The sequence below is a fragment of the Oreochromis aureus genome, linkage group 4, assembly GCF_013358895.1.
Source record: "Oreochromis aureus strain Israel breed Guangdong linkage group 4, ZZ_aureus, whole genome shotgun sequence".
Taxonomy (NCBI): Eukaryota; Metazoa; Chordata; class Actinopteri; order Cichliformes; family Cichlidae; genus Oreochromis; species Oreochromis aureus.
In genome coordinates, this window is record NC_052945.1 from 30,901,605 (window position 1) to 31,171,171 (window position 269,567).

Sequence of the window (269,567 nt, forward strand, 5' to 3'; positions counted from 1 at the left end):
GTGAAACCGAAAGCAGAGTGACTGCAAGCCAAAGAGCAGGGTGTTATGCATGTATCGTTGATTAACACACACTTAGTTAGAGGAATCACTGATAGGGGAAAGTTCAGTTTAAGGTCAACTAAGGATCAGAAAAGCAGATGCAAACTCTGCACGCACAGACAGACAAATAGTGAGAGGTCATGACACGTACGCAGTACACAACATGCACGCGCCCTCGCACGTGTACGCACTCACACACACACCATAACAGGTCTATTTTGGTAGGGCAGAAATGCAGAAGGGTGCCAAGTACTTAGAGGAAGTGCAACTGATGTTCCGGGAGATAAGCGACAGCGAGAATGGAGACAGGAAGCATCAGCCGTCGACACTAAGATGATGTTCTATGTTAAAAGTCATTGTGGTTTTGGTGTGACGTAAATCTGCCTAGTAACAGAAAAGGGGGCTGTACAATTCTTAACCCCATAAAACAGTTGTCTGAATATGAGAAAGACAGTTCAACACTGATTGGGTTGTTGAACTCACACATGTGTTCATTAAAATGCCGTCTAAATTGCACACGCCTGGATCTGTGGTTTTTATGGATTCTTCTCTCAATATTGAACCCTTAACATTTGGGGGCTCGTCCGGGATAGAGAGAGGGAATGTTGGGGTTTTGGTGAGATCCGGGGTCCGTGGTAATTGGACGGGCAGACGGTAATCAGTGGTGAAAGTGAGCAGGCATTCCCCGGGGCATTTAAAGGTAAGACACTGCCTGTTGAAATATATTTCCAAAAGGTGTCACATTGGGCATGTCAAATTAAAAGCCTGGTCACTGTAATTACTGGTGAAGGTCTGTTTTGAGTTTGATGGGAATTTCATGAGCATGCTGGATGAAGTAATGATAAGTGATAAGTAAAAGTAATGGGTTCAAGTCCCAAAGAAATGTAGAAAGTAGGGAAATTGGTCATTTCTGTGGGTTCAAGTCCCGCTGGACATTGGGTCTATCTTGTGATGGTCATCTCGTGGGTTCAAGTCCCCTATGTCCACAAAGGTAGATCTGCCTCAATCTTAATCCTGTTTTGGGCTTAGATTGTTGTTTCAAATTATTGTAAATTTTTCTAGGACGACAGCGGCGTCTGTTAAGAAGCGCATTTTCTCGGAGGTAACGCTCCCTCCTGGATAAAGACGTTTATCCTTGACCTAGCGGCGACTAATGGGATAGTACGGCACGACAAGCCGGGGAAAACTGGGGAACTTCCAAAATTGCTAGGGGTTCAAGTCCCCTATTCTTGCGCTTATTTGGCTACTGGTAAATTAAGTTAGGGCTAGAAATCTGGACAGAGCAGTTCGAGTCTGGTCTGTTAAATTGGTCGCAAAAAACCTGAAGGTTTGCCCGTTCGAGTCGGTTATGGAAAATTTTCGAAATTTGTAGGAGCGACAAGGCCTAAAAATCTGTGCAGTTGTAATTAAAGACGTCTGTAATATAAAATATGAGATCTATGAGTAAGATCAGTCTCTGTGTCAGCGATGCACAGCCGGATGTGCACGGATGGTGTGTGTAAATGCAAATGAGCAGCAGTGACGCGCAGAGAGGGTGGTTTCAATTTCGAGAGGACTGAGCGCTTTGCTAAATGCCTGTATATAAGAGGTTGGTTTTGCTTATTATGAGAGTGTAAATACAGTGTGAATATATTAGTGTGGATGATTAGAAAATGACTGAATTTTGATAGATGTATATTTCGTGAGCCATAAATGTTGGTGTGTTTTATTTTTCAGTTATGTGTGTGTGGGGAGAAGCTGCGAGACGATGAGAGGTTTCAGTTTTCTTTTTCTTTTCCTTTTGACTTGCTCTTTCTGATCATGGAAGGCATGTCCAAAATACTCGTATGAAAGCGTATTTTGTGTGATTTTAACTGTGTGAATGCTGTCAGTATTTGATTTGAGTGACTCTGCATGATTTGTCTGAGTGAGTGGAAAATGGCAGTTTGAGAGAGAAAAGGCAGTGTGTGAGACGATTTATGGCGTCTGAAAGAGGTTAGAATATTTAAAAGTGTGTGTGAGAGGAAGGTGTGTGTGACTGAGGATGTCAGGGGAGCACCCAGAGAAATAGACAGAGTTAAATTCTAAGAAGATGAGTTTAATGCATGTTTTAAGAAAAAGTAATAAAGTAATAAAATTATATTAATTACAGGTTTTAGAAAAGAGACAGACTGAGAGAAATAAATACAGGAACTAACAATTACATTAATGAATTGAAAATGCACATACACAAACTGTTACATGTGAAATTATTGTTGAAAGTTTAATAAAGAAAGCAGTTTACACTCCTTTAATTTCCAGAACCAGTGTGTCCCTAGATCTGATAACACCCTTGCCCAGTTGGCTCCTGTAGTAGGCGGGCATGGAAGGCTGGACAGCCCATGACGGGTAAGATCCCACCTCGAAACCCTGGGACAACCTAAGGCAAGGCGCAGTCACGATTGCTCGAACCTAAGTCCCGGAGTGACCTTGGAGTCACTGGAGGAGACGGATTTAACAGGTAAGGCCACTGGGCACAGGCGAAGGGGAAATGTCATTCACAATGACCAGTGATGAGCCAAAGAGAGAAAACACACCCTGTCAAAAGGAGTTTGAAACACTGCAAAAGAAACATTTACAAGATCACAAAGATCATAAAGAAACATTTATAAAAATCACACATACAAACAGAAAATGCACTAACCTTACAGAGATAAGCTCATGAAGAGTAATGCATAGATAGTGATTAAAACTTGGCAAAGAACACAAACATATGTAATTAAATCAGCCTGCTAATTACATGAGTGTTAAAATGGTGTGAATGTTGAAGAAAATACACTTAAAACACACTTGGATAAAATAGAGTGGTTGTGGAATAACTCAAAAGAAGCTGTATGACAAGGGAGTGAGTTATGGAAAAAACAAAAACAAAAGAAAAGTGTCTATAAGAGTGACTCAGGAGTGCTCTTGCACTGATTTATCAAAGTAAGTGATTAGTATAGAAAGAAAATGAAAATAATTCAATAATGTGATAAGGTTTAAACATGTATTCCTCTTGTTAAGTTGGCTGTTGAGCTGTGGGTTTATGCAAATTAGCTGGAGTGAGTGAGTGACAAAGACACTTCCTGTGTGTGTGTGTGTCAGAGGCTTTCTGTTCAGTTCAAGAGAGATCGGGGCTGTTGAAGAGTATTGGGAGAAATATATAATGGTAAAGTATCAGGATATTTGATTATGGTGGTCAGGTCTGTTCAGAGGGGCAGATTTGGACAGGAAATTTATAATTTAAGGATGATACGTTGTTGAAATTGGTTTTATCTTGTGCTGAATGAAAACGGTCTTTGATCTTTGACGAGGTTTTCGTGTGTTGAACGGGTGAAATTTAAGATTGTTTCAGATTTTTGAGGGTGTTTGATTATTTCCAGAGAGGGTGTTTGATTAGACAGGGATATGTCTGAGAGGGGCCCCAAAAATTTTTTGTAGTAGTGCACTCAGGAAAAAACCTGTCAGGTGATTTTGTTTGGTACTTTGATGAGCTAATAATCAGCTCTCTTTTTTCATTTTTGTTCTAAGCAGGCCTGGAAGAGAGTGAACGGACGGCGTTGACAAAATTACCAAGTACGGAAATCAGGTGGGCATTACAGAATTATAATTGATTACAATCAGAGACTGATTGGCGGCAAGTCTCTGTCTAAAAATGGATTGATCGATTCAATCCAGTCAAAAGTATAGCGAACCATTTTCCTAAAAAGGAAAACGAAATAAAACAAATGATTGAGCTCATTTTGCTGATGTGGAGCATCTGATGACGTGCGCAGAAGGCTGCAGTATCAGCAAAAAATATCATGTGTGAATGCATGGGAGTGAATGTGAGTGATTGGACCAAGGGGGGAAATAAATAAAAGGTTGACAAACAGGAGAAGTGGAAGACTTAAATCTGGGGATGCTGATGTTTCTTTGGGTGAATTTCTGCTTTGTCGATTTGGGTTAGACCATGTTATTACATTATGGAATGCTAAATGCTAAAAGGGAAACATTGATGTAACTTAAGTTACCATTAACTGAGGTAACACATGATTAATAACTGTTCTGTGTGAGTTTATTTTGTGTCATGACACAGACTAGATCATAAAGGGAGAGTTGAGTAGGAAATGTAAGGCACAGGTTTTGTTTTCAGGAAATTCCAAGGATCCAGACCTTGCATGGAGCAACGAGTTGAAGGAGATTTGACATGATGATTAAATTGATTTTGTTCCTTAAACACAGGTTTTCAGGGCTGGAGCAAAACACCGGAGAGGAGAATTGCTGAGCTGTTCTGAGAAATGAAATGACTAACCTTTTTCCTTTTGATTTGTTAAGCTTGGGTGGAGATGTTGAGTTTTTGCCACATGAGATGTGTCAAAAAGAGAGGATTTAAGATTTAATTTGTTTAATGTGAAAAGGGTTTTACTAGGATTTTATAATGATTGGGGTTGTTTGATAATCTAGATACGGTAAAACTGAGGCAGAGATTGTTAATTCTAAAGAAAGGAGTAAAATGAACTGAATTCTGTTTAGAAGATAAATTGCTGGGGTTAAAAAGAAGTTGTACACCAAATTTAAAGGGGAAACTGTGGGAATAAAGGATATGCTTTGGGGAAAATAGTGAAGATTTTATGAGTAGAAAATGTGGGATTTCTTTTTGATTTTTAGGATAAGTTGTAACAGTGACATAATGTTAGAATGTTGTTATTTTTAGGGTAGTGGAGAGCTTTTTATGAGGATGTTAAAAGTCTCGCTGACTCAAATGAATAATATTGGAGATTATATATGTAGAAATGATTTTTCATACACATTGCATTTTGGTGCCTTTAACGGAGTTGTGGCTCAGAGAGTCGTCTCTTGAGGGTCATAAACTTTTGGTTAACGTTATGATTAGCCAATCTACTGTGAGAATGACCTGAGTTTTGAAGGATTGCACACGCTTACAGACATACAGAGTTCATCAACACACAGGACAGTATTGATTTGAGGCCTAGGGCCTGAAATTCCTTTAGCTTTTAACTGAATTTGAGTTGGCCCAATAACAAATGACAGAAAGAGGAACTGAATAGGAGTTTTGCTTGTAACTAAACTGAGTGACATATAAAATATTGAGATAACAGATGCAGCTCTAACTTAGTCCTCTTATATAAAAAGCAGTTACAGAATACAGAAATACAGAAAACAGAAGCAAAGGGAGAAAGCTTATATATGTTGGTTAAGTCTGATAAAGTTTAAGTTAGAGGAGGCATTACATTAAAAGCAGCAAAATGAAATAAAATGATAGATTCAAACAGGTTATTACCCAGAAAATGGGAGTTCAAAATACTGTTAGAGTTCAGTTTTTAGCTATGATGAAGTTTATCTAGGAGCAATTAACTATGTGCTTACACTTAGTGATTAAAGTGGTCGTTTTTTCTTTGATCCTTTTAGTAGAATAAGCCCTTATAATGATTTTATGATGATTTTGCTGGTGAGAGGTGACTTTAGATGAGAGGCACTTGCAGCAGCAGGGACAGTTTTGTGCACAGGATGTTGATGATCAGATAAGGAAAAACAGGAAACGTATGACAGCAGTGCTGTAAGACTGTTAGAAAGCTGTAGATTGAGATGAGTGATGTTTAAGATTATATAGGAATAAAAGTCAAAACCAAATACGAAATTAGGTTCATGTTTTGAGAACAATTGAGGGACATAAGGTAGGAGAGCCGTAGTAGGGAGAAAGTGTTTTCTATCCTTTACAGGAGAAGATTTCCACGAGAGAGGGACCAAGGACGAACCTGACTTTACCCATGGAGTGTTCTTAGGGGGAGCTGGCATTTCTAGAGAGGGTCAGAGTAATGTTATAAGTGTATGGTGACCCTTTTTAAGGGTCACCAAGAGAGGGAGTGTCAGGAATAGAAATATTGTCCTGCTATTAGTTGCTGCTATTTTTATAATCATCATTAACATTTCATGTTAATAGTGATGTTGCATTCAGATGTTCAAATATATTGGTATTATATTAGTCTTTATTACAGGTCCAAAGAAGAACCATTTTAAAGGGTTCTGTTGAATCTATAATTTAAATGTTATTAATGCTTTTATGATCTCTGTGTAGAGGGCAGAGACAGGAAAATACTCTCTGTGCTAAAATGAGACAGGAAACGAAACGCGTCTGCAGAGCATGTTTTGCAGAAGTGAAACCGAAAGCAGAGTGACTGCAAGCCAAAGAGCAGGGTGTTATGCATGTATCGTTGATTAACACACACTTAGTTAGAGGAATCACTGATAGGGGAAAGTTCAGTTTAAGGTCAACTAAGGATCAGAAAAGCAGATGCAAACTCTGCACGCACAGACAGACAAATAGTGAGAGGTCATGACACGCACGCAGTACACAACATGCACGCGCGCCCGCACGCGTGCACGCACTCACACACACACCATAACAGGTCTATTTTGGTAGGGCAGAAATGCAGAAGGGTGCCGAAGTACTTAGAGGAAGTGCAACTGATGTTCCGGGGAGATAAGCGACAGCGAGAATGGAGACAGGAAGCATCAGCCGTCGACACGAAGATGATGTTCTATGTTAAAAGTCATTGTGGTTTTGGTGTGACGTAAATCTGCCTAGTAACAGAAAAGGGGGCTGTACAATTCTTAACCCCATAAAACAGTTGTCTGAATATGAGAAAGACAGTTCAACACTGATTGGGTTGTTGAACTCACACATGTGTTCATTAAAATGCCGTCTAAATTGCACACGCCTGGATCTGTGGTTTTTATGGATTCTTCTCTCAATATTGAACCCTTAACAACCACAAAGACGGTAAAACACGTAATAATATCTACAAATGCATCTTAAAGCTGTTATATTAGCACTCGGTGTATTACTAACATAACCACATTAACATTATTGACACTCGCTGACTTTTAATAGTCATTCTATAAATGCTGTCCGTTTAAATGGTCTTACCTGTAACACTGCTGTATCCACCGGATTCCAGCCAGAGTGGATTCTGGAGTCTTCCACGCTCCTGTTAGTGATCCTCCATCTGGATGGATGAGAACAACCTTCTGAACAATCTAGCAGGTGGAGATGGCCCACATCTATGGGACTGATTTCTGCTAATAACGCCCATTGTATGGACTGATAGCAGCCGAAGCGGGTGAATAAAGTCACCGTGTCGCTAGCTGTGCCATTACCCAGCATACACCTCTCCCTCCGTAAATGCAATAAACTATGCAAAAGTAATAGCCTATAATTAATTTATCTGCTGTATCTGCTGTTTCTCAGGTAGTTGCTTACATTATATAATATATTGTGTTCAGTACACGTCACTACAATGTGATTTCGGAAATATATAAATATACGAACAACAGGCTCTTGCGCGGAAATCTCTTTTCGTCGATAAACAACGATTAGGGAGCTCTATAGTATTCAATAGGAGGACCCTGCACGTCAATTCTCGACGCGAGGGGGTACCCTGCGCGTCGATAAGTGAAGCAGAGGGAGCCTGACCATGCGTCACACATTTGACGAGTTGGGAGTGAGAACGTGTTGTGATGTCAAATGTATAGAAATCCATTATTGTACATAGTAATTTTTTTCAGGGTCCCAACATAATTTCTTCAGAAGTAAGTACTGTATATGATGCCAGTATTTTCCCACATTTTCTACATACTGTACCAGTACTGTGTGTAAAATACCATCAAAATTAAGTTTTGATGGTAAGTTTTGAGTGAGGAAGTTTTATTCTTTCTCACCTCTTTCTGTCTCCTTTCACTTTTTAAAGGTTGCCATGTTAGAAAAAAATATTTTGCCCTGCCATGCTGTTTATTGATGTGGTAAATAAATAGTTTATGAAAATATCACTAAATCTGTCATTTATTATTTTTAATATTCAGTAATGATCATGTCTCACCTCTAGTCTTCTCTGTCTTAATTTCAGGTTTCCACCATGTGTTGTAGAAAGTTCAGGAGGTAAACTAAGCAGTCTTTGGGTTTCGGCTAAGTACTGTTTAGAATACCAGAATAGGGAGGATGGTGTAGGTTTAAGTTAAGTTCTAGATTGATACATATATACCAACAAGACAGTGTACATCACTGTCACAACGACGTTTGTTTTCATTCAAAGGCTTTATGGTTTTTACCATAATACCTGGTGGGCCGGTCTCTAGTCAAAATGCCCGGGCCGATTTTTTGTCCCAGTCCAGCCCTGGTATTTACTAATGAAATAGATCGGATAACAAAAACATATAATCTATTAACTGGTCTGTCTGATCGTAATATGATTTTAACTGTTAGGAAACTGTTTAAGGCACCACAACATGGGAGCCGGGTGTCAGTTTAAGTGCAGAGACTTACAACCTAAAGGGATCATTTTAATAGGGAATAGGAGTTGTCTTTGTCTAGACAACTCCTTCTCCAAAAGTTTATTTATGATAAACGATGAAACATTGATGATCGTAACGTTCTTTGTGGGATTTACCAGTGAGAGAATGGGAAGTGAGAGTGTCCTTAATCACTACACCATTCTCAGTCACCTAATGGAATTTACTGCACTGTCCAAAAAGAGGACCACCGCATTATTCATTTGGGAGGCCAGCTTTACACTGCTATACCCAACTAACTAACCCACAGCCAAACTGCACTCAGCTGGCAGCCGGCAAGTCAACTGCCAGCAAAGCTGGTAGCAGTTAAACAAAGAAAACTTCGACCCTCCTCACCAAAGTCACCCAATAATCCCCCACATAGCAGAAAAAGACTATAAACATCCATAAAAAGAGAAAAGTTTGACACAATTCACTCACGCTGCATCCCATCCCAAGACTCAATCACCACACCCACTCAGAGAGAGAGAGAGAGATTGCAGCAATAGGGAGCATTTAGATCCTGGAGATCCAGGCCATCCACAGCTCCCAAGAGTACTATAGCCCTGAGCCACACATCTCTGTACCAACTGCATCCATCCAACCACAGGGCAAGAGTCTCAGCGATCTAGAGGCAACAGGCGGCCGATTCTGCCACAGACCACCCTGAAGCCACCCTGGACCACCTCGTTGAATTTGGTGAATGGAGTCACTTAAACAGCCTCACTGGGCCATAACATTGTTTGCTCCTGCTCTGTGGAGAGGAGTGTGTGTGTTTTGATTATTTAACCTTACTGACTTACTTACTCAGTTTAGTGACCAACCTCTGGGTTTTGTTGTTTCCTTTCTTTTAAAGCTGATAGTGGCTTGTCAGTACTATGTAAGTGCCAGCTTTGCTCGTTCACGTACGTGCACACACACATGCACGTTCACACGTATGCGCTACCCTCCAGAACTGCTGGCTTTGCTTGTTCATGTACCCAACACCTATCTCCTGCTAGTGAGTGTGTTTTAATTAGGTTTTAATGTCTTATCTGTTTTGTGAAGTGTGTATTTTGGTTGTCAGTGGGAATTTATACAAACAGGTATTACTTTTATAGATGGGAAGGGAAACCTTCGTTAGAGGCATTTGATTTTCTCTGTCTATAAAAACATATATATTTAATATACAAAATACTGAGCTCTTCCTTCAGAATCAGCAGGACCAGATAATGGCGTATGTAACACTGCAGCTGTAACACCAGTTTTCCAGCATTAATCACTGAGGATCGAACTACACAATGTAATTCAACCTTTTCAAACCACTGAACCATATCAAAAATAATCCAAACTCGCTGCCTGAAATCACTACAAATTTTGACACAAGTGTTACTGAAGGTGATGCAGATGAAGCTGAAAAGCAGAGGCTCCTTTAATCAGATTAAGGAATGAAGTCTACTTACAGTGTAAATACTTATTCAGTGTAAGTTATACTGCAGTAGTGTTTAAATCAGTGACATTAATCCTTTCTACAAGTTTCTTGAGAATGGCACTCTTTTATGTATTTACTTTTTCATGGTTTACCATATAATTTCTGTATGATAATCATCATCACAATAATATAATGAGTTTCTGTTTTGTTTTTTACACTCAGTGTAAGCATATATTATGACAATAGGCACAAACCCTGATACATACATTGGGTAACATGACAGAGGTTTCTCAGTCACAAACTGAATGATGTATATTAATGAGTAAAATGCTCATTAACCCAACTTTCCATTGTTTTAATGATTATTGAACTAATAATTCTAAAAAAAAAAAAAAAAAGGCTACACAAAAACACATATCCTGGTGTTTATATGCAAAACCTGACATTTAGCTAATTGGACAGCACAAAAGAGCTTGTTGACTGTTTTGTATTAATAAAAAAAGTGACCCTGTATAAATGTGATCAGTGCTGAAATTGATAAAAAAAAAAAATAGCTGTGAACATGAAGTATACTCCTAATTATAGCATGAAAAGTCTATCCACCCAGTAACTATCCTGCTGACACCTCCACGAACTTATTTGTTCAGTTATGTAAAAAAAACTCTTTTTCAATTCAGTCATTGCATAAAATGTACGTAGTTCTCAGTGAAATGCGACAGCTAACAAAAACAAAAACACTTCACAAGTGACTGTGTCCAAGAATAAAGTTTTATTTTCTGTGTCTTATAGATAAGATTTGTTTTGCCTCTCATTGTGAAAGCAAAGATGCAAAGAGTGTTAATCTCTTTTAAAACTGTTGAGCGAGTCATTTAAACTTTCCCATGAGTCTTGCAAAACTGCAGTATTTCCAGCATAGTGTGTGTACACGTGGTCTCACAGTCAGGAAGAAAAACAGGATCTGTTTTTATTAACGACCTACCCTAGCTGTCATGCACTTCAGGAGGTAGTCTGCCACTTTGACACATTTTGACTAAAAGCCCTTACATTAACTTGATGAGGGTCACAGTTTCATGTTTTGCCCAAGGCCACCTCAAAACATGGACAGAAAGATCCAGTGAAGCAACTGCAGCCAGATTTATGTGTTTTCAGCATTTATTCTCACGACACAATTGCCCTACTAATGGTTCAGCACCTCTAGCATTTACTTTCTGCATATGACAGAAGCCTTATCTACCCTCAGCTTGCTTGGGGCACTTGCCTCAGTTGCCAACTCTGATATCACCCTATATAATGCTATAATTGTACATTTTAATCTGTCAAAAGAGGACTTCTGGGCCTCTTTCTGTCTCTTTTTAAAGAGACAGAAAGAGGCCCAGATGCTGAAGTCCCCTGAATGACTGAATTCTGCTTGGAGTAGACTTGAAAGGGTGGCATACATGTGTCTTTGTGTTTGACACTAGTCCGATTGTAGATTGTACGCAACCAAGGTTTCTGCATAGTGCTGGATTTCAATTCGTGCACAGGGAAAGTTTCAGTATTCAGCTGTGTGAAATTGTGATGAGTGTCATATACTTACGAAGGAACTCATGAACTTCCTTTAAAGAATATCTCTAAAACAAAACGGTAACAAATCCGGACAATTTCTTGCTAACCAGTTAAAAATCAATAAAGAAAAAACAACTATATGTGCTGTTAAAGATTTATCTGGGAATACAACATAGGATTTTAAAAAAATAAACAAAATTTTTAGGGATTTCTATGAAACTTTATATACACCACAAATAAACCCATCCAAAAACGAAATTGATCAGTTTTTGGACAACATAACTCTTCCAAAATTATTAGACAGCCAAGCAATGGCACTGGATTCGCCACTGACGCCAGGTGAACTCCAGGAAGCCCTGATAAGTATGCCCAATAATAAGGCTCCAGGTCCAGACGGCTTTCCTGCAGAATTCTACAAAGAATTCTGGATGATTCTAGCACCAGTTTTTTACAGAATGTTGCAGGAAATCAAAGAAAATGGCAGACTTCCATCAAATATGAACTCTGCAAATATCAGTCTCTTACTAAAACCAGGCAAAGACCCTGTATATCCCTCAAGTTATCGTCCAATATCCCTTATTAATGTAGACCTTAAAATAATCTGCAAAGCTCTCTCAAAGAGATTAGAGAAAATGACCCCCCTCTTAATTCATCCTGACCAAACAGGTTTCATAAAAGGTAGGCACTCATCAACAAATACACGTAGATTACTTAATTTAATAGACTACTCATGCAGTAAAAACATTGAAACCATAATATTGTCTCTTGATGCAGAAAAAAGCATTTGACAGAGTTAACTGGAAATTTCTATTTGCAACTTTACACAAATTTGGTTTTGGAACCTCTTTCATTAACTGGTTAAAAATATTATATAATTCCCCAACAGCTTGTGTCAGAACAAATGATCAAACATCCTCCAGCTTCTGTCTCCTGAGGGGCACCAGGCAGGGATGCCCACTCTCCCCTTCACTGTTTGCAATTTTTATTGAGCCACTAGCAGCAGCAATTAGACAGGCTACAACAATTAAGGGCATAAAATGTAAGAATGTAGAACATAAAATCAGCCTTTATGCGGATGATGTGTTACTTTTTCTCCAAAACTCACAAACCAATATCTCTGGGGTGATTGCATTGATAAATTCTTTCTCAAGAGTCTCAGATTATTCAATTAACTGGTCAAAATCTACAGTTCTTCCGATTAATTGCTCCTTCCATAATTCTTCTCCTACACCACTGCAATCTGGAAATATAAAATATTTAGGTATTAATGTCTCTCCTAAGCTTTCAGAATTAACTAAATTAAACCACATCCCACTTTTAAAGACAGTAGAAAGCGATCTGGCTAGATGGAAATCTTTACCCATATCACTCATGGGAAGGGTCGCCGCTATAAAAATGATGGTCTTGCCAAAAAATAAACTATTTGTTTTCAATGATCCCAAATAAGCCATCACAAGATTGGTTCAGATCTCTAGACTCATGTATTTCTAAATTCCTTTGGAAAGACAAACCCCACGTATCAGCTTAAAAACATTACAAAGGACCAAGGATAAAGGAGGATTAGATCTGCCTAACTTTAATCACTATTTTTTAGCCAACAGGCTTCAGTTCATCTCTAGATGGTTTAAACACACCTTCTTAGATGAGCCCTGGCTAGATGTAGAACAGGCACTATGTAATAATCTAGAAATTTCAGACCTACCATTTATCAGTTCAAACATCAAACGACATGAATGCTTTAAAAGCATCAACATCAGCTCTTCTCTGACAGCATGGTGGGAGTTTCTAAAAATGACAGAGTCCTCATTAATCCCATGCAAACGTACACCTATCTGGAACAATCCGGACATATTACAAAACAATAATATGATAAACTTTCCAGATTGGAGTTGCAAAGGAATTAAATACTTGGAACATATATTGGAAGGAACAGACTTTATTTCGTTTGACAGACTAGTTACACAATGTGGGATCAACAAGAAACGATTTTGAAATATCAACAAATTAAATCCATAGTAAAAAGAAATTTATTCCCAGTGAAGCAGAATTACAAACACCACCAAGTGTGGTACATTTTTTAATCTAAAACCCCCCAAATTATTGTCTAAAATATACAGAATGCTTTCTAAAATAGATGAGTCAATATCCCTTCCTATTGCAAAATGGGAAGCAGATTTATCAATCAGCTTAGACCAAAACCTTTGGTCTCAGATATGCTTAAAAACCTTTCAATGGATCAGAAATCCCAGTTTGCAATTAATACAATACAAAATATTACATAGAGTGCACTATACTGGTCATAGGATGTTCAAGATGGGCTATACGTCTTCCAACAACTGCTCAGACTGTCTAGCAAATACACCGGACAATTACATCCACGCTCTTTGGTTCTGTCCACCAGTTCAGAAGTTTTGGCGCGAGATATGTGAAGACTTATCAAAGTGTCTGAAATGTAACATTCCAGCCTCCCCTTTAGTGTGCTTGCTGAGCAACTTGGATGAGGTCACTGCAGAAATAAACACAGCCCACATTGTTTTTACAGCCCTATGCATTGCCAAGAAAACAGTCCTCCTTAACTGGAAAAATAAAAATAATCTTAATTCTAATCAATATAAAAACCATCTAATAGATCACATTAATCTTGATACAGCCTCTGCCACCACATTTGATCAATCCTTCGGCTCCTTTGATCGGCTTCATCACCTAGTGGGGTGGGGGTCATGGTTTGGTCCTGCCTTCGCTATTGTGGTTGATATGGGGGTAGGGACGGCCTTAGGGCGTCTGGGGAGTCCCTAGGGATGTTTTCCCTGGAGGGCCTAACCCGGGGGATGTGGCCACGACCTGGTTAGGGGCTCTGATGGCTCCTAGATGGTGTTATCCTTGTGGCTGCGTACAGCGGAGATGGGGGAGGGTCTGTACTGGCGGACGTTGGTTACTGGCCTGGTGGCCTGGTTGCCCCAGGTGGGTCCGGGGACGGGCGTGGAGGCTTGGGGTCTGGGGTGCTCCGCCCCGGTCTGGGGTGCTGGCAGGGCCTTGGGGGCTTGGGTCCTGGCTGTTGTGTCGCCGGGGCTGTGGGCAGGTGGGTGCAGGGGGGCTCAGCCCCAGTGCAGGGGACCTCTGGTGCATCAGCCCAACTGGGGGACTCTCTAACTGGTGGGGAGGCTGTTACATCTTTGCAGGTGGTCTCTCTCTACAGGAGCTCACTTTGCAGGTGGGGAGAGATATAGGAGAGGTAGAGAATGAACTCAACCTGGGTGTCTATTGTCTTGTGTAGTTTGGGAGATGATTGGATGATGGGGTGGGTGCAGTTTTCTCTGCGGTGGAGTCGGGTGGGCTGCCCTGGACTCTGCGGGGCTGGGCGGTGCTGCTGCTGTGGGCCCCGATCCGGATGGGCCTGGGGCCCCTGCCCTGGTGGGTTCCAGAGTTGGGGTGCTTACTGGGGTCAGCAGGGGAGCTGGCCCCAGGAGGGCCACTGCCCTCCCTTTCTTCCCCTCCCATCCTCAGCTGCCTCCCTCTTCCTGCTCTACCACACCCACCCACACACACAGGGCTTGGGGTGCAGATGTGTCACCAGGGTGCAGGGAGGCACTCCCCCGTCCCCTTCTGGCCACCTGTGCCTCAATTTTATTCTGCAACCTAGACATCCACATTACTCACACTCTCACATAACACACACATATAGGGCCTTGGGGTGGGCACGTTTTACAGCATCCAGAGGTTGGTCGGTGTATTCCAACCCACCTCTGGCGCTGGTGCCCTACCCTCAATTTTAATGCATATAGACACTGAGGCTTTCGGGAGGAGCCGTGCTGCTCTCTGGCAGGAAGCACCATGCCCTCCTGTGTTTTAAATGCACTTTAGAACAGCACACAGCAACACTACATATGAGCGGGCGGAGGGAGGTTTGGGGTCTTCACTCACCCCGGTTCTGTTAGCCGTCAGGGCTGGGGGCTGGGAGGAGGTGCTGGCCGTCAGATTGGGGTCTGGGATGCGGGGCCTCCTGCTACTGCAGATGGGGGCGGTCCGCTTGCCTCCACCCCAGAGAGAAGGGTTACACCTCCTGGGTCTAGGTGCGGCTTGCCCCTCTGGGGGCGGGGGTACCTGGACCTGGGATACAGAGTATGTTTGGGGAGTGTGATTGTCTGTGCAGTGTCTATTTGTGTCTGTCTACATGTTGGGTAAGTGCAGTATTTGGTTGTGTATATGGGGGTGGGAATGCACGTTTGAGTCTGTGTGCGTCTGTTTGTCTGTGTCTATATGTCAGGTTGGGCCTTAGACTCTACCTCTCTGGGAACATCTCAGGCCCTCAAAGTGCACGGAGGCCTATCTCCCCTCACCACACTCCCTGCCGGTGGCTGATGCCCTCAGACGTTGGTGTGCTGGTGGTTCTTGTCAACTGGGGCTGGGCACTCATGTATGTACAGGCTCACTCCTGGTGGCCGATTGGCGGGGCCTGGCACCTGTGGCCCGGCTGGGCCCCTTCCGGGGGGTGGGGTGCCCTCAGGCCTCTGGCCTCTGGGCATGAAGCTCGGTCCTCTCTGGCGCAGCCGGCTGCCGGCAGAACCCGCGGGCATGCCACTGCAACCCCCTCCGGCCTCTGCTCTGTGGCTGCTGGGTGACATCTCGTTTGGGGGTCTACTCAGCTCTTCCCAGGAGGGTGGCACGGTTCCCCCCCTTTGGTGGTCCTCCTTGGGTCCTCATACTCTGGGGCCTCTGGATGTCTGGGGCCTGGATCTCCTCCATAGCTGCTTCATGCCCTGGGGGACGGGGCTATGGCTCCCCACACTCCCTAGCAGATCGTTACATGGAGAAACCTTTGGAATACAAGCATACTTATCCACACAGGTGTATACACGGGTGTTCACAGACACAAACTACACCTTTCTTGGCTGCTACCTCAAAGCACATTGTGCGCTATCTATCTTGCGTGCTGCACAACAACATTTAATATTTAGTATCTACTGTTATCTACTGCTAGCTAGTCTATTGTGATGGTGCTGTATTTATTATGTAGCTGTTTTTTGTTTGTTTGTTTGTTTGTTGTCTCTTCTGTTTTTTTCTCTCCATACAGGTGATCCAGGTGTTTTGTTTGTTTTCTTTCTTTCTTCTCCCCTTTCTCGCCATCTCTTCTCCCCTCAATTTTTCTTTCTCTCCCTCTCTTTCTTTCATTCTTTCTCCCTGTCCTATCTCCCAGTCATGTCTGTCCCGACTGTAACAACTGAAAATAAAATAAATACATAATTATAATAAAGGTCAATCAAATGGACCAATATGGCAAGGCCATGATGATCCAATTGGTAAAGTAAATCTGCTTGGCATCTCTCTTGGCCTTAAGACAACAATTCTGATGGCTAAAGATCCAAACGGGACAGGGGGAAGAAAAAAAAAAAAAAAAAAAGAATATCTCTAAAAAACCCCACACACTTTAGATGGACTGAATGCTCAAAGAAAAGAGACTGAATTGTGAACTTAATCTTATGAAAATGTTCCACTATTTTGAATTCCCATGATACTTTCTTACCACTTAATTTTTGAATAACATGAACTTGTTCATGCATTAAATGAAAAAAATTACACTGAACTGACTTCTATTGTGATAAATCGTCCTGGCAACGGGTTTAATGAGGCTTAAGAGAAAGCAGCCAGGCTGAGGCTGCATGCAGTTACAGTATAAATGATGATCAAGAAAGACGGGAGGAAAGAAATAAGACTAATTTCCTGACTGTAATCATTCTTACAGCCGATTTAGATTTCTGCAAGTCGCCAGTGTATTCCTTATGTTGAGGTGATGATTGTTATTCTCTACCTGGTAAATTTACAATTTGCAGCAAAGAATTATGTTGTAGAGTTTCAGAGGGATTTGCAGTGATGACGTACCTATGGCCAGAAGCTTAAGCCCCTCTGTCAGTCTGCACTTTTACATCAATATTGCAGTGTGGCGAGTGGGCATGTCTGAAAAATGAATGTTTTTAGATATTAGCCAAAAAAAAAAAACTGTGCATATTGTTCCATTCAAAGTGGTTCGGTTCTTGTTAAATTACACTCGCCTTTTTGTGTTTCATTTACCTTCATTTTACCTGCACATTAGCTACAGTTGACACCAAGGGCTACATTTACTAAAGAGTGCAAAATAGTGCTATCCCCAAGTAGCACTCATTGTAGATGTGGTTAGTTTTGTGGGCAATTTACAAAAGTTGCGCTGTCGTCTAAACGCATGCACAGCCAATTCATCTTAATATCAAGTGTATAGAATAAAAGCAGCTATTTTTTTTTTTTAAAGTGCTAAATATTAGCAGTAAAGTGCGTGTCGCAAAGATTAATAAGTGAGTTTGCATGCTTGATTTATCTGAAAAATCCATCTCGATATATTTTGGACCTTGAGAAAGAAACTCCCAGAAATACACATGCAACAGGGTCAGTCACAAAAACCTTTTACATCCTTTCACTGCGCTCTCTTTGCAAATACTGACAGTCCTTCTGGCCCCAAGAGTCAGATGAGTTGGTGGGGCCGATGGCTGTCACCACAATATCACAAATACTGAAAGGCTGCAGACTTGACCTGTTTTTTTAAAAAGGCATTATTTTTTCCAGCATTTCTGAATGGATGTAACTTCTTCTGTAAAGAATCTAGCCACATAAAATTTTTATAGCTGAAAAACAAATTGAAGTTCTGTTTAAAAACTGCCTTCAAATTCATTTTACAGCCCCATCAACAATCACAATCTAAAATCAAAATCTATTTTTTGTTCTGCTCAGTTTTTCGTATCTGGTCTTTAAGTGATGACGTAATGATTCCTGCTTCTGGGCCCAAACTACTCTGCGTTTAATAAGGCTGTTGTGTTTTAACATGTTTTAATGCTTTGTATCTTGTTCTATTTAATCTCAACAAGCCCCTAAAAACAGGCAGTGATCACTGTCGGCCTCTCTCGGTTTTTATTACCACTGTTTATTTTAAAGCTCAGTTTTTAAAACCTTACGATGTAACTACAGCCCAGCCCATACAGCAGTATATTAATTACCAACCTCATATTGTGGATGGATTATCTCAGTTGTTCTCCTGACTGAAGTTTGGTCCGTTTACAGCATCCTGCCAAAGCATCCATCCATCCATTCGCTTCCGCTTATCCTTTTCAGGGTCGCGGGGGGCGCTGGAGCCTATCCCAGCTGTCATAGGACGAGAGGCGGGGTACACCCTGGACAGGTCGCCAGTCTGTCGCAGGGCCAACACACAGGGACAGACAACCATTCACACTCACATTCACACCTAGTGGCAATTTGGATTATCCAATTAACCTATCCCCTCAAACTGCATGTCTTTGGACGGTGGGAGGAAGCCGGAGTAGCCGGAGGAAACCCACGCAAACACGGGGAGAACATGCAAACTCCACACAGAAAGACCCCGACCTGATGTTGGAATTGAACTCAGGACCTTCTTGCTGTGCGGCAACAGTGCTAACCACCGTGCCACCGTGCTGCCCATCCTGCCAAACCATTTGTCCCTAACCATCGGGAACCCTGAATCCTTATATACCAGCTAGCCAAACTTCAGTAACCCTGCAAGCGTCACTGCTGTTTAGTTTTCTGTCTTCATTTATGTCGGAAGTGATAGCAAAGCTGTACGTCTTAATTTGTTTCAGAAATCCCTCAGTCAGAACATGCTATATTATATTTAGATGGAAACTAGTGAGCTAACTTTCTGCTAACTTCTAACTCTGTTAAATTTCATAAATTCTATTTTCATGGATGCCTGAATGCTAAAGTTAATTGTTACACCTGCTAAAGCAGCCACACTGATCATTTTATTAAAGATGAAAGAATTTAGACAGTTTTAAACTCTCTGAGATCATTTGATTTAGGGACCTGCAGCGGAGTTTGGGCCCGGACACGGCTAATGACGTCATACTTAAAGACCGGATAACTAAATTTTAGGACCAATATCATGCGTCCAAAACCAAAGCTGCATCAGTTTGATACCTATGGATAGATAGCTGGCCAAAACAAGTTATATTTTATGAAAGGCCTCCTGTTTACTTACATTTTGATGGCTGAAGGCTGGAGCATCAGGCTCATGCTCTCACATCGTCATTTTTTAACACTTTTGAATGTCGCTTTGGACATATGCCACTGATTAAACAACTTTAGGTCTTGAAGGTGTTTTTCAAAACCAGTGGAAAGGCATAAAGTCTCAGGATGTATGGACAATCTGAATCTGAGCACCACAGGAGATGAGGACAATAGTGTCCCAGGAACTGGATGTTTGTTCGTTTGTTTTTTTAAAGTTTAATAAATTGAGTAAAATGGACGCAATCTCAAGGCAAAATAAATATACAAGCACAGGTGAGCCCATAAATGGCAGGAAGTAAACATTTCCTTACCAAATAAGGAAACCAGAACCTTACATCGAAAGTGCCTGCAGTTAAATACTATAGCTAATAGCATCCCCCACCATCCTAGATGTGTAGGGGAGGAACAGAAAAATATCTGAACATGCAGTTCAGGACAAGGTTTACAATTTTAAGTACAACAATGACATCTTTTATCACAGTCACCCTAACATTTTCCCTGCCAGTCTCCTGGTTCTTGAGGTATACAGGTCCTGGATGGAGGGCTGGAGGGCGCCGATGACCTTTTCTGCTGCTCATACAGTCTGCTGCCTGTCCTGTTTCGTGGCTGCACCATACCAGACTGTGATGGAGGAGCACAGGACAGACTCAATGACTGCAGTGTCATTGCAGAACTGGATCAGCAGTCCTGTGGAAGACTGTACTTCCCCAGTTGTCTCAGGAAGTACATCCTCTGCTGGGTCTTTTTGAGGATGGAGTTGATGTTGGTCTCCCTCTTCAGGTCCTGGGAGATGGTGGTACCCAGGAACTTGAAGATCTCCACAGTCAACACCAGGCTGTCTGATATGGTGAGGGGCAGCAGTGTTGAGGGATGTCTCCTGAAGTCCACTGTAATCTGCACCAGAGTACCAGCCGATCAACTTCCTGCTGGTATGCAGACTCATCACCAGCACAGTCATAGTGATTGTGGGCAAGAGTTCGTGTGCAAGAGGGGGTGGGGCGGTCAGTGAACAGGCAATGGTGGGGGGTTCAGGGGGAAGAGGTGAATGCAGGTTTGGAGTTTGTGTGTGAGAGCAGGGAGTGAATTCAGCATCCTGACAACCTGATGGACGAAGTCTCCCAGTCTGCTGGTTCTAGCCCAAAGTCTCCTTTCTGATGGCAGCTGTGGGGAGACAACGTCTCTTCCACACACATCTCTTATCTAAATTTACGGACTTCTACATTCAGGACACTTTTGGGTGAAATTTAGCTTAATTTCTAATATGCAGATTCGATTAAACAGGCTCTGCTTACCTTGTTTTTTGCCGGCAATACCGTCAGTGTGCAATACCCACTGAGCACAGCGCAAGCTAGCAAGACATACGTTAAGCTCGTTGCAACATGGCAACTGCCTCAACGCTACCTGAAATTGAACCTCCCCCACCCTCATTCAGATCCGGCGTTTGGAACTATTTTGGTTTTCATGTGAAGCATGACCCTGATGGTAAGCGTGTCATGGACAAAAGTAAAACAGTATGTCGGATGTGCCACGCAATGCTCAATTACATTGGAGGGAACTAGTGCGTTAGCGCAGTTAGCTTGTTAACGTGTTGACACCGTCCAGCCTCACGCACGGGGCGATCCGCTGTAACTCGTTAACGGAGATTTGCCGCGTTATGGCATTAGTGTCATTTTAACGAGATTAACGCTGACAGCACTAGTGGGAACACAACGAATATGACTGCACATTTACTCCGACATCATCCTAGTGCAAAGACAAGTGGAAGCAGACAAAAACAACAAGCACGCATGTTACAAACTTTACCCGAGTCATTTAGACAGCCGTTAGCACATGATTCTCCTTATGGGGACCTGATATGTTTAATATGCTGCTGAGAATATAGCCCAGAAGAAGCGTATAGTATAGCTTTTATTTTAGAAAGAGCCATTTCTCTGTAATAAACTCTCTTTTCCAAAGATGAGTGATTTCTTGATCAGATAGATTTATTTTTTTATTACTTTGTTGTTTCAGCAACATTAATTTTAAAAACTGTACTTTTGAGTTAAAATATATATTTATAATTTTAATAAATGACAAATTAAAAAGGCATGAACATTTTTTTGTATTGAAAAAATATCGAACCGTGACACCAAAGTATCGAACCGAACCGTGAATTTTGTGTATTGTTGCACCCCCAATTACTACACTAACAAAGTATTTGTACTGCGTTACTTCCCACCTCTCCTATCTGGTGTACCTCTTTAAGCAGCTGGCCAAGGCTATGATATTTGTTTGGCAGTTTCCAAGGCCTCAAGTATGGCCAGTTTGCTGTTGTCATGGTCCTGGGTCATTTTGACCCAGCGGTTTGAGTTTCCTGTGTTTTGGTCATTTTTTGTATTTTGTTTAGTCTATTTGGTTATGTTAACGATTATTCTGTAATAACTGAATTGTTCTGTTCAGTATTGTTTAGTAGATTTCTCCTTGTATCTTTGCCCTCTGTGTCCTCCTCTGGGTGTCTGTGTTTATACAGTGGTGTGAGTCCTTGTGTTTTGTTTCCCTCTTTGTGTTTTATTCCTTCATGTTTCCCCAGCCGATCATGTCTGCTCTCGCTCCCCCTCATGTTTCCTCGCTCCATCTCGGCTGCCTCTCCTCCCTTATCATGTTTCCTGTTTTACTTTGATAGTCTCCCATGTGTCATGTTGTGTTTGCTATTCCCCTATCTCGTTATGGTTATTTGTGTCAGCTGTGCTCCACATGTGGTTTCAGTTCCCTTACGATCCTTCTGTGTATTTATGTTAGCAATTCCCTCATGGCTGTTTCCATTATTATTATTATTATTATTATTATTATTATTCCAGTATTATTAGTTTCCTTTTGTATCACCTTTCATCCAGCAAATAAAGTTGTAAATTTTTTTAGTTCACATTCCGTCTCGGTGAGTTTGTGTTTAGGTCCTTTTCCTGCCTGCACACAGCCGTTTCATGACACCTGTACTTCTTAGGCATCTCTTTCTTCATCACACCTTTCTGAAGCACCGATAGTTGGCTAACTTCACTCCGTGCTGCCTTGATCTTGGCCTGTAGTCTCCTTCTTAATGGAGGGTAGCTCTACATGTTCAAAGGGATTTCAAAGCAATCACCAAACAAATGATTCTACTGTGGAAATTTGCACAGATGGAGGGTTTGCTGTTAAATGGAGCTTTTCCATCATTTAATATCCTCCTGTCGTGCTCTTGGATCTTTTATCCCATCTTTTCCAGTAATGGCCTTTCAGGTTGTTCCACCCTTCTGAAGCTGAACTTTTGTTATCAGCATAAAACAGCTATTTCTGTTCTGGATGCAGTTTGGAATTAACATTATGCTCTTGTTCTTTCAAGCAATTAAAAAAAAGTAGTCTATATCTTCATTCCTCAACAGCTGTAGCCCAGTCTACCATTTCTTCCCTTTTTCTCCTTTCTATCCGCTCAGAGTGCACGTAACTGAAGAATGACACCTAACTGAAGAAATGTATCTAGCACTATGTGAAAAGGTATTTGTTCACCTTCTTAAATCACAAATTAATATGAATTATGATTAGCCGCATTTTAGGAAAGCTGAGGTCAGTTTCGCTCGCTACACACAGGACACGATTACTGTCAGATCTGCTGAATCAAGAAATAACTTTTTCAGCTCTGACAAACACACTCTATGATACCTGCAGGTGGATGGTTTTACACGTAATGTTCTAGCAACAGAATTTACTTGTTTATTAAGCCATTTAACATTGATCTATGAATCCTTTCACTCCTCGCTGCACTGCACAGAATACAATACGTTCCTGAGTTTTGTCCTTGAGGTGAACCACTTTTTGTCGGCAGCTGTGGCTGGGTTTGAAGTGCACTGTGATCCCGTCCTTGGGAAAAAGTACTCCCGAGTTTCTCAGACAAACCTGCTACATAAGGAATGCCAATGTTGCTGTTATTCTGCTTCTTCCTAGTTGATGTCTGACCTTCTTTCTGTGCATCCTCCCTTATTTGATGAGGGTCCAGTTGGGATAATCAAGTTTTGAGAGCTTTCTTTACATGTTTATGTTCCTCTTCATTCCTTTCTGGCTTAGAGAGAAAGTTTTCTGCCCGACAGCACAACGCAAAGTTGAAAACCAGCTCAGTGATTCTATTTTAGAAACACGAGCAGGAGGAAAGAGAGGAAGCACTGACTGCTCATCACTGCCTTTGTTACCTGCTGAAGTTCAGGGTCTGGCTGTGGGGCTGGAGTTAGCATTCATTGAGTTTTATCATTACTCTAGCTTCTTCTCTAACTTTGTGTTACCCTGCAATCTCTGCAGATCCTTTGCAAGGGGTCAGGGTTGTGTTAGCAGTATAATGTGGTTGTTTCTGCCTGGACATTTTCCGCTGTACCATCGTGCTGTTGCCATTTTGTGCAATAAAAATAACAGTAATGTCCATATTGCCACTGCTTAAAAGCTGTATCACTGCACTGATCCACAATTATCCTCCACACAAACTAAAAGGAGCTGTTTGTTTTATTTTTTTTCTCTTTATATATGCCCGGCATTTAGAAAGCTGAAGAGCCTTTGTAACATAAGTAACAACATAGTCATAACTGTAATGTTATTACTGAATCTAGTACAGTAAGGTGTTACTTTATTGCATTACTAAAAAAAAATATTTGATTACACCCAACACTGATGAGGCTGATGTGCTAATCAGTGAAATCATGAACACAGAAAAGTAGTGTCAGATTGAGATCCACCATCCAGCGACATTTGGAAAGTGTCTGATTGGCAACAGCTTCATTTTTCAGCACAACTGTGATCGCAAACACACTGCTAGTGTAGTAACATGACATCTGGATTGCAAAAGAAAACACACACACACACACACACACACACACACACACACACACACACACACACACACACACACACACACACACACACACACAATGGAACACCATTAACAACAAACAAAGCAAGACCAGATTACCTGTCATTTAATGTCCAGGGGGTGTCTTTGTAAGAAGGCTGATTTATTATGTTTATTTGCCACATAATGCTTTGGACACGTCAGACCTGTGTTGAGAAGTACAACACAAAAGCAAAGCTTTTAAAGCCGAAAAGGTCCTTTATTTGCAAAAACCAGGCACCAAAAAGACATCTGTGAAATGAAAATCTGGAAAGAAAAATGCAAGTGCAAAGGATAGTGATACGTTGTAGGTTAATTTATATCAACATCTCGCTGAAGCATTGTTCTACAAATACCATGAGAACACACTGATTATTTAACTCATCAATTCAACACAGTGTTTTTTACCTGGCAAATTTATATATTTTTTCACATTATATAAAATACAGACAATACCAAAAAATGGACTGAAGTAGACATGCAGAGGTCACCATTAGCTTAGCTGCTCAGGCTCCTTTTCACAACATGAAATATTGCCACAATATCTTCCTTCCACAAGCGGGTACTCCAGGTATCCAATGCTGGTATTATAATGAAGCACAGTTATATATATTTTGTATGTCAGACAACAAATATATATACACACACATATATACACCGATACACTTCACCTTCAAATGCATTGGTGCCAAACAGACAAAACCAGTCTAGTACAGTCAGTGAAAATGTGACATGCAGATGGTAAAACTGTGTAGATGATTCTTTTAATGTGACTGTCTTCATTTAAAGAAGTATTTTTCATTTTTATTCCTTTCTTATTTATTTGTTGGTTTTAAATATAGCTTTTTATACACTTTAAAAGTCTGGCCTACTTAGCACCAGTTTGGACTGCGTGTAGCTCCTGTGCTCAGATATGTTCACCAGGTCCGTTGTGTCAGTTGTGCCAACCAATGACGTTATTATCCCCTTACATTTTTTCCTTTTCCTCTTTTCAGTCATTTTTGTTCCACACCAAGGAGTATGTACAGCAATCATAGATGCTTGTCTAAACTCACATCTATACATTCGAAAAAAAATACTCCTACTCAGTCTGTCACAAACACAATAAATAAACTGGTTGGCTTAAAAAATATATAAAAAAAATTAATTTATACATATACAAAAACTAAAATATATTCCACAAATGCATCGAAAGGCAAACACTCAAAACACAGAACCATGCCTACATTCTTCCATATGTGAGGGACAGTCAAGATATTATTTTGGGTTACTTACACAAATGTGCAAGTGAAATAACGTGACAGTGTGAAAATGAAAAAGGGCAGAAGAGACTGTTTGTTTTTGCGGTGATTTGTGAATATAGTAAATGCGTTGTGGTAGGGAATTTTCTATTTCTGCTTCCATGAAACATAAACACAGTAGAAATGCATGTGTGAAGATTCTATGGTGAGAACTTCTCTAGAACAACTGTTCACAGATAAGATCGCATTTTAGGATTAAAGCTAGCACAGCTGGCTTTAATTTAGAAAAGGTAAAAAGATCAATTCTCTTATGGTGGCTTAGCTAAATGTGCATTATGCAATTAAAAAGAAAATAATATTCCAATCGTTTTCAGGCACCTTTAGCTTTTCCCTCGAATCTTTATCACAATATACTTAATATATACATGGAAAAGAACGTTTTTCCAAATATGTACACATAAACAAAGAGAATTAGTCCATTAGCTATATAAACATTACAACTTTGTTTTGCAGTCACACCTAATATAGTGTTCTGCACACTTCTACAACACTTTAACACACTTTATACGTTCACAGACCACATGGGTAATCTGTGTTTTTGTGTCTCAAATTATTCTTAATATGACCAAAAAAACCCAGCTCTTTATTGCCTGTGTTAAAACAGACTCCCTCATCAGCATCCTAATGTAACTAGCCCGGTGTAGTTTTTCTGGGAAGACCTTGGTCACTTAAAACCAGCACAGCAGTAAAACATTTTACATGAGGCGGACAGTTTATTTCTTGGACGTGGTGCTGGGGTAATCCACAAAACCTTCTTGATTTGAGACTGCAGAGCGGTTACATGAATAGGCATGCTGTGGCTTGTTCGGTCTCACTCTTCTTCACATTCTTCACAAGTTTATCCACCTTTGGGCTCAGAGGCATTCACAGACCACCTTTACTTCATCTGGAGTGTTAACAAGCTGTGTAGAGCAGATCCTCGTACCCAGATTCTGCGATGGCCAAATTTAGAAAAGATTTTCTCATCAGTCCAGAACTTCTAAAGATGTGTTCTGTGTGGGCAAGGGCTTTCAATTATGGTGGTTTCAGGTGAATTTATGATGATGGAACTTTCAGGTGTCTGTATGATAAAGAAAAAGAGAGAACTGTTTAGTCTGTGCATTACCAAGTCAAGTGTTTGCTTGACTTGTGAAACAAACAAACTGAGACTGGACACTTATAGATGCACGAGGGGGACGACAGCTAAGCTGGGTAAGAATCTAACCCAGGCAGCTGAAAAGTCAAGCCACCGTTGCAGTCCCCAGTCTGCAGTTGCTCTAATCAATTCAATTCAATTCAATTCAATTTTATTTATATAGCGCCAAATCACAACAAAAGTCGCCTCAAGGCGCTTTATATTGTACAGTAGATAGCACAATAATAAATACAGAGAAAACCCAACAATCATATGACCCCTATGAGCAAGCACTTTGGCGACAGTGGGAAGGAAAACTCCCTTTAACAGGAAGAAACCTCCGGCAGAACCAGGCTCAGGGAGGGCGGGGCCATCTGCTGCCACCGGTTGGGGTGAAAGAAGGAAAACAGGATGAAAGACATGCTGTGGAAGAGAGACAGAGATTAATAACAGATATGATTCGATGCAGAGAGGTCTATTAGCACATAGTGAGTGAGAAAGGTGACTGGAAGGAAAAACTCAATGCATCATGGGAATCCCCGCAGCCTACGTCTATTGCAGCATAACTAAGGGAGGATTCAGGGTCACCTGGTCCAGCCCTAACTATATGCTTTAGCAAAAGGAAAGTTTTAAGCCTAATCTTGAAAGTAGAGATAGTGTCTGTCTCCCGAATCCAAACTGGAAGCTGGTTCCACAGAAGAGGGGCCTGAAAACTGAAGGCTCTGCCTCCCATTCTACTTTTAAATACTCTAGGAACAACAAGTAGGCCTGCAGAGTGAGAGCGAAGTGCTCTAATAGGGTGATATGGTACTACAAGGTCATTAAGATAAGATGGGGCCTGATTATTTAAGACCTTGTATGTGAGGAGCAGGATTTTGAATTCAATTCTGGATTTAACAGGAAGCCAATGAAGGAAGCCAAAACAGGAGAAATATGCTCTCTCTTTCTAGTCCCTGTCAGTACTCTTGCTGCAGCATTTTGGATTAGCTGAAGGCTTTTCAGCGAGTTTTTAGGACATCCTGATAATAAAGAATTACAGTAGTCCAGCCTGGAAGTAATAAATGCATGAACTAGTTTTTCAGCATCACTCTGAGACAGGATATTTCTAATTTTAGATGTTGTTGCGCAAATGGAAGAAAGCAGTCTTACATATTTGTTTAATATATGCGTTGAAGGACATGTCCTGGTCAAAAATGACTCCAAGGTTCCTCACAGCATTACTGGAGGCCAAGGTAATGCCATCCAGAGTAAGAATCTGCTTAGATACCATATTTCTAAGATTTTCAGGGCCGAGTACAATAACCTCAGTTTTATCTGAATTAAGAAGCAGAAAGTTAGCGGCCATCCAGGTCTTTATGTCTTTAAGACATTCCTGCAGTTTAACTAATTGGTGTGTGTTACCTGGCTTCATGGATAGATAGAGCTGCGTGTCATCTGCATAGCAGTGAAAATTTATGCTATGTCTTCTAATGATGCTGCCTAAGGGAAGCATGTATAATGTAAATAGAATTGGTCCTAGCACTGAACCCTTGGAACACCATAATTGACCTTAGTGGGTGAAGAGGACTCTCCATTTACATGTACAAATTGGAGTCTATTAGATAGATATGATACAAACCACTGCAGCGCAGTACCTGTAATACCTACAGCATGTTCTAATCGCTCTAATAGGATATTATGGTCAACAGTATCAAACGCAGCACTGAGGTCTAGCAGGACAAGCACAGAGATGAGTCCACTGTCAGAGGCCATAAGAAGATCATTTGTAACCTTCACTAAAGCTGTTTCTGTGCTGTGATGAGCTCTGAAACCTGACTGAAACTCTTCAAATAAGCCATTCCTCTGCAGATGATCAGTTAGCTGTTTGACAACTACTCTTTCAAGGATTTTTGATATGAAAGGAAGGTTGGAGATTGGCCTATAATTAGCTAAGACAGCTGGGTCTAGAGATGGCTTTTTAAGTAAAGGTTTAACTACAGCCACCTTGAAGGCCTGTGGTACATAGCCGATTATTAGAGATAGGTTGATCATATTTAAGATCGAAGAATTAATTAATGGCAGGACTTCTTTGAGCAGTTTTGTAGGAATGGGGTCTAAAAGACACGTTGATGGTTTGGAGGAATTAATTATTGAAGTTAACTCAGAAAGATCAATTGGAGAAAAGAGTCTAACTTAACATTGATGGTACTAAGAGTAGCTGTAGATAATATTACATCTGTGGGATGATTATTGGTAATTTTTCTCTAATGATAAAAATTTTATTTGTGAAGAAGTTCATGAAGTCATTACTAGTTAACGTTAAAGGGATTGTTGGCTCAGTAGAGCTCTGACTTTTGTCAGCCTGGCTACAGTGCTGAAGAGAAACCCTGGGTTGTTCTTATTTTCTTCAATCAGTGATGAATAGTAAGATGTTCTGGCTTTATGGAGGGCTTTCTTATAAAGCAGCAAACTATTTCTCCAGGCTAAATGATGATCCTCTAAATTTGTGACACGCCATTTCCTCTCCAGCTTACGAGTTATCTGCTTTAGGCTACGTGTTTGAGAATTATACCACGGAGTCAGGGACTTTGGATTTGAGGCCTTAGTTTTCACAGGAGCTACAGTATCCAGAGTCGTGCGTAGTGAGGAGGTAAAATTATTAACAAGATAATCGACCTCTGTTGGAGTAGCGTTCAGATAGCTGCTCTGCTCTATGTTGGTACAGGGCATTGAAGATGATAACAGTGGGTGGATTATATTCTTAAACTTAGTTACAGCACTTTCAGAAAGACATCTACTTTGATAAAGTCTACTCTCCACTGCTGTGTAATCAATTATTGTAAATGTAAATGTTATCAGGAAATGATCAGACAGCAGAGGGTTTTCAGGAAACACTGTTAAATGTTCAGTTTCTATGCCATATGTTAAAACAAGATCTAGAGTGTGATTAAAGTGGTGGGTGGGTTCTTTTACATTTTGAGAGAAGCCAATTGAGTCTAATAACAGATTAAATGCGATGTTGAGGCTGTCATTTTTAGCATCTACATGGATGTTAAAATCACCCACAATAATTATTTTATCTGAGCTGAACACTAAATCAGATAAAAAGTCTGAGAAATCAGAGAGAAACTCTGTGTAAGGCCCAGGTGGACGATAGATGATAACAAGTAAGACTGGTTTCTGAGTTTTACAGCTGGGGTGGACGAGGCTAAGCATCAGGCTTTCAAATGAATTAAAAGTCTGTCTTGGTCTTTCGTTAATTAATAGGCTGGTGTGAAAAATTGCTGCCACACCGCCCCCTCGGCCTGTGCTTCGAGATTTCTGGTAGTTAGAATGACTCGGGGGTGTTAATCAGGTCCCTTGAGCATGTTTACAGCCTGTTAGAGAAAATGTCCAGGGTCTCTGTGGCAGAATGACTGGCTGTAATCAGCTCTTATCAGTCCCAAAGTTATGGCTGAGTAGTCCATATCTTTGGGTAAGCTTTCAAATGGAGCGGAGTAGAGTTCGCTTTACATCCTGGGCTGTGTATTTGAACTGTGATCTTTTCCAAAACCTGAGTAGTTTTGTTGCTTAGACCTCCATGTATCAGCCAATACAACAGAAACAGAGGTAGTCAGTAAGTGAAAGTACATTTAAAATCCATGCGTCAAACAAAATGTCTGTGTTGAAAGTCATGTGGCCTAAATCTTTTTTTGCATCGTTGTGGAAATTTGGGGCTTTTAATGATTTCTTTGGACTGTTATAAAAGCATAAATCTTTTATAACTTTATGAAAACAAGAATTTGGTGCACAAGTTTGAATTTATTTTGGATTTTCTCTAATCGGCACCGTGTCAGAATTATACATGCATGCTCCAATATATAGATCAACCCAACCCTATCAATATTAATGTAAATGTCCTTTAGCCACATAAACCAGGTGCTTTCCATAGCCAAGAACCGTCTTATGGCTGGATATTTGAACCTTCTTCTTGACCAAACTGGTAGAGAGTCATTCATCTCAAATTCTGTAGAATTTTAGGTTTAAATATCACACATACTTTACATACTACATACTGAAATTTTCAGTGGCCTTTCTTACCATCAAAATAAACCAGGATCTGTAATTTGGGACTGGTATATTAAAAAAAATGTCTGCATGCTGACTAGTTAAAAAATATATATTTTTTAAATGTCCCATATTTGAATAGACACTAGTAAAAAACTTGCAAAAGTCAGCTAATTTCTGAATGGTGTATTACTGAATTTCACAATGCAAAAACATGTAGATTACTTTTCAACATAAAACTGTTGGCCACAAAAAAAAAAAAGAAAATGCTACTTTTGTTCAACTTTTATCACTTTTCTTTTCAGCTCCTCGCAAAAGAAACTTAACCCAGTGAACTGTGCATTTCTTCCCAGCAGAGAGAAGTCCAGTATCGAGCTCATAAACAGACCTGGATTCTTTTTTTTTTTCAAGAGCTGTTGGAAAAGAACATTTTAGTAGCTACAACTTGATGCCTTCTGACAAAAAAGCAAGCTTATTATTAAATCAGTCAAGGCTGTGTTTCCATTCTGGTCTAATGCAACCATCAGTCAAGGAAACCACATGTGTGAAACATTAAGTCTTTTAAAGGCACCATTTATGAAAGTAGTAGTACAGTAAAAATTACCGTTAATAAAATGGAACCCTCTCCAATGTCGCTGCGAAATATGTTACGCTAAAAAGAGAAGAAAATAATACTGTTAAAGCACAAACACCCTGACCAGAGTTTAACACAAAATGGACTCTCCACAAATGTTAAGAAATAGACAAATCACTTCTGTTGTTCTTATTACTGAAATTTATTAGCAAGTAAGACTATAATAAAGAATTAAGAATCAGTCACAAATAGCTGAGTTGAAAACATTTCAAAGTATATTAAGAATTATATTAAAAGAGAGACAGTGTCCTAAGTAAACACGAGCCGTTACACTCTGGTTGGAAGGTTTGTCACTGAAATCTGAGTTTTTTTGCACCTTTAGTTCCCATTATCTGCATTTGTCATTAAAAATCTAGTTTAAACTTCATTCCATCTAGCACAGGGATTAGGCTTTCATGAAAATCCTTTCATAAATATTTGTGATATGATGTGATCTTCAGATCTTTTTTATCCCCTTATAATAGAGGAGACATGCAAGAGCCCACCCCTCTCACTTCATGCTATCAAATAACTGCAACTTTAATTGGATCCTAATTCTCAGAGCTTCAGTCAGTGAGTTAGCATCCACAGTCTACAAAAATATCTGTACCGTTGTCATTGTCTGTTCCTCCGTTCTTTGGAATCGGAAGCAGAAATGAGACAAAAGCCAAAGTCAAAGTTAATTTCCTCATCAAAGTGACAAATTTGTGCTATTACATAAAGTTTAACACATACTCTGTCATACTCATGTTCTCACAGAAATTATACAGGAATTGTATGGCATTATTTTTGTGCCACTATTCTGAGCGCACGTAAAAAAAAATATATTTGAAGTTTACACAGCTACATTCTCGCATGAAAATATCTTAAAAGTTTATTTTGTGACCCAGAAAGATTAATAGTTCAAACTCCACCACTCTGTGTTCCTCCACCACTGCCTCGTTTGAGTTTTGGACGAAATGGATTCTGGGATATTGCATTTCGTCATTTCGAGCTGATTGGAGACCAAAAAAGCCAATCAGATTTTTTTGCATCCAAGTCTGTGATTGGCTGGTTTTGTGGCACAAATATAACGGTGTACAGAAAGAGTTGAGCACGCATGGGCAGAAATGTTGAGAGCGCAAGCAACACATTACGAGCAGGTGCAAAAAAAAAAAAAAAAAAAGCAAATGCAAAAACTGATCGAAAGGGGCTGCTATTGTGTGTGTGTGTGTGTGTGTGTGTGGATAATAGCAAACACTGAAATACATTTTTTGCACACAGCAATGAATTTTGTTCACTCAAATTTAGCTTTTCTTCACTCAAAATAAATTTCTCCTCAAAATGCAACACTTGCACCTGCAAAAATTTTTTACGTGCGCTCAATTTTTTTTTTTACGTGCGCTCAGAATAGTGGCACAAAAATAACGCCATAGAATTGATCTTCTGATTCTGATGAATAACAATATGTCTGGGTACATGCTGCCCTTGTATTCTTTAAGCCACAGGTATCACACACATGGAGAAGTTTCAGATTTCTGACGTTTTACTGTATTGTCATAGCTTTTCACAATTTTTTCTACTGATAAAGACCTTGCTATCATAATGCACAAAACAAAGTAATTAAATAACAGTTAAATAATAACCATTAAAAAAACATCACATTTCCTCCTTTTCAGTATTACTGTAAATTTCAATTCCACAAAGGAAGAGAGGGTATTTGAAAACTGGAATTTTTTGTGAATTTATGGGAATTACTCTCCTTTTTCTGTAATTTTACACATTTATTTATCCATGCTGGAAGATTTCTTTCATGTACTACAGCAGCATTTGTTTATGATTTAGAAAAAAACTGAGAGAATACTGTTGAAACTGCACTACTTTTTTCATATTAAATATGGATTAAATGTGTAGTTGAACATCCTTACATCACTGCTTTAACCACATCTGAGCTCCCACTCACCTCGTTACTCCTTTGAAGCCTCCGCATGTACATGTAAACACCCACCGGGCAAAGGAAGTTGGTGAAGATAAGGACACCTATTATAATATGTAGGACTGTTTAAGAAGAGATTGAATATCTATTAAGTTAAAAAAAAAAACAGTCTCTTGATAACACATATTTATGCATGAATAAAAATTGTTGGGCTATTAAGAAATTGTGCTCTAACAGAAAAGGCTCCAAAAAGGGCCCAGAAAACTTTTTATATTTAACTATACTATATTGTATTTTATAGATATAGTACATACTGTACAGTTGTGTTTTTTTAAAGCGCTAAAACATGGTGCAAAATGTCCAAAAGTTGATTCTGTTCATCTGGACGTAGCATTTGTGGGAGAAATGTTTCGTTACTTCTTCAGTCTCAGCTGACTGCAGGTTTCCCCAATCTTATAAACAGTACATTTGCATAATGACTGAAACCAGCCCACTGAAGGAACAATGGGCTGGGAGGTCAGTTCCTTAATCTTAATTATGCAAATTCTCATGACCATTGATCAACAACCACTGATCAATGGCCATGAGTACCATTCACTGAGAGTTGGGGAATGGCTGCAATCACAGCATTGTAAGATGGTGACAGATGTACCCTTAGGCCCCCTCCTTGATTCAGAGATGGTCTTTCTCCTTGACTCTGCGCTCAAACCAGCGTTCCTCCCTGTCCAGGATGTGTACATCCTCATCATTGAAAGAGTGTCCACTGGCCTGTAGGTGTAAATAGACTGCAGAGTCCTGGCCTGATGAGGTTGCTCTTCTGTGCTGTGCCATCCGCTTCGCCAGAGGTTGTTTGGTTTCCCCGATGTATAAATCCTGGCAATCCTCCTGGCACTTAACAGCGTACACTATGTTACTCTGCTTGTGTCGGGGGACCCGATCCTTGGGGTGGACCAATTTTTGGCGCAGCTTGTTTTGGGGTTCAAAAGCCACAGAGACACAGTGTTTAGAAAAAATGCGTCTCAACTGTTCCGATACTCCTGACACGTACGGGATCACTACGGGTTTTCGCTTGGGCAGGACGCTACGTCCAGATGAACAGAATCAACTTTTGGTGAATTACTTACCTGGATGACTGAGCATGCATCGAGATAGTGCAAAATTCTGTAATTAGTTTTATTATTTTAAAAATTATTTTTAGTTTAAGAATTTGATGGGTCTTTTTCAAAGTGGGGGATTGCTTGGGCGCTTCTTGAATTCACCAGTTTCATTAAAGCATGTTTGGTACTACAACAAAATTGTCCATATACATTTTACTGAAGTAAGAAAAAAAATTATGAATAAAACAAGCTTACTTTTCTCTTTTTCAGCACCTATGGAAGAAAGGAAAGACTGTATGAGAGCAATGCAAATGAACACATTACATCAGAGCAAAAACAAAAAAAAAGTCAGGAAAAACTATACTAGTAATATAGTATAACTATAAACTACATTCTTTGTTTATTTCAGTATCAAAAGTATTTTTAAACAAACTTACTTTCGCCCTGAAATGTTTCTGTGAAAGAAAGTAAAGACTATACAAGTACAACAGCACAAACCCCTTTTTAATCTGAGTACAGCATCAAGTCAGTTAAACTTGTGGGACATTGTTGTGGTCAGGAAAGTAGCAGAGGAGGTCATTAGTCATTTTCAGTTGCTTGGTGTTAATGAAATCAACAATGCACTAGAGGGGCAACAATGAGACAACCCCCCAAAAAGGAATGGTTTTACAGCTGGAGGACACTGGTGTCATTACTGGTAGCATGATGGGATGCCTGAACCCTACAGAGGTCACACAGATAGTCCAGAAGGTTTACCGTCTCTCCCAGCACAGTTTCAAGAGCATAGAGGAGATTCTAGGACAGGTAGTCACTCTGAGAGAGCTCGACAGGATTTTAGAAGGTCCTTAACCCATCAGCGTGACCGGTATCTGCTCCTTTGTGCAAGGAGGAACAAGATGAGCACTGCCAGGCTACAAAATGATCTCGAGCAGGCCACTGGTGTGAATGTCTCTGACCAAACAATCAGAAACAGACTTCATGGCCTGAGGGCCCGAATTTGCCATAAAATAACAGAACTGGCAGGTTCACCACTGGCGCCCTGTATTTTTCACCAATGAGAGCAGGTTTTAGGGTCTTGTTCACAAGTGAGTGGAGAGGAAACTGAGACACTGACAAACGCATTGGGGTGGTGTCCACAGTGATGCAGACGCTGTACCAGTCTGTCATGCTGAGAGACAACAGAGAGCTGAGCACAAAAACAAAGCTGTCAATTTACCCGCCAATCTACGTTCCCGCCCTCACCTCCGGTCACGAGCTCTGGGTGGTGACCGTAAGAACTAAACTGAAGATACAAGTGGCAGAAATGGTCTTTCTCTGAAAAAAATCATATATTGCTAAATTTTTTTCAGCAGTGTTTGATAGTCAGAATTTTTAGTTGTTGTTGTTTTTAAACTTTGAGACATTCTAACAATCAAGAAAGACAACACAATAGATTGGTGCAGCATAGAGTTTTGGATAGCAAAAAAAAAGTGCAATAAAGTGCCTTTAACTCGCATTCCTTGCAATGGCCAAGTGCATAAGGTATGAAACTGCTGGTCTTTCAAATTAAAGAGACTTTCCATTAAAAGTAATTTCATTAGCAAAATTCTGGAAAATATTTTTTAAAAATGAAGAAGAAAGCATTATGGGTATCCTAACTAGTAGTGTGATATCTTTTCACAAAAGTAAAGGTGTAGGCTCATGCATCTATGAGTTATTGGTGGGGACAACAATAGATCCATATATGTTTTCTCACAATCTAAGCATTATTGCATTATTTCAAGAGGGAGACTCAGTGGAGGTAAAGTGAGTGGAGAAAACATGTTGGTTAGACTCAAAGTTTTTATTATGTGTGCCTATGACAAGAGGCACACATATTACTATTCGTCGGATTTATTATTATTATTATTATTCTTCAGTTTCCGCCTGAAATTTTGCAGCGAAACTCGCCCCGCAGTTTTGAGACAAGCTTCATATATGTTACCTCATTTTGTGCGGCTGGATCAGGAATGGTGTGCTATGACTTTTGGTGTTTATAACTATTATAGTTTTTAAATATTAATATTTTAGTGAAAATTTTCCCGCGCTCTCTCTGCCAAACAGTTTTGACAATAGGGTTACATATGTTAGATCATTTTGTGCGGCTGGAGCTGGACTAGTATGGTATACACTTTTGGTGTTTATGACTTTTATAGTTTTTGAAATATTTAGATTTTAGTGCAAATTTAGGCCAATTTCCATAGAAACAGACTTCATTTGTGGTGGGTTGGCTCTCTCTAGTGGTATACCGGGAGTAGTACGGCTGAAAATCTGTATGCTTGTTACAAAACTCCATATCCCATAATTCATAGCACCCTCTGCCGAAAGTTAAACAATGGCGGACACCACTTCGCTTTATATGTCTTTTATTCGTGTTTCTAGGTCACAAAATACACTTTTAAGATATTTTCAGGCGAGAATGTAGGTGTGTAAACTTCAAATATCTGCTCGTTTTATCAAGACATCCCATATTAGCGACAATTCTCTTAAGTGTTGCTGATAGCCGGTAAGTTAGCTAGCGCCGCTAGCTTAGCTAGCTAGCGCCTTCGTGAAAAACCACCCAGGCTTGGCTGATAGTGAGGTGGCTAAAATTTGTTTAATCGCCTGATCGCTCGGCAAGGGTCTGTGTCTTAGCTGGACTTATTTTTCGTTTATATGGGCCGATGATGCTGGTCGATGTGGAAAAAATAACTGAGTTGTTTGGTGGTGGAGCTACAACAGAGGGCAGCTATCCACGGTGTGTGACAGAAAGGACATGCCGCGAACGAGACATACAAGGCGGTGAGGCTACCGCCGATCGTCCGGTGTTTGCTAACGCGGAGGTCAATCATGGATCAGGGAAAGCGAAGGCAGGAGCGTGAGGTGAACTGAATTTCAGGTAAGAAGTTATGACCTGCACTCTATTTGGGTCAGATATAAACCGAGTTTAGGTGTAGTTTATTTAGCAACAGTTCTCTTACGTGTTGCTGATAGCCGGCTGGCTAGCTAGCTAGCGCCGCTAGCTTAGCTAGCTAAGCGTGGCTAGCGACCCTTCGTGAAAAACCACCCAGGCTTGGCTGATAGTGAGGTGGCTAAAATTTGTTTAATCGCCCGATCGCTCGGCAAGGGTCTGTGTCTTAGCTGGACTTATTTTTCGTTTGTATGGGCCGATGATGCTGGTCGATGTGGAAAAAATAACTGAGTTGTTTGGTGGTGGAGCTACAACAGAGGGCAGCTATCCACCGGTGTGTGACAGAAAGGACATGCCGCCAACGAGACATACGAGGCCGGGCAGGCGATTGCTAACGCGGTGGTCAATCATGGATCAGGGAAAGCGAAGGCAGGAGCGTGAGGTGAACTGAATTTCAGGTAAGAAGTTATGAACTGCACTCTATTTCGGTCAGATATAAACCGAGTTTAGGTGTAGTTTATTTTCGTTGTGCTGACTTTTTCAATCACTTACATTAACTCGTACTGCGTTCTAGCTAGCACGACGGACTTTCTATACAGCTGTGTGCGCATGTTGAACTTTATGACAGCCTCCCCTGTCATTCTCTCGCCTGTTGAAACTTCAGTCATGAAACTGATCAATGATCGGCGTTTCTCTCTTATTTGTTTATCGCGCAAAACAACAGCAGCACGTTTAAGCTTGATCAGCTGTTGTTAGAATTCATTTGCTTTTAATTTCTGGTATCAGCTGATGTTTGCTGGAGCTACAGCTGTAAAAACGGCAGATGTCCTTACTGAATCATCAGAGCTGAACTGGTGATGGAGAAACAGGTTTACTCTTTAGGTGACATGAATAAGTTGAAGGGAAGTTATGAACTATTTTTGACAGACAAATACAGGGAGTGCAGAATTATTAGGCAAGTTGTATTTTTGAGGAATAATTTTATTATTGAACAACAACCATGTTCTCAATGAACCCAAAAACTCATTAATATCAAAGCTGAAAGTTTTGGAAGTAGTTTTAGTTTTAGCTATTTTAGGGGATATCTGTGTGTGCAGGTGACTATTACTGTGCATAATTATTAGGCAACTTAACAAAAACAAATATATACCCATTTCAATTATTTATTTTACCAGTGAAACCAATATAACATCTCCACATTCACAAATATACATTTCTGACATTCAAAAACAAAACAAAAACAAATCAGCGACCAATATAGCCACCTTTCTTTGCAAGGACACTCAAAAGCCTGCCATCCATGGATTCTGTCAGTGTTTTGATCTGTTCACCATCAACATTGCGTGCAGCAGCAACCACAGCCTCCCAGACACTGTTCAGAGAGGTGTACTGTTTTCCCTCCTTGTAAATCTCACATTTGATGATGGACCACAGGTTCTCAATGGGTTCAGATCAGGTGAACAAGGAGGCCATGTCATTAGTTTTTCTTCTTTTATACCCTTTCTTGCCAGCCACGCTGTGGAGTACTTGGACGCTGCGTGTGATGGAGCATTGTCCTGCATGAAAATCATGTTTTTCTTGAAGGATGCAGACTTCTTCCTGTACCACTGCTTGAAGAAGGTGTCTTCCAGAAACTGGCAGTAGCACTGTGAGTTGAGCTTGACTCCATCCTCAACCCGAAAAGGCCCCACAAGCTCATCTTTGATGATACCAGCCCAAACCAGTACTCCACCTCCACCTTGCTGGCGTCTGAGTCGGACTGGAGCTCTCTGCCCTTTACCAATCCAGCCACGGGCCCATCCATCTGGCCCATCAAGACTCACTCTCATTTCATCAGTCCATAAAACCTTAGAAAAATCAGTCTTGAGATATTTCTTGGCCCAGTCTTGACGTTTCAGCTTGTGTGTCTTGTTCAGTGGTGGTCGTCTTTCAGCCTTTCTTACCTTGGCCGTGTCTCTGAGTATTGCACACCTTGTGCTTTTGGGCACTCCAGTGATGTTGCAGCTCTGAAATATGGCCAAACTGGTGGCAAGTGGCATCTTGGCAGCTGCACGCTTGACTTTTCTCAGTTCATGGGCAGTTATTTTGCGCCTTGTTTTTCCACACGCTTCTTGCGACCCTGTTGACTATTTTGAATGAACGCTTGATTGTTCGATGATCATGCTTCAGAAGCTTTGCAATTTTAAGACTGCTGCATCCCTCTGCAAGATATCTCACTATTTTTGACTTTTCTGAGCCTGTCAAGTCCTTCTTTTGACCCATTTTGCCAAAGGAAAGGAAGTTGCCTAATAATTATGCACACCTGATATAGGGTGTTGATGTCATTAGACCACACCCCTTCTCATTACAGAGATGCACATCACCTAATATGCTTAATTGGTAGTAGGCTTTCGAGCCTATACAGCTTGGAGTAAGACAACATGCATGAAGAGGATGATGTGGACAAAATACTCATTTGCCTAATAATTCTGCACTCCCTGTAAACACCAAGCTCCTTTTTTGTGTAGCTGACAGCTGGTAACTGTGCAGGGGCGGATCTAGCAAAGCTTTTGCCAGGGGCCAGGTAGGGCATTAACAGAGAAAGGTGGACATAAAGATATACTTTTCTTTCTTACTCTCATATAAAATATTTAGCTTTTATTAAATAGTTATCTGAATCTCACAACCAAAGTTTGTATAATAATACACAAGATTGGCTGTAGACCATTGTTCATAATTCAGAACACTGTGTAGAAATAACAAAAACAAAAAGTGAATGCATGTGTGAAAAGTGGTCTATAATGTAATGCTTCAAAGCGTGTTCATGCAAACATTGTCGGGTCTGCCGTGGTACAATGGGACTTCTGCTCATGAACCTGTGTGCACAGCGTCTGCAAATCGGCGCTGTACGAAGTAACTTCATCTTTACACAAAACTGTAAGCTGTCATCTGTGAAGCGTGAGCGGTGTTTGTTTTTACCATAGTTCATGGTGGAGAATGGCTGCTCTTCTGAGTTTTGCTGTCTGTAGCCGTATGAATGGCAACTACAGTGATTAGCAGCGGCATAGGCACACATAAAATTTCTTCTGAAATTTTCGCTTTCTAGTTATTATTACCCTTACCAGGACATTAGCTATGCATGCTATGTAATTCTCTTTACTGGATGGGTGATTCAGCTGCAGCTGAATACGTTGTCAGAATGATCATTAATCACTGATGTAACTTACCATCCTTCTGTTGTAAATTCATTGGGGATGATGGAGTTGTTATTGAAACTGCTGCTGCTGATACTTGTGGGTTTTTTGTTGTTGCTTCTGTGGTTGTTGTTGTTGTTGTCGTTGTTGTTGTTGTTGCAGAAGGTCTCGATGTTGGCTTATTTGTTGTTGCTTCTGTGGTTGTTGTTGTTGTTGTCGTTGTTGTTGTTGTTGCAGAAGGTCTCGATGTTGGCTTATTTGTTGTTGCTTCTGTGGTTCTTGTTGTTGTTGTTGTTGTTGTTGCAGAAGGTGTCGATGTTGGCTTATTTGTTGTTGCTGTGGTTGGTGTTGTAGTAGTACAGGCTGTTGGTGTTGTCGCTTTTGCTGCTGATGTTGGAGGAGGTGGATTGAGTAAACACAAATGTGGTTTAATAAATGTAATTACAGGGATTTTAAAGGTACAGGAAACTTAAGTATCTAAATCACTGGGTAATTTAACAGGTTGGTGTGAGAACTTCAGAAACTGCCTGGGATTTTCCTGTATACCCGTCTGTAGGGATCACACAGAGGACCTTTCTTTGAAGGGCTGCACACTGACCAGTACATTTAAAACATGACACTGTTTTGCAAATGACTATTCTGCACTTGAAAAGACCAGATTCTTCACTTAAAAAACTAGAATTTTCTGTTACAAAATGTTTATTTAGCTATTTTACAACAGTTTGGTGTTCTCTAGCGCAACCCAAAGAAAAGCTTACTTGAAAATATTGAAATGTTTCAAAATGTTAATCTTAACAGATAATGCTTAGGAAATATGATCAAATATGTATTTCGCCCATGTGTGAAACTCAAAGTTTCTTTAAAGTCAGGATATTTACATAAAACAAAAACAAAATAAAAAACAAACAAAAAAAACCTTTGAGCTTTCTTTAAACATTTTTCTTGAATATACCTCCAGGTGTGTCCTTGGATGGAGTCTGACTGCTTTTAATCTCCTTTTTGGGCAAAGAATAGAAAGACAGCAGCAGCTGCCAATCATTGGAAAAAATTTATTTTTTTTCCATCTGCTAAACAGCAATTTCCAAAGAGAAAAACAAATATTCATCTTTTGCAATAAAATGGAAAATATAAGTAGCACTGTATGTGTGTGCATCCTCTTTTAGAAGTGAAAAGAAATTTCTTGTTCAGTCAAACACGAAGAACCCACTTTGTTGTTGTTGTTTTTCTGCGTTTAATAGCTAATCTTGATCAAATATAAAGTTTATGGCTGTATGATGGTCAACTGGGGTTTTTTTTAGGAGTTTTTTAAAGTAAATTGTCCTGGCTCCCTTCAGAAAACATCTCTCTGCATATCTGCATAACAGTTGTAAATCTTCTTTCCTGTACCTTTAAAGTGATATTTACCTGAAAAGCTGCAAAAAGAACAGCAGTCTGTCCATAACGCATGAAGTAACAAAAAACGTTTAGTGAAAGCCTGATTCAAGCAAGTGGGGAAATAAATATTAATAAAAATGGTAATTAAATGAAAAGAGCTGGAGTAGCTTTTAAGATGGTGAACAGCAGCAGTGCAGCAGTCAGTGTGATTTCTAGGATCTGACATCAGCTAGAAGCAAAACACACACATGCACTGTTTCAGCATTAATTAATAAAATGTGTTTCCTACCTGGGTTGGGAGAATCTCGCTTACACACTTTTTCTAAACAAAAAGAAAAAAAGAGAAAAATATGAAGACAAGCAAGGTTGTGAATTTTAAAGTCAATACACTGTAAAACATCCCAGACACACATTGTTTAAAACCGAAACAAAACAACAGAAAATGTGGATGTAGGTTTCAGTACCTGTACACACATCTCCACACTGACAGACACAATAGCAGCATGGATACACATGCTTACAATGATGTAAACACAAAGTGCCGACCTGACGCATCAGAATCTGTGAGATGTCGGCTTTCTCATCCGACTACACTAACACAGACACGCTGTGGGGGCTGAAAGCGGACATGTCACAGATTCTGATGCTGCAGGTTTTGTCTCTCTCCAGCCAAAATTCACTGAAGCAGCAGCAAAAGAAGATCAAAACTACGCTTCACGTTTGATAAACATCGTCATTATTCCCTCTGACTTTTGCTGTTTTGCTTCCACCACGATAAAAATCACACTTCCTGCACAGCTCTCTCTCTCTCTCTCAGTGTACTTCAATGACAGTTTCCCATCTCAAATCTTTGTTTTCTGCATTATTCGTTTGCTTATTATGCACCAGTCAACTGTTGTGTACAGCACTGTCAGCTGCTGTTTTGTTTTGTTTGTTTGTTTTTTCAAAAATTACCTGTGAAAAGAAAGTCTCACTTCTGCAGGTCGATACCGAAGAAATTTAAACTTTTTAAAATTATACCAAATTGCAAAATGCTTAGCTGTGCTTCTAATAAAACCTCTGTAACTTTGCTCAGCAGCATCAGGTAATGTTCATATGCTGATTTCAGTTTTTGATCTACTGCAGAATATTTTTAAGGTTATCTGCTATAAAAAGCCAGGTCAGGAAAATCTCCTTCATGTTTTTCTGTTTTATCCTCAGTTACTTTGACACAAAGGCATCTGCTGTGATGCTCACAATTCTGATGAAGTCTCACAAGTGTCAGTACTGATAAATGATCAAAATTATAATATTTCTGACTGTCTGAGGCAAAATTTCGAATCGAATCGGGACCTTGTGAATCGGAATTGAATCGATTATAGAAATCAGTGACGATACCCAGACCTGTGTGTGTGTACTTACCGTACACGTTACAGACTTCTTCTGCAGTGGGTTTTCGTGGTTCTCCTTTTGTTTTGTCTTTGGTGAAAAAGAAGAAAAATGTTAGCAGTAAGAACCAGAAGTTAATTTTAGGTTTATTGTAGGAGATCCACATTTGAGAACATCATCAGAATGTTTTACAGTTTGAAAAAGACCTGCTCCTTTACTTTCTCTGAATTTCTAAAACCTCTAAGCTCGTTACAACAGTCGGTGTCACAGTGTTGCTTCTCACAAAGACATTCAAGCAGCAAGTCTTTAAACTAACCACAGCTGAAAGTATCAAAATGAGGTGATACCATGTAGACGCTTGGCTATATCTGTCAAGCACATGAAGTGGTAGAAAGGGACATTGGTGTTCTGATCCGTCCTTTTACATGTCGGTATATCCTGCAGGACAAACAACATGTTTATCAGATATAACCCTTGTTTAACCTGACCAGGAGTAGAAAACAACAAACAGAACTTGAAAGAGATTAGATTTTTTTACTTGCCTTAAAACAGTCCCGTAGAAAACAGGTTTCTTTGCTTCGATTACAGTTTTCGCTTATACTACATACAATGATGTCCTGCAATGAAACAAGGGCACATTTATCATTAACCAAATATTCCACTTATAAAATATAAGTCACTCCAACATAAATTTAAATACATTTCCAAGTTTTTAAACAACGTTTCACAAAGTTACCTCGGGCTTGTTCATTTTGGTGGCATTTATTATGTTGACAGGAATATTGTCTGGGAGGTCATCTGTTACCTTTGTCTTCTAAGTACAGAGAGATGGTAAAGAAGCAAAAGACATCATTAGTTATATACTTGTTTATTATTAGTCAGTGATTTTCACAAATGAATCTGCAAAAAGTCCAAAGAGAGTGAAATATGTTGGCTGCCAGAACACAAATCTGCTGGGCTTGGAGGCTCCCAGAGGGCTGCCGGCTATCAAAAGCCTGATCCCAACACCCAAATCTGATTGTTTGGTCTGTCTGTCATTTCATTGTTTTAAATAAAAACTTTAAATCTAATCATTCAGAATTACAAGAAAATGGAAACAAAAAATGTCACCAAAGGCACCAGGACGTTTTTGTATCATATATCTTTACTTTTAAAAAAGTCAGGTTAATGTACAACTTACTAAACCTTTGTTGTTTTATATTCTCAACAGATTGCATACAAAGCTTACAATCTCTGACCTTGAGCCCACCACAGGTTCTTAAAAATGTCTTTTTTCCATCACTGACAACAAGTAAAAACTGTTAACTTGGAGCTCACACATGTGTTACACACTGAAACAGACGCAGATTTCCACACTTGACAGACCAAAAATCTTTACAGATAATTTAAATATGGCAACTTTTAAAGTAGCCTATTGGCTTCTAAGATATAGATAACAGCATAATGCAGTTAAACAGAAGAAAAAAACTCATTACAGTCATTGAATATTTGTTGTTTTGGGGCCTAAATTTATATCATCCTCATATTACCTTTTATCTTAGCATCCTTGTCACCCAGCATTAGAGATCGGCCTATTAAAGAATTAAATAATTAGGGAGAAGAACGTTTTTTTTCTTACCCAGTCTGCTTTTTTGAAGTAGTCCCAACAGCCTGCTTTTGATGGCTTGATCAGGATTACCTGGTAGACAAAAGGTTGTTTAATTACACGGACAGAATTACCACCTTATAATGAACATAACTTGTATGATACTATATAAACTACACTAATGCAGATCTAAATTTAAGGACAGGCTACCAAAAAAATTACAAATGAGTAAATTAGGTATCATAGCTTTTTAGTAAAATCAGAAGTTACAGTAATCAACAAAACATTACATCTAAAACATTCGAGCTCCCCTTGAAACTATTATGTGCGGATCACCAAGAGCACATTTTACAGCACTTATATAAAAGCAATTTGAGTAAAACTGCAAAGAGAACACTCACACTTAAAAGCAACAGGCAGAGATAACAGCCGTGTGACGTCATGATGCCCTCTGTGGTCTTTGCAAACTACAGTGAAATAAAAAAAGCAGGAGAAAGGTATATTATGGTATATTATGGACACATAGACACACAGAAGATTTAAAAAATAATAAAACAAAACCTGATTACAAACAGCATACGGCTATAGTAACCAGTGTTGGGACTAACGCGTTATTAAGTAACGCGTTACAGTAACTACGTTATTATTGTGGTAACGAGCACGGTAACTAGTTATTATGCCAAAATCAGGAACGCGTTACTCGTCACTGGGATTTAGATAGGCTCGTTACTCGTTACTGGGATTTAGATAGGCTCGTTACTCGTTACTTCGTGTGGTGGATATCGCGGAGCTTCCACAGATTCAATAACATTAGCAAGTGGTGGAGGCCAGCAGGTGGATGAAGGAAAAGGGAGGCAAGAGGAGAGACCCGAAGCTGCCGCCGGTCCGCGTGTCAGGTGAACTGAACTTCAGGTAAGAAGTTATGACCTGCAGTCTATCGGAGTCAGATATAAACCAAGTTTAGGTGGAGTTTATTTTCGGTATGCTGACATTTTCGTACTGCGTGCTAGCTAGCATGACGGAGTTTCTATACAGCTGGGTGGGTGCTATGTTACTGATGTTGAACTTTATTTTGTTCATACATTAATTATTAGAGTTGCCAACCGTCCGTAAAAACAGAATCGTCTGGTATTCAGAGAAAATATTACGCGTTTCGTACTGAGGTGAAAAGGAACAGTTTGTCCCGGACTTCAGCTACAATGAAAAAGACACAAAGCTGAAGCTGCACAGCTGCCTCTTCTTCTCTCATTCTCTCCTCTCCCGTTTCTACTTCAATCACGAAACTGATCAATGATCAGCTGATCGGCTTTTCTCTCTTGTTTATTTATCGCCCACTTTGCGCCAGAAAGAGAAACCAGCGGATGTCGCGTTAAACAACAGCAGCACGTTTAAGCTTGATCAGCTGTTGTTAGAATTTATTTAATATTAATTTCTAGTATCAGCTGATGTTTGCTGGAGCCACAGCTGTAAAGCTGCTGGTCATGATATCGGTTTGGATATCTGGTGAGAGGAAACATGCAGATGAAACCAGGAGATGTCCTTACTGAATCATCAGAGCTGAACAGGTGATGGAGAAACAGGTTTACCTTTTAGGTGACATGAATGAGTTGAAGGAAGTTATGAGCTGTTTCTGAGAGACAAATAACACCAGGATCCTTTTCTAAGTAGCTGACAGCTGGTAACTGTGCAGGGGCGGGTCTAGCAAAGTGTTGCCAGGGGCCAGGTAGGGCATTAACAGGGAAAGGGGGACAAGGAAATAGTTTTCTTTATTATTCTCATTTAAAATGTCTCGCTTTTAAAAAATAATTATCTGAGTCTTACAACAAACAATTGATAGATTGATACATATATACCATCAGAACAGTGTACATCACTGTCACAACAGTGTTTGTTTTCATTCAAAGGCTTTATGATTTTTCCTATAATGGTGGGCGGTCTCTAGTCAAAATGCCCGGGACGATTTTTTTTTGTCCCAGTCCAGCTCTGTATGCAGCTCATCTGCAGTCTGGTGTTACCTACATCTTCCTATTCAGAAGGCAGAATTTCCAAGTTCTGAGTACAATCAAAAGCACCACGACTGCAGTTTTGTGTTGGATGTAAAAAGCAGGCTAGAATCATGGCGGCGGTCAACGACGGTCCAGGCGTGATTTCTCTCGTGGAAATGTGCACATTATTTTTTCCTTTCTATTGGTAGGTGGCACAGTGCACTTGTGGCAAGTAAGCAAGATAGAAGACTGACAATCTTGCTGGGTATCCAGTTACGGAAGCAACACATTAACAAGAGAATTCTGAGTAAAACCAAAGTTACTTTCCCTAGTAACTAGTTACTTTGAAAGTAACGAGTAACTTGAAGTAACTGAGTTACTTTTTTAGAGAAGTAACTAGTAATGTAACTAAGTTACTAATTTAAAGTAACTTACCCAACACTGGTAGTAACAGAGATCTTTGTGTACACCCACATAAGAGTGACTTTAAGAAGGGAATGTCTGCAGGAATCGACTCAGTGGATCATCATTACTGGAAAAGTTGCTGCCTCATTGGGAGTTAGACAGACGGCAACGGAGAACACACCATCATCTGAAGGTAATAAGAATAACTGAGATAATCATCAAACCATTCCCTTTCTACAACCGTTAGTTAGTAAATGAGACCCACTGGTTTTGTTTAATCATACAACTTGTTTCCCTGGCCAGTACTTTGCAAATGCACGCCCTGTGAGTTCACATTTTAAACGACTTCCATTTAGAAAGTCGTTGAGAGAATGAATAGGATTTGATGCGTCATACAAAATCCATTATGCAAACCAACTGCCTTTGAGGATGCTGATTTCATGAAAGTTAACTGTAATCAGTAGCGGTTTTTGATATGGGCGACATGGGCGGTTGCCCAGGGCAGCATCGTGGTGGGGGCGGCATCACGGGCATCGGCAAAAAAAAAAAAAACAAAAAGTTGCTCATACTCATGCTGCCCTGACATTCCACCAGCGCATTTTGGGGATGGCATGATGGTTTTCTATCACTCATTTGCTGGGAGTAAGGGCGCCCTCCGTTTGCAAGGTGTGCCTGCTGCACAGGGAGGAGAGGGCGAGGCGGCGGGGGATTCACTGGCTGGCTGGAGCAGCATCTAATAACCAATTCGCAAAATAAAACAAAATAAAAACAAACCAACAAACACGAAAACACCGGACATTATGATACAGACTTATAATTTGCACCGATGTTTTTTCGAAATTCTATACGCGAAAAGTGAGCGCGAGAGCCCTCAGTGCGCCTGCTCGCTGCTGAAGTCAAAGTAAACTTTATTGTCATCTCCGCTATATACAGTCCAGTATATAGAGAGACGAGACGACGAGGCTCCAGTTACAGCAGTGCAAGTAAACATACAATAAATATAAGAAGAGTAAGAAGATAAATATACAGGGATCAATAACAATTTAAAATTTATAATTTACAGTTTCATGATTTAAAGTCTCACACACAACCTGTCAAAAGGGGGGGGGGGAGGGGGGGCTGATTCCAAATCATGACTTGAATCCCGGGTTGTGCGAAATCCCAGAAATAAACCCTACACAATGTTGTGGACATTGGAGTCCATCTCACACTTCAGTTCAATCAGTTTTCTGTTTGACGTTTATTCAGCTGTGTGAAAACTATAACTTTAATCTCAGCCAAACCGATTTACTCAGGGACAAATAAAACACTGAAAAAAGCCAAACAATAACATTTTTGTGACTTATATATCGTGCTTAACCTGAGTAGTGAAAGACCACGGAGGTCTGAAAACAGTGTGCTGGGAGTCCGGTGTTCTCGGTGGCTCTAATGAGCCTTAAACCCCGGGTCAGCTATCGAGCTGGTGGGTAACAGACCTCTGAAAATATGTTAAAAGTTTATTTTGTGACCCAGAAAGAGTAATATTTCAAACTGTTTAGCTGCACTCCTCCACCATTGCCACATTTGAAAAGTATTTTTATATTATTATAAAAATATTAATTTGATTAATAAAATTTTGAAAAGAGTAATAAGAGTAATATTATAACTAAGTAGCTGCCACCATTGTTGGAAACTGGAATCGGCTGGGCCGCGCTATAAATTCTGGGATAGGTTGGGCCATGAAGGATACACCCGACCCATCCTTCAAATTCGGGGAAATGAAGGAAGCATTTGTGGCCTGGCTGTGACGTAATCGGGCTTCAAATGCGGCCTCCGAAGAATGCGGCCCGTGAAGTGGGACATATGAGTGTTGTAAGAGCACCTTTTAAATATACATTGTGATAGCTATGCACTGCAGGCATTTCGGGTTTTAGCAAGACAGCTGACTGTCACACTCTGAGAATGGCTTAAAGGTAAGTGCAGTCAGCTCGATAAAGCATGAAAAATAGCATTTACATTTTTCTACATGAAGGGCAGGGAAACGCTCAGTTAATGTGTATCATTTCACCTTGTGTTGTGCTGCAGTATAGGCTGAAACCTGCGTATAGTCATAGAAGACATAAAATACATGTTCAATCTGAATTCCACCCAAGGAGGAGGGATCAGGGAGACTGAACAGATGTGAGTATGAATGATGTAACAGGAAGAGGTGACAAAGCAAAAGAAGGAGTCCAAGTTGAACCGAGGCAAGCAGAGGAAGCAATCCTGAGCCAAAGAGACAATACAGCCAGGAAGAGAGGGGGAGGACAAACAGTTCCCTGAGCTTATTCCCAGTGGTCCCCATGTTAAGATGTCAGAAGTTGAATAAATCTTGGAAAAGAAAATATTGTGTATCTGACATCTAAAAATGATAATAATCTTTTGAATTATGAGTATTGAGCATTGCGTCGCTTTAGAAATGCAGTGAACTAACAAAGAGGTTTTCTTTTTAATTACAATGTTGAAGTTAATGCAATTTTTTTGTATGCGGAAATTAAACCAAACCATTCTTTTTCCTCGGTTCTCAGGAGAATATTGCGATTGGAAGAAAGACAGTGAGTTCTGTTTTCATGTCAGGTCTCAGGAAATTAAAACAGCAGTTCCTGGCATAGAACAGGGTTGGCAGGACACCCCACGAACTGGACAGGCAACCAACTTATACAGCCAAAGTCAGTATCCTATTACATAAGACAAAATTATCCACACAGTGAACTCCCCACACACTTGGGACAGTAGGCTGTGAGTATGCAGTGTCCTCAAAGCACATTACACATTTCTTTTGCAATTTTCAGCAGGCCCATGCTTTTAAACTAACTACACAAACTGATAAGTGACCTCTTTGTTTTCAAAGAGACATGAGGGTACTTCTAAAAGTCTGACCTACTTAATATTCACTCAGTGTCCTCATCAGTCCCACTGCTTACCATGACTACTGAAGAAGCATTTTGGGGATTATGGGTTTTCAAGTTTTTCTTATTCTTATTAACTTATAGTTGAAGTATATCTGTACACAGAGGAAAATATAGTTGCACAGTTTTCAATCAGTCAGTTTTTAAGGTCAGTAAATCTGAAAATAATTAGAGACTACTACAATGGTGCCATACATGAGTTTCCTAGGGGTGTCAAGACACAGACAAACTGGATGCTGCTGCTGAGTAGGCTGAAGCATCTGTGATGAGTGAGTCACATTCTGGTGTATAAGCAAAGACAAAGGAAGTTAAAAAGTATGCTTTCTGCCCTTTTCTTAGTAGATCCAGTCCAAAGTCTGTCAGATTCAAATTTCAAATCCAAATTTCTTCTCGTTACAAATGTTTAATGGGGCACCAAGAGAACTGCAGTGCCACATTGGTCTTCTGGACATATAGCATGTCACAATCCGGTCTTTAAGTCCGACATCATTAGCCGTCTCTGGACCCAAACTCTGCTGCAGGTCCCTAAGTCAAACGATTACTGTGGCATCACTGAGAGTTAAAAACTGTCTAAATTCTTTTATCTGTAATAAAATGATCAGTCTGGCTGCTCTACCAGGTGTAACAATTAAGTTTAACATCTAGGCATTCATGAAAACAGAATTTATTAACGGAGTTAGAAGTTAGCAGGAAGTTAGCTCGCTAGTTTCCATCTAAATATAAAATACTATGTTCTGACTGAGAGAAACGTACAGCTCTGCTATCACTTCTAACATAAAGAAAGAAAGGAAAGCAAACAGCAGTGACGTTTGTAGGGTTACTGAAGTTTGGCTAGCTGGTATATAATGATGTGCTATGTGATCGCTGGCGACACGGCTATGTTAGCATAACATAAACACAGTGAAGATGGAGGATGAACACTAACTTTTTTCCACTTAATAAAAGTTAACGTGAGGGTTCCCGAAGGTTAGGGATAAATGCAGTCGCATGGCAGGATGCTGTAAACGGACCGAACTACAGTCAGGAGAACAACTGAGATAATCCATCCACAATACCAGGTTAGTGATTAATATACTGCTGCATGGGCTGGGCTGTAGTTACATTGTAAGGTTTTAAAAACTGAGCTTTAAAATGAACAGTGGTAATAAAAACCAAGAGAGGCTGACAGTGATCACTGCCTGTTTTTAGGGGCTTGTTGAGATTAAATACAACAAGATGCAAACACAGATGCAAACAAGATTATTAAACGCAGAGTAGTTTGGGCCCGGAAGCAGGATTCATCACGTCATCACTTAAAGACTGGATATCCCAGATAGGTTGGCTGCTATTTTGTGTGTGCTGAGAGATATCTCATGAGAAAGCAATGCTCAGGGAGCTGTAGGGCAATACTGGTTCAAATGGACTCTGAACCAGTCTGTTGTATGCTTTGCATTCTTTTGAAAAGTGTTGGGTGGGTCTAATATGTAATCAGATATGCTTCAGTCGAAAACTGTTGATCTGTCTAAGGCTATAAATCAAGCTGAATCACCTAAAGATTCAACGGTTCATTAGCGCACTGATCCTTGTTTTGATGACCTGTCGACTGATATTGTGCAGATGTGAAAATAGTGGCATATCATCCCGACACATCTCAAAACAGTCCATGCAGGAAGCAACAAAACTTAAAGGTTGTCTCCTTTCTTCTACTCTTGGACAGCATGAATACCTGAGCAGCAAGCAAATGTTCAGAATCAAAGTATTCACCCCAGTGATAGATTGCATGATGGGCGCAATGGAACAACGCTTTTCTAATCAGACCTCCTATAGTATTAAAAGATTTTCAGACATGCCTATTACTCCAGCACTGATGATTTGAATTACTCCTAACTTGACATCTGAAATACCTCAGAGTAGACAAGTCTCAGACTTGATGTGATGGTTCCTACCACTCTCCCACAGTGTGGGAGTTTTTCATGTCATGTTGTTCGAACTGTTCAAGCTCTCTAACTGCGGCATTGCCTGTCAGCAGTGCATATTATGAAAGGCCCTTTTCCGCTTCAAGGATAATAAGTAAAGTTATAAGTAAGTTAATACAATACATACGATGGACTTGTACTTTTAATGAACCAGCTTAGAGTGTGACGACTGGACAGACTGCCAGATCAAATGTGTGATATCAACAGAATATCACAGCACCCTCTAGTGCCCGTAACCTCCAGTGTCACAGTAACAAGCAATGTGACAAACAATCCTGTAAGCTGGCAAACAAGTCAATAAAGAAATCAAAACATCATGACAAATGCATGAATAATGTTCTCCAGTTCAGCCAAGACCATAGGCTACAATTTCGAAATGTTCCTTATATGAAAGACATTTAGAATTTAGATTTTACATGCAAGTCAAACCCTAAGAGGACTCAAATATTATTAAAGATTTCAAACACTAGACTAAGCAGAAGCAAGTGCTAACTCGTCTAACTCTAACCCTCAGAAAGCCTCTCTGTCTCATTCTTGCTCTCTAAAGCCTAAAGAAGAATTATGGATTTGATCAACTGGCCCCTTAATGCTACTGACACTCTCCTCTCTACGAGGAGTCTGGGTTCGGGAGAGCCCCAGTGTGCTGGAGGGACGTTCCCAGCTGGACACACGATGGATGGGTTGAGGACATAGAAGACATCTACCTATTCGGAACCATGATAACAGGGTTCTTCTGATTGGAGCTCGCTTCGTCCTGGCTTATCGAAAATTGAAGAAACTGGTTACAGCTGTTCAAAACCCAACAAGGCTGGCCTAGATGATCGAAGCACTGGGAGGGGCTGTAAGTGCTCAGACTGTTCTTATGGAACGCAATATGGGAAAGATCTCGGAGAAGCTCACGGCTCTTCAACGGGAAATTGATAGACATGCAGACCAGCGATGGACATTAAGAACAACTGTAAAATTCTGATGCAGTCTGTTCGTCCTAAACAACATAACCACCATCATCATGCGGCTACCCCCCCATCTTCGACGGCACCGTTGGACACTTGACAGAGCTCAAAGACCTGACTCCGAGGAGAACATCAACAATTCTCTCCCTAACAGCAATAATGACACTCATTGACTTTCTCCCTGATCCCTCCAAGGCCACCTGGGTCAGCTGGAAAACTGTTTATTTATCCTGACCAGGCGAAGGACACTCTCTCAGCTAAACTCAGGATACACACACACACACGGACACAAATACACATATATACATCCCCCCTCCCTTTCCAACGGCCTTTGATGCTTGTCCCCTCCTGATGCAGATGACCGGTTGACTGGACCAGTGCAGTTATGCTGCAGGACCGAATGCGCTGTCTACACCATCTCTCTCTCACCCCATACCCACCCTGTTGCTTATCATGTGTTTCTATGGTGTATTAAGATTCATGCTCTTTTTTGTGCTGAGGTGTTTTTTCTGTTCTCAAACTGTTCTCCCATCAGGAGCTCAGTCTGGGTGGAGCTTTTTTTTCTCCTCCTCTCACCTCATGTTGTGTATTTTTGTTGTTTTTCTTATCAGCCTACCTCTCTGACCTGTCTCCCCAATGTGATGTTTGTGTAAAGCATGTTTGGTTGGAGGGTTCCTTTGTTAGTGCTGTAACCCATAATTTCCTTTGGCATTAATAAAGTATTTCTGATTCTGAAGGCTTAAAAGACATGTATAACTATGTGTCAGCTGCATAAAAATGATGAGAAAATGTCATGAAAAGATTGAAGGATCACAGCTAAAGGAATAATGTTGAAAGCAGAGAACATTGTGGTGTCATGGTCTTGTTTTGAGTTTTTTGAGCTCAGAATTCTTGCTGGTTTTGAATTTTAATCAAGAGCCAAAGAAACCAGCCAAAGCCTCAAGTCTATTAAAACCTTGCCGTCAACAAGGCTATTAACAAACATTAAACGATCATTCTGGCCTTTGTTTTAAAGGTTTACAAAGATCACACTCAAAGGAGCTTTAAAAAAAAAAACCCAAACCCTCACAAACATTTTTCAGTGACAATTATATTGAATACTGGCAGTTTTCTGATCTGATGCATTTTAGGTACAAAACAAAGCAGAAATCCACTTAAAACCTGAAAGCCCTACTGTACAGAAGATGGGACTTATGGATGTTTTTAAGCTTTCTATTATCTATTATTTTATTATTCTAGGTTTTTAATTTGTTTGGTTGTTTTTTGTGGGGGTGGGGTTTTTTGTGGTCTGGTCACAGTAAGATTAATATAATTATGCCATGTGTTAGGTCTTAGCAAAAGAAAAAAAAATCTGTTTGCATATTTCTAAAAAAAAAAAATTGAGCTTGTGAGTGACGACTTTGCCCTCACAGTATTATAAATATATAATTGCCCGTGTTGCCCATGCTGGCCATGTTGGAACAGCAGTTAGAATTAAATCCAGCTTGTGCTTTGAAGGTTTTTATTTAATGCGCCAGATCAAAGATTTTTATGAAACTGAAAGACAAAATGAATCTTTCCTGCATAATTCTCCTTGTTATCTACATTAGAGACTTTTGGTCATTGAGTCTAATGAATCAATAAATCATACAGGTTAGGAACAGCATCACTATCAGTAAACTGGCTGAAAGCAAACCTTAGAGCAAAAAGTATAGTGTAGAACCAAACTGCACTTGCCACTTTTAGGTCCACAGCACTGGGATTTCACTCACACAGCTGTACCGCCTACTTACAAAATCGTTGAAAAGTTATTCATTGTAAACGCTCAGTCTAAAAGTAATTTTAAAATAATGAATTAAAGCCATCAACAGAATGTGAACTGTGGCTGCATGTCTAAAATATCTCTGTATTGTTTTAAAGAGATGTCAACTAGAGCTGTTTTATGATTAGCAAAGTTAAGACTTTGCACATGCCATATAATCAAATCTAAACATAGCATATGTACCTGGTACAGACTAATTCTTCTCTTCCTTTAATATCATCCCTCCCAAAAACATGACGCAAATAAAGACAAATGTGCGAGGATAAACAGACACACCTCAGAGAGGCTCCAACTTCCTTCTAGTTCTTTATCAGGAGTTGCTACTACTTTTGTCATCCATGTCACTGAACCACTGCGCAGCTATCACATGGTTTAAGAAAGCCACAGCCACTCAGCAATACATACTTGGCGTGGCTGTGGCTTAGGAGGTAGAGCGCATTGTTTACTGTTTTGAAGCCTGGCAGTTTGATCCCATTTGCAAGAAATGCGAGCAGACTTATGTTTAGGCATGAGGTAAAACTGGTCTAACTGAAGATGAACACGTGCATGTTGTTTTTTTTGCGGAGAGTTTAATTAATTTTTTATTTATTTTCCATCACTTTGTGACACATTTTCCCACAGTCAAGCAAACTGTCTACCTGTGCCTCAGGTTTTATGTCACATGGCAGGATTGGCTTCTACGAACTTTGCCAAGCAGATGACACGCTCAGGCAGGAGTCTTGCTTTCACAACACTTTCTAACGATAGTTTATCTTTGTTTTTTTTACAGACATAAAAAAGCAGGTATGTGAAAATACTGGTTACTTGTAGTTTTCTCAGTATAATAAAGTGATCCATTGTTCCCCCTTCAAAAGTGTTAATTAGCTCTGACATCTGTCTCTGTGCTGATAAATCACTGCTTACAAAGTAATGACAGAGTAAATCAAAGGCATTCATTACAGTGATCCACAGCACCACATGTTAATGCGTTTGTGTTATTTAGTATCACTGATCCGTCTGTGCTGCAAATTTCCTCACTGTCAGGGTTTTGACTAAAGTCTATCTTTATTGTTTCTGCACTCCACACACTTTGCTTCCTCTATTATTCTATCATTTAAATTATTATTAATAACGATTGTAGATACAAACCCAAATCCAATGTTGTTAAAGGTGTTAATAAATAAATCTAAATAAAGGCAAAATACAATGATTTTCAAATCTCATAAATCTATATTTTATTCACGATAAAACAGAAAACATCAAATGTTCAAACTACCACATTTCCCCGTTTCATAGAAAATATTAGCTCATTTGGAATTTGATGACAACAATTGTCGCGCTGACCTAGTAGGTGTGGCTGTTGCTCTTCTCCTCCTCCTGCACTACCTGCTCTGCGCTGCTGCTGATTAGACCTGGTGCGCGCTGCTCCGCCAGGTGAGCTGAATTAGAGCAATCAAGGGCGGGCGTGCCTAGTAAGCCTTAAAATGCATGCAGCAGTCATTTGACCGGAGAGCGACATACTGAGAGGACAGCAAACAAAGCAATCCACTTGCCACTGTGAGGAAGACTTTGGACTAGACGGGCTATCGGTTTTTCACCTATTTACCTACCTACCTATTTACCTACCTACCTATTTACCTACTACCTATCTACCTAAGAAACTGGTCAAAAATAAATGGAGTGAGATTCAAAGTCTGGTCTTTTTCAAGTGTAGGCTCCTCACAGACAGAAAACACTTGACAGTGAAAAACCGGCCTGGCCAGTAAAGAAACCGGCCTTGACCAGTGAAGACTCCACAAAAGCTCACCACAGAGACGGAGAAGACTCCACCTGGGGGCCTGGAGGAAATCACAACTTGCCGTTTGCCTGTCCCACCGATAACTAAGGAAGCAGCATGGCTGAGTCCAAGTCACTCGAAGAGCTGAAAATACAGCGAACCACTGCAAAGAGACTGTTTTCCAGACTCACCAACCATATAAGAAGGACCCACATGGATATGTCTGTAGAGGAGCTACAGGATTCCTTCAAGAGACTTACAGCAGAGTGCTCCAAAGTGATTGACGTGAATGAGGAGCTTGAGGCCGCCTACATCACGCAGTGTGAAGCAGAGGGCACACCGGAGCTGATGGGCCAACAGAGAGCAGACGTCGAGAAAACGGAGAAAGAATGTGAGCAGAAGTTGAAGGAGGCGAAGCACCTGATCAGAGAGACCCTGTGGACATCATATGGTGAAAGAGAACTGACCCTTGCTCTAAAATCAGCAGAAATAGAGTGTGAGAACGTCTCATCCACTCAGCCTGATACGCCCCTGGAGGTATATGATTTTATGCTCCACCACCTAGAAGAACTGGTGAGGAAAGCTAAGCAGGCACACCAGACATGGAACCGCTGGGCTCCACCTGCTGAGAGGCGAGATTGTGATCGTCGACTAATGGAGCTCGAAACCTGCCTTCCAAAGCTGGTGTCAGGGAAGGCAGCCCTGATCAAAGCAGAGAGAATTAAAAGAGATGCCGACCAAGCAGTTGTCACAGTCCGCAATGCAGCCCCGGTCGCAGCCATAAAACTGAAAGCCACAGCTTTACCAAAGTTCACCGGCAGCCAGCGTGAGTTCTACAGATGGCGGAAGGAATGGGAGGCTCTGCAAAAGCAAGGTGAACCAACCGGGTCCATGGAAGTAAAGAAATTCCAACTTCTCGATAGCCTCGATGATAAAGTGGCCAAAGATCTGCGCCTGTCCACATACACCTCGACAGATGAGATCTTCAGAGTCCTTGAGAACCGCTATGGAAACCAAGCCACCATCGCCATTGAAATCATTGAGGAGCTTCAAGCTATCCCTCCTGTCCGTAGCAACCAGCCTAGAAGAATAATAGAGCTTATCCACGCAGTTGAAAAGGCCCTCTATGATTTGAATGAGCTGGATAAAGCAGATGCCATAAAGAACCTATTAGTAATAAAGTCTATTGAAAGCAAGCTGCCTGAGTCCCTAAAGAAAGACTGGCTTACCCACGCTGCTGATCCAAAGAATGCTGTAACTCATCAGAACCGGTTTGACAAGCTGCTCGCATACCTCCAATCTCAGGAGTCCATCTACGAGCAGTTAGACCAGCTGAGAGACGTCGACCCTGCCAAGGAGAGAACAAAGTTCCCAATAAAGTACGCCCGTACCAAGTCAGTTAAATCCAGTACTGATCCAGCAGGCTGCATCATCCGTGGGGACCCGAAGCACAAGAGGAAGCTCTACATCTGCAGACGGTTTAGAACCAACACAAAGTTACAGGAGAAAAAGGATGCAGTGCAGCAACTTGGAGCCTGCGAGAGGTGTCTCGAGATCCACGACGGACCCTGCAGAAAGACAACTTACCTGTGTGGAAATCCAGAGTGCAAAGACCAGCATCATTACCTTCTTTGTCCCCTGCCACGACCCTTATCACAAAGGCCCAAGTCTGGTCCGGTGAGAGCTGAGGGGAGGAGGTACACAGAGGTTCAAGAAGAGTTCATCTCTAAACTATCGCCAGAGCTAGCACAGCAGTGTCGGAAAGCTTTCTGCAACGTCGCATCACGAGCCTTCAACTCCATGGCAGCGGAGAAAGGTCTACTGGAGGAGACTGGTCTAAAAGAGTACCCTGTGATTCTGATGCTCCTTGACGTCATCGCCAATGATGGGCAGAGAATTGGGACACTAATTGATCTAGCATCTGACACAAACTACATAACCCACAAAGCTGCAAGTAAGCTCAACCTTCGCAGTGAAGACGTCATGCTTGTCATCCACGGTGTCGGAGGTATGAAGGTGTCTGTGGCAACCAAGCGCTACCTTCTCAAGATCCGTGTCAACACCTCGAGAGGAACTTTAAAGCCTCACCAGTTAGTCTGCTATGGTCTGGACAAGATTGCTGAAGTGAAAAGACATGTTCCACCTCAGAAGCTGCAGAAGATCTTCCCTGACGTCCCTCTCCAAGACCTCATCAGACCCAGAGAGATCCAGCTTCTAATCAGCCATAAAGAAGGCCAGCTGGTGCCCCAAAAGATCCGCTCCATCGGTGACCTGGTGCTCTGGGACGGTCCACTTGGCAAGACAATCGGGGGCACGCATCCAGACCTCTTTGAGGAAGTCACCTTGATGGCCCGCACCTCCAAGACGCACTTCGCAAGATCAATGAGAGCTGCTGCATTCAAGTACCAGGAGTTCACTAAAGACCTAGCTTCCTGTCAGCATCCTGATCACCCTGAGACTCTATCCACCACAGCTACCAGCAGCAGAGACTTTCTGAAGTGGTGGAGGTGGGAAAGCATTGGAGCCGCTTGCCAGCCGAGATGTGGAGGGTGTCGTTGTGGGAACTGCCAGCCAGGGGGTAAAGAAATGACGCTCGCAGAAGAGAGGGAGATGGAGATCGTGAGAAATGGCCTGACTTATTCAACTGGAGATGACCACAGCAGTGAACCGCATTGGCATGCCAAGTACCCATGGGTAGAAGATCCAGCAACCTTGCCAAATAACAGGAAAGCAGTAGAAGCAACATTCATCAGAACCGAGATGAAGCTATCTAAAGAACCTGAGTGGAAGACAGCCTATACTGCACAAGTTCATGACATGGTAAACCGCAGAGCTGCAGTGAAGCTGTCCAAAGAAGTCCTGCAGAGTTGGACTGGGCCAGTATGGTATATAAGCCACCTCATTGCGCCAAATCCACACTCGGTCTCTACCCCAGTGAGGTTGGTGATGAACAGCAGCCAGAAGTACAGAGGCCTCAGCCTGAATGACATTCTCATCAAAGGTCCTGATGTCCTGAACCCGATAAGAGCTGTCCTGCTGAGGTTCCGAGCTGGTGTCTACGCCGCCCTTGGTGACATCCGCAAGATGTACAACTCTGTCTGGCTGGAAGATCGAGAGGTCCACTTGCACAGATTCTTGTGGCGTGACACAGAAGATGCAGACATAGAAGACTATGCCATAACAAGAGTCAACATTGGAGACAAACCTGCTGGTTGCATAGCCCAAGTCACCATGAGAGAAACTGCAAACCTACCTTCATTCAGTCACTTCAAAGAAGAGAAACGTGTGCTGGAAGAAGATGCTCATGTCGATGATATCCTGACATCACACAATGACCTCGACCATTTGAGACGCCTAACAGCCAACATCGAGCGCATCCTGAGAGCTGGAGGATTCTACATGAAGCCTTGGGTCTACTCCAGTCAAAGTGGGAGGGAGGAGGCAAAGAAAGAGTTGCCTCGATTAGAGGCAAAGACCATAATCCTGCCAAACCAGCTGACGGAAGATGACAACAAAGCCCTTGCCCTTGGCTACACCATCAATGATGACAAACTTCATGTCATGGTTGCAGTGAACTTTTCAAAGAAAAGGAGGAAAATGCGCCTTGGTCAAGACCTGCTCAGAGAAGAAGTCAGAGAGCGAACACCTGATCCACTAACCAGGCGAGAACTGCTAAGCCAAGTCTCCGGCCTATATGACCCACTCGGTCTTGTGACTCCTGTCAAACAGAAGGGTGCCATCCTGGTAAGGAGAGCTTTCCAAGAAGCAAAAGTAAAGTACCGCCTCGAAGACACATGGGACGCAGCCTTGTCTGAAGGTCTCCGAGAAGACGCCATAAAACTTCTGGAAGAATATGCTGACCTGAAGAAACTGCATTTCACTAGAGCCCTGACTCCACCAGATCCCTGTGCAGAGCCCAGTGTCATCACGTTTTCTGATGGCAGTGAACACGCATATGGCGCAGTGATGTACCTTCGCTGGAGTTGCAGCCATAGTGTCATCGTGAGGCTAGTGGAGTCTAAAGCCAAACTGACGCCTCTCAATCATAAGGGTGATCCTGTTAAAGCAGAGATGTGTGGCGCCGTCTTTGCTGCACGTCTGAAGACCTACTTCCAGAGACACTGCAGAATCCAGGTCAAAAAATGGTACCACCTCGTCGACAGCCAGACCGTCTTGGGTGCAATCCAGCGGGAGAGCTACGGTTTCCAGACCTTCTTTGCAAACCGTGTTGGTGAAATCCAGAGTAGCACTGATGTCCAAGATTGGTGGTGGATTCCCGGGTCAGCAAACATTGCAGACATTCTCACCAGAGGGGCCAGTCCAAATGCCCTAACAGAGGACTCCGAGTGGCAGTCGGGTCCAAAGTTTCTCCAACTTCCTGAGTGGCTGAAGAAGGAGTGGCTGAAGAAATCTGCCGGAGAAGTCGCTGCCCAAGCTCGAGAAAAGGTCACAAAGCTACAGAAAAAGGCTTTTGTTGCGGTCCTTACCAGAATCCACACCAATGCAGCTCAAGACTCAGTACACGTAGAGTCGAGAAGACCACTGGCAGGAGTAGCAACCCAACAGCTCATCGACGAAAGGCGATTCAGCAACCTGAGAAGGCTGATTGGGACCGTGGCGTGGGTCTGGAGGGTTGCCGGAAGGTTTATGAGATCCAAGACCAGAGACCAAGAAAAGTGGGAGGTAGTACCATCTTCGGGTGTCCTCACAGTCAGCGTGAGACGAGATGCTTTTCAAGACCTTTTCCTAGCAGCACAAGAGGGCGTCAACTTCCCAAGCACCACAACAGACAGACTAGTTGTTTACAGAGACGAAACAAGTGGACTTCTAGTCTGTGGTGGCAAAATCCAGACCTTCAAAGAAGACCGCAAAGCCGTTCCCCTTCTACCATTCCAAGCCTGGTTATCCACCCTCCTTGCCAGAGAAGCACACAGCGAGGGACATGACGGAGTGGCAGGAACCTTATTCCCCAAATTATTCCCCAAAAGGTCGTTGACCAGTGCATCGTCTGCAAGAAGGCAAAGGCAAGAACCTGTAAGCAAGTGATGGTAGACTTACCTGAAGAGAGGTCAAATCCTGCTGCACCATTCGAATTGACATCTGTCGACCTGTTTGGACCCTATCATGTGAGGGATAAAAGAAGAACAAACCATGGTCACCAACTTCTGGAGGTCCTGGAGCCAACTCGCTGGACCAAACCTGTTCATCCGCAAGGGATCGTTCGGGATGTGCAAGTGAGCGTCTCTCCAAGTTCCAGCATTGCAGTCAAGAGTCCAAAATCTGCTACCAGAAGTCCTGAGCTGAGCACCATTTTACATCGGGACATCCGACGTCTTGTGGTCCTTTTACCGGTGGAAGATCAAGCCAGGGACCAGCCCACCTGAGTGCGATCTTTCCATGCAGTGCTGAGGAAAGATCGAGTGGGAGGTGTCGCGCTGACCTAGTAGGTGTGGCTGTTGCTCTTCTCCTCCTCCTGCACTACCTGCTCTGCGCTGCTGCTGATTAGACCTGGTGCACGCTGCTCCGCCAGGTGAGCTGAATTAGAGCAATCAAGGGCGGGCGTGCCTAGTAAGCCTTAAAATGCATGCAGCAGTCATTTGACCGGAGAGCGACATACTGAGAGGACAGCAAACAAAGCAATCCACTTGCCACTGTGAGGAAGACTTTGGACTAGACGGGCTATCGGTTTTTCACCTATTTACCTACCTACCTATTTACCTACCTACCTATTTACCTACTACCTATCTACCTAAGAAACTGGTCAAAAATAAATGGAGTGAGATTCAAAGTCTGGTCTTTTTCAAGTGTAGGCTCCTCACAGACAGAAAACACTTGACAACAATACTAGAAAAAAGTTGGGATCAGCCAACAAACGACTAGAAAAGTAAAGTGATAAAGTACTAAAGAGAAACAGAGGAACAACTAATTATGTATTTATTTAGGTTAATGGACAACAGGTTAGTCCCATGATCGAGTTTTCAAATAGGTGGTAGTTTTTTAGTACCTACTCAGCCGGGGTTCAGAGCAATCTGAGGCGATCCAAAAACTGCATGCCATCGATTGGCTAGTCACTCGACAAGTCATGTCAGAAACTCATTTTTGAAACACAGCAACGAGGAAAATAGCTACACATAAATGACAGCTTTGTCCCTGAGTCTGACAAAAAGCCATACACCGAGTGTTGTAAAGACCTTTCAGCACACTCACTTCACCAGATGCACCTTGTTCCTTTTCCTCACCCTTAGATTGGGTGTGGTGGTTGCCTTTAATTGCGCTCACGTGTCACCCGTTATATAAGGGCTGCATTCACCTACAGCTCACTCTTTCTTCACTACCACATGGGAGGGCAGCTGAGGTGAGTTTCTGTTTAAGTCTCCTGAGTTCATGTATTATTTTAAATTACTGAGTGACTTAAATTATACTTGGATCGTTTCAGAGTTAGCAGTCCATGTGTGTCTTTCTCTACTGATTGATGACTACTCATTCTCATTCATTAGCCCATGATGGTAACAATCTCCAACCTCCTCTGAGCCTTCCTTCAAAACACCGAGCAGTGCACAGCTTCTCAGACGTAAAGACTGGCAGAAGTTACCCATATGGAAAAGAAATAGAAAAAAACTTATAAAAGACTTGCATAAGATGTGGCCTACTTCATATAGTGAATCATATAAGGCTTATATGATTTACTTATGAAAGTGGCCACTTTCATATATTGTTTTAGTAAGTATCCAAAACATAAAAGTTTCATTTATATAATTTTTCTAGGGATCTTATATCAGTTTTCACTCTTGTATGCTTTTAATACAAGTTTTACACCAGACATATACAAACTTTATAAGATTTATATATATCTTTTCCATATGGGTAAATCTGCAAAAAAAACTGCAGCTACAAGTTGTGGAACTATTTCAGACAAACATTTCCATCTCATCATCTGCAGTACATCTAATCAAAACACTCAGCCAATTTCGACATTATAAACAGGGGTGCACATAAGTGGTCTGCAGGTGTGCATGCGCTGTCAAAATAAAAGACGCGCACCAGATAAGTAGTTGCAACACGCGTTTGCGTACATAAGATTTTCTGGAGGACAGACATTTGTTTAGAACTTCTAAAGATGTCGAAGAAGCAAGCTCCTTTAAGCAATTACTTTGGTGTTCCTCCACCTCCAAAGAAATGTCAGGAGTCCGAACTGCAAAAGAAGCGCGTATTCTCGGAAAAGTGCTTGCAGGAGGTGAGGTGGCTTCAAACAAATGATGAACGCACAGAGATGTGGTGCAGAATATGCCGTGAAAATCCCACTCCAGCGGACAAAAACAGTGCCTTTTATATGTACGCAAACGCGCGTTGCAACTTCTTATCTGGTGCGCGTCTTTTATTTTGACAATGCATGCGCACCTGCGGACCACTTATGTGCACCCCTGATTATAGACTTGTTTTTAATGGAAAAGTCTGAAAATTAGTTGATCCTGTATTGGAAATCAGTGCATGGGCTCAGCACCACACTTCGAGAGATCACTATCTGTGAACACTGTTCATTGTGTGATCCGCATCTATGGGCTCAAAATGTGGTCATAAATATTTTGTACTTGTAAATCAAGATTTGTATGTGTAAAAAGAATTTGTGTGTGTGTAAAAAAGATTTGTATGCGTAAAAAGAATGTGTGTGTGTGTGTGTGTGTGCGTGTGTGTGTGTGTGTGTGTAAAAAAAGAATTTGTGTGTGCGTGTGTGTGTGTGTGTGTGTAAAAAAAGAATTTGTGTGTGTGTGTGTGTGTGTGTGTGTGTGTAAAAAAGAATTTGTGTGTGTGTGTGTGTAAAAAAAGAATTTGTGTGTGTGTAAAAAAGATTTGTGTGTGCGTTAAAAAAGATTTGTGTGTGGACGTACGAATTACACGTACGAATTTTGACCCTATTTTTCTTCCTTTCATCTGATTGGTCAATGTCATGTCAATCACAAATGTGATAATCCAATCAGAGAACAGATGGGTTTGGCTGTCGGAGGGGCACTTTTTTGAACTGCAGGTCTTTGAAGGGTAATACAGTTTGAAGCTGGAGGATCTCTATATAAATCTCCGATAGCAGCTAGGTCCCCTTACTTTCAGCAGCTGTTGAAAGGATAAAGTTGTGGTATGTCAGTGGTTAGAAATACCATTATTACTTTAGGATTAGTTTAACACAAAGTCAAAGCTGACCTGGGAGCATTGCTGTGAGTCACAGTGCGCAGCATAAAGGTCCTTTCACATCCGACGCAGGATGTGCTGCTAATGCTAACTAAAAGCCAAGGATCCAGAATTAGTTGCGCTGGCTGCTGAGCTCTGTGGGTTTTTTGCAGCAGCTCTACCTGTACTAGATGCACCTGCTCCTTGTCGTTTCTATCTCTGACTTTATGTCCTCTACAAGAGTTTCGGTTTTTTTGCTAGTTCTTCAAATGTTCAATAAAAACATGTATGCTAATTCATAACGAAGAAAGCTTTGTAATGAAGACTGTCATTTCAAAACACTGCCCCTCAGCGGTCCGCAGCGCTGTTGAAAAGGCTGCGGAAGTCCCTGTATTAAGCACGTAGACCTGTGACACAAAAATCACCAAACTCGGACGACCACAGACTGTTTTCCTTCGTGGTAATGAAGGAAAACGCTGGGTTCAGTGTTGCCAACTCCTCAGTAAGGAAAATCGCTATTGGTTGTCCTAAAAGTCGCTAAATGACGTCATCACCTAATTTGCATAATTGGTCATGCTAATATCATTGTAACCTATGTTGTTGGAGAGAGAAATAACATCGTGGAAGAGACATAAAGTGAGTAAAAAACGTCCTAAATGCAGTTAGAATTTATTTAGAACTAAAAATTAAATTTCTTTTAGCAATTATTGTTTTTTTTAATGTCACAATTCCAACCCTGCTCCTTTATCCGGGCTTCGACCGGCAAAAGTGACCCGAAATAGGCACTCTGGTGGAGTTACTTTGTGTGTGTGTGTTTATAAGTAGTTTTAAACCTTGTGATCCACAAAACAGCATAAGAGTAAAAGAGTAAAAGAAGAACTGACTGCGTTACAGCACCCGCTGCTTGTTGAGAGTAAAAGCGATACGCGCTTTCACGTCTTTTTTTAGCGACCTTTTTTAGAAAAAAAGTCGCTAGGGGGTCTGAAAACTCGCTAAATATAGCGACAAAGTCGCTAAGTTGGCAACACTGGCTGGGTTGGCATGTAAAAGGGCATTTATTCCCTTCAAAGACCTGCAGTTCAAAAAAGCGCCCCTCCGACAGCCAAACCCATCTGTTCTCTGATTGGATTATTACATTTGTGATTGACATGACATTGACCAATCAGATGAAAGGAAGAAAAATAGGGTCAAAATTCGTACGTGTAACTTGCAGGGGTTTTTTGGCTAAGTCCACACACAAATCTTTTTTACGCACACACAAAATCTTTTTTACGCACACACAAAATCTTTTTTACGCACACACAAATCCTGATTTACAAGTACAAAATATTTATGACCACATTTTGAGCCCATACGCATCTCCATTGAGGAAGTTTGAAACACTCATTTTGTCTGAGCCAAAGTTCATTTAAAATAAAAAATCTAAATTTTAAATTTTAACTTCAAGACCTGTTGATGATGTAATTTAGCCACTTAAATCAGCTGTGTTGGATCAAGATATATCTAAAACCCTGCAGGACCCCAGCTATGTGGCCTGGAGCTTCCCAACCCTGTTTTAAAGCAACATCTGCTCCCATCTAGATGACGCCTCTTGAATATAGCACAAAAATAGCAAGACGATGCTAAAACACACACATTGCATCTATTACAGTAGAAGTAGAAGAAAACAGTAGAAGAAAAGCCTGCCTGCCATGCACACCTTTTATCAACTCACACATTTAAGGTGTGATGAAACAAAAAAGGAAAAAGCAGACCCGGACTGCTGAGCAGATAAAATCCTCCAGGATAACATTCCTCTCCAGCATCTGCCTGCCATATTCCCAGACTGTAGTTACAGGAAGAGCTGATGTTATAGTGTGGTAAACTTGACACTATCCAGATGGTTTTGAGACATGCTGTAGTTATCAACATTATTATTAAACAACAACATGTCTGTTGTGTAAATCTGATCAGTAACAGGCAAAGATTAGTCCCAACCTTGGTTTCGATGATCACATAAACTTTTGTTCCTAAACAAGCAGCAGATCAGCTGAAGAATCCTTATTGACACCTAGAAATTTACCTGGGACAGAATTTTAAAATCAAACTTTTGTTTCACAATTGTCGCGCTTTATTTTGAAATTCTTACTTGGTAAAAGGTTAAAATGTTTAAATGTAACTGAGATGCTCACTATGTCTATAGGAAGAAATTATCAAAATTTTAAAAAGTAAGCACTTTTAATACGTTTCACTTTTCAGAGTGAACATCAAATCATCTTTTCCATGTCCTTTGTTGGGTTGCATCACATTTTATTCTCTAACTGCTGTTTCACATTTTGCAATCCTTCTCTGTGTGAAACTGTTTACTTGAGAGTTAGAAAAAAGCAAAGTTGGGGGATATAAAGAACCAAACATAACTGAAAGGAAAACAGATAATCGAATAAATCCACACAGAGTAGTTGTGGAGTCATGCACTTAGCACATTATACAACAGAGCTCTCTGTAAACAGCAGGAGTTACTTCCCACAAGGCTTTAAATTAACAGGATGAAAAACTGTGTGTGCTGTTTGTGAATGACACAGACCGCACCATAACAAAAGGCGGGGCTGGCGTTACCCTGGACATGCAAGATGTCTCTCTAAAGACAATTTCCATTCAAAAAGGGGAAAAAAACAAATCAGCTGTTAAATAAACATTATCATAAAAAATAAAGGAAATGTTTGTTCTGCAAATATCTTTATGACTCTGTGTTAATACACCTACTCCGTGTTCTACACTGTAATCAATCCAATCCTTTTTGTTCACTTAAAATGTGTTTTTATTACTGATATGTTAGATTCCTAGCAATTTGTGCTGCTGGCCACATCACTCATTGCCAAAAGGAACTGCAGCTACCTTGTGACAGGAATGTTCTCTCTGGCTCAAAATGACTGTATACGGACTATTTGACAGATTCTACCACCACCTGTTTTACCACCAATTTGGCTGATGAACACGTTTTGGCAATAAAAAAAATACTTTTTCCTGCATGTTTTTAATTAATCACCGAGTGATTGTTAATCATTGCCTCGACATTGAGGACTCAAAGCTGTCAGCATATTCCTCGAGGAAGACAGCTGAAACTATCAGAAGGCAGAAGGACGTGGGGAAAGTGGCGGGACAAACATCGGTGAGGTCCCAGGATTTTACTGCTTTAAAAGCGTGGACATGACATGCTGATTTGTCTAATGCGAGAAACATGCAGCAGAAGCGTGAATGCTGGTGACCAAGTTCGCCACGTACGTAGGTCACGTCGAAGGCGACAGTCATGCAGGTATGATACCCACGAATCCGCTCTTTGTACGTGTTTCGATCGTTAACGGTGAACGGCGACGGGATTAAAACACTCTGAAGTCGGATGATTGTTTCCGATTTACCCCCCTCTCTCCGCCTCCCCCTTTGCCAACTTTGCACAAATTTCACATTATTTTCGCTCGTCACACTGCGCAAAAGATACCTTGACAGGCGTCACAGCGTCACACTCAGCCACATTTCTATGTCCAGTTAACTGAACACACGCAACACCGATTTCGCAGAAAAGCTAAAGATGACCAATTTCAGCGACACACACTGAACACAGTTAGAATGCAGAATGCTCTTTGCAGCCTACCGTGCCTTGGAGAGGTGCTGATCCATTCTGGCATCTTTACTTTCACTTTCAGCTTTTGTAGTGTTGCATGTCATCATCCCCCGGAGTTTCCAGACTACTGGGGGCCTATTTAAATAGACTGCCGAATTATTTTTGTCACAAAAGTAATGAGGATTTTGGAAAGTTGTGGAAGTTCCGAATGTTTACTTGGCTGCATTTCATCGCTTTTTAATTCGGTCACTGTTCCTATAGGATCACGACCTGAACATGACATTTCATACAAATCCACTCTTCCAAGTTTGCTGTTTTCCCTTCTGACCAGACGCAGCTCTCTGCACCATATTGATCACCACACTGTGCTTATGTGCTGAAAGAGAAATGTCCTTGTCACCAAAACTGATTCTGAAGTATGATTTCACTAATTCAGAGGTTATATCACCCGTGGCAGTTTGTCTTGAAACAACAATTGTAATCCCCACGTTTCGATTTTTTCTCGAAATAGATTTATGGCTTCAATCTCGAAATGATCTATAATAATTTATAATTAATGCAATATCCATCCATCATTTTTAGCAAAACGTTATTTGTGTGTTTATACTTTTATATTTGCTATTTTTTATATTGTTGTTTGATTCTGTGGAATGAATGATGAGTTATTAAGAAGAAGATTTTAATGCATGTTGAACACCATCTTGACCCCTTCCAGTTCGCCTATAGAGCAGGAAGAGGTGTTGAGGATGCTGTTGTCACACTCCTGCATCTCTTGTATAAGCATCTTGAGGCCCCTCACACCCATGCAAGATTATTATTTGCTGACTTTTCATCGGCATTCAATACAATTCAACCCTTCTTACTTGCTGACAGGCTTTACAATCATTTTAATCTTGACACTAGTCTGATCAGTTGGGTGACAGACTTTCTGATTAATAGGTCACAATGTGTGAGGGTGAATCATGTATTTTCTGATGTGCTCTCCTCCTCTACTGGATCACCCCAGGGTTGCTGCCTCTCTCCCCTTCTGTTCATTCTGTACACAAATGAGTGTCGCAGCAATTTCATGAACAGACACATCCTGAAGTTTGCTGATGACACAGTGATCGTCAGTCTTCTGGTGGGGGACGAGTCAGGCCATGGGCAGGTTGTAGATGATTTTGTGGATCGGCGTGATGAGTTCTTCCTTTCACTAAATGTGTCAAAAACTAAAGACATGATTATTGATTTTAGGAAGTCCTCTTATAGCTCATCACCTACTGTCATTAAAACTGCTGATATTAGGATCGTTGAGAGTTACAAATATCTAAGTGTGGTACTTGACCATAAACTGTGTGTCATAAACTGTGTTTTGAACTGTTCCTTTTAAGGAAAATTAGATCTTTTAATGTCTCCTCTGAGATGTTGTCTTTGTTTTATAGAAGTTTTATCGAATCTGTGATGTCCTTTTGTATCGCTGCCTGGTTTGGTAACCTGACGGTGAAGAATAAGAATCGGTTGGGTCTTTTGGTAAAAACTGCTAGCAAAATTTCAGGGCACTGGCAAGATGGACTTTTGGCCATTTACAATAAAAATGTGATTAGAAAGGCTCATTCTATTGTTAATTGTTCGAACCATCCACTTCACAGTGAGTTTGAGTTGTTGCCTTCCAGCCGCCGTTTTAGAGTACCTCTGAGGAAGACCAAAAGACTCCAGGCTTCTTTTATCCCTACTGCATCCTGTCTCCTAAATGGCGTATAACCGTTCTGGGATTTTCTACTACTATTATTCAGAATCAGAAAGACTTTATTTATCCCCAAGGGGCAATTAACATACAACAGAGAAGCATGACGCTGAAAATAAGGACAGGGCATAAACAGGCAATAAGAGTGAGATAATAAATACACAGAATATACAGTATATACACAAATTACACAGTCTTGAAATTAAGGTGACTGAAGGGTGAATAAATAACTGTAAGTGAGTAAAGTGTCGTCAGTATAAAAAGAGTGTAGTTTATGTTTATGGGTGTGGGAAATGGTCTTATTGGCTGGAGTTAAAAAGCACGGTGGCTTTGGGCACAAAGCTGGCTCTCCTCCTCTCAGTCCTGCAGGAGATGCAGCGGAGGCATCGCCCAGAGGGGAGCCATTGAAATTGATTTTAGAGCACACTGATGCAGTGTGCTGCAGTCTGTTCCTGTTCAAACTTCAAACTGCGTCCGTGGATTTGCACGCTTGTCAGACCTCGCTGTGTCTGATAGAGATGGCACGATACTGCTTTTTTATGTCCGATACGATACCATAAATTTTGATATCTGCCGATACCGATATGAATCCGATATAGTGTATTTTATAATCAATAAAACTGTTTTTTTTTTTAATATCTTGCTGCGCTTTGTATAAGTTCAAAATCAAGTTTTAAAAAACAAAACACTAAAGCTATTCTGTTATACCTGTATGCAAAAAATACACTGCACCCAAAATATTTGATGGTCCAGTAATACTGATCAATCTAATAAACTTAAACCTACTCCATCCTCCCTATTCTGGTATTCTAAACAGTACTTAGCGGAAATATTAAACAACCTAACTAATAGGGTTGCCACCTCCCAGCAAAAAAAATAGGGAACTACTCCCCACCCTCCACCTCATAATGCTTAATGAACGTAATCGACTTTAATTTAATGCACGTGTAAAATAAATGCAGAGAAATCGGTCTTCTTCTTCTTTTCTTTTTTTTTTACACTATTTAACCCTTTAAGACCTACCATAGAACCAAGTCCGCCAGAGCTTATATTATATTTTTACATGCTGTAGTGCCAATTTTGGGAGCATTTCAAGTTGATATATATCAATACAACCATTATAGCCCAAATTTTAATAATATGTATGCATTAAGTGCATAGTAATTACATAAATTGCAAAAAAGTGCAATAAACTACAAAAAATTGAAAATCGTTTTTGTTTTTTTAACATACATTTCTAGTTAGAGAAATTTAAGAGGCTTATCCCTCAAAACTGTAAATACAAAAAAGTTGCACAAACTAGTTTCCCACCACAAGAAATTTATTTGAAGTGTCTTCATAGTTTTACTTTTGAAATACACCAATTTTTATATACTGCAGGAAAAACGAAAATAAATATTATAGTGCAAATTTGCAAAAAAGCAGCATATGCATCAAAATAAACTATTTCCAGCAGTGCAATTCGAGTTCTAAGCATCCCAGAAACGACACAGAAAGTCATAAAGTCAAAGATAACTTTTAAAAACACCAGTATAGGCTCTGAGGCCCTGACAGTAAAAAAAACTACATTTCCGCGAAAATGACGTCACTTCCGGTTTCGGGCAGGTAATGGCGGACATGCAAAAGTTCGTGCTGACCTCTATTCCAACGTAGGAAGTGTTATGAACAGCTGATCGGATCGGCAAAACGTGTTTCTGGAATATTATGTTTTTGTTGCTACAAGCGCTTTTTATGCAGTTTTTGCAAAGCTATATGTGGAAGGAAACCGTGACCTAGGACAAGCTGATGGCATAAGATGTAAGTACAACTTCTCCGGTTTCATATGTAAAAAAAAATTATTGCTCTAGCTTACGTGGTTGCAGAGCTACCGGGATTTAAAAATAGTTACGCAAAACGGAGCGTGCCCGCTCCGACCGGTTTTAAAGGGTTAAATAGATTCAACACCTTTCTTCTACAGAATTGCAGACTGCACAGATGGTACCTTCCCAAAGGAAAAATTACTATAGCTTACTAGGTTATATTAGCCTTAATAGTTACTATATACAATAATGGATTCTATAAATTTTACATCAGATGAAAACTTTGGTTGTAAGATTCAGATAATTATTTATTAAAAGCTAGACATTTTAAATGAGAATAAGAGAGAAAAGTATGTCTTTGTGCCCCCTTTTCCCTGTTAATGCCCTCCCTGCCCCCCTGGCATAACTTTGCTAGATCCGCCCCTGCACAGTTACCAGCCGTCAGCTTTCGTATTATAGGATCCTGGTGTAGAAAGTAATATTAAATAAATTCTAACAACAGCTTATCAAGTTTAAACCTGCTGCTGTTGTTTAGCCGCTGGTTTCCTCTTTGTGGTGCAAAGTGGGCCAAAAACAAACGAGAGACGGGACTCGCGACAGAAAAGCCGATCAGCTGATGATTGATCAGTTTCATGATTGAAGTAGCAACAGGAGAGGGAGGGGGAGAGAAGAGGCAGTCGCTCCATATATCGGTTGTTAAGCTTAATGTGGGAATGCTTTACAAACATTCAGAGATGAACTTACACACTTGCTTTACTTCTCGCTGGGATAACTTTCTCGGAGATGAAATGCTGGTTTGGTAGCGAGGCTCCAAATGCTCAACCAGACCGCCGCCAGGTCTCGCATGCCACAGCCGCTCTATCACGTGATGCATACCGCTCCGACGTGCTAAGGTTATGAGCTGGGTTATGCCATGTCACAAGTTTTGTGAGATGTTTTTTTATATTTAATGGATTGGATTACATTTTTCATTCCTCTCCGATATCTGATCCAGTAATTTAGGTCAGTATCGGACCAATACCGATAAGTAATATCGGATCAGTCCATCTGTAGTGTCTGACACTTCAGCCAGTGAGTGAGAGCTCTCCAGCCTGCAACACTGGCTCCCTGTCTGGTGCATTGCCTTTGTGTCACGGGCTTACACGGCCAGCAAAGGCCTGCTCAGTGAGTTGGGACTTTATGACTCACCTCGAGTGTCTCATTCGAGTTCACTCTTGAGGCTCATCTGTCTGCGGACAGCACGTAGTGACGGTGCTGGGGTTGGACCTTCGGGTCGTCACCTTGCTCACCCCTCCACTTCAGTAGGCTAGGCTGCCATCCCCCCTCTCTGTCTGTCGACAGCACGGAGCGGCTTTGGCTCTGTGGATGGACAGGCCTCATCCCTAGCTTGACCTGTTAGTGTAGGCTGTGCTTCCCTGGCGTGTTGCCCGCTTCGCCGGCTTACACACAGTCGGACCTAACTGTGGTGAGTGAGAGTTCTCCAGCTTGTAGCGCCGACCCTCTGTCTGGCATTGCCCACACGTTGTAGGCTTATGCGACCAGCGGGATCCTACTTGGCAGCTCGGTGTGCTGCGCTCCCTGGCGGTCTGTCTCGCGGTTCCCGGGCTGACCTTGAGCGGCTGATCACTTGCGGTCCTGCGTCCTGCACGACCGGTACAGGCCAGTCTGGCATCTGCAGACTGCTGCCTCCACCCCCCAGCTTGGCCTTCGCGTCTGACGAAGCCCTGACCGGGGTGGTCTGCTTATGTGTACTTTGTCAGTGGTTCATTGGCACCTTCACTCTCTGCAATTCGGTTGCACTGTCCCCTCACAGGGTGTCTTACAGAGTTACCCCGTACATATGGAATATGTAATGGTGTGGACAGATAGCCTCGATATGCTAGAGAACGTTCGGTTACTGTGTAACCTGGGTTCTCTTAGTAAGAGATTATCTCTCCACCGTCAGGCTGCTTGGAGACACGTTCCAATCCAACTATCACCCGTGTCACGTCTGCACAGCTGTTTTATTCGTGAGCTGTGGGGCGTGGCCGGGCGTGCCGGAGTGTCTTAAAGAAGTATCCATGCGCCACGACCAAGAAGAGGTTGTACCCTGTACATATGGAATAAAACGGTGTGGAGAGAGTCTCTCACTAAGAGAACCCAGGTTACACAGTAACCGTACGTTACGTTACTTTCACATTACTCTGTAAAATGATCAGTTAACCATGTGAACCTATAGGCTACAGCCCCACACACCAAGACAAAACCCTATCCAAATGAGCACACACATCTTTCTCTTAGCATTTTGGTGTAAACACAAAGCCGACAACACAAATCAAAGATGAAAACTTTCATTAATGAATTCATTTTTTTAATTATTTCATTTATTCAAACATTACTAAAGTCATTTATTTTATAATAATTTAATTTTAAACAAAAACATTATTTTTAAATCTATTATTCAAAATGAATTATTAATCCATCAATAAATACTAAAAATCGACAATGAATTTCACAAAAAAAAGAATTAAACTCTCAATAAAGACCTCATTTCAAAAACCATTTTCGGATTCCAAATTTAAAAAAAACAGATTTTCAAAAACGTTTTTCAAACAGAATTTTAAAAAAGAGAAATAAGTAAATGGATTCAAAATCAAAGATTTATTATATTTAAAATGGCAATCCCATTCCTCATTTGAAAATCCATTTCCCTTTCCTATTAGCTATTGGAATAACTATCTCATTTCTGAAATCCCGATGTCTGTAAACACTCAGTCCAGATGTTAGCACATTACTTTCTGATACTTAGAGTTAAAAGAACTGAGACAGGGTGATTAAAAATCACAGCTATCAATTCTCTCATTCCTTATATCACTGCCCTCTGCTAAGACTGGACATGATTGATTTCAGTTCATTAAATTTAATATGTGAGTGCACACATTCATTCTCAACTGGACAGGGATGATGATCAAGGACCATGTGCAGTTTTATTTTTTACACGATGGCTGTGTTTATTAATGCAATTTGAAAATTAATACTCAAAAGTTATATAAGTATGTATAAGTATATATTATGATTTCATCAAATCCCAGCCTCTAACACAGTATGCTGAATCGCAGCATTGAATGTCCAGTATATTCTAATCAGTACAATTTAAGCATTTACTGCACATACAGTATCTACACCTGTGTGGCAAATGTGTGGTAAAGATACAGATAATGAAATGTAATTATTAATAAAATATACATAATAAAAGAACAAAAAAATTGTTTCAGTTCATCACTTTTCTCTGTATGTGTGTGTTTATAAAGGCCCTGAATTCTGTGATATATACTGTACTACTTGTACAGTACTGTACTGTTACATATTTTCAAAAGTAATTAATTACTTAGTTACTTAGTTACTTTTTAAAAACATGATACGCAACCTGAATATGTAATCAAACATACACTGCAAAAACTCAAAATCTTACCAAGTATATTTGTCTTATTTCAAGTCAAAATATCTAATCACACTTAAAATAAGCAATAATCAGCTAAAGAGTAACGTTTCAGTGAGATATAGGAACTTGTTTTTAGACAGTGCATCTTGGATATCTTGTTAAGTGAAAAACTCTTGAAAACATATTGTTTTGAGTCATATCTCACACGAAACAAGCTTTTTTGGCATTTCATAAACGTTTTAAGCTGCTGTGTTATTTGTAAAAGATGTATCATCTTGTTTCAAGAAATAGACCTAACTTGAATCAGGACATCAAATCTACTTTATTGAGAACTGCAGGTTAATAACATGCCCAACATTGCATTATTATGAGTCTTAGTATCTTAAGCACAGTGTATTTATTTTTCTTTCATACCAGTCAAACCATATCAATGTGACATTGAAAGAGGCAAAACACTGAAATTGTTTCCCTCTCAGTTGTGTTGCACTGAACAGATTGCGCCAAAAGTAAAATAAATAGTCAATAGAACAATAAATTTTTTGCCAGTGTTTAAAAACATTATTTCAGCCCACATATTCACAAAAGACTCAAGAATGATGTTTGATGATGTCAGTGAGATCATACTTCACTGGAATGTACTTGCTGTTATTAAAGTTTACATAGTGGTATGCTGTATAATCAACAAGATTTCCAGCATCCACAAAAATATTTGCCTGAGCTAGACAGGGAACTTCTACCTCATACGCTAAATATTCATCATTCCACCCAACTGTAGAGAGAGGCTGGCATTCAAAACAATACACAGATGCATTTACAATATAGATGTTTTTAACAAGTGCAAACTCTGGAGCATCATTTATGACATCAGAAATAACCAAAGATTTTTCACATGAATGTTTATTTCCATGTAGCATAATCCACTGTACAGAAACTACATGGTCAACTTGCTCAATGAAGTCTTTAATCTTGCCTTCTACATAATGAACATTTTTCACCTCAGAGGCTGGACCCATGTCGACTTCACTTGAAAAAATGGGATGTTTCTCATGCACGTTCTGACTACATTCATAAAGTTGGTTGTGCTTCACAAGAGATTTACAAATATTCTTAAAACTACTTTTCAGAGCCCACTGCTTGAAGAAACAATGTTTTGACTCAAAGCGCATACACATATGCCTCACTGTAGGACCAAGAGCCTTAATCTGAGAAGGAAGATGCAGTAAATAATGATGTTTAGGTATAATATTTTCATCTGGAAACAGTTGTTTGAAATGTTTTAAATGCTGCTCTATTAAAAGCTTCAGTCTGGAGAGAGTTGAGACAGCAATAATAGGTGAAAACAGAATTTGTATGATCTCTAACATGTTAAGTAGCATTTGTGTGTAATGATTTTCTCCAATTTTGTCCATGAGAAATGGAAGGATCTTCAACAAAACCAGCATCTGCCCAGCTGACTGTTTCAATTTATTGTCATTTGATGACAGCGTACTGACAGATATGGGGCAAGGCTTATCCCTCACATCAACAGGAGAATAAGGGAAACACAGAATTGCACTATTGAATGAATCTAAGTTCATTTGCCCTGAAAGCACAAGATTCTTTAAAACACATTTGATTTCATATGGGGCAACGCCTTCAAGAATAACATGCATGATGTCTTGTGGGGTTTGATTGATTATATCAACGTGAGGAGATTCTGTTAACTTGCTTCTCCTGTTTATACCATACGTTATTTTTAGATTGTCTTTCAGAAAGTCAGTACTTGCCTTTTCAATGTCATTACATTGCCTGTTATGACTGGCCATGGTCCTTTTAACAAACAAATCTTCATTAAATTTTTCCTGCATGTCTTCAAAGTGGCATTCGCAGTGCCTGCATTTACTGTAGGCAAAACCCACTCCTTCCTTAAATCCAGCCACTTCATGCTGAGCTAGAGTGTCTCCACACACAGATATGAGTGCCCCATGAATTGTCCTCTCACCACTTGCAGTGACAACTTGGACACCATTACACAGCTCAATTAAATCACGGTTAATCCTCTCAAATATCTCATCTATACCACAACGGGAAAGATCTTTTGATTTTACCATGGCAAGCAGACGAATAGCACGAAGTCTTGATCTGTACTTAGGGCTGATGTTACCTAAGGTGTAATAAATCAATAACAGCTTGTTTTTGTTTGCCTGAGATCCAAGAGGATTGCATAGTTCAATTTCATCTGTATATAAAATCAACTGTAATGCTGTTGGGACTTTAATAAACAGTGGGTGCCACTTAAAAATGTCTCCATCAATGAAATCATGAAGAAAGCCATCCTTGCATGGCTTTGGCCTCTCATCAATCATTGCAAGCATTCTTGGATGTGATAGCAGCTGCTCCAAACTTTTCACCAATGGTATGTAATGAAAACAATGGTCCTTAATGGCAAGAACTCTGGAGTCTCCACGCTTCGAATAACACACTGTTTGTTTTGTGACAATAATCTCTGGTTCAACTGGTTTTAACAGTTCTTTGATGGTCTTGTCCTGCAAATGGGTGGAAGCAATTTGAGTGAAAGGGTCAACAAACTGGTCAAATACCCCCATTGCATCACTCTTTAGTTGATCCAGGTCCCCAGAATGTCTCTCAATCATGTCACTCATTTCTTGTTTTAGGTGCTCCAATAATACGGCCTGATATTGCTGGACTCCACTCACAATGTGGTTAACAGCTCTCTGGGGAAGAGGAAAAAACAAAGGAAAATCCTTAATTACAAAATTCATATGAAAACACAGTCAACATGCAAACTCACAGAAACACACTTTTTGAAAATGGAACCCTTCAGTTACATAAAGTTAGTGAGATGCAATGAGCAAAATAAGTTACCCCCACCACCCAATTTTTTTTGTAAAGAATAATATTGCCTTATGCAACGTTAAGACCTTGTTTTCACTTAATTATAATGCATTTTGAGGAATCGGATCGGTGGCAATGCAAATTGAAAAGTTTGTGTTGTGTGTATTATGTTGTCTCTATTCTTAGCTCATGCTAAGGAAATATAGTGATAGGCAGATTTTGGATGCAACATACATGTCTATTTCCATATATAGTGGGGGAGTGAGATCTGAGTGGTCACCCATGAAGTACATGGAGACACATTCTAATGTCAGGTGTTTCACTCACATACCTAAAGCTGTCCATTTATGATCAGATCATTCAGGATGCCAGGTCTGAACAGTGCCCAAGTTATAGCTTGAGCACTGTTAAGCATAAGTTAAGCATATTGCTTTTAGGTTCTCTAACAATGAAATACAATTCAATGGAAAATTAATGGCATAAATTACCTGTGTCAGTCGATGGGTTTCCTTGGCTTGAAGAAGAAATGCAGTTGCATGTTTATGTATGTCAAGATTCAGGTGACCCTCTCCATCTTCTTGAAATCCACTCTGAAACAGAATAACAAAAACATATCTATTAAAACAGAAATAAATAATTGCATTGATGGGTAGCAATCACCAAACAATATTGCATTCATTAGTTAGCTAGATTGATGCCCATAAGGTACAAGGTAGATGTATTTTTACTGACTGATGTCTTTAATTTGAGCTTTTAAAATGACAACTAAAATGACAAACAAAGCAGTACTTGATAATAGATTAATAAGACTAGCAAAGCACATGGAGAGTTCAGTACACTACTCACTACAGTTTAAATTCCTTGACCATGCCTGATCACCCCCCAAATTGAATTACTTGTTTATTGGCCCATTTGTGACATTTCCTGAAAATTTAAAATCTGTCCATAACTTTGAGTTATTTTGCTAACAGTCAGACAAATGCCACCAAAAACATAACCTCAGGAGTTACTAAGAAAAAAAGGTAAAGAAAAGAAAAACAAAGGCCATAGACTCTGTCAACAAGCATTGAAAAATCAAAGGATAACTTTTCTAAATTTTTTATTTGTTATTTAAAGCAGTGGTCCCCAACCCCCGGGCCGTGAGTTGTTTGGTACCGGGCTTCAAGAGTTGAGGCTGGGGTGTGAAATTTGTGGTTTTCAGGGTTTTAATTGTTAACTCGGTTTCTCTGGGTCTTTTCCCGTGTTGTAGTTGCGTGTCTTATTTTGAAAGAAATATTTACGTGTTTCCATAGCAACAAAAGAGCATTAAGGGGCAGAGGAGGATGTTACTCTCAATGTTGTTGGCACATTTCAGGAGGACGCTGCTAGTAAAGTTACACAATTACACAGTTAATTTGCAATTATTATTATATTTACAAAATACCACCGTTTTTGTCTTGGTTGCATCATTTTATTTTGTTGTATTTATCCGCGACACCTTAAAGGCCGGTTCGTGAAAATATTGTCTGACTATAAACCGGTCCGTGGCGCGAAAAAGGTTGAAGACCACTTGTTTAAATGACTAACATTATTGATTTTTTTTCCTACTGAGCCTGATAGCTTTGATAAGATTTATATAAAAGTTGTTGATGTTTAGAAAAATAATTATATTCTTTTAGAAAAAAAGTAACAGTTAATGTTGTCAGTAGTCTTACTGTTACTTCGGAAATGTAAATAGTTATTTATAACTGATTACCCATTTAAAAAATATACAAAATAACTTACTGATTGGTTTGTATGAAAGTAATTCGTTATGTCAGTTATTTACTGTCGGACAAGTTACTGACAATTGGAAATATGTTATATTTAGGAATTTCACCTTTAAAAAAATAACCAATACTGACAATAAAAGTAATATTGACTTTAATGTTCTTATTAATGTGAAGATGAGTATTTTTTTGTGTGTTTAAATTTTTTTTTGACAGTAACTCTGAACACATGTCATTTTGGTTTGCTTTGCCTAATAGTCATTGTCTAAGTTGACCTTGAACACATTATATGTAAACATGATAGTGACCTATCCAGTTAGCTGACTGGCTTTTACCAGCTGATTTCAACATGTATTTCAACAATATCAACTTTTTTTTAAACTAATAGGACTTTCTGCAAAGTTTGGATGCATTCACCGGAGCGAACGGATGACTGGAAAAAAAAAAAAAAAACACTGACAAGACTGCAGCTTTGCGTTTCTGCCACAGCTCTCATTTACGTTTCAGATGAGTTACTTAATTTAGCGAAGCAACTAGTTCGACACTCATCACTGTTAAAATAAAAGAACAACATGAGTCTGTCAAAAACAACACATTTAATGGACGTACTTGGATCAGCCAAAGTAAATGCTAACATTATGTTACAGCTTCTGCAGCTCGTTTCTCCGGCTTTTGTTAAAATAACTTACCGTTAGTGCGGGGATGACTGAGCCCTCACTGGCGTTAGTTTGGTTGATTGTGGCTGTCCTTTCACCTGCTCCAGGTAAACCGTGGCGGGTTGATCCTTCCTCCTCATCCTGTTCCGCTCCAAGAAGGTGACGCGCGTGTGTCCGCTTTACGTGATAGTAGAAGGAGTTATACACTCTGTACACACTCGGACAGCCATCAATACCACACACCACGCGAAAGTCAGGGCTGCGGCTGTGCATGGTATTAATGTGACTCAAAAGTTGTCTCAGAGTCAATGCTACAAACACGTAGCATATAAAGCAACGCCAAATCATGTTGGAAGCTAGTATGTTTCATTCGGTAGCGCGGGCTGCAGTTGTGCCGTAAAATTACTTGTTACCATGGTTACACGCGCCTGCTAAATTGTCGTAAATGTGGGTTATAAACTAAATTATTTTTTATTAACCTATAATAATTAACGTTATTTTGCAATGCACAGAGACAGTTGTTTGGTTTAAAAACCAATCAATCATCCTTTTTAGGATTTTTTTGGGCCAAAGAAATGTCAGGCAAATTGAAGACGAACTTCGTTTCTGACTGTCGTAAATGATCTGGTGGACATCTTAAGTTCATGTAGACACGTGCCTGCCACTACTGTCCGAGAGTTCTTTGCATTCGTGTTTCATTGGAAGTAAGTTAAAATGTATTATACAGTGCTCATTTTTTTGTACATATTACACTCCTTTCGAAAGTTCTAAATGTGGTGTGTTTATATTGTGTAACGTTGCAGCCGAACAGTGACTGCATGAGGCAAGCTAATGCCAAAAAAGCTAACTAGTGTGCTTAGTAGGCTAACAGCATGGATGGACTGGATGAGGTCACAGTGTCGGTTTTAATGGGTAATGTATGCAAATTTTATTTTTAAACAGATTAAATGGACTTATGTTTTACATAGGTGTATGAACACGGAAGTGTGTAAATTAAATTATTTTATAAAAAATGTCGTTGATGATGTTTAAGTAAATTTTTTACCTTCCATTTCATGTGATCATTTTCTTATTTTAGGAATATTTGTAGTTATTTGTTTTACTTATGCAAGTGTATTTATTCATCCTTAGAGGTGGATAGTTCTCAGTAACATTTACTAATTTACATTTAATTGATTAACTTTTTTGGGGGGAAAAAGTACTTCTAAGAGTAGTTTTACTGCACTATATTTTTCACTTTTACTTGAGTAGATTTGTAAAGAAGTAACTGTACTCCATTACATTCAAAAAAGCTCAGTTCCTTTAATAATACCTAAAGCTGGATAAAAATTCAGTGTCCAATATATAAAAAATGAGGTCAACAATACTACTAAAGTAGTGTGATGATTTATGTTTGTCTGTAAACAGAATTTTTCCACTGCAGTTAGCCCAGCAGATATTTTTTTTTAATTTAATTAAGTAATTTTTTTTGAGGAGAATACTTTTTTCTTCTACTTCATTTTATTTTGAAGTAACACTACTTTTACTTAAGTACAATTTTTTAGCATGTTGATCATTAGCTCTATACAAAAAACAGTAGCAGACAATGAGGTATCCACATTTTTATACTAAACTAGTTAGCAATAGCAACAAAATTTTAATGAAGTGTCAACTTTCATAGTCTCATCTCTCATGCAGTTTCCTTTGTAGGGCATAATTTCATCTTGCTAAGTTTTTCTTCCAATGTGTTCATAGCTGCAAACATCAGCGAGGGAATGATGGGCACCCTGTCTCGTGAAGACTTGCAGGATCTTTTCCCAGGCCCAGAGAACTTTTTACGGAGAAAAGCTGTCTGGCGTGCCTGTCAGGATGTACTGGAGGTCAGTTTCTCAGTCACTCACCACCTCTTAAAATTGGCATCATCATGTTTTTGTTCCTTTTGTAATTATTTTTTTGTTTTAACACCAGTCACCAAATCTATCTATTTTATTTTAAGGGAATAATGGAATGAACCTGCTATCAACCTGCTATTAATGAGGGCTGTCAATTGTTTAAGAAAATGCACTCAGTTAATCACAACACGACTCTGTGATTAATCACAACTAAAATACTACAAACCACATATACTACTGTTATCTGAATTTTCTTTTGTATGTTCTTATATAGAATTGAAGGGTGCAATACAGGTAATCATTACAATTTAAGGAGGCAATTTTATAGACTTGTGAAGAATAACTTTTTTTTTTTTTTTTTTTTTTTTTTTTTTTTTTTTTTTTTTTTTACATCAAAATTAGGGTATTGAATAAATCAATCTGCAAACCTCAACTTTGATAAATAAGTCACATCATGGTCAGTCTATGGTCACTTAGTTGTAGGAACCACTGTCCATCATAGAAAACACTTGCAGAGTAACAATCAGTTTACCAGGTTTCTCAACTCTGGAATGTGATCAAACCACCGATTACAACTAGTTTAACCGTGGGCAGAGTTGAATGGCTCTTCACTATTGCCCCCCCCCAAAAAATGTTGCATTTTGCTTTTATTCATTATTCTTTATTTTACAGGAATCTGGCCAAGATGACTCAAAATCTTCAAGCAGCTCCTCCATTAACCCAAGCAACAGACATCCACTACTGTAAATGCAACTCCTGCAAAGTGCACAAGCCCTGAAAAGGTTGTAAAGTTATTCTATCCAGAATATGTATTGCACACTGACACTGAGCTTGAGCAAGTTCGCCAACAATACTTTGAGTTGTCAAAGAAAGGTGAAGAGCGCAGCTGCAAAATGTCAAAGGAGCTCAGATGTCGGCTCATCCGAAACACCATGACTAGTATGACTGCAATCCTGAGGGCAAAAGGGGATGGAGAATCGCATAGATACCCATCAAAACCAGAAATTACAGCAATGGCAAAGAGAATAGTGCAGTACTACCCTATGCTACAGGACCAAGGCATCAAGAATACATGGGTAAGTGAAATGCATCCATTTCAATACCAAAGTGTTGGAAAAATGTATTAAATGTCCTATACAGGTTACCGTGTACACACAGCTAAACAAAAGACTGCAAAATGTGAGATCCCCCCAAAAAGCCACTCCAGATGGGAGACATTCAAAGAGGTAAGGCTGCAACAAATTAATTTAAATTTTAGCAGTGATAATTCTGTTATTCATTTTCCTCATTAATTGATAAGTTGTTTAGTCAGTATGATGTCTGAAAGTTGTGAAAGTTTTTCCTAAAAAGTCTTCTTTTGTCCACAACCTGACAATTTTAATTTCAACGATAGAGGTCAAACAAAAACAAAAAAGCTAAAATCATGTTTGGGCATTTTATTAAAGAAAGAAAGAAAGAAGTGATCCAAAATGATCAATCAAGTATTTGGTGACCTGCCTTTAGTTTCCTCACCTGTTTTAGCATGAAAGGAAGAAGCACTTTGTGTTACACTTTGTATATATGAAAATGGCTATACAAATAAAGATATGAATTGATTGAGTTTATAGTTGATAACTAATTGATTAACTGACTAATCTTTGCAGCTCTGCCAAGAGGCGACGTCTTGATCAGCCAAGTGACGTAGAAGAAATGGATTCAAGTGACTCAACAATCATTCTGGATCTGTCCACAGAAGGGAGGAGCAGCCCAGAGTCGGCCAGTAAAACAAGTGAGTTAGAAGGTGAGTTTCAACTTTACATTTACAAACTGGTCACTGTGTGGTCATCATAAAAAATAAAACAAATATACCTGCATGTTGAGTCAAGGTGGCAGTCCTGACATGACAGAAGTAAAAGGCTTTAAAATGGGCATCAGAAAATGATAACTACATCACATTTTTCCTGTTTTATCATCAGTTTATTAACATTTCTGTGTTAATGTTAATAAAGTATTGGTATTAATAAAAGCCAGTATATTATAAATTTAAAGAGCTGGGTACTGTGGTGTGTTTTATAGTATGTCTGTGCAACATCACTGTCTATAACCACTCAGTATATCATGTAAAGTAATGTTTTTAAAAAACAATGTGCCTCACTAGAGGCTTTTTTTTTTGTCTCTTTTTAACTGTTTTTTAATTTAGGTTCCAAACTAATTTTTAAAATGTATTACCCTGACACAAAATATCTCTTTGCTATGTCTTTAAGGAAAAAGGAAAGCACAAAATCTACTTGAAGAAGAACCCTCTACCCTGCCAAGTCCTAAGAGTGAGTCCATCCAACTGCCTCATGGCTGTGTGTGTGTGTGTGCACATCTTTGTAGCGGTGCACTTGTGTGCCTACATATAATTGTATATGTTTGCATGACCATATGTAAATTGGCATTTAAATGGTAGATATTTTGAAAAATGAATAAGTATTTAATAGTTAAGTTCAGAGCTGTAGTTTTTTTTTTGTTTGTTTTTTAAAGATTTAACTCCATTAAAGTATAGTCTATATTTTTTATGGCATATTTCTGACATTTGTCATTTTAATGACATAAGATTTTTTTTAAAGTGAGAGACATTATTTATGTAATTATGTGTCTTGCAGCAAACAAGCATGCAGATATCAACAGTCCAGACACCCACTGTCCAGCAACCTTGGCCAAACACTACAAGACCCTACAAACTTTGTTTAAAAGAAAAAACCCAAACCACCAGGATGTCTCTCAGCTCCTGGATTTGGAATTTTCAGCCAGAAGAGCATTTATTGATTCAAATACTATTCGCGAGGAGGACAGACACAAAAAGGTTCTAGAAGCATATCCTTGCTTCAAGGACATTGGACATGTAAGTCATTATTGAATCCACGTGATTCAAACCAAACAATGTTTATCATACCAACTTCTTGCTCCTCAGTGATGCATTGACATGTTTGTATTGGTATGCTGAATATTTTATAGGTGATGGAGGAGCTTCATCGCATTTTGGATAAAGAAAATGCCAACTTCATCAATGAACTGAAGGGAAGATGGCAAGATTTCTGCCAGAAGGTGCAGTTTTTTGGTGTATGGAAAAAGACGCTGAAGCCCCCAATGGGAATGGATAAAGGTAAGCAATGATGTTTTGGTGTTATTGGTCATCAGAGTATAGTTTGGATCTTTAAGCATGTTAAAGCAGTAGTCCGTAAAGTAATGTCACTGAGGACAGGAGGAGGAGAATTTGAAATTTTAAAGGCCTAATCCCCCACTCCCCCTCTGCTTCTTGAAGGAGCTGAAAGCCGCACCTTTACTACGCGCAGGGAAAACAGACTCAACGCTACAAAAGGCTAAAAATAAAAACCAACAGGCCAGTTTAGGGAAAGGTTGTTATGTAGGCTCACTAATCAGTGAGCCTACACAACATACAATGTAAGATAAATCCCTTTTTGTTCCCCCTCCCTCCCCTGCTCAGCATGAAGTTTTACAGACATTAATGCAATGTAGGTCAATGTAGGTGTAGTTGACATTCAAGCATAAGTCATATTAGCCTACTGTAAACACAGTATACAACAATTATCTAACCATTTAGCATTTTTTTAGGTTACTGTGACAAGTTCAAACTATGGATTACAGCTTTAACGTTCATGTGCTAGTGTCTTGTTGTTCACCTTTTCAATCCATGATGGTTATCACTGGCCAAATATTATTATTTGTTGTTGTTGTTGTTGTTGTTGTTCTGTTTTTTTTTATCTTGAGGATTTTGTTTAAGTGTGGTAATGAGATGATTCTTTTTTCTGTACAGCTGAACAGGCTCTTGAGATCCTGCGTGTGCTGCCATCACTGTTCCCATCCACCTCTGCTCCTCCAAAGAGGGCACGGGATGCGAGTGAGGCTCTGGTGCATGTCCTTGAGGTGAGCTGTGTAAAATGTAGCAGTTGTTTTTTGTTTTTGTTCTTTTTGGGACAACAGTATTAAAAAAATGCTTCTTCTGATGAGTGCCAGAGTATTTTATATTCACATACTATATGTTCTAAGCCTTCAAAGGCACCTAAAACACATTTTTGGAATGAGGTTTCTCACAGGTTAGATCTCTGTGACCAGTAAATACAAACATGGATGCATTACGTGGTAGCACATTTTTATCACCTCAATGATACCTAATTAAATGTAGCCTTGGTTTTCTGTTTTTCAGGAAGGCTAGACATATGTGAACAGTAATTCCATCGAGAATAATTAAAAGTAGCAATTTCAGATGTGTTTTCTCAGAACCTCAACTTTTGTTGTAATTTAGCTTTAGTTATGTGTTTGAAACAAAAGTGCATCATCCTTACAAAAGTATGTCTGTGTTATGTGTTAAAGGACCAAGAAGACCCTAATACCTATCTGATGAAACGTCCTCTCTCCTGCCCAGTCCTGATTGTGAGTCCGTCCAGCTGCATCCTAGCGGTAGGAGATGTGCCAATAACCACGTTTCCAAAAGACTTGGTTACCGAGGGTGCTTTATACCTTATGGCCTACTATTACACCCTTCACCTTACATACCCAAAGTGTGTAGCCACTCTGCTTTCCGTCATACAGACGGAGGTTCTCTTGGACAAAATCCATGAGAGAGATCTCACATCATCTTACAAGAAGAGCATGGCTGAGTGGAATGCTTTTATTGGCCAGTAAAGCCAATATGGTCAGATGGACTATAGGAAAGCACTTCCTCTCTTCTTCCACGGCTACTACAGTCCATGTTGGTTGTGATTGATATTTGTTTGTAATTTGGCCAGGTTAGCCCAGTGTTATAATTAAGGGTGCACGATAATATTGGCTAACATGCCGACATTTTGTGTTTGGTTTGTGCAGTGCAGAGACTGCCTCGCTTTTAGTTAATTTTAAGATTTTTTTTTTATTTTTTTTTTTAATGTTGAGTTTAGACAGAAGACTATTCAGAAAATAGGCTCTACTGTGAAAGAGTAAATTGACTAAGCTGAAACTGACTAGTTTGGTATAAAAGTGAGAATTGCTTTATTGGGTATTGGCTAGTACAACTGTAAAATATTAGATATAGCTGAAAAATCAAATATTGTGCATCCTTAATGATAATGTTTTGGTATTGTTTGAAGAATGTGGTCAAATGTTCATGTTAAAAGCACTTTGTAATAATAACAAATGTTACAGGTTGAGGAGTTTTAGCCTAGCAGTGTTTGTCTGTACTTTGCCTGTGCAATGCACATATGTTACAGGTGTATTTAGTGTTAGATTGGGCAGGAAAAAAGTCACTGCAAAATGGCCTTCTTTTATGTAGTCCCCTCTGTTTATGGGGTTTTATCAATAAAGTTGTTGCTTTTGAAGTCTATAGTTCTCATTTTCTTTGTCTTATAAGCAGTAGGTAAAAGTCTTGAATATGGGGTAAATGCACTAGAAATAGAGAATTATTACAAAACAGATTGCCTAATACTAGTAAAAGAATGCTAACTTTAATACATTTTGTCTTGAAATGCCAATTTCTAATCTTATTTCAAGTAAGGTGTTGGACTTAAATCTAGAATGGTGTCACATTTTTTAGAACTGAAAATAAGTTATATACACTTAAAACAAAGAGGATGATGTTGGGAGGTTTATAGAAAAAATGCTACTTTTGAGGGGAAAATACTACTTTTGAGCACCACAAACTTATTATGAGACACAAAACTTCACAACACTAGTAAAATATAGCTAAGAATGAGTTTTTCCAGCTAATTTCAAGATCTCGTAAGGCTTGATGAACTGTCTTATTTCAAGAAATCTTGTCAAGAGAATTTTCACTTGTTCCATTGGCAGATTTTTTCACTTATTTCAAGCAAAAAATATCTTGTATTAAGTTTTTTTTTCTTGTTTTTGGAGGGCCATTTTTTCCAGTGTACAGACCTTTCAGCCCAATTCTATTTTTTCTGCATAATCCATCATATAAAATTGAATCCAATGAAAAAGTCTCTTTTAAAAATTGTTTTATTAGTTTTAATCTTTTAACTTTATGCACATTGCATCAAGCAACAATTAAATTATATGCCACAGTCTTTGACTTGAAGAAATTGTTTAACATTTAAACCTATTTTCTGCATATTACAGCATATAAAATAAAATATTTTTTTCTGTTTACACACACTCTTTCAAATAGAGTGTTAGAAGTAAACACTGTGGAGGTTTGGCCGGTGCCGCAGCAGTCAGCGGTTTCTCTGTACACAGTGTACAGAGTGTACAGAGGACACTAATGTTTTTGCCACTTTGTACAGAATCAAACTCAAAGTAATGTGAGTGCTTCCAAGCTTTAAACACTGCATGGTCGTACTCTCTCCCGCACTCCATACTATCCATTGTTGATCTGCACACATCTGTTTCTGCCACACACGTCGCACGCTTGTACGTCGTTGTCATGAGACACTCTCTCAAAAAAAATCACGGTTTAGTAACGCAGTGGGAAGTGGGTTGTAAAACTTTTGTTTCTCGCTGATATAACGAGCTTAATCTTAAACTGCAGGGAGCAGGACAAATTGTATCAGATATGCTCGGCATGTGGGAAGCTTTTGTTCAAGAGCTGATAGTTTTTTCAACCGATGTTGAAATGTCCACGTTCCGCCACTTCCAACGCCTCAGGGAGCTGTCGCTTAGCACTGCATCAGCACCACGGAAATACACGGATACATCCGACGACACGAGACAGGATTCACAGTGCGTTTTTAGGACTTTCAGGTGGACCAATGTTTTCTTTTCTAAGCAAACCAGAAAGCTTTAATGAGCAGCTGGATTTGTCTCTCTTTAACTGGCTGGACACAGACAACATGGAAACGCAGCTGATTGAACTGAAAAGTTCGACTCTGTGGGGGACAAAGTTTGCAGAACTATGAAAGCAGCTGGAATCCAAAGCTGTGCGTGTTCATGGAGCTTGCATTTTTACCTGCTGGACATCAATACCAGACAACTTTAACTCTCTCAAGAACATTGCACAGACCCTATTGACAATATTTGGCTCTACATATCTGTGTGAGCAGATTTTCTCTCACATAAAGAATGTGATCCCCAGATAACACAGCTGACAAATACAAAGCACGATCAGAGATCACATTAACATGTGTATCCCTGTATTAACAAATATCATATTGGCCCAGTTATTTTTTTCTTATCATTGTTGTGAGGAGACCATAAATAGCATTTGCATTTTCTGTTGTATAGTTCCTTTGCTGTTATGGTGTTCTTGTTATTTATAAAAAGTGTTTTTTGAAAATAGCTGATCTGCACGTTGCCAACATCTGTCAACAATTATCGCACGACGTCTGAGCGGCATTGAGGAGAGTAAACACAAGGAAAGCGGTGGGGCCAAACGCCATCACCGGCCGTCTGCTGCGCTGCTGTGCTGACCAGCTAGCAGGTGTGTTCACTTCCATCTTCAACGAGTCCCTGGCGAAGTCTGTGGTCCCCACATGCTTCAAAAGATCCACCATCATCCCGGTGCCCAAGAACAGCAAACCCTCATCCCTGAACGATTACCGGCCAGTTGCACTGACCTCGGTAGTAATGAAGGTGTTCGAGAGGCTGCTGAAGAACAGCATCTCCTCCTCCATCCCAGACACCACAGATCCGCTCCAGTTCGCCTACCAACCCAACAGATCCACAGAGGACGCCATCGCCCATGTCCTGCACACCACCCTCAGCCACGTGGACAAGAAACAGGGCAACTATGTGAGAATGCTGTTTGTTGATTACAGTTCAGCGTTTAACACAATAGTGCCCAGCAGACTGCTCACAAAGCTGAGGGATCTGGGACTCAACAGCCGTATGTGTGCATGGGTGTTGGACTTCCTCACTGGCAGAACTCAGGTGGTGAGGGTGGGTAGATGCGTCTCTAACAGCATCACCATCAACACAGGAGCACCACAGGGATGTGTCCTGTGTTAAGGACCAAAAAGCCAGGCAAGGACAGAGAGACTCAAGAGGAGCTTCTATCCCCAAGCCATCCGGGCCCTAAACCAAACCTCCGCCTACACACACACACACGCCCTCTCACATCATCCATAAGCAGAGATGGGTAACAGGTCACTGTAATCCGATTACTTTTTTCAAGTAATGAGTAATGTAAGGGATTACCATTGCAAAAACGGTAATTAGATTACCGTTACTTTTCCGTAGGAACGCTGCGTTACTGCGTTACTAAAACCGTGAGTTTTTGCGAGAATGTCTCATGACAGTGACGTAAGCGAGTGCGACGTTCATGACAACAGCTGTCTGCAGATCAACAGTGGATAATATATCAAGTACGGGAGAGAGTATGAGCGTGCAGCGTTTAAAGCGTGGAAGTACTGACCTTATTTTGAGTTTGATTCCATATTTGATTACATTTTGTATGATGGATTATGCAGAAAAAGTAGAATTGGGCTGAAAGATCTATCGCTTTATCGCCTATTCAGGTTGTAAATCGATTAATGTCGGTAATAAAAACTGAGAGAGACCAACAGTGATCACTGACTGTTTTTAGGGGCTTGTCAGAATAAATAGAACAAGATACAAAGCATTAAAACATGTTAAAAACACAACAGCCTCAATAAACTCAGAGTAGTTTGAACCCGGAAGCAGGATTCATCATGTCATCACTTAAAGACCGGCTAGGAGCTGTCAGTTCAGCATACACACAACAAACGGTAAGTAAATCATGCTTATTTTAATGTAAGCAAATTTTTGCTCTTTACTCATATATGTTTAGGGTTAGGGTAGCCACACCTATGCCAATATGTTGACTTGACAAAACCAACTTTAACCCCTGACTTTGACACACGGTTTTGCCCATTACACAAACAGACCTGCCTTTCATGTGTTACTATTTAGGCTCAAATCAGTTTGATGTTTGGAGGCTTGCAGTGACGTGTAGTAATTACTTGCCTCAAATAGCTCACACCAAAAGTAATGAGTCTGTTTTAAAAATATAAGAAGTTGAAAGTACAGATATTTGTTTAAAAATGTAGCAAGTAAAAGTAAAAAGTTGTCAGAAAAAGAAACTCCAGCCGACTGTATTTAAGACCACCGCACACAACCAGTCTTGGCCATGATTCAATTCTGTGAATCATAGCCACCATTCATGCTCTGTTTCCTTCACACTTCACATGCCTGCCCTCCTGCCTCCATCATTCCGGATCTCACTGGATCACCCAGGCTGGGGTCACTGCTCTTGTTTACGCCATCAGGATAGTAAGCCTCAGAAATATCCCTCATTACCTTTCTTTCCCATCACTTTGCCCAGTGCTGTTCTGACATCTCTCTCCTTCTGTTGCAGGGACTCAGATTCTCGCTCCACAACCCACGACTCACCCACGACTCTCACTCTGTCTCAAGCTTCATGTTCATAGCTCCCAAAGTTAATTCATTTGTTGTAAATAAAGCCTTGTTAGAAAACCTAGTACTGTGCCTTCGCCTGTATCTGCACTTGGATCCACTTTCACATGACTACGCCACCACTCAAGTAAAGTACAGATACCAGAAAATTTTACTTAAGTACAGTAATGAAGTATTTGTACTTTGTTACTTCCCACCTCTGTTGGTGGTCAGACTCCAATGGCCCATCAGAACAAAATGGAATCCCAGCGGTGACAGGGATTAAGGGACTACCCCACACAGTCTAGATCAGGGGTCAGCAACCTTTAAGGCCCAAAGAGCCACTTGGACCCGGTTTCCACGCAAAAGAAAACACTGGGAGCCGCAAATACACTTTGACATCTAAAATGAAGATAACACTGTATATATTGTTTTTTACCTTTATGCTTTGTGTGAACAACTAAGGTGTGTTGCTTATGAAATCCATGAAGTGCTACAGAGAAAATTACATTTTATTTATGTAATTAACACATTTTGAACTCTTAAAGAAATATAACAAAAGGAAAGACACCCAGCTGAACTAAAATGATCCGTGTAGCAAACAAAAACTGTTGTCAGCCGCCACCCTTATATCGCCTTTGGGCTGTTGGAGCCTTGACCTGACTCTTAAAAAATAATTGGAAAAAAAAGCACTATGCTGCTGAAAAATGAAAAATAGATATTTGCAAAATTCTGCCTAAATATGTATTTTACCTGGTTAATGTGTGTGGCGGGGCGTGGTCTGTAGTGCTGCTGCATGGGAGTCGGACGCACCTGAGCGGCACCCGCAATCACGCCTCGCCGCCTTAAAGTCTGTGCTCTCTGTGCTGTTGTGTTGTTGTTGGTATGTGTCGGGCTGTGAGCTGCAAAGCTACAGCCGGCTGTATGCGTACAGTAACCGTGTGTGAAAAGTGGTCAATAAAGAGATGCTGAAAAGCATGTCCATGGAAACATCGTCGGGTCTGCCGTGATTTGTTTACAATGGGACTTCTGCTCCTGAACCTCTGCGCACAGCGTCTGCAAATCGGGGCTGTACGAAGTCACTTTTATCTTTACGCAGGACTGTAAGCTGTCGTCTGTGAGGCGTGAGCGGTGTTTGTTTTTAACATAGTTCACGGTGGAGCTGCTGACATAATGTGGATCCGAAGATCCATAATTGGCCTACCTGGGGTTGAAAGTCTCGATAAATGCAGTGTTACCGGCTTCCGCGAGTATAGAATATAATTTTATTTTTATATTTCAATATCACAATAATCTTCCAATTTAGAACTACAAGTTAAAAAAGAACTAACAAAAATAAAATACACTTCAGCTAAATACTTCTAATTCATTTTCCCAAACCACGCGGAGCCGCACTATAAGGACTAAAGAGCCGCATGCGGCTCCAGAGCCGCAGGTTGCCGACCCCTGGTCTAGATGCTGGTGGTAAAGATGAAGAAGGAAGTTGAATGGAGCCTGAGTAACATGGGAGAGGTAGTGATAGGGTGGAGGTGGGTTGCACAAAGGTGCGACAGATGCGCAGTGAGTACGTGGAGTGAAGGCTGATTGGCCTGAAGAAGGGAGGCAGAAAGATGTTTGGACTCGACCAGTGATGTCACAATGAGCTTGGCAGCATGGGAAAATAGTGATGTAAGGCTTAGATTAGCCACCAAACACCTAGGAAGCAGACAGAAGTGTGACTACAGATGTTCCTTATCAAACTTATGCATAAGCTTCCTTTCACTAGTGCTAGGACCAGAATTGGTCAGAATTGAACCCTGTGGAACACCATAATTAACCTCCGCATGTGAAGAGGACTCTCCATTTACATGTACAAATTGGAGTCTATTAGATAGATATGATACAAACCACTGCAGTGCAGTACCTGTAATACCTACAGCATGTTCTAATCGCTCTAATAGGATATTATGGTCAACAGTATCGAACGCAGCACTGAGGTCTAGCAGGACAAGCACAGAGATGAGTCCACTGTCAGAGGCCATAAGAAGATCATTTGTAACCTTCACTAAAGCTGTTTCTGTGCTGTGATGAGCTCTGAAACCTGACTGAAACTCTTCAGATAAGCCATTCCTCTGCAGATGATCTGTTAGCTGTTTGACAACTACTCTTTCAAGGATTTTTGATATGAAAGGAAGGTTGGAGATTGGCCTATAATTAGCTAAGACTGCTGGGTCTAGAGATGCTTTTTAAAGTAAAGGTTTAACTACAGCCAGCTTGAAAGCCTGTGGTACATAGCCGATTATTAGAGATAGGTTGATCACATTTTGTCACGGCTGCCGAGGCGAGCCATGTGGTGTTGGAGAAAAGGAGGACCCAAAATGCAGGCGATGACTGATGATTCGAGTGACGTTTATTTACAAGGTGGTGTAGTGGCAAACAAGCAGTGACGCATGACAAATAACTGAAGAAACCTAAACTGGGAGAACTAAATAACAAACCTGAGAACATACGAAAAGGGGTGCGGGGCAGAGAGACGAACGAAACACCATGGAACAGACGACCTGGCAACAGGCAGGAGAACACACAGGGCTTAAATACCCACAGCAGTAATCAGGGGATGAGAGACAGGAGGGCAACACACCTGGGAGAAATCAGAGCTGACAGGACAGGGGAAACGTAAACTTGAACACACTCACATGAGACGGGGACCTTCAGAATAAAACAGGAAACTCAGACACAGAGAACCAGACAAGACACTGAACTAAACAGCCAGATTGACAAACAAACAGTGTGACACCATAGACAGACAGAACATAGAAGTGGGACCAGGGCAGGCACAGAACAGAAACCTAACAAATGGCAAATCATAACAGAATACATACTCAGAATAAACAAAAGCATAATGAAACACAAAACACTAAGTCGGCAGACTCAGGACCATGACACATTCAAGATTGAAGCATTAATTAATGGCAGGACTTCTTTGAGCAGTTTTGTAGGAATGGGGTCTAAAAGACACACCGATGGTTTGGAGGAAGTAATTATTGAAGTTAACTCAGAAAGATCAATTGGAGAAAAAGACTCTAAATGAATATCAATGGTACTGAAAGTAACTGTAGATAATGTTACATCTGTGAGATAATTATGAGTATTTTTTCTCTAATGGCTAAAGTTTTATTTGTAAAGAAATTCATGAAGTCATTACTAGTTAATGTTGAAGGAATGGTTAGCTCAACAGAGCTCTGACTTTTTATGGAGCCTTGCGGACTCGCTACTGCTCTATGATTGTGAAATAATAGATTGGGTTAATTTAGACACATCAGCAGGATGCAATGAGGCCTCTCTGCAGACAAAAACTGGATCAGTAATGAAGATGGATAGTTTGTGTCCGTGGTTCGCCTTAAGACAACCTACTATCCACCTCTAAGGGTTTGACATGAAACATATGGAAACAAAAGTAACAGAACGAGAAAATAAACTGACTGCAAGCATTGAAAATCCTCCATATTCTCCATCTGTCCATCCCAGGAATAGTCCCAACTACCAAGACTGTATGTGGTAACATCCAGCATGGAAGCTATTCATAATGAATGGAAAAAAGCTATTGCTGTGCCTGGTTTCCTATGCACGAGGCCATTTGTGATGTTTGATGGAGTATGAACAAAATTATGTCAGATTTCTCATTAATCCAGATTGATACTGCATATATACAGATTTTGTGAAGCAGACTCACTGTCTCCAATATGGAAAAGTGCTTGTTTGTGAAGTTTGTAAAGTTCCCTCCTCCCACATTCCAAAACCACAAAGTCATTATTTCCATATTAACTCACTTTAGAATGTGAACACAGTGAGACATGTCCCCAGTCTGTCTCACCTCCAAAGTCGCCCCAGACTGTTTGATATTATGTTCTTTTCATGAAATGTAGCTATGCCAGATATAACCTCCCGATCATCTGCCAAAAAGTGATTTCTGATGTTTTTACGTCCAGTATCTTTACTTATATTAGTAAATTGACTGTAGTGAACAGGATTCATGAAGGGGGCATATTTAAAATACAGAAATGACCTGTTTTTGAAGTATCTTTATCACTCTGCCTATTTGTACCCATATTGTCATCAGTCCAGTTCTTGTTGATCTGTTCAAGTAAGTTTACAGAACTGTGATGTTGTTACAATTTTTGCTGCCCTCTTGGCTAAACTTCGAGGAAAACACATTTTTAATGTCAATAATGTTTTTTACCTAAATGACATAAAAATGACGCTTTGCCAAAAACTGAGTGCAGTGATAGGAATGTTCTTTGTGAGAGATATGATTGACACATTTTTCACAGATTTTAGGGTGAAATCATTTATAACAGCTTAAATTCCCGCAATCACTTTTTACCACAACACTGGAACCATTTGAAAAGTCACGTATTGCGTTAGAATCCGAATTCTGAACCCTGCTGACATGACTCTGAGGCTCTGGCCTCACCATCATCGCCATCACCGTACAAAGCGTCAGAAATGGCTTTGTAGCCCTTGGATGACTGATTATTTCTCAGCCTTTTCTTTAGATGTGTTGCTTTTTTTTTAAAGCGTACTTCACTTTGGCAGTGATTTCTTGATGCAACATACCTGGGGATAATCAGGCCTGGGTTTGGCAAAACTGAACTGAGCTTTTAGTTAAATCAGTTAATTAAATAAATAAGTGCATTTAATCAGTTAATTCATGATTTATTATTTAAAAAACCAAAAAGCATTTCTTTATCTAGAAGGGTAAGTATTTTTTCCCATGTATGGCCAAGTATGTTTGGATAATATTTGGCAACTTTTACAAACCAATTAATTATTTTAAAATCTTCACTTTGTATTTTCTTGAATCATCCTTGAATATTAAAATTTTGCTTGACAATCTGAAACATTCGTGTGACAAACATGCAATAATGCAATGCAAATAAATAAGAATCACAAAGAAGGCAAATACTTCTTCACAACAGTGAATTCGCTTCCGTTCTTAACTTCAGATCATCTGTAGCAAATATTTAAATCTTTATTCAGCTGGCATGTGACTTTGAGACAGACACATAAATACTTGGTTCTAATTATAGAATCTGACCCAGTCAGAAAACTGGAGCACTTCTGGGCTTCTTGTCCAAAGCACAGCTGGACCAAGCAATTTGATAAATTCAACACATAATTATGATAATAATACGACATCAGCTACAGACACACCGGTGTGGACAGTAAATATTTTATTTTACACAACACATCAGATCCATCTGTGGAAGGTGATCAGAGTCCACAAATGCATATAATGCAGATTTATATGCATTTTAGAATGAAAACGATGTACTAAGGGGAAAAAACCCAAAACCCAGCAACACAAAAAAAAAAATCAGGAAACAACACGAGCAGTTACAAAAGCGTTACCAGGTTACACAAACACACACACACACACACACACACACACACACACATTAACAAATCAGTCAAGATGAGAAAAAAATATTCTGAGGATCCTAACATGAAGCTAACCGTTACCACTTTGCTTTCTGTTTTACTGGCTTGTCATCCAAAGTGTCAGAAGCCTGGCCACACGGATCCGTTACTTCCTAAAACAAAAAGAAATCTGTCTATGCTGAACAGTGAAATCATCTGAGGCACAAGGCTAGTGTGGTGATTTTCAGGCAGGTTGTGACGTCAAATTTTTGGTTAGGCAATTTCCAAATATCAACATTAAAAGAAGCTTCTGTTCAACAACTCATTATTCCCAAATACACTTATGGAAAGTATTCTTATCATAAAATGTAAAATATTTTTGTTTCAGTGTTTCTGGAAAGCAAACCAAGCAGGGTTTTTATTGTAAATTCATTACATCAAACACCTCATCAAAACATTTAAAACCAAGAAATGAAACAGTTAACAATAATAAAAAGGCACGTTACAAGGTTTGCTGCAGGAAGTGCACTAATTGGAGAAAAATGCACTGAAACAGTTTCTTTGTGAACACGTTTCTTAAACCTGAATATAGGAGAAGAGACTCTGTGGGAACGGACCACTTTATGCCCCGTGGAAAATTGTAAAACAACAAGTGGGCTGTTAGTATTTCCATCACTCTGCTCTTAACTGGCAAGCAGCTGGCAGGAACAAATATCTGGCACAAACCGAGAACAAAAATAACTTTTTAAAGTAAATGGTAAATGGCCTGTATTTATATAGTGCTTTTCTAGTCCCTAGGGACCCCAAAGCGCTTTACATATCCAGTCATTCACCCATTCACACACACATTCACACACAAAGTGATATGAATGCAGCGGGACACAGAAACACAGCTGTCTTCTCAGCTGTCAACATCTGTAGATCACATGCTGCCATTTTGCTCTTCCCATAACCCCTGTAACAACTGTTACTAAAATGCAGAAGTATAGCCACAAATTTATCAAAAACAAGATTCACCTTTTTAATCACTACGCTAAGCACACGACACAAAAGAACATCATTGTTCTGTTCCCTTCTTAAAATGCTGCACTTTTAATAGTTATCCCTGGATCCCAAACAGAACACAGCCTGAAAGCTATAACTTGATGTTGTGAGCCATCAGAGAATGCCCATTCGGTCATTTCACAGCGATTTCTCATCACTGTGTCTTGCTTTGCATTTGGTTTCTGGTGCTCTCAGCACTTCCCCGATAGAGAAAGGAGAACCGACACGAAATCTTCCAGCTGGGCCAAAGACGTCTCATTTAACGTTTGTTCTAGTTACACTGCATCTGATCCAGAAGTTCAAAGCCTCTGGTTATAACTTGTCTCACATTGTTTACTTAATGCCAGTTAGTGTCTTCTTAAGCTGTGTTTTGGACAGTGTCTGGACAATTAAAAGGAATATTTGTCCAACTTTTTTTTTTGCCGTTTTACTCGAGCTTCTTGGACTGGATGGCCTGTGAATGTGAGGAGAGCCAAACCTCAAGTTTACAATTCAGACAAGCTTCAAATGATAAGAGACTTTTGAAGCTTGTTGTCTGGAGGTCTGAGCTGTAGTTGACTTTTTCCCCCCTTTCTTTACTCTTTTGCCATCTTTATCCAAAAGTACATTTACTGATAATACTTGAACTTGAGCAGATCTTTGAATGCAGGACTCTTACTTGCACTACTATGAGCAGTGTTTTGTAAGTATCAACAAGCCTTAGCAGAGTGTGGCTAAGCACCAGCAAGGTAAGTGAAGAAAAAGCCCACACGCTAGCAAACAAACTAAAAACACAGCATTAAAAAAAAGTAAAATGTGACAATCATTTTAAAATGCGGCTTTGATGCCCAAAGCTTCCCTTAAACTCGGCCACATATAAAGCGATGTGCTTTGCGGCTGAACAGTCTGTTCTCTGACGGCTTTAAAAATTAAACTAAAACGTTAATTATTGGATTCAGGCTTATGTACTGCTCTTATCTGGAGATCAGGTGATCAAACAATTCCACCAGGTTTATGGAGACTAGACTTAGGCTTTCACCTTCACTCCCAGCTGATAAACCAACCGCAAATAAAGAAATAAATGAGTGCAGTTTGGCCAGAACTTCCTTTTTCCTTTCCGGTGTCCACTGACTTTAACAAAGCCCTTCAACATGCACAGTAACCTCCAACATCATATTGCAATGAATGGTGTCAGTGCGCTCTTCACTTTGAGTGAGATTAAAGGCGTCTTAATGCTTTCCGCCGATTATCAGGGACATTTGTCTCACTTTCTCTGCCTCCAAAGATTTCCTCCTCAAGTGATGACATCTGCCCTCATTTTTTCCAACATATAAATATATATTTTGCTGATCACAGATTTTCATATTCTCACAGAAAACTGTGAGAAATGTAACTTTAAAAAGTTGAATTTTTAAAGTTCAGAATACAAGAAGGTTTGTGTGTTTAGTGCTGATGCACAAGAGGCTTCCGAATGGATGAGGTACGGGAGCGTCGTGGCTTATCTTTTGTCACTGAGTGGGAGGTTTTAAAAAAAGGACAACAACAGTAGTTATGTTAATCTGTTGGCCTGTAAAAGGCTGCTGTTAATGTTTGTTGTGTCTAAAGACCGCAGAAGACGAAAGATCTGGATCTACGAAACAAGCTCTCTGTTGTTTGGCCCCGACTTTCCCTCCGTCAATTAATGTCTCGTTGAGCTGTGCTTGAACATTGTGGGTTCGGAATCATTAAGGAAATAGTCGGCCGACATTTGTTTTTACTCGAGCTTCTTGGTCTGCGGATGGCCTCTGCCTTTGGATGACGAAGAGGTTTTGGGGTCAGCTGAGAGAAGAGCCATGATGTCCTGCATAGCCTTACTTATCTGAATTCCAAACCTGTGAGAGTCCTGGTAAGGAAAAAAAAGAAAAGAAAAAGTAAGTATTGAGAAGTGAAAGGGAAGTGTAAAAAGCAGACAAACGTGTTACTGGGTACATAAATAAAACCACAGAGACAGAAGAAGGCAGAAAGAGAACATGGACAGAGAAGTGAGAAGTCAAACCCTCTTTAGAATGAACAAGGGATTTTTAGCGAGTTTCAAAATAAAAAGAACAAAATATTTATAGACACTGATCTCATACATTAATTTCAATTTCATTTCAAGGGTCCTTGGGTCCCAACATTCATGTGGCCCCTTCTTAAAAACCATTAAACCCATCTATACAATCTTGCCACCAAAACACACATTAAAAGCTCGGGGAAAAGGACACAACGTGTGAGGCATTAACCCACTCACAAATCTGAATGTCCCGAATTCCAGTCTGACTGCACAATGAGTGCATTCTGCAAAACCAGAGGCTCATCTGAGGAACATTTTGGCCAGGGACCGGACTGAGTAACAAAAAGTATGTCACGTCAAGGCCACATGATGAAAAACTGAATAGGCCTTAAACAGTGCACATCTAGTTTCAACTCCATGAACTGGAGGGCATGACAGACTGCTTTAAAACAGGACCGAGTTCTCGTTCCAAAATCCAAGTACTGTCAGAAAATGCTTAAATGCATCTTTGCATAAAGTGAATCAGACGAATCTAAACATTCTCAGAAAAAACAGGAACAAATGTTGTGTCATTGTTTTTTCCTGTCAGAGGTTATGTTTTCAAATCATGTCTCGTCTTTCTGTCTGAAAAGACTCAGTCCAAACATTATAATGTCCTTTAATCAAAAAGATTGATTTCCCGAGAAGCCCAGGGAAATCAAGGTTTCTCAATGCATCCTCAACCGCCCCTACTGTCACGTTTGCTTGTTCATGTAAACTGAGTATTTTAGGGATCCAAACATTTAATATTTAATAATATTTAATATTTAACTCTGTTCTAACAAGATTGTGCACTTATTGTGAAAACTCCCACAATAAGTTACCACTGTGAGGCTCGGTTCATCGTCGTGTTTTTGCCCCATTCGAAAAATGTTGACGCATTCTTTTCATTACCAGCAAAACAGAAATATTGTTAAGTGGATAAAGTCGACATCTTTTTGACTTTTCAAAAGGAAACTTCCCAGGGTTTTATCCTTTTGTGAGTTGGGTTTCATTTAAGCTTAGATACAAGCCTAAGATACATTTTTTCTGTTCCCAAAACCCCCAAAATCTGAAGGTTTCTTAATTTCAGGTAATCCATTTTGAACCAGAACTAACATTTAGGCCTGATACGAGTCCTGCCTGTGCTGTGCAAACGAACTAAGTTGTCTACACTGATGATAAATAAAAAAAAAAAATAAAATACAGCAGCTTAGTAATGGAGCTAAATTGATGTCCTCAGTTTGCAGACGGTTCCCCTTTTCTCATCCTCAGATGCATACTTTACTGGAAATCCAATGCGGTTTTCCTCTGAAAAAGCCTTTCATCTTCTAGACTTTTTTTTGTTGTTGCTGACAACGCCATCAAAGCTTGCTGCACACTTGGAATCAACCCAAAGTCACATTAAGTGCGGAAAGATTTGGTATTGAGGTTCAGAATTCCGAGGATCATCAGGTAAAAATCAAATGGCTGTTTTTGGCATTTCTTCTGAAATAAAAAAAAAAAAAGAAAAAAGATTTTAGATGGATGTGTGTTGACTATGAAGAGCTGATGATTAAAAAGGAAGTGAAAATGAGTGAAAGGGTACATTCTTTCCTTCCCATACCCTGTGTACATGACATCATAGCCTGTCTTGTGAAATGATTCTGTGAAAATTCAGTGACAACTGTGTGTCATTTAAAACCACAAACCCACCCCAAACATTGAAAAATCCTTCACCGTTTGTGGTCATGCTGATGTGTGATGTCAACCTTACCAAATAATACTCAGTGTTTGTTTACTGTGTAAATGGATGAGAGGTGCACAAGCGTCAAGGTGGCTTCAAGCATGAAATTTCAGCTATTTAAAGGATTGGAAGTCTGAAGAAAGCCATGTTTTTAAAAGTTGGATTCAGTTTTGGCACCATTTCGAGCAGCGGTCCCCAACCCCCGGGCCACGGATCGGTCCGTGAGTCGTTTGGTACCGGGCCGCTAGTTGAGGCTTGGGTGTAAAATTGATGGTTTTCAGGGTTTTCATCATTAACTCAGTTTCCCTCGGTCTTTTCCCGTGTTGTAGTTTTTATTTTGAAAGAAATATTTATGCATTACCATAGCGACCAGAGAGCATTAGGGGCAGAGAGGAGGACGTTACTCTCAATGTTGTTGGCACATTTCAGGAGGACGGTGCTAATAAAGTTACTCAATTACACAGTGAATTTGCGTTTATTATTATATTTACAAAATACCACAGTTTTGGTCTTGGTCATATAATTTTATTTTGTTGTATTATCCGTGACACCTTAAAGGGCGGTCCGTGAAAATATTGTCTGACATTAAACCGGTCCGTGGCGCAAAAAAGGTTGGAGACCGCTGTCATAGAGAGAACCAACTTCTAACTTGTACAGTAGGGACTCATCCAAAGGTCCATCTGAGCCAAGAAAAACTCTTAAAAACTAGTCAACATGAAACCAACACTTTAGGATTGACAGAGCCAAGATAAACATCCTGGCTTTTTGGGTCTGTATTTGGTTTGCTGGGTTCACACAGTAAAACATCTTGTTTACAAATGTGTTACATGGGGTGGGGCTATAGCTCAGGAGGTAGAGCAAGTCATCTACTGATTGGAAGGTTGGCGGTTCGATCCCTGGCTCCCCCTAGTCTGCATGCCAAATATCCTTGGGGAAGATACTAACCGATGCATCCATTGGAGTATGAATGTGTGTGAATGGTAGTTAGAAGGCACTTAAAAACATAGAAGACAGTGCTTGGGTGATTGTGGCATGTTGTATAGAGCACTTTGAGTACTCTGGGAGAGTAGAAAAGTGCGATATAAGAACCAGTCAATTTACCATTTACATGTTCTTTTAAATGATTACTAATGCCACACTAGAATGTCAGTTGACAGATACTTACGGTACCATTCAATAACCCAATTCTGTGTACTGATGAGTATTGAAGCAGGCAGCATACAGCTACAACTGTTTTAGTCTTTAACCCCAGCAGCACAGGAAAAAAAAAAACCCTTGCAAAACGACAAAGCAAATACTATATGTGGAAGTTGTGAAGTTATGTGTTATGTTTTATGCGTGCAGCTGTCACAATAGCTTTGTTTTGGATCGTTGATAAGAAAAGGCAGAGTCATCTATGCAAGTGCTTTGTGTTTGGGCAGGGGTAGGTGGGGCTAAGGTTGACCCAAGAAAACACAGTCATGTGAAGCAAACAATATTATGTTGTTTTGCACCAAGGGAGGAAATACTTCCAATTTAGTGAAGTACCTAATAGGCCAACACCCAGATCTGTTCAAAAAATTCAAGTTAAGCATGTTTCAGTTCACAGTATGTTATCCTGAAATGCACATCTCCATTGGGTTTGAGAAAGCTGACGCTGCCATTGAGAAATCAACAAAAATTTCTGCAACGGGTAACACCAAATGCTAATGTTGTGCTACCATAAAAGCACTATAACATCAACAGGATACTATGGCAACCATCTTAACATTTCAGCCTGTGTCTTGTCATCAAAGCACGTTGTCAAAATTTTAAATAAATGAGCAGCGACCATGTCAGTGTTTTAAAACGACTTAAATGTAAAGTTTAAGTACATTGGTTATTGAGAATTCTACTGGTATTGGACACCGGAATACCAGTACTACAATTCTGGGATTTGTGATCTCTCTTTCCAAGACTGTGCCAGGTTTAAAAGGCTTGAGAGTATTGTCTGGTGTAAATGTGATTTCCTACAACAGTGTGTGATGTCTCTGAACTCCAAGACACGGATACGTTACTTACAGTCTGACTGCAGGAGTATTTGGAAGACACGTGGAAGTTGACCATATCTTCACCCACGATGATGTATGAAACTCCATAACCATCGTCAGCAACCTGACATGACAGTGAAGACACGAGGTTTCGTATTAACGCCTCACATACCACCCACCACAAATACATTATCTAGTCTCCTTGTCTTAAAAGATGTAAATGTGCCCACTCACAGGTCCAAAGCCCCCACCAAGCGAGATGAAATCTGGGTGGTTCTTCAGGTCGAACAGATTCATCTGCTGAACTGGAGTCTGACTGGTGGAGAGACGCCAAGGCTCAGACAGAACCTTAAATGAGGGATTGAGTGAGAAAAAAAAATGGGGTGAACATGCAGCAGCAGATGTGTCCAGCTAGAAGACACCAAATTCCACAAAACCTAATTATAATGTTTTGAGTGTCGCTGTGGTTAGCACTTTCGCTGCAGAGCACGAAGGTCCTGAGTTCAATTCCACCATCAGGCCGGGGGGCCTCTCTTCGGCTTCCTCCCACATTCCAAAGACACGCAGTTAGTGCGGTTAGGTCAAAAGATCATTCTAAATTGAATGTGAGTGCGAATGGTTGTCTGTCGCTATGTGTTAGCCCTGCAAAATGTCCAGGGTGTACCCTGCCCCTCACCCTGTGGTAGCTGGAATAGGCTGCAGCCTGGATGGAAGGACAGCTTTGCATTCTTGACTGATTATATACATCGACTCTTAATTGGATCAATATGGATTGCACAAAGGGAGCCAATAGTCATGTATTCATAATATGTTAGATATGCATCTTTAACCTCCTAGGACCTGGCATCCACATATGTGGACATCACATTTTGGGTTATTTAGACCAAAATACTCAATTTTGCTCTACAAGCACTTGGTATCCACATACGAGAACATTATACTGCTACTGTTCTATCAAAATTTTAAATGAATATCCTCATATTTGGCTCTTATTTTTCTTAAAAACAAAAATAAGGTAAAAAAAAAAAAAAAATCTGGTAATTCTTTGTTTTTACATTCATCGGGCTCCAATATGACCAAATATCAAAGAGAAATTAAAAATGCATGCCGTGGAAGAGTTTGGGTCTATTTGCAAAGGAGTGGATCTCACTTTGAGGGATACTGCACTGTCATATGGTGGAAACTCCAATCCATCAATAAGACTGTAGAGTCACTGGAAATCCTTTTTCTCTTTACTCACTAAGCATGTTGTGTGCAGTACAACTGGAAACTAGAGCCTGAGGACATAACGTCATCAGGATAGTGTTCTGATCTGAAAGCTACATCCATACTTGGGGATATATGGGAGTGTTCACTTGCTTTCTCTGTCTTCTGTCCACCTGACATCAGAGTCTTTGGTGTTTGCGTCTTGTTGCAAGTTTGTTTTGTCCAACAAGAATGCTGCTAAAGAAGTGCACGTCCATTTAAATCAATGCAATCTGTTTACATATGAAGACAGTCATGATTTTTGAAAGAGCTGAAACTCATTCACGTTGGTCCCGTTTAATCTGTTTGGACTGTTAAACCAAACAGTCTATGAATACATCTAAATGTAGCCACCCTCCGGAAACGAGCCAAGGCTTACTTCTTTGAGGAAAGGCGACTCCACTCCCAAGTATTTGGAGACCACGTAAAGGCAGAAGAGATGTCTGTCGATTCCTGCTCCAGTCATAGCCATCCGATAAAGGTTCTGGTGCTTCTCAGAAGCCAGTTGGAAAAGGCGTCTGCATTCTTCCTCTGTCTGTCAAAGCAAACAAACTTCTGTTAGATCAAGACCAGTCCTGTCCGTACTAACTAGCAATTATGAACTTACTGCTGCTGTGCTATGTGGGTGAATGTGTACACATGTTGCTCCTGCTGGATGATTTAACACATAACTACCAACAGTTTGATCCACACAGCTTACCAGTTGGATTTCTGTAGACCCACTCCAAGTGTTAAACTCAAAATAACAAAAGGTGGATTTAGATGGTGTGTGTGTGCGTGTGTAATTGCTGGTGAATACAGTGTACTGCCCTGCAGTGTGTGTTCTACATACACTGCAGGCACATTAACTTTCATGTTCACTGCTGCATGCAGAGAGGTGCTCTGAATGGTATCCTTTCTGCCATTACCCAACTTGTTGACCTTAGGCCTACGGCTGAGGAACTTGAGCAATATTCCAATGTTGTTCTCACTGGTTCACTCAGCTAAGTTTGGACAGGCACCTTGACAACTGGCACTCTGCATTCATTCATTTTTTCTTTTTCAACTTTAAGCTTAAACTTAAAAAAAAAAAAAAATGAATAACAAGTATTTTAGTACTTCAGTACCTCTCCACTCTCCAGAGCTTTGATGAAAGCGCAGCTCTCGTTGGAGCAGGAACGCACAGTCTCTGTCCGGCCCTCCCTGAACAGGCGGGTCATTGATGCCTCGTAAGTCAGACAAAAGCCACTGCGATCCTGGAAGGAGAAAAGTGAAAGCAGGAGGGGAGAAGTGGTTTGAAGCACTAGAAGCAAAACTGGACATGCTAGCTGATATGTGTGTGTGCTACAGATCTGTTCAGAACGGAGGATTTTTCCACTTTGATAATACAAAAAGAATATTGTGTTACAATTGAAGAGGGAAAAAAAGGGGGCAAAGCTTCCTTTGAAGGGTAGGAGATAACTACTCCAGGGATCAGGAAAGTCAATTTTGATAAAAGCCTACCATTATAAAGAAAATGGTTATTAAGGAGTTACACAGGACTTAAGGAATGAATAAAATCTCCACCTGATAAGCAAAGTCACTAACACCATCAACACGAATATCCATCCTTAATGATATATTGCAGTCACATGCACATCACATGGGTTTTTAGGTCGTCTCATGGAAACACAGGAAGATTATTCAGTCTTTGCAACTTTTCACAGGCCTGCAGTTGTGTTTTCTTGGCTTGTAAAGCCAGAGATTAACAACAAAATTCATATACAGGGTGTATCGAAAAGAATAATCTGATTTCAGAAGGCACGATATTTTAAAATATGTTTTGTAGGGAGCTGTCTGCTCAGTATGTTATTTGTACAAGCTGTGATGTTTTTGTGTTCTTTGAGTGTTGTACATAATAATTGTAAATTAAATAATGGTATATCACTGATAAACAACTGTCTACTTGTGGAGTTTCTAAATCCAAATGGTGTGTAGGATGCCCACGGTCCCTTATTTATTTTTGGTGGATGTTTTTGTTTAATGTTCTACTCCAGTACTGCTATCAGGACTGGACATCAGTTGTCCAGCAATAATATTTAAAGGAACAAAATGTCTGTGTGTGCTCGCCATGGTTGGCACTTCTTTATTTACAGTGGGGCAAAAAAGTATTTAGTCAGCCACCGATTGTGCAAGTGCCCCCACCTAAAATGATGACAGAGGCCAGCAATTTGCACCAGAGGTACACGTCAACTGTGAGAGACAGAATGTGGAAAAAAAAAAATCCATGAATACACATGGTAGGATTTGTAAAGAATTTATTCGTAAATGAGGGTGGCAAATAAGTATTTGGTCACCTCAAACATGGAAAATCTCTGGCTCCCACAGACCTGTAACGTCTTCTGTAAGACGCTTTTCTGTCCCCCACTCGTTACCTGTATGAATGGCACCTGTTCGAACTCATCATCTGTATAAAAGACACCTGTCCACAGCCTCAAACAGTCAGACTCCAAGGCCATGGCCAAGACCAAAGAGCTCTCGAAGGACACCAGGAAAAGTATTGTAGACCTGCACCAGGCTGGGAAGAGTGAATCTACAATAGGCAAGCAGCTTGGTGTGAAAAAATCAACTGTGGGAGCAATCATCAGAAAATGGAAGACATACAAGACCACTGATAATCTCCCACGATCTGGGGCTCCACGCAAGATCTCATCCCGTGGGGTCAAAATGATCATGAGAACGGTGAGCAAAGATCCCAGAACCCCACGGGGGGACCTGGTGAATGACCTGCAGAGAGCTGGGACCAAAGTAACAAAGGTCACCATCAGTAACACACTAAAACGGCAGGGAATCAGATCCCGCAGTGCCAGACGTGTTCCGCTGCTGAAGCCAGTGCATGTCCAGGCCCGTTTGAAGTTTGCCAGAGAGCACATGGATGATACAGCAGAGGATTGGGAGAATGGTTTCATCTGACCACATGACAAAGTAGAACTTTTTGGTATAAACTCAACTCGTCGTGTTTGGAGGACGAAGAATACTGAGTTGCATCCCAAGAACACCATACCTACTGTGAAGTATGGGGGTGGAAACATCATGCTATGGGGCTGTTTTTCTGCCAAGGGGACAGGACGACTGATCCGTGTTAAGGACAGAATGAATGGGGCCATGTATCGTGAGATTTTGAGCCAAAACCTCCTTCCATCAGTGAGAACTTTGAAGATGAAACGCGGCTGGGTCTTCCAACATGACAATGATCCAAAACACACCGCCGGGCAACAAAGGAGTGGCTCCGTGAAGCATTTGAAAGTCCTGGAGTGGCCTAGCCAGTCTCCAGACCTCAACCCCATAGAAAATCTGTGGCGGGAGTTGAAAGTCCGTGTTGCTCGGCGACAGCCCCAAAAACATCACTGCTCTCGAGAAGATCTGCATGGAGGAATGGGCCAAAATACCAGCTACTGTGTGTGCAAACCTGGTAAAGACCTATAGTAAACGTTTGACCTCTGTTATTGCCAACAAAGGTTATGTTACAAAGTATTGAGTTGTATTTTTGTTATTGACCAAATACTTATTTGCCACCCTGATTTCTGAATAAATTCTTTACAAATCCTACCATGTGTATTCATTTTTTTTTTTCACATTCTGTCTCTCACAGTTGACGTGTACCTCTGGTGCAAATTACTGGCCTCTGTCATTTTAGGTGGGGGCACTTGTACAATCGGTGGCTGACTAAATACTTTTTTGCCCCACTGTAACTTGACTGTAGTACAGTATGACTTAAGATTCAGCTGTGGACTCGATTTGGAAACTGAGAAGTCTTTCACTGTGTGTTACCCTGTAGTATGCCAGTTGTAAGCTGATCTGGATGAAGGCGTCTGGGCTGATCCGGCATTTCTTGATTCGTCCTTTGCCAAACTCTCTGAATGGAAACACGTGACAGTCAACATCATCTGCCAGCGCCTGTGCAACAGCTAGGGAACTGCTGACTTGAGCCTGAACCTGAAACACAGACAATCACACTGCAAAATTAGCATTGCGTGACAAGATTTTGGGTGAAAGTCAAAAAGCCCCAGATGTTGTCATACAAGGCAACGCCCTTTAAAAGAACGCATACCACATAAAGGTGGTAGCAGTTTTGTGTTTTGTCCATTTTTAGTGAAAGCAAAAGACTCAAGGAGTGAGCAGGCGTCATACAGAGCCTGTATCCATAACTGTACAAAATGAAGTACGAATGCACGAACCCAGACTTCCTTTTATGATGCCACATAAAACATTCGGAAAACTATTACTCCAAAATGTGGGCCTGTTGAAATTCGTGCTGATTTTTTTTCCAATGGTTTACCAAAAATTAATACAATAAAGTCACAGAAAGAAAAATAACAGTACTTTGTCAGTTTCACTCTTGTTTAAGATTAGTATGACAGATTGCAGATATCACTGTACATCTCAGAGTCTTTTACATCAGTTGGTCCAATGCTAACTTCCATCTTTGTACATTTCTTCTGTGGATGAATTACAAGACAAAGCAACACCTACTTGACCCCACAGTGTGCCGAGGTCACTCCACTGTAGCTACAGTCCTATTCCCGTCTTCACCGGATAAATTTATATTCCTATTCAGGTGGAACATGGGTACTAGAGCACGGCGATGTGACCAAAAATATTTATCACGATATACATTTGAAAATTTGCGATAACGATATAACTGACGATATAATTGACACTAGACAAAATACTTTACAACTCCACAACTTTATTAGTGCAAAAAACAAAAAACAAAACATCAATGTATTTTCACTTAAACAGGCAGCTGTTTTTTTATGTGCATTAAAGTTATATAAAAATGTAACAGTGCAAATGCAAATTCCTTGCGGACAGTTTAACCAAAAGGCATTTCCAGTGGAAATTGGCCGACATATCCTCAGCATAACCATGTATAATATCCACAAAACTTAAAAAGAAGAACAGTGCTCGGGGTTTCCATCAGCTGATGCATCAAAGCCTTTTATCACCAAGACCAATGAAAGGCAGATTCCTGATAGCTTACAATCCATTTGTAAACAAAGATGAGATTGAGCTCGTGTTTAGTACTTTTTATTACTTTGTTATATTACATTGTTTTCTGTGTGTATGTTACAAACTTTTTGTGTTGACTGGAAGTCCAGTTTTGTAATTTTGTAATACTGAGAAAAATACAGATACTTTACTGATAAAGCGTTTTTTATTATTTTTTAAATATTCTTACTACTTTTAAAAGTGATTGTAGGTAGTATTAGTTAAAGTAGAGCAGTGTACAAAATGGACAACTTTATTTTTAGATTAGATACCAGTCAGAATGTAGAGTCTGCGGTGGATCGTTTAACAACAGACATCTAAGATTCCCGCCGAGCAGACTGATGTGTGGAATGTTCCATTTCCGCTCATGGAATGTTCCATTTCCGCTCATCAGTGTCTGGAATTCAGAGAGCTCTCAATTGTGAAGTTGGTCTCTTTCAATGACTAGAATACTTCTATGATTTTCTGAAATCCAGTCGACATCCATTCTTATTTATGGGTCCAAATTTAAATCACCGTCATCAATACTATATTATATGTAGAGTTAAGCACTCTAAACTGAGTTACAGTGTCCATATCATCATCGTATGTGCCATTTTTGATACTCTATTATTTAGCTCAGATCTGTTTTTAAATGAACAGATTATATTTTTAATTTTTACCCATGCTCCATCTACAACTTCATTACACAAGGTGGAAAGTTGATGTGCTACATCTTTAACATCTATTTTCAAAAATGAGTTGCCCAATTATAAATACAGTGGGGCAAAAAAAAAAAAAAAAAAGTATTTGGCAGCCACCAATTGTGCAAGTTGTCCCACTAAAAAAAAAGATGAGACAGGCCTGTAATTTTAAGCATAAGTTCACTTAAAATTGTGAGAGATAGAATGTAAAACCCAAACCCAAGATATCACAATGTATGATTTTTAAAGAATTTGTGTGCTGAAAATAAGTATTTAACACCTTCAAACAATGAAGAATTCTGCCCTCACAGATCTGTTATTTCTTCTTCAAGAAGCTCTTCTATCCTCCAGTCGTTACCTGTAATAATGCCATCTGTTTGAACTCATTATCTGTATAAAAGACACCTGCCCACGGCTACAAACAGTCAGACTCCAACCTCCACCATGGCCAAGACCAGAGAGCTGTCTAAGGACACCTGTTGGAGCAATTATTAGAAAATTGAATAAAAACAAGACCACTGACCATCTCCCCCGACCTCTGGGACCTGGGGCTCCATGCAAGATGTCACCTCAAGGGTTAGAAATGATGCTGAGAATGGTGAGGAAACAGCCCAGCACTACACAAGTTGAACTGGTCAATGACCTGAAGAGAGCTGGGACCACAGTAACAAAGGTTACTATTGGTAACACACTATGTCGTCATGGATTAAAATCCTGCAGCGCTCAACATTTCCCCATGTACAGCACATGTCCATGCCTGTCTAAAGTTGGCCAGAGACCATCTGGATGATCCAGCGGAGGACTGGGAGAATGCCATGCGGTCTGGAGTGGCCTAGCCAGTCTCCAGACCTCAACTGGATTGAGGTCATTTCTATTTTACATTCTTTTTCCTCACAGTAGAAGTGAACCTATGCTGAAAATTACAGGCCTCACTCATCTTTTTAAGCGGGACAAGTTCCACAATTGGTAGCTGACAAATACTTTTTTGCTCCACTGTATACGGTACCTAAACATTTTATAATAAACTCAAGTTAATCATCTCTAGCCGTTTAAAAAAAAAAAAAAAAAAAAATCAATACCCATTATCTATGACATACTCCTACATGTTTGTGTAATCCATGTAAACATCTGTCATGCCCTTATCTGCTCTTCTGCTCTACTTCCTGCGGCGCCTGAGAAGATTTGGCATGAACCCCAGAATACTTACAAACTTCTACCGATGCACCATTGAAAGTATTCTGACTGGCTGCATCACTACCTGGTATGGCAGCTGTAATGCTCTGGACAGCAAAGCTCTGCAGAGGGTGGTGAGATCAGCACAGCGCATCACCAGGACTGAACTGCCAGCCATGCAGGATCTCTACAGACAGCGCCAAGGAAGACACAGCAGATCCTCTCGATCCCAGCCACCCCAGCCACAGACTTTTCACACTCCTGCCATCCAGCAGGCGGTTCAGGAGCATCCAGACCCGCACTACTATGGCGTTATTTTTGTGCCACTATTCTGAGTGCGTGTAAAAAAAAAAAAAAAAAAAAAAAAAATTGAGCGCATGTAAAGTTTTTGCATTTGCGCCTGCTCGTAATGTGTTGCTTGCGCTCTCAGCATTTCTGCCCCTGCGCGTTCAAATCTTTCTGTACACCGTTATATTTGTGCCACAAAACCAGCCAATCACAGACTTGGATGCAAAAAAAATCTGATTGGCTGTTTTGGTCTCCAATCAGCTCGAAATGACGAAATGCAATATCCCAGAATCCATTTCGTGCAAAACTCAAACGAGGCAGTGGCGGAGGAACGCAGAGTGGCGGAGTTTGAAATTTTACTCTTTCTGGGTCACAAAATAAACTTTTAAGATATTTTCATGCGAGAATGGTGCTGTGTAAACTTCAAATATCTGCTCGATTCATCAAGACATCACATATTTGCAAAAGTGCTCTAACGTTTTCGGAGATGCCTGTTACCCACTAGCTGACCGCATAGCTGGACTGGCCATGGTGATTTTTCATTTTTGTGTTTGTTTTTGTAATGGTTTTGTCAATGGAAAATTGTACTTAGTAGTCAGTAGGGGTGCAACGGATCAAAAATCTCACGGTTCGGATCGGATCACGGTTTTAAAGTCACGGATCGGATCAATTTTCGGATCAGCAAAAATAGAAAAAAAAAGACAAAAATTCTACCGCCGTTTACTTATTTAAGTATTTTTGCCTATTAAAAACATTCAACTGAAGACTCATTCCACGCACCTATATAAAAACAAATTAAGGTGCAATATGGACATTATGGACCATGCTGGGCAGCCTCTGCATCATCTGCACATGGCCATAAACAACCAGAGGAGTCTGTTCAGTGACAGGTTGCTTCTCCCAAAGTCAAGGACCAGCAGACTTAAAAAGTCCTTTGTCCCACATGCCATCAAACTGTTTAACTACTCGCTGAGGGGAAAGCGGGGACAGAGGGGGGGGAACAAGTAAGCTGTAGTGCCTTTTCACTGTGCAATAGTTTTTGTTAATATCCAACGGTGCAATAGACTCACAATACTTGAAATGTGCCGCCCCTTGTATCCTTATTCCTATTTATTCTATTTATCCCTTTTGTATACTCTGTATTTATATATGTGTAAACATTGTATATTTCTGCTCACATTCTGCAACTTCTGTGGGTGCTGTGCTACTGAAACTGAATTTCCCGGAGGAACCCACCGAGAAATAAATAAAGTTTCATCTAATCTAATGTAATCTATAGGGCAGTGCAGGGCTTTGTATCTACCTCTCCGCTGTGATATAACGGGCGGTCACGGTCACGTGGCTTTCCGTTGCCCTGGAGCTCCACCCATTTGTAGTTGGAGCAACAGAAGATGCCTGGGACAGTTCAGCCATAACTTTAAACTTCTCCTGCTCATACATGCTTGGAACGATCTTGTCACTGAAGTGGGCCGCGCAACGACATATCATAGCGTGGCTCAAGCACGTTCATCACAGTTTAAACCTTGTTTTGCACAACAGACGACGGCCTCCCGTCTGCAGCTAAACACCCCATTAGCTTTTAGCTTTAGCCCGGTCGGACTGGGCAGCAAAGGGCTGCTTAAATGTCATAAACTCCTCTGCTCCGCTACTTGGACCGCTAAGCGCTACCGCTTGACAGACTGACGACGCGCACCATACACATACTTTTTTTTTTGAATCTTCGGATCACGTGCGTACCGAACCGTGGAGTGGGATCGGTTCGGATTTCGGATAAACCGTGATCCGTTGCACCCCTAGTAGTCAGTATAATCTTTTAATGATATAAGTTTCCATATATGCTTAGAGGTGTATAATCGATTGTGTAGTGATAGGATGTGTGATCTTTAGTAGGCTTTATGTACATTCCAGGGTGTTCTGGTATTCAAACCCACATCCTGGGAGCATGTTTTATTGTTTTATGGTAGGATAAACGTAGCTATGTTAGTTTTAGGCTAAGTGCATTTTGTTTACACATACACACACACACACACACACACACACACACACACACACACACACACACACACACACAATGATGTATAAATAAAGACCAGGGCAGTGGCACGGCGCGAGTCTCAGAGCCCGCACTTCTGTGTGAGTACTGTGGCTGCCCTTGCTTGCAAGTAACTAACTGCAGTGTGTGTTTCTCCTCTCTGATTCTCAACTGAAGAAGTGTTTTAGAATAAATCTCCTGACAGGTTTAAACAATGAAAGGTGGTGGATTAGCCAATTGGTCATGATCAACTCTGAGCTGGACCAATTACAATACATCCGTACTGAGGGGAAAAGGAACGCGATTCGTCCCGGACTTCAGCGAGAATGAAAAAGACACAAAGCTGGAGTTATTCTGTCTTTATGCTGTCAGCTGCCACTTCTTCTCTCATTTTCTCCCCCTCCCTCTCCTGTTGCTACTTCAATCATGAAACTGATCAATGATCAGCTGATCGGCTTCTCTCTCTTGTTTGTTTGTTTATCGCCCACTTTGCGCCAGAAAGAGTAAACCAGTGGATGCTGCGCTAAACAACAGCAGCACATTCAAGCTTGATCAGCTGTTGTTAGAATTTATTTAATATTACTTTCTAGTATCAGCTGATGTTTGCTGGAGCCACAGCTGTGAAAGCTGCTGGTTTGATATCGGTTTGGATATGTCAAATGATGTCTGGTCCCCTCCCCAATCAGACCAGGAGTGACATGTTTAGCCGCATGTTCTCCTTAAATTGCTGGCTGTCTGAGTGGTGTCCCAGAAACGATGTGGGCTTCATAGATAATTGGCAAACCTTCTGGAGGAAACCTGGTCTTGTTAGGAGAGACGGCATCCATCCCACTTTGGATGGAGCAGCTCTCATTTCTAGAAATATGGACCAATTTATTAAACCCCCCAAAATATGACTATCCAGAGTTGGGACCAGGAAGCAGAGTTGCAGTCTTACACGCCTCTCTGCAGCTTCTCTCCTCCTGCTACCCCCAAAACCCATCTCCATTGAGACTGTGTCAGCTCCCAAAAGACAAAAACAAACTAAAACCAGCAATAAACAACTTAAACATAAAAATCACAAAGAAAGAACAATACAGTATCCACATCTGAACCAAAGAGTAAAACAGTGAAATGTGGATTATTAAATATTAGGTCTCTCTCCTCCAAGTCTCTGTTAGTACATGACTTAATAATTGATCAACAAATCGATTTACTCTGCCTTACAGAAACCTGGTTGCAGCTGGATGATTATGTTAGTTTAAATGAATCAACACCCCGAGTCATTCTAACTACCAGAAACCTCGAAGCACAGGCCGAGGGGGCGGTGTGGCAGCAATTTTTCACACCAGCCTATTAATTAACGAAAGACCAAGACAGACTTTAATTCATTTGAAAGCCTGATGCTTAGCCTCGTCCACCCCAGCTGTAAAACTCAGAAACCAGTCTTACTTGTTATCATCTATCGTCCACCTGGGCCTTACACAGAGTTTCTCTCTGATTTCTCAGACTTTTATCTGATTTAGTGCTCAGCTCAGATAAAATAATTATTGTGGGTGATTTTAACATCCATGTAGATGCTAAAATGACAGCCTCAACATCGCATTTAATCTGTTATTAGACTCAATTGGCTTCTCTCAAAATGCAAAAGAACCCACCCACCACTTTAATCACACTCTAGATCTTGTTTTAACGTATGGCATAGAAACTGAACATTTAACAGTGTTTCCTGAAAACCCTCTGCTGTCTGATCATTTCCTGATAACATTTACATTTACAATAATTGATTACACAGCAGTGGAGAGTAGACTTTATCAAAGTAGATGTCTTTCTGAAAGTGCTGTAACTAAGTTTGAGAATATAATCCACCCACTGTTATCATCTTCAATGCCCTGTACCAACATAGAGCAGAGCAGCTATCTGAACGCTACTCCAACAGAGGTCGATTATCTTGTTAATAATTTTACCTCCTCACTACGCATGCGACTCTGGATACTGTAGCTCCTGTGAAAACTAAGGCCTCAAATCCAAAGTCCCTGACTCCGTGGTATAATTCTCAAACACGTAGCCTAAAGCAGATAACTCGTAAGCTGGAGAGGAAATGGCGTGTCACAAATTTAGAGGATCATCATTTAGCCTGGAGAAATAGTTTGCTGCTTTATAAGAAAGCCCTCCGCAAAGCCAGAACATCTTACTATTCGTCACTGATTGAAGAAAATAAGAACCCCAGGTTTCTCTTCAGCACTGTAGCCAGGCTGACAAAAAGTCAGAGCTCTACTGAGCCAACCATCCCTTTAACGTTAACTAGTAATGACTTCATGAACTTCTTCACAAATAAAATTTTTATAATTAGAGAAAAAATTACCAATAATCATCCCACAGATGTAATCTTATCTACAGCTACTCTTAGTACCATCAATGTTAAGTTAGACTCTTTTTCTCCAATTGATCTTTCTGAGTTAACTTCAATAATTAATTCCTCCAAACCATCAACGTGTCTTTTAGACCCCATTCCTACAAAACTGCTCAAAGAAGTCCTGCCATTAATTAATTCTTCGATCTTAAATATGATCAACCTATCTCTGATAATCAGCTATGTACCACAGGCCTTCAAGGTGGCTGTAGTTAAACCTTTACTTAAAAAGCCATCTCTAGACCCAGCAGTCTTAGCTAATTATAGGCCAATCTCCAACCTTCCTTTCATATCAAAATCCTTGAAAGAGTAGTTGTCAAACAGCTAACAGATCATCTGCAGAGGAATGGCTTATTTGAAGAGTTTCAGTCAGGTTTCAGAGCTCATCACAGCACAGAAACAGCTTTAGTGAAGGTTACAAATGATCTTCTTATGGCCTCTGACAGTGGACTCATCTCTGTGCTTGTCCTGCTAGACCTCAGTGCTGCGTTCGATACTGTTGACCATAATATCCTATTAGAGCGATTAGAACATGCTGTAGGTATTACAGGTACTGCACTGCAGTGGTTTGTATCATATCTATCTAATAGACTCCAATTTGTTCAAGTAAATGGAGAGTCCTCTTCACCCACTAAGGTCAATTATGGTGTTCCACAGGGTTCAGTGCTAGGACCAATTCTATTTACATTGTACATGCTTCCTTAGGCAGCATCATTAGAAGACATAGCATAAATTTTCACTGCTATGCAGATGACACGCAGCTCTATCTATCCATGAAGCCAGGTAACACACACCAATTAGTTAAACTGCAGGAATGTCTTAAAGACATAAAGACCTGGATGGCCGCTAACTTTCTGCTTCTTAATTCAGATAAAACTGAGGTTATTGTACTCGGCCCTGAAAATCTTAGAAATATGGTATCTAAGCAGATTCTTACTCTGGATGGCATTACCTTGGCCTCCAGTAACACTGTGAGGAACCTTGAGTCATTTTTGACCAGGACATGTCCTTCAACGCACATATTAAACAAATATGTAAGACTGCTTTCTTCCATTTGCATAACATCTCTAAAATTAGAAATATCCTGTCTCAGAGTGACGCTGAAAAACTAGTTTATGCATTTATTACTTCCAGGCTGGACTACTGTAATTCTTTATTATCAGGATGTCCTAAAACTCACTGAAAAGCCTTCAGCTGATCCAAAATGCTGCAGCAAGAGTACTGACAGGGACTAGAAAGAGAGCATATTTCTCCTGTTTTGGCTTCCTTCATTGGCTTCCTGTTAAATCCAGAATTGAATTCAAAATCCTGCTCCTCACATACAAGGTCTTAAATAATCAGGCCCCATCTTATCTTAATGACCTTGTAGTACCATATCACCCTATTAGAGCACTTCGCTCTCGCTCTGCAGGCTTACTTGTTGTTCCTAGAGTATTTAAAAGCAGAATGGGAGGAGAGCCTTCAGTTTTCAGGCCCCTCTTCTGTGGAACCAGCTTCCAGTTTGGATTAGGAGACAGACACTATCTCTACTTTCAAGATTAGGCTTAAAACTTTCCTTTTGCTAAAGCATATAGTTAGGGCTGGACCAGGTGACCCTGAATCCTCCCTTAGTTATGCTGCAATAGACGTGAGGCTGCCGGGATTCCCATGATGCATTGAGTTTTTCCTTCCAGTCACCTTTCTCACTCACTATATGTTAATAGACCTCTCTGCATCGAATCATATCTGTTATTAATCTCTGTCTCTCTTCCACAGCATGTCTTTATCCTGTTTTTCTTCTTTCACCCCAACCGGTGCAGCAGATGGCCCCGCCTCCCTGAGCCTGGTTCTGCTGGAGGTTTCTTCCTGTTAAAGGGAGTTTTTCCTTCCCACTGTCGCCAAAGTGCTTGCTCATAGGGGGTCATATGATTGTTGGGTTTTTCCTCTGTATTTATTATTGTGCTATCTACTGTACAATATAAAGCGCCTTGAGGCGACTTTTGTTATGATTTGGCGCTATATAAATAAAATTGAATTGAATTGAATTGAATTGAATAGATGTGGTGAGAGGGAAACATGAAGGTGATACAAATCATACATAACAACAAGACAGTGCACATCACTGTCACAACAGCGTTTGTTTTAGTTCAAAGGCTTTATGGGTTTTCCTGTAATACCTGGTGGTGTAATCTGTGATTTTTTGTCAGTTCAGCCTATATATATCTCGATATAGATACAGATATCTCGATATAGATACAGATATCTCGATATCGATATATATATCTCTATATCTATCTATCTCTATCTATCTATATCTATATTTATTATGTTTAACCCGAGTGACCACCCGGTTAGCTGGTGGGTAACAGGCATCTTATGCAAATATGTGATGTCTTGATGAATCGAGCAGATATTTGAAGTTTACACAGCACCATTCTCGCATGAAAATATCTTAAAAGTTTATTTTGTGACCCAGAAAGAGTAAAATTTCAAACTCCGCCACTGCCTCGTTTGAGTTTTGGACGAAATGGATTCTGGGATATTGCATGTCGTCATTTCGAGCTGATTGGAGACCAAAACAGCCAATCAGATTTTTTTTTGCATCCAAGTCTGTGATTGGCTGGTTTTGTGGCACAAATATAACGGTGTACAGAAAGAGTTGAACACGCACGGGCAGAAATGTTGAGAGCGCAAGTAACACATTGCGAGCATGCACAATACATTTTTTGCACGCAGCAATGAATTTTGTTCACTCAAATTTAGCTTTTCTTCGCTCAAAATAAATTTCTCCTCAAAATGCAACACTTGCTCCTGCAAAAATTTTTTTTACGTGCGCTCAGAATAGTGGCACAAAAATAACGCCATACACTACCAGACACAGAAACAGTTTTTACCCACAAGCCAACAGACTTTTTAACTGCTGACATTCCATACACACCATTACAATTACAGGACTCTGCACACTGTCACGTCAACAAATGCTACTTAAATGCTCGTTGCACAACTTTGTACAACCTGCAAATACACCTGCACAAACTTGTAAATACCAACTAAATTCTCTAATATTTAATACTTTTTTCCTCTCGTCGTCGTCGCCACTGCTTATTTCTGTTATTTTCTACTCAATATAACTGCACACTCTCTATATGCTCATGTAAAGCTGAGGAGCACGAGCCAAAGAATTTCATTATGGATAAATGTGGCTACACTGTTTATCTGTACATGACAAGAAAACTTGAATCTGACTTTTTAATGGCACTACAAACTTCTTAAAGTGTACAGTATTTAGAAAGAAAACAAAATGACTCAGAATACAGCACTGTCCCCTTAAAAGTAAATACTGCCAGGAGAGAGAGTCACCTTGGCAGAAGTTTATGTTCCAAGTGCTTCTTGTTGATTTTAATGATATTGAAGCCAGAAGTTGGAGGACCAAGTGAATGTTGGAAAAAGTAAGCAGCAGCCTTTATGCTTCTTTCAGAAACCAACTCTTTCCTCTTTTTACTGACTGTATGTGTTAAGACAAGGTCACTTTTATGTAGAAACAATTTGTAAAAGAAAAAAGACATGGCTAAGTACACAGACCACCTAGAGCTTTTCAGAGTGCTTCACATTAAAAGGTTCATTAACAAACACACGACACACACTCATCTATGGACGCACAGACAAACGTTTCCGATATTTTGGTTTACAAGGTTACACCTCTAATCTGGTCAAGCACCTCGTACGCTGCCACAGGAATGTGAAATTCACAGAGAAACCCCCACCGACACGCCCGCTGCGGCGCCGGGCAAACCTCCACCTGCTCCTGCTAAACAGGTAAAACAGTCATTTATGTTTTAGTGGGTTTGGTTCAGTCTCACATTTCTTGGCATCTTCTCCATCTACTAGTACAGAGTCAAAGCAGTTCTCAAATTGATTCAGCAACACAGTTATGTGGGTGCTTGAGAGCTCTACTAAGTTTCACAGGTTTCCAGGATATGCAAAATTGAATAGAAAACATGATCTAAAATAAAAGAAATGAATGCATTGAAACGATGACTGGAAAAAACGAAAGTGAAGCCAAGGAAAAGGCAAATGTGAAATTGAAAGTATTTTGCAGACACCACACTAAATGGAGACAAGTGTCTTCTTTGTGGGTGTAGGAAGAAAAAGTTGGACAAGCAGGACGCGAAAAACAGGGCAGACCAGCAGAGACTGGAGCAAAATGAAAGACTAACACCATCATCATCCTTCCCGAGCACAAACATTTTATCATTACTGTCTACTATCACCACAGAATTCATTTCAGGATTGATGAGACAGGCTATCAGTTTGGATGACAGCCTCACCACAGTGCTGTTGTTTGAGCTCCAGGTCCAGTTCTGCTCATTTCTAGTGGAAACCATCCAACAAACCAACATGAGCTGAGACTAAAAACAAAAATTAAATAAATAAAATAAAAATGTGAGTGTAAGTACAGAGTCCTGTTGCCTGCGCTAACAACAACATAATGACACAGTTGTGGACTATTTAAACTGACTGAAATGCATTCAAAGCACAGTGGCTTGGACCTTCCGGCAGCGAGATGGAGAGTTAGCCAAGACCCAAAGCACAAACATATGTGCACACACATGCAAAAAGAGAGATTTGACACGACTGAGGTTGAATGATCTGCCATACATGGAGGAGAGAGAGAGAGGACAAAAAAAGGAGACTAAAAACACTCCTACACTCCTTACAGATGCCCGCCCACTGAGTCAGTGATAACACAAACCGAATCCAAAACTTGGCAGATCGAAACTGTAGGAGCAGGGGATATTCCTGTGACTTAACAGTACAAGAAAATAACAACATAAAAACCTTGAATTCTGTCGTCATTTGTTGGATCGAGAAAACTTGGGATTTTCATTGTTTCATGGAAAGATTGTGTTATCAAGAAAGCATGCTCCCTGTCCTCTGTACTTTCACCCAGTAGATGAAATGCCCCCCCAGAGACAATAAAACTTTGGACTTATGGTATACCCTGTAATTAAGTAATCTGCCGTGTTCAGTTGAGTTCTCACCCTACTGACTTGGATATATGAGCAGATGTTTTATAGCGAGAATGCAGGAAGCCCAGTAAGGGCCAGGTCGTGGGAAGCGTTAAATTTCTACCTACTCCCAAAGCTTTCACTAAAACTGACACTGCAGACTGCACCAAGTCATGGATTATCCATCATCAATCCTAGCAAATCATAGGTCTAGATAGCGGATGAATTGTGGATACATGACCTCGGTTTTATCGCAGGACATTCTAGCTTATAATACATGCTTCAGGTCAGCTCAGACCTGGTGGTCTTTGTGAAGGGCTCAGTACCTCACAACCCAAACACTGGGTTTGGCTGGAAAACAGCTCAAGTTGCTGAACTTTTAGCATCAACACCAGCAAATAAAATGGGACTGGTATGTGATCCATTATGAAAATGATTCAGGGAAATCGCTCAGTTGGACATAATGTGAAACCAGACCACATCTGTAACAACAAAATAACACAACTGATGGCTGACTAAACAGACTAGGAATGCCTGGTTTGGCCCACATTTACAAAAAAAAAAAAAAAAAAAAAAAAAAGTCTACACAAACTTTTCTCCTCATTTCGCTAAACTGAGGGACCAATATCAATACTACATTTTATGCTATAAGAGTGATAAAATAATTTAATGTTGAAACTGTGAATTTCAACTCATCTAACATCTGTATACTGTGATTATGTAAAATCCTTTACAAAGAGAGTGTGTGCAAAGATCGGAAACAATGGCAATGTTCAAGGTCAGGATGCACTTTGTTCTGCATTACCAACAGACAAAGACTGCATCCACACAGTGGATATAAAGGAGCTTCTCTCTTAACCCATGCCATATTAACCTTTGTAACAGGGTTTTCCTTTCAATAAATCTCAGAAAATCACTTTGATGTTAATGCTCTGTGTGCCCAAACCTTGTAAATAGGTAATTTTTCATTTGCATTTCAAATTTCATTATCAGATTAACTGGGTAACTTAAAACTTACTGTTGCTCTACTTCTGAAGATGAAAACAGAGCAGCTGGGAATAATTATGTTTCATGTGATGATGCAAAGCAGCTGGATCTTTGAGTTGTATGCTGCAGAAAGGAAATTTGTTAACGTGATTATTTTCTCTCCTACTGAGAAGACAGTAAATCAGGAAGTCACATGAGTGAAGCTTTGAGGTTGGAGTTAAACCAGAATTACTCATCATGTGATAAAATATCCAATTCACCAGATAATTCTTAGAAGAAAAAAAACAACTCATGACCACTATACTTTTCATATCCAAAATGAAACCAAAATTCCAGGCAAAGGCTCAAATATTATATACAAGTTGCTGCTTTCACAGAAAAAAACACTTCAAGTCATCTAGGCTGGTGGTATTGTGTTGTGAAAGGGAGATGAAGAAAATCCCTGCCTGTTTCCTCACGCTTATTTGGCTTCAGTGGGAGTTTTCCATTACAGGAAAACACCTCACAGTCCCCAGAATGAGAGCATGGGTGTTTGCTTAGCTTAGCTAGCTGCATCCTTGACTAACATTTCCACTAACCAATACAAATACAGAAAACCAATTAGACATGTACTGTACATACAAACTTGACACATTCCTCACCCAATGCTGTGGCTATTAACCACTGTATTTTTAATCTTTTCCTCTCTTTGTCTAGTTGACTGTGCACTTTCTGGATGAATGAGTAAGATTCAATCTGCAATCAGAGCATTTCTCAAAAAACAAAACAAAAAACAACCAAAAAAAATGTTAAAATGTTAAAAATAAAATAAACAAATAACATCTGTTTACACTGTTAGGGTTTCCCTGATCCCCACAACACCCTTAATCACCAAGAAGAACAACTTTTAGCCAATCTAGTCAGCTGTCCTTATCCCTTGCCTCTGAGCTTTGTGCATGTGAGCACATGTAGGTGTGGCACTAATGATTAACACATCTACCATAGAACACTGGACCCTCTTGTGCTGCAGTCCATTCTAATGCACAATCAACAGATTGTATGCACTAAACTGGAAGATGGCACAGCAGAACTAATAACACTAATGTATCTGTTATGAGTAGACAAAAGACCCACAGACTTGCATTAATGTTTTAAAAACAACTGCGAGTTGTGTGAAATCGGTTGGAGCTACCGTATTTTTGGACCATAAGGCGCACCAGATTATAAGGCACATTAAGCGAAACCAAACAGATAAGTCAAACTTTACTCAACTCATTCTTCTTGCATTGATTGATTAATGTTGAATTCTCTGGCAGCTGCTCTATTCCCATGTTGTTGCAGTATATTAATGACTAACCTGGTATTGTGGATGGATTATGTCAGCTGTTCTCCTGAGTGAAGTTTGGTCCGTTTACAGCATCCTGCCATGCGATTGCATTTGTCCCTAACCTTCGGGAACCCTCACGTTAACTTTTGGGAAAAAAGTTAGCGTTCATCCTCCAGCTTCACTGTGTTTATGTTATGCTAACATAGCCGTGTCGCTAGCTATCACATCGCTATATACCAGCTAGCCCAACTTCAGTAACCCTATAAAAGTCACTGCTGTTTAGTTTTCTGTCTTCATTTATGTCGGAAGTGATAGCAGAGCGGTAAATTTTAATTTTCTCAGAAATCTCTCAGTCAGAACATGCTATATCATGTTTAGGTAGAAACTAGCGAGCTAACTTCCTGCTAACTCCGTTAAATGTAATACATTCTGTTTTCATGGATGCCTGGATGTTAAACTTAATAGTTACACCTGGTAAAGCAGCAACACTGATTATTTTTTAAAGATGAAAGAATTTAGACAGTTTAACTCTCAGTGATGCCGCAGTGTTCGTTTGACTTTGGGACCTGAAGCAGACGGAGTTTTGGACCCAGATTACTCCGCGAGGCTCCTGACTACGGTAGCTGTAATACTGCCATAATGCATCAAGCGGTGCGGCTTCGTAGCTTACCAAAGTCGTACTAAAATATTTTTTGACATTTTTTTTTTAACACCATGTACCACATAAAATTAGTTCGAGGTCAGTAAGCACAACCAGAATTCATACACTAGGCGCACCGGATTGTAAGGCGCACTGCCGATTTTTAAGAAAATTAAAGGATTTTTATTGCGCCTTATAGTGCGGAAAATACGGTACATGAAGCCTCATACCCCCTCCCCCTCCAGGGAGCCTCTGAGCTGCACTGCATTTTCATTTTGAAAAAAATAAAGGAACATCACTTTGGTTCCAGTCACTGTGGTTCCCAAAAGTCCTTGCACTCCTTCCTTCACTCATTAACTGAGGCATTTTACCACAGTGTGAGCTTATCTCCGTACTCCGTGCTCCAAACAGCACAGCAACAATAACGTCGCTGGCAGATCTGCACGCACATTCCATGTGGTTGAGACTGAGTCACTCTCCAGCTTGTCTGCACTCGAGTACGTTGTAAAGTAAATACTGGAGGATTAGTATGTGTGAATTACAGTACAGCCTTTTTACAGTCCTGTTCAATTTATAGACTTCAATTTAATGTATTCTGCTAGCAGCATTCACTCCTCTGACGTGCCAGTTGTAATCATTTTGCTCCATGAAATACAGAAAAAAAGTGTTACGGCTCTGCTGCAAAATCTTTGAGCCACTGTAAACATTGCATTTAAGCTCTGACATAATTACATATCTAGCTCTGGATAAACAGTTTTTGTGAATCTGGTGTTTAAAGTTCAAAACCATAAGTGAATATGCCGTTATACATTAATATAGGGTGGGACGCTTTCTTTTAGAGCGGTTGACTAGTAAATCATCGATATCCATATCCAGTCCAAGAAGATGTGGTTAGGGGACAAAAACCAGAGTCAAGAGTAGGTCAACTTATCCCTGTATTATCTCAGTAGGTTCAGCTGGCTTGAATGACAGTTTGAATGGGAGTCTCTCCTTATACTGTAGATTTTTCTATAAGAAGACAATCTGACATTAAAAGACTTAGTTAAAAGTTAAGTTAAGCAAGACCTATTTAGAGTTTACATAAGTCTTCTGGAAGAGGTTCTTATCCATGTCTGTGTTTGTGATTTTTAAGACATGCAGATAACATAGTAAGTATTATCTCAATGAGTATAAAATGGAATTACTACTGTTTAATCAGATATCAAATTGGTTGCTGGGAAAGGATAAGACTTGTTACATCATGCTTTCATTTTACTGTGATGTTTTCAGTTCCCTTTAACCTGCAGTAGTTTTGAGGACTAATTATTTTGTGCATCCAAATTTCCATCCTGAATGTAAGAGCAGTGCCAGCACTTTGTACACTAAAAATAAATAACAGGATGCCGTTTCATGCACCTCCTGCTATTGAATAATGTGCTGGGTTTCCTCTGTCAGGATGTCAGTTGGTGGGGATTGTGGATTAAAATGTACGTCAGCTTTTCTCCAACAGAAGATGCATTTGTTGCTCATGAACTTAGTCACTGCTGCAGTCCCAGAGTGGAGCCACAAGTCTTACAGAGGAAGGCTTAATGGCATCTGAAATCCTTCAATTGTTTCCGCTTCCACTGACACCGATTGACATTTTCATAGCTGTGTTGCCACTGCCCACAATATCTTTTACTTAATTCAAACACTTGCAAAGGCAGAGGGAACAGTACAGAAACACTGTTTTAATGCTAGCATGGAGAAACTTGAACAAAAGTTCATAAAAACAAAAAAGAAAACCAGAGTGAAAACAACTCAAGGAAAGACGGCAGCAGAGTTGTGCAATACTTTGCGACCCTTGATCCCTCACTGCTGAATTGCATCTTCCTCCCTCCCACCCTGTTGACAGCATTTAGCACCATGACAAGTATCATTTTGACCTAAAAAGCTTCTGCTGTGGACGTAACCTCACAGCTTAGATGGTTTGGGAGTGAGACTGGAACTCTTTCTCAAAATGCAAAGTGACAGTTGAACTGGAAACGAACACATGCTAACACAATTATTAGCATATCAGTATAATACAGTAGTTAGGTTTGTGGTTGAAACCTCCTTGTGGTGGTTCCTGTGTGAAGTTTGCCTGTTCTCTCTGGTGACCTGACTGGAAAGCAGTAGGAAATCTCCCAGTTCAATTATAATTCGCTTCAGTGATCAGTGAGAGTGAAAGTTATAGTTTAGAATAGTTTCACTCAAATCCTGACGAGGAGGATGGGGTCATTAACTGGACCATCGGTTAATGTTGTGGGATAAAATTAAAATTCCCCCCTCAAAATACTGAGTTGGTCTTATACTCTGACAGTGCTCTCGCTGTCAGCCAAGGTCTCAGTCACGCAGGCCTAGAGACTAGTTAACCACCAACTGGTAATCTAATTGCAAGTGAAAAAACCCTCCTTATTGACCGGTTGATAAGGAGTTTCTTGAGGCTGCCGACTATCACTGGGTAAAATCTGCTGCACTGTGTTGCGCCAAATAGTCCTTTGCTTTGGTTGCTACCTGTCACCTGTAGTTTGAATCAAACACAGCTACTTACAGACAACAACCAACCACCAAACTCTTTTGAAACTTGGGAAAGTGTCACACAGACCAGAAATGGAGAAGGTTTGCCTTCAAAGTAAAAGTTGCCTGAATTTGATGGCAGCAAGATGTCAAAAAAAGGTGGGATGGAGGTAACAAAAGGATGCAACTAGGAACAACAAAGATCCAGCAGCTGGTCAACCAATGTCAAGGGAGCAACTTCCATCAAACAATCATTTTTTCCTTGTGAGTGGTTGCAGATGACGCAGGACCGTGTGACTGGGGACCTAGCTTAGCTAGACTTGACAGGTCTTTTAAAAAAAAAAGAAAAAAAAGAAAAAGAAGTTGCCAGCGGTTTAAATATAAATGGTTTCCAAAAGGAAAACTGAATGGCACAACCCCATTTTAAAGTAACTGAACCAAACTATTTCCACCACACAGTAGAACCGTTTTCATTTTAAAGAGCACAAACTTATCTGCATTTAATGAAGTTCTACAAAGCTTCCTGATCATTGCAGCAGCTCCCGACTGAGAAACCAGCTGCCTTTAACCATCAACTCTAAATGACTTGTGTGTTTTATATCGACCATTTGGCTTAAACATAAATTTGATTCCACTGTACAAAAAGCAGGGCCACTGAAATGATCCTAAACAGTGAGAGTCTAAGGAGCTTGGAAAGAAAAGCGTCTGGACTTCTATAAGTTGCTTGAAGACGTTTCACCTCTCATCCGAGAAGCTTCTTCAGTTCTAAGGTCAAATGGTGGAGAGTCCCAAGGGAGTGTCCCCCAAGGGGGAGTGAAAGAAGCCATCTATGTCCACTGTGAACAACCATCTTTGAAAAGAGGCGGTGGCTTACGACACCAACTGTCTCCCATCTGTAATCCAGTTTTGAGATCTTTTCCCAGACTCCTTAACACCTACTAACATCCTGGGCCTTTTGACCTCAGGAAATCACATGATAGGGTGAGGCTAGGTTTCACAATGAGCTCACCCGAAACCTTGGCTGATTCTGACCTACACCCGTTTTCACACCTTGACTCGTGCGATTAGGTAGAGGATCCACAGGGGGTACATGACCCCCTTGGGGGACCCTAGAACTTAAATCTGGGACTCTCCACCATTTGACCCCAGAACTGAAGAAGCTTCTTGGATGAGAGGTGAAACATCTTCAAGCAACTTAAAGAAGTCCAGACGCTTTTCTGTCCAAGCTCCTTAGACTACGATCACCTGGATGACTGAGAACCTTCACAGACATACTAGAGTCTGTAAGGACAAGATGGTCTAACATGATGTCAAGACATGCACCTACATGTATACATCATATACACACACACACACACACACACACACACACACGAGATACCAGAGAGTTACTCTGCCATATCTTGAGACAAGTGAGGGCAGTTTCACACTAATCAGACACACACATCTTGCCCAGCATTCCTACCTCTGCCGGGATGTTCCAGACAAGTCTCTGAGGTTGGGGTAGAGAAGGCTCCACCTCACCTTTACAGTGGCCGTCCTCAGTGTAGCCTAGCTGAAAGGCATCTGTGGCCAGTGTGTACTGGAGGGAAAAAATAATAGGGAAGGAAAAAATGATTGAGATTTAATATGAGAGTTAGTACAGCCATACTAGTAAAAATGTACCCTATTATAAAAAAGGGGAAAAAAAGGGTTTTTTTGGTTTTGTTTTTTTTAAATGGACGACACAAAAATAAAAGAGCTGATGAGTGCTTGAAAAAAAAAAAAAATGCTTATGTTGAGTTAAGTTGCTGCTAATCAAATGCACTTGATTAACTGATTATCTACAATTGTTAATCAGTTAACACTAAATGTTACATTTCAAGACAGCCCAATTACAAAAAGATAGAACTAATGTGGCTTCTTTGGAAAGGCTGCCAAGAGGAAGTCTCTTCTCTCTAAAAAGAACAGCAGAGTTAGGTTTTCAACACTGCATCAAACAAACCACAAAATCTGTGAAAGACTGGATTTATTAGGCCAGAATCAACGGCGCAACATTTGGAAACCTTTTATACACAGGAAACTACAGAAAGTCTAGATTTTTGGGATTTTCATACTAAACAAGGTAATAGTGGCAAGACCCTTGTGCATAATTAAGACTAGTTGGCAACATAAAAGCTTAACAAAATGAACTCAAGGATCGAGCTCTGTGGGACCACGAAGACTGTGAATATTTCTTTATCACTGGTCAGAAGAAACTACTTAAAGTAAAATATTTAAAATGAGCTCAGACAAACATACACATGAATGCACTATATTCTTTTCAGCTGCTCGGATCATGGCCTGCAGCTAACCCTCTCTATTCCAACACACCAACCGTCTGCACGTCCTCCTTCACTACATCCATGAAGCTCCTCTGAGGTCCTCCTCTTCTCCTCCTGCCTGGCAGCTCCATATTCAACATCCTATATCTGATATATCCACCATCCCTCCCCTGCACATGTCCAAACCATCTCAGCCTTAACTCCAAACTGCTCAACCTGAGCGGTTCCTCTGATGTACTCATTTTTAATTCTGTCCATTCTTCTCACTGCCAATGAAAATCTGAGCATCTCCACCTGGACCTGCTGTCTTTATGTCAGCAACACCGTCTCCAAAGCAAACTCGCAGCAGGTCTCAGCACCATCTTGCAAACCTTCTTATTCACTCTGCTGCCATCCTTCAGTCACAAATAAAGCCCTGACACTCATCTCCAAACCGCTCGCACTCTTCCTGTCCTCTCTAGTGCACCGTCTGTTACTTTGGATGGTTGAACTTAGGTGTATAAACTCATCCACCCACTCTGTCTCTACTCCTTGCAGCTTCACTGTTACACCGGTCCCACTCCCACTGACACATGTATTCCGTCTTGTTTTCCTCTTCTCTCCACGTAATACCTACACCGCTCCAGGGTCTCATCTACCTGCTCGCACACCTCACCACTACATCTGTCTTCAGATGTCCTGCTGCACCCTCACATACTTCTCGGCCACTGCCGACTTCCTCATGCAGTACGACTTCCTCTTGGCACCCAATCATACGCTTTCTCTAGATCCACAAACCCAGTGCATCTCCTTCTGACATTCTCTACAATTCAACCATCAAACATGCAGTTTATGGTGCTCTTTCTCAGCGTGAAACCATGCTGCTGCCCAATGATAATCTCTACTCTCCTCTCTTCTTAACCCAGGGTTAGAAATATTCATTCCTAAACATCATCATGTAACTGACACACAAATTTCTGCAGTCTTAGTAGTTTTGCTTCTTATATCAAGTAAAATTAATAAATGCTGCTAATATTATCAGATAGCATGTTTTAGTCTTGCATTTATCTCACTGTGGTAAAAATGGTGGGTGTTGAAGGCCATTAGTTCAAGTCTGATTGTCTCCCTGTAAGTGTCACTTCCTCTTTGCTGTGCTTTCTAAGATAATACTGTAACACAATCAGATTCTTTTAACACAGCCAATTCCTGGAACTGGCTCCATCTGGAACTTTCAACTTGCAGCTGTGCCGTCCCTGTGTGATAAATGCATGTCAGCACAAATTCAGAAATAAGCCCAAGGATTACCTCCCAAAGGTGGGCCACTGTTGGTGCATCAGCCCAGGAGTGCTCTGCATTCAGCCCGCTCTTCCCATTCTTGTAGATCACAACGGAGAAGGATTTATCAAACCACCTGGGAGAGGAGAGAAGATAAAGCATAAAAGGAGATGCATGTTGCCACAGCTTCTGTAAAGGTTGCCACCCTAGTCGGGTCGCAGATGCAGAAATAAGAATCCTGGCTTTAGACCAGACAAAACAGATTCCAGCAATGACCAATATTAAGGAACAGGACCAGGTCTATAACCAGTGTCACAACAACAATGATACTGATGCCATGCAGATATCCATGCATCTTATTTTTCCTTGTATCGTATTCTTAAAACGCATTTAGTTTAGACGACTACCCTGCAAGACAAACTGCTCCATGCACCATCCCCCGCACAGAAAGAGCTTTAAATCTGTCAATCCTTTGTGTCCGGGCTGGTCAAGGTTTCCTGTGTGGAGTCCAGACCAGCCTCAGGTGTCTGTTTGGTGTCTGTAGCTGAATTTCAATGAAGAAATCAAATCAAATCAATTTGTTTATATATCACTTTTCACAGGATAAAAACCACAAAGTGCTTCACAATAATATAAAACAGAAATACATAAAATACATTAATAATCAAACATACAGCACAAATCTAATTAAAAGCCAATCTAAATAAATGAGTCTTAAGCTGCTTTTTAAAAGAATAAATACAATCAAGGCAACGTAAAGATGGAGGGAGAGCATTCCACAACCTGGGGGCCACAGCTCTAAAAGATCTATCACCTCTAGTCTTAAAAACGAGTTAGGTGGGACTACCAACAGCCTTTGATTAGATGATCTCAGGCTGCGAGAGGGAGGGTGGGATTCTAAAAGATGGGAAATGTAGGCTGGGGCATCACAATTCAAAGCTTTAAAAGTCAGTACCAAGATTTTAAAATGAATTCTAAAATGTACTGGAAGCCAGTGTGATGAACGTAACACTGGTGTAATGTGCTCTCTTTTTCATGTCTTAGTTAAAAGCCTTGCAGCAGCATTCTGGACTAACTGGAGACGGTCAAGATTCCTTTTGCTCAAACAAAGAAAAAGACTGTTACAATAATCTAAGCGTGATGAAATAAAAGCATGAATAACCATTTCTAACTCAGATTTAGACAGCAAAGTTCACAGTTTGGAGATGTTCCTTAGCTGGAAAAGGCAATTCCTAATCAACTGGCGAGAGTGTTGCTCTAGGGACATGGCAGAATCAAAGATCACACCAAGGTATCTGAGGCTCAGGTGAACAGATGAGCCAAGAGAACCAAGATGCTGTTTGATTAGAGATATCTGGTTGTCGGGGGCAATAATTAATGTTTCTGACTTCTCAGAGTTCAACTGTAAGTAGTTGTCACCAAGCCACTGTTCAATGGAAGCTAAACAATTAACAATTAAGAAAGTCAGGATTATCAAAGGATTCATCACAATCCTTTTTTTTTACAGTTTATTTTTCATGTCTGATAGTGGTTTTTGTCACCATCACATCACACTAAACCAAAGAAGAATCCTTGGCAGCCTGAGGCCTGTGAGAAGTGGAGTAATCACAGACATGTTGCTGCAGAGGAATGTTTCTGTGACCTCAGTACTGAACTCCTAGCAATGCACATTTATTCTCCAGAGATGTAATTATTACTGTTGGCATCATCAGCATTTTAACTGCTGTGACACATGTTCTTATTTGTGGGACAAATAAAGTAGTAGTTGGTTGTATATAAGTAACAAATTCACAAAGATACCAATCGCTGATTACAACCACGATAAACAGGAAGTGCAGAACATGAAGTAACTCAAGATGCAAACGAATGTTCCAAATGCATCATGCAGATTTCTTTTTGGGACACTTTGGGCTCCTTAGTACACACGAAGTATTTATCACCAGTGCTCTTATCTTTCATCGGCTACTTTCAGCAGAACAGGCTACATGAAAGCTCATGTGTATCGAACTCTTTTTTGAAGATGGCAGTAAGTTTAGAGTACCATCTCCACAGTGCGTGTGTGTGCATGCGCTAAATAGAAAATATGCAGCAGTCTGAGGATCAAAACGAAAGAAAAAACATTTTTGTTTATAACATTGTTTGTTTATAAGATTGGGGAAACCTGCAGTCAGCTGAGACTGAAGAAGTCACTTGGATGAGTGACGAAACGTTTCTCCCACAAAACGCTACGTCCAGATGAACAGAATCAACTTTTGGAGAAAAAACATTTTTCCATCTACACCCCTCTGGTCGTATTTTAGGGAAAGCCATGTTCCATGTTCATTTTTTTGCCAGGTGTGACTCAGTGAGCAGCTTAAATCACATTACACTGTTTTGTAATAAAGATGACTAGATACACACAGCAGCTGATAGCATCTGTCATGAGCCAACAAAAGCAAAATATTAGAAAACTGGTTACTATATTTATGTTTCACTTCCCTAATCTCCTACCATCCTGTGTACTACTCTAATGGTATTTTAGGGGAAACCAGCCATTACTATGTACAAATCTTGCCACGCTAACCAGTATGTTTTTGACACATTTATTGAATGAACTGACAAAAGACACCAAAACAAAGCATAAAAAAGGCATGGGGTGTTAAGGGTCATGTGACTCAGCCCTAACTATATGCTTTATAAAAATGGAAAGTTTAAACCTAATCTTAAAAAGCAGAGAAAGTGTCCGTCTCACGAATCCAAACTTGGAGCTGAAGAGGCGCCTAAAGGCTCTACCTCATCCTACTTTTAAATATCCTAGGAGGCACTGAGTGAAGTACTTGTTTGGAGTAACATGTTACTTTCAGGTCTGTAAAATAAGATGGACCACGATTAGCCAAGATCTTGTGTGCGTGGAGATAAAGATCATTTTTCCTGTGTGAAAAACATCAGCATCACATTACATCATTCTTACATGGACGGACTATGAAGCGATCAGTTGCCACAGTATTCCCAGAGCATTCCCTTGGGTATGTAATCTACTCGAAGTGGTGATGTGATGAAGTATCTTTTGTCTCCATGATGAACCAACTAATGCTACAAATCTACCTTCACTTTCCAATTTTTATACAATGCTCACTGCAGTTAGGCTCTTGAAGGCACTAAACACTGTTTTAAATATACCAGATCCATAAAACCCCTCCCCACACGTTCCTTGGTGACCTCTCACCTGTCATAACATTTCCCATGAAGCAGAGACTTGGCGTAGCTGTCCAAGTTCCCCTCTGGGTCATCTCCCCTCATGCCTTGCTCCTCGTCATCCAAGGTTACAAAGAAGGCCGCCCTCTCAATGGCATCCAGCGATCTCTTGTTGACCCCAGAGCTGAAGTACTGCTTCCTCATCTGAGCCCAAGGGATTCTGGGAGGGGATGGCATGTATATATTATAAATCATTATTTTGCTCATGGGTCTGTACTTACTGCCAGCAAGTCTTTTTGTATAATTGTCCCAAAACACAAGTACTAAAAGAGCCTAAGAAGTGGAGAAAGTTGACAGAAGGCTCAACTCAGCGGAAACTGCAGATGCTCCATAACAATTATGAGGAAACATACTTCACTAAAACACTGCATCCTTCTCAAGTACTTAGTCCACTCTAAGATAACTTAAGACAATCTGAAAACTCACAAAACATCAAACTACTGTTCACAAAGTTTCCACACAGTCAAAGACATCGGCATGTGACGCAAATGTCATCAGATGACAGTTGTTGGACAAAAGCCTAGTGATGTTTTCTAAAATCTCGTACTCCGTGTCCAATTTGCTGGTCGACTCACTACTTTAGTAATACACACAGCTTGACGGACGGGCCATTAATGCAAAGACTCATTGGACTGTTCCTGCTAAGCATGTTGGTGGCACTTTCCCCACTTTGTTTGCTTTAAGCCAATCATAATGTGTAGGCAGCACAATATCCAGATTGTAGTTCTGATGTCATTTCCATCTTTTTGTTAATTATGCACAATACTAATCATGCCAGAAAACAAAACAGCCAAGACTAGTAACAGGATGGGAGCGCCTGCTAAAGACACCCAGTCTAAAACAGCTTTAACATACACAACATATTTAGCTTTAATCACAACAGGGAATCCTGAAGAGAGGGAGATGTGCATATATGCCAAGTCTTAATGGCCTTTGGAGAAAAGTGCAATTGAAAGTTAAATCATGTGAGCCTATCATAGAAGAAAATCAGTATGTATAGATTTCTATCAATGAGTGAGGGCATTAAGAAACAACACACTGACATGTGGGTGTTTCGTGTGTTTTTTTTCACATGTCAAAGGCAAAAAGTTAACCAGCAGACTTATTTCTCATGATTGCCAACACAAACACACATAGGCTGAGACAGAACAATGGCACATGTCCTCATTTCCTTCACAATCATGAGTTGGGTTTGCCACAATACAGCGTCCTATCACAATCAATCAATCAATCAATCTTTATTTATAAAGCACTTTTCATACAAACTGTAGCACAAAGTGCTTTACATGGTTAAAAGCAGCCCACCCCACCCTCCCACTCATTCCCCGCACTGTCATTAACAGAAGCGGTCATGATACACACATCCCCCCCCCCCCCACACACACACACACACACACACACCTAAAGAGTAAAATTGGGCTGGGTACGCATTAGCCAAGTGAGGACACAACACCATGTCTCGTAGGATCCTGCTAACAATCCATTTGCTGATACACGTTAGCTTTTGCACTCTCTCACTTTCTTGGTTTTGTTTTTGTTATGCTTCTACATCTCAGGAAAAACTTTCTAGACATGTGTACAACAGACATTGCAAACAGTAACATGCATAAACTTGAAGAGCTGATCCCTACATTTTTTTTTCCTTCATCCGTTCCTCTAGCCAAAATTTATTTCTACTTACTGTTCACATGATTAGTTTCCATTGTTTTACTTTTAATCATTTCATTGAAGCCAACCCAAACTTTTCCTCTAGGTTTTGAGGAATTAAGAGTGCAGAGTTAGAAACCTTCATGCTCAACTAAAGATTGCCCACCAGAAGGAAAACAAGCAGGTGGCTGACCTGACCATTCCAGAATATCCCACTTCTTTGCTTTAATAAACTCCTGGCTTGCTTTGGCTGTATGTTTTGGCTCACTGTACATCTGTATTATGAAACACCATCTAATCAATTTGAGTGCATTTAACCGGATTTGAGCAGAGAGTAAGTCTCTGAACACTGCAAAATTCATGCATGCCAGTGGCAGCCACGCGAACCCAAACCATCACACGGAGTTTTACAGGTGATGTGGTGTGCTTTGGATCTTTCCAATCCATTTTTGAGGCTTTACTTTCATGCAGTCTTCTCTTTATGGTAGACTCGGATATCGATACGCGTACCTCTGGGAAAGTGTTGTTCACTTGGTTGGCTGTTGTGAAGCGGTTTCTCATAACCATGCAAATGACTCTTGGATCAACCACCATTGTTGTCTTCCGTGGGCGTCCAGGTCTTTTTGCGTTGCTGAATTTACCAGTGCTTTCTTTCCTTCTCAGGAAGTACCAAACTGTAGATTTTGCCACTTCTAATATTATAGCAAATTCTTGTATAGTTTTTTCTGTTTTAGCAGCTTATGTCTCTTTAAAAAAAAAAAAAGAGGGTGGGACATGTTAAGGAGCTGAAACTCCAAAACGAAACTTTAAAGTGGGTACTCTCAAATGAAAAAGGTGAGTCTACACATGAAGTCCATTGTAGGGCTGCACGATTAATCGTTAGAAAATCGCGATCTCGATTCATACTTATGTGCGATCTCATTTCCAAATGACAACGATTTAAAAAAAAAAAAAAAAAAAAAAAACGACGACGATTTACGATTATGCGGCATTTTGATCCGGGACGTAATCTGCATGAAAACAAGCGCTCCCTCTTCCTGCTCAACAAATGACAAGGGCGGAGCCTTATACCACGTGATACAGAAGCTGTGCCGTGATGCTCAAATTGGCAGGGAAAAAACAACGGAGAACACGTCAGGGATGACGAGAAAGTGACAGGAGAAAATTCGTCCCGGTCAACCACCCAAACATCAATAACGGGAACCTTATACAGCGCTTCCCTATACACGTCGAACTCCCGCAGACACAAAGAAATTACGGAGGCTGTTACTTATCACCTGACCAAAGATATATCATCACTGTGCAAAACGAGGGATTTAGGAAAATGATCAGCACCCTAGACAAACGCTACACAGTGCCGTCCCGCAACTATTTTTCTATTGCTGCACTACCTGCTCTATACACGCAATGTCCAGCAACGGTGGAGACGGAATTTCAAGCAGTACAACATTTTGCGGCAACCACAAAATGTGAGGCATTTATTGTTTTTGTTTATTTATTGTTTTTATGTTCAGTTTCAACTGTTACGAAGTTGATGTGCAGTTAATAAGTGCAATAAATATTTATATTGGAAAAGAAAATCGTGAGAGAATCGTGATCTCAATTCTAAGCAAAAAAAAAATCGTGATTCTCATTTTATGCAAAATCGTGCAGCCCATTGTATAACTAATTGTATGTGTCAGTAAAGAGCTCTGATTAGTATATTATGGTGCCATCCAGTGGTCGCACCGTAGCTCGTCTCTGTGAGCTGCCTCTGAGCAACCCACTAAATATAAAGACAGCAGGTTCAGACAGCTTTATACAAACTGGCTGTGTTTCAGTAAAGAAATAAAAAAAATTAATTACTTTATTTTAATGAAAGAAATGTTGATGTCAACTTTAAAAGGTTTATTCAGTTTTAAAGAACCTCTTATTAATACCACTCCTTATTTACAGACTACAACCTGTGATTAACTTTTCATATTTCTCCCAAATATTTCACAGTTAGAAAATGTATCAAAATTCCCTACTATAGCCTGTATATAAAAAGGCAAAAAAAAAAAAGTCATGTGACATCACCCGCTTTTCCCCAACATTTAGAAAATTCAAACAGCAGCACGCTTACCGCTGCCATGTCAAATTTTTGGAGCCAGTAGTAAGCATATCAGGATGATAGGGGGTTGCCACTTTGTACGTACCTGTCTCCAGCAGTGAGAGCTCCCAGTTTCTCCTCTCCAGGAAGAGCAGGTGAAGGGTCATCCAGGATCCTCTGGATCTGGTATTCAATCTCCCTGGGGGACAGCAGGCGGCCTGCCCGGTATACCCACAGGCGAAAATAGCGCCCCCTGTGGTACACTGCCACAAACTCACTGTCTAGCCAGTGCTGGAGCACATCTGTGGAAAAGAGTACGGCAGTGCCATATTATACAGTCTGCAACAACAATAAGATATAACCATGACATGTGTTTACATTTCCTAACGTGTGCAAAAAGACAAGCCCGGGCATGTCTGAGTGTAAGAGCGCATCAGCCCCCGATGATAATTTAGAAGCTGACGATGAACTTCAATGCTATACCTTCAATAATGCTACTTCAATATCCTCCTACACATCCTGAATATCATGCTTCAGTGAGGTAATAGAAATAGAATGGGCATATAATAGAAGAATAGCAATTAATAGAATTTAGCAGAGAAACAGCTCCCCTTATTTAAGACACTTGAGCGAGAGAAATACTGCAACAATCAAAGTGCATCTTTATGTACTGTATCTACTCTGAGTATGTGTGTGTTTGTTACCAGTCTCGACTCCTGGTGTGCGTGTTGTGTTGAACATCCTCTCACACTGAGCAGCACACAGGGGGATGACGGTACCCGGAACGCGGCTCTACAGCACAAAGACACTGGCTATTTTCCATTCGTTTTAAATGGACATTAATCCATGTGACCCTTAGATAACACAACCCATTCTTATTTGAATCAATGGAAAGCAGCAGTAGCTAGCCACACAACAGCCACTGTACACTAAATACAGCCAACACAGATGGCTGCACCCTTCTGTTGCTCTCTCTGTGAAGGGGAGCTGTAAAAAAGCAAGGTGGGTAGTAGACAGACGATATTGGAGCACATCAAAGGTTCTGCAGTACCTCACGAAACAAGAGTCACTGCCAGAAAAAACTGACAATCAAGGGCATGTGCACCCATATTACACAATGGGCTGTGGACTACAGTATGGACGCAGCCAAGGGCCAATTCTTTATCTGCCTTTGATTTTAACTGGCATTTTAACTGGCATTACATATTTTTGACTTACTTACAGACATATATACATGTACTACTGTATATGCTATTATAGTTTTATTAGTATTATGTAGCTTGCCATCACCAGTGTGTGAATGTGTGCGTGAATGGGTGGATGACTGGATATGTAAAGCGCTTTGGGGTCCTTAGGGACTAGAAAAGCGCTATATAAATACAGGCCATTTACCATTTATAGTGCCATTCTTTGCTAATTGTTTTTAAGTATTATTGTCTTGGACTTCGGGTCGCTAGGGGGATGTAGTAGGTAGAGGAGAAGACAGCTCCGCTAACTTATCTACCTTTTCCACTTCTAAACCGGCCAATTCACAACAAAACTATTGAAATGCTTACTTTTTGTTTTACCTTTTCCGAAATTGGGTTTTGCTCGCTCTAACATGGCCTCAAAACGCACTAAAGCGGCAGAAAAGGAAGACTGTATATGGCAGCCATCTCCTCCCTTCTGGAGCAGCACAGGGAGGCAATGGCCAGCGATTTCAAAACATCTTTTAGTTTACTGGAGTCGAAGTTTGACAAAGTCCGCTCTGCAGTGGAAGATCATGGCCAGCGACTTAGATCTTTAGAGCTAGCTGTGGACGATTTAAGTCAGCAGGTTAGAGAACTCAACAACATTTGTTTCAACCTCAGTGAATCTAACACTAAACTTCTGGCTGAAGTTACGGACTTAGAAAGCCGAAGTAGGCGCCAAAACCTGCGTATTCTGGGACTCGAGGAGGGCGTTGAAGGTGGGCATCCAACAGAATTCTTTGCAGATTTGCTCTGTGAGGTTTTCGGGAAGTAGAGGCCCCTGACCCGCCCGGAGATTGACAGAGTCCACCGTATACCTGCCGCTAAGCTAGCCCCAGGACAGAGACCGCGCCCTGTAATTATACGCCTTCATCGGTACAAGGTAAAGGACCTTCTTATCCAAGAGGCCCGGCAAGGAGGGAAACTAGAATGCCATGGCCGGCAGATTCGCATGGTGGAGGACTACTGCCCAGAAGTTCTAAGCAAGCGCGTGGAGTACCGTGAAGCGATGGCCGAGCTGTATAAATGAGGTCTCAAGCCCGCTCTGCTGTATCCTGCACGACTTCGCATCACATCTCCCGACGGTGCAAGGCACTGGCATCATTTGGCTGATTAAGCGAGGAGATACTTGGACGACCTGCCCGTTACAACCAAATCACCTTGAGAGCCTGTTTATCTGGTCTTTACGTTTGTCCGCGGGACAGCCCAGTGAATAGATTGTCCTGACCATCTCCGTCTCCTGGGATATGCAAGGACTTTCGTTCATATTTAGGCATTACAGACTCTTCTTTTTTCTTCTCCTCTGCTATTTACAAGCAGGGAGGCTATTCATATCTCATTGCTTTTATTGTCTCCAAAGTGGTTTTATAGGGTGTGTTGTGGTTCCATGCTGACTGCTTTAACAAAATTTTACCTTATCTAGGAGTGTTATGTTTACTAAAATAATTGTTATGGGAGCTAAAGTCAGTTATTAGTGTCAAGTTGGGGAAACCCGGAACCATTCTACTCTGTGTTGTAGTCTCTTATTTGTCTTCTTTCTCGTACTCTGTTTTCAGCTGCACTTGTTTTCTTACACTTTTAGTGCAGGACTATGGGTAGTTGCTTAAACTCTGTAAGCTGGAATGTCAAAGGTTTAAACCACCCTGTGAAAAGAAGGAAGGTGCTCTCACACGTAAAGCAGTATAAAGCAGCTGTTGTCTTTCTACAAGAAACACATTTCTGTGGATCGGATAACTCTCGTCTATGTGCAGATGGGCAGGGCAGCATTTTCTTTCCACTTTTTCAGGCTAAGCCCAGAGGCGTTTCTATTCTGACCAAAATATTCCCTTTGAGACACATAATGTAATTTCTGATACGAGTGGCTGGTATGTTTTTGTTTCGGGTAAACTTTATAATAAAAAAAGTAGTGTTGGCCAACATATATGCCCCCAGTATTGATAATGTAGATTTCTTTCAGCGTCCTTTCTCATTGCTGCCTGATCTGAGCTCAGAGCTCAGATGGGTTTGGCTGTTGGAGGGGTGCTTTATTGAGCTGTAGGTCCTAAAAGAATAAATGCCCTTTTACATGCCAGCCCAGCGATTTCCTTCATCACCACAAAGGAAAACAGTCTGTGTGTGTCTGAGTTCGGTTATTTTTTGTGTCACAGGTTAACCTGCTTATACAGAGACCTCCAGTATCGGCTACTCCAGAGCCTTTTCAACAGCGATAGAAACGACAAGGAGCAGGCGCATCTAGTACACGTAGAGGTGCTGCAAAACCCCACAGAGCTCAGCAGCCAGCGCAACAAATTCTGGATCCTTGGCTTTTAGTCAGCAGTTAGCATTAGCAGCACATGCTGCGTCCGCTGTGAAGGGGCCTTTATGTTTTTTGTGTGTTTGTTTTATTTTGTTCTGCTTTGTCCTGTTGTACTTGCGATGGGGCTTTTTGCTTGTTTGTTTTTTTTACCTGGCCTGAGGGATAGGGCTACTATGTGGTATGGGTAAGGGGGGTAAACTGATTAAAGCAATTACAAGATATGCGAGTGTGTCATCTGTATTCTATTATTTCTGTTCCTTTCTATCCTACGCAAGGCCACCTGGAAGACTGTTTACTTAGCCTGGCTGGGAGAAGGACACTCTCTCAGCTAAACTCAGGATACACACAAGCATGCGCCATCTACACCGGCTCTCTCTCACCCTTTACCCACCCCTGTTGCTTATCTTGTGGTGTATTGACAGTCATGTGCTTTTTGTGCTGGGGTGTTTTTTCTGTTCTCAAACTGTTCTCCCATCAGGAGCTCAGTCTGAGTGGGGGGTTTTTTCTCCTCCTCTCACCTCATGTTGTGTATTTTCGTTGTTTTTTTCCCATCAGCCTCCCTCTCTGACATGTCTCCCTAATGTGATGTTTGTGTAAAGTATGTTTGGTCAGAAGGTTCCTTTGTAAGTGCGCATGTGCCATTTAGCGTGCTGCCTGCTGTAACCCATGATTTCCTTCGGGATTAAGGAAGTATTTCTGATTCTGATTCAGTTGTAACAGTCATTGTGAAACCTACTTGTTTGTTGTTTAACAATTCTGTGTATCAGTTTTTCTTTGTTGCTTCAATTTAATCAAAATATCTTTGAGAAAAAAAGTATTATTGTCTTTTATTCTAATCAGTCCAATTACATCTGAGACCATGTGTTTAAAAGCAATGCCACAATATTAATGCAATATTTCCATTGAATCCTTCTGTAAAACTGAATCTGAACTTTGAATACATTCTGGTCGACATAATAAAACAGGAGCTCATCATTACAGCCTGAGAGACACTGACCTTTTTAAGATTACTGATGCAAAACTTGGAAGATTTTTAACAATCTGACAGCGATAGGCATCATCAGAATTTTTTTTTTTTTTTTTTTTAAAACAAACAGCGCAACAGATGCAAACACACTCCATCGCATTATTTTTCCAATCTGCAGAAATGTGTGCAGCCTCACCGGCTTCAGTTCCTCCCGGTTCACCTTGCGGCGGTAGAGCAGCAGGGCAGTGATCGTGTTCCCCGCCCTGGCCGCCTGCACTGAGGTTGGTGTCACGTACAGAAAATCCTGGAAGGACCACACAAAGGATAGATTTTTAAAAAAGACAACCATCAGAAGATTTTTGATTAAGAACCAAAGGAAGGAGAATGAAATGTTATATAATTCCCTTATCTCTCTAAAAACATCAACAACAGTCACCAAGATAAGGCTAAAAGGTTGAGCTGGACTGACAGGAAGCTCAAGGTTAAAAATGACAACAGGATATGAGGTGTAGATTTAATCAAGATCACGGGTAAAGAAAATAAAGCATTCTGACTTTAATATAAGTCCTAACCTTAGCTCAGAATGTAAACATGTAATTATATAAAGAAGCAGTGGTTACCATTCCATAGTAGTTACTGTTGACCATTATGGGACCTCGGCTCCTTAAATAGACGTATTCCTCCCACCAGTCACTCACCTAGAGCCAAAACAGGAATCTAAACTCTTTGTTCTTTTCAAACCAGAAGCACAAAGTATTAGGATTAAAAAATGCAAAATGTATTGCTTTATAGTTGCAAGCTTTATAAGAAAACTTGCAAATAAAAAAGGGATAAATTACATTATGCAACAGCGGTGCCAGAAAGGGCACACTGACAGTGCACCACAGGGCAGTGACTCAAACCTGTGACAGTCAAACTCAGTACCTGAACAAGACGCAGCTCCTCAAGTTTAAAAAGTTCAAACACCAGGATGTGAGGACGTATTGTAGTGATAACGGAGGTCGTGAGGATTTTCAATATACAAGGAGGACAACGATAACAATTTGCTTTTTAAATAAGTACTGCGTCACTTCTGTCAGTGGTCACTCACAGATTACAGAGCTGGCAAAAGAACGTTTACTCAAGTAAAAGTTTACTGTGCCCAAGTATTACTCTGAGGTACTAATAAAAATGCAAATACTGAACTTATGCATTACAGAGCAATTTTGCATGTCTTTTTTTTTTTTTTTTTTTTTTTTTTTTTTAAATACAGCACATTGTGTTCTGCGTCCTGATTGGCTATAGACCATTGTCAATCAATCTCGTGCCGTGTCTCCTGTACAGTACAGAATGTGTTCAGCTTGTCAAATTTACATAAATCTTCTATCTCTAGCAGCGTGACTCTAAAGTGCTGCACTGTATGTTTATAAGCTCTCCCCAACAAACACAACGATGCTGATGAAACGTCGTCACCTGTGTGTTCCTTTGGTTTCATTCTATAATAATGGACTTATTTTTCTACGAAGGTTTGAACTTTGAGAGTTTAAACAAGAGTGAAAAGTGTGAAAATGTTCATGCCTGTCTGAGAAAAGTGTATAAAGTGTGTAGTGAGGGGTTTTACAGCCTTAAAACATCCATAATAATTGTAAAAAATAAAGTTGGCTACTTCACAGACTTCATCTATCGCGGGTTATTTTTAAAACGTAACCCCTGTGATAAATGAGGGACCACTGTATATGCTTTAAATAATCATTTAGAAGATGCTCTACTTCTCTGCACTGACAGGTGAGGACAGGAAACATTTGTGGCACCTTCACATTAATATGAAGGTTGTGAAGCGACTCACTGTGAGTGACACAAAGTGTTTGTCAAAACTGCAGGAGAGCCACCACGAACACATTTAACTCATCCGAAGCTCAGAGGCAGCAGCTTCAGGATCAAAGCAGTTAAATGATGGAAAGAGGCCACGTCCTGTGACCTGATGAAGTTGTTAACAAGCTGGAAAAATGATGAAAATAACAGAAATTTGTAATGTTATATAAACCTGCTGCACCTGCTCTGGCAAGGTAAAAAAGCAGCCATACACAAATTCATTTTCATTAAATTATTGGGGAAATTGTAAAGTTTAGTAACTTATTTAATTATAAAAATGATATTATGCACTGAAGAAGATTGTTTTTTGTTTGTACACAGTGTCAATTATACGGATCATTTAGTTTGGACAAAGGTCAGGATGTTTTGCCCTTGAGCATGAGTAACTCTGGGTTAGTCAATGACCCATTCACCCTCCTGTACCCCTCGCTGTCAGCTGCACTGTGCGTACTTCCTGCTGAATACCTACATAGTTGGTGGCCCACAGAGCTTTAAGTTTCAGGTAGCGTTGGAGGCGGTTTCCCAGATTCGACTCAAACTCATTGGCCAGGTCTGTCATGCGTTTAAACTCCAGGTCCGTCAGCAGAGGGCGCACCGACTCCAAGTACTGATAACAGCAAACATTCAGACAGCGTTAATCTCATTCTTGAACACAAGATGATAAGGATAAGGATGGGGAGAGAAAAATCCCTTAAATGCTCCACCAAGTGTTCAGGTGTATGTTCACACTCACCCTGCTCACTGTGTCTTGGATGGCTGGAACAGGAAGGTGAGGTAGAGACGACTGATAGCTGTACAGCAAAGGCTTCCTGCTTGACAGCAACCTCACCAGAGGCTGAGAGAAACGGGAGGTCAAAGAGGGGAGGGGAGGGGTTTTAGACAGATATTACAGACAGCGTGTTTTCAATAAGAAAATGTAATCTTATCCCTAAAAGAGATTTTCTATCTTTTAAAACAAAAACAAAAACCCTCAGTTTTGACTATTAGAGAGGGCTGAGTGCAATCTTTATCCCGGAAGGAGTTTTAATGACAATGAAAATAAGGTTTCTCTAAAGTAACACTCCCTTTCAAAGTTCTCTTCCAGCTAGGAGGCAGATACTGCTCCTGACTGAAAAACTGGAGCTGCAGTTCGTTTATTTAATCATCATTCTTTTCAAAACCAGACTCCATGGACCAATCCTCCAGGATCAAATAAACATTCCTACTTCTAATCAAAACTCATGCTTAAGCGGGTAAGCATGAGTGTTGCTGTAAATCATCACCACAGCACTAGTTGAATTTTTTTCTCCCAGTCAGGGCTCCTGCAGGCTTGGCAGTGTGTGCTGCCATCTACTGTAGATAACAGACGAGCTCAGAAGCTCGAACAAGCCCCACTTAAAAGGAATTAAACTATGAGGCAAAGCAAATAATCCAGTGAGACTGTTACTTTCAAATCAGAGAAACATGTTTAAAACAGCTTTACATCGTTTCATGTTTGCAGCACTTTTGGATGTGTTATGCGCTTGAAAAGAAAACGAGGGGGAAAACAAAACAAAAACAAACAAACAAACAAACAAACAAACAAACAAACAAAAAACACCACTATAACATATGGAACCATTCAGCCTAAAAATAATCAACGTGTAACTTTTGGTTCAAGTTATCAAACATAAATATTACGCTCGGTCCAGGAAAAAATTGATGCAATAACTCCTGATGTCCTAAACACGCACAGCAGCCTCTGGAGGAAGCTGAGGTACTGAGCAGGAACGTGGCTTACCACCCAGACTTTGGTGGTGTTGGAGATCCGGCCGTGCTTTTCAAACATCCACTGGTGGTAGGACAGCAGCAGTTTGAGGCAGAACCTGAGGGCCAGGATGAGAGAGAGCCACAGCAGAGTGCTGAAGACCAGCGCTGACACCATAGTCTGACCCTGGGTGCTGAGGGACATGTGGAGACTGCACAGAGAGAGTGAAATCACTTTAATGATGCGAGCAGCTACAAGGAAACTTTTTCAATATGCAATAAATAATACAATCTGAAGGAAGCTGGGAGGAACAGTCCCGATAAGTGACCTTTGTAAGTGACTGAATGCTGTTACTTTAACAAAGAGCAATGGGACAAGTCCCATATCTGATTAAAAAAAAATAAAAAAGACCATTTTTGTAATTTTGCCTCTACACACCACCACGGTAATTTACAGCCATATTTATAGGCAACACTTAGAGTGTCTGTGAAGGTTCTCAGTCATCCAGGTCATCGTAGTCAAAGGAGTTTGCAAAGAAAAGCGTCTGGACTTCTTTAAGTTGCTTGAAGACGTTTCACCTCTCATCCGAGAAGCTTCTTCAGTTCTAAGGTCAAATGGCCGAGAGTCCCAGATTTAAACCCAGTGGGAGTATCCCCAAGGAGGGACAAAGGACCCCTGGTGATCCTCTAATCACATGCGCCAAGGTGTGAAAGCGGGTGTGGGACCTAATCAGCCAGGGTTTCGGGTGAGCTCATTGTGAAACCTGGCCCCACCTTGTCATGTGAATTCCTGAGGTCAGATGGCCCAGGATGTGAGTGGGCGTTAAGGCGTCTGGGAGGGGAACTCAAAACTGGATTATAGATGGCAGACAGTTGGTGTCGTAAACCACCGCCTCTGTTCAAAGATGGTCGCTCACACTGGACATAGATGGCCTCTTTCACTCCTCTTTCAAACCATCTGTCCTCTCTGTCTAATATGTGAACATTAAAGGTCACTCTTTTGAGGATGCTAATGTTCACATATTAGACAGAGAGGACAGATGGTTTGAAAGAGGAGTGAAAGAGGCCATCTATGTCCACTGTGAGCGACCATCTTTGAACAGAGGCGGTGGTTTACGACACCAACTGTCTGCCATCTATAATCCAGTTTTGAGTTCCTCCCAGACGCCTTAACGCCCACTCACATCCTGGGCCATCTGACCTCAGGAATTCACATGACAAGGTGGGGCCAGGTTTCACAATGAGCTCACCCCAAACCCTGGCTGATTAGGTCCCACACCCGCCACACCTTGGCGCATGTGATTAGAGGATCACCAGGGGGTCCTTGTCCCTCCTGGGGGATCCACTGGGTTTAAATCTGGGACTCGGCCATTTGACCTTAGAACTGAAGAAGCTTCTCGGATGAGAGGTGAAACGTCTTCAAGCAACTTAAAGAAGTCCAGACGCTTTTCTTTGCAAACTCCTTTGACAACACTTAGAGTCCAGCCCAGAGAGGCTCAGATATAACCAGACAACTGCCTGGTAATCAGTTTCAAATGTGAGGTAATCAGCAGTATTATCTGATTACAGCTACACTAAACACCGATCTGAAGCATTTTTATCTACGGCTAAGAACTGATGCAAAAATAGACTTCAGTGTTAGTGACCAAGACATCCTGTAACAGCAGCTTTTAGATTCCAGTGGCTTTAAAAACTGCTGCTCTTTGACAGTTTTAACACAAAATTATAAAAAATAAAAAAAATAAAAAAATCTGTTCTTGATAAATGCAGTTCTCCCTGAATAATCTGTTTCTTTAGCAAAACAGAGAGAGTGCATTTCACTCACATAGCTCATGTTTAATCTCACCGCGAGGCTTCTGACAGTATAAAAATACAACAGCAACACCTAGTGGGCCACTGAGGAAGTGAACTGTGCATAGTATTAAAAACAATAAGATGTTAGGATATTAGATTGCATTTAAAAAGTAATAAACTCATAATGAAGGCAACAAGCATGGGCAGTTCAGTTTTTTTCTGTAGCCTAGCGATGCATTCGTACAGCTTAGTAATCAGTAAAGTGAGTTTTGACTCTTCTGGGAAACCTCGGTTCCTAGTGTTCAGGTGGATGTAACTGAGACACACCACCTACCTATCAGCTGTTGGCGAAGGCACTTGCTGATGGCAGCGGTCGTCCCCAGGAGGACAGTGCACCACACCATACCACAAAACTAGTCAGGAACATGACAAACGGTCCGAGATGTTGACCCGGTCTCCAAACTCCCCAGATCCCAATCCGAGCCAGGATGTTTGAAAAACAAGCCCGATCACGGAGGCCCAACCCTACAACCCCGGGAACCCAAGGATCTGCTGCCAATGTCTCCATTCCCCCTGGAGTCCCACGTCCATGCCCCGACGGGCCAGAGCAGTGTTGGCACCATGAGAGGGGACCTACATAATATTAGACAGGTGGGTTTAATGTGGTGGAAGATGAATGTGTGCACTGCTGATTGAGACATGTGATCACCCTTACACTCATGTTGGTTTCAGTTACATAACATTCATGTCACATGTTCAGCTACAGTCGTAAGTATGAATGTCACTGTTTACCTTCACCGTGCCCTCTATCCTGCCAGTTACATTCATCTGTTTATTAACCTTTCCGTCTGAAATGACTCAGAACATCATGAACATGAGGGAGGAAAGCAACAGGTGCAGTCAGTGAATCAGTAATGGTTTATGCAATAATATAAAGCTACAGTTAGTAGTCAGGCTGGTAGGGAAGTAGAGGAAAGTTCAAGTTTAAGCACCACACCCACAATCCTCTGTACTGACTCATCATGTTAACATGCTGAAAAACTTCCTATACATGTATACACAACTCCAGCCCTCCTCAATGTTAGGCCTTAGAGTGGTGCTGCAACTTTAAGGTGGAAAAACTCACACACTTGGAAACACTTCAACTGGACACATAATTCCAGTCCTAGTTATCACAGCAGTTATTGTCATATGTTCCCCATGAGATGTTTTTAATAAAATGTTTCAGGTTTCTGACTCACGGCAGCATCGATACTGTCACAGTTACCAGCAAGACAGCACAGGGACATGAGTGAAATTGTGGGCAAATACAGTGTGCAGAAATAAAAGCTACTAAGCAACATAAAAACATGAGTGAGCAAGAGCAAAACTTCCAGAACAACACGACATGAAAGACATAACAACTAACGTGAGAAGGTAAGGAAGATGCTGGCCTTAAAATAGGCATCACATTATAGTTTCTTGACATTTGACTTGTCTGAAGAACTCTGAGAGAAGTTCAATCATTCATGGGCACACACACACACACGCACGCACACACACACACACACACACACACACACACACACGCACGACTTGCGTCTGCCTTCATCCCTGTCGTCACCCACAGACGAGATAAGAGCAGAGTTTCCCCTGATGAAGCTAAATTATGATTCCATGTGCTCACCTATTTTTGCACCTTCAGATTTGTTACTTTGATTAAAAACAACAACAACAACAACAAAATTATGGTCTTAATTTGTCTACTCTGCATTATCAAATCATTTTGATAAATATTTGCCTATTTAAAGGTCAAAACCACTGACATTGCCGTTGTGTACCTTAGCGGCAGGTGCTGCTGTATCTTGGTGATGAGCCCCATGCTGGGATCCGACTGCATGTACATGGTGGCCAGGATTCCTATGGCAACGAAGAGCCAGGATGACGGGCTGGCAGGGTACACTCCCTTAATCAGACTGTTCTGTTAGCAGAGAAAAAGAAACAGGCATTGGGATTATTCAGCGTTAGTTCTGAAACAAAGTGCAGGTCAGACCTTCAGAGGTGAAAAACTAGCTTCCATTAGCAGCTTAAATGAGGAACACATTACAGATGTGAATGTGATCCAGCACGCCTGCACTGGTTTCACAGCTGTGTCGTTTCAGATCTTTTTATAAATTTCGCTCTAAAACCAAACATGACACTGATGTGTTTCTTAATGTTCTAATCTTGAGTGGGAAAACATTTGTGGGTTTCAACTGTGTTTGGCCTCATTTGCTTTCATTAACTCGCCAAGAAACACTGAAGGTTACAAAGAGATGTAAGAAACTTGTTACTGAGCACAATGACTTCACACAAGTGGTGATGCAAATATTAACAGCTGTCACCCAGAAGGGGCAAAAATGCATATCAGTACATGTTGTCAAAGACTCATCATACCCAGGTGGGAATTAAGACATAATGCCCTGTGCAGTCAGCCCCATCCTGGACACGAATGACCCGCCTACATAGGAGCCCCGCCTACTTCTCACAAAGGTAACAACAAGTAGAGAGTGCTGATTTAGCAGAGACACTGAAATTTAGTCAATGTTCAACTGCATACAGATTTCTGATGTGTGGCAGTATAAAACCACCTGACCACACGTGAAGCACGTAAGTGAACGTGAAATTAAAAAAAGGTAATCCTCTTGCAGCTGAAATGTTAACAAATTTTATATATTTTTAAAAAAAAAAGTCTAACAATGAAGGCATTCCCTTCCTGATTAATGGTATTCCAAGTAGAGCACTATAACTGTCAGTGTACAGGGTGGGCCATTTATATGGATACACCGTAATAACATGGGAATGGTTGGTGATATTAAAATCCTGTTTGTGGCACATTAGTATATGTGAGGGGGCAAACTCCTCAAGATGGGTGGTGACCATGGTGGCCATTTAGAAGTCGGCCATCTTGGATACAACTTTTGTTTTTCCAATAGGAAGAGGGCCATGTGACACATCAAACTTATTGGTAATGTCACAAGAAAAACAATGGTGTGCTTGGTTTCAACGTAACTTTATTCTTTCATGAGTTATTTACAAGTTTCTGACCACTTATAAAATGTGTTCAATGTGCTGCCCATTGTGTTGCATTGTCAATGCAACCCTCTTCTCCCACTCTTCACACTCTGATAGCAACACCGCAGGAGAAATGCCAGCACAGGCATCCAGTATCCGTAGTTTCAGGTGCTGCACATCTCGTATCTTCACACCATAGACAATTGCCTTCAGATGACCCCAAAGATAAAAGTCTAAGGGGGTCAGATCGGGAGACCTTGGGGGCCAACAAAAGCTAAAAACCGAATCAGTCGATATCATTACAGTGGTGGTTATCTAGTTTCTGTCATGAGCAGGGATTTCTGCTTCAGCCTCTCTGCGAACTTGCATAAAAAAGAAGAAGAGCAGCTGACAAGAATTCAGTGTTCAGATGTGCTGCCAGCAGGGAAGCTGCAAACTCTGCAACATCAAACCCAACATAGTTGAAGGGCGTTTCTCCCGTTTCTGCTTTCCTTTTTCAGTTTTCATTTATTGGCTGCTATAAATGCCAATACCAATATAGCTGCAAATAGCTAATATTGATAGATGTTTTGGCCCAGCTGATAAATCCGTCAGGCACAAATCAGTAGAGATTTTACGATAAAAAGTCCAAAGTCTAGGTTTTATTTTCATTTCAGTTAACTAAAATATTTTTCTCTTATTAATGCTTACAGATACAGACAGGTTTCACAGCAACATCAAAGCACCTCCTGCAGGTGTTTCAGGAGCATGAGTCCATAGTGAGACTGCAGGTTCAGTGCAGTGTTTAAAGCTGAAAACCTTTACCGAGCAGGAAGGAACATTTTGCCTGATTTGAGATTTGCTTTAAAGCAGTTTGTTACCACAGCTCCTGCACATGTGATGCAACCACGATCACAGTGATAACATGTGCCAACCATTCCACCTAGTTTTTCCTTAAGCATTAAACATTTATGGGATTCTTGTGTCTTTTTCCCCAACAACAATGATCAAACAAGTAGAGATGGACCGATCCGATATTACGTATCGGTATCGGTCCGATACTGACCTAAATTACTGGATCGGATATCGGCGAAAAATAAAAAATGTAATCCGATCCATTAAATATCAAAAAAGCACCTCACAAAACTTGCAACACGGCGTAACTCGGCTCATAACCCTAGCACGTCGGAGCAGTGTGCATCACATGATAGAGCGGCTGTGTGTATTTGGAGCCTCGCTACCAAACCAGCATTTCATCTCCGAGGAAGTTATCCCAGAGAGAAGTAAAGCAAGTGTGTAAGTTCATCTCTGAATATTTGTAAAGCATTCCCATGTTAAGCTTAACAACCGATATATGGAGCGACTGCCTCTCTCTCTCCCTCACCTTCCTGCCGCTACTTCAATCGTGAAACTGTCGTGTCGCGAGTCCATCTCTCTTCTTTGTTTTTGGCCCACTTCGCGCCAGAAAGAGGAAACCAGCGGCTGAACAACAGCAGCACGTTTAACCTTGATAAGCTGTTGTTAGAATGTATTTAATATTACTTTCTACACCAGGATCCTTTTCTCCTAGCTGACGGCTGGTAACTGTGCAGGGGCGGATCTAGCAAAGTTTAGCCAGGGGGCCGATAGGGCATTAACAGGAAAAGGGGCACAAAGACATACTTTTCTTTCTTATTCTCATTTAAAATGTCTAGCTTTTAATAAATAATTATCTGAATCTTACACCCAAAGTTTTAATCTGATGTAAAATGTATAGAAGTCCATTACTGTATATAGTAACTGTTAAGTCTAATATACCCTAGTAAGCTATAGTACTTTTCCTTTGGGAAAGTACCATCTGTGCAGTCTGCAATTCTGTTGAAGAAAGATTTTGAATCTATTTAATTATTCTTGAAAAATAATTTGTTTCTGTGCATTTTTTTTCACCCTGCATCAAATTAAAGTTGATTACATCGATTAAGCATCATGAGGTGGAGGGTGGGTGGTTCCCTATTTTTTTTTTTTTTTTTGCTGGGAGTTTGCAACCCTATTAGTTGGTTGCTTAATATTTCTGCTAAGTACTCTTTAAAATACCAGAATAGGGAGGATGGAGCAGGTTTAAGTTTATTAGATTGATCAGTGTTGCTGAACTATGAAATATTTTGGGTGCAGTGTATTTTTTTTTTTTTTTTTTTTTTTTTTTTTTCATACACAGGTATAACAGAATAGCTTTAGTGTTGTTGTTTATTTAAACTTGAGTATGAACTTATACAAAATGCAGCAAGATATTAAAAAAAAACAGTTTTAGTGATTAAAAAACACTATATCGGATTCATATCGGTATCGGCAGATATCCAAATTTATGATATCGGTATCGGTATCGGACATAAAAAAGTGGTATCGTGCCATCTCTACAAACAAGTACAATTTTGCATTTTCAACATTCTAATGAAATAAATGCTTTAAAAAAAACAAAACAGCAAATCACTGTTTTTTTTAATAAATCATACACAGCCTGATTACTCTGGGGTTGTGATGCTCACCCTCACGCGGCTGACTCGCTTCTTCCAGGATCGTACTCCAGACAGGTAGATCTGGTTCAGCGCCTGGTAGGACAGCTGCAGATCGATGCCCTCTGGTGTTATGGTGAACTGGAATGCCACTGCCTGGTGGGCCTCGGCCATTTCTTTGGAAACACAAGTAAAGCACAAATGTAAACACCAAGAGGAAGCTGTGTTTTGTTCACTTCTTATCTGATCCAAAACTAAACTTCGATATCTGCAGCCTGGAAACCATCATGACTTTGACTGTGATTGTGGAGAAAAACGAGAGAGATTACAGATAAGATTTCATAACCTGAACATTTTTGACTTGCTTTATGAGTGAACGGCCAATTTCATACGGCTCGACGCAGCTCTCTACGCAATACTGTTAGACTAATTTAATGCGTCATTGGAATGTTGTTGTCTCACGGCAGCCCCATGAATACAGAGCACATGCTGCTCGCTGTTTGACTAAACCTACAGTTGCACAGTCTGTTTCAACACTGAACTATGTATGCAGACAGACAAGGCTTAACTGGGGGAACACAAGTCTGACAGGCGGTTTCACTAAATAATCTTAGTCATCGCTGTACTGCTCCTTGTTTGCGGAACATTACATCACTGGTTTCTCTCGTGGTTTTTGCAGTAAGGGTTCTGTTGAGGGGCAGGAGAGCCTGGAGGGGCCACATAGTTAAAATGCAGCATAATCCACGTCTGTTGCAGACTAAAAGTTTCAGGTGAAAGACGGTGACGTAACACCCATACAGTTACAGAAAGTAGTCAACATACATCTTTGAAGTCACGTTGCAGGGAGCGTGTTTGTGTTATTGCTTCCTCTTCTCGCTGCGCAGCCGAGCGACTGATTGCCACACATTTCTCACTTCCAACAACTATTTCTCTGCTGGTGTGTGTGAACGTGGGAGGGGTGGATGTGGGCAAGGGGACACTGTCACACAATGAGTGCAGTTGTTGACACTTTGCCCAAGGACACAGACCTGTTGTGTTGTCGGGAGGACCGATGAATGATCTGGATTCATCCATAACCATAATGTGTTAACCCAAACGAGGTTTAACAGCCTTGTTTAAAAGCCCCATAGTGATGGATGTCATTAGTAAGGAGGTTCATGCTTGCTTAGATAATAATACTTTGTGAGAAAAATTTTTTTTTTTATGATGCTTCAATCTTCAACTGACAATATTTGTATGTGTATTTGCTGACTAACTTAATAATTTGTCCGATACAGGATTGTAGCAGCTCAGCAGTTCTGGGTTTTCTTTAGTCGCCATTTTTCTTTCATGATACTTCAAATGTGAAAAGTCTGGACTGCACACCGTTCAGCAGCCGCACTCGTCTACTAAAACATCATGCTGTTGTAATAGGTGCGGTGTGTGGTTTAGCAATGTTTTGCTGAAATATCCCAGGCTCGCCCTGGAAATGATGTGATTTAGATGGAAACAGATGTGCAAGCTGCAAATCCCATAAATCTTTTTCTTAGAATGCTTCATTTCCTCAGTTCAAATATTTAATGCATTTTCTCTGTTCAACTCCAAATAAAACATGGGTGTACAAAATTTGCAAATCTTTGCAGTCTGTTTTCATTTACATTTCACCCAGTGCACTAACTTTTTTATAACCTTGCACTGTTTTTGTAGTTACACTGTTAAACTGCTTTAGTGTCAAGCAGTTACATACCGGTATTTTCACTTGAAATTTCCAGGGAAAACATCAGCTGGGATGCTTTTGTGCCTACATTTGACTTATGCCTTATCACTATAATGCTGCTGCTGACAACTTGTAGCAATATATTCATACTCTAAACGAGGTAGTCTGTCATCAGTGAAAGCAGCTCAGTGGAAAAGACGACAGATGTTTTCCACCCCTTGTTTAGACTAACAACTGCTGCTTCCTGATCGCTGCGACCACTGACAAAACATTGTTCATGATTTTTTTTTTCCCCTCTACATCACCAGAAATAGGTAAAACGGACACTTGACAGTGACACTTGAACTGTCACTGGCCTGGCACACTTTGACTAGCTACAAGCCATTGCACCTTTTTCTAAACTTCCTCTGACCTCTTTAAATTCCTACAGAAATTCCAGCCCTGTGTGACTAAGTGTTAGGAGGCTTTTATAGAGGCTACAAGACTAAGGAAACACACAGGTCCAAACAACGTTTCCATTGAATAAGAAGTATTTTAATACATAACTAATGTTGGCTTTTGACCAAAAAACCAAATCAAATTATTTTATTAACGTCAGTAAAACTATAAATTGGAGTTTCTTGATAAAGCATCTGAACAATGTAGACAAGCTGGTTTTTCATGCTGTTATCACGCCCGCGCGAGGAAACGCGCGTTCACACAATCACATTAACATATATTTCTAGCTTTTTAACACGGAGTTTATACCAGCACAACACAACAGTGGTTTTAAACTCTTACCAGTCTACTTAACTACTATTACTACTACCTAAATTAGCTTACCGACCCATCTTTCCGTCTCAGAGTTAGACGCCATAATTAGCTTCGTCAGACTTTTTCTGTCTTGCATATTCTTGTTTGTTTGTATGTTCCTATATTTACACCCACTCATGGCACAAGGTGAAGTCCAGTGAGTCAGTTCTGTTTGGTGTAGGGGCTTCTCCCCACGCTCCAAATCAATACAAGGAAATAACGATAGCAAATTTAAGTATCGGGGAACTTTCCCACCACTAACCCTCTTGGACACGGCGGAGCCCTTTCCCTTCATTGTAAAGAAAATGCCAACACAGTGCAGCCATGCTGCTCACTCGCCATCACTTGGTTATGTAATCGCTTCTCCGTGTAGTTACCAAACAAAAACAGCTGCTACTGAAACTACACACCGACCACACTTGTGTGAACTACACCGTGTTAGCATGCATTTACTGCAAGTGCACATTACACTAATTTCACTGCTGTTCAACTTCACAGTGGTCCATTTATGCTGGGAACCATCTCCCACCCCGCGAGATGCACAAAAGCCAAGAGGGCGGAAAATGTCCAGAATAGTATAATCTGAGAAATATGATTTTTTTTTTCAAAGGTCGCAGTTCAAACAGTGGTCTTCAAAGTTATTCTGAACGTACCTCTGCTGTTTTTCGAGGTTTCTCCGTGTGAAGTTTAATACGCAGACAATCGCACGAACCACACCTTCTCCAGGCACAGAGCGTACACCACAGATTAAAAACCAACCGCTCCGCTGTCTTTCAGAGCCGGCAAGCACAGATCGTCTGTCGATACAAAGATGCTGCACTCTCACACTCTCATAGGCCTTAATGTGTACGCATAATGGGCATATGGCAAATAAAATCCACATCAAATTGACACAAAGTTATAAGAATATAAGAATACATAGAAAGGAAGCATGTGTGTGTGTCGGGGTGGGGGCTTGTTTTGTTTTGGGGGTTGTCCAAAACATCCATGACAAAAGTATTTATGTCAGAGTGAGACGTCTTCGCTGTACATTTTCCCCCAAAAAACTACAAATTTTGTCAGAGTAGGAAAACCCCGCCCACTTGTGATTATAAAAAAAAAAAAAAATCTCATTAATTGTCTTCTGACAAGACCCTGGTAAACAGCATCTAGAAAACAACAGCAAAAAGTGTGAGACAGTCTTAGTTTATCTTTATTTTATTTTACTTTATTTTATTTTTTGTTTTTTCAAAGGATTTGGTTGATTCCCTTTTTTATGTGCGTGTGTGTGTGTTATTGATTAAATAACATTTTAAGTAACACAGTCCAAAGACATGCTTGTTAGGTTAATTGGTGACAGAAAAATTCAGTCTTGGCTAATCTGTGGGGCAGGGTGAAGTAGCAGAAGAGATAGCGACAGGGCCAAGAACCAGGCTGTATTTATTCCAATCAGTAGGGCTAAACATCTAAAGAGCTGCAGAGAGACAAACAGAATAGAATGAAAGTCAAGTGAGGGTTGGAAAAATGCAGAGAGGCAGAGAGGGCTGGTGGAAAGGATACTAGTTGGCAGAGCAATTGATGCCTACTTCTCAAAGCTACAGGTTGACAAGGCCCATGTCAATGGTTAACCTATCTTATCCAGGAAGAAGTCCGAACGTGAAGGAAGAGTGGGTGTGCAGGAAAGTGGAGCTCAGACACCAGAGCACAAGGTGGAAGAGTTTACCGTAGCGCAGAATTAGCTGCAGGAAGGCTCCAGTTGGGTCGGGTTCCTTGTGCAAGTTATCTATGATCTCCTTCCAAGCCCAGCAAACCTACACGTCCTCCTGTCCTCTGTGCTTAGAATATCTCCTCAGCTGCTCCCCAAAGGGCCTTGGGAAAGGTTGGTACCATTGGTGAAAGGGCATTTGGAGTTAGATGATGACTTTTAGAATCATCTTTTCTGACTGAATGATTAAAACTTACGGTATTTAGCTGTCTGTAGTGGATTTTCCCACATTTCAGTCATTCAGCGATTAAAATAATGAGGTTTCAATTTTTTTATTCAGATGTTTTCTGACTCTACATTTTCTTTTGTCATTACTCAGCTTTTTCTAATTTACATTTTAAACATGTCCGCCTACTTTTTAACTTCTTCTGTTTGAATGTCAGCTTTCAATAGTTCTGAACTTTTCTTTTCAGGTGAAAATTTCTGTATTTTTCATCTCATTCAACATTTTTAACTTAACATGCAGCAATTATTTCATTTCAGCTCAAAACATTCAGCTATCAGCATCCACACTGCAGTTTCTTCAGAAAATGCATTTTCTAGTTGTCATTGTTGTCCACAAGCACCTCGGTTGGGGAGTAGGTCAGGGCACACAGCTGTAGTTTGAAATGGTCCAGGCCACTGGTGATTAGTCAGCTATCACGACGTCACTGTGAGAAGCCTGATGTTTGCAGATTGGCTGGGAGAATGCTACGTGATTCAACGACCTCATGGGAAGGCATGGAGAAGCCATTTTTGGGAGAAAAAGAGCTTACATCATGTTTGATATTTTGTCACCAAAATGATAGACTGAGGAACACCATCAAGTGCAGAGTGTATTGAAGGGCGTCTTGCGATAAACGTGATTTGTGCAGTTGAGTTGCACAAACTGAGGAAAGGAAGGAAATGACAAGAACTAATAGCTACGATACTGATTTCGATACCATTTCAAGTAAAGATAATTACTCAGCATTTTAATGAGCTGAATGCTTTGAAACACATCGCAGACACACACATACATATATCCATTGTTGTTTATTGGTCAGTATTTTTCACAGGCAATAATAATCATTGTCATAATAGTGCACTTTTCCTCTTTTGTAATTATACTACAGACATTTCTCTTTGTCATTAATCGGGTGAGCTGTTTTCTCGACCCCACCCTCTCCTACGCTCCACCTCCGCCCTCCATTTATTTCTCACATCATGAATTTCTCCAGAGTGAAACATTCTTTTTCTTCTGTGTGGAGTGGAGGGTCACAAGATGGGAGTTGGGAGTGGGGCTTGAGTGGCGGAGCAAGGGCGGACATGGAAGAGGGACATGATAGGAGATTATAGTCGTACAACTTTAACTGCAGAAGAAGAATGAGCAATAATGATGAGAGGAAGAATTGTATGGTGACTACAGTGTCAATAAAACATAGTGAACTCTACATAGATATGGATGGCATACAATGGAGACAGGCACACAGCGTATACAAATGTATACAGCATCTTTGTCGAAGTATACTGGGTATAAAATGTATACAAGAGGGGTGGTTATATTAGGTGAGATATGTGCATGTGGTGAGGGATAGGATGGGTGGAGCAGGATTCCAGGAATACAAAGGGGAAGAATGGGAGGAGGAAAATGTAGAAAATGTTAAGTGAATAGGTGGAGGATAAAGGAGGAAAACGAGTGAGGGGGGAGATTTCTTTCAATTAGGGAGTTTGTGCAATCAAGCCAAGCGCCCTGTTGTGTCTTTGAATGGATTAAAATGCAGTGTTTACTCAGTGGAGCAAAGTTTAGGAGGTTCCTTTCCTCTTCTTATTTCAATCCTTTAGCTCTTTTTCCCTTCTAAGTGGATGAAAGATGAACTTTTGTTTTAAAAAAAAGATTTAACACTACCTTTTGTGTATTTGAGTGTGCAACTTTAACACTCTCCAAACTCTGACCTGTCAGGTGTGTGGATCTCACTGCTGGGTTTTCCCACAGGTGTACATTATGAGAATTGGAAGAGAAAAAGTAAATTTCTGAAGACAGCACAACTAAAAATAAATACATTTAAAAAAAAGGACAGTAAATCTAACAATGAAGTGACTGAAACACTTTCTTGATTGTATCCACTAAAAAGGAAAGATATCAGAACGTCACGAGGGGCTCTGCTGTACTCATCAGAGAGGAAATTGTGAAAACTTTCATTTTGCAGCTCCTTCTTTTAAACTAGTTATAGGCAGCTGAAGCAGAATTTGCAAAAGCAACCAGGAATATAGCAAGAAAAAAAAACAAAAGATGTAATGACAAACACGCCTGAAGGTCAGTGAGGAATGAAGCTGGTTTGCTTGAAACGACACATAATGTTTTACAAGGAGTGCACATGACTGCTCTGTAAACTGTTAGCATTGTAATACTTGGCAGTGTTTGAGCTAAATGTCAATGTTAGCATGCCAAACAACTCACGTCCTCCGGGGCTCAAATACGAAGCCAAAGTAGAAGCCCAAAAACTGCAGTTCCTCCAATGTCCACATCAATCCCATCGATTTCCATATTCAAATGCAGAATAAACTCATTTACACGGTGGTACAAAAATAAATAAATAAATATTTGTTTTCTTGTTAGCTAATATCCCAGTTTAGGATCACAGTTTCAGGAGGTGACACTTTATACAACTTGCCCTTAATTAAACCCATAATTTCTTAATAATAACATTAAGAATTAATAGGGCTGTTTTGCAACTGGGTTAGGCCAGTAGATTTTTGCTAGCTATCACCTCAGCTAACTGCAGACACTGTAGTGGTATTCTAGAGCAGTTTAACGCAATTACTTGACAAATAACATGGCTTGGCTTTTGTTCAGAGTGAAATTATATTTTATTCGACTGTTAGTAATAATTAAGAAGTAACTGTGTGCAGTGTACCCACAACAGTTACACACAGTCTGTAAATGCACCATGCTAACCAAACATGCCAATTCTTACCTGATAGCTAACTGTTAGCTCAGCTAGTCATTGGTAGCTCTGAAACAGTAAGATTGTAATTGCTATGTGTATATATTGTTAATATGCAAATGTTCAGCAGGTATAATGCTCACCAAGTTCTTTTTTTTTTAGATGGGCCTAATAGCATGCTAACATTTACCAGTTAGTTCTAAACACAAAGTGCAGAAAACCACCTAGAATACATGAATTTGGTGCCAAATTACTGTACTAAGCCAATTTAGTGGACAAACTGGAATTTTTACACTCAAATCAATTCAATAATTAAGATAATAATGCTCGTTTTATCCACAAAGACACATACTGGGCTGAAAAGGACCTTTAATTTGAAAGGCCTTGGTGTGTGTGTTGTACATAGAGACACACAGAAACACGGACTTCTTTGTTACAACAAGTAATTACATAACATTCCAGCAGATTATCATCCTGCTGTCTTTTCGTTTGAGGTCTCAATTAAGAAGAAAAAAATGAACTGAACAAACACCTAAAAGAGGCAATGACTCAGCTGTGAAGGTATTTTGTGTGAAATCTTGGTCTCGCATTATAAAATGGATATCTCTAATGGCAAAAATGATGACAAAATAAATGTAAAGTGCAGAATCACAACATAAAGCTTAAAGGGCTGTTTTGCATTAAAATGTTTGAATTTTAAACAAAGAAACTTTGGACTAATTGTTTAGTTTTTGTCTGCAGTACCAGACATCTTATAACTAACATTTCTCTGTCTTTATAACCACCTATATCCATTCATGAAAATAATCCAGCAATGCAAATAAAGAAATAAACACATACATAAATACATTAATACATAAATAAATAAATAAATAAATTTTTCAATAAATAGACAAAACAAAATATTTCTGACCTCTTAAATAGTTTCAAAAAAGTTTCTTGACATTCACATTGTTGGTGCTATCTTGGTGTTAGACTCTAAAACTTAAAAAAACAAAACAAAAAGCATACCCATACGCAAAAGCTGGATCAGAGTATAAAAACGAAATAAAGTAGAAAACAAAAAAAGCATATTTCATTTCTTAGATGTGGCTTCATTTTCCTTCCCAGGCAGTTTGTGTACAGTCTTTATGACTACAGACACAAAGCAGTTATTTGTAACCTGCCAGTTTTGCATTGTTATAAAAGGAAATGCCACCGAGGATGAGTTTCTGTTGCCCAGCTGTTGGGAAAAACCCCCTAAAAAACACCCGGGTGTCCTGTTTAAAAAGACTTCCACATTTACCTTTAAGAGGACCTATTATGATTTGTATGTCTAGTGTTATGATGCTGAATGTTCATATTAAACATATTAATGCAATGAACATATGTAAAAGTAATGCCAGTGAGCCAAAGGACTGCCGTCAGCTCGCAGTACAAGCTGAGATCGACCAGAATGAGTTTCTTTTCTTCATCTGCTACAGTCATAATTCAGTCAGTACAGTTTACAAGCTCTGGGTCCTGCCCCTCTGCAGGCTTCCAGAAACAAGACAATTGGAAGAAAGTGGGCTTTTAGGGAGGGTCTAAAATGACTGAAGGGTTACAGGTAGGATTTTTAAAAGATTAAAGAAATTATTTTTTAAAACTGTAAATCATGCAATGATGCTCTAGTGTTCCAAAGTAGAAATATGATGGTCTGGAAATGAGCACACAAGTTCCCTGCAAGTCATTTCATAATTGTCTTTTCTATTGAGGGAGAGGTTTGAATTTTTCTCAGTACAATATTCACATGCACATATATCTGCTGCTTGGTACAATCAGCGCCCTACCCTGCATATAAAGGCTTAGCAAATATGGAGCTGTAGCTCATTGTATTCTAAATTTATCAAAATGAAATGATCATATTTGTCCTGACAGGCATGTGCTGGCTTGTGTGTAACTTTTAAGAAAGAAATATCAGGAATTTTAGAAACCACTTATTAAAAAGAACTACAAAGAGGAAATTACATATCTGCTAATTTCAATGATTTTGTTTCAATCTACTTAGGTAACACAGAAAAGGTAGCTAAACTATAAAGCTAGCAGTAAGTACAGCCATCCAGGAATACTGCATGAACGCTAAAATCTGAATAAGGGTTGATAATGTTTTTCCATCGTGTCATCACTGTCTGAAAACAGCACTGTTCATGCGAAATGGATAAGATAGCTGAGGTATTTGCAGCTTGCAGATTTCGGAACTTCATAAATAAAAAATTAAAAAACAGCACATATACTACTCATTTATCTAAACCAAAATACTTCACTGCCCTCTGGTGGCAGATGTCAAGCCTAAACTCCTATTGTTTGCGGAATCTCTGTAGAGGCTACATAAGTAGCCATTTCCAGAATTTATGCCAGCGGGATGATGTGTAGTCACATATCGAGGGAGATATACATCAGGTTACATTACAGATTGTAGCATAGCGCTTCAGTAATGTCTTGATGGATGCTCATCCAAGGAAATTCCAAAAAGTTGATTCTGTTCATATCTGGACGTAGCGTTTTCAGTGGGAGAAACTTTCGTCACTCATCCAAGTGACTTGTTCAGTCCCATGTTACTCATGGCCATTGATAAATGGTCTCTGAGAAAGAATTGACCTCATTGCTCATTCTGTTGTGTTAGTTTCAGTCATTGTGCAAATGTACTGTTAATGAGGTTGGGGAAGCCTGCAGTTTGCTGAGACAGAAGAAGTCACTTGCATGAGTGACGAAACGTTTCTCCTACTGGAAACGCTACGTCCAGATGAACAGAATCAACCTTCTGGGAGCTTCAGCAATGTTTGTAGTTATGTCATATCTATGGTGTTTATTTAGCACAGGAGTCCATCCATATTTGGGACAACTGAAAAAAAAAAGAATGAATGAATTGAAACACACACCCAGCACGCACACATACGTATTTTCTGTTTGTTTGTTTTTGGTTAATTTAAAGTCCAAAAAATGCTGTCTCTAATTGCAGATGTGCTAAATAAAGTAATAATGGACCTTTGTTTTTCTCCTTAACTGTCTGATTTCCTGTTTGTTTCAAATAATTGTAGTAACTAAGATTCTGAAACGTTTAGTTTCTAGCTAACTAGCTATAGCTAGCTAGACAACTAAACGCTTCTGCTCCAAGTGGTTGTCACAGGGAATAAATCCACATCTGATGACAAATACCCTTCCTCATGTGACCCCTGTCAGGATTTGTCACCTCCTGGTTTCAAATCAGATATCTTTAATGTTTTAGTTGGATGGCTTTTTCTGTAGGAAACAATACAGTAACAGATCACTGGAATTACTCAGTCCAAGTTAGCATGGTCACATTTGCACATATTTAGATGCCCCGATACCTTTCTGCAATTACTAATGTGCACATCACAAGCCATTGGTGGAAGAAACCTTCACTTTCATACAGTGAAGGATGTAACAACACATCCGATTATAAAAAACGGATTTTATCAGGTGTACTTGCTAACGTATCAAGCTAACACTGGTTCCATTAGAAAGGTGATGACGTGATGACTGCATAGGTGATGAGACTTTAGGTGATGTAATTTTTGCATAACATAATTACATATAAAGTCTATGCAAACAGGTCAACTAAATTTGTGGCTTGCTACAAGCTAAGTTAAGTTAAACGATTAGCTAAGTTAAATGATTTGCTGATAGTGTGTTTCAAAGTTTAAAGGCTGGCATTTTCACCAAAATTTTAATGACGATCTGTGTAGGTTCTCACTCATCACCACGTCATCATTAAGACATGCTACCAACAATCAGAAATTGAAGACAAATTTACTCACAACATTTTTAGGTAGCTGGAGCTGTTTGATTCAACTTGGCCTTTATAAAGACACGAAAAACAAAAATGGAGAGGATATGGAGAAAAGTAAACAAGCTCTTAGGACCTAATAAGTTCTGAAAATATGTTACTGTAACTTGAGTCAAGCTATCAGGTGAATATTTGTGGGTTTCCAATGTGACCGTATTCTGTCACTGGTTGGACTAACACAGAATTGTGTTAGAGCAAGGACAAAAAAGTAAAAAAAGACAAATGCTGAGAAGTTTAGATAAGACAATCAGCATTTGACAGGTCTATATACTTGCAAGGCCTACATGTGCAACTGCTGTTTGTCGAAAAGGAGACTGGTTATTTTTAACGCTAAAGCTTCATATTAGCTTTGTCTGAACACTGGTGTGCACTTTGCCAGGGAACAAAGATTTTGTCACTTCTGTGTTGGAGATCCACTTATGGTAGGTAAAGCTTGATTTAGACTTCTGCAGGAAATCTACATCCTAACTTACACAGTAACCAGAAACAACCAGAAGGTTGCAGCGTAGGGTTAAAATGGGGTTCTGATTAGGGCGTAAGTTTAAGACTTCACGGCCAGTATGTAGAACAGAACTACGGTGAACAATAAAACCATGTGTATATGGTATGTGAATGTTATATGAGACAAACCTCTTTTGACAAAATATTTCTCCAAGATTGCTTTGGAGGCTTTTCACAACTTGTTCTTCTTTTCTACTACCGAATGGATACTGCCCGCTAGCCTGTGTTTATCTAGCCACCTTTTTCTCCCCTAGCATCCAATTTTACTTGTGAGATTTTGTGGTGTGTCCTAGTGTCCTTAAAATGGGGCTAAATCTAACTGGATATCCACTTTTTCTTCTCCTTCATTAAAGGCAATATGGTATCATAGCTTTAAATAAGTGTAATTCAGAAATGATTGTGGGACTTATCATACACTCAAGCAAGTTGTGTTTGTTGATTAAGATATTCACTTTGCTGTAGGGTTATGTTACATAGACACATCAGATCCATTGTCAGCACAGCATTAAGTTGGCTAATAATTTAAGAATTAAATCCACTTTCACAACTGAGTCTAAAACAGGACTCTCCCTATAGCTCTTGTTACTTTCATTTCCTTAACGCAGCCTTCAATTAGAAACTGTTGAGACGAGAGCAGAGATGGTTTCCTGTCATGTCAGGTGATGCTGAAAAGACTTGCTGATTCGTGGGATAGCCAGGAAATGAGGAATGAGAATGGCTTGATGGGCTCCGTCACTGACCAACATCTTCACGAGCCACTCTGACTGATGGGTGGGAACTTGATTGTTGAGTTTGAACGATGTGTTGCATGTGATTGGTCAGTGGGAACTTCATGTGCTTTTTTTTTTTCGATCCATAGGAACAGGTGAACTAAATTTCTTGTATTTTCATAGTAAAGTGGAGCTTTTTGGACATCATTTGTTTTTAGGCTTGTCCCACCAGGTTGAAGCTATCCTTTAGGGCTAATTAGAGATCAGCTCCAGTAGTCTCCAAAAATATACATTTCTGAGAAAACGAGCCATTTCAGGGGGAATTCTTCATTAAATCCCTAGATCAGCTTCAAGGAAAATCTTCTCCCTTTTTCCATCCCATTGCTTAGGACTAAAAGTATGAAGCAAGGCAGGAAGTAAGGAAATAGGAAAGGAAAGAATGTGGAAAGGACTAAAGAGAGGAAGAGAAAAGGGCCCTTCGTAGGGCCCTCACTTCTCTTCCACAACATTCTTTTCAAGGGTGAGCCTGTGTCCCGTTGGACGGCGAGAGTCTGGCCTTGTCTTTTCCCGACCCTCGTCTTTGTAAGACGGCTCCGCTGCTGCTTCCGCTACTGCTCCCCCCATCTGCCGCATGCTCCCCCTCTCCCCGCTCCGATCCGCTTTCAGATCTCCTGGAGTTCTGACGTGTAGGAGTGCTGGGCTGGCGGGAAAGCTGATCGTTCTTCTCATCTAAACGGCAAGACGTAAAATTAGGGAGAGATGAAGTAAAGCTAACAAGCTACTACTCTGTATGCTGTTGGTGGTGTGTTGGTGCTACTCACCAACCAATGCCTGCACAGAAGGCTGATCATGAGTACTCAGTAACTGAGCTTGAATGGTTTCCACTACCCTTTTGAATCTGCGGCTCGGACCTGAATAGAGGAAAAAAATCACTTATCAGTTAGTATTTTAGGTAAAACGACAGTAGTCTAAAAGTCCAATTTCTAGTGGGTTTATCAACAGACAGCATTAAACATGGAAACAGCTTCTGAGTCAGAACAATAAAGCCGATGTGAAAGCACCTTAATCTGCATTGAGACACCTTAAACCTGGACCAGATGGCAATATCTCTGGTAGGAAAACGACTTCCTATGCTATAGAAGTTTATTGGAAAACAGCTTTCTGAGCTCGACCTTTGTGAACACTTACCTGCTGAGTTTATGGGTTCAGTAACTCATTTTGGGTCATATTCGGCCCACCCAAACCTTTAATCAAAACTCTGATCATCACACATGTAGAATATGAAGTATTTCTTTTGTATTTTGAGAAACACAGTTTGATCTTCTGATCATTTACTTGTTAAACTTAATGCTCCATTACAGGCTTGGCATTTCTTTCCTATGAGGAGATACGATCAGTCCAAGATTAAAAACAGGTCAAAAGAGGAGTGTTGATAGTAAGAACCCAATGGATCATTTTATTAGATGAGTTTCTCCTGTAAGGCTTTCCTAGTATATCTAAGCTAAATACCAAAACCTAGATGAGAATACCTTTATCCCTTTTTATTTATCCAAAACAATATTCCCCCAAAAAAGAAAAATCCTCCAAGTATTAATAAGTTCTTAATATGCAGACCCACATGGAATACCTTCATTGCCCACTAGAGGGGCTCAGCTATTAGCTAAATTCTTGGCATATTTCAGGGTAATGTGTGCGACAAGTGGAGGACAAAAGAAGAGGTAGCAGGCCTAAAAGCTATCTATAGCAGATGAACAGTATGTGAAAGTCATGTCCTTAAGAAACAGGAAGAAATCCAGCAAAGACCTGGCACAGGACCTGAGAGCTGAACTGCCCTTCAGTTGATCATCAGAAATGATCTCAGTGGAAGGGAAACAGGGGGGGAAGGCTGAGATTGGCCAAATGACACAGGAACTGGACTGAAAGTCAGTAGCAGCAGGTCTTTGTCAACATGTACTGAGAAGGTTAGCAGAAAGGTACAACAGTGACAGTACTATCTGGAAAGTGTCTGATTAGCAATGGCTTCATTTTTCAGCATGACAATGATACTAAACACACTTCCAATCCAGTAAAAACATAACCTGGATAGAAAAACACAATGGAACACAATCGGTCATGGATTGGCCTCCCCAGAGCCGTGTGGGATCATCTTGACAGAGGACAGAACAAAAGGCAGCCAACATGCAAAGATGAGCTTTGAATGTCCTTCAAGAACCTTGGAGAACTATTCCTGAGGACTACTTAAAGAAATAAGGAGAAAACTTGCCTGAGAGAGTTCAAGGTATGTTGAAGAATAAAGGTGGTCCTACCAAATACCGTCTGTCAAGCTGAACTGCACATCACTGCACACATTTTCTGATTTCCACAGCAAAATCTAAAGACTTTAGTTAGCACTGTATTTCCCTCTGTTAGCTGATGAATCAGGTGCTGTTATTGGCTCAAAGATGATGATGTCAGACCCAGTTTAAGTGTTTGTGATCATTTCAGTAATTTTCTCTGTCTTCTGTTTGTCACCTTTAGGAATGCAGTCAACCATCCTCACAGTGGATTCAAACAGATTGTGAAGAAATTACATGAAATAACACATTCATATAACAGAGAGCCTTCCTGTTTCTTACTCCTAACGCTGCAGATCTTCCAGGAAAACAAGCTGGGCTTTTATTGTGAAGCAGCTGCAAGAAAAATAGTCCATTTTCCAATGTGTTCATCACTGACAGTGACTTCTCATCTAATACTATAAATCTTAAACTATAAAACGAGACATTTTTCCTCCATCGGTTGAATATTAAATTTGTTTTAGACATATCACATGGCTAATTTCCCCCTTTTCCCCTTGTTTAACCAAACCTTAACTCAGTGATGTTCTGCTTTATTCTGCTGAATGGGTGAGGTTGCAGAAACACAAGTATGCCCCTGACACAGTGCAGCATTCATTTGCATCTGTCTGGTAACTCCCCACATGTGGAAGCGTTAGGACTCTGGTCTCCTACCTGATATTAAAGTGAAGGTCACGCTGTAAATGCCCAGCTCTCGTCTCCCTTCTCTCTCTGCTCGTTCCCTCTCTCGCTCCCTCTCTCCCTCAGAGAAAGCAATGTCCACCTATGGGAGGAAAAGGACTCTGTGAATCAAAGTGCCCACGTAATTGCTGCATTATTGAAAACGCTGACTTTCTTTGTCATTGGAAATGTTCAAATTCTACACATAGTGACACCAGATTACCTTGGCTAAAGAGTTTGTAAAATAAACCGAGCAACTTTCACTCCATGGAAGATTAGACCATAAAATTTTTTTTAATGAATTTCAATTATTATTTTCAATTATAATACACACAAAGTCTTCCAGTGGTTTATCACTTTACACATGAATAAGATTTCTGATCTGTACACTGTTTAAGCAGTATTTGTGTGTTATCGAAATAATAGGTCGGACTCATAGCTGGGTTTGTGTTAAATAAAACCAAAAATGGCAGTTTTAGATGTAAATTTAATGCCTGCTTCGTTCAGCACTATCAGCTGTTTGTGGGCCACACAGGTCCCTGAGGGTAATCACCTGCTACAGCTTCATGACAAATACATACCTTTACTTAGAACACGAAGGTGACATTACTGTACTGTAGTACATTTGATGCTTTTCTTTATATGATCTTCAGTATATTATAAGACCTCTTCGAGTACACTGCAGCTCCCAGTTCTTTGATAAAAGCCTGAATAATGAACACCATTACCACCATATGCTGGATCGGTTCATTCTCCCAGTGACTGACAGCTTCTGTTTAGTTTACATAGCAGCTTCAGTGAATGCAGTTCTTTGATCTTTGGCCTTTTCATTCGTTCCCGTTTTGTAAATGGACTGGTTCTTATGTAGCGCTTTTCTACTCTGTATCAAAGTGCTTTATACAACTTTTTGTAAAAAACCCAGCATTTGGGTCCTTCATTCTATAAATTGGCTAGCTAGCTCGTTTTAACAAGTCAACATCACATCTTACTTCATCTGTCACATGAGGCCTCCACTTGACTTCAAAATAGGTTAATTTTGCTCTGTTTTGGTTCATTCATAGAGCCAACTGTTTGTCCTTTGCTAACATTTACATTTTAGTTTTACATCTTATTTTTTGCGCTACTTAGTTTACAGGGGTGTCCAAATTCATAGCATCAGGCCGCTTTTGTAGGCCGATTGCATCACAGTGACGCGATGAAGGCTGTCCAAATTCGAAGACTCCTCTAAATGCGTCCTCCTTTTCCCCAGATTTGAAGGATGGGTCGGGTGTATTCTTCGTGGCCCACCATATCCCAGAATTCATAGCGCAGCCCAGCCAATTCCAGTTTCCAACAATGGCGGCCGCTACTAATATTACTCTTATTACTCTTTCTGGGTCACAAAATACTTTTAAGATATTTTCAGCCAAGAATGTAGCTGTGGAAACTTCAAATATCTGCTCGGTTTATCAAGACATCACATATTTGCAAATAATGCTCCAGTGTTTTCGGAGACCGAACACGCGGCACATTGTTTTCAAACCCTCTGCAGTCTTTCGCTACTCAGGTTAAACATGATATATAAGTCACTTAGATAACTTAAAAATGTCATTGTTTGGCTTTTTTCAGTGTTTTATTTGTTTGTGAGTAAATCGGCTTGTCTGAGATTACAGCTGAATAAACGTCAAACAGAAAACTGATTAAACAGAAGTGTGAGATGGTCGAGGATTTACGCCAGTGTCCTGTTATATTTTAGATAGCAAGGAGCAGACGGCTGAGTTTATTAAACTCCACCGAGACAGCGGTGACGCAGATCTGAAGGCTAGACTGTCCAATTTCACAGCCGCTCACTTCCGGCCTACCGGGCTTCTGAGGACCTGGCCAACGTAGACCGTGAAGGCCGGGTCCTCAAAAGGATGCAGCCTATGAATTTGGATACCCCCTAAATCTACCATCGAGACCAGTCACTGTACATTTATGTCCCTCGAAGCTTCTTTTTATGTTATGTTGAAAAAAGTGTTAAGATCCACAAATGGGGTTTTAAGAACTTTTATAACCCTCAATTCTTTTAAGGAAGGAGTACTTCCAACGATAGATTTTAAAGCTTAAAAAGGGTTCGTCAAAAGTACTTATTCCTTACAAGACTGACTGACAACAAGCAAAACACTTCTGTTAGAGCTGAGGAGGTAATAAGAACGGAGTAATACTTGGAACTTGACAGGTTTCTGGAAGACAGAAGGACCACCAGAGGACTTGTATTCTGCCCGGAAACTATTCTGAGACACCACACTGTGGCAGAGGGATGGGATCTGCAGAAGACAAAGAAAAAAGTGATGCTAAGTGATGACGATCGAATCTCAAATCTGTGCGTTTAACACCGCCGTGGGAATCGCACAAGTATGTCGAAGCTTATCTAAGCTTGTCTGCACTCACGGAGAGAAAAGCTTGGACGATGTCAGCCTTGATAGAGCTGAGCGGCTTGTCTCTGATCAAGACAAAGATCTGCTCCTCTTTCTCCAGCGTGATGAAGTTACCAAACCAGGACCGCTTCACTAGCCTGCAAATTAATCAGATTAGTTTCAGTCACACGTTTTATACAGTACAAATAGAAAATAATGGCTCACTCATCCATAAGCACTGACACAGCACAGAGATTAAAGGTTAAATTCACTGAAAAAGGACACAAATGCACAGCTACAACCAAGTCAGTCGATAACACAGTAATATCACACATCACAGTGGAGAGCTAAGCAACATGTATTTTCATTCTTGATGTGTCAGCTCACAGTAACAGAGTTTTTTGGGCTTTTGGGTGAAGCACAGTAAAACTGGCAAAAAGTTACCTAGTTATTAAGTGAAAGATGACGATTTACTGTCATTTACTCTTCTTCAGCTATGTTGCTGCTGAGTGTTTTAGGCTGAACTGCAAATCATGTAAAATCAATGTGGAAACGCAAACGTCTAACAGAGTCTATTACAAGCTCCACATTTTCTCTCTTTCTAATATGATAATGTAAGTCAGGCATCTCTACGGTGGCCTGAGAGGTCAAATGCACTGCAGCTTGAGAAAACACCAGCAAATGTTGGTGTTTTCGGAGAGGAAATAACGTGACTGAAACCAGAGCATGTGAAGGAGTCCTCTGAGACAGTGGCATGAGGGACCAGAAGATGTGATTTATTTAATACCGTAGATTAGGGCTGCTCAATTAATCGAATTTTAATCTAGATTACGATCTGGGCTTTCAATGATCATTAAAAATGACTGAGCCGATTATTAGCACCTCCCTCGTGCTTTACTCTCACGCTGCTCCGTGTGGCAAATCGAGCGCACCTCTCTGCGTTTCGAACACGCGTCACAACAATTAAGAGGACCTGAGGGAAGCTCGGAAAGCTCGGAAAGCTAAGCAGAAGTTATTTGTAGAGGAGAGGATAATGGCTGCTGAAGAAAGAATGCCGTTGGTTGAAAAGAGAGGTAAAACGACTTCAGTGGTAGGAAACATTATGGGTTCGCGGAGTCAGACGTGGATGAAATATTGTGCAGTATTTTGAAGTTCACTAAACATAGATGTTTACATTTTTCATTTATTTTTTATATTGCAAACATTTGCACTGTAATCAGTATTTGCAGACTATTTTATATTATTTTTTGACATCTTTAAAGCCATTATTCAATACATTGTTATTGTTAAATAAATATCGTCAAATAATCGAGATCTCAATTTCAGTGAAAATAATCGAGATTATCATTTTTGCCATAATCGAGCAGCCCTACCGCAGATAAATGTTTGCTATTAGCTGTTTGCCATTAGCTTGTCACTTCTGCAGCTGGTCCATGACGTTACCGTCTCCCCAAAAAACACTCGCTCGTGTGTGTTTGTTGTGTTTTGTGTGCTTTTGTAGCATTTTTCTATGTGCTGGTGTTTTGTTTCGTTTTTTAATTTGAAGTGCGTTTGACCCTTGAGGGCCATCGCACATCCCCCCAGTAGAGGTGTGCCATATTGTAAATTCTGGTATTGATCCAATAATAAGTACTTACATGGCCAAAAACAATGCCAACAGCGATACGTTCAACCAATAAGTGCAGCTTATGTAGTGGAGGGCAGTGTGTCATGACTTACAAGATAAATCTTCATCACCTCTAAATCCCTGTGATCTTTACTTTGAACATTAAAAAGTTCACACAACAAAAAAACCCTGTTCAGCTTTTCATGAATTTTGAAACGAGCTTTGTTGGAGACCTGGAATGTAAATGTGTCTGTCTCTAAACGACTTTGGGTCAGCTGTACGCTACGAATAAAATCAACACACAAAGGTTACGATGTTTTTCATCGTGCCTGTTTGAGGCATATTTTTCATTTAAAAAAAAAAAAATCATTTATTTAACAGAATTCAGTCAGCTACATACTGAACACAGAGGATAGAAACAAAGTATCGATCCTGCTGCGTCAGTATCGATCTAATACCGATACCAGTGCTGATATTCAGGCTATTAATATTTTCGATCTGCCCACCTTTGCTCCCCAGAGTGTGTGTTTGAATCTTAAACTTAAGATACTGGAGCAATGTTACTGTCTGCTGTGTTATAATAAGCTACCCCTTTAGCCCTGTTCTAAATGACTTATTTCAGTGTGAAGCATGGTCTATACACATGAACATGATGCTTCAAACTGTCTCTCAGTTTTTGAATGTTTATCTGTAAACAGCCACTTTAACTTGTGTCTTTAACTGATGTCTTTGGTGATTTTGGTAAAATCGTGACTTTTAGCTCGGAAAATGGCTTGCAAGTGACGGCTAATTAACAAGGAGTTAACGTGCCATACCTGTTCTGTTGTCTGACAGCAGAAACAGAAAAATTATATACATGAGAAGAGCTTTAATGGAAAGTTGGCTGTATTAAAACACAGTAAATGCGAACAGAGATCGTAGCACAAAAGCAAACAGCGCTAAAGAGGTGAAAGCCAGCTAAGTGTAGTTTGCACTGAAGCATAAAAGGCAAAAAAAGATGAAAAAAAGCAAAGCAACCCACAACCAATACACAGTTCCTGCATATTGGTTTCAAATCTGTCTTAAAACTGTTGGCTGTGCCTCAGCATTAGACTTTCAACACATCTGTGTGCTGTGGGGGACAGTCAGTGCTGATGTTAACTGTAGCAGCATTAGATGCTATGTGCTAACACAAATCAGTTCTTTAGAAATAAATAAACATTGTTGTATTCACCCTGGCAGCCAACAAATGTTTGACATGATTGGTGGCTGTGGCAATTTAGAGTTAGCAGGAATGGCTCCATTCATTCTGAATCTAAGAGATCTGCTCAACATCGGAAAATGCTGCTCATTCGGTTACGACATCAGAAATGACTGCAAACTTGAATGGTTGATTCAGAGACAAGCCCACTGATCTATACACGGAAAGGAACGAAGTGAGAGGATGATCTGATCGGTGATAGGGGGATGGGCTTTTCTCTTTGTGGGTCTTTAGACATGTAAGTGAAAGAAGGAGGGTTTTGCAAAACACAGTGCGACCCTTTGAGTTGTAGGAAATAAAACTGATTTCATGTGTGTACTTACTCTGGGCTGGACTCTGGAGTTAAACTGGACATATCCTCTGATGTAGGAACTGGAGTCAGAGAGGGAAAGAAAAGGGCAGTAATTCTTGATGACAGGCTCAAATGTAATTGCTCTAATTACATATTATTAGAAAATAAGATGTTACTCAACACAGCCCCAGGCATCAGGCTGGAACACGTGCTACTTTCTTAGTAACGATAGATTCTATCTTGGATTCATCTCTTCATAACATCGATAAGATTCATTTGCTCTTGGCTAAAAGACTATTTTCTTTCATTGTGTGTGTTTTAAACTCCTTATTCACCTTGTAGTTTGCGCCTGTGGAAGCGCGGAGAGCCCAGAAGGTTGTTCTTGAATGAGTTGAGCCTGGATCTCCAGTGAGCAGAGCCCGAGGCGGCCATCCCACCACTGCCCCCCGGGCTGGAGGGCGGGGTCAGCGACAGCGAGGCCCCTCCGGCTCCGTCCGCTCTGGAGGAAGAAGACGAGGAGGAAGAGGAGGGAGGGGTGGTGGAGGAAGGGTGTTGGAGTTGGTGCACAGGCGTGCCCAGCGGGGTGGGCAGCGGCGAGCCCTGCGGTGTGACCTGCGACACAGGGGGAGGGGTGGCAGAGGAGTTAGAGGACGAGTGGACGTTCTTGGACTTGAAGACAGATGGTGACGGGAAGTTGAAGAAGCGTGGAATGGGGGACAGTATAGGGGAGGGCGAAGGGGAAGGGGAGCGTGGTGTCTGGAGTGGGAGGGACTTCATGGTGTGAAGCTGGGGCCGTTCTGCGGGGCCTTTTGAGGGCAAGGTCTGGGTTTTTGGGTCGGGCGCCGGGCGGGTAGGTCGAGGGGTGGTGGCACTTCCTGGTTTGGGGTCTTTGGAGGAGGAAGCGGTGGAGGTGACTTCTGATTGGCTGAAAGTGAAGACCGGACTCTGATTGGTAGACAGAGAGAGATGGAAAGAGGTACAGACAGATGTGAGAGGAAGAAATGGTCATGAAATATGATTCATGGATATGATTTATCAGCGAACCTCATCCAGATGCAACAACGAATGATGGAATTAATTAGTTCTACTTCTATCATAAATGTGTGTCTTTCAGCCACTTTTTACCCATGTCAGCATGAGAACAGAGATTTTTCCATGAGGCAGCATGACATGACAATGCGTATGACTCAGGATGTAACGATATGATGGAGAGGCATGAGAAGCGATGACAGCCAGAGCTTGTGATATATATTAAAAAGTCACAATACAGGAAATTTTTTTTGTCAAGACCTGAACTGATGATGCATGTACTAAAGCAACTGACAATACACACACACACACACACACACACACACACACACTATTTGTGTTTTACTGGTATCACGCTACAATACACTACGTTGCAGAAAAGCATGTGAGAATGATATTTAATGATGTATTTTGATTACTAATAACCACTAATACTAATAACTACCAAAATCAGTGCTCCAATAAAAAAGGTCCAAATCCCTGAGTAATTTCATTACATGTAAGTTTTCCATGAAATTATTCATTAAATAAACATTCAGTTGATAAATTCCTAAATGATTAATTATTGGACTAACTTAACCTGTGATTTTATATATTGCAGTTACATTTTATTAAATTTATTTAGGGCGAAGAATAATGTTTGTGCGTCTTTAAATAACCATCTGAATCCAAACACAGCCTCACACCACTGTTACTTTAGAAATTCAATTTTTTTTTAAGATACTGAAATGGAGTCAAACTTTTCTGCTGTGGAAGAATACACACTTGATCTGCTGGTTGATATTTCCAGCAGCTCATTATGTACAGTCTTTGTGTCCAGCTAAGCTAACTTTTTGGCTCTACTAGCTTTATGCTAATGGTTTATTGTTTAAAAAGTTAACTCTTCTTTGTAGTGCTCATAAACAATAACAGCAAATCTACGGAGCTCTACATTAGCATATGTAGCTAATACAATAAAACTGAGAAACTGTGCACCTGCTAGCATGTTACACTGTATCAAATCCGAGAGGGTAATGAAGATGAGCTTTAGCTTAGTGTCCTTACAAAAACAATAACTGTATAAAGACTCTGTCACATGGGTGCAAATAACAAATGAACTTGGAGGATAGATCTGTAACAGTCTGTGCCATTCCTATGCTTTTACACAATCATGTTGTCAAATAATATAAAATACAGCATATGTATTCTGAATAGATATAGGCTGGTTATATGAACTATGTTTAAAACATTTAAAACAACTAAACAGAAATACTGCCTAAACCTAGCCACTGAGATCCACACAGAAACAATAGAGGGTGAAGTTCTTACCCTGGGACTGCTAAGAGGACTGGAGGACAGACCTGTGGAGGCCCCACTGACTGAACGAGACCTAACAAACACAGCAGAAAGTAACACATGCGCTCAGTCATCAAAAAAATATTCTGGCAGTTTGTAGCTCTAAGCTCTTCCAAGGCTGAAAGCTTTGTTCTCCCTTGTAGTTTTAAACAGTTAGTACCTCTGGCTGTATGCATTAGTGTCCAGGGCCCTGCGAGGCGGGGTGGGAGAAACCTGTTCTGTGACACTGAGGACCTCTAAACTCTTCCTCTCCGGACGACTGCGGCCATAACGATTCAGCATGGGGGAGTCAACACGCTTCCTGGGTGGGTCTGCGAGACAAAAATATTTGTGAATTAATTGAAATGGAAATGCAAGAAATAATTTAAAAAATATCTGGACATTTTCAAGAATAAATAGTAGCACAAACGTATTTTTTTATGGTTAGGACGATCTCACCTATGTCATTTCTTGGTGGCAGATCCTCGTCCTCACAGCTGGGGTATCGCTCTTTCCTGTCCAACAGGAGGTAGTAGATCATCTTTTCCTGGTTCTCCCTGCAGAAATGAGCGTAGTAAGATAAGATAAAATATCATGTATTAGAGTAACTTGGCCATACAGTAAATACATTTTGATGCATAATGTCTAAATAAAGACGCACTACTAGCTAACTTTTTTTGCTTGCTTTGGGTCACTTCCTGATTGGGGAAAGTAAGTATTCATTGTTCATGTTAACAAGGTTCAGTGTCAACTCTGAATTATTTTGCACTGCAGACATGTTTCATAAAGCTAAGCACAGCTGGATAATTATATATTTGTCTAAGAGGATTTTCTGATGGTTTCTCTATATAAATCATTACACTTTGCTCCTTTTCACTTTTACTCTTATTGTTATTTTGTGGCTTTTCTCCCTGAAACTATTATTACTTGCAAATGAAATATACTAAATCAGATAAAAAGTAGAGATCAGATTCAGGACTCTTTCAGATCATGTCACCTGTAATTCTCCTCCAACTGTAACCAAAGCCGTCCTGCCCACCTGCTATTCAAACCAGTCCAAGGGGCAGCCAATCAGAAGAAAGTTGGCTCAAAGGCAACAGAAAGGGAGCTAAAATGGCTAAAATAAAGAACAAATGATTCGCACTATGAGCAGAGCCACTCTACTCATAGTGATCTTTGATTTGAAAATGTACTTTTTGAATTTTATTAAGTGAATATTCAGGAAATAGATGAACTATCCAGGCTACCAATTCTTATTTCTGTTACTCTACATCACAGACATTAAACTTTCATATATCCCATGATGTTGCAATTGTTGCAGTTTTTAAGAGAGCTTAAAAGAGCTTTTTATCCCTGAAAATTTCATGTAGCTAACTCGTTTAAATCATGAGGTCAAATCTGGCATGTGTTACATTTATTAAATATACATTATATATATAAGTTATCATGTAAAAACATCTCAGCTGATTCAGAGGGCGATTGGTGTTATATAGACAGTAGTATCCAGCTCCTTACCACAAGACTTGAAAACATTTGCTTTCGTCAGGCTGATTAACTTCACAAAGAACAAAGTTTTTGAAATAACGTTTTTAATGACTCTTTTATATATGTTTTTTTTTGTATTACTGCCATGAAGAGACTAAATACAATTTTATTTTGGAGGCTCGTGTGGTGGGTGAACATCCACCTTAATTCTGCAGACAGAGAGGAAGATGCGAGAGACATTGTTTGCATTGTTGCTCTTGTTCCTGCCATGTCAGGCAGTTCATGATGTAAGTAATTGTCTGGCCACAATGAGACAAAGAGATAATGAAATTAAATCAGTAACACAGAGTTGTGTTTTCTGTTTTTGCTTTCTCAGTATGTGTACAAGCACACTTACATTTAAAAACTGCACTTAGCGCCTGTGTACGAGCTGAGATGCCAGCGGCTGTAATGGTGTAAACTCAGGAATCGGGAGGAATAATGGAGAAACAGGCATGTGGACATAAATCTGATTTGAGGGTTGAACCGTGGTTGGCATAGATTCGACAATATCTCGGATGTATGACCATGTAAAAGTGGACATTTCTGTGTTGTATTTACTCACTCCTCACTTGTAAGGTCCTGTGTGAGTTTAACCCGATCTCTGAAGCACCCTAGGGAGTACATGCTTTCCAGGACATCAGGGTCAAGCTCGGTTAAGGACAGGATCCTCTTCATACACACTCGGCGAGGGGGAGGCTGCTCTGGACAGGGCTCGTTCCGACCGCCGCTGACACAAAAACAACAAGTCAGTCTATTTAGGTTGTGTACTTAAAAATGCTTTCTCTGAAGAAAAGAGTTTAGCATGTGAAGCAGTGAACACCGCCACATCAGCCACAGGTTTTCATATATAAATATAAATCGATCTGGTTTAAGCATGACTGTTGAAAGAGATAGTAGAGGTAGTATTGTTTCACTTAAACCCTGACAGAAAATAAAAATGTGATAATAATTGAAAAATAACTGAAAAGCTTAATTTTGCTTTCCAAAATCCAGGCCGGGAGCTACTCTTGGTCTCCAAGATTGCAGGACTGAAGAGAGAAATCCCAAAATAGATCACAGGATTCACTCACCTACTTGTAGTTAACGCTCACTGATGGTGTACTTTATGTATGAGACACGGTATTTCAGTACCAGCACGACTTAAAAGCTTTATATTTAAGAATTGGAATTAGGAAAGACATCTTAGCCTGTGATTCCATAAAATGCTATTTGACTTTGTTAAATTTAACAAGGGGAAATTCTGCAGAGATTTCTTACGCTGCCTTTGAAACAGTTCCTATGGAGGATAATAGTAAGCTGGTATGTATAAAGAGTCAGCAGGGGTGGAGGTGCATTAAAAGAACAAAATAAGAAGTTAAATATACTTACAGGTACCAGGGGTGTTTCTGTATTGCTTCAAGCTGTATTGAAAAAACACAAGCCAATATTAAAGCACTGATCAAAAGAGACTTATTGTGACTTATTTACATGTACAATCACATCTCAACACTGGCTTCTGGGAAAAAATGTCCGTGTTTTGAAGGAAAGCACATTTGTTTATGTTTGATATAATATAGAATGATCAAGTTTATGACAGTGATTGATTGATTAATCGTAAATTACCTATAATTTTGAATAAAAATTTTAGTAGATGTACATTTTCAGTAACTCCACCCATGTTCTAATGTCATATTGTGTTACCTGATGTGAGCTTATCATGCTAAACTGCTAATTGTTAACAGAAATACCATTATCCTAATTATGTTAGCACAGCTGAAATACATGTGCTAGTCTAAGAAGCAGTGCATTTAGTGTCTCTAGCATTTGCTTTTATGGTTTTGATTATGTCATTTGTCTCATTTGACCCGTTTCATGTTATATCGATTTGCTTCATTAAAAACAAAAAACATCTCAAAATGAACCCAGACGTCTGAGCAGCAGTGCGAGTCTCTGACTCAAACCCATATTTTACAACTCTTGTTGCAAAACTAGTTGGGAAGTCGTATGAAATGTACATAAAAACAGAACAGAATGATTTGCAAATCTCACAAACCCACAGTTTATTCACAAAATAGAAACCACTGCTTCTTGTCTGCTATTGCATTGGAGCTAATTAACATTCAGCATTCTTAATTTTTTAATTACATGATGTTTTCCATCGGTGAAGGATGCGGACTGCAAGGCAGGACAGAACCTGGACAACACCAGGACTCTTCTACTGCAAGCACATGCTGTTATAACAGATGCAATGTAATGTAAAGGTTCTTATAGTCTTGCTGAGATGACCTTCCCTGAAAAAGACATTGTCTGGATGGAAGCATATGTTGCTCTAAAACCTGTACTGATTCCCCCCTCAGTTCAGAAACTCACATCTTTGGTCCCTCACCTTTTTAGTCCAGGAGATGCAGGGTCCATGTTTTTCAAAAAGAATTTCAAATTTCAGTTAATCTGACCAGAGAAGAGTTTTCCACTTTGCCTCAGTCCATTTTAAATGAGCTTTGCCCAGAGAAGACGGTAGCATTAACCTGCATTTGGGTGTGGCGTCGTGTGCTCACTGATAGTGATTTCTGGAATTGTTCCTGAGCCCATGCACCGATTTACAGGACAGAATCATGTCTGTTTTTAATTCAGTGCTGCCTGAAGGCCTGAAGATCATCGGCATCCAATACAGATCTTTGGCCTCTTTCCTTGTACCTTGTAAAGGTTTTTGCATTTATACAGTTACGTACTGTAGATAATGACATATCCAAAGTCTTTTCTTTGGGGAACATTATTCTGAAATCTTGCCAGGCGCAGTTTTTTGCAGATTTGTGAACCTCTACCAATGTTTTCTTCTGAGAGTCTTTCTAAGATGTTGCCAGTTAACCTTATTAGTTGCAAAATGTTCCTCCAGCTGTTTCTTTTAGTACCACTTACTTTTAAAGCCTTTTGTTGCCCCATCCTAACTTTTTAAAGACATGTTACAACGGTGATCTAAAAGAAGCCATTTTTCTTACAGGGAAGGTAACGATTTTCAAACAATGTGAAGCCCATCTTATTCCATCTCTACAGGAGTGGACATAAAACCCAGGTCAAACCATGCAATGCTCAGAAGGACCCAAGAGCTACATCTCAGACTGTTTAAAAAGAACATGCCACTACAGCATTGGTTTGCAAAGTTATATCTGAATAGACCACAAAGCCATAGTCCAGACCACAACCTAACCGAAATGCAGTGATGGGACTTTAAGAGAGCTGTGCATAAATGACTGCTCACAAACCTCACTGCACTGAAGCGACACTTTAAGGGAGAGTGGACAGAAAATTCCTCCACAGTGATGATGATGAGTGATTGATGAAGTACAGAAAATTTACTCGAGGTTATTGCTGCCAAAGGTGGTTCCACAAGCTGCTAATGTACTCTGTTTTTCACAGCTCAATTTATTAGGCGTTAGCTACTCTTTCTAGCTAGCTAATTGCACATTTGACAGGCTAACACGATCGTAAACATGCTAAGTATTTTGAATCTTCATTATATCAACATGTCAGCAAGGTCAATCTAGTTATATGAGCTAACTGGTGGAGCATTTAGCCAGTAAAGCCCCACAGATTCTAGTTTTCACAACATGGTAAAAAGTTTCCCTGCAGCAGTCCTACATGCCCTCGCACATTAGATTCTCTGCATTAGGACTGCATATAAGTGGAAGCCATCACATCAGTCCTGTGCAGCATCTCTTGGGGCTAGAGTAATGAAGCAGCTGCAGTTCTGCAAGCGTATAAAAGGAGAAAGTGGGCCTACTGTGTAAGCACTGCATTTATACATCTGCAGAGAGGAAACTTGCAAGCAGCTGCACACAGCGAGGGCTAACTGGCTAACTTGCTTACAAAGGACTGCAGACAGGAGCCTTTCCAACCGCCTCCTGTTATAAATTAAATGTGATGAAACACTAAAGATGTGTTGCTGTATTTGATCTTAACTACTACTAAACTGGTGTGAAATCTGTCTCCTTGTGCAGTGGGTGGTTTCCATGGAGGCAACGAGGAAGCGGATAGAGACAGGGAGTGAGGGAGAGACAGTCTGACCTGGTTTCAGGCTCCATTAATCAACAGCTCATCAGACAAACTCACAGCTTTGATTAAATCTGCTGTTGTAGACTAACTAACCAGACTTTTTCCTCCTCTCTGTCCTTATTTTACAGCCCTCTGTGACACACATTGTCACAGTTGTCCCCATCTATCTGCCTGTTAAGCATGAATTAATTTCCACATGATTGCTTTATCTCAGCTTCATTTTATAACCTGAGTGCAATGGAACTTCATCTAGCTGCCCAGATCATTCACTCATTTCTTTATTCATTCACTTGCTCACCCTCTCCACTCATCTCTCTCTCTCTGAAATGCCAGTCTTTTCTTTTTTCAAGAATCTGACCTTTAGTTAGAAAAGGTTTTGAGTTCCTGGATTCATTTAAAAACTACAAACTTGCGTCTAAGAATAGAAACAACAAATAGTGGTACTTCTGTCATTGCTGACTCTACTTCTGTCTTTCAGCAAAACCTTAGGGCCATGCCTATGCTCACTCCTTCTACCCTCCTCATTTCTCTCCTTCATCCTCCCTCTGTAAGGTCTCGTGTCAGGTTTCATTTCTGTCACATCTTGAAGCAAACCCCGAGGCTGGGTCTTTTCTTTTCCCCTCATCCACCCTTTTAAATGTCCAGGCCACGTGCTGGACAAAACCCGATAATCCCCACCCTCCTTTGCTACTTTTACGACACCTGAAAAGCTTTTAAATTTGATGCAATTTACAAGGATTATGGAGGCAGATCTAACATAAAAATTAGTTTCTGAAACAGCATGATGTTGATTTTAAATAGAGGCAGACAAAAACAGGCCTTTCATTTTAATGGTGCTACAGTTTTTTCTGCCTGAAATGTCAGCGACAAATCATACAAATTGCAGGTACTTAGCTAGTTCAGTTAACATTACGTTCCACAATACAGTGAAACAGCATCTCCACCTTTATTTTTGGAAATTTTAAAAATAGGAAACATGAACGGAATGACAACACACACAATACTGTTCCATAACTCATGTAGGAGAAAAGGAATTGTAGTTTAGTGTTAAGATAGTTACCACAATAAGTACATTTTGAGATTACACTGATTTTTACCAATTATTAGGCTACTGCACGTGTTCATATTTCCAACCATCGAAGGAGCTTGAAAAGAAAAGCGTCTGGACTTCTTTAAGTTGCTTGAAGACGTTTCACCTCTCATCCGAGAAGCTTCTTCAGTTCTAAGGTCAAATGGTGGAGAGTTCCAGATTTTAAGACCTATGGGAGTGTCCCCCCAAGAGGGACAAAAGACCTCCTAATGATCCTCTACCTAATCACATGAGCCAAGGTGCGAAAACGGGTGTAGGTCACAATCAGCCAAGGTTTTGGGTGAACTCATTGTGAAATCTAGCCCCACCCTATCATGTGATTTCTTGAGGTCAGAAGGCCCAGGATGTGAGTGGGCGTTAACGTGTCTGGGAAGGGAGCTCAAAACTGAATTCTCAGATCAGAGGTGAAACGTCTTCAAGCAACTTAAAGAAGTTCAGATTTTCTTTCCAAGCTCCTTAGACTACGATGACCTGGATGACTGAGAACCTTCACAGACAGATTTCCAACCATCCATTCTCTTCCACTTATCCTTGCTAGGTTGCGCTGGAGCCTATGTTAGCTACCATAGGGCGAGAGGCAAGGTGTACCCTGGACATGTTGTCAGTCTGTCGGAGGGCTAACAAACAGAGACAGACAGCCAATCGCACTGATGGGCAATTTAGCATTACCAATTAACTTAACCCCACTACCCACATAGCAAACAGGTCTGGCCCAGATCTGGCATCAAGCTGGCACTTCTGACTGACTGGTGTCATGGCAGGGTGTAAGTCAACCAGATGTGCACCAGGTCTGGCAATGATGCCACTGTTTATGTTCCTATTTTCCCATTTTAGTTAGAAGACCCAAATGCCATGTTGCAATACTATACTGCTATGATAGCCAATGTTTCAAATGCAGGTTTGACAGGTTTGTGAGTGTACACTTTATCCAAAACCTAGTGAGGGTTTACTCATGTTTACCACTGGGTGGCTGTAGCTCAGCAGGTAGAGCAGCTCACCTACTGATTAGAAGGTTAGTGGTTCGATCCCTGGCTCCTCCAGTCTGCATGTCACGAGTCTGAATATGTATGAATGTAGTTAGGAAGCACTCAGTTTAGAGAAAGTGTGTGAATGTGGCATGTTATATAGAGCTCTTTCAGTAATCTGGGAGAGGAGAAAAGCGCTATATAAGAATCAGTCCATTCACTGTCTGAACAGAGTTTTGTCATGTTACTTTTGCGCTATTATGTCCCGGCACATGTTGTTATTACATGGCTTGATTAAGGTACACATTAGGCTGACATCTGGGGCCAGAGCTGAAATTGTTCTGGGCCAGCAGTGTGTCTACAACTGGCCTTGTGCTGGCCCATGTGTGGGCCACCTCTGGCAAACCTGATTTGGGCCACCAAAGGGCTGTCATTCTTTGCAGCATGTGGGCCATGTGTAAGCACATTGTATGGGCCAGATCCGGGCCATACCAATTTTGCTATGTGGGTAACTGCATGTCTTTGGACTGTGGGTGGAAGTCAAATTACCCAGAGAGAACCCATGCAAACACAGGGAGAACATGCAAACTCCACACAGAAAGTCCCAGGCGGTGGAATCGAATCATGAACTTTTTGCTGTGAGGCAACAATGCTAATCACCACGCCACCATGCTGCCTATGTGTTCATATTTCAATAAATATAATTTATTTCAATGTCATGAGGCAAAAAACTCATAGAATGGGTAATAACTTATGGCTTTGACTCTTAGTTGGTAACACTGGCTAGGACTTCCGACTGTGACAATCAGGACCAACCTGCTATCTGTGCAGGCAGTATTCTTAAGGAAGTAATGCTCAGTTAATACTGTTAGTAGGAAGCTAGCTTGCCTGATATGCTAATGAATGTAGGCCAGATGAGCAAGTCCAAAAATATCTTTATCTGGAACAATCCATAGCCAGAAAAGTTAGCTTAAAGTCAGCCATAATTACAAAATGTTTAGTTGTGTTCGTTGTAGACAAAATTAATCATTAATCAATTAGAGTACACTTTTTGATTTGTATAGTCATGGCTAATCCTGTGGGTTGAAGCTCCTTTATTCTCCTTCTGACAGATTTTAACAGGAAAACAGAAAAGCATTCAGAGAGAGCTCTTTATCTTTGCTTCCAACATGATGTTGGATAACCTCTTCAATGTCACTGTAGTTACATATCTTGTGCATTGCTGCATTATTATTACCAACCAGCTAATTACTGAAAACTAAAACATGGGCTCAAAAAATCGGAAAATCTAGGTAAATCACCATCAGGTAATGGTGATCTCTTTAAGTGACATGTTCCCTCCTTACCGTTAGTCTCTTGTCAGAGTTGACTTCTATCATTCCTTTGAGCAAAGCTTGGCAGTCAGGAGGTATAAAGTGTGGCATGTGGAATACTCCACTTTTCACTTTCTCTAGAAGCTGTCGCAGGTTGTCATGATCAAAAGGCAAGGCACCCTGGAAAGTGAGGGCAGACGATGGAGAGAGAAGGGATGAGATTAAGAAGTACTGGTGGTTTAATCAAAAAGAATAACTGTTCATCAGTCTGCATCTGGCAACTTTGTGTATCAAAATTGTCTTTCCAGTCAACCCTAACCATTTAAAGTCTTTATGTACAGATGTCAGAATTGCTTTTTTGGTCCAACTCTTCTGTCCAAATTGGGACGTATCTCATCAAATAATAGCTGGTGACATTCAGAGTAAGTACGAGCTCCACACGTTACACCTTTATGATATCCTGAGGACTAAGGACATGAACACGTAAAGCTGTGGACACCACTGATAACCAGGTCTGTTTCAAGTCCACCTTAAGGATGTTTAGTTTGTGCAATGTGGTATAGTGTCTTGCAGACAAGTCCCAAAAAACTGGAAAGCACTTAGACATGTGCATGGCACCTTGCGTTTATGATGTGACAATTGACATCACTCAGACCCAAGTGGACCCTCGAATGCAATGTGGAACTGATAACCCCGATGGTTTGATAAACCCTCTGAGCTCTAAGTCACCATCGGTAAAGAACTCCTAACCCTAACTCTAAATCCATCTCAGGGCAATTAGAATTTTTACTTCTTCTTTGTATTAAGTGGTTCTCTCTTGTCTTGGCAATCAGGAAACAAAGAAAAATAATAAATAAATCACTCTAACACATTTCAAAAACTATTCAGATTTTTTTCCAGAACGATCCATTTGGCCTTTCTCCAAAATATAAAGTTAGGACAAATCACCCAGGGTGACCTCAGAGGGGTAAAAGCACATGGCAGATCTCAGCCAAGATCTTGGAAATCAGATCACTATGACTAACACACATCAAATATTATCCATTTTTTAGCATTTATTGTGAAAGGACTGTGGAGAGAAGATAGGAAAGCTGGGAGGGAGAGCAGGGGGAAGACCAGCAGTATATGGCCTCAGGGCAGATTCACACCTGGACCTCTTTAATAACCTTCTACCATATGGTCCCCAGTTAGCAATACCAGCTTTCTTTCTTTCTTTCTTTTCGTCAAAGAAGTACTTTTTGTTCATCTCTCAACCACAAGGTTAGATTTTGCATTATGTGGTTACAGTTAATAACTGAGACCTCAAAGAGTAAATGTTCTAAATAGACATAAATCATACAATCATACAAAACAGAAAAGAGTATGCAATATAAGAAAGAGACATAAAAACCCCAGAAGCTGAGAGAATCTTCTTACCACGAGGAGAGCAAACAGAATGACTCCACAACTCCAAACATCCGCCCTACGACCATCGTACTTCTCACCCTGAAACACAGCAGTGGGTTAATGTTACACATGCAAACACACACAAAAGACATTGTTCATTTAAAGTAAGGAACTTACCCTTATGACCTCTGGGCAAGCATAATGGGGAGATCTGAAAGGAGAGAATTATTTTATTCACCAAGATATAAAAAATGCTTTCGTGGATGTTGATTGTGTTGCGATCTGAGTGTACAAAAACTGAGAACACCTGCTTGTTAATAGGTGAATCCAGGTAAAACCTACAATCTGTTGCTAATTTTATCATTTAAATCCATATTCCTCCCGATGGGCTGAGCGTTTGAGCTCTTGGTGAATGCTGCCATTGATTATGTAAAAAGCACAATGAAACATCCCATGGATGTTTTATGGGTTGATTAAAGTCAATAAAATGCTAAGACACTGTTGCTAAGATAACTGTTTTATCCATTACAATAAAACTGATAAGACAACTGAACCACAAAAATCTTCTTTGTGGTCTTTGCCAAATGAAACCCACACTCACCCACAGCTGGTTTCCAGCAGACTATCCCCAACTTGTAGCGAGGCCATGCCAAAGTCTGCTATCCTGATGTTGTTCTTCTCATCCAGGAGGAGATTCTCTGGCTTAAGGTCTCTGTGACTGAACATACAAACACCCAATGAAAGCACTGAAGTCTTTTTTCCAAGCCGTAAGTAGAAAGAAGAAAGGTACTTATTTGTATATTTGGTTGACTTGTTTGACGTGAACATTCATAGCAAAGTGTTTATTAAAGGTTCGTCATCTGGAAGAGAAAGCTGCCATGTGGTTCTAATAGGGGACTGGTTTCAATCAGACCAAATATATAAGCAGGTGACATGGCACTCAGATAATACTAAAAAATAAAATAGACCTGTGTTAGAATTCAAACACAGATGGTGATTGTCATGACTATGTCTCCAAAGAGCCAATCAGCAGTGAAACATGTATGCCAATCAAGTTGTTTCAATGTCCCAAAGTAGGGTTCTTGCAGTAAAAAAGTATATTTTGGGGGGTCAAACTTATCAAACAACTCTGTATCAGACTTGACTGAAACTTATAGTAGAGCTCCAAAACAACTGCTGAGATGTGTTGTCAAGATGGCTTCTGTGTGACAAGACTTGCCTCTTGTAGGACTTACATTCAATACTCTGGGTAGATTTTAGCACTGATGTGAAAAAGGGTAATTTAGCATGATCATATAACAAAGAGTTGATACAGCCGTTGAAGATGAAGAACTTTAGCAGATACTGTTGTGATTTTAGCATTTACACTAAAGCAGTGTATATGATAGAGCAGTGATTTTGATTTTATAATGACTGTACTCCAAGTATGTATCTTTATATCTGTATGTATCTTCTCCTTAATGGACGGGCCAATCTGAACAAAACTTTGCACGACCATCGTTACACTTTAAAAAAAAAAAAAGGATTTATCATAAATCCCAGTTCTTTTGATTTTCAAATTAATCTTCCCTCAACAAATGCAATGTTACATTCTCATTATACGTTTGCTTCACGTGTCACGTTCAGTGTACGTGACCCACACATAACTAACGGTCACCAAAATTTGTATCCACAGTGTCATTTTGTTTGAGTCACCACTAAATATGGACTGAGGAATCTGAAAAAGCACTGTTATCCAGCAGCCACAATCAGTAGTTTATTAACAAACAATAATTCTTCATTGGAAGTATATGATGAGCTTAAAAAAATCAAATACAGCTCGTGTATAAGTTTGGCCCCTAGATGGAAACCCTTGGGGCTCAATCTGCATTTGGTAATAATTCCACAAGAGACAATTCCCCATTCAAGTGGACTGATTATGCTCTTTTCCAAATCGCCATTTTTATTCAAGAACTCTACTAGAGTAGCTTTCCACAACTGATGATTTAAAATAATCCTTTCCTTAAAGCTAGCCTCTCTTTAAGACAATTTTTCTGCCCCTGAAACAACAAATATATGCCTAATATATGACCATATTAGGCATCTTTCCCCCCTCATGACATCTTTAAGACACAAGAGTAGAAAAAATGGTCTGAATCTATTAGTGTTTTGTGTCATAGGCACTATAGATACATTAGCTGACCTCAGTATTTGAAGGTTTAATGGCTAATATGAGCACCTACCACTGTTTAAAGGGTCCCTTTAAACTTCTATCATAGTCTCATTTGCGCTTCCTTGGCTAGGACACTCATCTCAAAGAGCTTCTACCTTTTTTCCTTGTTAAATAAAGGTTAAATAAAAATAAATTAGTGAAATGAATTTAAATACGAATATTCAATAATATTTATTTTAATTCTCCAAATTCTATTATAATAAGATGACAAGAAGCTATAATGTGGCCAAATGAATAATGAATTATCTCTCATTTATTCCATCTTGGGAACCAGTGGGCTAAACCAGCTGCTTGAATATGAAATAGATAAAACAAACCCAGGTCTAATTATTATTCATAACAACCTGTAAGGCCCAGGCGGCAAATATCTGCAGAATCAGTATTTCTGCTTGCAGTTTATCTGATAATATTCATACTGTTCCTTGAGTAGGAGTTTGTGAGCACTGCTTTTACTTGTAGATCTTTAAATTGTCATACTGCAACTTAAACTAAGTAAAGGATCACAAAAGCTGAGAATGATTTAGTTCTTAAAGCCATTAAAAAAAAGTCATCAACAGGCAAACAACAAATGAGAAAGGTTTCCTGTAGCTTCTCACTGACCATATGGAGTGACTATGGCAGAAGTCGAGGGCAGAGATGATTTGTCTGAAGAACTTCCTGGCCTCTTTGGGGGTGAGCCTACCCTTCTTCACCAGGTAATCAAATAACTCTCCACCAGATACATGCTCCAACACAAGGTACCTGGGTCACAGACACAAAAATGAATAAATAAGTAACATAAAAAAGGTGTATCTCTGCAGGATATCTTCTATGCCATGTGCTTATTTATCTCGCTTTTGTCTTACAGAACATTGTTCTCTTTTTAATTCAGTGTTGTTTCTGCTCTAGCAGAGATCCAGAAGCAGATTATTTTATGTCAGCAGAAAGGAGAAAGACACAGAGATGTACTCACAGGTATTTGTTATTTTCATAGACATCATGCAGCTTCAGAACATGAGGGTGCTCTATTAGTTTAAGAATAGCTATTTCTCTCTCCACCTGCACAGACGGAGGGAGGGAGAGGTGTAGAGAAAGGTTAAGAGAGAGGGAGAGAGAAAAGAGCAAGTTAGAAATGATGGAAATGGAAATGTCAGACAGAAGAGGAAGGGAAATATGATGTAAGACAGCAAGAGGGAGGACACAAGTACATAAAAAAGAAGTTGGGTAAAATTCAGAATAGGCAGACTTATTTTTTAACTTTTTTTCAATAGTTTACTACATTTAGTGCAGAATAATCAGAAATAGTAACAAAGTAGAGATGCAATACACAAATTATAATTTAAAACAAAAAGTTCTGAAATTGAAATTGTTAAGAACACATGAATCAAATGTACGCTGTTCTAATACCATTATTTACTTTGCACAAGCTAGTAAGTAGGTCAAAGCCGTAGTGAGCTAGCTTCATTATGCTAGTTACTAATCAAAATGCTAGTTTAAAGCCTTTGTCTTATCTAAACTTTCATGAAGATAAAGGCTTGGCATGTACAGAGTGTGACTGTGAATTTCTGGGCCAACATCCAAGTTAAAAATAACAGTTTGGCACAGCCGTTTCTCTTTTGTTTTGTTCATTTGTCTTTTAACTTTTAAGTATAGAAAAATAACCAAGCCTTTTAAAAGTATTTCAGCTCTTCACCACACCATCTCCTAACATTTTAACTAGTGCAAAATCATATGTCACCCTACATAAACGTCTACCGCTGCAGTAAATATCATCTTACTTTGACAATACGCAGATATCGTTCAAGAAGGCCCATATTAGCTTATAGAGCTATTCTGACAAATTATTAGTGCATCCCTTTTTAGAGCCTGTGTTTTGTTTTTTTGTTACTCCTGCTTTATGGATGAATAACATTTATAACTCATAGCTAACAAACCTCCAAAGAAATACATAATTACGTAATTTTGCCGCTAACATTTTAGCCTCTTTTAGCAAGCAGCTTCTTAGCTAGCAGGGCTACTATGGTTGAGTCATTTTGTCTCTCAGAGACCATAGTTCAAATTCCACACAGAATTAATGATTTTTACACTTTCATTGTGTTGTTTGGTTAGGATCTGAAACCAAAATAACTTTCTACGTTTATGAAATAAAACACAGTTTGGATTAAAATATAGCTGCCACTTTTTCAAAGCTCTGTCAAGGTGACTTATCCCTTTTGAAGAGTCTGAAGAGCACAGCTTAAGGCATAAAATCTACTTCCTATTGTAACACATTACCTGTGTTTAAATGAACCAAAAGATTGCTTTTTGGTGACTGTTTCACATTTTGCCTTGAGACCAGGCTGTGTCAGTTGATTCGAGGAGCAGTTTTCTGTAAAACTTATATAGTTACATTTTTTCTTATTAATCTTTGATGAGTCAAATATGATGAAACAAAAGCAAAAGCTAGTTTTTCTGTCTAAAGGCCATTCTCAAGATTTATCTGACTAAATTCAGTATTTGTATTTCCTTAGACAGGGGCAGACAGCCCTCATATTAGCTATTGCTAAACTTTTTATGCTTATTGCATATGTTTTATTACAGTGCATAAAAATATGGATGCCTATTTTTTAAAAGAAATGTAATTTTAAGTGTTCATTTTAAATATTTATTCGTTCATTCAGCTCTAGTATAGTAGCTGTCCACAGCATGACCTATTATAGAGCAGAACACGTGGCAGAGAACTAGGCGCAGCATTGATTTTCCTTCCACACTGCCGGATTGATTGCTGGACAGTAAATTCATGTCATGCCTACTGTCTTTTAAATAAACTTTACAGCTAAAAAATAGAGTCTGAAATGCCCTAAAAGTTTTACCAAAGACCTTTGTGAAACCATTTAAGGACTGCTTGTTGTCTCTGTAAAACACATCTATGAAAAACTAATTGGTTTAATAGAATACAACAGGACTGTGATGCAAGAAATATATTTTAAGACAGCATAAAACTGAACATATATGTAAAAGTCTAGAGCCAGACAGTGATTTCTTTATATTTTGGTAGGAAATTGGGAAATAGGTGCAGCAATTTATTGAAACATTCAGAAATGTACAGTAATACAGTATATGATGTAAAAAATATTTTAATTAGGTTTTAAGTCAATATTTAGTATGACCACATTTATTCTTCACCATAGTCTGAACTCTCTGAGGCTTTTTTCTTGTAATTTCTTAAACTAGTCTTCAGGAATAGTTCTCAAGGCTTCTTGAAGGACATCAAAAGCTCTTCTTTGGAAACTGGCTGCCTTTTGTTGTCTGTCAACATGATTCCACTCTGCTTCAATACGACTGAGGTCAGATTCTGGGGAAGCCAATCCATGACTGAGATTGTTTTATTGTGTGTTTTCTATCCTGGCACACCTCCGTTTTTTCTTCCTGTTCCTGTTCTTTAAGATGGATTCTTGGCAGCCATCCTTCTAGTGAGACCATTTCTGATGAGAGTTTACCAAACAAGGGTCAGATGCATCTCTCATATTCTGTGTCAACTCTTTGCTGGATTTTTTCCTACTCCTTAAGGGCACGACTTTCACATACTGTTCAAGTTTCAAAGAGAGGCACTTGGACTTCTTTTGCGTTTCTGAGATGGTTCTCCTTCTTCAGTTCATCGACTGCAGATAGTTTTGAGGCCTGTCATTTCTTTCGTCCGCCACTTGTTTTTAAAGACACACCACACATGACAAGATTTGCCAGGTTTTGGAATCACTTTGTTGGTGCAAAAAATATAATTTTTGGTCTGTTAAACTGTTCTTTGGCATTTTTTGCATATTCAGCTAAAGAAATTGGTACAAATTATGTGTTTTTGCAGCACTAGCACTAACTCTTTGCTAAGTTGTCTGTTATGTGTGGACACAACACTGGTTCATCCCTTGAATTTTGTGCCTTTTTTTAAGTTTGAATGATTCAGGACATTTGTCACGTGCTATTGGTGAATGCTGCTTTTCCCCCCACACAGTTATCAGACTATAGAAAGTAGGGCTGCCACGATTAGTCGACTAGTCACGATTACGTCGACTATCAAAATCGTCGACGACTGATTTAATAGTCGACGCATCGTTTGAAGCTTTGTAAGATCACAAAAGACGCAGGAACAAGTAGTAGGATTTAAGAGTGTAATAACGGACTGAAACAGAAGATGGCAGCACTGCATGTACAAGGATGCCAGCTGCCGTTACACTCCGAAGAAGAAGAAGCAGCAGTGTCCCAGAATTCATAGCGCGGCCCTGCTCAGTTTTCAACAATGGCGGCAGCTAGTTAGTTTTAATATTACTCTTATTAATCTTTCTGGGTCACAAAATAAACGTTTAACATATTTTCAGGCGAGAATGTAGCTGTGTAAACCTCAAATATTTGCTCAGTTTATCAAGACACTGCATATTTTCAAAAGCGCTCCGACGTTTTCGGAGACGTCTGTTACCCACTAGCTCGATAGCTAGCCGGGGCAAGGCTCACTAGAGCCCGTGCGAACACCGGACTCCCGGCAAATCGTTTTCAAACCCACCACTGTCTTTCGCTACTCAGGTTAAACATATATAAGTCAGTTAGATAACTTAAAAATGTTATTGTTTGGCCTTTTTGAGTATTTTATTTGTTCCTGAGTAAATCGGTTTGGCTGAGATTAAAGTTATAGTTTATACACGACTGAATAAACGTCAAGCAGACAACTGATTATCAGAAGTGTGAGATGTTCGAGAATATACTCCGGTGTCCCGTTATATTTTAGATAGCAAGGAGTTTATTAAACTTTACCGAAACAATCTGTAAATCTCATTAAATTTAATAAACTATCATCTTGTCTTTATTTTTAGTTAGCACATACCCTAAACACTTAAAACTGTAAGCTAATGTTATATAAGAGCAGATGCTGCTGGTGCAATAAGCTGTACGTTTTACGTCCAATGGATGCATGATCCGATTAGTCGACTAATCGCAAAAATAATCGGTGACTAGTCGACTATCAAAATAATCGTTTGTGGCAGCCCTAATAGAAAGACAACGTTATGTTGTATTATTCTGATAAAATAAACACACACATAGAAATGGAACAGGAGCAAGTTCGTGATGTTTGAGCCAAACATACCAGATGCGTGATATATACCTGCCTCACCGTGGAATCTTGAGCTATCCGGTGTTTTTAGGATGCTGACATTTTTGCACATCTTAAAACATATGTTAGCACCATGCTGCACGTCTAGCGCCTAAAGTGTGCCTTGTGCAACCTGCCAGTTCTAAAAAAGACATACCCTGCAAAGCTCCAAGCAATCAACCACATTAAAAACGCCAACATGAACAAGCTATTTAGCTTTCAGTTCAGTCCAGTGTATTTCAGCTGCAGTTGCTTTCATCAGAGGGCTTAATTAGCAGAATGAAATCATCCCTATTGTTCGGTATACAGAAGCAGTGCCCACACACACTCAGCAGCTCCAAGTTCCAACACACTGCCGGGCTTTTCTTGACAAAAATAAAGACTCGTTTTCTGCTGCTATTTCTGCAGAGTGCAAGCTTAACATGATTTGAGCTTGGCAGCCACCATAATGACAACCACAGTGACTATATGCACGGCACAGCTAGAAAGACAGCCAGATAAGTAGATGAGGTGAATTTGGAGTGGCGTACCTTCATTAGGACCGATTCGGAGAGCTTCTCTCTGTTGACGATCTTTATGGCCACCTTCTGCCCTGTTATACAGTGGACACCCAACTTCACAAGTCCTGAAAAGCAAGACAGAGGGAGGAGAAGAGAGCATCTGAATATCGCAGATCATGATGCGGTGTGAATAACAGGAAGGAAGGGATGTCATGATTAATTCAAAAAGCTTCACTCTTCCAACTCAGCTTTAAAAAATGATTTAGAGTCATCTCTATTCTCAGAAACCTTCTCAAAAATGTTTAGCCTTTGGGAGACCCTTTAAGAAGGCTGTGGAGGGATAAAACTACAGGAGATGAGAAGACTTAGTGTACAGAATAAATACGGATTAAACTATGAGCTTCGATATTACAAAAATGTTAAAGTGGCTTTGCAGTGGGGGTGTTACACCCCGGTGCACCTTGCAGACGCCCTGTTTTTTGCGTTACTCTGAGGGGTGCCTACCTGTCTGTCCCTTCCCGAGGGTCTTCTCCAGCCGGTAAGGCCCCACAAACTGATTGGACTGGCCCACCGTCAGCTCTTTGCTGCTCATCCTTCCCGAGATGAAATTCTATTCCAGATATAAGGCAAATCAAGATAGCGCTCGCTCCTGCTCCGTGCGTAATGCCGTAACGCACATTACAGGCGGCTATACGGCGGTGCAGAGAGGAGGAAAGGAAAAGAGAGGAGGTGCGGACTGGTCGTGATCTAAAGCCGGGCCTTGCAGGCTACTCCCATGCAATTGTTTGTCATGCGGTCAGGAGTGAGAACCGGTCCTGTTTCCACTCTGTAAATCCAGAGTCTTTCAAGTCAGCGTTACCAAAGCACAGGAAGCGGCATTATTCAGAGGAAAGGTAGGAAAAGATCAGAGATGAGGACGTGTGAGGTTTAGCCGGTACCAGAGATGGGAGACGTCCACAGAGGTGCGAACAGTCACATGAAACCCACCCCCTGCTATAAATAACTGTAGTTTAAAGCTGATTGATCCTATATAGCTTATGCAGCTGGCCAAGAGTACAGCAGTAACGAAAAATCTCATTCAGACCTGGACAGGAAGGCTACATTTGCCACAGATTGATTTCTGTAAGAGCAGTCTCAAATATCCGAAGCCAGAATGCCCTGATCGATATCAGGGACCCCCGTTCTTCTGTTGCCGTCCAAAAAAAATGTTTTCATAATCCTCCCGAGCCCATACATTCCCCTCTTCCTGTCAAGTCGGGCCTCATTTGGTCACAATCTGCCTTTCTGTGTAGATGCGGCGTTGTCCAGATAACAATCTATTATCACAAACAGCATCAGCAAGAAGAATGGGTTTTCCAATATCCGGTGCACACTTTGGCTCGCCCCCTCCCCGGCCCTGCATCAGGAAATAGAGGAAGAGAGGGAAGAGCATCAAAAAGGCAAACAGCCTCGGGGGCAGACCGGGCCAGACGGCCGAAAGGCGTGCTGGCTCGGGACAGCTGCAGCGTGGAGAGGTGCGCTCGGTGCGCCGGGGGAAGGATCAGCGCTCAGCCCTGTGATTAATCCCGCTTCTAGAAACAACAAGCATCCTCAGCTGGCCTGGTGGTAGCCGACTCCCCGCCTCTCCTCTTCCCCTGCTCCCTCTTCCTCCCTCCCTCTCCCTCTCCCTCCCCCTCTCTTCTTCTTCTCTGTCTTTCCTTTCTTTCTCGCTGGCCGGCTTTGCTCATGATATCACCGCATCTCCTCCCTCAGCCGGCTGCTTCGTGCACAAGGAGCAGAAAAACAAACGCTAAATAAGTAAAAACATTTTAGTTTCGAGTCTTTCAGGTAGTCCGAAGTTGGCCGCATCCATGGGAGTGTTTATCATTGACGGGATGTCCTCCTGTACTCTGCTGCTACCCGTTTTTTCCCCCTCTTGTTTCCTCCACCTATTACACTCCTCCTCCTCTTCATGGGTCAGCATCAGCATCCGGGTTCCATAGTTCCCGCCCCACCCCTCCCTGGTGCTACGCCTCTGCCTCATCCACCTCCCTACCTCCCCCTCCCCACCCATCCTTTTCACTACTGCAAAGTTCCACAATACTGTTTGTGACTGACTGCAACAACAGCACGAGCGTAATTTTAAAAACTGCCACACGACCACGTGAACATCAGCATCACAGATACACACAAATAAATATTTGGTTTAGTAAAAATAATGGCAATATGTCAACAGAAATCTCGTTTGCCATTTTTTAAAATGGAGCCAACATTGTAACATTTCTATTGTTACAATGTTGGCTTCTATTTAAAGTAAAACAGAAGTTATACTACCGCCAGCTCTGATATAACACCCTCAGTTTATTCAGTCAGTCACGAGATTGCTGTGTTACTTTGCACATGCTCAGTACACAGAAAAATCTGTTTGGCAGAACTTTTCAACAACATAGATGAAGAAAGTGTAAAAGTTCAATTGTATTGTTTCTTTGTTTTTCTGCAGTCTATGGTTAGACGACAGCAACGTGAACTTACATCAATTTAATCTATAAGTTAATGCTGTCCTGGTTCTGGTGTTAGATGTTATTACTGTATATGACTGCAAAATTGGATGCACTGTAACAGGATCATTCCAAATAAAATGCAGTCTGTATAGATTCTATTCTATATAGAATCCAGTCTGCCAGTTGTTCACACCATAACCCCTCAGAATCAGCCTTTTATTTTCCTTTTATACCTGTCTGGGTTACAGGAAACACTGAAGTAAATGTGGTGGGCATCAAGAACATAATACAACCAGATTATAATTTGAAAGGATAACACTGAAAGCACTGAAGGCTCCAAACTGAATGTTAAAAATGAGTGTACTGTATTCAACACATGGAAGGAGTCACAGCCAGAAGACAAGTCTGGTGTCAATATTATTTCTTCCAGTGAACCATCAGAAAACTTCATCATAATGCTAATCTCCTTATATTTAAGAAGTTATGAACGTTTAAGATTGCAGATAAATAAATAAATGAAAATTAGATTAAAAATAAATATGTAAATAAATGAAAAACAGCTAACTCAGTCCTGAGGACCTTTACTGTATCTCAGAAAATTAAAAAAAATTGTGCAAGGGTAAGTTTTTGTATGCTTTCATCGGTTACGCCCAAGTTGCTGTACTAAACAAATATCTGATTCTGTGGGTGTCAGGTGGGAAGCACTTACTAATTTCTTGTAATTTGCTTGACTGTGACAGAAATTCAATCTTACAAATATTTTGGGCACTTTGTCAATAATTGTGAAATGTTTTTTTGGATTACTAAAGTTGAAAATAATTGCAGGAGTTCAACAAGGCTCTATACTAGGACCACTCCTCCTACTTCTGGTTGCTAAGAGATGAACTCCAAGTTTGAAAAAATGAATCCAACAGGAGGTGCCACATGGTGACTGGAGGCCAGCTTCAAGATTTAATCAACCCCCAAACATGCCCAAGTTAAATGTCCAACAGCTGACACAAAGCCTTTTTAGAGTTTGGCAAAAAAACAAACAAACAACCCCCCCCCGATTTGGACTTGTCTTGCCCTTTTGTAACTACTGTGGCAGCCTGGGATTATTTTATAATGCAGCCTTTATACTTTATTAAGGCTTAAAGTTAGGGGTGTGGCAGCTCTGACTGACAGATGGATCCTAAAAGTGCTGACTTGTGGCCTTGCTGTTTGCAGAACCTCTCCTCCACTAAGTGGAGTCACTGGTTTGTGATGCTGGTGTGTTTTTGTTGGAATTATCTAAAAAATAATGCTTTGTTGTTAATACAAACAGCATATCCTAGAGGTCTGTGCTCTTGGTGAGTTAAATTCTGATATATGTGTGCTAGGCTATTTAGCACCAGTTAGCAGGTATTTGTGACTACTGTACTTTGCAGCCTTTACTGTTTGTTTGTTGATATCTAAGCATGACAACTTAGCACTCAACCCTCTTGTACAAATATGTTCACTTCTGACTCAACCCCTCCCCAACCTGGCCTAAACCCTAAACACTAACTGTTGGCTTTCAAAAACCAATGTGTGACTTTGTGCTGGTCTCTTACATACAGTCTGTGGTGATCATGCTGATTGTTGTTGTTGTGTTTTCCGTCTTAAGAATTTGCTTGCATGACTTTATTCTGCCTAAAATACTTTGAGTGCTTGCTTAAGAGCCAGCTAGTACTCAAACGTCTCTCTGTGACAGGACTGGCAGCCCCAAAACACTGGAATCAGTTTTTAATGAAGAATAAAATCTATAAACCCACTCACAGCAGTAGCTATTACGGGCTATCAGCCATACTTCACTAAGCTCGTAACAGTGAGCATTTGATTTCTAGGAGGAAACGTTACTCTGTTATTGGAGGATAAAGCAATGGGGTCAAAAGCAAGAAATCAATCAAGCAAGTGGACAATAAAATCTTTAATAGCAGTTGTTTCCAGGGTCAGGAATAACTTGGCTTACAGGCACATGGTTTGCACATAAACAGTGTATATATAGCAGCACTCTGCTTTCTTCTCTTTCATTGCTAATCTAGTTCACAACTGATGTTAGGACTAGAGTGTGGCCAGCCATGCTTGAATAGGCTAGAAACATTTAGCATTAGGCTGATCTGTCAAAGGTGTATGAAGTGCTTCATGTATAGCAGACCTCAGTGACCCCAGGGACAGATGATATAATGCACACACACACAAAAAAACCAACGCAAAGCCACTGGGTGCTGCATCACTGTATGTGATTAAATTTCCACATTGTGATATCTGTATGACGTATCCAAATCTTAATCCCCTTTAATCTTAATCTGTGGATAGAGTCAGGTTGATGTAGCTCAGATTATCCAACAGTGCTTTGTGAGTCTGTAAATCCACTCATGCCAGGTTATCTTTTGTGTCACAGATGCTGTTTTTATCACATTGCACATTAAAATTCCACATTTGTGCACATTATTCATTAGTCAAATATAGAGGGGCACAAAACTTGATTTACACAAGAGTAAAACAAGTCTTTTGTTTTTCGTAGATGAGTCTGTATAACTGCTGGTGTAAGTGCATTTTCCAACCACAGGATGGTGCTGTTAGGCCACTACACTAGCGTCTTTCTTTTTTCTCCTTCTGATGGAATTTTCTAGCCACAAAGATGCAGTGTTCATCAGTTTTATAAAAAGTTTGAAATTTTGATACATCAGACCACATGGCAGTTTTCTGCCTCAGCCTGTGTTAAATGATTTGTGCACAGAGAAGAAAGGAGCAAGTCTGGATCTTGTTTATATCTGGCTTTGCACTTATGCAGGTGATCTTCCTTCCTTCTTTACCCACCGTGTAGGTCATAGCACTTCATTTCAACAGTTATAGCCTAACGAGTGGTGGTTTCAAAATCTGGGAGCTTGGCGTGTGCCTGACCAGGTGCCACCAGGCCAAGGTTTTTTCACCAAATGCTCGCCCTCAGGCTCCCGTGCAATATCTGGCTCCAAGAGGAGCTTGAATCCATACAGTTCAGTCACTGTGTGAAGCTGGAATCAGTCTGGCATAAAGTGGTAGCAACATGGTTGCCAGAATCAAAGGGATGCACAAACATTCGTTGTGACCTTTTTTATAGCTGAAATTTGGAATGAATTCTGATGGTACTGAAAGGTATTTCTTGCACCAAAGAAATACATGCAGCTACATGTCTGTGCAGCTGTAGGCTGGTAGCTGCACAGACGAAGGAGGACTACTTCATAATATATATTAAAATGTTTGCTTGCACACAGACACACATATCCTTCCCCCTTTAGGCTCTTCTCTTGAGAGTCAGACAGAAATACTGCATCTCCTCCCCCCAGGGGAATCTTCCTGAGGCATTTAACATTTAGGTTGTTGGACACAGTATATCTGATGTCAAGCACAGAGCAGGCAGTTCGACACTGTGTTCCTGTAACATATGCTCCACGTTATGATTGATGTTACTATGTCTTGTGATGAAGAAAGGGTCCTTATACAGTCAGGCCTACAGACTGACTGTGGACATTACAGGGATATATGTGCATATGTGTTTGAGAATGTAGGACATGATGTGTCCTGTCAGGTGTTGATAGCTGGGGAATATTTCTGGAAACATAGCGAGGCTGCTCTGACAATATGTGCATATGTGCAGCGTTACATAATGTGGGCTGCTGGTCACATTTTCTTCAGCACAGTTGACTTAGACTCTCTGAGTTTCACATCAGCAGAGGTTAGAATCTTAACCCTGCCTTAAACTCATCACAGAGGGTGCCTTAGAGCTCAGAGGGTTAAACAGGAAAGACCATTTCAAAGAAGAAAGGAGACCTTATGGAAAGTGAATGGAGGGTCTTTGGCTCCCTCTTGTGCTCACTATGGGTACTTTTACAAATAAAAGAAATGGATACAACTGTGGACAGATTTTGTATGAACATGTTTTTTAAAAAAAAAATAAAGTAAAAGAAAAATGATTGCAGGAGTAAAAAAAAGTGTTTTGAGGTGTCTAGAAACATGTATGTATCAGCCTGGTGCTACTTTCTGAATGTCAAAATACCTCTTTTATACCTCTGAAGTGACTGTACAGTACTATATACTGCAAATTACACAGTGTATAATGTACTTTTTCTATATGTCTGAAGTATCATAAACATGTACAAACTCGAGACCTCTTGAAAACAAGGTTCTGTGTGAAAGCTGAGGACAGACTAATCTGGGGAATGTGTGGGTGTGATGCCAAAAAGAGTCCGAATTTACCCCCTGGGGCTGGATTAGGACAGCCAAACAGACAGCTGACAGTACTGGCCCATCTTTGAAGCTTCTTACTTGAACAAGTTGAATGACTGGGAGTAGGTGTTGAATTTCCCTCTCTTCAGCAATTTATAACCTTACGTAATCCCTGCTTTTGGTGTATCTATGTCAACATGCAAGATATATATGATTATGTAGTCCAAATGGCATATAGGATGGTAATTTATACTGTAGCACCTATATTGTTTACATAAGTCAACTGGATTATTACATTAAATTAAATGGTTTTCTGAGTTGCCTGAAAAGCCTGAAAGCATGGATTTACCTCTTACTCTGTCATACACTGATCATCTGCAATATTAACACCAGAACAGGAAAACCATATAAGATTAGTGTATAATACTCTTCATTCTGTTACAGTGCATTGTTCTTGATTTCTGACATTCAGTTTCCCAATAAACCATTGCTACAGTGGAAGCGGTCTCAGACACTTCACCTCACCAAAATGCAAAAACTGTTGAAGCTCCCAAACTGCCCCCAACTCTCCAAACTCCCTCAGGTCTAAATTTAATCGAGCATTTCAAGGATGTGCCAGACAAAGCTTGATCTACACAAAGATCTTGATCTACCCCACTTACGTGTGTTGTCAGTGAATTTCAAAAATACAGGAAGTTGTGGACTTACTGGAAAGCACCACTACATTGCTGAAGTGTAACTGGCACATTAGCTGCTCGCTCTTTCTTTCTTCTTCTTTTTTTCTTGCTAACATTTGTTGCAACCTGTAGAACCTTTGTCCAAACAGCTGTCTTTTGGATTGAGGACATCAATATGTGTAAAGTTATAATGTAACTTTTTAAAATATTGTCTGAAAACTGGTTGTTGGTCTCTGCCCTTCCGTTGCTAACATCTGTTAAAAGGACAAACTCCAGAACTCAAAAATTGTCTGTTTATAGACTTTATTCTTCATCAAAAACTGATTCTAGGGTTTTGGGTCATACTGGCTGTCAGTCCTGTCACAAAGAGACGTTTGAGCACTATTTGGCTTTCAAGTTAGTGCTCAAAGTATTTTAACCTGAATTCAGTTAATCAAACAGTGTCGATTGACATAGCGGGTGGAAAACACAACAGTCATGGTCAAACATTTTTGCGGATTGTCTGACTGATGATGTGCTTTGCTGTGTGGCACAAACCATCCAACAAGTTTGTCCTTCAGACTTGGTGAGTGAGATTCTAGTATTTTATTAGTTTTAACCATCTTATATGTGTATCCTAACCAAGCTTAGCATCAAAATGCTAACATTGAAGATAGCTAAGCATAAACAATCCCTGGACAAACCAGTCCTTAGGACATATTTACTTTATTAATATATATGTTTTTGAAAAAGTTGAAAGTGAAAAATTGGAGAGAAAATAAAGAAAGACATACTGTAGCAATACAATAATGTGTGTCTCTATACAGCCATTTTAGTTAGCACTGATGTCAGAAGCAGTGTCATCACTTTATCCTTTTGACGATCACAAACATGTTCAGTTTGCTACTCGGTTATTTAGAAGTTATTGTGCGTATTTACTGTTTTGGTGTACATGCTAACTTCTAACCTCTACAAGGCAAAACTACTATTGGGTCAAAGGTTGCTGCATCCTCAGTATGATGAATCAAGAGGCCAGAAATCACAAGTTGGTTTTTATACCAAGTATTTCATACTTTTTATTTCCATTTATAAGTATTCATTTCAAGTCGACAATTTACATCACAGCCCATTGGCTCTCTGGAATTGTCAGTATAATGTATATCAGCCATAGGGACGAGGGGAATAGCGGGTAAGACTGCGGGACCCAGAAAAGCCTAAAACATGAGGAGGAGGACAGGGGGGGAGGAAACTGTGGTTTCTGCCACCAGATCCCAAACTCGGCCCAAATCAACACAGTGTTTGCCTCTCTGTGATGATCATCATCATCATCTTCATCATTCAAGTTGTTGTCATCAGTCCAGTGCTGTTGTGCAGAAGGAAAATGCTGGGAACTTGGAGGACTCAGTGCAGTGGACCTGCAATAGCGAGAGACATTTGAGATGGATGAAGGCAAAGATCCTTTGGGCACCATGAGACCCGACAAATAATCTGATATCTACCCTCTGATCTCATTTTCAAACAGATACAGACAGAGTGTCACATGTTGCAATCTTCCAAAATCATACCACTTGCTTCTTCCCATTTGTATTATACAGTAGGCCAGCTGAATACCTTTGGCCACAGTTGTTCTCCAGGCTGCAGTCCCACATGGCTCAGATCCAATGAAATCCAGATCATCTCTGTATGTGGTCTGGCTGATCCAATTGCATTCTCATCCTTTGTTTTGCATACATTTACGCCTGCATTAAAGTACCTGTTTCCTTACCAAGAACTGATATCTACAGCAGACCGATCACTCAATCGGGCTGTGTATTAATTCTGGTGAGTGGATTGTCATTTTAAGTGTCTTCTTATTAAAATTGCTTTTCAGCTGACAAGGAGGGATATATTTTAAAACTCAGCATCTCAATAATGAGATTTGGGATCTTTATTTAGTCCTATATATGTATTTGATTCACCAGTCTATCAGAATATGTCATTTCTGTTCCTCCTAAAAATTATTAATAATAACTTTTGATATGTCAAAGTAAGGCTAAGCTGAGCATTATCATCATTCTGTCCTATTCAAAGCTCACAGCGTTGGAACAGTAAACCCGCAGGACTCTAAAAGTGAACCAGCTAAAGGGAATTCTGCCATAGTTCATTTTTTAAAAATATATTTTGAGAATACACACTTGTGTCCTCTATTCCTGTTGAAACCATTTGCAGACAATTCACAAAGGTTTCTATAAATAACCCCCGACCGAAGCTGTTATAGCATTAATCATCCAGTTATGCAACATGCTTACATTTGAGGCTGGAGGGCGACTCCTCATGATGTCCCTTCAGCTGCACTCTTCACACAAGCAGCGAAGGCCTCCATCAGATCTTTGCAGCCCTCGGCTCCCTTCTCTGCCACACTGGAGGAAAGATTAACGACAGTTAGAACTCGATCAAGTAAACCCACGTACCGGAGTTAAGCATCACGGTGCCGGTTTTATCAGCATCAGCTGAATCAACTGGATCCCAATCCAAGGACTTCTGTTGCCAAAACACATGCATGTTTGGTGTGCTAACATTGGTAGAAGCGAAAACAGGAGCAACAGCTCTCAACAAGAGAGAAAAGATGAAGAATGGGAAGAAGGGATGAATGTGACAGAGCGAGAGAGGAAGAGAGATTTCAAGCTTGGGAATAATTTCAGGCTCCCCATTCAGGAGCGAACACAGCAGCCGACACTGCCACAGTGCATTAGGGTGATGGAGCAAGAGGGAGGGAGGGAGGGAGCGGGAACAGCCATGTGCGTGGACCCATCTGTTTGATCGGACATGAGAGAGGGAGGGAGGTTGCGTGATAATGGGGAGATAACAAGACACAGAGGTAACAGGGGGAGGCCACAGGAGGAGAGGGTTCATGTTACATGAACGTAAACCAATTGACTGGCTCCTCCTACGCCTTCACGATGCCTCATTATCTCTGTGCTCCACTTTTCCTGCAACCCACCGAAGAGCAGGGGCCTCAATCCCTCCATCCCGACTCCAATTCTATTGACAACGGTTCCTACTCGCTGCCAAAATAAAGGCTTTGCTTTCATCCAGCATGTAGATTTACTCACTTATACGGTATAACTTTTATAAGTATTGGTTTTTAATCTGTCTGCTGCTTTTACCTTTCCTTTATGATCAGAAGATTGGTTTTCCTTTTATTCATTTGGCTGCCATTTTGGTGATGTCAGCAGACAGTTAACCCCTTGAGTGGGTAACTCTAACCCTAACTCCACCCTAACCCTAATTTGGAGAATGGGAAAACAAATTTTCTGGGAAAAGCACACACACACACACACACACACACACGTCAGGTATTGCTATCCTAGTGGGGACATCTCATTGACATAATGCTTTCCCTAGCCGCTTACCCTAACCCTAAACCTAACCATAACCCAATTGTAACCCTGACACTAAAACCACATTTTGAGTGTTAAAAATGCCTCCAAACTCGTGGGGACCAATAGGGCTGGAGGTCCCCACAAGGATAGTAAATTTCAGATTTGGTCCCCACCAAGAAAAGAAAAAGCGGTACACGCACACACACACACACACACACACACACACACACACACACACACACACACACACACACACACAGCGCCAGGACATTGTTAGCTTACTTTAAACTGTAAGCTAGCTGTAGGGAACAGCTAGCTTACAGCTTTGGTATGGTAAAAGTAAATTTTTTCTGATTTTATTTATATATTTATTTATGTACTGTTATATTATTGTTATTGTGAATTTTTTTTCTTCAAATAGGTGAAAACCTGACATTGGGATATTTGGTCACATGTGGAGTATTCATGCTAAATTAAGCTAACCAGCTCCAGAGTAACTAAAATAATGTACCGAAAATATGATGAAAAGAGGTCAGTTTCATTTTCAGCCTTCAACATGCAACAGAGTGGAATACAGTCTATTCTGTAAGTCTGAAAAGTGTGTCAGATCCATTTTAATACACCAGCTGAGCTACACAGAGCATACTGCTTTATCGTTTCATATTGTGCCCTGGCGCCTTCAGAGTGATGTAACGTACAGCTGGCTGCTGCAGATTATCACTCAGCACTTTACTTTGCCAGGAGAGATGGAGAGAACGGTGTGTGTCTGCTGCTTGGCGAGGGTGTGCAAGGAAATGGGAGTGGGGCATTGAGTGGTTATGTTGCACGCACTGCAATAATGACCCAACATCAGAGCTGTGCAGAATCTAACCCTGAGGCTGTGTTGCCAGATAATCCTGCCACAGTGCCATCAACATGCATGTACATGTCTCTGAATCAAACCCACAAGAAGAAGAAGAACAGGAACATTATTGTACTTGTCAAAATAAAATGATGGTTTTGTTTCATCTCCTTTATGTTTCAAAAGAAATAATTAACCGTTATTATGTGGCTGTGCTGCAGATGAGTTCTCATTTGATTTAGCATTGTTAAATAAATAAAGTCCTATTATCTGCAAGTGAACAAATATCAAGAAAATATAGGGATTACATAAAGCATAAGAGCAGGGTGCTCACATGCATGGGCAGACGAGGGTAACGAGCTGATGACATCATCGCAACTAGAGCCATCACGCAATCTTCTGAGAGAGAGAGAGAGAGAGAGAGAGAGCGTGATTCTGAATGAGTGTGGTACAAACAACCAGGTACAAAACCAATTGGTTGTTTCAATGAATACATGACCACAGACTGAATGAAAGCAGCTGTACACCACTGAGCACTAGTATCCTGATCCAAGCATGTCCAGGTCCGATTGCCACTCTGCACGGGGTGGAGGAGGGACGTTGTCTCCTTGTCTTGGACACAATCAGGAAGTGAAATCTGAATTATTTAGGCTGGGCTTGCTATAGTCAGTCCACTGGGACCAACATGTATAATAGATCAGCGAGCAGGTGCAGAAGGGTAAAATGATGATGCAGACGCCAGGATTTAGTCAGGAGATCATGTGATCAGAGGTGAGCATGCTGTGTCACTGTCCTGTGAGGTAGCGATGAGAATCATAAAACACAGAGTTTATTAGGACGGTGATTCTCCAACATTTCTGCTTGAGACTTTTTAAAACAACACTATGTCAACAAGTTAAGACCCGAAGAATGAAAGTATGGATGTGCCACTTTGTCCCTTTCATGTATTAGCTTATCTAAGCATCTGAGTCTTTCAAAAATCTGCTTTTGTAAAATGCACTTTAAGTTCAATATTGGGTGTGCTGCAAGTAATGTGAAGTGATAAAATGTAAATATGACTTTATGTTCACTGCCCTTTTGTGTGAAAAACAAACCAAAACAATGAATAAACCGATTACACAGGCGTCAGCGCTGTTGTCCGTTCAGCATGGTGAGCTGGAGGAGAAGAGGCTGTAGTAGTGCTACACTCAGATTACTGACGTCTGCCGAGTCACCAAATTCCAGCCGGAAATTAAATGCATGTGTGTCCCTACAGCTGCAGGCGATCGGGCCCAAAGAGGCCGACTGTGGAAGTGAGTGTGAGAGTGTTTATTGAAGGCAGAGGAAGAATAAGGCCAGCGTGTCCATGGCTCCTATGGCCAACATTCAGCATGTTCACTGTAGGAGGAGCCATGGCGTGCAAACAGGTGTCTAAACCAGCCTTTACCTCATTTTTGAGGAGACTTTAAGACTGTGGCTACTCTTCACTGGGCTATTTATGACCATTTGGTACTTTAACTTTGCAATTTCATTAAAGTAATACTATGTTTTGTTGCATTTATGCAATTATTGAAGTTTAAGAAGAGCTTGCTCTTTAAAAAAAATACATTGTTATTATACCAACAAAACAGAACAACCTGAAGTAGAGGAAGTAAATATGTGTTGGTATGTCTATGCTTATGTTAAAAGCTAAAGTGATACTTTCAGTCCTACCTGTATTTTTGCAAATGAATCATAATAAATAAAACACGTAGCAGCCCAGGTACATACAGGTATAGGTTACATGTTTTTCCAACTACACAATTTAATGGAAGAATTTTCAGCAGCAATAAATAGAAGTCACATTGATAAACATGGCACATTGCCTTCTTTTATAAATGCATTTGTTTATATAAATGAATTTAAATAAATGAAGGGAGCCACTGGAGGTTGGTTTGAGACCTCTGGTTGAAACAGATAACAGAACATATGATTCATTTATCCATAAGAGCAATTTTTGAAAAATGTATGAAATAAAAATATATTAATAATTTATAATGTTTGTAACACTTGAATAATGCTAGTTAGTCATATCTTGAATAATAAGTTCAGTTCATCATAAATGTCAAGGAAAATATAGTTGATATACTGTTCATGCATTACATTTTAGTATTTAGCCTGCTCACTTCACCTCTGTGTGACTTTGCCACTGTGACCTTGACAGGGTCATGGCCATATTAAAAGGCTAAAAGCCATAGAAATGAATTCTCTCACATGAAAAACTTGAATGTGTGAACAGAATTTGCAAAATCAGTTTAGTCCAAATCAGAACAAGTTCAACGAGATTCCTGTCATAAGAACCTGAGACCCAAAGACATCATGGCTGCCCTATATGTTACCAGCTGGGTGTGAAAGGGAAGCATTTGCTTATTTGGCTGCCCTGCTTAAAAAGGAGCAGGTGTCAGGTGGAGCAGTAATGTGACCTATGACTAGTAACATGCAATGATACCCAGCATATACAGTCACACTCGTAACATTTCTATCCATGACTTTGACAAGCCGCTGTCTATAAATACGCAGGTATTTCTGATATATTGCTTACATAGGGCAGAGCCCTGTTGGCTCCATCATATAAGTGAGCATGTATACTGATGCAACAGTCCTATAGAGAGTTGACTTGTATAAATCGTACCTTAAACCTAAGAAGTTAATTTGAATGTCAGTATCAGCAAAATAAATCTACCTTTAGTTACATGTAACGTCTTAATTTTAGGAGCAAAGCTGAATGAGTGGGGATTCCCAACAACTAAGAGGTTAGACTTTCAATTAAATATAAAAAAGTCTGTTTACAGATCTTAGGGAATTAGAACGATGGGACCATGCCGAGAATGCTAGCATTAGCTGCTACCAGCATGACACACCCCTGTAGTTTTAATTTAACATTTAGCTGCTAATTGCTAAGCAGGTAAGTGCTGTGTGTTTACCAGCTAGTACCTAATTGTCCCATTCGTGATGAATGGATCATTTACAAGGACCATGTGGCCAAAAACAGCACTGTAAGAAGGCAAACAACAAACCAGGTCTGTGAAGCTAGCTTAAACTAATAGCTAAAATTCCTGAGAAAACTCTGTAAAGCTGCTGATTCTGATGACATTTCTGAGTAAGTTCAACACACACACACTGATTTCACAGTGGTTGCTGTTCTGCACTCACTGTTGATTAATTTGTTTGCATAATTATTTTTCTGTTAAATGTATCCCTAGTTTAAAAAGTGATGCCACAGAGATTACAGGTTATGGGACAAACATCAGTGCAGGACAACTGTCTCCCTCAGATTAGAGGACAAATAGTGCTGGTGCTGCCTGATTTTTAACCTCTCAAAATTAGTTTCAGGTCAGCTTCATGCAATGACCCGCATACAGTATAATCTTGTAAAACCACGATATGCCGCGTGAGCAACAGAACGTCTTATCACCTTGAAACATTTTGCGTTGTACTTTCAAATACTCTTGAGAGTGCCAGCTTTGGCCAGAGTGCCCAGTGTATGCTTTAACATAAGAGGAACTGAAGTTATCAATCAGTTATCAGTTGTATATTATCATTTGAATATAAGTTAAACCTCAACATTCACCTAGAAATATCAGAGGCATCTTAAAGGTCATCAACACACTGGAGCATGATTAGCCAATGAGCCATGCCATGCCTTCCTTCCCCACTCAACCTGCTCGCTTATCTAATAGCTTCACACATTCATATCCACCTTATCAAGACTAAACAGGCTGGCTGAAGAAAACTGGGCAGCTTTTGCTATCAATAAAATGTGTTTACTTTGTCAGCGCATAATTATTAACGCCAGAAAAGGTCAAATTCCAACTACAACTAAAGAAATCACTAGGAAAACTGTTCCCTGCAGTTCATTGAACTAGACTGTAAAGAACTCAGACCTCTAAATGTCTGTAGTAGTGTTGTCTCATTGCTATCCTCCATTCTCACAAAGCAGCATCTGTTGTGTCCGTTGACATAGCAAGAGGCTAAAGGAGACACTGGATATGAACAGAACGAGCTAACGCAAGGAATTCTGGGCAAAGGGAGGCAAGTGACGTAAGCAGATTCCCAGCCTCCATCCATCCGTATGGGCAAGCATCGAGCATCACCACCGCTGTCACGCATCATTAATCCCTTAATCGCTCTGCCCTACATGGGGTACCCTAAGTTTTCATAACCCTCAAACTTGCGCTCAGCTAGGCTGTCAAATTCATTTACATCTCAACACACAAGATGTGGAGACTTTTAGCGCAAACGCCAATGACCGCTGAAGCGACTCCATTTTGGGATGGCGCATTTTAGGATGCCGCAGTCCACGAACAGCCGCTGCCACACATGCAAGTCTCCCCCTTAATTTGGGTGCCATGGTGTTTTTCTTTCCAGCTTGATAGCTCATTAAGTAACGGCCAAGAACATCACGAATGGTCCGGATAATTCGGTTTTGAATTCTCAGCGTGTAAACGTTTAAAGGCAACTCTGAGAGTCAGAGGTGAACTTGTGTAGACATCAAAGGTGTACCCAAGAACTGCAAGAGGTTCCTATTATGTTTTCGGCATCCGGGATAAGAACCTTTCTTCAACTCTAAAGGATATGCAAATATGCAAATGAAAAACATATAAACTGTTTTTCTCTTATTCACTCCAACATGCACGGAGTCACCTACCACTTGTCCAGGTCAGCCTTGATGTTTGCACAAGCAGCAGGGACGGGGGCCTCAGCAGGGGCGGCGGCGGTTTCAGAGTCCGACATGTCTGTGGTGGTGCTGCTACGTGGTGTTGAGGGTGCGTGTCCTGTCCAGTTCTTGTCCTCTGAACGCCTATGGATCCCAGCGCCACCAACGGAGACAGACAGAGAGAGAAAGTAGAGACGTGAGCGAGCTGGTGAAAGGGGAGGGGAGCACAGCGGGAGGTGGGAGGAGATAAAACATGTGAGAGGGGAAGCACACGTGTGTACAGTCAAGAATTGAGGGAGGGGGCGGAAGAGGTGAAAGGGCAGTGACCCAGAAGACGAAGATTTTTTCAACAAGGACAGAAAAGGGATAGTTGAATTTGTATTTATGGGTTTCGTCACACAGGTTTGATGCCTCTAGTACTACTTAACAGGTGGTCTAACACAAGTGTTAGTTCAGGCATTCAGAAAATAGATAAAAACTCCATGATGTACTGAAGCGATCAATGCCAACTGAATTCTGCTCACTACTTTTGTGTGAAAAATCAGAAATCAGAGTTGCTTGAAGTCAGTTTTTTAAAGTTGTTGTTATTTTGTGGACTGTGGACTGAACGTGTGTGTGTGTGTGTGTGTGAGTGTGTATGTATGTGTGTGAGTGTGTAAATGAGTAAGGCAACTGCAACATGATAACCACGACAGCTCGTCTTCCAGCGAGAGCTGTCTGTCAGAAAGCTGCCATCTAATGGTAATTCTGTGCAACTGCAAGTCTTCATCACAGCTCATGGCTGCCATTCCTGAAAGGTCAAGTAATGTAATGAAGCAACACGTAGTTAAAGGGCACCATCTTTTACAATCACTTGGCAAAATTAAATACCTTTATTTATTGTATTTAGTCAAAATCAGTGAGGCCGAGTGTCCTTGTGGGATAATGGGAGCAAACTCCAAAGTTTTCCCAAGGTCACATGGGAACTCAGTGGAATGTCAGAGTTAGGACGAAGGCTGCTAATTGTAATTTTTACTATTAATTAATCTTCTGATTGAGTTTTTTGATTAGCTGTTGGTTAGATTCTAACAAAAACATTAAAAATCATCACAGCTCACAATCATTAGTTCTTAGTCTCACAGAAAATACCAAGACAACACTGACTGTAGAGCATCCCCAGCCTCTGTTTTTGTTTTGTTTGTTTTTTGGATAAAGACTAATTTTACTTAAAAAACAAACAAACAAACAGAACAGACAAAGGTGAGACTCCCAGGAATGTTGGAATAAATGGGAATTTTCTTTCACCATCATCATTAAAAAGAGAATAATAATAATAACAACAACTGTAATTATCTTATTAATATTAATTTGAATTGAGTAAAGCACAGGAAGTTGAAGTCATTGTCCAGAGTTTTACCAGGTTTCTGCCAGCGCCTCATAAAAAACGGATCATTTAACAGGAACTCTGTACTTCAGACACCCTGAAGATTACACTCGTTTATCCACAACTGCTGCTTGAATTAGGATCATAATTCTTCTGTGCACACAAAAGAACACACAGGTTTCTACTTCTAACTTCTGTGCTTGGTTTATGATGATCCCACTACGCTTGTAAAGATTTATACATTTGTCACAATCCCATTTAAGGAAGAGGGAAGTGAATGCATGTGTGCGAGCTTCATTAACTTGGGCCGTTTTCGTAGCCACTGCTCCACAGTTTCACGATTAAAAAGAACAACACATACTTTTCTTTCCTTTTTTTTTCTTTCTTTTCTTTTACAATCTCAGCCACACATCAGCCAGGACTCAGACTGGATTGTTTCAGGATCCTGAGACAATCCAACAGTCCGAACTGCTCATTCATATTCCACAGAGAGAAGTGTCCCTAAATTACATCAGCATATAATGCCAACCAATTCGTTCTTTGCATGTAAAAAAACAATCAGGCTCCTCTTTCCGTCACCTTCGCTTCCAAAAATAATGCTCCCTCATGCATAATTTCACTGGCATGAAGTCATGGGGTAAAGCAGGAACAAATTAGGACCAAATTCCACTATTCAAGGAAAAAAAAGACTCAACACGTGTCATCAGATTACCTGGTGTCCTCTGCAAGCATTATTTTTACAGAAAAGAAGGAAAACTTCTCTTTGGGCAAAACAAATATGTTGATTCCACAAGTCGCTGTGAGCTCATGCGCGTCAGGACAAGTACACCATGTACTTTCAATCACACAAGTGGCTTCCTGTGCAGAAACCACAGCATACCTGCTTAAATGTATTCACCATTGCTGTTAAATCCTACCTATCTGCAGATGGGATGTCTGGATCCTGAGGTGGACAGCTGGGGGGAAAAAAACAGTGCACCTTAGGTGTGCTGTCAGCAGTCTGAAAGACAAAGAGGGAGTGTTTGGGGGAGGGGGGAGTGGTGAGGAGGAATTTGGAAAGTCAAAAGAGCAACAATCTAAAAAAGAAGATGCTCCTGTTTGAGACACCGTGGGGAAACTCAAGAGGAGGGGCGGGGGATTTACACAAATGTGTAACATTTAATGCATAGCGTGCTGGCTGGACTGTGGTGCCCAGCAGCAAGGCCACCCTAACAGTCCATAAAACAGTGAAATATGACTCCGGAGGTTCTCACATTTTTCTTTTTTTTCTTATTCTGATTCATTTTTAGCTCATCTATGTGCAGCTTCCTCCCTCATACAGGCAAGACCCTCAGGCCGCATGCTGACTTGGCATGATTTAAACACCGCATGCATATTTACTAAACACGCAAGCACACAGTCAGTGTTGCTTTGTGAGACAAAGCCAACAACATGAGCTGTTTTCTTGACAATAAACAGGCATCTGCTGCCAGCAGGGAGAATACAAGAAGGTGCGTGTGCACGGTGGAGGTGGTGCTAAAATCAGAGGAGCCTTCAAAGTCAGTCTGTAGGTCACACATGGGACGCCTACTGTGGTACTTTGGTAATATAGTCTGAAAGGATAAAGTTGGGGGGGTTGTGGAAGTGTATGGGAGGGCTGTTTAAAGCGAGCATCACATACGTGACCTGTTGACTTTTGGAGAATGTGTCCACAAAGGGTACAGGAGCCCGTTTGATGAAACAGTCAACACCACGTCACAAGCATGCCTTTTTGTGCTCGAGGCATCGATAAAAGATAGACGTCGCCACTGTCACGTCACAAACTGGTTTGGTGTTTTTGTCACTGCCATCTTGATGATGGCATTTGCATTACAAACGGTGGACTGCAGGTAGAACAGTAGAGCCACAAACTGTATGTAGAGACTGTATTGGTTAGGCAGTCCCATTATAAAGTCTCTTTTTAAAATCAGTCATGATTTGCATTGAGCAAATCTGAGTGCACACTGATTGGTTAATGACTTGCTAGTCACACGCTAAAGCATGGTCTGCTTTATCTTCCATATTGGCTCTAAATGTGTCTGCAAGCTAAACATCAAGTAAATGCGCTCAGTGGGAAAGTGTTTACTGAGGCGTTAGAACAAAGGACCCAATGGCCATTCAACACAATGGGAAGTCTTTTTGCAAGCAGATGAGTATCCCACTGCTGGCCATTACAAAGAGTGCAGATTTAAGGCACTTGCATATCGGCTTTACTGTCAAACAACACCTTTTATATGTAATTGCCCAAATGACACAGGACCTGAGGTTGAGACAGAGCACAGAGCTCTATAAACCTTTTCTCATGTTCTTTAAGAAAGTCGAATGTTTGGTCTGTTTGCCTTTAGACCCCTGAACTCTAACCCATCATGGCAGATAGCTGCCCCTCACTGAGCCTGGTTCTGCCAGAGGTTTCTTTCTATTAAAAGGAAGTTTTTCCTTCCTACTGTTGCCAAATGCTTAGTCTTAGAGAGGGTTGTCTGATTGTTTTGCTGATTTTTTGTGTAATATTGTAGGTGCTGTAGGGTTCAGTATAAAGCACTATATTATGATGCTATATTAATAAAATAGTTTGGTTGGAACAGACTACATTTTAACTTCCCCTACAACACTGAGCTGAGTTATGGGATAAAAATGTTTGAAGTGTTTGCAACTTTAATCCACCAGTGCAGTCTGGAGTCCATCTGTAAATACTGGGATACTCCAGCCATCCAATTTCTTAGCTCCTTATCTGAATCAGGGTCTTTCAGGGAGCCTTGAGTCAATCTCAGCTATCGACAAGATGACCACTCCAGAAAAATACAAGAATTCAAACTCGCATTCACACCTATGGCCAGTTTAGAAACACCAGTTAACCTTATATGAATGCCTGTGGGGGGAAGCCTGGAGTACCTGGAGGGAAGCGAGAAAACACAGTGACAAGATGCAAAATCCACACACAAAGGTCTCCATGGCATAACGACAAATTTATAGACTCTTTTAATTTGTCGTAAACATGAAAACCTGTGGATTAGCAATTCAGGCAAAGAAATAGTAAAACCTTGTTGAAGGTGACCTACGATGGTGATCCAGGGAAAATACCTTCTTGGGTTCGGGCATGGGAAAAGTTTCATTACATCTTCATGAGTGGGCTCTAGGAAAGAGGAAAGAGGCAGCGCCATAATCAGCTCTGCTAACATCTTCATGGATTGCGCATAAAGCTGATGGAAAGAGCTGCTTGAAAAAAATATCAATAAAATCACCATAAATTAAATCACAGCACCACTAAGAATGAGGTAATTAGAGACTTTGTTAGTCGCCAAAGACGAAACCAACAAGGATCAAACACTGATACCCTAATAAAACGAGATGAAATCTCAAATAAGCAGAATTTTACATCATGTCATTTGTCTTTTGTCACTTCTCACCAGTTAGCCCCCTCCTCACTCCCCGCTTTTTGTTTTCCCTCCTGCTTTCTTTTACCTCCTGTTGCTATTTTGGGCCTGACATCCCTGATGCACCTGGGGAAGGAATGGGGGATGAGTGTGTGTGTGTGTGTGTGTGTGTGTGTGTGTGTGTGTGTGTGTGTGTGTGTGTGTGTGTGTGTGTGTGTGTGTGTTTCTGTGTCTGTCCAGCAGATGCCTCCACCGAAGTCCTCCCTCTGTCCTGCCTGTATTTTGCAAAATTTGTTTGCAGGTGTGACGAGCAAGGTCTAACTCTGCTCTAAGTTTTATGTGCTGATTGACTCACTTCAGCTAAAACTGGTATCAATTCATAATGTTATTGTAATTATTTTATTCATAAAAATATTTTCATTTTTTATGAATATTTGTTACTTGTAAAGTTTCATTGCAACAGTAACATAATTTTTTAAAAGCTTAACGATCAACTTACAAACTGTTTGCACAGTTCATCTTGCTTATTTAAACTGCAGATTTGCATTTTTTCTTTGACTTATTTCAAATTATTCAGATCATTTAATGAGAATTGTGAGTTTAAAAACTTAAAACTTAAACTTAAAGATGTGTTAGAGTTTTCGTGTCCTGTGGGGAAACCTGTTGGTCGGTCAAGTGAAACCTGCACACTTTTACAAAACTTTATGTGAGCATTTTTATTCATCCACTCAATCAGAATCAGGAAAAAACATTTTCCACCTTCACACCTCACACACACACACACACACACACACACACACACACACACACACACACACACACACACACACACACACACCTTATCAACCTGTGACTGCATCCTGTTGCATCCATTCAAAGCCCCTCCACCATGTTTCTCATTATAAACTGGTTCCAGCAAGTTCTTGATAATTAGCACACAGTCACCCTGCTCCTGCATAACCAAACGACTGGAGCCAAGGAACTATAAAATGGAGGCAAGATGGACCAAGAAGAAGAAATAGCGACGAGGAGAAGAAGCAACAGCTAACGGACAGAAATAGAAGAGAGATGGCTCAGAGAAGAACCAGTGGAACCAACCTCTTCATGACAGGTGAGCTCAGTGTATCCATTTTACCTCTGAAAACTGATTTGTGCAGGGCAGTCCACGACGCTTAGAATGGATCATTTGCTTTAAAAGAAAATGTTAGAAATTCAAATCTGCATGTATGAGAATCTAAATGTTCAGACCTGAGGTTCTACAGTTTTGTACCAACAAGATACAAATTTGTAATATTTGGTTATATTTAGAAACATTGTTACAAGTTTGCTCACCAGCACTGACAACCAAACTTCTGAGTGCACCAATATATGCATGTGTATTGCATATATTAAATGTAAATGTCATCCTAATAACATTGTTTATTGCAGGGGTCTGATCATTTCTTTGCCGTATATATATCAAATTTAGATTAGCTTTCAATAAAATTATATGACATGTAAAAATTCATTCACTAATATACTTTTTTCACTAATTGTTACTGATTATTATTCAATGTATTGTAGTAATTATTAAATATTTTATTATTATTTTTAGTTTTGATTTTGTTTTATTTTGAAAGGGATTAAAGTTACAGTTAAAATCGATTGCACCAGAGTTGTTTTTATTTATTTATTATATTAGCAGTTAGAAAGCCATAATAATGTATTTTTAATGTATTTTTCAGTGCATAAGATTTTGAATTAAATCAGCCTAATAACTATTATGGCTGCACTGATGATGGCACTTTTGTGTTGACTAAAGCCAGATTGAAAATCAGTTATTTGTGGTTAATGCAAGCTACGCTATTATACGGACCTAGCATAATATTCATATTTATGATTAAAAACAAATTTAATTTGCATAAATAATGCACACCTTTTATAGATTCAAAGCAGGTCAGAATATTTCAACTCAAACAAAAAAGATAAAAACATGACAGTTGTACCTGTTGAGTGATGCTCACATTCCACCCAGCCCCCCCGATAAATTGATAAAAGGAGATAAAGAGGAAAAAAGCCCAAAGGACACCAAACTGTGTCCCTGCAGCTGCTTTCTCTGACTCTGCCTCTGCTCATCTTTTCATGCTTCACAGTGTTGTGTGTGGTGGCAATGTGCAGAGCCGTCCCCATCAACGAACTGTTCGAGCGAGCCTCTCAGCATTCTGACAAACTGCACTCGCTCAGCACGACGCTCACCCAGGAGCTGGTCTGTACCTGTTTTTGTGTGTGTGTTTGCACTGTAAATGAAATGTCACAGTCTCCCCAAACATAAAAAAGATAAACTTCCTGTTTAAACCCTGATCAGCGAAGCTTCCTTATCAGCTTGACATGCAGTGCAGTGGGTCTGCTTCAACCTGCCTCATTTTCAGGAACATGTACTGAGTTATAGCAAACAATTTTAACTGATCTATTCGAGCAAGACAATATTCACTTAATGTTCTGACAGGTCGGGATTGAAAGCCTTTCTGTTGAGTAAAAGCATTCTGCATCCTTACGTTCCATCACAGAGAAAAATCTGTTTGTTGTCTTTTTCAAAGAGAATAACGCTCACCTTCTGTCCCTCCCAGGACTCTCACTTCCCTCCTATAGGCAGGGTGATCATGCCGCGGCCTGCAATGTGCCACACCTCCTCTCTACAGACGCCCATTGACAAGGACCAAGCACTTCAAGTGTCAGTAAGTGCTTTTACTCCAGTATTAACATTATTCTTTGCTTCCATGTGCTTTAACTACATATAATTCAGTATTGTTTTCAACACCTTCCCCACTCTCTCTTATACATCACATTGGATGTCAACCTTGCAAGCTCACAAAATAGATTATATTCCAGAGACCCCTTTAAGCAGTTACTCATTTAAGGAGTACTTTGAGAGTGACTGTGTGAATTTGACTGTCTACAAAAGCTAATGAGAAATTTTTTTTCAATGAGATCTGTTGTATTTGGATAGAGCAAAATCACAACACATTGCCTTTAGGTGCTTTATATTGTAAGGTAAAGACTAGAGAGAAAAAACCACGACAATCAGATCTCCGTCTTTGTGACAGTGGGAAGGAAAAACTCCCTTTTTACAGGAAGAAATCTTTTGCAGAACCAGCCTGAGGTTCTGCTATGATGAATTTGGGGTAATGGGAGGTAGACAGGACAAAAGACACACTTTGGAAGAGAGCCTGAGATTTATAATTGCTAATGATTAAATGCAGAGTGATGTATAAACACACAGAGATTGAAGAGTGCATCATGGGAAGTCCCCAGCCCCCATTTTAACTTTAGTTAGACAAAAGTAAGAAATCTGTATCTAACTGACACATATCTGCAAACTGCTTCTGTTTTCCCTCAAACATCTTCACCTTCTTGTGGTATTGTTTCTATTTTTGTCCAGGAGTCAGATTTGATGTCCCTGGCTCGCTCCCTCCTCCAAGCCTGGTCAGACCCTCTCGTAGTCCTGTCCTCCTCCGCTAGTACCCTGCCTCACCCAGCACAAAGCACCATATTCAACAAGATCCAGGAGATGCAGCAGTACTCCAAAAGTCTCAAGGATGGCCTGGATGTACTATCTAGTAAGGTGTGTAAGAAATGGCTGCAGGAGCTTTGGGGGGAAAATAAAAAGTTATTTCCATTTACAGTGCAAATACAAAATGTACCATTAAAATGATTTTTCCCGGCCTCTGTTTGTGTCCAGATGGGTTCACCTGCTCAGGCCATCACTTCACTGCCCTACCGAGGAGGCACCAACCTCGGCCATGACAAGATCACCAAGTTGATCAACTTCAACTTTCTGCTGTCCTGCCTCCGTCGGGACTCTCACAAGATTGACAGCTTCCTGAAAGTCCTGCGCTGCCGGGCAGCAAAGATGCAACCAGAGATGTGCTGAAGAGTGGGTGTCCAGCCTGACTCTGTGGGGAGATTGTTCTGAAAGCTTGTATTGCCTATAGAATTATACATGGTACTATATTCCCACCTGCTGATTAGTTTTGGAACACGAGGATAAGGAGGAGTTATAAGGTACAAAAACACATAAAAATTGACCTTCTTGCTCCGTTTCTCAGTGTGTATGTATAAATTAAAGCTGCTTTCAGCTGTTGCCTTATTCTCAAGGGGTTACCACAGTGGGCCACTCCCCATGTTTAAATGTGTTTTATGCTGGATGTCCTTCCTGATGCAACCCCAAAGAAGTTTGTGTCTCCTCCTGGGATTATGCCAGGAGATCTTTTGCTTGTTTATGCACATGTGCAAACCTCTACACTATGGAGGATTGTTAAATAGTAGCCTTAAAGGTTAACAGATTTAAAGTATAGGAAGGGGAGCTGCAGGCTGTTGTCCGACCTTATGATGGAGATGGAGCACCTACCAATTTTTATTTCCAGCTGGCCTGGTATTATGAAGTGACCACACGGTGGCCACGAATGGAAGCAAATCAGTGTGTCAGCCTGTGACTCCTCCTCATCCTTTTGTTCTGTTGAAGCAGTATCCCCACAAAGTCATACTACTAATGGAGAAAATGAGTGGAGAATGTTTTCTTCCTAACTAATGCTTAATTAACTGCAGCATTTGCACTTTAGATTAAATGACATCTTTTAAAAAGCATTGTTACCTCAGTGCCTTTTAACTGAACTGTTTCTTTTAAATCTGTATTTCAATAAAGTTTTTCTTGCACAGTAAAATGTTGTCACTTTGTTTTAATGGAAATCAGTACCTTGCATGTAACAACCTGAGCTCACTGATCTCACGATGATCAGTGGAGTTCCACCGGGGTTCTGTTCTGTTTTCCTTAGGTAGTATTATCAAAAGGCACAGCATACATTTTCACCAGTTAGTTAAACTGCAGGAATGTCTTAAAGACATAAAGACCTGGATGACTGACTGCTTGTGAATTCTGAGGTTATTGCACTCAGTCCTAAAAATCTTAGAAACACGGTGTCTAACCAGATACTTGGTCTGGATGCATTACCTTGGCTTCCAACAACACTGGAAAGAATTTACAAGTCCAACAGTGTGTATATTAACCCGTTCATGCATGAATTATGACAACCTCAATCAGGATTTTGTTCTTTTTATTTATCTTTATGCATGAAAAGGTGAAAAAAGATACTTAAGAAACAAATCCTGATTGAGGTTGTCATAATTCATCCATGAGAGGGTAAAATAACAACAATGACAATGAAACACGTCATACTTCTATAGTAACATTAAACGACCAGTGGGTGCTGGGTGCTTTCTTGCATTTGCACAATATCTCTAAATAATATCTCTATGTCTCAGAGTGATGCTGAAAAACTAGTTGACATATTTATTACTTCTGCTGGCCTACTGTAATTGATTATTATAAAGATGTCCTTAAAGGTCCCTCAGTTCCAAAATGCTGCAGCGAGAGTACTGATGGGGAAAGCGCACCCATATTTCACCCATATTGGCTTTGCTTCATGGGCCCCCTGCTGAGTCCTAAATTGAATTTAAAATCCTTCTAGTCACATACAATGTCTTGAATAATCAGGCCTTATCTTATCTTAAAGACCTTAGATTACCGTATCACCCCAATAGAGTAATTTGCTCTTCCCTATGATATTGAATGGAAAGCAGAGCCTTCGGTTTCCAGGGCCCTCTTCTGTGGAAACATCTCCCAATTTGGATATGGGAGACAACTTTTATGATTAGGCTTAAGACTTTAAGCTTGAAGCTTTTTGATAAAGCATATAGTTAGGGCTGGAACAGCTGACCCTGAATCCTCCCTTAGTTACCCTGCAATAGGTCGAGGCTGCTTGGGGCTTGATGCACTGTGTTTCTTCTTCATTTTGCATTTAATCATTAGTTAATGTGCTGACCTTCATTATTAATTATTAATCACTGGCTCTCTTCCACAGTGTGTATTTTGTCCTATGTTCCTTCCTTTACTCCGACTGGTAGCAGCAGATAGCTGCTTCTCCCTGAGCCTGGTTCTGCTGGAGGTAAATTTAGAGTTTTTCCTTCCCAATGTTGTCATGTGCTTTCTCTAAGGGTGTTGCTTGATTGTTAGGTTTTTCCCTGTATTATTGTAGGGTCTCTACCTTACAATATAGTGCATCTTGAGGTGACTGTTGTGATTTGGCGATGTATAAATGAAACTGAATTGAATAGGACTACAGAAGCATTGTCATCGACACAAATGCATTGGTGGTGGGCCTGGACTGTATATGGCTCATTCCATCCAAAGTCATCAAATAAAGAAAAATAAAATAAAACCTTACCCACCATCACAAATCTTCCTTAAAACGTTCCAGGTGAAAGATATACTTTCCAATAAGATTCGTGCAAAACTTCTTGCTAATATTATATTAGTTATAGATGCATCAAATTTGTCCTCATATTAACTCACATTCAGAGCAGAGACAGAATCTCACACATTTTAAAGAGAAAGAGAGAAATTCTTCCACAAATAGTGACATAGTTACTGCAGTGTAACAATGTCACTATTTGTGGACAACTGCAGAGGGCGCTCAACAACCTTGTTTTTATATCTGAGCATAGGTAGAACACAGCCATTTGAGTTGAGTCCCACACTGCAAAGAGAGGTGTCCCTGATGAATCACTCTTATCAGTGCACGCACTCATGCTGATTGCAACTACTTGCAATCGGTCACCAAACATTCAGTGCAATTTCTGAGCAGCCATCGATGTTTCCTCATCACAAAAAGCTGCAGTTCTATGTTCACTCTAATGTGACTGAGCCATTAGCAAACTGGCAGCAATATTTTTAAACTTGAAAAAAAATTGGTTCACCTCTTTGCTTTTAGGCTTTTGTATACAAATGCACAGATACTGGACCTGCTTTATTTTAAACTCTGTGGTAATAAACCTGCCACAGGACACCATGTACAGCTGCCAACTGAGAGAACAATGTTTTGTGTGTTTTTGTGTGGAGATGATTATTATACAGGGAGTGCAGAATTATTAGGCAAATGAGTATTTTGTCCACATCATCCTCTTCATGCATGTTGTCTTACTCCAAGCTGTATAGGCTTGAAAGCCTACTACCAATTAAGCATATTAGGTGATGTGCATCTCTGTAATGAGAAGGGGTGTGGTCTAATGACATCAACACCCTATATCAGGTGTGCATAATTATTAGGCAACTTCCTTTCCTTTGGCAAAATGGGTCAAAAGAAGGACTTGACAGGCTCAGAAAAGTCAAAAATAGTGAGATATCTTGCAGAGGGATGCAGCAGTCTTAAAATTGCAAAGCTTCTGAAGCGTGATCATCGAACAATCAAGCGTTTCATTCAAAATAGTCAACAGGGTCGCAAGAAGCGTGTGGAAAAACCAAGGTGCAAAATAACTGCCCATGAACTGAGAAAAGTCAAGCGTGCAGCTGCCAAGATGCCACTTGCCACCAGTTTGGCCATATTTCAGAGCTGCAACATCACTGAGTGCCCAAAAGCACAAGGTGTGCAATACTCAGAGACATGGCCAAGGTAAGAAAGGCTGAAAGACGACCACCACTGAACAAGACACACAAGCTGAAACATCAAGACTGGGCCAAGAAATATCTCAAGACTGATTTTTCTAAGGTTTTATGGACTGATGAAATGAGAGTGAGTCTTGATGGGCCAGATGGATGGGCCCGTGGCTGGATTGGTAAAGGGCAGAGAGCTCCAGTCCGACTCAGACGCCAGCAAGGTGGAGGTGGAGTACTGGTTTGGGCTGGTATCATCAAAGATGAGCTTGTGGGGCCTTTTCGGGTTGAGGATGGAGTCAAGCTCAACTCCCAGTCCTGCTGCCAGTTTCTGGAAGACACCTTCTTCAAGCAGTGGTACAGGAAGAAGTCTGCATCCTTCAAGAAAACATGATTTTCATGCAGGACAATGCTCCATCACACGCGTCCAAGTACTCCACAGCGTGGCTGGCAAGAAAGGGTATAAAAGAAGAAAAACTAATGACATGGCCTCCTTGTTCACCTGATCTGAACCCCATTGAGAACCTGTGGTCCATCATCAAATGTGAGATTTACAAGGAGGGAAAACAGTACACCTCTCTGAACAGTGTCTGGGAGGCTGTGGTTGCTGCTGCACGCAATGTTGATGGTGAACAGATCAAAACACTGACAGAATCCATGGATGGCAGGCTTTTGAGTGTCCTTGCAAAGAAAGGTGGCTATATTGGTCGCTGATTTGTTTTTGTTTTGTTTTTGAATGTCAGAAATGTATATTTGTGAATGTGGAGATGTTATATTGGTTTCACTGGTAAAAAATAAGTAATTGAAATGGGTATATATTTGTTTTTTGTTAAGTTGCCTAATAATTATGCACAGTAATAGTCACCTGCACACACAGATATCCCCCTAAAATAGCTAAAACTAAAAACAATCTAAAAACTACTTCCAAAAACATTCAGCTTTCATATTAATGAGTTTTTTGGGTTCATTGAGAACATGGTTGTTGTTCGATAATAAGATTATTCCTCAAAAATACAACTTGTCTAATAATTCTGCACTCCCTGTATTTAGCATAACGATATAAGTGGTTATAACTCATTATTCATTCCCCCCGGCAACTCTGAATTGGCGAAGCGGAAGAGAACGGATCCATGGATGACCATAGTACTCACTATCTGATGGTTGGTTTTACCAGGATAGAACTCCATGTCTCAAAGCTCAAATCAAACACTGGTTTCTTGAACATCACAGTGAATTCTGTTTACTAAAATGGTCTCTACAGTCACCAGAGTTCATTTCATGACGGATGATGGATGTGCAGCCAACTGTGTGATGCTGTCATGTCAATATGGACCAAAATCAATAAGGAATGTTTTCCAGAACCCTGTTGAATTTAAATGTAGGTATTTGTTGAGGCAAAGAGGTTCAACTTGTTCAGTGATGCCAAACACACCAGCAAATCTACAACACAATGGCTGAGAAAGAAAAAAATCAAGTTGTTACAACTGGTACAGTTAACATCCAGAACTCAACCCAACTGATGTGCTGTGGTGGCTTCTTCTGTAAAGAAGAGTTGTTTTTGATGTACGAAGGACTTAAACTGCCAAAAATAATGTCCACCTCATTTCATCCATCATTTACTGCTACGTGCATTAACTATTCATTCTGAGCAATTAAAGTAGCAGCAAGTTATTTGGGAGCTGAAAGGGAATAAAGACTCTCCTCAGGATTTAGAATATCTGAAGCCCTCTATGTGTCACCTCAACATTATCCCCACTTGTCTTTTTAAAGATGTCTTTGACACTATTGGACATGATAAAAAACAAATCTTGATGCAACAGGTCTTTCAGATTTTAGGCCAATCTCATTAAACGTCCTTTTCTGTCCAAAGTCCAGGAGAGGGTTGTCTTACTTCGGCTCCAGGCTGTTCTGGGATTGAATGACATCCTTGAAATATTTCAGTCTGGTTTCAAACATCTACGCTGAAACTGTGTTTTTAATGGTTTTTAATGATCTTTTATTAATTGCTGCCTCGGGTGACTGCCATTTTAGTGCTTTTCAACCTTTAGTTTTTCATTTGAGAAACAAATAAATTCCATTGTAAAAGCTAATTTCTTCCAGCTGAAGGCAAAAATTAAGAACTGCCTTTGAATTTTCTAGAAAATTGATTTTCTGAATCTAAAAGCAACACAGCAGCACTTTGGTTTTTTTAAGACCGGTGAGTAATGGGGGTACATTTCAGGACAAAACTCTCTAGGATACAATGGCTTGCAAAAGTATTTGGCCCCCTTGAACTTTTCCACATTTTGTCACATTACAGCCACAAACATGAATCAATTTTATTGGAATTCCACGTGAAAGACCAATACAAAGTGGTGTACACGTGAGAAGTGGAACGAAAATCATACATGATTCCAAACATTTTTTACAAATAAATAACTGAAAAGTGGGGTGTGCGTAATTATTCAGCCCCCTTTGGTCTGAGTGCAGTCAGTTGCCCATAGACACTGTCTGATGAGAGCTAATGACTAAATAGAGTGCACCTGTGTGTAATCTAATGTCAGTACAAATACAGCTGCTCTGTGACGGCCTCAGAGGTTGTCTAAGAGAATATTGGGAGCAACAACACCATGAAGTCCAAAGAACACACCAGACAGGTCAGGGATAAAGTTATTGAGAAATTTAAAGCAGGCTTAGGCTACAAAAAGATTTCCCAAGCCTTGAACATCCCACGGAGCACTGTTCAAGCGATCATTCAGAAATGGAAGGAGTATGGCACAACTGTAAACCTACCAAGACAAGGCCGTCCACCTAAACTCACAGGCCGAACAAGGAGAGCGCTGATCAGAAATGCAGCCAAGAGGCCCATGGTGACTCTGGACGAGCTGCAGAGATCTACAGCTCAGGTGGTGCTCTGGTCAGATGAGACCAAAATGGAACTTTTTGGCCAAAATGCAAAATGCTATGTGTGGCTGAAAACTTACACTGCACATCACTGTGAACACACCATCCCCACTGTCAAATATGGTGGTGGCAGCATCATGCTCTGGGGGTGCTTCTCTTCAGCAGGGACAGGGAAGCTGGTCAGAGTTGATGGGAAGATGGATGGAGCCAAATACAGGGCAATCTTGGAAGAAAACCTCTTGGAGTCTGCAAAAGACTTGAGACTGGGGCGGAGGTTCACCTTCCAGCAGGACAACGACCCTAAACATAAAGCCAGGGCAACAATGGAATGGTTTAAAACAAAACATATCCATGTGTTAGAATGGCCCAGTCAAAGTCCAGAGCTAAATCCAATCGAGAATCTGTGGCAAGATCTGAAAACTGCTGTTCACAAACGCTGTCCATCTAATCTGACTGAGCTGGAGCTGTTTTGCAAAGAAGAACGGGCAAGGATTTCAGTCTGTAGATGTGCAAAGCTGGTAGAGACATACCCTAAAAGACTGGCAGCTGTAATTGCAGCAAAAGGTGGTTCTACAAAGTGTTGACTCAGGTGGCTGAATAATTACGCACACCCCACTTTTCAGTTATTTATTTGTAAAAAATGTTTGGAATCATTTCCGTTCCACTTCTCACGTGTACACCACTTTGTATTGGTCTTTCACGTGGAATTCCAATAAAATCGATTCATGTTTGTGGCTGTAATGTGACAAAATGTGGAAAAGTTCAAGGGGTCCGAATACTTTTGCAAGCCACTGTATATGAAGGACAGACAAGAAGCACTGTCTGCTAGAGTTTAACAAATGTCCTCACAAATATAGGCTTGGATAGATAAGGGAAGCATATCTGCACATAACACGCACCCACGCATCCTTCTTCCTCAGCTGCTGTGTTTATGCTTTGTATCTGTCCTGATTCCACTGAGTTGGCGTTCAGTTTGAGCACCAGTCTGCAGTCTGCTCTACTTTTAGCTCTTTACATCTCTGAGGCAGGAGGTGCTAAGTGAGGCAGCCTTCCCAGAAGTTCACAGTGAAAAGAAGCACATCTCTCTGAGGCACAGCAGTGCATTTATATGATAGGAAAAGGAAACATGAGACATAAAATTGTGATCCTATACTTTGTCCACTGACTTGCACACCTGGGATCTTCAGAAGAACCTGTTTAGCTGTAACAACTAGCACTATAACTGAGTTAATATGTATCTTTTTAGTCTACATGAGTAAATAAAAAACTGACATTCGTCTGAAGTACAGTAAGTGCAATGTTTGTATAAATCTGATAAATTGCCTGGGTAGAAATATCATCATAAGTAGATGGGCACAGCACTCCACATTACAACGTAACCACTTTTACAGGATGCGCTCATTGTGAAAAAGTCCCATTGTGTTCGGTAATGTTTGGAGAAGAAGTTTTGATCTCGTCTTCTTGAAGCATCAAAGGAAAACCCAAGCAACTCAGAGGGATCACGGATTAATAAAAAATGTAGCGATTCCGATTCCATTATTGATATCATTTGTTGATTTAATTCCTTATTCATCCTTATGATTTCTCACTGGGTTCTCATTGGCTCAGCTTTGAGAGTCACCACCATCTAGGGATGGGTATCGAAAACCGGTTCTTGTTGAGAACCGGTTCCCACTGTTTCAATTCCTTGGAATTGTTTGCCATTTTTGCAAACGATTCCCTTATCGATTCCAGTCGCCCCGAATGACGTCACCATGTTGCGGAGCGTCGGAGCGTACCTGGCAGGAAACACGGTGCCTAAGCGGCTCAAACGCTTAACAGTTCGGTTATACTTTATGAGAACGGATGACAACAGGGCAACTTGCAATACTTGCAAAGTAGATATTTCATTAAGGGAGGAAACACTACGAATATGCAAAAGCATTTGCTCACAAAACACGCGATGAACTTAAATGAATGTCTTTAATTCCGCTCCGGACTCGTGAATCTCAACCCAGCAGCAGCGGTAACGTTTGCACGTCATCTCCCGTTAATGCGGCAGGTAAATAATCAACTAACAGTGCATATTATGTTAGCGCGATCTGCTTTATTACAAAACCTGCCATTGTGCATTTAGGTGACCATGATGAGACAGACAGACAGAGTCTGGCTGGCGCTCGCTGGCAGTTGTCGCTACAGTCCACCGGTAGCGTCTCTTTTCAGGCCCGCATGTCACCGAGCAGTGACTAGTTTGTGGTCAAAACCTTGCAGCCATTTGCCACAGCAGATGGTAAGTGAATGTGTTTAATTGTAGGCAGGGACATTACTGGATATTCTTGTGTAATTGCTACAGAATAATTTATGTTATACTTTGTTATTGCTACAGGTGTAGGCTGTGGATCTCTTAAGATCTCACTGTTGGGTTTATAAGGCCATGTTACTCCTAAATTTCTATCTTGTTGAAAGAGAAGATATAAAACAGTTCTAAGCTAATCGACCTTAGTGTTCTCCTTTTTAAAAACAAGAATCGATAAGAGAATCGATAAAGAATCGAATCGTTAAACAGAATCGAAAATGGAATCGGAATCGTTAAAATCTTATCAATACCCATCCCTACCACCATCGCTAAGCAGCAAAAACATTACATTTATGCATTTATGTGATCAGTGTTGGTCATTACTAAAAAAAAGCAATGTGTTACACATATTACACAGAATTGCTTTCTTAAAAGTAATGCAGTAATTACTCCCAGGAGAAAATAATTCATGTTGCATTACTTTGACATTTCTCTGTAAAATGACCTGAACTGCATTGTCTCATAATTATCATTTAACACTGTAAACCTATAGGGTGCAGTCCCACACACCAACACAGTTCTTTATCCTAATGAGGACACACATATCATCTTTCTCTTAGGTGGTCATAGCCGCAGTGATTCTACTTTACCTGAACAGGTAGAAACAGAGGCTGCAGGCCTACTGCTCATCACTGCCTTTGTGACCTGTTGAAGTTCAGGATATGGCTTCTGGGCTGGGGTCGGCTTTCACTCAGCTTTAAAATCCCTCTGGGTTTTTGGCTAGCTTAGTGCTAGCATGCTGTCTGTGCGGCCGCTTGCAAAGAGCAAATGTAGAGGTTAGATTCATTAACAGGCAACAAATTTTAATTTATGTCTGTTTTATATTTAACAACCCAAACAACACTTACATTGCATGTTGTGATGGAAGGCCACTGTTGTTTGGCCAGCACCTGTCACATCAGAAACTTTTAATAACTCATTTTGCATGCTAGCAATGAACTGATGTTAGCACTGATGATGGAGACAAGAACTCCTGCTATGTCCAGGTTAAACAGTTGTAGGTTCCACTTGTACTTTCAGGTGTGTGTTGTTGGTTTTTTTGCATAAATATATTTAATAAACTTTTTAAGATCATGCTGTGTCTGTGTTTCTGATCTGAATACAAGATTTTTTAAACATATGTGGTCCTCATAGGACAGCTCCATTACAAATATGTGACATTATAAAATATGATGCATTATTGTAGATTAAACAAAATATAAAGCCTTTAAGGTGAACCCAACCTTAAACATTTGCAGCAGTTATATTAATTCATATAACACTGATGTAATAATAGCCATTAATACTGTTTTACATTGTGAGATATTTTAATAGTGTTTTTTCTAACTTTTGCTAAAAGAATGCTTCTAAAAACCCACCATGTGGATTGGCAGATAATAAATTATTAAATGACTAATTACTTGACTGTTGTCAAAGCATCCATCTGGCAGAGAAGGCAAAATCAACCTAAAGTTAAAATAATCTGTTTAAATTAACTGGTCAGCACAAGTTTGACTTCATATCAAGTTTCTATCACACAGTTTTAGAAACTCTGCCTATCTTGCTGGAGACAATAGCTTTATTTAAGATAAGATAAGATAAGATAAACCTTTATTAGTCCCACATCTGGGAAATGTTTTGGTCACGGCAGAGAGTACAAAAAACTAATAGATTAGAATAACATATTATATAAAATAGATTAAAATACTTTGTTATGTTAGAAAATTGCACTTGGTAATATTGCAGATCAGGGAGATTGGGTCAAAGTTACCATTGTGTATGGGATGTGTGTGTGTGTGTGTGTGTGTGTGTCTGCGCGTGTGTGGTCAGCTGCAAAGTCTTTGTTGTGGAGTCTGACAGCAGTGGGGAGGAAAGACCTGCGAAATCTCTCCGTCCCACACCGTGGGTGCCGCAGTCTCCCACTGAAGGAGCTGCTCAGTGCTGTCAGAGTCTCCTGCATGGGGTGGGAGATGTTGTCCAACAGGGATGACAGCTTAGCCACCATTCTCCTGTCACTCACCACCTCCACTGAGTCCAGAGGGCATCCTAGAACAGAGCTGGCCCTCCGGATCAGCCTGTTCAATCTCTTCCTGTCCCCGGCTGAGATGTTGCCACCCCAGCAGACCACACTGTAAAAGATGGCTGAGGCCACCACAGAGTCAGAGAAGGTCTTCAGGAGTGGGCCCTCCACTCCAAAAGACCTGAGTCTCCGCAGCAGGTACAGTCTGCTCTGCCCTTTCCTGTAGAGGGCGTCTGAATTATGAGTCCAGTCCAGTTTATTGTTCAGATGAACTCCAAGGTACCTGCAGCTGTCCACAGCCTCAGTGTCCATACCTCAGATGTTTAGTGGTTGCAGTGGAGGATGTTTGTGCCTGTGGAAGTCTGACACCAGCTCCTTGGATTTTCTAGTGTTTTTCTAGTTTTATAGAATATCCATCCATCCATCTTCATCCGCTTTATCCGAGGCCGGGTCGCGGGGGCAGTAGCCTAAGCAGGGAAGCCCAGACCTCCCTCTCCCCAGCCACCTCCTCCAGCTTATCCGGAGGAACACCAAGGCGCTCCCAGGCCAGCCGAGATGTAATCTCTCCAGTGTGTCCTGGGTCTGCCCTGGGCCTCCTCGGTGGGACATGCCCGAACACCTCACCCAGGAGGCGCCCAGGAGGCATCCTTGTCAGATGCCCGAACCACCTCAACTGGCTCCTTTCGATGTGGAGGAGCAGCGGCTCTACTCTGAGCCCCTCCAGGATGGCTGAACTTCTCACCCTATCTCTAAGAGAGAGGCCAGCCACCCTTCGGAGGAAGCTCATTTCTGCCGCTTGTATCCGCGATCTCGTTCTTTCGGTCACTACCCACAGCTCGTGGCCATAGGTGAGGGTAGGGACGTAGATCGACCGGTAAATTGAGAGCTTCGCTTTTACATTTAGCTCCCTCTTCACCACGACGGACCGGTGCAGCGTCCGCATCACTGCAGCCGCAGCACCAATCCGTCTGTCGATCTCCGGCTCCCTTCTCCCATCACTCGCGAACAAGACCCCGAGATACTTGAACTCCTCCACTTGAGGCAGGAACTCATCCCCGACCCGGAGTGGGCACTCCACCCTTTTCCGGCTGAGAACCATGGCCTCAGATTTGGAAGTGCTGATCCTCATTCCCGCTGCTTCACACTCGGCTGCGAACTGTTCCAGTGCGAGCTGGAGGCCTTCACCCGATGAAGCCAACAGAACCACATCATCCGCAAAAAGCAGAGATGAGATTCTGCGGCCACCGAAGTGAAAGCCCTCCGCCACTTGGCTGCGCCTAGAAATCCTGTCCTTAAAAATTATGAACAGAACCGGTGACAAAGGGCAGCCCTGGCGGAGCCCATCACCCACCGGAAACAAGTCCGACTTATTGCCGGCAATGCGAACCAAGCTCTTGCAACGGTTGTATAGGGATCGAATGGCCCGTAGCAATGGGCCAGAGACCCCATACTCCCTCAATAACACCTCCCACAGGACACCCCGAGGACACGGTCGAATGCCTTCTCCAAGTCCACAAAACACATGTAGACTGGTTGGGCAAACTCCCATGCACCCTCAAGTATCCTTGAGAGGATAAAGAGCTGGTCCAGTGTTCCGTGACCAGGACGAAAACCGCATTGTTCCTCCTGTATCCGAGGTTCGACTAACGGACGAACTCTCCTTTCCAGCACCCTGGCATAGACTTTCCCAGGGAGGCTGAGGAGTGTGATCACCCTGTAGTTGGAACACACCCTCTGGTTCTCCCCTCTTAAAGATGGGGACCACCACCCTGGTCTGTCAGTCCAGGGGTACTGCCCCTGATCTCCACGCAACATTGCAGAGGCGTGTCAACCAAGACAGCCCCACAACGTCCAGAGCCTTCAGGAACTCGGGGCGGACCTCATCAACACCAGGGGCTCTGCCACCAAGCAGTTGTTTAACTGCCTCAGTGACCTCGCCCCCGGAAATTGGCGGGTCATTCCCCTCATCCCCAGACTCTGCTTCCTCCTCGGAAGACGTGTCAGTGGGCTTAAGGAGGTCCTCAAAGTATTCCTTCCACCGCCTGACAATTTTCTCAGTCGACGTCAGCAGCGCTCTGCCAGCACTATACACAGTGCAGGTAGAGCACCGCTTTCCCCTCCTGATACGCCTGACGGTTTGCCAGAATCTCTTCGAGGCAGTCCGAAAGTCTTTTTCCATGGCTTCTCCGAACTCCTCCCACACCCGAGTTTTTGCTTCAGCCACTGCCCGAGCCGCATTCCGCTTGGCCTGTCGATACCTGTCGGCTGCCTCCGGAGTCCCACAGGCTAACCAAGCCCGATAGGACTCCTTCTTCAGCCTGGTGGCTCCCTTCACCTCTGGTGTCCACCATTTGGTTCGGGGATTACCACCACAGCAGGCACCAACCACCTTGCGACCACAGCTCAATGCAGCAGCTTCGGCGATGGAGACGCTGAACATGGTCCATTCGGACTCAATGTCCCCAGTCTCCCTCGGAATGCTGTTGAAGCTCTGCCGGAGGTGTGCGTTGAAGATCTCGCGGACTGGGGCCTCTGCTAGACGTTCCCAGCACACCCTCACTACACGTTTAGGTGCACCGGGTCTGTCCAGCGTCCTCCCCTGCCACCTGATCCAACTCACCACCAGGTGGTGATCAGTTGACAGCTCAGCCCCTCTCTTTACCCGAGTGTCCAGAACATATGGTCGCAGATCTGGTGATACGATTACAAAATCGATCATCGACCTGCAGCCTAGAGCATCCTGGTGCCACGTGCACTTATGGACACTCTTATGTTCGAACAAGGTGTTCGTTATGGCCAAACTGTGATTTGCACAGAAGTCCAATAACAAAACACCACTCGGGTTCAGATCAGGGAGGCCGTTCCTCCCGATCGCGCCTCCAGGTCTCGCTGTCGTTACCCACGTGAGCATTGAAGTCTCCCAGCAGGACAACAGAGTCTCCAGGTGGGGCACCTTCCAGCACCCCCAGGGACTCTAAGAAGGCTGGGTACTCTGAACTGTCACTCAGCGCATAAGCACAGATGACAGTCAGGACCCGTTCCCCGAGACAGAGTCCAGCCCCTCTTCAGGAGACTGGTTCCAGAGCCCGAGCCATGCGTAGAGGTGAGCCCGACTATATCTAGCCGGTACTTCTCAACCTCACGCACTAACTCAGGCTCCTTCCCCACCAGAGAGGTGACATTCCATGTCCCTATTGCCAGTCTTGGCAGCCGGGGATCAGTCCGCCAGGGCCTCCGCTCCTGGCCGCTGCCCGGCACACAATGCACCCGACCCCTATGGCGCCTCCTGCTGGTGGTGGGCCTGCGGGAGGATGGGCCCATGTCTCCTCTTCGGGCTGTGCCCGGCCGGGCCCCATGGACTAAGGCCCGGCCACCAGATGCTCTCCTTCGGGCACCCTCCCCGGGCCTGGCTCCAGGGCGAGGCCCCGGTAACCCTATCCCGGGCAGGGTAAACTGTTCCCTCGATGTTCTCTTCATAAGGGTCTTCTGAATCGCTCTTTGTCTGGTCCCTCACCCAATTTGCCATGGGAGACCCTACCAGGGGGCAAAGGCCCCCAGACAACATAGCCCCTGGGATCCCTGGGACACACAAACCCCTCCACCACGATAAGGTAGCGATTCACGGAGAGAAGAGTTATAGAATAACACAATGAAATCATCATTGCGTCACAAAACATTAACATTTTATTGCACGATGTATGAGGTGAGGAAACGTAAAAGTGTAATATGTCCTTATGAGGGAAAGGTTCTCAGTAACCTAACATGTCAGCAAATGAGTGAGTTATTCATATATACGCAGTATGCAGTTTAAGAACTTACAAACATAAAGAATAAACCATAAAATGAAACAATCAACAGTGAAACAATCTTTTTTTAAATGTTTATTTTCAAACAGTTTATTTTCATATAATGAAAATATTATTGCCACTTAAATGCTCATTGCACAAGTTTAGCACAACCTGTAAATACCAACTTGTCTTAAATTCTCTATTTAATACTTTTTTTTTCTCTCTTTTTTCTTTTTATCATTATTATTAGTGATATTTTCTGTTAATTTCTTCTTAATTTCACTGCACACTTTCTATATGCTCATGTAAAGCTGAGGAGCACAAGCCAAAGAATTTCATTGTGGGTAAATGTGGCTACACTGTTTATCTGTACATGAAAATAAAACTTGAAACTTATTAAATTAGAAACTAAATACAACAGCTGCTGGTCTGCTGGTTGTGAAACAGCGCCTCCCCTGGTGGGTTTGGATGTGAGGAGGACCTCAGGAAGAAGCTGCTGTTTATGCTTCTACATAGCCAGTTAAGTTTGGTTGATTTCATCATATTTTATTCTGCTGGATGTTCAAATTGGTTGGGATGACTTTAGGTTTGATTAGGAGTCATATTCAAGTTGAATTTTAGTCCATTTGATTTACATATACTGGGACCTGGTTCCACAGAGGGGCCGGAAAGACTGCATCCCATTCAACTTTTAGAAACAACTGTCTCTGCAACAACACAGCTCATAACGTTTTAACAGTGTCTCCCTGTCCTCATACTTGTATATCATCTTCTATAATAGATAACTATACACTATCATTGCAATCTACACTACAGCTCAAAAGTTTGAAGAGAATTTAAAATGTGTTGTTTTCTGAAAACATCTAAATCCCGTTTAATGTTTATTAACAGTAAATTAATCAGAAATGTAAAGAAATACAAATGTTTAACAGTAACTTTGATCATAAATCATGAATGAGGTTTAATGAAACATCTACACAGGTGTACAGAGGCCCATTTACAGCAATAACACCTCCTTTGTTCCAGCGCTACATTATGTAACCAACTGTCTGTTTATCATGTTAAAGCCCAACTAATCAGTCAACAAACCTTCATCCAATGACATCAACACTGACCAAAATTATTTTGTCAACTAAGACAGTAATACATTTTGTCACATTAGAGTCGTTTCTCTTCCTAATCTGATTACATCAAGTTTGCACTTTTCTATAAAAACAGTGGCACACACAAATCTTCAAAACCCTCAGTTTTCTCATCAGTTTCATCAGTTTCAAAATAAAAAAATATGTTTCCCCTTTTGTAATATAATTGCTATTAACAGCAAAATCATCATAGACTTTAAATTTAGCAGTTGATGCAAGTTTGACTTTATATTAAGACTTCAGTATGAAACCATCTTTGAAACAGCTTTCAGTTCAAGCAGACGTGTCAGGTGAGTATTTGAACCAATGAATGTGGATCAGTTCTACAGTCATCAGTCTATCCCACACCATCCCAGCCTGCAGGGTGGATTACCGACTACGCCATGAGTGGGCGGTGGGGTGGGGTTAACATTTTGCACAGTCTGTTGTGTTTTGTTTGTTGTTTCTAGATTAAGTTTTCTACATATTTTCATTAGCACAGTTTGTACTGTATTACAGCATTATATATGTGCATTTGTAGGAATTCTTCAAGAGCCAAAAGAACATACTCCTTAATCTTAATTTTGTCCCATCCTAAGTCATTAAAAGTCCTTTAAGGAACAAGTGGGTGTAACCATTTACTCTTTTAAGTCCATTTTCTGACTTACATGTGAGCCAATGAAGAAAAATTAAAATGGGAGAAATTTGATCCGTCTTTCTAGTCCCTGTTCTGGTTCTTGTTGTAGTCTTTTCAGCTTAAGGTTTTTCAAGGTTTTACAACAACCTGATTAATAGCTCAAAATAGAAAATACACCTTGAACACACAATTTTCCAAATTGTAGGAGATGAAAGAGAGCAGTCCTACATGTTTGTAATGTGAGTGTTAAATGACATATCCTGAATAAAAATCTTCACAGTGTCACCGTTTTGGCCGAGGTAATGCCATCAATAGTAAACATCTTATTACACACCATGTTTCTAAGATTTATATGATAGAGTACAATAACCTTAGCTTTGTCAAATTTAGAATTAGAAAACTAATTAGAGGTGCAGGTCTTTATGTCTGTAGTTTATTTGTGTCATCTGGCTTCATAGACAAGTACAACTGGGTATGCTGATGAATGCTGATCTGAGGCCAAGAAGAACAAGCAGAAGCCATAAGAAGGTCATGATTAACCTGCAGTAGTGTTTCTGTGCTATGACGAGCCCTAAACTCTGACTGCAAATCTTCAAATTAGTTGGATTTAAGAGAAAACAGAACCTGTAAAAACCATTTCAGGCTTAAGAGAACAATAAATATAAAGAGTAGAAAAGTTGAAGCTGGAAACTTATAAAAATCCTAAATCCTAAAATCCTAAAAAGAACACCTGAGTACCTGATGGTCAGACACGTGAACCTGCAGGTGCCACCGTGCTATTACAGAACTTTATGTGAACATTAATGTTTTTATTTATTCAGTCAATTAAGAGCAAGGAGGGACATTTTCCACCTTCATGCAACGCACACAAACACACACACAAACACACACACAGAGTTATCAAACTGCAATTACGTCCTGTTGCATCCATTCAAGGCCCCTATGCCATGTTTCTCATTATAAACTGGTTCCAGCGAGTTCTTGGCAATTAGCACAGAGTCACCCTGCTGCTGCATAACCAAACGACCGGAGCCAAGAAATTATAAAATGGAGGCACAAAGGAGCAAAAGGCAAAAGTGACAAGAAGAAGAGGAACCAGAAGCTGACGGACGGCAAAAGAAAAGAGATGGCTCAGAGAAGAATCAGTGGAAGCAAACTCATGATGGGTGAGAAGAGCTCAGCTAATCCAAAGCTTTACGGTGCATTGAATGGATCATTTACTTATTTTAAAAAATGTAAAGAAATGAAAAAACATTAAACCTGAGATTCTATAAGTCTTGTACCAATAAGAGGATTTTAGCTTAAATGCAGTTAGAAACAATATTACCAGTTTGCTCACCAGCTCACAAGCAAAGTTTTGGTCTTTCACAATCAAATTTAGGAAATCTCTAGCACAAATATTCATTTAAATGTGATAGATTTGGAAGAAAAAAAATTACTATACCTCAGAGATGTAGTATATATATATGATGAGAAAAATCATTCCTTTAATCATTCATCTTAGAAAAATAATTTACAGAGATGTGAAATAAACTGCATTTATTTTATTTATTTATGATTCACTGCACCAGATTTAATAAATGGCTAATATTATGAGTATAAAGCCACGGCATTGCTCAAATTCTATTATTGTTGGTTTGGCAGCCCTTAAAAGGACAGCGCTAATAATAATGATAAATGAAAACTTTTATTTTAAACTTTTACTGCTATTTGTGTGAGACCTTTTATAGAACAGATTAAAAATGTAGCTGAAAGACTGCTTGGTATGGAACGCCAGGACTGCCATAATGAATTAATTAAATACACCATTAAATAATTAATTAAATGTGGCAATAATTAATTAAAATCGGAAATAATTAATTACATAAATATTTATGACACATGTAATTAATTAATTATTGACACATTTAATTAATTATTGACACATTTAATTAATTAATTATTTATTTCACATTTTAATTAATTATTGCCACATTTAAATAATTATTTAATGGTGTATTTAATTAATTTATTATGGCAGTCCTGGTGTTCCATAGCTTGGGGAGTGTCCTTATTAAATAAAAGGAAAAAAGCCCAAAGGACACCAAACTGTGTCCCTGCAGCTGCTTTCTCTGACTCTGCATCCGCTCATCTTTTCATGCTTCACAGTGTTGTGTGTGGTGGCAATGTGCAGAGCCGTCCCCATCAACGACCTCATCTATCGAGCCTCTCAACAGTCTGACAAACTGCACGCGCTCAGCACGATGCTCACCCAGGAGCTGGTCTGTACCTGTTTGTGTGTGTGTGTGTGTGTGTGTGTGTGTGTGTGTGTGTGTGTGTGTGTGTGTGTGTGTGTGTGTGTGTGTGCACTGTAAATGAAACGTCACAGTCTCCCCAAACATAAAAAACACAAACTTCCTCTTTAAACCCTCTTGAAAAGCAGGAGCCTTTCTGTTGAATTAAAGCCTGCCAAGCAGTTGTTGGTTATCACCAATCAATAACAATCGACATGCTGAAGCCTGCTGTCAGGAATAGAAATATTGTCCTGCTATTAGTTGCTGCTATTTTATAATCATCATTAACATTTCATGTTAATAGGGATGTTGCATTCAGATGCACTCAGATGTTCAAAATATATTGGTATTATATTAGTCTTTATTACAGGTTCAGTTATAATCAGTTGAATCTATAATTTAAAGGTTTCTGAATGTTTTATATTCTTACACATAGTCTTCAGTGGGGAGAAGCTGATTGCAGGCTGACAGGAAACGGTGTGCCTTTTGCAAAAGTGAAACCAAAACCAGAGTCTGGGTTTGTATAATGAGTTTATACATTTTACATAGAAGTTAAGATCATCACAACACAGGATGGCCTTAGCCTGGTTGCCTACGTGAGGTCAACTAAGGTTCAGAAAGCAGATGCACACTCTGTGCACGCCAGAGAGAGACATACACACACACACTGTTAGGGTGTAGGTGAGAGTTGACTGATGAAGCAGTAGATGCACGATGCGAGAGCTGAGCTGGCTTACGGGAAACCACCGGGGAGAAGATGGAAGCCAGTGTACTTTTAATTGTGCCTTAAGCTGTCAAATAGAACATTTGTGGTTTTGAAGCTGATGTATGTGATGACGCAATGAGGGGGCGTCACTAAATATACTCTGATGCATATAAAACTGTATTTTGATGTTAGGAGGATGAGATTGTGGGGCTGTCTGCTTACGGAGTCCGCTCATTCTCCCACGCGTGTCATTTCATTAAAATCATCGTCTTTACCCTTTGGACCAGTGTGGTTACTTGCATTCCTCCTGTGTTTCCTTCCCTATATTTTTGAACCTTAACATTGCTCACTATCAAAATTAAAAATCTGATTTTCTCCCATTTATTTAAACAACAGGGCTCTGAAGCATTCCCTATAGACAGGGTTCTCGCGTGCCACACCTCCTCTCTACAGACGCCCACTGACAAGGAGCAAGCGCTTCAAGTATCAGTAAGTCATTTTACTTCATCTCGTTTTTGCAACCTTGCCTACTCTCTGTCACACTGTCGCTATGTCATATCTCTGATATCTTGAATATTTCTGCATCTCTGCTCACAAAAGGCACAATTTATTCAAGAGCCCCTTCAACCAGTAGTTTAAAGCTAACGAGAACAATCTCACTGAGACATATGTGCACACATTTTCCTCTCTGTTTTCCCCAAACCTCCTTCACCTTATTGTTTTGATTTCTCCTCTAGGAGTCGGATCTGTTGTCCCTGGCTCGCTCCCTCCTGCAGGCTTGGTCGGACCCTCTTGAAGTCCTGTCCTCCTCCACTAACGTCCTCCCTTACTCAGCCCAAAGCACCTTATCCAAAACGATCCAGAAGATGCAGGAGCACTCCAAAGACCTCAAGGATGGCCTGGATATACTATCTAGCAAGGTGTGTCGTCTGGAAACAATTTCTGAATATACATTTATTTGAACCAAGAATATGAAAAAAAAAATGTCAAATGAAAATAATTTTTCCCGGCCTCTGTTTGTGTCCAGATGGGTCCAGCTGCTCAGACCATCACTTCACTTCCATTCATACAAACCAATGAGATCGGCCAGGACAAGATTACCAAACTGCTGTCCTGCTTTCGCCGGGACTCTCACAAGATCGACAGCTTCTTGAAAGTCCTGCGCTGCCGGGCAGCAAACATGCAACCCCAGGTGTGCTGAAGAGTGGGTGTCCAGCCTCACTCTGTGAAAAGATCGTTCTTAAAGCTTCTATTGCTTACCAAATAGAGAATTGCTCATGCTAGAAATTTGCTGTCTTAGATATTATCTGGTTTGCTAATTAGTAAGCTTTTTTAGGCTTCAGGGATTAAGGATAAGGAGGAATTATAAAGCATGCACACAGGAAACTATCCATGGTTTGGCTCTTTTAACACAGTGAGTAAAACAGTGATCTTACTTTCCACTGAGCTAAATCTGCGTGTAAAATCTCTGTGACTCCTCGTTGTCTTTTCCTTCTGTTGCAGCAGAAACCCCTGAAAGCTAATGTACTAAAGCTGAAATCTAGGGCTTCGATGAAGAGTCATGTTTTCTTCCTAACTAATGCTTAGTTGATGAGAAACTGCAGCATTTGCACTTGAGTCGTCTCTTTTAAAAAGCGTTGTGAATTCAGTGCCTTATAAGTAAACTTTTTCTTTAAAATCTGTATTTCAATAAAAAAAAATCTTGCACGGTGAAATTCTGTTATTTATGCGTTTGTTTGTTTTTTCATGGGTTTTCAGTGCCTGTGGAAAGAATAGGAATATACTCTAATCTCTTGGTGACCATAGACTGTATATGAAACCTCACAGACACTTCACAGTGGTGATACCTACAGAACCATTGATTCACATTTTAAAGCCTCAATTTGACCATATTTATGTAGAGCAGTATTATCATTCGAGCCAAAAACAACCATGTTTAGAAGATAGGGTGCTGACAATATTCAAGCACAAACTGCAATATTTACACAAAGCCAGATGGGCTGTGCCACAGGCTGAGAAGCTAGCAAATAAGTTTAAACCAACTTGACCTCACTCACAATGATGATAACAGCTGCAATATACATACACACATATATATATATATATACAGTGGCTTGCAAAAGTATTCGGCCCCCTTGAACTTTTCCACATTTTGTCATATTACAGCCACAAACATGAATCAATTTTATTGGAATTCCACATGAAAGACCAAAACAAAGTGGTGTACACGTGAGAAGTGGAACGAAAATGATTCCAAACATTTTTTACAAATAAATAACTGAAAAGTGGGGTGTGCGTAATTATTCAGCCCCCTGAGTCAATACCTTGTAGAACCACCTTTTGCTGCAATTACAGCTGCCAGTCTTTTAGGATGTGTCTCTTCCAGCTTTGCACATCTACAGACTCAAATTCTTGCCCATTCTTCTTTGCAAAACAGCTCCAGCTCAGTCAGATTAGATGGACAGCGTTTGTGAACAGCAGTTTCCAGATCTTGCCACAGATTCTCGATTGGATTTAGCTCTGGACTTTGACTGGGCCATTCTAACACATGGATATGTTTTGTTTTAAACCATTCCATTGTTGCCCTGGCTTTATGTTTAGGCTCGTTGTCCTGCTGGAAGGTGAACCTCTGCCCCAGTCTCAAGTCTTTTGCAGACTCCAAGAGGTTTTCTTCCAAGATTGCCCTGTATTTGGCTCCATCCATCTTCCCATCAACTCTGACCAGCTTCCCTGTCCCTGCTGAAGAGAAGCACCCCCAGAGCATGATGCTGCCACCACCATATTTGACAGTGGGGATGGTGTGTTCAGAGTGATGTGTAGTGTTAGTTTTCCGCCACACAGCGTTTTGCATTTTGGCCAAAAAGTTCCATTTTGGTCTCATCTGACCAGAGCACCTTCTTCCACATGTTTGCTGTGTCCCCCACATGGCTTGTGGCAAACTGCAAACGGGACTTCTTATGGTTTTCTGTTAACAATGGCTTTCTTCTTGCCACTCTTCCATAAAGGCCAACTTTGTGCAGTGCACGACTAATAGTTGTCCTATGGACAGATTCCCCCACCTGAGCAGTAGATCTCTGCAGCTCGTCCAGAGTCACCATGGGCCTCTTGGCTGCATTTCTGATCAGTGCTCTCCTTGTTCGGCCGGTGAGTTTAGGTGGACGGCTTTGTCTTGGTAGGTTTACAGTTGTGCCATACTCCTTCCATTTCTGAATGATCGCTTGAACAGTGCTCCATGGGATGTTCAAGGCTTGGGAAATCTTTTTGTAGTCTAAGCCCAGTAGCGGTTTTAGATACGGGCAACACGGGCGGTTGCCCGGGGCGGCATCGTGGTGGGGGGTGGCATCACGGGCATCGGCAAAAAAAAAAAATTGCTCGTACTCATGCTGCCCCGACATCATGCCAGCGCATATTGGGAATGTCATAGGCACCGATCGGTTTTCTACCGCCCATTTGCTGGGAGTAAGGGCGCCCTCCGTTTGCGAGGTGCGCCTGCTGCTTGCGGCACAGGGAGGAGAGGGCGGGGCGGCGGGTGATTCTCTGGCTGGCTGGAGCAGCATCTAATAACCAACTCGCAAAATAAAACAAAATAAAAACAAACCAACAGACACGAAAACACCAGACATCATGATACAGACTTATAATTTGCACCGATGTTTTTTCAAAATTCTATACGCGAAAAGTGAGCGCGAGAGCCCTCGGTGCGCCTGCTCGCTGCTGAAGTCAAACTAAACTTTATTGTCATCTCCACTACATACAGTCCAGTATATAGAGAGACGAGACGACGAGGCTCCAGTTACAGCAGTGCAAGTAAACGAACAATAAATATTTAAGAGTAAAAAAATAAATATACACTTTAGGACCAGGGGTAAAGGGATCAATAACAATTTAAAATGTATATTTTATATTTTGTTGATTTAAAGTCTCTCACACAGCCCGTTTTTAAAGTTTAAAAAAAAAGAGAAAAGAAGAGGAGGAGTGTAGGCCGGGGACTGAGCCTGCCTATTTGCCTTTACGCAATAATGCGAGAGGTGGAATTGCTTGCTTGTTTATTAAAGTGCTTGAAAAGTTTACAGAGCAATGTGATCGGCTCGCGATTCAAACTCTTAAAACATCACAGGCTCTAATGCAACAAGGGGAAACTCGTTGTGCTGCGGTCAACAAAAACTACGGCTACCCAGCCCTGCTCTGTCAAAATCAAACCAGTGAATGACAGACTGACAACTCCCTCTTAATGTCACCGCTACCACCCACGTGACTCCCGTTACACATCACCATAGCAACCAAGCAAATGAAAACCCAGTGATCATTAGAATTCAATACATTTAATTATGGCTCCTACAAGGAGAAACGAGCAAAAGATACAGGTAAGCAGATGTGTCACTGGATAATGGCAGGTCATGTATCCTAAAACATTAAGAATCAGAATACTTTATTAATCCCTAAGGAAATTATGTGGGTTACAGTTCCTCCAAGAAGAAATGGTAAAAATAGTAACAGTAACAGACTAAACTCCAAGCAATATATACAATAATATAGTATTAATTAGTCAGTGTCAATTGTTGATTTGTCCTGTTCTCATTGTATGACGAATTATGATGTCTGTTTAGTAGCCGTTTGCATACAATGCATAATCTCTCTCTCTTCATGTATGTGTGTGTGTGTGTGTGTGTGTGTGGGGGGTCAGAGGGGGTGTTCGCCCAGGGCGCCAAACAGGCTAGGACCGCCACTGCCTAAGCCTGCTTTAGAATACAATAGAATAGAATTCAACTTTATTGTCATTGCACATGCACAGGTACAGGGCAACGAAATGCAGTTTGCATCCATCCAGAAGTGCTTTAGTGATATAGATATATTACAATGTATATTAGCAATAATATAGATATGTAAGTATATTACAGAAATGGGTCTATTATGGTATGTTATAATGTACACGGTATGAAGTATGTTGTGAATATTCTATAACTATAGGTATGTACAGGCTGTAGTGAGTACAAGCTATGTACAGGCTATGAACAGGATATAAATATGAAAAACTATACAGAATATGAAATAAATAACTTTACAGAAATCTGAGTTATACAGCTATACAGAAATGGGAACTATGCAAGTTGTAAACAGTTGTAGGGTTAAAAATTATTGTATGTACAAAATGATTATTTACACAGAGCTATACAGTAGTGCAGTTAAGATAAGTGAGGGTGTGGATAATTTCTACAGAGGCTATATAAAGTGCTAGTGGTTGTGAGTGGTGGTTCAGTCAAATCAAAATCAAAATCAAATCACTTTTATTGTCACGTTATATGTGCAGGTACACTGGTACAGTACATGCGAGTGAAATTCTTGTGTGCGAGCTTCTCAAGCAACAGAGTTGTGCAAAAATACAATAACGTAAAACAAGCAAAAATATAAGAATGGCTAAATCTGAAAGTAATAAATATATGTACAATATATACGAGTATATGCATTATTGGATGTGTATACTAAATATGTTTTTCTACGTGTGTGTGTGTGTGTGTGTGTGTGTGTGTGTGAGTGTGTGAGTGTGTATATACATATTTTACAAATGAAATAGAGTAAACAATAAAATAAAATATATAAATATACAGAGGTTGGTATGTGCAAAACAGTGGCATTAATGTACAGTATGGAGTGCATAATGTTGAAGTTCCAGTAGTGAGGGTGAGGTGTCTATGACGTGTTCAGCAGTCTGATGGCCTGATGGAAAAAGCTGTCTCTCAGTCTGCTGGTACGGGACCGGATGCTGCAGAACCTCCTTCCCGATGGAAGTAGTCTGAACAGTTTGTGGCTGGGGTGACTGGAGTCCTTGATGATCCTCCCCGCTTTCCTCAGGCACCGCTTCCTGTAGATGTCTTGGAGGGAGGGAAGCTCACCTCCAATTATCCGTTCAGAGCACCGCACTACTCTCTGGAGAGCTTTGCGGTTGTAAGCGGTGCTGTTGCCATACCAGGTGGTGATGCATCCAGTGAGGATGCTCTCAATGGCACAGCGATAGAAGGTCCTGAGGATGCGGGGGCTCATGCCGAATCTTTTCAGTCTCCTGAGAAAGAAGAGGAGCTGCTGCGCCTTCTTCACTGTTTTGTTTATGTGTACTGACCATGTGAGATCCTCAGCCAGATGTACACCAAGGAAGCGGAAGCTGCTCACTCTCTCCACAGCGGCGCCGTTGATGGTGATGGGGTGTGTACTTCCCTGCACCTCCGAAGTCCACTATCACCTCCTTTGTCTTTTTGCGACGTTGAGGGTGAGATGGTTGTCTTGACACCAGTGGGTCAGGGCGCTGACCTCCTCCCTGTAGGCCGTCTCATCACCGTTGGTGATAAGACCCACCACTGTAGTGTCGTCCGCAAACTTCACAATGATGTTGGAGTTTCTAGTGGCCGTGCAGTCGTAGGTGTAGAGTGAGTACAGGAGAGGGCTCAGTACACACCCCTGTGGAGCACCAGTGTTCAGTGTGATGGGGGATGAGGTGATGCTGAACAGGTTGACCACTTGGCGTCTGTCAGACAGGAAGTTAAGGATCCAGCTGCAGAGGGAGCTGCTCAGTCCTAGATCCTGCAGTTTCCTGTCCAGCTTCGAGGGAACGATGGTGTTGAATGCTGAGCTGTAATCTACAAACAGCATTCTCACATACGTGTCTCTCTTCTCCAGGTGTGACAGGGCAGCATGGAGTGTCAGGGCTATGGCATCATCAGTGGACCTGTTGTGGCGGTATGCGAACTGTAGAGGGTCCAGTGAGTCGGGTAGTGCAGAGCAGATGAAGTCCCTGACCAGCTTCTCGAAGCATTTGCTGACGATGGGGGTCAGGGCTACGGGTCGCCAGTCGTTCAATGAGGAGATGGTGGAGGATTTGGGTACAGGGACGATGGTGGCCATTTTGAAGCAGGCTGGGACTACAGACAGAGAGAGGGAAAGGTTGAATATGTGTGTAAACACTCCAGCCAGCTGAGCCGCGCTTGACTTGAGGACGCGGCCGGGAATCCCGTCCGGACCAGTAGCTTTGCGTGCGTTCACCCTCCTGAAGCACTTCCGCACATCCTCCTCAGACACAGTGTGTGCGCTGACGTCATCTGCGGTGCGCACACTGTCCGGTCTCATGGTGTTCGCTGTGTCGAATCTAGCGTAGAATACGTTTAGATCCTCACACAGAGAGGCCGTGGTCTGCGGTGTGCTGGTTTTCCCTCTAAAGTCTGTGATCGTGTTTAGTCCCTGCCACATACTCCGAGGGTTGTCAAACTGTTGCTCCACCCTGTCCCTGTACTCACTTTTGGCTGCTTTGATCGTCTTCCGGAGTTGGTAATGTGCGTGTTTGTAGTCCGATGTGTTCGCGGAGGCAAAAGCGGTGCTCCGTGCCGCCAGCGCCGTGCGAACATCTCCGTTAATCCAGGGTTTTTGATTTGGGAAGGATTTAACTGTTCTGGATGGGACGACATCTTCCACGCATTTCCTGATAAATCCGCAGACTGAGTCTGTGTACTCATCAATGTCTTTAGCAGCCACGTGAAACATTTCCCAGTCTGCGTGATCAAAACAGCGTAGACCCCGATTGGTCCGACCAACGATGCACCGCCCTCAGGGTTGGAGCTTCCTGTTTCAGCTTCTGCCTGTAGGCGGGTAGATGCAGGATGGAGCGGTGATCTGATTGGCCGAATGGGGCGCGGGGGAGGGCTTTGTACGCATCCCGGAAAGAGGTGTAGCAGTGGTCAAGAAGCCAGTCTCCACGAGTGTTGAAATGGATGTGTTGGTGGAGTTTTGGTGAAACTTTTTTCAGGCTACCCTTATTAAAGTCCCCGGTCGTGATAAACGCTGCCTCTGGGTGTGCGGCTTCCTCACTGCTGATCGCGCTGTACAGTTCCCTGAGTGCTCGGTCAGTGTCGGCTTGTGGGGGAATGTAAACAGCCGTAATAATCACTGCTGTGAATTCCCTCGGTAGCCAGAATGGCTGGCACTTAACCATCAGGTACTCCAGGTCCGGTGAGCAGAAGGATTTGACCGGGTGCACGTTCGCATAATCACACCAGCTGTTGTTGATCATGAAACACACACCACCGCCTCTGCTTTTCCCAGTAAGCTCCTGTGACCTGTCGCGCTGGTGCACAGAGAACCCCGGTAGTTGTACTGCGGAGTCCGGTACCTTGTCCGATAGCCAGGTTTCTGTGAGGCAGATCACGCAGCAGTCCCGCATTTCTCGCTGGAATGAGATCCGTGCATGAAGCTTGCACAGCTTGTTCTCCAGAGACTGCACATTAGCCAGTAATAAACTGGGTAACGGTGGTCTGTTAGTGCGCCGTCTCAGTCGAACCAGAACGCCAGATCTTCTCCCTCTGCGTCGGCGTTTGCGGCCTCCCCAGGCCCAGAACAAAGGCATCTCAGGTGAGATGAATGGGGGGTCTGCAAACGGAGGGTCCGTGTTGCAAAACTTGAACTCCGGAAAGTGATGAGAAAGTCCGTCTTTTATGTCCAGTAAGGTTTGTCGGTCGTACACAAGGAGACATGTGCTACTCGTGAAAAAATAAAGGAAAAGTAAAATTAAACACAAAAAACAGCTGTTGCTTGGGGGAGCTCGCGACGAGGCTGCCATACTTGGCGCCATCTTGGTCATCACTTGGTCCATGTTATTATTGTGTGTTTGAGGGTACGGTTGTCCATTGTGGGTGTGTGTATGTTCAGTCCATGTGTTAACGTGGGTCAGATGTCAGGAGGCAGAGTTCAGGAGTCTGACAGCTGTGGGGAAGAAGCTGTTCCGGTACCTGGTGGTCTTAGTTTAAATTTCTCAATAACTTTATCCCTGACCAGTCTGATGTGTTCTTTGGACTTCATGGTGTTGTTGTTCCCAATATTCTCTTAGACAACCTCTGAGGCCGTCACAGAGCAGCTGTATTTGTCCTGACATTAGATTACACACAGGTGCACTCTATTTAGTCATTAGCACTCATCAGGCAATGTCTATGGGCAACTGGCTGCACTCAGACCAAAGGGGGCTGAATAATTACGCACACCTCCAAGACAACGAGAAAATGCTCTCGTCTGTGAACCTCACTTTTCAGTTATTTATTTGTAAAAAATGTTTGGAATCATGTATGATTTTCGTTCCACTTCACGTGTACACCACTTTGTATTGGTCTTTCACGTGGAATTCCAATAAAATTGATTCATGTTTGTGGCTGTAATGTGACAAAATGTGGGAAAGTTCAAGGGGGCGAATACTTTTTGCAAGCCACTGTATACATGTATATATATATATATATATATATATATATATATATATATATATATATATATATATATATATATATATATATATATATATATATATATATATATATATGTATATATATCCATCCATCCATCTTCATCCGCTTTATCCGAGGCCGGGTCGCGGGGGCAGCAGCCTAAGCAGAGAAGCCCAGGCCTCCCTCTCCCCAGCCACCTCCTCCAGCTTATCCGGGATAACACCAAGGCATTCCCAGGCCAGCCGAGAGATATAATCTCTCCAGCGTGTCCTGGGTCTGCCCCGGGCCTCCTCCCAGTGGGACATGCCCGAACACCTCACCCAGGAGGCGCCCAGGAGGCATCCTTGTCAGATGCCCGAACCACCTCAACTGGCTCCTTTCGATGTGGAGGAGCAGCGGCTCTACTCTGAGCCCCTCCCGGATGGCCGAACTTCTCACCCTATCTCTAAGGGAGAGGCCAGCCACCCTTCGGAGGAAGCTCATTTCTGTCGCTTGTATCCGCGATCTCGTTCTTTCGGTCACTACCCACAGCTCGTGGCCATAGGTGAGGTAGGGACGAGATCGACCGGTAAATTGAGAGCTTTGCTTTTACACTCAGCTCCCTCTTCACCACGACGGACCGGTACAGCGTCCGCATCACTGCAGCTGCAGCACCAATCTGTCTGTCGATCTCCGGCTCCCTTCTCCCATCACTCGCGAACAAGACCCCGAGATACTTGAACTCCTCCACTTGGGGCAGGAACTCATCCCCGACCCGGAGTGGGCACTCCACCCTTTTCCGGCTGAGAACCATGGCCTCAGATTTGGAAGTGCTGATCCTCATTCCCGCTGCTTCACACTCGGCTGCGAACCGTTCCAGTGCGAGCTGAGGCCTTCACCTGATGAAGCCAACAGAACCACATCATCCATAAAAAGCAGAGATGAGATTCTGAGGCCACCAAGGTTTAAAGCCCTCCGCCACTTGGCTGCGCCTAGAAATCCTGTCCATAAAAATAAAGATTTTGAATTATGTATATATATATATATATATATACATAATTCAAAATCTTCCAAATTTGTCTAGTACCGTCTTGAGCCATGATGTTTTGCTAGGAAAGAGAATACAGGTGCAGTGATTTATTGAAAATGTGCAAATATACATACAAATACAGTATATGTAGCAAAGATAAGCTTTTTGAAGGACACTTCTCTGTCAAAATGATCCCACACTGCTTTAATAACGGCGAGTGTTCCATTATGTGTTTATATAAAGTGGTCCCTCGCTATAACGCGGTTCACTTTTCGCGGCCTCGCTGTTTCACTGATTTTCTTTGATGCAATTTTGCATGCTTTTTTTCCCTCTTTTTTTACAGCGCATTGTGTTCTGCGTCCTGATTGGCTGTAGATCTCCTCCATGCCGTGTCTCCCGTACGGTACAGAATGCGTTCAGCTTGTCAAATTTACATAAATGTTCGATCGCTAGCAGTGTGACTCTAAAGTGCTGTACTGTATGTTTGTAAGTTTTCTCCCCAACAAACACAACAATGTCGATGAAATGTTTTGCACCGTCAAAGGCACCTGTGGTAGCACCCAAAAGGCAGAGGAAGATGCTAACAATCGCACAAAAAGTTGGACTTCTGGACATGGAAGGTAGAAGTTACCGTATTTTCCGCGTTATAATGCGCATTAAGCGAAACAAAACAGTCATATAAGTCAAAGTTTACTCAACTCATTCTTCTTACTTCTTCTACTTCCGTACCATTGATTCATTAATGTTGAAGTCTCTGGCAGTTCCTCTATTCCCATGTTCTGGTCATGAAAACAGGGTTTGATCTTTGGTTTCATTTTATAAATTGGACTTATTTTTCTACAAAGGTTTGAACTTTGAGGGTGTTTAAACAAGAGAGAAACGTGTGAAAATGTTCATGCCTGTCTGAGAAACGTGTATAAAGTGTGTAGTGAGGGGTTTTACAGCCTTAAAACATCTATAATAACTGTAAAAAAAAATAGAGCTGACTTCTTCGCTGATTTCACCTATGGCAGGTTATTTTTATAACGATAAACGAGGGACCACTGTATAAAGTCTGTATTTTGAGGTACATGAGACTGACAGACCACAACATAGGTATTACATCCATTAATAAAATGAAAATAATAATAATAATAATTTTTATTATTATGATACTCTAATGCAATTTTCTCCTCTTATGTGCCTTACACCATGGTGGGGACCACTGGCACAGGGCCGCCCATACGGCCACTCCGACCCTGGCGGTGGGTTTAATCTTCCCCAAACTGAGCAGCGCGCTGTTCAGAGCAGCAGAGCGCTCCATCAGCCTGGTAAGCCGACACCTGTCTGCCACGTTCATTCCTCCTCGGCGGATCCACTGCTTTGCTTCGGTCATGAAGAACAAACATAACCAGCAGGTGAAGACATCGGCTTCCAACCGATTCGACATGTCCAGCTTTGAGGTGTCTCTCCAGCAACTCAACGATCTGTTGACGGACGAAAGCGGCTTCTACAGCTGGCCGACAAAACACTTCCATGAGGTCTACCCGAGGATATACGTCGGCAATGCGTGAGTCATTGTTGTTATGTATAAAGCGCTTTTTATAGACAATACAAATCCTTGTTTATGACCACGTGTTTGTAAAAAGCCTATATCATTCTGAAAATATGCTCATACGTGCAGAATGTACTATGAAACTTACAGAAAAATATGGAGAATGAATTAAGTTATTATTGTTATTAGATTATACCCATATCACGAGGAAAGGTCAGCCTGCTGAGAGGATTCACTGAGTAATGAAAAATGTAAACACATTATTGCATCTGTTTGCTGTGCACGAGCACGCTTCACTCATGCGCTGTAGAAAGATCTAGACGCTCCAGAGAATGAATACTTTAGCTTGAGCTTACTAAAAGGACTTATTGCTATTAACCAGCACTGTCATATATGTGACATATTTAGATTTTTTAAAAAGTCGTATGGTATGGCAAAATCCATTTTTTCTCTTGTCTGAGTGTGAAAAATAATAATAAAAGGATGCAGGAAACCAACCAGGACACCATGGCCTTCACAGTCTGATTAATTTTTGAAGAGGTGGAGGAGAGAGCGAACATGGCAGGAATGGAGGAGTTTTAAATAGCTCATGTTCTTAACCTGTTAGCAGAGCATCCACAGAGGCATGCTCTACTTTTACTGATTTCTGCATGGTCAGCACTGGTGGCACACTGAACTGTGTTGAATTAATTCTTTGGAAATGATAAACTATACCTCAGACATCCAGGATCCAGGATGTCTGAAATCAAGTTTTATTTGTAGCCTATAGCACACTTAAACAACAGACATTGACCCAAAGTTGGAGACGGAGACATTTATTTTCCAGTACTCCAAAAAGTACAGTTTGAAAATGCATGAAAAGCTAAGAGGTGTCTTTTATTGTGCTGTGGAAAATCAAAATCACAAAATGTGTTTCAGAATTTGCAAATTGATGAGCTGATTCATCACATAAGTCAGTGCTTTCCCCTAAATGAGTTGCCTTTATAAGTTAAAAGTATCGGCAATTGAAATACAAATAGAGGGCTGCTCTAAGAAGCATGTTAAGGAAAGTGAAATGCAGGCCAACACAGAGGGCTTGGTTTAAATTTACTTCAGTTAAATGTTATTAATATAGCACCAGTCATCTCATTGGGCTTTATATTATAGAGAGTGAATGATCTGTATTAGTAGCATGTGGCAACAGTGGGGAGGAAGAAAGACAAGACAGACATGAAAAAAGGAAATAGGACAAAACACTAAGTTCATTTGCCATGGGGAGGAGCTTGCCTAGTTAGGCATGCACTAAGAAGGATGAGTACAAGATGCCAATGACACCCAGAAAACAAAAATTCTCATCTCCCTGGTGACAGCTGGTTGAAGTACAACCACACATGTTTACATTGTTTCTGCACAGAGAAGAAGGGTAATGAGACTGTCTCTGTGTAATGAGACTCTCTTGCTGCCATTAATCGGTTAAATGTGTGTGTGTTTTATAAAACAGACACTAACCCAGTTGGTAGATGGTTGTAAACAGATGGCCACACAATGTCTTTTGCACTTACTCAGACTCTTAGAAGTGGAAAATTTAGATGTTCTTGAACACAATCTTTGTCCTGCTAGAAAGTCTAACGAGGACATTCAAATGAGGTTCAATAAGTACCTCGAACCAACATCAAGGTGACATCTATGGCATCAGTTGAACTTTTATTTTTGAGCTATTTTTCAAACAGGAATGTTCCAAAGTGCTTTTAGTTACCCCGATGATATTATGTGATGAGCTTTCAGTTGATGTCGGGTAGTTTTTGGAGCTTGATCCATGCTAGAAACAATGAAAAACAGTTAGCATGATGTTGTCTAAAGGCAACAGTTATGCTAATAAGGAAAAAAAGTACTTAGGTTAGCAAAATTGTCTTATTTTGTTTTCAAAATTGTCTTTTAAGAGTGATTATATAAATGAGATGAAGCATGTTCATGAAGCTTTAGAGGCTCTGATTCAGTGGAATCAGACATTTGTTTAACTCTCTTCATAATCTCTGTGATAGCTAGCCTGAGTGTTAGCTTACTATAGTGAAACATTTGCTGCTAACACGTGACACTACATGGCATTTTCTTATCTCACGCTCAGAAACACTCTTTCCCTCAAATAAACATAACCAATTATAGAAGGTAGTCACAATGTTTATTAGATGACAGATAATCCTGTTTTTTAATCATATAATATAATTGATAATTAAAAAGTACTGTAATTCCAATGAATTAATGCACATGGTAAAGTTTGAGGCAAACATCATTTGAATTCCTTCACAGTGAGATATGCAGTGAGGAATCTTCTAGATTTGGAAGAAAATAAATTTTACATGGCTGACTCTAAAAGCTTTACAGCAGCACTTTCCGGGTTTTTTTTTTTTTTAGACCAGTGAGTCATAGTGAGACCTCTCTAGTATATGTGAAGGACGGAGCAGAATCCCTGTCTGTTAGATTTCAACAAATGTACTCCTCACAAATATAGGCTTGGATAGATAAGGGAAGCATATCTGCACATAACATGCACCCACGCATCCTTCTTTCTCGGCTGCTGTGTTTATGCTTTGATGTATCTGTCCTGATTCCACTGAGTTGGCATTCAGTTTGAGCACCAGTCTGCAGTCTGCTCTATTTTTAGCTCTTTACATCTCTGAGGCAGGAGGTGCTAAGTGAGGCAGCCTTCCCAGAAGTTCACAGTGAAAAGAAGCACATCTCTCTGAGGCACAGCAGTGCATTTATATGATGGGAAAAGGAAACATGAGACAGAAAACTGTGACACTGAACTTCCTTCTTTAACTTTCAGTCTTTTGTTTCCAGAAGAATCTGTTCAAACTGAAGAAACGCCATCAGCAACAGCTCAGGTTCATTAACCTGTAATTGCTAGTCAGCATAGACTGTATATAAAAGATGGATACAGTCACCGTGATATCAACCACTGGTTAGGGATGGGCCTTTGTGAAGGTGTTAAAAGCAAGGGGTGACTATTATAACTACTGATATAATCCTTGTTTGACCTTAAATCATCAATGGAGTTGATGAATGTAGATGTTTATGTAGACTGTTCTAGAGATTTACAGTAGCAGCCCATAGTTACCTGATTCAGAAAAACAAATGAATAATGAATGAACAACATGTTGGCTTATTTCCATTAAGTCACACTTGACCAGCGGGGTTCCATAATATATAGTTTAAAAAAATCATGGATTGTCTGGAGCCATGTTTCCATATTTAGTTTCTCAGTTTTTAATTTGTAGCACCGTTACCTTGAAATTATTTCATTTGATAGCTCGGCTTCTGCTGGCCTCTGCTGGCCTCTGCAATCAGTGCAGCCTGGCCTTCTAGCTAGGCTGCACTGATTAAACGCATTCCTTTTAAGACTGCTTTTTTTCAGTTCATGAATTAACTGCATGTGAAGAAATTGTCATTAGATAATTGCCAGTGTTTATAATGAACTCAACAATGGTGCCATTCAAAGCAACCTTACTGCCAGTTTTAGCCAGCATGAGTGGTTAGTTTGTTTACTCTTACCTGCTTGCTGCAGTTAAAGCTTGAGAGAATAGGAACCAAATGCAGATAAATGAAAGCCAAGGACGTAGTTCTGTGGAGCAAATATATCCAACTGTGCAAAGACAGGAAGGAGGACAGATACTGGCAACACATCCGTAAACAAGGCAGGCTGGTTTGTTCTTTTATTCATAATTACTGTTTTATTCTACTTTCAAATTCAGTTTTAGTTCTATAGCATCGTGTCACAGCAACAGTAATCTGCAGAAAGGACCTACAGTACCAGAGAGAAAGCCTCAACAATCGGATGATCCCACAATACAGAGCATTTAGCAGTGGTAGGGAGGAAGAACTCATTTTTAACAGGAAGAGGCCAACAGCAGAACGAAGACAGTCGTCTGCTGTTTCTGGTTGGGGGTTGAGGGGAAAGAGATGACTACAAGAAGATCATATAGACAAACTGAGGTTACACAAAATTTTATGACATGCATTGTTTGCGATTGTGGCGAGTCCAAAGCCACACAATGTTGAAATTTAACGAAAACCTTTTGCAGTAGTCCAAGCACAGAGTCAGAGTGGTCAGACTGTGTTTAGTGTGCTGTCACGTTGATATTTAGTACAACCTGTAAAGTCCCCTTCATATTGCATATTTGCTTCTTTTCTTTTCTTGATGCAGATTTGTGGCGACGAATGTGATGCGCCTGAAGCGCCTGGGCATCACCCACATCCTGAACGCTGCAGAGGGAAACTCCTTCATGCACGTCAACACCAGTGCTGAGTTCTATGCTGGCACAGGCATCATCTACCACGGCATACCGGCCAGCGACACAGACCACTTCGATATCAGCGTTTACTTTGAAGAGGCGGCCGATTTTATCGAGAAGGCTCTGGCATACAAAAACAAAAAAGGTCAGAATGTATGTTCTGTTTGTCAGAGTGAAGTATTTGAAAAAATACAGTCATATCACGCTAACTGCTAGAAGTTCTAGCCAGTCAAGATGCTGGCTAGAACTAAACAAAGACAACATTTGCCATTAGTTTGTAAAAGAAGGGTTTTATAAGTTTCATACTTTCAGGCGAATACTTGAATTAGATTTGTCAGGTGACAGGTTTGAGGGCTTTTGATCAAACTTTAACACCTGTATCTCTTTTCCTCTGTAGGTAAAGTCTACGTCCATTGCAGGGAGGGCTACAGCCGCTCGCCTACCTTAGTTATCGCCTACCTGATGCTGCGGCAAAACATGGACGTCCACACTGCTCTGGCCATGATCCGACAGAAAAGAGAGATCGGACCCAATGACGGCTTCCTTCGGCAACTCTGTCGGCTAAACCAGAGGCTGTCCTCTGAGGGGAAGCTCTGGAACAAATGAGGCAGGCAGGAAAGCATGCTTATGCTTAATCGCACATCCGTCCTTTCACTTGTTCGACAGCCTGAACGAGCCACAAATACGTGAGGGAATGTTGTGGAAGTGAGGAGAGTCGAAAATGAAAGACTTGTTCTTTCAGACTAAATGTATGTTACAAAACAATGACACATACAGTAAATCACTGGGTCCGCCTGCTAAACATGGAATGTAATGTGTAAATTCGGGTACACTGAATTCCCAGCATGTTTACAGGGTCTCACGTCTGTTGTGAATATTACGTTCATCTGAGTTCACCTCGTACTTTTCAGATCCAGTCTGTGTAGCGTAAATGTTTTCCTGTTGCTCACTGTTTCAGAGAACATTTTAAGATTAAGAAGTAAATGTTTATATACATTTATATATGTTTGAAGTGGTGAAAATTTAGATAGTATAGTGCTGTGTGAAACTGTCACCGCCTTTTCTCATTGAGGCTTCCTTTCTCTTCCGCCCTCATGGCGTCGAGCCCTTAGTGTTGGCTTCTCTCCTGAAAACACTGCCAAATGTCTCAGTGCCAGCTGCTCCTGAAGGGGACTTCAAGTGGACACTGTGATTTTTTTTCAAATCGAATCAATGATTTTATTGCACTAGTTGGAAATATATATATAATAGCTATTTTTCAACTTCTAATACTCTGACACTTATGTACAATATAAATGTTTAGTATATGCTTTAGGTAAGTGCACATATTCTGACCTCACATCTGATAGCCTGCCTCAAAAGTATTTTTCAGTCTAAACATCATTCTACAATTATTGTGCTTTATAGAGAAATGTTAAAATATTTTACATTGCCAAATAGTTACCTTTTTATTAAAGAAAAACTAATGTACTTTAATATTATTGGATCTGCTAAAAATAACTGTACTTATTTATGAGAGTTGGATGAAAAGATTAACTGTAAAACACAAACCTATAGCTGCCAGTTAGCTTAGCACAAAGGAAAATGCTACGCTGTAGCACAGTAGCTAATATAAATATGAGAAACATTATAGTTGGACATTTTGGTACTTAGTATTTTTGTAGAAAATTAAACAAACAAGGAAAAGCATGTTAAATATTGAGCTTTACAATTTTGTGTGTACCGTTATGTAAAGGTAGGCTCCTTTGTTTTGTTTTTTCTTTTTCTTATTTTTTTAAGCTACGCTAGCTACCTGCTAAAAGTAGCTTTGTACATGTTTAGTATACAAACACGTGGTATCGGAGAACTTCTAATACAGAGTTCATCAGTAACATCCTCCCTTTTTATAATGGTTTAGGTTCCATTTTTACCACTGATGTTTCAGAAAAACCTTATATATAAACTTTTGGGTCATGAATCAAGCTAACAGGCTACAAGATGAATCATGACCATGAAGAGATTTGATTTTAATCCCACTGCAAATACCAGATACCACAGGAAATGATCCTTTTCAATATCACAGCGTTGTATAATAGTTATGAGTAGTTAAGAATATATTTTGTAGTTCTCCTGTGTGTGTCGTGGAGTATAGCCTAAAAAATGATATGATCCAGTGCTTCATTTGTTGCTGCAATCACTGTTCTCACAATTTCTGAGAATAACCCCCACAAATCTAAAATTTAAGGGTATCCATAAATCACATTTTTCAAAATAAAAGGGATAGAGATAAGCGGTACCATTCCATTTTTAGTTCTTTTAGCCGTTGAACTCCTTTCGCTTGCAGTCACTGAGGACCATCTTGCAAGTGCCCTCTGTTGAGCTTCTAACTGAAATACAGCTAAATGAGATTAACAGGACATTGAATTGTGCTCCCTTATTGGCCCCAGTGGTATCAATCCATTCATCTAGCTCTCATCATGACCATGAAACTATTTTTCAAAATGTCAAACTCTTCCTTTATTGTTCGCTTTAGGAGATCATTTGAATTCTTCCACTTTGTAACTCTGTAATTGTAAACTGATTGCAGTGTTAATACTGCCAGAACACGACAATTGTTGCTTCTCAGTCAACGCCTTTTACACATTTGTATGTTCATATGAGTGTTTTTGTCACACTATATCTAGTTTTATATTGTACGGCAGCATGTCAAAGTAACACTTTTAGCCCTTTGTACACACAGCTGTATATCTGTGTATATCTGCTGAGTCATGGTGTGCAATATTAAGTGTGCATTATTCCTCATAATGTGCATTAGTGTGCCTGTGACTTGTGAATCATCATGTGCATTACTGAGTAGTGGTGATGTAACTGGTCATGTCAGTCAGTAGACTTTCCGTGAGTCTCACAGATGATGACACTGCTCTTATGAAGTGCACTTTATCCAATGACACTGGTGATTGTTGTAGCTCTCTTTCATATATTCATAAATAAATAAATGAAGTAAACATGGCTGTCTTTCTTTAATGTGTGGCTTCTTTCAAAGAAAAATATCTCAGGTGTGAGAGCTCAGCCAAGATCCACAGCTAGATTAGATTACACAATGCATAATAGCAGCAGTTACACAATAGCAAATGTTTTATTTTATCCCATAATACTGCACAATAGTATTTTTTACCAACAAGGAGATTCCCAAAGTGTTATGAGGTGAAATGATTGCATATCTCAGCATGATGTAGAGAAGATGATGAAGAAGTTTCAACCTTAAAAGAACAACAACAAAAAACTGTCTACAGCAGATGAACCGTATCTGAAAGTCATGAACTCAAGAAGAAGAATCCAAATGTGACACAGGACCTTACAGATGATCTGGTGGCTGTAAAGAAGGTAAGGAGGGGGAAATGGGAGAAAAGGGTGTCATGTGAACTGAACTAAAAGTCAATGGCAAGAGATTTCATGAAATCATAAATCCAAATGTGGAATTTTTGGTTCAAATCATCATCAGAATGTATGGTGGTGGTCAGAAGAGAGATACAACAAGTGTTTATAGCCATCTGTAAAACACGGTGGAGGCTCTGTTGTGTTTTGGGCTTCATTCAAGCCAGTGGTGTTGGGGATGTTGTCAAAATTGACAACATCCCCAACAAATTGATAAAATGACAGTCAGATTTTGATCCACCATGCAGTACTCTCTGGAAAGCATTTGATTGGTAACAGCTTAATTTTTCACCCTGACAATAATCCCCAAACTCGGCCCCAATGCAGTAAAAATTTGAAAAACAAACAATGGAACATCATTAGTAATGGATTGGAGGCCGGACCACAGCATTAGCGATCATGTTGACAGACAACAGAACAAAAGGCAGCCAATATCCAAAGAAGAGCTTTGACAGTCCTTCAAGAAGCCTGCAGAACTATTCCTGTAGTAGTCTTTAAGACTACTTAAAGAAATTCCTAGAAAGTTGCCTAAGAGAATTCAGGCCATGTTGAATAGTAAAGGTTTTCTTACCAGATATTGAAGCATTGGTGGTGTATTCCTGTGTATGTTTGCATGTTTCTATAAAATGCTGCACACACTGTGTTGAAATGCACCTGAAGACCTTTCTGTTTCCATTCAATCTCTCCATGGAGTTACTTCCTGCTTCATTAATAGTGGAAGCTGCCAGCAGATTTGTTTCTTATATTTTTCAGCCCTGACACCATGCACACGATTTAGAAAGGCAGCCAAAATTGTCTTTCAAAACATTTGAATTCATATTTTAATCTCACATCTATTTTTACCTGCATCCAAATATTTTTTCGTGCATTGTCTGTACTTGTCATTTTTGCTAACTATAGACAACGAGGCACAAAAAGACCCAAACATACCTGAAACCCTGGTAACTTTGAACATTGATAGCTGGTTGTCGTTTACTGTGTCCTGTAGAGGGGGCTGTGGGACTGCTAGAGTTTTACCAGCAGGTTAAGCAAAGCATCACAGTGCTATATTTACAACATTAAAAGTTCTATGCACTGCCAGACTTTCACTCACAATTGTGCAGTCTTTTTGCTTCAGTGTAGCATGCATTCGTGCTCACAGCAAGAAGGGAAACCCAGCTAGGAGTTCTGTATTTGAGACTTTTAAAAGGCCATTTTAGAGGAAATTAAATCTTGATTTTTAGATATTTTATGAAACAAATACATTTCCACATTGGGTTTTCAGCCAATTCCTGAGAAGACTGAAATATACAGAAGCTAAGAACTAAAGAATCAAGACGCATAAAAAATATATAATCGAAATAATAAACTCAAAATGCAAGGTCTTGTAAGTCCACTGTGATATTTCCACAGTCTGTGATGATTTGAAATGCTTCATGTCATCTGCTGGTGTTGTTGGTGCATTTTGTTTTAGCAAGTCCAGAATCAACACAGAACCTATGAGAAGCTTTATCTGCTACGTGAAGATGCCGATTTCCTTATTACGTGTTTGACTCGCCAGCCATCTCACCTGACCTGAACCCCACAGAGTTCTCGATTATATCTGTGTTATCAAGAACTCTGTGGGGAAAACACCTTACCCAGAAATACAGACAAGCTGAGGGGTGCTATCAAAGCAACCTGGGCTTCAGCATCACCTCAGCTGTGCTGCAGGCTGACTGTCTCTATGCCACGCTGCAATGATGCAGTAATTTATGGAAAGCAAGCCCCGGCTAGGTGTTGAGGGCATAAATGAACAGCCTGAGATACTGGAGTTAATGAACTGTGAGCCAAAATCATAGAAATAAAAGTAAAAAAGCTCTAAATCATATGAAAATTTACCTTTTTGAATTAACAGAAAGTAATATTAATCAAAACAAAGAAACAAAAAAATCAAAAAACATTTAGCATTTTTAAGATTTAAAGGGCAAAACATATTCCAGTGATCCAGTGAGTGCAGCGTAGTGTAACTCTTGGCTCAGAAAGAACTTTGATGACGCCATCAGGTGCAGACAACACTTCTTGAGGCAAACATCAAAGAGGATGTTATTCTCAGAGTTGCCACTAGAGGGTATTTTCGGATCAACATGTTCTAATGTGCTTCGTACTCAACATATTCATTTTTTCCACCAGTCGTTACTGTGCTGTCACTAACTTCACCAAAAAAAGTACATGACTTCCATCACATTTATCATATTACCAAGAGTCAAGTCTCTGGCGTCCTGACAAGGACATTTTAATAAGCACCTCGTCCTCACTGATAAACCGTGCACATGTGCATTCCACAGGTTTGACAGGTTGAGCTCTGTGGTGGGGCCCCTTCCCTCCCTGATGTTATCGTTCCTCGTCTTTTCATGCCTGAGTTGATGCAAGGACATGTCTGTTAGGAGAGGAGGGTAACTCTCTTACATAACACCCATCTGCATGAATGAATCCATGGGGGGTGGGGCAGTGTGCGAGGTGGTTGTCTGTGTATATCTCCCCAGTATTTGGAAGAATTTATTTCCAACTGGCTGATCCACTTTTAGCCTCTTAAACCTAACCGACCCTGCTGCCGGCACATCATCACAGACGAAATATTGAAATTCATTTGTAATTCCTGTGGTGACGGAGTGGCCCATTAAATGGCCCCATACAACTGTGTCAGACAGTGTTAAATGCTAACATGCTAACGTCAACTTTGACTCCCTTTGATCACCGCTTAGCACTAATCAGAACAGCTCAGGCTGATTTTGGATCTATTTGTAAATTTCATGGATATCCATTTTATGCAGTCTTGAGTAACGTCTCATTTCTTTATATTTTGTCAGGAAAATGGGAAATAGGTGCAGAAATTTACTGAAATGTGCAAGCAATTATGAGAATAAAGTATATAAGGCAGTTCAAATCAGTTTGCACACTGTCTTAATAATAATGCTGAAGTTGAGCTCTAGGGAGGCCAATCCATGGCTAATAGTGCTCTATTCTACCTAGGTGTGTTTTTACTGCACTGGCAGTGTGCTTGGGATTATCATCATATTAAAAAAATGAAACCGTTTCCAATCAAATGTCTTCCAGGTTGCATGGTGGATCAAAATCTGGCAGTAGTTGTCTGTGTTCGTAATTCCATCGGTTTTGGTGAGTTTCCCAACACCTCTGGCTGAAATGCAGCTCCGAATCATGACAGAAGCTCCACCAGGTTTTTCAGATGGGAGTAGACACTGATTGTAGAACTGAAAAATTCTGATTATTCTTGGGTGAGATGCCTGCTTTGTTAGATATCTAAGGTTTTACTTAACACTGTACAATTTTGTATCAAACCATCTGTAACACGTGGGTTTATGTTTTTTAAAAAAGACACGTGTGCTTTTCTTAGAAAGATTAAAATTGCAGGGAAAGTCATTGTGAATGTGAGCATCATCAAAATACAGTGTTCTATTTTAAGAGGCTTGCTGCGAGCGCTTTTCCTTTAGTTGAGGGGAAAAATCTGTAATGGATGTCCTGATCTGTCAATCTGTGTCTGTGTACAAGGGTGTATGTCTCTCTCTCTCTCTCTCTCTCTCTCTCTCTCTCTCTCACACACACACACACACACACACACACACACTCCGCGCCAGTCTGTGGCATGTCTGTTCCGTACCAACTGTGCCCTTCTGTTTTTGTTTTTTTTGAGAGGGAAGGACAGGGTGGGTTGGGGGTGTGAGTGGGCTGTAAGGGACTTTGGATTGGTGGAGATAAAAGCTGCTCATTGTTACATCATCTCCTCCACAACAGCTCCACAACAAATTTGACATCGACTGGCTTTTATGACTCGTGGTGTTGGTAATAATTTAGTATTCTGTGTCCAAGTGGAGCTCAAGCACGGTGAAGGAAACATACTTAAACTATTTCAACTGTACAGAGACAGGATGGAGGATTAAAAGTCAATAACAGCTTTTAATAAACCAACATGAAAAAAACGCAATGAATATTTTTGGATTCGGTCATTTCAGAACTGTATTTAATGTGGTTTGACTTAATGCATCTGATGAAGGTCACGTGTGGTGGTGAAACAGCTGAAAAGTTGTCCAACCCTGAAACCAGCCTTAAGCATAAGTTGTGTCAGCTGACTGTACTCTGGAGAGCTGAGACGACAGAACAGATGACCTCGAATTCCAGGATAATGACAAAAATTACAGCATGTACTGTGGTCTGGGGTGCTAAACATAAGGCCCGGGGGCCAGAATCAGCCTGGCAAAATGTTAAAGAGGACATAAAACTTTAACAGTATTTTTATAGAATTTACAACTTGTCCTAAAGGTACAGACCCACAGCTATTCATACTACACCAAAGCAACAGAAATCCATTGAATTACACAAATGTTTGTGTTTTTTCGCAGCTGTGTGAAAAAACACACCAAAATAAAAACATCTGTGAATTAACAGAAGCTTCCTGTTTTATAATTACAGGACAGTCATGAGCTAACAGAACAGACAGATTTCTTTCATTTACCACACGAGCATTTCTTTATCATCCGGAAAAATTGAGAGTTGATGTTGTAATTGCACTTTTTTTCTTTCTTTCCTTCTTTTTAATCTACTGACAGAAAGAGGATTTTAACTGGTTCAGCCCACTTAGTGGCTGAACCAGATCAAAGTGGGCTGTATGTGGCCAGAATGCAAAAGTGAGTTTGACGTTCCTGCTGTAGGTCACCATGTAAGTAAGTGTATGTGAATAGAAAAAGTGTTTGTACTTACTTACCTATGAAACTTCAGGAAAAATACTGCAAGTTAAACTTTATGATAAGCTCAGGCATGAAATGCTACATTATTATATTACGGCTACTATTAAATATGTTTTCTTCTTCACTACACTGCATGGTGTTACATTTTTTAACATAGTTTAAAACAGGAGATATTTGCCATAGATACAATTCTCAACAAAATTCAGATGGGTATCTAGGGATGGGAATCGAAAACTGATGTCCTGTAAATAACCGGTTCTTGGAATTGAGCTACTTGTTGATTCCATTTGTACTTGCGCCACAATCAGCTGATTTCAGGTTGCGTGCGGGAACAGAAATTTGCATGAATGTGGGATCTTTGACATGTTGCTGGGTGATGGTGTTAAATCTCAAAGCAGAGCCAGTGAGAACCTGTGTACTGTGAGTACTGATAAGAAATCGAATCGATAAGTGATATCGATAATGCAGTCAGCATCACTCAGTTCATATCAATTCCCATCCCAATGGATGACTTAGAGCAGTGGTTCCCAAAGTGGGGGGCGAGCCCCCTACAGGGGGCGCAGAGTCTTTGCAGGCGGGGCGCGGCATGAATAAAAAAAAAACAGAATGTGTGGACACTGCTAGCATAATGGACAGGTTTTTGACGGGGCTCCCACACAGACACAAAGCAGAAGATGAAGCATCACCAAATATGCTTCCAAACTAACTTCCTTCCAAACCAAAGACTAGAAAATATGATGATATCGGCGGCACCAAGGTAGCTATCCCCGTCCCCAACAGAATTTGTTTCCCCTGCTTTGGGAGCACAAGCTGGGCTGTCCACAGACAAACAGTATCCCACATTCTTGACTTTTAGTTCGCAAACACTTCTTATAATGAAATTTTGGCTTTACAGTAGGACGCAAATAATATCAGGCTGATCCTGCCACAATTTGTTCCCCCGGTTCAAATCATGGACAAACAGTATCCCACAGCTGTTTGTGTTTTTAAACCCATTTTGCAGAGCGAGGGAGGCGAAGATTTTATTGTAAAACAAAGGGGGCCTAGCCAAAAAAGTTTGGGAACCACTGATTTAGAGAAAGAAATGGTAACCCTAGATGAACCGTTTTCGTAACAAGTTGTAAACATGTTCATTTCCTCTCTGAAGTTGGACGTTTTAATGAAGGTCTATGGAGTTTGGCTCACTTTTAGTGCTGGCTTCAAGCAGATATTTGAAGAACTGTAGTTTCTTTGTTGTTCTCCTTTTTTGTGTTGCCTTCATTTTTCAGCACAACAGGTTTGCAACTTTATGGATCTGATCTTCGAGAATGAGAGTAACATGCAGAGATGTGATGAACCACAGGAGGAACACTTTGGGGAGGAAGTAGCTACGTCTAGGCTGCCTTATTCCCAAAGAGTCACCACGGCAGATAGCCCCAACCTTCCCAACAGAACACCCTCCCGGGATCAAACCAGGGATCTTTCAGGGAATGTGTAAACACGTTGGACACTTTCTGTATATGCTATTCCTATTTTTATACATGTGCCTAATTTGGTTGCTTTCTTCTAGCCGGTGGAGTTTAATCATCGTGTGTTTTATTTATTTGCTATTGTGAAGCAATAGTGAGCAGTGATCAAGAGGAAGTTAGGAGTCTTTAGTGAGGTGTATGGTAGGAGTGACAGATGGGTTCAAAGCTGAAACGGGATTATGCCGAGAGCTGAGCGTGTTCACAGTGGTGACGGATGATCAGGCAACGGTTTAAATGGACTGATGTTTGCATGTGACTCTCTGATGTGAGGATGAGGAGTGTGCTGTGAAGAGTACACTTTGTTTTTTTGTTTCTTTTTTTTAAGCTTGGCTAACCTCCCGTCCATTAACACTGAAGGAGCATGGTCATGATTGTGCTGCTTCCTGCCTGGTCCACAGCACCATGGATCCATCCCTGGTCACTACAGCACAACATCTAATTTAACTTTTGTTGCAAAATGGTAGAGAGGTAGCGCCTTCCATCTGGTGACTGGTGACCATCAGGGACATGTTCAAGCTAAGAGCGCTAATGTACCTTTTCTATCATTTCGCACAGGTGGGTGTGTCGGGAGTGTTACCCAAGCAACAGCGGCCTGTGTATAAACCCTGTGATACGGAAAAGGCAGTGAACACAGATCAGATGGTGTAGATGCTTGGGTAACATAACAGGGTGTTCAGCAGTGTCTTGTGTTTTCTAGTTCTCGGAGTTCTGCCAAAAGAGTTGATTTATTAGTCTCATCAGGACAGAGAATCTTTCTCCTCGTGCTCCCAGAGTCTTTTAAAGACAGTCTGGCAAACACCGAGTGTGCTGTCATGTGCCTTTTACTCAGAGCTGCTTCTGTCTTGCTGCTCCACTAGAAAAGCCTAGGTGGTTGTCTTTCCTATGAAATCTTGATTATTCTGCCATGAAGCTTTATATCCACAGGGTGTAACTCAATGGTAATGACGGTCTCCATATTATTTGGGGTGGGTGTGGCTCAGGTGGTAGAGTGAGTTGGCTACCAATGGAAGGTCGGTGGATGTCGGTAGTGTAGTAGAAATAATGGAGTACTTAAACTGAGTAGAAAAGTCTGTTTATCATGTGTTTGCAGGATGCTCTCGTTGGCTTTCCTACGCGATTTTGCCAAGTGGCCAACTTTACAGAGTTAGGCTATATCACCCCCCTATTTTTCACACTAACCTTAAAGCTTGGGGTGTATGGGCTTTACATGCTTTAATGTTCAAAAGACATATTTTTCCTCATTTACTGCTGCTGCATTTCAGCTCCCGTCTCTTTGCAGCGCCTCTGGAAACGTCTCCTTTTAATCGGTCAGCTGGCACGATCAAAGTGAAGCGCCATTGGTTCTGTGTATAAAAGGCACAGCCCTAAGAGCTGCTGACCACTAAAAAAAGAAGCTTCAGCCACAATGAACAATAGAGCTAAAAGCATGGCTGTTATCTTCAAATTACATCAATGGTCAGACTATGTTATGACATCAGGGTTTTAAAAGAAGCTTGAAAAATGGCTTCAAAGTGTCGGCTGGTTTACACGTTACAGAGCCTGAATGTGCAGCATTTGGGTCACCACTTCATGTTGTCTCACAGCAAAAATGGAAGATATGTAAGGAAGCACAGCCTGTTTTAAAAACAGTAAGCCTATATGTGAACACAGGAGAGGGGCAAGCAGATGGTAATGTTAACCACGTCAGCTGCCACTTTGATGACACTAAACATAAAGGGATTAAAAAATCACTGGGTCTTCAGTTACTCAGATGCCAGGAGTGCTTTGAAGACTTGTGTTTGTTCTTGCAGCATAAAATGCAGCATTTGGTGTGCTTTGCTCACAGCTAAGACATTTTAGGGTTAAGGGCTAGAGAGCTGAGTGGAAAAACAATGGCAGGCTGTTAGGGAGTCTTTGCTCAAGTGAATGAGTAAATGATCTTTACTGTTATACATAGCACAATAAAATTTGGTTTGGCGTTCTCTTCATCCTAAAAGATAAAAATAAGCACATTAAGAAACTTAAGCAGCATCATTGTAAATGACGAGGTCAGTGCCATATTGTTTGTGTCTGTGTTGAAGTGTATTCTGAGGATTTCTGTGTTTACAGTCAGTTGTGTAGTGTGGTTGAAACTGGGGTGATGGAAGCCAACCCTATAGAGTCTGTTGATTCTTGTTTTTATTGTCATGAACAGTTTGCCAGATGGCGGTGGCTCAAACAGACAGACTGTGTGCTTTTCTTATCGATACTGTCTGCAGCCTTCTTTATCCTGATGGCACAGATGGATTCCAGATGTGGAAGTTTGGCCCATTTCAGTTTTCTGGGGAAGAAGAGCCTCCGTCGTGCAAACCTGACCAGCTGGCAGGTGCAATGTGGAGTAGGAGATGTGGTTTCCTAACCCTGGAGCTCAAGTGGAGGTGTTGAGGATCATTGTCTCTACACTGCTGACCATCAGTCGGATGGTCCACTTCTTGCCATCCTCATTAGACATGTGGGTGATCATTGTGGTGTCGTCTGCAAACTTGATTTTGGAGTGTGGGGAGCAGATGGCGTGAAGTCGTAGGAAATATTGCGTAGCGCACTGGACACAGCACACATCCCTGTGGGGTGTATCTGTGTTTAGTGTGGGAGTAATGGAGGTGTGTTTGCTGAGAGCCGGTCAAACAAATCACTGCGTGGGCGTCGAGTTGCTGTTTCACATATTAATGGAGGAAAAGATTGTGCTGCAGTATTTTCTGTGGCAAGGACACTAGGCCTTTGTAAACCACATGCAGGAGGGGAAAACACAAGAAGGAAAATCCAAAAAGCATAACACTGTATGGGTGGTTTAATCTGACCAGTTTGGAATGCCTCTGCAAATGATCTGAATGCTTAGACATGTGGAAACATGTCTAAGCATTCAGATCATTTCATGCTTTAAATTCTGTAAAATGACGGCAAATGAGTTTGCTCTTTCTTTTTACTGCAGCACACATAACGCCATCTTTTAGCTTCAGTTGCACTTAATGTGACATAAAAACAAATTCTAAAAATAGTTTAAAAAAGTCATGTGTACTGCTGAGAACTCTTCTAGTTAAAGAAATTACAGTTGCTGCCCCCTTTTTGGAAGCAAACTATAAAAAAATGAAGGATGCTTTAAGACTTTGGCAGCGTATTGAACACTTTACTTTTATATTTAGCTAGTTTAGTGTTTATTTGTCTTTTAACTTGTGCTTCTGCGTGCATCTGAAACCGAGACGATATAACTCCTGATCACTCGGACAGAGACAAAGTAGGCAGACTGTTCTCAAATCATTTTATAACGCTGTAAACGAATGCCACAGAGCCACAAACACAAACAGCTTCGAGCCACTGAGATGTCATTGTCTGATTGTGCCATAAATGATTTGTCACAGAAAAGCAAACAAACAGCAAACGTGCCCGTCACAAACCCACGACCAGCACGATCGAATACAACATCCAACTGTCGTCTGGGGCGCTCCGGCTCACATCTCACTCAGCGTTACATTCAACACTGTGCTCTGCCAACAAACCCATCATCATCCCATGATGTGTCTCGGATAGAACAATTAGAGCCGGGATGGATTCTACTGCAGGGAGCAGCAAAGAAATAAAAAAAGGAGACAAGTCTAATCGTGGGAATAGTAGTTTGGGATGCTGGATCCTAAACCGTTCTTGTTCAAGGCACAATTTGCTGGCCTGTATTATATACACTAAATGCAAATGTTTAATTGCATTTTTGCACTTTTTTGCAGTTCCTAAGAATACTGGACTCTAATTCACACTTGCATTGATAATGTTATTTGACTTCGACTTGGTATACCCCCTCAGGTACACTCCTGTAGTGATGAAGTCCTCCCTTGCTTTGTACCATGATGCCAGCTGATGACTAATACCTCAAAGCTTGGCTTCATATTTCACCAGACACAGCAAAATAAGTCGTCTGCAAACTTTTTTTCTGAAAAACAACACTGTCACAGTGACATATTTTATAACCTGAATAGACCCTGTAAGCATTTTAACACATTTACTATATACACTGCTACTTTTTTTTATCCAGTTCAGCTTATTATTTCTGGCATGTGAAGAGGCCAAAAGAGAGCGAGCAAAAGAAAAAAAACCTTTCAAGTGTCCCCTTCCTTGCTCCTGTTCCATATTTTTCCATGATCAAAATGATCGCACCCAGTCCTTTCCTCTGGCACACAGCAGTACAATGAGGTATGAACAGTTGTATATATCTCTTTTTTCTTCTTTTGTTTTGGTCTCTGTTTTATGATTTATCGTCATGTGTTTCTTTACACTTCTTTTTTGTATAGTGAGGTGTGTTCTCCATCAAAAGCTATATTATCGTTACAACATTGACACTTTTACATATGGCAGATGTATACATTGCACGATTAACCTTAGCTGGAGGTCTGATAGATGCTGACATCAGGATGCGAGTGTTGTTTTTTTCTTATTTTTATTGACTCTAGCTTAACAAATGATACAGCTCAAGCAACTGTGGAAAGCACAAATCAGGTTCATTCACTTTCAGTTCCAACTGGACGATGGATTAAACAACACTTTAGCTTTTAAACAGTAAAGTTGAGAAATATTTTCACTGAGACGGTAACCTGGTTATTCACATTTCAGAGATGTTATAAGGGATTGTACGTAAATTATTAATGAGGGGTGTGAAAGAAAAGATGTTTATATACAAATATAAATAATCCCTTAAAATGTAAATATATATAGAAATGAATAAAATACATCTCTGTGTATTTGTTATATGGTATTTGTGGTATTAACTGTATTAAAAGTATTAACTGTACTGATTACCTTCTGAGTCAAGAGCAAGGCCCATGTACAGCAAGGCCTTCAATGACTTTTTCTACACCAATTATTTATGTACCTCAAAAGAAAGTCTTTCATTGTACCAGCTTTTAGCAAAACTATTAAAATATGGTGTTCAAACAAATGACGTCAACACCAAATGGGCAGTTCAAGAGCGAAGAGAGGACAGAGTGAAGTTAGCTCTAAGCTAGTAAGCTAATCTTTGGGGCCAACATTAGTTGTAAAATTGAAATTAGCTCAAATTGACTATAGCTTTTTCTTCTTTTTTTTTTTAATCACCTACATCTATCAAATTAGCTCAACACCAAATTGCTGATAACTCAAGTATGACCAGCAAATAAAAATATTATTATGAGTAAACCTTGGAACAGCAAGATTACAACATCATCAGCTAGCTAGCTAATTAGCTGTTTGTACCTTTGAATGCTACTTAGAATAATATTCAAGAGTTTGTCAGAGCAAAGATCATCATTTCTGTATTAAAATTAATTTAAGAATTGCATAACATTGCGGGTTGTCACCTGGTGAAATTACATTCTTCACAGTTTCACTACCGCTCAGCAAATAGTTAGCAAGTGTTTACAGACTGCTAGCAACCACCAAAGCAATCCCGAATAGGTTTTTGCTGCAGTGTCGTAAACCCTTAGATGACCAGTTTCACCTGGTGACAGCAAGCAACTGGGAAAAGAGTTTTCTCCTGCTGCCAGTGATTACCACAGGATC

At 40.7% G+C, this 269,567-nt stretch overlaps 8 protein-coding genes and 1 long non-coding RNA gene across 20 annotated transcripts; 5 read left to right on the forward strand and 4 right to left on the reverse strand.

Moving 5' to 3' along the window:
- Window positions 1-24,465: 24,465 nt before the first annotated feature.
- Window positions 24,466-68,389, reverse strand: LOC116309964 (integumentary mucin C.1-like). 5 transcript variants are annotated; one of them, XM_039611032.1, is made up of 14 exons: window positions 68,311-68,389; window positions 45,142-45,207; window positions 44,774-44,833; window positions 43,892-43,966; window positions 43,698-43,772; window positions 43,503-43,593; window positions 43,189-43,245; window positions 42,077-42,109; window positions 40,447-40,800; window positions 34,770-34,787; window positions 34,588-34,605; window positions 33,263-33,357; window positions 31,312-31,359; window positions 24,466-26,627 (listed from the first exon to the last, which is right to left on the reverse strand). In XM_039611032.1, the coding sequence occupies exons 2-14, from the start codon at window positions 45,181-45,183 to the stop codon at window positions 26,547-26,549; spliced, it is 1,047 nt and encodes a 348-aa protein (XP_039466966.1). In that variant the 5' UTR covers window positions 45,184-45,207; window positions 68,311-68,389; the 3' UTR covers window positions 24,466-26,546. The 5 variants fall into 5 exon arrangements, with proteins under 5 accessions (XP_039466966.1, XP_039466965.1, XP_039466968.1 ...); XM_039611031.1 differs by having other exon boundaries at window positions 40,447-40,797; window positions 43,892-43,969; XM_039611034.1 differs by having other exon boundaries at window positions 33,263-33,339; window positions 43,892-43,969.
- Window positions 67,688-87,672, forward strand: LOC120439817. Of its 6 annotated transcripts, none has more exons than XM_039611025.1 (11): window positions 81,035-81,166; window positions 81,266-81,379; window positions 82,197-82,321; window positions 83,006-83,409; window positions 83,474-83,559; window positions 83,977-84,113; window positions 84,577-84,636; window positions 84,961-85,199; window positions 85,313-85,460; window positions 86,133-86,242; window positions 86,690-87,672. In XM_039611025.1, exons 4-11 carry the CDS (start codon window positions 83,227-83,229, stop codon window positions 86,999-87,001), a joined length of 1,275 nt encoding a protein of 424 aa, XP_039466959.1. In that variant the 5' UTR covers window positions 81,035-81,166; window positions 81,266-81,379; window positions 82,197-82,321; window positions 83,006-83,226; the 3' UTR covers window positions 87,002-87,672. The 6 variants fall into 6 exon arrangements, with proteins under 6 accessions (XP_039466961.1, XP_039466959.1, XP_039466958.1 ...); XM_039611024.1 differs by having other exon boundaries at window positions 81,266-81,374; XM_039611028.1 differs by having other exon boundaries at window positions 81,266-81,374; window positions 83,977-84,101.
- LOC120439816 lies at window positions 75,110-80,843 on the reverse strand. Its single transcript, XM_039611023.1, has 3 exons — window positions 80,496-80,843; window positions 78,547-78,648; window positions 75,110-77,937 (listed from the first exon to the last, which is right to left on the reverse strand). The coding sequence occupies exons 1-3, from the start codon at window positions 80,808-80,810 to the stop codon at window positions 75,811-75,813; spliced, it is 2,544 nt and encodes an 847-aa protein (XP_039466957.1). The 5' UTR covers window positions 80,811-80,843; the 3' UTR covers window positions 75,110-75,810.
- A 3,658-nt stretch (window positions 87,673-91,330) lies between the features above and the next one.
- LOC120439710 lies at window positions 91,331-91,742 on the forward strand. Its single transcript, XR_005612683.1, has 2 exons — window positions 91,331-91,534; window positions 91,620-91,742. It is a non-coding gene; the product is annotated as an uncharacterized LOC120439710 (long non-coding RNA).
- A 5,113-nt stretch (window positions 91,743-96,855) lies between these two features.
- On the reverse strand, window positions 96,856-156,262 carry LOC116309959 (carnitine O-palmitoyltransferase 1, liver isoform-like). 2 transcript variants are annotated; one of them, XM_039611035.1, is made up of 19 exons: window positions 156,140-156,262; window positions 153,032-153,174; window positions 149,318-149,457; window positions 145,738-145,915; window positions 144,712-144,813; window positions 144,448-144,585; window positions 142,748-142,825; window positions 142,324-142,431; window positions 138,340-138,427; window positions 137,742-137,937; window positions 133,889-134,077; window positions 130,714-130,819; window positions 128,592-128,708; window positions 108,900-109,064; window positions 106,217-106,345; window positions 105,490-105,645; window positions 104,100-104,213; window positions 103,897-103,989; window positions 96,856-99,962 (listed from the first exon to the last, which is right to left on the reverse strand). In XM_039611035.1, exons 2-19 carry the CDS (start codon window positions 153,170-153,172, stop codon window positions 99,834-99,836), a joined length of 2,367 nt encoding a protein of 788 aa, XP_039466969.1. In that variant the 5' UTR covers window positions 153,173-153,174; window positions 156,140-156,262; the 3' UTR covers window positions 96,856-99,833. The 2 variants fall into 2 exon arrangements, with proteins under 2 accessions (XP_039466969.1, XP_039466970.1); XM_039611036.1 differs by lacking the exons at window positions 149,318-149,457; window positions 153,032-153,174; window positions 156,140-156,262 and adding an exon at window positions 147,832-148,116.
- A 1,988-nt stretch (window positions 156,263-158,250) lies between these two features.
- LOC116309963 (serine/threonine-protein kinase BRSK1-like) lies at window positions 158,251-196,102 on the reverse strand. Of its 2 annotated transcripts, XM_039610641.1 has the most exons (20): window positions 194,647-196,102; window positions 194,173-194,267; window positions 189,500-189,585; window positions 189,148-189,288; window positions 186,937-187,053; window positions 186,513-186,546; window positions 186,366-186,434; window positions 184,983-185,129; window positions 178,921-178,952; window positions 178,115-178,279; window positions 176,485-176,582; window positions 176,207-176,357; window positions 176,020-176,080; window positions 174,018-174,627; window positions 173,714-173,762; window positions 170,579-170,702; window positions 170,353-170,454; window positions 168,161-168,269; window positions 165,995-166,084; window positions 158,251-165,902 (listed from the first exon to the last, which is right to left on the reverse strand). In XM_039610641.1, the coding sequence occupies exons 1-20, from the start codon at window positions 194,732-194,734 to the stop codon at window positions 165,688-165,690; spliced, it is 2,583 nt and encodes an 860-aa protein (XP_039466575.1). In that variant the 5' UTR covers window positions 194,735-196,102; the 3' UTR covers window positions 158,251-165,687. The 2 variants fall into 2 exon arrangements, with proteins under 2 accessions (XP_039466575.1, XP_039466576.1); XM_039610642.1 differs by lacking the exon at window positions 189,500-189,585 and having other exon boundaries at window positions 194,647-194,674.
- A 20,025-nt stretch (window positions 196,103-216,127) lies between these two features.
- Window positions 216,128-219,814, forward strand: prl (prolactin). The gene is made up of 5 exons (XM_031726680.2): window positions 216,128-216,225; window positions 217,247-217,359; window positions 217,721-217,828; window positions 218,533-218,715; window positions 218,833-219,814. The coding sequence occupies exons 1-5, from the start codon at window positions 216,183-216,185 to the stop codon at window positions 219,022-219,024; spliced, it is 639 nt and encodes a 212-aa protein (XP_031582540.1). The 5' UTR covers window positions 216,128-216,182; the 3' UTR covers window positions 219,025-219,814.
- Window positions 219,815-236,401: 16,587 nt separating this feature from the next.
- LOC116309967 (prolactin-2) lies at window positions 236,402-240,036 on the forward strand. Its single transcript, XM_031726686.2, has 5 exons — window positions 236,402-236,508; window positions 237,491-237,603; window positions 238,718-238,810; window positions 239,059-239,241; window positions 239,349-240,036. Exons 1-5 carry the CDS (start codon window positions 236,469-236,471, stop codon window positions 239,520-239,522), a joined length of 603 nt encoding a protein of 200 aa, XP_031582546.1. The 5' UTR covers window positions 236,402-236,468; the 3' UTR covers window positions 239,523-240,036.
- Window positions 240,037-249,859: 9,823 nt separating this feature from the next.
- Window positions 249,860-257,376, forward strand: LOC116309962 (dual specificity protein phosphatase 3-like). The gene is made up of 3 exons (XM_031726683.2): window positions 249,860-250,130; window positions 254,299-254,531; window positions 254,784-257,376. Exons 1-3 carry the CDS (start codon window positions 249,955-249,957, stop codon window positions 254,990-254,992), a joined length of 618 nt encoding a protein of 205 aa, XP_031582543.1. The 5' UTR covers window positions 249,860-249,954; the 3' UTR covers window positions 254,993-257,376.
- The last annotated feature ends 12,191 nt before the right edge of the window (window positions 257,377-269,567 follow it).

Coding starts and splice junctions, on each gene's coding strand:
- LOC116309964 (XM_039611030.1), bottom strand. CDS start 45,183: ATGACGTCACACGGCTGTTATCTCTGCCTGTTGCTTTTAAGT. Junction 43,970..44,773: donor ACTTCAAAAAAGCAGACTGG/GTAAGAAAAAAA, acceptor CTCTGTACTTAG/AAGACAAAGGTAACAGATGA. Junction 31,360..33,262: donor GGCTTCAAAGGAGTAACGAG/GTGAGTGGGAGC, acceptor TTCTCTTTTTAG/CGTAACATATTTCGCAGCGA.
- LOC116309959 (XM_039611035.1), bottom strand. CDS start 153,172: ATGGCCGAGGCCCACCAGGCAGTGGCATTCCAGTTCACCATAACACCA. Junction 142,826..144,447: donor CTCTGTGGGCCACCAACTAT/GTAGGTATTCAG, acceptor TTTTGGCTCTAG/GTGAGTGACTGGTGGGAGGA. Junction 105,646..106,216: donor AAGCTCTGGAGAGTGGAGAG/GTACTGAAGTAC, acceptor TTGCTTTGACAG/ACAGAGGAAGAATGCAGACG.
- LOC116309963 (XM_039610641.1), bottom strand. CDS start 194,734: ATGAGCAGCAAAGAGCTGACGGTGGGCCAGTCCAATCAGTTTGTGGGG. Junction 187,054..189,147: donor TGCCATAGTCACTCCATATG/GTCAGTGAGAAG, acceptor TTGTATGTTCAG/TCACAGAGACCTTAAGCCAG. Junction 174,628..176,019: donor GTCCTCTTAGCAGTCCCAGG/GTAAGAACTTCA, acceptor TCTACCAATCAG/AGTCCGGTCTTCACTTTCAG.
- LOC120439817 (XM_039611027.1), top strand. CDS start 83,227: ATGTCAAAGGAGCTCAGATGTCGGCTCATCCGAAACACCATGACTAGT. Junction 83,410..83,473: donor AAGGCATCAAGAATACATGG/GTAAGTGAAATG, acceptor TGTCCTATACAG/GTTACCGTGTACACACAGCT. Junction 86,243..86,689: donor CTCTGGTGCATGTCCTTGAG/GTGAGCTGTGTA, acceptor TATGTGTTAAAG/GACCAAGAAGACCCTAATAC.
- LOC116309962 (XM_031726683.2), top strand. CDS start 249,955: ATGAAGAACAAACATAACCAGCAGGTGAAGACATCGGCTTCCAACCGA. Junction 250,131..254,298: donor AGGATATACGTCGGCAATGC/GTGAGTCATTGT, acceptor TTCTTGATGCAG/ATTTGTGGCGACGAATGTGA. Junction 254,532..254,783: donor GGCATACAAAAACAAAAAAG/GTCAGAATGTAT, acceptor TTTCCTCTGTAG/GTAAAGTCTACGTCCATTGC.
- LOC116309967 (XM_031726686.2), top strand. CDS start 236,469: ATGGCTCAGAGAAGAATCAGTGGAAGCAAACTCATGATGG. Junction 237,604..238,717: donor CGATGCTCACCCAGGAGCTG/GTCTGTACCTGT, acceptor TTTAAACAACAG/GGCTCTGAAGCATTCCCTAT. Junction 239,242..239,348: donor TGGATATACTATCTAGCAAG/GTGTGTCGTCTG, acceptor GTTTGTGTCCAG/ATGGGTCCAGCTGCTCAGAC.
- prl (XM_031726680.2), top strand. CDS start 216,183: ATGGCTCAGAGAAGAACCAGTGGAACCAACCTCTTCATGACAG. Junction 216,226..217,246: donor AACCAACCTCTTCATGACAG/GTGAGCTCAGTG, acceptor CATGCTTCACAG/TGTTGTGTGTGGTGGCAATG. Junction 217,829..218,532: donor ACCAAGCACTTCAAGTGTCA/GTAAGTGCTTTT, acceptor ATTTTTGTCCAG/GAGTCAGATTTGATGTCCCT.
- LOC120439816 (XM_039611023.1), bottom strand. CDS start 80,810: ATGATTTGGCGTTGCTTTATATGCTACGTGTTTGTAGCATTGACTCTG. Junction 78,649..80,495: donor CAGTCATCCCCGCACTAACG/GTAAGTTATTTT, acceptor ATTCTGTTTCAG/AGTGGATTTCAAGAAGATGG. Junction 77,938..78,546: donor AAACCCATCGACTGACACAG/GTAATTTATGCC, acceptor CCTCTTCCCCAG/AGAGCTGTTAACCACATTGT.